This window comes from Typha angustifolia, chromosome 13 (genome assembly GCF_048772165.1).
Source record: "Typha angustifolia cultivar Huaian chromosome 13, ASM4877216v1, whole genome shotgun sequence".
Classification (NCBI taxonomy): Eukaryota; Viridiplantae; Streptophyta; class Magnoliopsida; order Poales; family Typhaceae; genus Typha; species Typha angustifolia.
The window spans coordinates 5,959,217-6,242,402 of NC_133251.1; the positions used below are offsets into that span (position 1 = coordinate 5,959,217).

At 35.8% G+C, this 283,186-nt stretch overlaps 22 protein-coding genes across 38 annotated transcripts; 14 read left to right on the forward strand and 8 right to left on the reverse strand.

Moving 5' to 3' along the window:
• Positions 1-322: 322 nt before the first annotated feature.
• LOC140774005 (NADH dehydrogenase [ubiquinone] 1 alpha subcomplex subunit 2) lies at positions 323-3,629 on the forward strand. The gene is made up of 3 exons (XM_073116816.1): positions 323-500; positions 599-705; positions 3,364-3,629. The coding sequence occupies exons 1-3, from the start codon at positions 415-417 to the stop codon at positions 3,465-3,467; spliced, it is 297 nt and encodes a 98-aa protein (XP_072972917.1). The 5' UTR covers positions 323-414; the 3' UTR covers positions 3,468-3,629.
• A 3,943-nt stretch (positions 3,630-7,572) lies between these two features.
• LOC140773560 (uncharacterized) lies at positions 7,573-21,896 on the forward strand. Of its 3 annotated transcripts, none has more exons than XM_073116180.1 (11): positions 7,574-7,898; positions 11,220-11,320; positions 11,405-11,558; positions 11,636-11,917; positions 12,007-12,100; positions 12,332-13,083; positions 13,173-13,278; positions 18,227-18,282; positions 20,024-20,130; positions 20,220-20,307; positions 21,049-21,896. In XM_073116180.1, the coding sequence occupies exons 1-11, from the start codon at positions 7,746-7,748 to the stop codon at positions 21,256-21,258; spliced, it is 2,103 nt and encodes a 700-aa protein (XP_072972281.1). In that variant the 5' UTR covers positions 7,574-7,745; the 3' UTR covers positions 21,259-21,896. The 3 variants fall into 3 exon arrangements, with proteins under 3 accessions (XP_072972282.1, XP_072972281.1, XP_072972280.1); XM_073116179.1 differs by having other exon boundaries at positions 7,575-7,898; positions 12,329-13,083; XM_073116181.1 differs by lacking the exons at positions 18,227-18,282; positions 20,024-20,130; positions 20,220-20,307; positions 21,049-21,896 and adding an exon at positions 16,667-18,198 and having other exon boundaries at positions 7,573-7,898; positions 12,329-13,083.
• A 3,974-nt stretch (positions 21,897-25,870) lies between these two features.
• Positions 25,871-32,848, forward strand: LOC140774040 (uncharacterized). The gene is made up of 6 exons (XM_073116871.1): positions 25,871-26,196; positions 26,476-26,620; positions 27,773-28,033; positions 29,097-29,178; positions 30,910-31,106; positions 32,312-32,848. Exons 1-6 carry the CDS (start codon positions 25,955-25,957, stop codon positions 32,624-32,626), a joined length of 1,242 nt encoding a protein of 413 aa, XP_072972972.1. The 5' UTR covers positions 25,871-25,954; the 3' UTR covers positions 32,627-32,848.
• Positions 32,849-36,509: 3,661 nt separating this feature from the next.
• Positions 36,510-37,196, forward strand: LOC140774110 (uncharacterized). The gene has a single exon (XM_073116972.1). It carries the CDS (start codon positions 36,587-36,589, stop codon positions 37,121-37,123), a length of 537 nt encoding a protein of 178 aa, XP_072973073.1. The 5' UTR covers positions 36,510-36,586; the 3' UTR covers positions 37,124-37,196.
• A 182-nt stretch (positions 37,197-37,378) lies between these two features.
• On the reverse strand, positions 37,379-44,964 carry LOC140774109 (uncharacterized). 4 transcript variants are annotated; one of them, XM_073116967.1, is made up of 6 exons: positions 44,644-44,964; positions 42,586-42,657; positions 42,410-42,484; positions 41,413-41,610; positions 39,648-39,744; positions 37,379-37,987 (listed from the first exon to the last, which is right to left on the reverse strand). In XM_073116967.1, the coding sequence occupies exons 3-6, from the start codon at positions 42,446-42,448 to the stop codon at positions 37,731-37,733; spliced, it is 591 nt and encodes a 196-aa protein (XP_072973068.1). In that variant the 5' UTR covers positions 42,449-42,484; positions 42,586-42,657; positions 44,644-44,964; the 3' UTR covers positions 37,379-37,730. The 4 variants fall into 4 exon arrangements, with proteins under 4 accessions (XP_072973068.1, XP_072973072.1, XP_072973071.1 ...); XM_073116969.1 differs by having other exon boundaries at positions 37,384-37,987; positions 41,413-41,614; positions 42,410-42,657; XM_073116971.1 differs by lacking the exons at positions 42,410-42,484; positions 42,586-42,657 and having other exon boundaries at positions 37,381-37,987; positions 44,644-44,796.
• Positions 44,965-46,577: 1,613 nt separating this feature from the next.
• On the forward strand, positions 46,578-48,910 carry LOC140772932 (uncharacterized). Its single transcript, XM_073115193.1, has 3 exons — positions 46,578-46,779; positions 46,888-47,516; positions 48,577-48,910. The coding sequence occupies exons 2-3, from the start codon at positions 47,064-47,066 to the stop codon at positions 48,580-48,582; spliced, it is 459 nt and encodes a 152-aa protein (XP_072971294.1). The 5' UTR covers positions 46,578-46,779; positions 46,888-47,063; the 3' UTR covers positions 48,583-48,910.
• An 8,513-nt stretch (positions 48,911-57,423) lies between these two features.
• Positions 57,424-66,788, reverse strand: LOC140773494 (RNA-binding protein 208-like). 2 transcript variants are annotated; one of them, XM_073116086.1, is made up of 12 exons: positions 66,453-66,788; positions 62,669-62,730; positions 62,256-62,358; positions 60,073-60,149; positions 59,925-59,986; positions 59,725-59,812; positions 59,477-59,552; positions 59,132-59,162; positions 58,896-59,018; positions 58,720-58,799; positions 58,322-58,495; positions 57,424-58,193 (listed from the first exon to the last, which is right to left on the reverse strand). In XM_073116086.1, the coding sequence occupies exons 1-12, from the start codon at positions 66,561-66,563 to the stop codon at positions 57,903-57,905; spliced, it is 1,278 nt and encodes a 425-aa protein (XP_072972187.1). In that variant the 5' UTR covers positions 66,564-66,788; the 3' UTR covers positions 57,424-57,902. The 2 variants fall into 2 exon arrangements, with proteins under 2 accessions (XP_072972187.1, XP_072972186.1); XM_073116085.1 differs by having other exon boundaries at positions 58,720-58,802.
• Positions 66,789-75,827: 9,039 nt separating this feature from the next.
• LOC140774502 (biotin carboxylase 2, chloroplastic-like) lies at positions 75,828-85,931 on the reverse strand. Of its 2 annotated transcripts, none has more exons than XM_073117520.1 (17): positions 85,773-85,931; positions 85,573-85,636; positions 84,717-85,051; positions 84,416-84,557; positions 83,082-83,180; positions 82,892-82,948; positions 82,079-82,150; positions 80,995-81,084; positions 79,949-80,008; positions 78,771-78,956; positions 78,588-78,680; positions 78,431-78,512; positions 77,891-77,997; positions 77,634-77,709; positions 77,062-77,108; positions 76,921-76,983; positions 75,828-76,087 (listed from the first exon to the last, which is right to left on the reverse strand). In XM_073117520.1, the coding sequence occupies exons 2-17, from the start codon at positions 85,612-85,614 to the stop codon at positions 76,031-76,033; spliced, it is 1,608 nt and encodes a 535-aa protein (XP_072973621.1). In that variant the 5' UTR covers positions 85,615-85,636; positions 85,773-85,931; the 3' UTR covers positions 75,828-76,030. The 2 variants fall into 2 exon arrangements, with proteins under 2 accessions (XP_072973621.1, XP_072973622.1); XM_073117521.1 differs by having other exon boundaries at positions 85,573-85,629; positions 85,773-85,929.
• Positions 85,932-87,687: 1,756 nt separating this feature from the next.
• LOC140773764 (DExH-box ATP-dependent RNA helicase DExH10) lies at positions 87,688-99,549 on the reverse strand. The gene is made up of 17 exons (XM_073116485.1): positions 99,445-99,549; positions 97,970-99,018; positions 96,692-97,006; positions 96,353-96,457; positions 96,087-96,155; positions 93,413-93,580; positions 93,256-93,327; positions 93,070-93,186; positions 92,462-92,686; positions 92,172-92,330; positions 91,870-91,959; positions 91,685-91,780; positions 91,449-91,602; positions 91,214-91,362; positions 91,026-91,121; positions 89,865-89,957; positions 87,688-88,081 (listed from the first exon to the last, which is right to left on the reverse strand). The coding sequence occupies exons 2-17, from the start codon at positions 98,957-98,959 to the stop codon at positions 87,971-87,973; spliced, it is 3,009 nt and encodes a 1,002-aa protein (XP_072972586.1). The 5' UTR covers positions 98,960-99,018; positions 99,445-99,549; the 3' UTR covers positions 87,688-87,970.
• A 1,334-nt stretch (positions 99,550-100,883) lies between these two features.
• LOC140773360 (methyl-CpG-binding domain-containing protein 2-like) lies at positions 100,884-112,320 on the reverse strand. 2 transcript variants are annotated; one of them, XM_073115863.1, is made up of 6 exons: positions 112,007-112,320; positions 105,777-106,364; positions 104,223-104,360; positions 104,091-104,144; positions 103,139-103,311; positions 100,884-101,842 (listed from the first exon to the last, which is right to left on the reverse strand). In XM_073115863.1, the coding sequence occupies exons 2-6, from the start codon at positions 106,343-106,345 to the stop codon at positions 101,598-101,600; spliced, it is 1,179 nt and encodes a 392-aa protein (XP_072971964.1). In that variant the 5' UTR covers positions 106,346-106,364; positions 112,007-112,320; the 3' UTR covers positions 100,884-101,597. The 2 variants fall into 2 exon arrangements, with proteins under 2 accessions (XP_072971964.1, XP_072971965.1); XM_073115864.1 differs by lacking the exon at positions 104,223-104,360 and having other exon boundaries at positions 100,905-101,842; positions 112,007-112,317.
• Positions 112,321-114,904: 2,584 nt separating this feature from the next.
• On the reverse strand, positions 114,905-116,690 carry LOC140773964 (uncharacterized). The gene is made up of 3 exons (XM_073116761.1): positions 116,376-116,690; positions 115,966-116,182; positions 114,905-115,607 (listed from the first exon to the last, which is right to left on the reverse strand). Exons 1-3 carry the CDS (start codon positions 116,481-116,483, stop codon positions 115,312-115,314), a joined length of 621 nt encoding a protein of 206 aa, XP_072972862.1. The 5' UTR covers positions 116,484-116,690; the 3' UTR covers positions 114,905-115,311.
• A 6,325-nt stretch (positions 116,691-123,015) lies between these two features.
• LOC140774342 (uncharacterized) lies at positions 123,016-130,534 on the forward strand. Its single transcript, XM_073117303.1, has 3 exons — positions 123,016-123,271; positions 130,057-130,185; positions 130,298-130,534. The coding sequence occupies exons 1-3, from the start codon at positions 123,062-123,064 to the stop codon at positions 130,373-130,375; spliced, it is 417 nt and encodes a 138-aa protein (XP_072973404.1). The 5' UTR covers positions 123,016-123,061; the 3' UTR covers positions 130,376-130,534.
• A 7,957-nt stretch (positions 130,535-138,491) lies between these two features.
• On the forward strand, positions 138,492-141,181 carry LOC140774384 (cation transporter HKT2;1-like). Of its 2 annotated transcripts, none has more exons than XM_073117365.1 (4): positions 138,492-139,056; positions 139,175-139,693; positions 139,842-140,066; positions 140,161-141,181. In XM_073117365.1, exons 2-4 carry the CDS (start codon positions 139,422-139,424, stop codon positions 140,369-140,371), a joined length of 708 nt encoding a protein of 235 aa, XP_072973466.1. In that variant the 5' UTR covers positions 138,492-139,056; positions 139,175-139,421; the 3' UTR covers positions 140,372-141,181. The 2 variants fall into 2 exon arrangements, with proteins under 2 accessions (XP_072973466.1, XP_072973465.1); XM_073117364.1 differs by having other exon boundaries at positions 138,492-138,864; positions 138,941-139,693.
• On the forward strand, positions 138,507-139,307 carry LOC140772835 (cation transporter HKT2;2-like). The gene has a single exon (XM_073115040.1). It carries the CDS (start codon positions 138,507-138,509, stop codon positions 139,305-139,307), a length of 801 nt encoding a protein of 266 aa, XP_072971141.1.
• A 15,102-nt stretch (positions 141,182-156,283) lies between the features above and the next one.
• On the forward strand, positions 156,284-158,462 carry LOC140774067 (cation transporter HKT2;1-like). The gene is made up of 3 exons (XM_073116910.1): positions 156,284-157,508; positions 157,607-157,825; positions 158,019-158,462. The coding sequence occupies exons 1-3, from the start codon at positions 156,331-156,333 to the stop codon at positions 158,221-158,223; spliced, it is 1,602 nt and encodes a 533-aa protein (XP_072973011.1). The 5' UTR covers positions 156,284-156,330; the 3' UTR covers positions 158,224-158,462.
• A 19,124-nt stretch (positions 158,463-177,586) lies between these two features.
• On the forward strand, positions 177,587-179,962 carry LOC140774044 (cation transporter HKT2;2-like). Its single transcript, XM_073116875.1, has 3 exons — positions 177,587-178,751; positions 178,850-179,071; positions 179,409-179,962. Exons 1-3 carry the CDS (start codon positions 177,595-177,597, stop codon positions 179,611-179,613), a joined length of 1,584 nt encoding a protein of 527 aa, XP_072972976.1. The 5' UTR covers positions 177,587-177,594; the 3' UTR covers positions 179,614-179,962.
• Positions 179,963-191,007: 11,045 nt separating this feature from the next.
• On the forward strand, positions 191,008-192,520 carry LOC140773731 (large ribosomal subunit protein P3-like). Its single transcript, XM_073116441.1, has 2 exons — positions 191,008-191,299; positions 192,182-192,520. The coding sequence occupies exons 1-2, from the start codon at positions 191,102-191,104 to the stop codon at positions 192,353-192,355; spliced, it is 372 nt and encodes a 123-aa protein (XP_072972542.1). The 5' UTR covers positions 191,008-191,101; the 3' UTR covers positions 192,356-192,520.
• A 5,937-nt stretch (positions 192,521-198,457) lies between these two features.
• LOC140774138 (uncharacterized) lies at positions 198,458-203,017 on the reverse strand. Its single transcript, XM_073117003.1, has 4 exons — positions 202,179-203,017; positions 201,540-201,953; positions 200,044-200,240; positions 198,458-199,014 (listed from the first exon to the last, which is right to left on the reverse strand). Exons 1-4 carry the CDS (start codon positions 202,615-202,617, stop codon positions 198,772-198,774), a joined length of 1,293 nt encoding a protein of 430 aa, XP_072973104.1. The 5' UTR covers positions 202,618-203,017; the 3' UTR covers positions 198,458-198,771.
• Positions 203,018-212,300: 9,283 nt separating this feature from the next.
• LOC140773439 (uncharacterized) lies at positions 212,301-221,319 on the reverse strand. 4 transcript variants are annotated; one of them, XM_073115991.1, is made up of 6 exons: positions 221,097-221,319; positions 220,641-220,784; positions 218,540-218,773; positions 214,929-215,080; positions 214,180-214,316; positions 212,301-212,740 (listed from the first exon to the last, which is right to left on the reverse strand). In XM_073115991.1, exons 2-6 carry the CDS (start codon positions 220,655-220,657, stop codon positions 212,573-212,575), a joined length of 708 nt encoding a protein of 235 aa, XP_072972092.1. In that variant the 5' UTR covers positions 220,658-220,784; positions 221,097-221,319; the 3' UTR covers positions 212,301-212,572. The 4 variants fall into 4 exon arrangements, with proteins under 4 accessions (XP_072972092.1, XP_072972094.1, XP_072972091.1 ...); XM_073115993.1 differs by having other exon boundaries at positions 218,540-218,737; positions 221,073-221,319; XM_073115990.1 differs by having other exon boundaries at positions 221,073-221,319.
• Positions 221,320-232,001: 10,682 nt separating this feature from the next.
• Positions 232,002-236,972, forward strand: LOC140773391 (eukaryotic initiation factor 4A-14-like). 3 transcript variants are annotated; one of them, XM_073115916.1, is made up of 5 exons: positions 232,002-232,161; positions 233,886-233,955; positions 234,113-234,219; positions 234,313-234,743; positions 236,081-236,972. In XM_073115916.1, the coding sequence occupies exons 2-5, from the start codon at positions 233,888-233,890 to the stop codon at positions 236,714-236,716; spliced, it is 1,242 nt and encodes a 413-aa protein (XP_072972017.1). In that variant the 5' UTR covers positions 232,002-232,161; positions 233,886-233,887; the 3' UTR covers positions 236,717-236,972. The 3 variants fall into 3 exon arrangements, with proteins under 3 accessions (XP_072972017.1, XP_072972018.1, XP_072972016.1); XM_073115917.1 differs by having other exon boundaries at positions 232,020-232,166; XM_073115915.1 differs by lacking the exon at positions 232,002-232,161 and having other exon boundaries at positions 233,876-233,955.
• Positions 236,973-251,879: 14,907 nt separating this feature from the next.
• LOC140774172 (putative inactive cadmium/zinc-transporting ATPase HMA3) lies at positions 251,880-259,112 on the forward strand. 3 transcript variants are annotated; one of them, XM_073117056.1, is made up of 11 exons: positions 251,880-252,020; positions 252,323-252,432; positions 252,522-252,740; positions 253,365-253,622; positions 254,515-254,612; positions 255,103-255,358; positions 255,579-255,716; positions 256,305-256,632; positions 256,764-256,966; positions 257,359-257,558; positions 257,717-259,112. In XM_073117056.1, the coding sequence occupies exons 3-11, from the start codon at positions 252,530-252,532 to the stop codon at positions 258,857-258,859; spliced, it is 2,835 nt and encodes a 944-aa protein (XP_072973157.1). In that variant the 5' UTR covers positions 251,880-252,020; positions 252,323-252,432; positions 252,522-252,529; the 3' UTR covers positions 258,860-259,112. The 3 variants fall into 3 exon arrangements, with proteins under 3 accessions (XP_072973157.1, XP_072973156.1, XP_072973155.1); XM_073117055.1 differs by having other exon boundaries at positions 252,002-252,020; positions 252,518-252,740; XM_073117054.1 differs by lacking the exon at positions 251,880-252,020 and having other exon boundaries at positions 252,245-252,432; positions 252,518-252,740.
• Positions 259,113-271,397: 12,285 nt separating this feature from the next.
• LOC140774360 (putative disease resistance protein RGA4) lies at positions 271,398-275,136 on the forward strand. Its single transcript, XM_073117326.1, has one exon. It carries the CDS (start codon positions 271,484-271,486, stop codon positions 274,742-274,744), a length of 3,261 nt encoding a protein of 1,086 aa, XP_072973427.1. The 5' UTR covers positions 271,398-271,483; the 3' UTR covers positions 274,745-275,136.
• Positions 275,137-283,186: the final 8,050 nt, after the last annotated feature.

A 283,186-nucleotide genomic window follows, 5' to 3' on the forward strand; every position in this document is an offset into this window, starting at 1 on the left:
ACATAGATCATAATATTTTAATTATCTCACTAAAAATGACGGGAACTTAATATATTAAGCAAATATAAATAGAAATACAAAAATTATTTTTCGATGGACTCGAGATTATTCATGCTCCATAAGAATTAGAGTAATCGAATACTTCTATTTACTTAATTTAAGTATTGGAAATCTCCATCGTACCTCCAATGGATATGTAATCAGGATTCGATCCGAACCCGGATACGTATCCGGTAGGATGTGTCCGACCCATTTATTAAATGGATCAAAAACTTGAGATCCGGATCCGATTATCTCGGCCTATTCGTTGCACTCACCAAGTTCCACCGCTTCGGTGGCCGGTGGCTCGTCCTACGAACTGAATCCCTAACAACAAGGGAAGAAAGGAGAAAGGTATCGGAAGATAACAGCAAGATGGCGTGGAGGGGTCACCTATCTCGCAATCTCAAGGAGCTCCGCTTTCTCTACTGCCAGAGCTCGCCCGGAAGCACCCAGACCCGGTACTGCTAATCCTCCTCTTCCTTTTTCTCGATTTCTATGTACTTTTAGTTGTATCTGTTTCGATCTTTCCGTAAAATTTGATCTACTTCTTCGGCAGAGAGTTCGTCCATCGGAACTACAAGGATCTGAAGACTTTGAATCCCAAGCTCCCAATCTTGATCCGGGAATGCAGCGGCGTCGAACCACAGATTTGGGCCCGATATGGTTGGTGATTCCACCCCCAATTCTCCAAAAAAATTTCTATATAATGAATGGATTAGACCCAGATTTACATGATATAAATTCGATTGCCGATGAACTCTCTTTGCTAATCTCGCGTTTTCCTATATATGTGTGTTTTGGAATAAAATTGGTCAATATCTATCAGAGAAGTTGCAAAAGGGATATTGTTTGGCTAGGGGGTGGAGAAATTGTATTTTCCATTATCAAGACATTATGAGGTAGTGATTTAGCATGAGGTGAGATGCACAGACCTAAGGAGGGAAATTTGATTTCTTTACTTTGTTGGGCTGAGTTTGGTTTAGTTTCAGACGATAGTACACCATGCTCAATTTAGAGAGCTTGTGTATGTGAAAAGATTGGCAACCCTGTCGTAGGTTACCTCATTTACTTATTAATGATTGGTTGACTGCAACTTGGAAATAATATATAGTTTCAGAAGTCGTTTCCTTTTGTTACTTTTGAGTCTTCAAGTACCTTCTGAGTCACATTATATCAATCGAGGTCTTAGGTCATCATGTGGTGGTCGGAGGCAAGAGGGATGCTATGCATCACCTCTTGTGTTACGTGCCAATATTGTGCTGACCATGCCTGCCCCTTGTGTTGGCAATTTATGGTTCTTTCTAGTGTAACTGGACACTAACTTTTTCCTCAGCTACCGTAGGAAAAATCATGAGTTTAGGATAAGAACACAGTATCATAGGATGTACTATTGGTTACTGCTACAAATCTATAATTAGGATGAAGGTTCATGTTATTTGTGATGCAAAAGAGGAATCTTAGCTGTGATATATGTCTAGGATAACAATGTGTGCAACTACTCTAAGAAAACATAATGTACTGCTATTTCTGATGATTGCCTCCAATTGCAAGGTGCAAGGGCTTCATTTAAGGAGTCATACTTAAACAGTTAAACTTCATGCTGGCAAGTACACTAAATGTTCCTCTTTACCTCTGTAAGACTTTCTCTATTATTCAATGTGACTTCTGTTTGTCTCTTCTATCATCCCATTGGACCATTCTGTTGCTTCCTGACCGGTTATTTTTTATTTTTTTCCTTTTTTCTTTTGGTACTTATCACTACCACCTGCAACTTGCCAAAATCTTATCATGTCAAGTTTGACATACATCATAAAAGGATCAGTTAAATAAGAATCAATAGAATTCATCAAGCTTGTAATAAGTGATTTTTCTTGTCACTTCTTTGAAGCATAATGGTAGTCTGCTCCATTTTGCATTGCTTACTTATGCCTTAGAAATGAAGAGAACTCCTACCAAAAATGAAATGAAGAGAATTCCTCATGCCAGAAATCTATGAACTCTCTCAAGAGTTTATATGTTTTAAATATTGAAATTTGAAGTGTTGTTCCTTTGTTGGGTGAGCAAAGATTGGAATCGCTATTCTAGAAAATATTCCAACTTGCTTGCTGGCTTTGTTGAATTGAGAAGACACACTCTTGTCTGATTTAATTTAATGAATATGCTTGAATTTTTGCTCCATTTTTTCTAAAGGGCATCAAGTTGATCACAGTCCTAAAACCTATCAGTTCCTTGTGGATCATTCTTTACTCTAGCCCACCACTTACTATTGGTATGATAGTGCTGACAAACATCTTCAATAGTGACAAGACCTAGAGGCAGTTGCACCATCTTGCTTGAGTTTTCAGTTTTCAGTTCTTCTCTTTTTTTTTTTTTCCTTCTCTTTAAACTTCAAGGAAGTTAACTACAATTTGCAGCAATACATGTTCCAACATAGATAACCTTGAAAATTATTAGACTTAAAATTTTCTTCCTTTATTCCTTGATGACTTAACATATTCATGTTTGTCTATTTCCTTATTCTAACTGAAATTTAAATAAATAATGGATCTAGAGATCTGTTATATACCATTGAAAAAAGAATCTATTGGATATTTGGATGTAAAACTTCTCAAGTTTTATAGTTCTTCCTGCATTCAATTAACATGTATGTCTACATGGTTTCTTCAGAGTCATGTTAATCATACTTATGCGGGCAAGTTGACTTGGGATTCATATATCTTTAATGTTATTTAAAATCATCTTGGGTAAACCAGGATATTGAGCAAAATCAGCGAGCCATTTAAATGATACCAGTATTTTAGGATGGAATATGGATTTTGGCTATCTACTAGCAAATATTGCTAACATTTTAAATGTAACTAGCAGAGTATCTCCACTGCAGTAAACAAAATAAAGAAGCTACTCTTTTTCAATATGCTTCTTTGGAATCTGAAATGATATATCAGTGAGAGGGGACATTTTGCACCAAATGTTTGTAGAGTGTTTGCCCATCATTTTTCTGTGTATTGATTATCATGGTTGTCATGTATAGAGAGATTAATAAGATTTCACGTCATCCTTTTAGTATAATGATTGTACAGTGTTTGTAAGCATTATCAGTGTTTGGTCTCAATATTGGCAACTGAGTTGTATAACGTATAGTCCTGAGATTCCATCTGGTGATTGGAGCTTATAATGAATACTTCGTCTAGCTGTTGAAGATCTTACCATGAATATGTTCCATTCCGGCAATAGAAATATGTATTTGTTGTGCACTGATATGTTAGGAATAGTTTCTTTAAACGTAAACCTTATGATATATTCATTTTTCAACATAATCAGATATGGGAGTTGAGAGATACGTACGCTTGGATGGCTTGACAGAAGCTCAGATCAGCAAGAAGCTCGAGGAACTGGTGAAGGCAGGAGAAGAACTTAAAGTTTGAGAACATTCAGTTTGCATGTGTTTGTCACATTAATTTAAATAAGAGGAACTGTCATGGACTACACTCAATTGTGATTCGGGCAATTCTGTTCTGCTTTTGTAATATTTGGATCTGTTTAGTTTAACCTAATGATTTGATGGGGAATCCTTCTTTGGTTTGACAGTTCTGTTCTGTTAGCGAATATATGTAGATCTTCAGAACTCTTGCCACATAGTATTGTCGTCTTGCTCGAGTACTGTAATATGAGAATATATAGATAAGAAGACCATCATGAACTGCAAAAGAGTGTCAATTAGACTGTTGGATGAAATGTTGGTTTATCTGTATCCTGCACCAGGACATTACTATGTGACAAGAGTTCTGTATCCTGCCTAACATGGTGCAAGATAATCTGACAGATAGGTTATTTTCCACTTGGAAATATACTACTTTTCAGATATATACAGTGACGTTTCTATGGATATACCAATCTGACTTGTCTTATTTGTTAGCATCAAGTTTCCACTATTGTAGTATGCAAAGTGCTTCACTGAGTTGATTCCATTTATTGTCAGTTCTTTTTAACTAATTTAAGTTTGTCAATTTTTTTTATTACGTCTCTAATTCACTTTGAAACTTAATTACAGAGACTAGCTAAATTGTAAAACTAAAATTATTAATTGGGTCGACGATTTATATTTAAAAATTATATTCTGGTCAGGGATTTTGTTGATATAGTAAATAAAATATACTTAGTTCTGTATTTAAATTATAAAATATAATAGATGTGTAAAAAAAAAGCTTGGGAGGGCTAGTTTGGTAAAAACAGATCTCTACTCCTACTTGTGTAGTTTCTTGATATTTTCTTTCTCTCACTTAAAAATAGTCACAATGTGGGTTTCAAGGACGATATAATGTTTCTATTTCGATTAGTTAGTTTTGATTTTGAAACTGAGCAATTTGCATTAAAAAAAGTCTAGTATTGGAAGTTTTAGTTTTAAAACAGTAAAGACTTTTTTTTACTCATTTAGTCTTAATAAAGTTAAATATAGACGGTTGTGTCTTAAAACTATACAAAAGACGGTAAAAAGTATGCTTATAATTTTTACGAGGTATGCATGTAAATCTAATAGAAAATAACAAGCATTGCCTATATAAATTATATATAAAAAATATATTAATTATACGTTTTTAATTTTGCCGAGATACAAGTGTAAGCTTTCAAGTTTGCAAGGTATACATATAAATGTATGTTTTTAATAAGAGTTATAAGTAGAAGAGTCCAAATTTACTATTCCAAAATTAAAGAGTCTAATATTATAAAATATTATAATTATAAGACTTTCTCATGCGAATCGCTCAAAAAAATTGAAATGAATGAGCCAAAAAAGATTGGTTTTTAGCGAAAAATCAACTGAAACCAATGATTCTCTCAAAATAGCAATCTTGTTAATTTTCTTAAGAGTGAAACTCCAAATTATAGTTTAGATTCTTATTTTCACTAATTCTAATCAGACCCTAATTCTTTTCCAATAAATGGTTGGAAAAATATAATGACATAACTCTACACACTCCAGTTGGGCAAATTTAAAATTTGAATAATAGGATATAAAATGAAAACCTTCAAAGCTCCTCAAATTCTTGTTTGTTTGTTAAATATTTATTTCACTTTGGTTGACAATTATATCATAATAATTTGGAAAATCTAACAATGGTGTTTATATACCAAAAACTCATCTTTTATCTACCTACTTACCTTAGACTCTTATATCTCATCCATCTGTAAGTAATGAGCAATTTGCATAATAAATCAATATAATTTATGTTTTTGCATCTTTGTCTATTTTAGTTTTCCTTTATAATTTTACCCATTTCAGTTATAAAATAATTATAATGCACTCACTCATTTAAATTGACAAATTCACATCACTTTGCATCATTAAATGTTGCTTCCACCATGATGCCCTAATAGCTGTTAAGTGGACAAAACAACATCACTTGCAACACTAAATGTTGCTTTTATTTATTTTATACTCATTATGAAAGAAAATATGTACATTGCGAAGAAATATGAGCACATATAGAGAGACAATAAAATACCTACCATTAAATGCACATACTCCTCGATAAAATCCATATTGTGCTCACGTGATCTGTTGGTCAAACATTTTAATAAAGTATATAAAATAATAAACCAAAATTTACCAAAAATAACCTAAGAAATAATATCCAAATTTACTGTAGGCCCTAACGAAACTTTAAAATATATGTCTATATCCAAAATGCGTAGGGACAACATGACTAATGCAAAAAATTAAATAACAATATAGCTAGTCCTCACTTACTTCTCCATGACCTCGATTATATCTACTAATCTGAAAAAAAAAATATTCCATCGAAAGATGGTGAACATAAAGCCCAGTAAGCATATACTTCTATAATATAATAATAGTATAATATAAAATATAATAATATAAATTATGCTTAAATGATAATGTATTAAATTCATATATTAAATAACATGTACATGGTGCAATGTCTAATACATATGGCATAATCATCCTAGTTAAAGAGCATACAATATGCAAAACATGTATTCAATCTTCATGTATGATGTATAATTGCTAATAAATAACACATGAATATTGATATCATAATATTATTACAGTATTAATGCTAGCATCATCACATTATGTTTATATTATCTTTAGATTACAGATGAGTTATTTGACTGAAATCGCTCCTAGTTATTTGCTTCCCTCTACGTAAAATGAATATAATTGCAACATAAGTAAAAGAACATAATATATAATATGAAACTTTCGTAATAAGGTTAGTTAGGTCAATTATTTGTTTAGTTAAAATAACTATTAAAAATACTAAACCCAATAGTTATTATAAATAAAATATTATTCACGGTTACTATAGTTCATCTCCGGATTCTGCCTTTAATATTTTAAACAAATGAATTACTAATTTCTTATAATTAAATTTATATAACTCGATTTAATAAAGTTAAACTAAATAAAAATAACTAAGAAGATTAAAGTTAAACCTAGCTATTGGGTATAATGGGTCTAACATCTTATTAGGTTGAGTTTCATGGGCTTATATGAAGATATTTTTAGTTATTTTTCATGGAAATATACTTATATATTGATATATAGTTTACTAAATATCCAATGTGGAACTAAAAAAATTATAGGAATATGCATACATTACAAGCCGGGCTATAGATGAGAGTAGAGGATGAGGTTTTTGGGCCGGGTCGGGCGCGCAAAGGCTTAGCCCATGCTGCCCACTATCATCTTGGGCTCGGATTAAGCCAGGTCTAAATCGGGCTCAGCCCAGTTAAAACGTGGCGAGTTTGGGCTAGGTTTGTGTGGGTCAAATGTAATGATCATGTCTACCCAACCTCACCCACCTCCTTCATTTTCTTTCTTGATGGAGTACTCATGGTGGGGGAAGAAAAAAAAAAACTCCATTAAGAGAACACTAATCCAATCAAAGATAAGTGAACTCAACCTAGAAATGCATCAACTAGATAGAGGATGGTAAGGAAAGTGATTCTCGTCAGAAAAGAACAAGTGATGGTGGTTATGACGGACAGAGCCAAGTCACAAGGTTGATAGAAAAATGCAACGTGAGATAGCCTCTTCCTTCCAAGAGTTAAGCAATTCGGTGGAAGGTGCCATCAGCAAGGCAAAATCGAGAGAAAACTTCTTGGGTTGGAGCCAGGTTGAACAACGATCGCTGGTCGACAAATTGACCGGATAAGAAGAAGTAGTAAAAATGTTGATATAACCTTCTATATTAGATGAAAATAAAATTAAATGCAAGTGTTGGGTTGAGCTCAATATTGTTGCAACAGAGAGAAAGAGAACAAAAAAAAGAAAAAAGAAAAGAGAAAGCTGAGAAGGAGAAAATACTTAGGGTTATCTTCGATTAAAAAACCTAATATTTGGATGATTTTGATGATTAAACGTAAAATATATGGATATAATGATAAATACTCAGGGTATAAACAATAATAATAGCAAAGCATATATATATTTTTAATTTTTCTAATTTTTTATACTTTATACAGTTTATAAGATCTGTTTGTATTTAGCCCTAAATCGATCCCAAAAATGGGTAAGAATGAAAAACGTATCGGTTTATAGTGCAAATCGATCCCAAAAATCAACATTTTCCATTTCACATCCCCTCCCCTGGTTCCTGTCTGGCTGTCTCTCATACCTCAAATTGGGAATTTAGCATCAACTCCGTCTTGTCACACCCAACCATCGGAAGCCCGAGATGGATGAAGAGAAGATGGAGGAGAGGGTGTTCTCGTGGGAGCCTCGATCGTTTAAGATGGATCGAATGTCTCCTGTGGCGTCCAGACTCCGAGACGCTGTCTCCGAGAAGCTTTTCCACTTCCTCGGCAACTACTCCGACGAAGTACTTGCGGTACGCCTCCCATCCATCTATCCCTATGCCCTATGATTGTAATGTTCAACAATAACCCTAATCTCTCAAACGCACGAACTAGTTCTGAATCGTTGTCTTGGTGAATTTGGAAAAGAAAAGGCTAAGTTTAGTGCGTCTTACTTGTGATTTTAGTTAGATTTTCTATTTTTTGCTGATGATCTCATCTTTTTTGTTCTTTTTTCTGTTCTGTATTTTCAAAACTGTTAAAGGTGATTTTTAATGAGATTCTATTAGAATTGATGCCAGCTGATCTTTGGGATAATTTCTGAATAGTAAAGAAGTTTTAACAACTCTGCTATGGTTGTATGCGCTAATTTCTTCTGCTCAAGGAATCAAGGATCCTAATGTACGGAGGATGAAAATTATAACATAGATAGGCTACTCGTAGTTAGTGAAATATACATTTTTATTTAGCTGTATAAGTTTACATTTTACAAAGAAAGTAAAGTTCCTTTACTCTTCGAAAGAGTCTGAAGGAAGGTGGTAGAAAAATGAGTATGGTTTATGGGTTGATTTTCCTTTAAGGCAGCAGAAGAACTAAATGAAATGAGATGGAGACAAGGATTGAAGGAGACTGGAACTAACAAAGTTGACGTTTGATCATAACAAAGGATTGAAGGAGATTGGAACTAACAAAATTGTACCTATGAGATTTTTTGTACACTTTACACAACTTCTTTGCTTACGGGTAACATGTTATCGTCATCATCATGTCATCTTTGCTTTCGGTTGTATATCATATACGTAGTACTAGGGAGGCGAAATGGACTTGCTGGATTCGTAAGATGCTTGAGCTTGTCTTGATTATGGATTGAGTCAATTTCAGTCTTTTACCAATTGAACTGAGCTAGAGCTGAAGTCTTGTGCTATTTAATAATTGAGCTGAACTTGAGAAAGACATATTAGTCAAGCTCAGTTGAAATATCCCGATACATACAGTTTATAAGTGCTTACTTTTAACTTTAGTATTTATCTGTTTGAGCCATTAGATATTGGTATAATGGTTGCAATATCTAAGACTATGAAACAATTAGATATTTTCTTCTTCTTTAACTTCTCAAAACCTAGAATTGAAATAACAAAAATGCCAATCTTTCTCCCTCTTTGAGTGTCCATCACCTATTGAATCAGCAATCATCTTGTCTCTGAGGAAGGCAGTAGATGCATCATTGACTTTGTGGTTATCAAGCACCATAACTGCCAGCACCATCTCCTCCTCTATGCACACCGCACAAGTATGCCACTATTGACACTGCATTCCACCTTGCTATATACCTTTTTTTTTAAAAAACTTTTGTTACTTTCTCTTCAACCCCACCAAGAACTTTCTCTTCAATGTTGAGCTATACCTTGATGACTCCATCGTCTTGGTGCCCTCTTTCTTCACCATGACCACCAATTGTGCCTCTACCTTCTCAACTCTATCTAGCTTTTGCAACTATTTCCTCCTCATTGCTGCCTCCTCGAGATTGCGGTCTTTGACCACTCATATTAAACATCCTTTAGAGTCCCGAACCTCCTCCTAGATGTGGTCCTTTGCCACGCCCTCCTTCAGTGACTATCCACTCAACATCTCTTTCCTTGTCTTATAAGAATAAGTGTAATGTACTTAGCTCAAGTCATCTCGGTAAATAGGTGAGATAATCATGAACCATGACATTCTTGGCTTAACTTTTTCTCTACGACCTTGTGATTCATTCTCTATCTTAAAATCAACACAAGCTGAGGGTTTCTCGCTCATGCTTGGCTTGTTTAATCCTCATGCATAAGACAACCAATCGGGCTTTCAACAAACCTAAAAAAAAAAATAAACAGGACAATCGGTTCAGATTCATGGTAAGGCTCCAAAAACTTTGAAGGACTTGAAAGGGAAAGTAAAGAAGCAAACGAGATAATGGAATATACTGCTATATTAATAAAATAAAATAAAATGAATATGTACAATGAGAAGAGAAAGTAGAAAGTCCATTTATAATTTTACTTTATTGGGAACATATAATGTTGATTACATGTAGTATGCAAAGTCACTCCTTGATGTGCATCTTGAAGCATCGGTCTTCTAAAAGGTGTCATTAACCTTGATTCGTGAAGGCTCACATCTTTAACTCCAAAAATGCTCAAAAACTTGGTTGTTTTGATTGTTAATAGTAAAGGTTTTGATTGGTTAAATGTTGAATAAGCTTAAATGAGATGGATATGATAGGTCATTTAGGGATAGTTTTTGCTTTGGATAGTGGGTAACGAATAGTTCTATGATGGGATATAAGTAGAGAAATGGTAAAAGAATATAGAGGATAAAAACAAGAAATTTAGAGAAGAGGGTAACCTTGAATTGATTAGAAATAGAAGATGGTCTTACATCTAGGGGTGAAAACGGGTCGGATTAACTCCGACCCGACCCGACTCGGATCGGATTATTATAAAAAATTTCTATCTGATTCGGATACAGTTAGAATTTTTGAAAAAAATTCGGATTCTGATTCGGATACGGATTCGGATACGGATATCGGATATCCGTTTACCCGCATATTTTTTTAAATGATTTACAGTTTTTAGTTTGCTTATTTAAATAGTAAATATTAATATTGTTACTAATAATACTTTATATATTATTTATAGAGATTAATTTCTCTAATTTTATATATTTGACATACAAAAAAATTATTTGTTGTAAAACTCTTAATAATTTTGTGTTAATTATATCTAAATAAAATATTATAATTATTTTAATTTCAATTAATATTCGTTTAAGATCCGATCCTTTATCCGAAAATTATCCATATCCGTTTAGTTAAGATATGGTTTTAAATTTTCCTATCCGTCCAATATCCGTATCCGAATCTGTATCCGGACTAAAAATATGGATTCGAATATGGGTTGAGCACTATCCGATCCGTATCCGATCCGTTTTCACCCCTACTTACATCTCACACCTATCCTGATCACATCAAAAAGGAGAACCAACATATATGACATAAATGAAAAGAGGGGAGAAAAATGGTTTCGTTCATTTTCCAAATTGCAAGTGCCTAGAGACCTCTTGTTTCTGAACTGATTTTTCAGTCTTTCCTTGCCATTATACCGGGCAAACTTTTGCCGCTTAAAGATATCTTGATCAACATTTGCCACTGTTGAGTTAGACGTTAATTTCTTTGTACGTCAACATAATTGTGTTATTTACCATGGGTTTAATACTGGTTTTGTTGTATGCACCTTTATTGCCAACTTCATTAATCATTGGTTGATTTTTCTTACATTGGCACTGATCTCTTCTTTTCTTTCTTCCCCTCTTAAATGAAGGAGTATATTGTAGTGCTTGTCTGTAATGGAAAACATCAAACTCAGGCACGAGATGACCTGGAGGCATTTCTTGGGGAGGACAGTGGCAGATTTGTAGCATGGTGTGTTGATCGCTAACCAATTTATTATGTAATAATGTTATTATTTTGCTTCATGTTAGATTATTATATCGCATTGTTATATAGGCTCTGGGATCATCTTAGTAAAGAAGCTAATGTTTCAGAGTCACCTTGTGACTCTTCAAGTATCCAAGGTGGGGTAGAAAATGTTGGCAATAATAGTGAGAAGGAGCAGAAAACTAGCAGGCTTGCAGATATCCACTCTAGTGATGCTACCATGGTAATAATCTTATTCATTCTCTTAATTAACAAAGCATAAAAAACATGCAATGAGATGGTGATCTATTATTTTTACAGTCTAAAGATGGGCCTTGTGGGGCTTGTGAACCACTGAAGAACTCAGTAAAATTGAAATGTTTAAGTGCTATTGGAATTCCAGAGAGCCACCAACCTTGTTCTTCAGCTGATGCCCAAATTAATGCTGAGGGATCACTAACACATACATATGAAACTCTTGAGAAGATAGGTGCAGCTAATGAAAGCCGCAAAGGGACTGGAAATGTGTCTTCTTGCCTGAATAATTCTGAAATATTAACTGGTGATGAGCAATTCCACCAGTATGAAAGTCAGCGATTGAAGGTTGATAGACCAAGTCTTGTGTGTTAGTTTATCACTTTAATTTCTAAAAGACCGGGAATCTAACTTCATCATTCCAAATGGTAGAACAGATAACCCAGAATAATTCCAGTACCATAGCTTATCGAAGTCTTCCTGTGGCAAAGTCAGAACAAGTTATGAGGAATATCCAGTCAATTAGCGAAGGTAAGTATTTCATTATCTCTTTTCTGCTAATGTTTTTCAGGCAGCTATGCAGATGTCTCCTTACATACCAGAATATTAGGTTCTTCTGCCACAGAGTAGAATATGCTCAATCCTTGTTAATACTTAATCGCTAATAGTGGGATTACATTTATTTGGTAAATTGAATGACTAAAGTCCTTTTTTTATATGTGAATGTCACACTACTCCATTGTCTGTTTTTTCATGCAGAAGATCTTCAAGATCTATCTACAAGAAATGCTTCTGCAAGAAGACTGCCTTTGAAAGCTGTGGATGTTACATCACCTCAAACTACAGAGAAACGTGGTAATGTTTGGGATAGACTTGGGAAACCCAAAAAAGAAAATGATAATTTAATACGAGAAAAAAAATACAAATATGGTCATAATGGAGATCGAAAAGAGCTTAATTCCTTGGTTGAGCCTGACGCAAAAGTAAGTTGTAAGATGGCTAGAAGATCAGCTGTGATGGATAAAGGTTGTAGCAGAATCATCTTAAACAGCCAAGCAGATGAATATAAAATGCAAGAGCATGATCTTAATACGGTTCACAATCTTAATCACATGGAAGTTCTAAAAAGAAAGAGACAGTTTAGTCAGATTGATTCTGGCAGCAATTATATTTCCTCATTTGGCTTCAGGAAAAATCACATCCACGATAGAGAGACAACTATCAAGACAAATGGAACATTACATGTAGCTAACCAATTGCAAAGTTTGAATCAGTTTAGGTCTGAGGCTAAAAGTTCACATCCGGCGATTTCTGAGCCTGCAAGCCATTTAACGAAATCTTCAAATGTAGTGCATCATTCAGCATCTGAAAAATTATCTGAACCTCAGTTGTACAAATTTTCAATGACCAAGCCTGTGAACTTACCAGTGCCAGTTGGCAGTCGTCCACCAACTAAACCTGAGTGTCTTAGCAACACAGCAGATGGAAATGAAAATAATAAGCCTATGCAAGATGTAAGATATCTTGAACTGGAAACATTTAAAATTTTAAATCTTCTTACCAATTCCTGATATAAATTTCTTTCTTTAAACTTCTCATGCAGGAAATGTTAGATGTGAAGTTAAAACTGCGCCAAGTAGAAATGGATATGCTTAAGCTCCGCTCAAAGCAGGTGGAAATGAGCAATTCAAAACGAAATGCACCTCTAGGTTTTTGACTCCATCTTATTAGTTAACCTCTCTTTTACTTGTGCTAAATCATCTTTTCAGAGAAATCTTATATTATGTGTTTGACATGTAGAAGTGTGTACGTGGTTTCATGATTGGCATTTGTTTTTGTTGAAAGTGCTTGCTCAAGTTTTGGGTGTTACTGGGTCTCATACAGAATACATCTGTGGTTGGAGGTACTAAAAGAACTTTGGGAGGACAGTTTTTACAATTCCAAAGTTCACCGGCAGAATGAGTTGCTCATAGGTCCCTTAGTTATCCTGCTATTAGATTTTATTATGTTGAGTCTGTCCATTAGAATGATATATTTTTTTTAAAACTTTAAGTGATAGTAAGCATGTAAATCCTTCAAATATTTTTACCTTCCAAAGTCCTTGGGACCATATTTGATTCCCAAAAAAGGAGAAAGGAGAAAACGAGAGTATTGGAATTTTAGGACAGTGCATACTTGATATGAAGTATGAACACTCTAATAAAGTGCACAGAAGAGATTCTTATGGGCACCCTAATAGATAGGTAAAAGCGAGATTCTCGGTTTAGGGATCAGGATGGAATGCTTGAAAAAATAATATATATCGACCATATCCACTATATCGATCTTCCGTTTTGGATTATTCGAATCGGGGATAGATCGAATTGGCCGTATCGGCCAATCTACTTCGGCGATACAAATTGGGATTGATTGATACTTCAATCCATGGATGAAAGATCCCCTTTCTTTAGTGTATTGGAAAATATTTTTGGTGGCGCTTGACGGGGAGCACACTGGCCGCCCCACTAAGCTAGAAGGCACTAGAAGAAGGCAATGACCCGCCCTAGCTTCGAAAAGCGCTTGGTGGGCTGCCTAGCAAACCAAATCAATGAAGGGATCGAGTAAGTTAACTTTGGTTTGAGAACTAACCATTTAAAGGAAAAACCCAAATTGCTTTGTCTTCTTTCTCAAGCTCAAGAATCCTTTCCTTTTCTCACTCCAGAATCCTTTCCTTCTCTCACTCTAGAATCTTTTCCTTCTCTCACTCTCTCTTTCGATCATTCTCTCCTAAGCATCCACAATCCTGGACGACGCATGCACGGGAATAGTAAGTGGCGCAAGGCAATGGTTGTGAGCCATCTTCCTCTTCCTCCCAAGTAGCACGACGAGCGACGGTGTTGGCGGCTGGCAAAGTTTGGCAATGACTCGGACGATGAAGTCAGTTATTGCTCTTTCTCTCTCTCTATCTCAAAATGGGAGCTCTAAGAAGGGAAGGAAGGAGTTAAAAAAATAAAAAATAAAAGAATGAGGATATTTCTATATTGCTCTCCCACTCTTAGAGGCCACATGCTTACCCACATTGCCACCTAACTTTGGTTAGGTGAACCTCTTAGAGTTATGTTGGACATTAATAGAATATGTAATATAAATTTTGGTATTTTGGTGTAGTACATTATTACAAAATATATATATAAATATATATAATATTAGTATTAAAAATATATCATATATTATTATTTTTAAATTTTTTTATATAAAAAAAATACTAGACAGTCTTGTCACCCACCTTTTGCCTTGGCGCTAGGCGGTAGAGTGTCCACCCGCCACTCGTTGCCGCTTTTCAAAACATTGCTCTTTCCCTTTGCAACGTACTCTCCTGTTCCTTATTCTTTTCTTTATAATCATATTGTTTTTGTCAAATTTTTCCTTATTATGTTTTGGAGTTTCGTTTTCAATTTTGGCTGGTTCTGGTTTTAACCCTAGAGAAAACGGAAAATTTGGGTCAAAGTGGAAGCTGATAATGTTGCAAATTAAAGGTGAGAATTATTAATTTTGCAATTGTATGCCTTGATCAATGGTTTCCTCAGTTTTGATTAAGTTTCACCAGATACTGTTCTATCTCGAATGAAACTTCAAGCCATATTTCTGATATACCTTACTACCAGGTCTCGTGAAACCTATGTTCTTTCTTCTGCCTGACCTATATCTCGAGCAATTCCTATATAGGGTTCAATTATAGTTGTAGCAGGACAGCTGCTCTCCCTAAGTTACTAAATCTAGCAGCTTCCTGCCCTTGTTCATTTTATTTCTTTTTCTCGTACTGGATGGAATTTCCATGAGAAAAGTGGTGTCATGGAAGATCCTGAAGAAAAGATACAGCGACAGGACTTCTTCACTGAGATTAGAGGGTTAAGTTGGACTGATGCAGTCAATTCAGATGGTTGTGATTGAGAATATGAAAATGCATAAAAAACTGAAGATATTCTCATTTGGCTAAAGCAATGATAGAACCAAAGATCATAGAAATTCTCACTGATGAGTGGACTGGCACTGGCCAATGGTTTATAACTGCAACAAGTTGGAATATTTCAAGTACTCCCTGTGGTAAAATTATGGATATTCAACCACTATAGTCATCAAATTCAAACTGAAGAAAGAAAGACTGATGATGTTAAAGATCTTGAACATATTTAAGTTTCATATTCATTCTGTTGAACTATTCCCAAAAATTTTCTATTGGATTTTGTTGCAATTAAGTAATTAATAATTTAAATTGTTGAATACAAGAGTATCTCTGTTAAAATGATTGAGTGGCTGGATTTCCATTAGACTACAGCATCATATTACAAACATTTGTCATCTCTTGAGACTAAGATTTATGCAGCAGAAAGAATTTACTGCAATATAGTTTTTGGTTTCAATTGGGCCATCTCTTTGGCGTAAACTGCTGTTTGGTAGTGTCAGAAAGCTCTAGGGAAGTCTGTTAGGTTTCTAGATAAGCTTTACATGTGTAACTTGAATGTAGTTAATATCTGATTAATATTATCTTAAATTCATCTAAGATGAATTTTACTTTCATCTTGTGAATATCGTGTTTCTGAAGATGTTGTATTTGCTCCTTTTAGTTATTTGGACTGCCCCATCATGCCAAAAGAAGGAAGAAGAAAAAATGATTGTAGACCTTCTCCCTTGAAAAGTCTGTTCAACTTTCTTTCAGGATCTATGTATCTCCTATCTAGTTAGTGTTTGAGGTATTAGGCTGTAGATTTTTGTGTAACTTGTGAGAGATCTTTGTGAACTTTTTCTGACCACAGATGGAAGAAAACTTAAAGGGTCTATCTCTGAGAACTCCCAGTTTTATTATTTTGTGATCTCTCTGTTGTGTTAATTTGCCTCTCCTGTTATCTCATTTGAAATTTTTATATTGTCCTTTTCTTTGAGACTGATTTTCTTTTAATCCTTCTCCAAGTTGAAACCAATATATATTCTTTCTGCATCTTATAATAATGATATCTGATAGAGAAATTAGCTTTAGACTTTATGGCATTTGCAATTTTTTTTCTGAAATTTAATGCGAAAAATAGCTTTAATTCATATTTTGAGCACATTCTGTCTTAGGGCTAAAACCGACCTGGGCCTTGTTGAGTTTAGCTGAAGGTGGCTAACTATTTTGCTGGGAAAAATGGAAATAAAGTCTGTGCTCCAGTGGCAAGTGAGACGGCCAAAAAGCAAGAGGGAGTATTGTGTAGTCGAAGGTCCTAGCCAAGAGAGACTGGGAGAAGTGGTGAATGGGCAGGCTGAGATCTGTGGAATAGTGATTGTGAAATGAAGGGCCACTTGGCTGGAAATACAATAGTGAAAAGGTGGTTATCTTGTCATCCTTGTGATGACATGTAGTCAGAGAGAGGGAGAAATGCCACATCTTAGTATTGTGAAGTCAAAGGTCCTAGCCAAGAGAGACCGGGAGAAGTGGTGAATGGGCAGGCTGAGATCTGTTGAGTAATGATTGTGAAATGAAGGGCCACTTGGCTGGAAATACAATAGTGAAAAGGAGGTTATTTTGTCATCCTTGTGATGACATATGTAGTCAGAGAGGGAGAAATGCCACATCTTACAATAATGTGGCTTGGGTTAGTGTGGTTGATGTAATCTATAGAAGCCTTGTACATATATTTTTATCCTTGTTTTAACATATTATAGAAATTGAAGCCTAATGTACTTTTCTTCTCCACCTACCAAACATGTCTTGCTTCAACTGTTTGGCTGGATATGTCTTTTGAGGTTTGTGAAAATTTTCTATTGAGTTGTTTTATGTCATGTGGTCACATCAAATTCTTTAGCTATAACTCAAGTGTGCCGATAAGGATTGCTACCTAAGACTGCATACATAACTTGCACTGCTGTAGCCTTGTGTAGTGGTACACCTTTTCTGTAATAATACCTGGATTTGGATTACACTAGTTACTGATTGACTGTCATTATGCATGTCTAAGCACTAACGTTTTCCAATTGATCTATCCTGTTAGGTTTTTTCACTGATATCATCTTCGACTTGCATGTCATATCTGTCATTTCCATTTATTCTGGGTCTTGCTTAACTAGCTTCTCAAACATTGGACTTGTGCTTGATTTTTTTTTCTTTTTTGAGATTATTTCACCATTCTCAAACTCCTTTCCTTTTTCTTAACACTGTAAGTGTTAATTATGTTATTCTGAGATGATAATATCAAATTTCTCCCTATTAAGATAAATTGGCAAGTGTATGTAGAATGTACTAAGTCTTTTAAGTATCAGTGGCACTGTGTGTGCTGTCAGGCACATCTTGTCAGTGAGCTGCTGACACAAAAAAATGAGTTGCATCGTGGTATAACTTCCAGTGCCTTTCACTGCCTTTCATCAGCCCCCTGTAATCTATATAAGTTTTCTCTACCTTATAATTTCTTTCTGCTGCCTGTAGACCAAACTGTGTCAAAAGAGATTAAAAAATTGCTGATACATAGTAACTATTCAATATATTTTATGTTTACAGAAACATGCACAATGGAAATACATATACACATATCTTGTAATAAATGAATTATCTCCATATGTATATTGTTTGTTTTAGTTAACAAATAGTCTTTCTTACGACATCTTATTTGACATCACAGTTTTGCCATTTTCTTTTCCTTTTTGCAGGCACACAAAATCATTTAGAGGAGGATACTGAGTCAAGGACAGTTCTTGTGACAAATGTAAATGGCAGTTGAACACAATCGCTGTCTTTTCTTATCTTAGTTTCACCCATCTGCTTTACCGTGAAATGATCCTTCTAAGATAGCATAGCTTATAAGCATGAATATTGATGCATAAATGTTTTTGATTTCAGAGAATCTCACCTTTTTTTGTAGATGCATAATGCCTTCCCCCCCTGTATCTCTTTCAGTTTCTTAAAGTTTTATGTTGGTTGTATTGGTAAAGGACAAGAACTTACGGAATCTACATTTCTTTAATATGCTTTAACTTCAAGAAATTTTAAAAATGGAGGGTTGCTTATAGGGTTCTGTGTTTGACATGTGGTGATTGTGGAATACAGAATTAAGGTAGATTGTTAATATCAGCATGGGTATAGATGATTACAAGATTAGTAATATGATAAAGGTAACTTTCAATACTAAAATTTCTGGGGCTTCTGTCCATCCGCCCACCTTGGAGATTGATGGATGGATATTGTCTTATGAGTCTCAATGTACATTAAACAAAAATTAATGTGCCACTGTGCCTCTACGCTGAGAAGGACTACATAAGGAGTAGCATTTGCATTTGAGTGACTGAATGAGAATCCTAATTATGTCGAATGGAAAATTCAACTTTCTGTCTGTGATAACATCAATTTTACATGCTATAGAAATCTGGACAACTAGAAAACATGGTCAAGAAGGATGCCAGTTGAGGTGGATTCTTAGTAGGAAAGTGTAACAGAATTTTCACTTATTTTTAGCGAGTTGGGGGTGGCACCAATATTATTAATGAGATGGTTTATCCTTTTAGAAATTTTACAGACAGTACAATAAAACATTAAGAGCATTTTGATATCATAGGAAATGCCAGAAGAGCTCTTTTGATGCTATTTGAATGCCAGAAGAGAGGAGAGCCAAAAACAGGTGTGGTTTATCTATAGTGGAAGACCTAGAAGTCTTAGAGCCTTAGAGATTGTAGGATGTTTCCCTGGATGGGTCTCAATATCTGTCATGCCTAATGCTTTAGTTCCTAAATATCATGGCGATGCCTCAATGGTACAAGAGAGAGTTTGCTCATGTGTTATAAGGGTGCTGGTGCAGGTAATCTTGCTTTATGAGGAGCATTATATGCATGTAGGAGAACAATTTGATCCCTTGAACACTTCAACGAGAACGGCCTTCTCTTAGCGGACTAACTAAGGGCTAGTTCAAGTCCGTATGGCACTGCAAACTTTTTGGGTTATTTGTCAAAGTACATGGGAGGCCTTACCTTTTTTTTTAATGTTTGATGAAAGTCTGTAGACAAGGAGGTCCTACTTCAGAGTTCTTACTGTCTTCAATTTGTTGTATTATTTGTATCTGATTTATTCTCATTTAATGCAAGAAAGTAGGAGTGAGTTTCTACTGCATTCGTGTATATCTCTATTTGATTTATTTGAAAGTGGATGCTTCTATATATTTTGAATAATGTTAAGAAATCAAAATCTTTTTAATCTGATTTGCTTTTAAACATATTGTGGAAGAGTTGTGACTCAGATACAATGACATGAGATGCCATAGCAATATACTTCTTATTGATATATATCAATCAACTGTAGTCTTCTAGTTTTGCAAGGATCTGTTAGTATGGAATTTGTAATGTTTACATACTGAATATATCTCCTAGTCTTGATCATTTCTGACGTTCTCTTTGCTACTACCACTACATTAAATTAGGAAACTTCATGTGTGATGGCTTTTTGATGTATTTTTGTAGGTACATTTTGGAGCATCAAAAGAAGCATTACTCTCACATTTCACAAAGTGTGGAGTTGTTATCAAAGTTGTCATGCTAACAGATACCATAACGGCTCAACCAAAAGGGTATATACTATGCAACTACTTTTCATGAACTATGTGATTAATCAACATCAGCCCTCCTGGAATTGGTTCAAACTGATGGCCCCCTTCAGGGCCGCATATGTTGTTTTTGCCAGAAAGGAGTCTGTCGAGAAGGCATTATCATTGAGTGGTACCTCGTTCTTTTCTCGAGTTCTGACGGTATGATTTTATGAGACTGCTGCTATTTGTTCATTCTTTTATTTTCCTACGTGTCATAAAATAACTAATGAAATTCAAATGAATGTCAGCTTACAAGTTTCTGAATATAAACCAGTTACTTCTCAGATTTATTCAGCCTTTTGATTTATATGCTTTTGAATATAAACATTAGCTATGACCGTTGCACTAATGGAATTTGCAGAAGGCATTTTTTGCTAATAGGTCGAAAATGCCCTTAGGAATTTCACAATAAATAGGAAGTAAATAGTGAGAATGATGGTTTCTTATATTTTATTAATTGTCAAATAAAAGACAGAAACTACTCAAAATAGTTATGAAGGTCTGTGATTCTCAATAGGACTGATTTTACTAACTTCTGTGTTTAGCCACATGCATTATCTTGATCTACCACATTTTATTTGTTTTGTTAACCGGTGGAAGTTCAAAGTTAATTATCTTATTTCAACCTTTGACAGTTCTCGACCTGGTATATTCTTAACCAAAGGGTTTCCAGTGTTTGCTGTAATTATGCTTTAAGACCAATGTCCTGGCCTAAGGCCCTAGTTGGTTTGAGTATCAAATTGTTTTGTGGATTTGTGTGATGTTTAGCTAATAGGGTAAGAGGATAGATAAAGTTCTGGAGTTATGACGAGTTCTCTGGTTGGTGCTCTTCTACTGACTGACATGCTATGCGATACAATTTGAAATTATTTGCTCGTGTTCTCAAGGATTCCTTTTCAGGTAATGCGGAAAGCAGACATGCCTCCTGGATTTTTGGTTCCAGCCCAGCAAGTTGCGAAGCCATGGTGTCCTCAGCCATTCCAGAAGGCACCATACCAAGGAAATTGCACAAGTTCTCACCTTCAATGGAGGCGTGATCAATCTGCAAGTAGGGAAAGCTCTTTGTCTTCTGCTACAAATGAATTGGGATCTTCAAAGACAAGGGAGTAAAGCAAACATCCGGTGCTTCTGGGGTTCTCGGAAGAGTTAAAAAGAAAAGAGAGAAGATCCTTGATATAACAAATTCAGGTCTGAGGGGAGAGAAGGTTATCTGAGTCTAGATGCTTTAAGGACCTAAATAAATTTTTAGGACAGAATGATTACGTCGATCACCACATTGCTATTTGCAATGTTCGCATCCAAAACCTTTTGTCGCTTCAGACTTTATATTATCATGCTGCAGATCAAGATCTTTTTGGAGATAGATTGGAACTCTTTTTTTGGAGAATATGTGGAGCACTTTTAGATTTAGGGGATCACTTCTTCCCATTTCATGCGACCTGCACGACCTACGACTGTTCTTCCTGGCGTCTTCCTATTGCACCACCCTGTACTTGGATACGAGGAGAAAGAACAGGCCAGAACAGTGTATCATGCTTTTGAACTACCTTATTCTGTTTTAGAGGCTTAAACTCTAGAGTTAATTCTCATCCATTTTGATGTAGTCCATCTTTCCCTCATGGTTCTTTTAGTGCATATGAAAATTATAATTCATTTTCTGAGCTCACAAGCATCTGAATAACTTCTTATTGTAAGAAATCTCTAGCAGAAAGAATGCAGCTATGACACAAATTGCTGCTGTTGCCTTATTTCACCGGAAATTCACTTTGTTATTTCGTTAGATGCAGAATAGATCACCTGCAAGTCTGGATTGTAAAAGATTACTGTTTGGTTTTAGATTGATGCTTAGCATAAGTTCCAGAGTAAGATGGCTCTTATTCACTGGTGGAATATGAATATTCTTTTAGGATAAATAGTTGTTTCACAATGCATGAGTTCTTAAAACTTTACTCTGGTCGAGCACCATTGTTGACTACAGCAAATGCTGCCTGAACTGCCTGTCATATTCTGGAATGGAAGCATGCCCGTTATAAGTTCCCAGAGGATGATTCGAAGCTAAAGACATCATCCTTCTGATATATAAAGGTCTGTGCTGGATCAACTCCCTGCAAACAACAGGAAGATTTGCTCATCAAAAAGTACTGCAGCAGTGGATTATTATGCAGAACTAATCACAAGAGAATCAATTGATTTTTCTCTTCAGATGGATTTACAAAGAGAATAAGATGGCGAGTTGATCATATTACTTTAGTATAAGATAATTCTCAGTGTCCCACATTAGCTAATAGAGTAGTATTAACACCAAAAGGCCATCAATGTGGCATAATTCAGCCCACCTATATTTAGCTGGATTTTGTCAATGTGACTAGATTACATTCAGGCCAGGAGGATCTTCCTGTTTAGGACGTTTCTATGCAGTCAATTTATGTAATGCATCAATTGATTTTGGAACCAATTTTGACTTGAATATCAAGTCCAATACCTCAAGTAAAATGTTCAGGATAAAAGGGAGCCTGTTTAATATAGCTTCCAGATCTTGAATATTAGAGCAACGCTCTTGTCCTTTGTTAAACTAAGAGCTGTTAAGTCCTTGCTGACTTTATCCAGCTTTTGTTTCAGTTTTTTGTTCTTCCAGTTAGTCTCTCCCAATTGCAAGATCTTTCATTTGAACCACATTATTCCTCACTAGTGCATTATGTGGCCAATCTCGCATGTTTTTTTATTTTTTTTGTTGGTGATTACACTACCGATTGTAGTATAACGAAAGATTTGATACTAGGTAACTCGGATAATTTGCAGTAAAAAACTTTTAGTTATCTAATTGGTAAAAATAGGCCCACGCATTTATCGAATTATAAATTCAGATATTTTTTTTACTAATTTAAACTAATTTATCCTTTTAATCTCGATGTGCACATTGTTAAAAATCAGAGCGTATATTTTACATAAGCGATGCATATAAATTATATAAGTGATGCGTGACATTTTTTTTTAAATTTTAATGCTCACATTGTTGAAAATTACAGTGTAGATTTTGTACAGGAGATGCGTATGTATTACATAGGTGATGCGTCGTGTTTTTTTAAAATTAAAGCATACCTTTTGCATAGACAATACGTATAAATTACATAAATTATGTGTCTTTTTTTTTTTAAATCTCGATATGTATTTTTTAAAAAATTAAAGCATATATTTTGTATAATCAATGCGTATAAATTATATTTGTGATGCGTAATGTTTTTAGAACATAATAGTCTTTTTAAGATTTGTTAAGGCTAAGTCACTAAAAACGGGTCCAAAATTGCAATTTAATAAATTAGAAAACTGAAGGGTCTATGTTACATATGGTGATATATAAACTAAACCCATATTACTCTAGTTTACTAACATCCCAAAATATTATCAAATACCTACCCGGTTACACCCTTAGACATCATACTCCAGAAACAAATTTGAGAATGTATAATAAGTCTTAGCTAAATCCGACCAACCTTCACAATTAACACCTTATTTTAAGTTATAACTTGATGCTAAGGCTAGCCACTATGCACCATTGATCTCGTCTTCCCCAGACAATATTACCTTCGCCTTTAGTTTTAAAAGAAAAGAAAACTAACGATTGCACATATATTAAAATAAGTCCGAGAGATTAAATAATATAGACAGAAGTTTAAAGAGAAACTTTGAGAGACTCTTCTTCTCATATGTGATAATTAACTCACCATTTGAATTCAGATACAAAGGAGACACCATTTTTAATGTTATCCCTTGGTTTCTTCTGGAGTATTTGACCAAAATAATAGGCTAGATGTTAAAAACTTATCTGCTAAAACTAAATACAAAAGGAAGGCTAGTTTTGATGGCCTCAAAAAAAAAGGCTTATTATATTACTTGATACTGAAAGCACTAAGAAACAACTATTTACTTTAAGCTAAACCATTGGATAGATTAACAATTTACATCAAGACTTGATGCGTAAACATTAACTATGTTGTTAGTATATATCAAGTCCTGGTTATAAATGGACTTAGGCTAATCTTGAAAACTAATCCTAGGCCTGCTTTAATTACCAAGAACATATATATCTTGACCAATATGTCTTACTGAAACTTCCATTACAGTGGATGGAGAAAAATTATACCAGTCGTGCTTCATAAATCATTTCAATCTTAGGCATTCTAGTAAGCTGAGTTCTTCTGCCTTCAATGTCAGCTACCCCACTGACATCCAGATCCAGTGCATGAAACTCCTGCCTATATTGGATCAACAAAGGGAACATATGAACATGAAGCAAGAGCTTCACATCTATTACAATGAGCATTATTTTGGATAAAAGTTTATCAATCTTTCAAATAATTTCTGAACAATAACCCTCAATAGTTGATGAATAATTTGCTCCTCCACCAATAATTCAATAGCATCCAAGCAATTCTAAGGATGCATTGACATCATACAGTCTAGTTGGATTTGTCTGGATCTTGCAGTGGATAAGTGTAGCTGACTAGTAGATTGGGTTGATTGCAATGTAACTTGAGAATAAATCCCAACCACACTTTAACCTTTTTCTTTTTATAATGACAATAACTTCACAAATAGAGAGTTGACTCCAAATATTTGATTATTAATAAATGCTGTTTATGTGTAAGGTTTCTATGTTTATAGGCTAACTAATACCTATTATTATACATCACATTTTTATTCTTGCCATATAGGAAATATACACAGCAATGATGTGGGAAAAGAAGATTAGCAATTTACTATAGTTTTCCAAACTATTTATCACTAGCTACTCCCACATTAGTAAATGACATAAATTACTTTCTGAGATAACCATTTACTTAGTAATATAAAAATAATTGCATTAAATTGATAGTAAATTACTAATGGAGAGAGGGAACAATTTACTTAAAAATACTACATAATATTTTATAAATAATTTAAAATTTATTTATTTTTATTATGGGCGTTATAACATATTAGTTTAAAACTCTTAACACCGTCTTACATTATTAATATCTATAATTAAATTAGATCCTAATTCGGATTCAGGTTGGATCCGATTCATTCGAACACATACATAATTTTTTTTCTTTATCATTCATAAGTCTGAAGGCTAGATATAGGTTGGACAAAGGGCCAACCCTCTCTAAATGCTGTCGAGACCTGTGCTCCAAGCCGTTGCGTTGCTAAATTGTTCTTTCAAGCTAACCGCACTATCGAGTCATCAACCGAATCGAGCTAAGCCAACAAACCACCAAATAATTTCTCCGTATTATTGTTTGAGGTTGGAGTTGAACTTATGACCACCTTAGTAAGGAGTAAGTTATCTACAAACTCTACTAGAATTGTTTGGTAATATATACCAATTCTTTAATCGTTGAAATATTTTTTATTTTTTGTTTGTTGATATCTATTTCTTTCGAGATTAATTTCACCGTTCATTCGGCGGTCAGTTTTCGACCACTAGTGCTTATTTTTTTTTTCTTCCCTTCTCTTTTAATTATGGCCGTTAAAATTCTTAACCTGTAATACGACGTGACTTGTCGACCATACTTGGCGTGCTCTGATAGGTAATATGCGATGCTCGAAGCACGAAATTCTTACATCAGGAGATGCAGACGACCCTGCCCCCGTCTCACTCTTTGTCTTGCTCCATGGGATGGAATGGCGAGTTAGAATGATAATTTATAGAAACGTCGAGGGCTTCTGTATAAATTTCCCTATCTCCATTGCCACAAGTACAAGAAACGAATCGCCCGGCTTCGTTCTCTCTCAGCTCCAACCGCTCTTCTCTCTGCTGCTTCCTATGACGAAACCCTATCTCCATCTCCCCCTCTGGGATTTGGCCGGAGGAACGGTAATCTCCAACGAATTCTGGCGGGTAAACGCCGGCGGCGGTTGGGCTACGGCCGTCGTCCTCGTCATCCTCCTCTCCTGGCATCTTCTCCGAAGCTTTTCGCGGTGGCGCGCCGCCAGAGTCGCCAGAGATTGGGCGGCCAAAGATATCTCGATCTCCCCGTCGTCCTCCCTCGTGAATTCTTCCTTAGGGTTTGATTCTTGACCTCTGCCGTGTTTGTCCAGTATCTTTGTTTAGTTTTCTTTGGTGAATTAGTGGCAAGTGGGGAAAGTTGGAGTTTTTGGTACTTTGGTAGCTTAGTATCGTCTGATGTAATCGTTCCTCAGCTCAACTACGTTGCATGACCTTTCATGGAGTATTGCAGGATTTATTTTAAGTGAAAGCTGTATGTTGTTTGATTGTTAGCCTTCTCTTATAATTTTTAATTGTTTCCTTAATGTTTGATTGGATTTATCTCTTTTATGAGGCAGGATAGCGAAAATAATATCTGATGCTGATCTGAGGGAGTTGATTAATGATTTGGATGGGAAGCTCGATGAGAAAGAGAGATGGGAAGATGTCATCAATAAGAAGAATCATCAGTTATCATATGGAGCGAGGTGCTGCAGGCTGAAGGTAATGTTACACTTAACTGATTCTCGTAGACTTTTGCTATGCGACATTATAAAGTTGTGCTATAATGTGATTCTAGTGTTTACGAGTCTGAATGTGCTGTTATTTGTAACGTAATACCAAAAATATTTTGAGAAAGATAGGTGATATTTATGCAGCCTTACACCGATTAGAGGCTGTTTCAAACATAACCATTTAGGTCCTAGGAGGTAAGTTTTACTGTCTCACCAAGTGATGCCCTCATTGAGGAGGTACTTCAGGTGATGAAAATAACTGATGTTTCTTCTTTTGATATTATCTTCTGTTAGGAGTCTCACTGTGCTTTCTAGAACCTTCTCATTCCATAATTTTTGAAGTTAATGAAAAAGGCTTTACCATGAAGTATCGGTTGATACCGATACATATTGATACCGGCTTTTGCCGATCCAAAACTGCCCAGTATCGGCCGTATCAATCCAATATTGATCACATTGTTAGATACATAATGGTTGTATCGGCTGTATCAGCTATAAATATATAATTTTACTTTTTTTTTTCTTTTATGTGGGCTATATGTACATCACGTCATAAGTTGCATTTAACCTAAATATAACTTGAGACATCATTATTGATGTCTTGACTTCTGAGTGCCACATTTTACATTTCCTTTCTATTTCTCTTTTTTCCTTTTTGGTGCTTTCTTTTTCTTCCTTTACTTTGCCCTTTTTTTGTTTTTTCTTTTAACACATCTACGCTCACCTCTGTTGCAAAGGTGGTTGTCAGCCTCATCTATAGGAGGCTTCCTACTATCTCTGTTGCAAATGTGGTGACGGTGATGAATACAAGTATTTATTGAATGCATATCAATTCGATATTATTCTTAGCATTTTTGACTCTTTTATTATGTTTATACTATCTTATATATTTTCTTATGTTTATATTCCTTAACTTCTGATATCTTTCTATGGTTTATATTATTTTTTAGAATTTAAGTAACTAAAAAATATTCCAAAACTGAAATGGCCGAAATGACCGATACTTTTGATATATATTTTTTCTCCGACGATCGATACCTATACTTAGAATATTGGGTTTTATTGGTATATTATACTGTGTTACGTTGGATATTGATAGTTTGTGAGATGCCCCTTACAGATGTGTATCCTTGTTTTTCAGGATGGTCTCCCCAAGTACCTTAGTGTTACAACATTTGAGGGATGCTCGACGGAGCTATTAAGAGACTTTTATATGGATAATGAGTACAGGACAGAGTGGGACAGTACAGTTATAAAGCATGAGCAATTGCAGTTTGATGAAGCCAGTGGAACAGAAATTGGGCGAACAATTAAAAAGTTTCCACTTCTGACACCAAGAGAGTACATATTGGCGTGGCGTGTCTGGGAAGGGAATGATAAAACCTATTATTGCTTTATCAAGGTAATGCCTCACTCTTGTCTTCTTGATAAAAAATGTGTTACCATATATCTCTACTACAAAATGATTTACTTCTTGTCCTTTTGAATATTTTATTAAGTCATCAGGACCTGTATTCAATTATTACTGCAGCTCTTCTTCTTATGATGTTGCTAATGAATTCCTCTTCACAGCATGAGTAAATATTCATATGCCTGATCTTGTAAATATGTACCAAATTGCTCTAAGTAGTTGATCATCTATGGACTTCAATGTAAAGGCTTTATGAGGTTCAGTGCATGTTTGTGTCTTACCTCCTGAAAACAAATACAAAGGTAGGAACATATAGGAGTGGAGCTTACATACAAATAATGGTCAACCCACATGCAACATCACATGAAGGGGTTTTCAAGCTATTTTTGAAGAAGTTGCTCATTTTTAAAATTTCTTTCCCAAATTTCTAACTCGTACAGTCAACCTGTTCCATGAAAATTGTAATTAGACTCTATTCCTATCAAGTAGTTGTCTAAGATTTAGGCCAGGTCCACCTTTTGCCATAAATTGTCTTGGCCACCAACAGAAAAAATTCAACATCAGCAGGAAATTACTTTGGAAAATCATGTTGTGCTCCAATAAACCATTTGAAGTCAAAGGTCTGATAGAAGTTACTGATAGGATTTTTATTTGACCAATTTGGTTCTTCTATTACCGATAGACTTGAAATTTTCTCCTTGGCAGATATATCAATATTAACATTTTTTATGTTCTATATGTTTGAAATTGCTGAAGTTGCCAGATGCCAAACTGCAATTTTTGGTGGTTTAGTACAAGCACTAGTAGCATTTAAAATTACAGTTTCCCGGGCCAAAATTCTACTCAAGACAAAGATAACCACATAGGTATTATTATATGGAGTTTCAAATGATAAGTGACCATAAGAAAGAGTATTAGATGCGATCATGTAAAGCTTTAAGAAAAGGATCATAGTGTCCTACAGTCGTGGTTGATAAGTTTTCTTATCTTGTAATATTGGCATTATGATTCACTTCCCTTCGAGATAATTTATTACTTCCTTCAATCCTTCTAGGACTGTGAACACTCTCTGGCGCCACTACAGAAGAAGTATGTTCGTGTAGGTTTTTTCAGATCTGGATGGTGCATCAGGAAAGGCAAGTGACAACGTACCAAAACTTATGATACATGTTAGTCAGTCATTATTTCTCTAGTTAAGAATAATTATTTATCTTCTTTATCATCACTAACAATTTACTTTTTGAGGACAAACAAGAATATTCTGGTATTTTGAACGATATCTAATAATTATTCTTATCATCGCTAACAATTTACTTTATTGACAACAAATTTTTTAACAATTAATTTTCTCTAATAATTATTTATGAACCTTATGCTCATACATAGTGTTTATTAACTCATTTTCTACTCCAAACTGTAAGCTTTTAGAGAATGATGATTTTTATATTTTATATTCCAACTCTTTCTCACTTTTGGGCTTGAGATATATTTGATAGACCTTATACTTGACTTAAATAGTGGAGCTTTTGTACTGAGAAGATAGGCATGGCAGAATCCGAATTCAGGAGAAATTGTTCTCGTACCATGTTAACTCGACAGTTTTCAATTGCTCTAAAAGCTTAACTTGTTGGAGGATGGCTTTTTTTTCTATATTTTTTTTTTCTAACCATGCTAAAGGAGAAGTCTTCTAGGGTGGCTACAAGATGAACAATTCGTTATGGATCATAATGTCGGCAACTAGTAGATAAATTAGAACAGATAAGACGAACAATCGTAATATTAGACAAAAATTAGGGGTAACACCTATAGAGGATAAATTGCGTGAGAATAGATTCAGTTGGTCTGGACTGACATGTCTAACGAAGGCCATGCAGTGTATCAAAATGTAGGAATGATTTAATTACATAGAAGTTCTCTTACGAGGGAAGGGAAGTCCAAAAATAGCATGGGGATAGTCAACCCCAAATAATTGAGGTTGAAGTCTTGGTTATTGTTGTATGATTGTAGTTGTAGCTATTGTCCTAAACATCAAATTACAAGGAAAAAGAATAACAAAAAAAAAATTACATTTCAAATGTGAAACTTGCATTATTTAGAAATTTGTGGCATAAGCCAATTTGAGAGCAAGGTGCTGTGCAACTTGACAGTGATAAGCTGAGTTATAGTTGCTTAGCTCGAATGTAAGATAATGCAACCTAGCAATATTATTGTATCAATTGTTATGGACTGCTTAGCTATTCGCAACCATATTTTGTGCAAATCAAATTCCACTTGACAATTATTTTATACTTTTATAACATCTTAAAGAGCATTTGTATGGAAAATGATCTGTCCGTGGACAGTTTACAAACAACTTACAAACAGGGATAATGTAGCAGCGTCTTAGAAGTCAGGGTGGATGGAGAGACAAACCACCACGGCTAGGATTATGCCATGTCTCCCAGTTCATAAAACATTTATGAAGTGTCCATAAGCATAGCATCACTTTTTTTGTATATGAAGTGCTATTACTTATCCAGTGAGCTTATTCTAGAGTAGATGCTATTTAGTGTCATGCTGGATCCTTGTTTCTTCATAAGAACAAGGATAGCATATTGTTACTGCTTTTATATTGTTTGACAAATGTTTAGATTTTGGATACTACTTTTACCGTGTAAATGAAAATGGATAATGTAACTTCAGCATAAAGGTGCTTAGCTAATTCCTTTCCCTTGTTATGACATATCTTTCTTTATTTATTATTTAGATCATAGAATTAGTTGTGCTTTCTCAATTGTCAATGCTATTCCTGTCTCTCAGATTAACTTTCTATTTGTAACATGTGCTGCTTCCTCTTTTCTCATGTTATTTGCTGATACCTTATGCAGTCCCCGGTAGGGATGCATCTGAGATCATCATGGTGCATCAAGAGGATAATGGCATGAACATAGAGATGGCAAAGCTGGCTTTTGCAAAAGGTATTTGGAGTTATGTATGTAAAATGAACAATGCACTGCGTGTATATTCTTCCCGTGGTCGCAATCGTTCGAAATCGATTCTTACTATGCGCAGGCTTATTCAAAAGGTTAGCACTCCTTTACACAGCTAAAGTGTGGAATTTCTTCCTATAATTAAGAGAATATAATATATTGTCATGGCCTGGCTTTTTCAAACATTCAAAATGGAAGATGACAAGATTGGAGGAGTTCCATATGTTGCTTACTTATATTTTGTCCACTTTTACTGCTTATCTGCATTGGTCAAAGTATTTTATTAATTCATGTCGAGAGATTCTTTTGGACCACATTGAAGAATCTAAACTCTAAAGCATGTTTCTCAAGGAACAAACTTTGACAACACTATATCTTTTCATCTTTTATCTGTCTATTATACCATATTAGCCTTTTGATTTTACATCATCCTCTTTTGAACCACCTCAAGATCATTTTAACTGGAATACTTGAGGACATGCAGGCATTCTTTTTTCTTTGTTTTGTTTAGGAAATTTTATATTTCTTATTTTGTTTCTTCTGTCAAGCGTCTTCTGCTCTGGCTACTCAGTCTCGCCTGCATCCTTTAATTCATCAGGAAGTCATGTGCTCATGTCAACTTAACATGGACATGTTTGTAGTCTCTAGCAGAGAATTTTCCGGGTAATTGAAGGATCCAGTACTTAATCACACTTTGGCATGCCATGTAGGGTGAATTTAGACACTCCTTTCAATTCATGTGATGTACTGCAACTCTTGATTCCTAGAAATTCTTACTAGTATCTTACCATGCCTGTTATCTAGCAGGCTCTAGAGCTTTTTACTAGATGAGTTATTCAGTGATCTTGTCTATCATTCTTGTCAAGTATGCATCCCTTCAGAGCACATGCCGAAATCAAATTGATTGGGTTCTTCAAGAAGCTTAGAAAATCTTGATTTCTGCTTGCTTAGCGGGAGATGCCATCCTTATGGCCCAGCCTGCTTCTTGCCAGAAAGAAGACTAGGTGGAACTTCTCTGTCCAAACCAGTTGCCAATTGGGTGGTATTAATATTATCCAGACAGGAGAAGTTTAACTATTCATAGAAGAAAACAATTACATGTGCAATTCAAATAAATATACGCTGCTATCACTTGTATTGACGCATCATTTGTAGAAGTTTAAATATCCAAAGAAGAAACAGTTACATCTGCAATTCAAATAATGCTATTACCTGTATTGATGCATAATTAGCAATGCAGAATCAAGAAAGTAACTGAGCTATTGTCAGTTTACTTCTTCTTCTTTTTTCCTTACATCAGGTTCCGGTGACAATTATGACTGGTGGGACAAATCAAGGATTACCAGAAGCCTCAGGTGGCAGTTCCATCATTAGGCAGTCTATGAGAGGTTCATCTGACAAGGAGGTAAAGACAAGGCCTTCAAAGAAATGGATAGCAAACGGGCTTCTTCTTCTTGGAGGCATTGTTTGTCTGTCCCGAGGTCGCTCGGCTCTTGGAACCCAGCTGGCAGTAGCATGCATCTTAAAGAAGCTTATGAGGCAAGGACCGGAATCAGGGCAAACAAAAGACACCCAACTTGGGCAGGTTAGACACAAAAGGAGAAATTATGGTTGATCTCAACTCTTCAATCCTCATCAACCAACTGAAGCCTTCAACTGTCATCAATCAACTGAAGTCTATCATTGACATGAATATAGTCAATTATGAAGCTCTCTAAGTTTTGCTAAATTTTATGTATCCTCACTGTTAATAACTTCGCCTTAGCATATGACCAGATAGTTGATCAATGGAAACTTTTGACAGAATATATATAATAGAAGAAACTTTGCCCGCCAATTCTGCTTCTTTTACTATTGGAATTGTTTGTGGTTGCACTTGCCGATTTTGATTTGTTATCTTTTACATATCAACAATATTTCTATTCCATAAGATTGTAATAACTATTTCCTAAACTTTGATAGTTTGATGTGGATGCTATTTGATTGAAACATTAATTTACCACTGAGAGCATGTCAGTGTATTAACTCTATGGACTTATCTGAAGCAACATAATGTATTTTATCTTTAAACCTCATAATTAGTATAATACTTCATTGCTGTTGAATGTGCTCGAAGAAGGGGCTGCTTTTTCTTACCCAAGCTGGAAGATGTTCCACCCACTGGAAGGCTGCTCAAGAAGGCCTATAAGGCAGAGCAGGAAGCCCAGGCAAAATAAGGTGCCCCTGTTCCCCATACCTAGTTGACTTATGCAAATATTCACTTCTTTTCAGGAAATATGGCTATATCAAGGTGGAGGATTGCCCGTCAATGGTGTCTAGTAGCAAGTGGATGGAGCTTGGCTTGCTCAACTGTAGTCTGGCTGGTCAGGTGCAGTCGACAATCTGGCTGTGCAAATGAATGGTTTTCTCACAATCATTCTTGAGCGTGATCCAGTTTCCATTGATTGGCAACAAGGAACTCTCGAGTCCTTGGATGGCCAAGTTTGAGTTCAGGCTCAGCAAGAAATTGGGGACATTTTGAGGAACGTTCCATTAGAAAGGACCTGCATGTGAATTTTGATCAGGTAAAGTTGCTGCTCTGATTTTGTTTGGATTGAAATCATTCTATGCTCTTTTATTCTATTGTATGCTGTCAATTAGGTGTGCACATACTTGTGTATCCACATGGTGCCTTTCCTTTATTAGTCATTAAATATGGCCCGTGAAATGTATATTTTCTATTGCATTCATAATTGTTCAATTCGGTGTCTGTGTTCAAGTAATATTTTAGGTGCGAACTTAAAATTATTATATCATAAACTCAGATAGCATATCATTAAGTACCAATGTACCATATGATTGCATAATGTAATATGTAAAGTAACTTCTACCTTGGTTTCTTATCAAATTGTTTATTTTATTCTGTTATACGAAACACATTGCTTTAGAATGTGTTTATTATGTTTCCTGTTGTTATATATTAATCTACTTTCCTTTTGACATGATTAAAGATGTAAGTAATATTTGAACATATTACCATTATGTATAAGGATACGGTAGAGGCCATTTTATTTTTGATCTTATTGATTGACAATTCTGGTTGACAACTTATCTCATAGAACCTATTAATCAATAGAATAATTATATTCATTCTATTGTACTTTATAAAAAATACAATATCTGTGCAGTGATCATATTCTCTTTAAAGATATTAATTGTGAAATTATATGTTTGTATCTGATATTTTACTAACTAATATTAATGTTTCCTATATTATTGGGTTTATGACAGAAGATTTACTATCAAATGGCAATGTGTCATATATTGTTAGAATAATCTGTCAAAACAAGAAGATTTTAAGCGAGTCCCTTCATGGCTATTGTACAATTGAGTTATACTATATATCTCTTTAGAATTCCGAAGCACTTTTAATGGCAACAAGTGCGTAAAACGTTTTTTAAAAGTTTTAAGATAAAGTTTGTAGTCCAAGTAGTCCAATTCTTATTTGTATCTTTGTGTGCGTGTGTGTACAAGTAGACATTTCTGAGTTCTAGGGCCACTAGTGCCTTGCTTCTCTACCTTTGTCTGAACAGTTTACTGTATGCCTTTTAATTGTTGAACGATTAGATAGCATGTACCATATACCTTTCTTTTGATCTAATTCGGTAGTTTAGGTTACAACGCACCAGTAGTTAGATAGTACCTAGATGTTGTTAGATTGGATGCATTCTGCATACTGATGCTAGTCGGATGATCTTGTGTTCTTTTTCCTCTGACATTTGTTGCATCACTGACCTCGATGCCTTTATATCTTGTTGTTCTCAACCAGTTAACCTGATACCATTAGTTGAAAAAACATGCTCACAGTTCATGTGTGATTGGATACTGAAAAACCACAAAATAAAATTAAATAATCACAATACAATCAGGCAGAAGGAGAAAACAAGACGCAGAGAACACCAAAAGATCAAGTATTAACTCTTATGATTTGTCTTCTTTAGAAACTTTATCTAAATGTTCTTCTTTGCAGATATGCTGTCTTTATTTATTCTGTTAACATTCTTGAAGAGAATCACTTGGTCACTTGATCAATATTTTTATGCTGCTCCCCTTTCTGACATAGAAACCTGACTATTATTTTTCTTTATAGGTGACAAAGCATGCGGAAGGTTGCAGCACAATTTCTATATTGTCACCTTGATTTATTATTCTTGGCAAATTTAATTGGTAATTATCAAGTGTTATGGGTTAGATGGTATGTGTTAACTATTCAATGCTTTATTACTGTCAGCTGTTAGCCGTAGAATGTCTAAAATGTTAACAGAACTTGTTTAACTCCTTTTCTCTAGTTACAATTAAGTTGTTCTTATGTATTGCTCATCGATTTTTTTTTTTTAAAAACCTCTTGTGTAGCGTCTCTTTTCTTTTTCGTGGGAGAGATTTGTGAGGGTTGCCATTATCTATCTCTGTTCTTATTTCATAAATGATTACTAATTCTTATAAATGATTATAAATCGCTCAGTGCCAGTCTAAAGCCTTCTTTTCTTCTTTCCTCCTTTCACTAAACCTTTTTCTTCAACTAATGCCCTTCAGTGAAAGAAATTATAAAAGCTTCCATCAATATTGTCTTCTAATTCACCGACAGCTTTAACAACCTTCTGTCAATTCTATTTTGCTCTTGGAAAGAAGCTCGCAGAACCTTTTGAGGAAGTCGTCATCAGAGGAGGCCATGAACAGAGGGTGGGAAATGTTTAGTAGCAGGCTTAGGGTTAAAATGAAGAGATGAGGAATAGCAGGGCAACTGGGTTGCAGAAGATAAAAGAGAAAATTCAGATTTTTAGTAGTTTACACCAGGGGATCAAATATGTAAAAAAAAAAAAAAAAAAAAAAAATTAAAAGTCAAGTAAATAAATAGTGCATATAAAAATGGGCAATAGTTTAGTAGTCCTTATGTAATTATCTTATAAATAAATAAAATTTGAGGGTGTTAGCGAAAATAAATTGAGTTTAATGAAGCGCTTTATCACAAATGACTTGTAAACGTATTTTTTATTATAAGAAACCACTTCTTTAATTCATTTTTTCTAACTAAACATCAAAAGTAGATCCTTCTTTATTCGCAATCTGAGCTAAGCTTAATAAGATTTTTTGACCAAACTACTGTTATAGAAAAGTTTCTTTTTAACCAAACCACTATACCATTCAAATTTATTACAGTACTGCTACAGCTTTTACAAGCTCAGCGCCACGTGGAAGATGGTGAATTTTGTATACCTTTTCTTATTTTCACGTATGTATATATATATATTGTTTGTATGAGAAATCGATTTACTTTAAATAAAAACCATTGTCTGATAAAGCGATTCACTTTATATATAAATTATTGTCTGAGACAGCGATAGAGACAATAATCTTTTATTATATTAGCAAATTAATAAATCTATTACGAATTATTATCTCTAATGGTGATTTTGTACGTGGCTGAGCTAATAAATATGTTCTCTTGTAGGTTGGCCAAAGACTCTCTAAAAGGATAAACTCCTCCAGTAAAGTTCCGGTTTTAATTCTACACACGCTTACAGGTTACTATAGAAGAATGGCGATAGCTTCCTTCCCCCGAATCCTACCCAAACTCCTACCTCCGCCACCTCTCGCCGCCGCCTCCCGGCCTTCCGTCTCGACCAACCGCCGCATTGCAATCCACGCGCCATCGCCTCCTCCCCTTCGTCTCCTCTCCCGCCGCCGACTTCCCCTCTTCCGCGCCCAGGAGAACGGCGGCGCATCCGAAACCCTAGAAGAGGAGGAGAAGCAGGAGGAAGATACGGATTCGGGAAAGCAGGAAGAATCGAAGGAGGAGGAGTCCACCGCCGCCACTGCAGTGGCAACGGAGCTGAGGGAGATGATGAAGGCGAGGAAGGAGAAGGAGAAGGAAGGGGATGCGTTCTTGGGCGGGGTGGCGGAGGAGGTACGTGAGATCGAGTGGCCGGCCTTCGGGAAGGTCGTCGGCACCACTGGCGTTGTCCTCGCCGTCATCGCCGGGTCCACCGTTGCTCTTCTCACCGTCAACGCCGTACTCGCCGAGATATCCGACCAGGTCTTCGCCGGCAAGGGCATCCAAGATTTCTTCGGATAATGATAGATTCTATTTCCCCCCCTTTTTTACTGGTCCACACAATTTTCTCCTTAATCTCGATTCTCTTTCTCTTCGTAATCTTGTTAATGATTTTTTCTTTTCCTTTTGGTATTTGCATTTGAGATCGGTAATTCGTTTGCTTACCAACTTCCCAAGTATTTGATACTAAATAGCTAATATTTTCAATCCCCATAGCTCTGCTCTCTGTTCTTTGTTTTGTGAACAATTTTCTATTACTTATACACTTACATGGGAAGGTGATAGATTGTTAACAGGAGTTACGAGTATATTATATATAAAATAATTAATGAGTGTTAATTAAAGTTTAGTGTAACATAAGTGCACAAAATCAATATTATCACAATTCCCCTACCTTGCAAACACTTCAATGCAGTTAACAACCGAGGTAAACAGCCCTTAAAACTACCTCATCAAAGCATTATCTATAAAGAAACAAGATACCTCATCAAGCGAAGACCCTTTATAATGTACCAATGTTGGAGATACCTGGACACATCCTGGCATTGATCACGTTGAATTTTGGCTGCAGACGGAGACCAGATTCTTGAACCTATGAGATAGACATGTATGAATGAGTTGGGGGTGATTAATCAGTTGGGAAGCCAAGAAATTTGTTCATCAGAGTAGCAATTGGCATAGGATCTCCTGGTGGGTAAGGAAGGAGAGTCTCCAAGTTCATCGCCTCAATAGTGTCGCAGAGTGTGTGAGGGTGGGCACAGAAGAGGTGTTTCCTGTCTGCCAGTTCCTCTGCAAGCTCACTTTGGTGGTTGTCCATCAAATCCTCGTTAACGACAACAATTAGAGGTTTACCCAATCTTAGTGTTTCAAATATGCTCCCTGCACCTGCATTGACAGCTCAAGTTCAATTAGTTCAAAACAGAACGTACCATTCTTTCACTCTCAATGCCACACGGTACGAAGGGAAAGATCAGCTCAATATACTGATTAGATAATAGATGCAGTTTCATAGAGAATGGCTATATATATATATATGATCTCTAACTGCAATCTTGCATTGATACACCCGTTTACTTCGTTACTAATTATTCCAAAGGGTAAAGCTGCACTATCACAAGAAATAAATAGATAAACAATGCGTGTTTTGCAGCATAACAATTGGAGGGTAGAGTATTCTCACTAAACAAAATGTAATCAACACCTGAAAACCAAAACTAAGTTCAATATTTGATCTTATCACAAACTAAACTCGTGAATTTGCAAAAATATAGTTCACCCAGACAAGGGATTTGTGACTCAAGCCTGGATATTGGGCGGTGGCAATATCAAGAGACAACTTGTGATACAGTCCACAATTTCAAGACTTAATTAGACAGCAATGCTAGACCTATCTAACAATGGAGATTATACACTGTCAACTATAAACTACTCCACCTATATGCTAACACGTCAAGGTCTGTCTTTACTTCACTAATGAGAAGTTTGGTTTACTCAACATTAGAAAAGAATGCACATACAAGATGAACAGAAGAACCTTACAACTAAAATGAGATTGTGCACATGGGTTTCCAAGCACATCCTAATAAATTTTATTCTATACCGGTTCAATCAAAGGAGATCTCATATGTTATGCCATTTGATTGGATCGGTGCTTCTTCATTCATTTAAAGAAATTATTTTAAAATAAGAACTCTTAAAGCACATGGATGTAATGAACTATTCCTCTGATTTAAGTAATCAACCAACTCTTTCTCTGCATGGCAAGTAGCTGACCAAGTTAACACGATTACTGATAGAATGATTTTTGTAGAAGTAAACCACAGAAAGATCCTCTAACGCAAGATAGTGTTGAAATATAATGAATACACATCCAAGAAGGTCATGTTAACATTCATTTTAAGGTCTCAAGTGAGTTCCAGAACTTCACATGCACGTTTCCTATAAACATCAGTCCATTCTTGTGGTTCTATTGTTTGATAAATATGAATAAGTAGATGGAAATCACTATAAAAGAAAGTAGGTCATTGCTTTATCTGTGAGACCAACACATAACTGGTGTTAGATAAATAGAGGTCTTATATTTAGGACTATATTTGCTTGATGATTAAAACATGCTAAACTAAACTAGGGAACAGCATAGAAACCACTAGTTAAGAAAGTTTTAACATTACACCATGCCCTATCCAATGGATATTCAGAAAACAACAATGCAGCTTTTGTTGTTGTTCCTCCTTGATTATTATGCAGAACTCCAAGTTTCTGCAGTTTATCAACTATCTCTTACTGATAAAATCAATAGATACTAATGTCAAACAAATAGAAGCATCATATTTAGTTTACTTTTCTGCAGTAGTGATTTGACATACAAAGAGTTAGATCAAGGATCCACATAGATGCATAATTAAGCAAGAATTACACCATGCCTATTTCTTAAATTTCAGATGCTTATTTATAAATGACAATGCCTCATAATTTGAAGAACTGACACTTACTATGAATATGCAAATTAAAAATGTTTGTTCAGATAAAGAAAGTAAATTATTACCTGCATGGCTGATGATAAGAGATGATGATCTCAGATAATTGGCAATGCTTGGTGAGAAAGTGAAGTAGTCCATAGAAAGAGACTCATTTCCTGAAACCTGTATTCTGAGATAAAATGAGACCTATTGTCTATTTTCTTGGACTCTGAATGAGATGAGAAAAGAGAAGGTTTGTGATACATGATTAGAGATGTTATTCTCAAACTTTTAAGGGTTATTCAGGCGAGGAGTGAATTCACAAAGCTAGTTCACTTCTAAAGGGATTTCAGTATTATCTTAGTTGACTTGGTTAGTGGATTACAGGTTACCTTTATTATACCAAAGCCAAGCCATGTTCCTGATAAGTAGTGGAGTCATCTTAAACAACCCGAAGAAAGTTAAAAACAGATATGCAATACTTGAAAGCTCTTAATCATGGATCCCAAAATCGGCTGATCCCGATCAGACTGGTTTCGGTCTGGTTTTGGCCAGTTTCGGCGGTATCGACCAGTTTCGATCGTATTGGCTGATTTGTCTCAATCGTATCGGTTGAATTGACCGAAACTCGGCCATATCGACTGAAATTAATTTTTTTTAAGATTCAGGTAGAATTTAAAATATATCTAACATCGGAGACATTAATAATTGATGTCATCAACTACTTCTTTTTAAAAATTTTTAGTTTTTACTCTCTATCTCTATCTCTTAAACACACTCTTTTCTTACTGTCACACTTCACCGAGTTCATTTGGTGGCTGTTCCGGTGAGTCCCTTTGGCTAGTCCACTTTTTGGTGAACTCGGATGAGTTTTTATTTTTTTCCTTCTTTCTCACCCACTTTTTGACTACTTTTTTCTTACTGCTATAGAACAATATAGAAGAGATATCTCCTTCTTCATATTGTTTTGCAGTAATAATTTATAAGTATAAAAATTTGTTTAATTTAAGTCAAAATTTATTATAGTTTTACGTGACTTTCTTTTTTAGTTTTTAAAGTTTATATGTGACTAATTTTTATTTCTTATTTTTTTGTTATTTTTTAATAAATTTTTAGAAATGTTTCTACATTTTAAATGACATTTAAAATTTTACGTAATTAAAAATAGTCTGATCTGATACGAGTGGCGGATCCGGCTGATACAGCCAATACGTATCGTTTTTTCTAACAGCCAATCCCAATCCCGATACCAAGTTTCAGAACCTTGCTCTTAATAAGCAAGTTAAGCTATACTTTTGAGTTTCAACTGTAGGAGATTTGTTTGGGTTGGGAATTTAAGATTACTTCCAAACAGATTTGTTTCAACATCAATTAAAAACTCACCAAAAATTGTAAGCTCACCAGTTTTGACCCATCACAGAAATAACCTATGAATTACTTTCTTGTTTCGCATGTAGTTCATGTGTTAAATTTCCTCCAAAATTTATTGTTTATAATCAGTGGCAAGTAACGTTTCCACAATGACAGTACCTTTCCAACTTAAACACTACTGCACAACATCAACATACATTTTTTGACTGTGAAAAAGCATTAGGTTTGCTAGTGTGCTGCTAGACTTCTTGTTCGATTAGTCATGAAACCACAATAGGGCACAAAATAACCAACTTACATGGTTTGTCTGCATAATCAGCTAAATGTCTCTTACTAAGCAAGATTAAATGCAGAAAATGATTCACTTGATAGGCATATATCATCAAGGATACAAGCATCAAATATATATAGAAATCCTTATGCTTTAACCCTACCAGCAATGTAGCTTATTATCAAGCAAAAGCAAAGAGAAATGAGTACCTTCGATGGTATATAGGTTCCACGGCCCATTTGAATGAGAAGATCGGTGTAACCCTTTTGGGATAATGCTTCTTTAACTTGCTTAGAATCTACTGCCTTGACAAGAGCATCAAAGCATGTGGTTCCCACTGTAACAAACACCGTCCTTCTTTCACTGACATTGCCATCTGCATCCATGTCATCCATAACAAGTGCACCCTGCCTTAAAATTAGATGTTTTAAAGTTATTAAGTATCAAATAAACTGCAAAGAATAAGAAAGAAATATCAAACAATATAAATTCAGATTAAGTTGCAGCTTGAAGTTTTGATTTCATCTAAAACAAAGAGATACACATTCCACTGCCATTGCAGTCTATATAAATATATGAAGAGACACGATTAACACAGAGAAGTAGAAATTTTTTACACGACATTCCCTGTCATAGAAGACATGGAGAACATATATGTTATCACTACATGCAATTTGACACTTTATATTTCATTTTATTCTAGAAAACCACCAGCTAAAAATGTTCATAGTTAACTACTTAAATTTCCAATATATCAAAGCTAGTGATTTTTGACAATGGTCAAATCTCTATGGAGTATAGACAATTGATGGTCTCTGAAACTCCTGCTTGTCAGAAAGTTTGGAGATATTTTATTTTCCATTTCAAAGCTAATCAGATCAATCTTAAAGAGGAAGGACAGAAAAATGGCTTTTACATGCTTCTGGTGAAATGAATCTCTTATGGAATAGGAGTAATATTAAATTTCTAACTGAAACCAATCTCTTACGGTTGAAACTCAAAACTATGGCTTAACTTGCTCCTTAAGAGCTTTCGAGTACTGCATATCTGTTTTTAACTTTCTTCAGGTTGTTTAAGATGACTCCACTGCTTATCAGGAACATGTCTTTGGTATAATAAAGGTAACCTGTAATCCACTAACCAAGTCAACTAAGATAATACTGAAATCCCTTTAGAAGTGAACTAGATTTGTGAATTCACCCTCACCTGAATAGCCCTTAAAGTCTGACTGTTTGAGAATAACATCTCTAATCATGTATCACGAACCTTCTCTTTTCCCATCTAATTCGGAGTCCAAGAAAGCAGACAATTAATCTCATTTATCTCAGAATACAGGTTTCAGGAAATGAGTTCCTTTCTATGGAATACTTCACTTTTCTCACCAAACTTTGCCAATTATCTGAGATCAGCATCTCTTATCATCAGCCATGAAGGTAATAATTTACTTTCTTTATCTGAACAAACATTAAATTTGTATATTCATAGTAAGTGTCCGTTCTTCAAATTATGAGGCATCGTAGTTTATAAATAAGCATCTAAAATTTAATAAATAAGCATGGTGTATTCTTGCTCAATTATGCATCTATGTGGATCCTTGATCTAACTCTTTGTATGTCAAACCACTAATGCAGAAAACTGAGAAAAGTAAACTAAATATGATGCTTCTATTGGATAAGGCATGGTGTAATGTTAAAACTTTCTTAACTAGTGGTTTCTATGTGGTTCCCTAATTTAGTTTAGCATGTTTTAATCATCAAGCAGAAATAGTCCTAAATATAAAACCTCTATTTATCTAACACCAGTTATGTGTTGGTCTCACAGATAAAATCATAAAACAATGACCTACTGACTTGCTTTTATAGTGTTACCATCTCCTGATTTGTATTTATCAAATAATAGAACCACAAGAACGGACTGATCTTTAAAGGAAGTGCACATGTGATATTTTGGAACTCATTCGAGGCCTTAAAATAAATGTAAACACGGCCTTCTTGGATGTGTATTTATTATATTTCAACACTATCTTCCAATTTCAATAGGTACATTATCGGTAACAACATCAGATGATTTAGAAAGATTCTTAGTTACTGACTCTGACATCTACATACAAAAAACAAAACAAAAACAGAAGTACTACTTAAATTCTAGTAATATCTAATTTAATACAAACAATGCAAATTTAAGTTTCCTTTACAGATACCACTTTCCTACAATTTGACAAAGAAAAATAATTACTATATGCATGTGTAGGAAGAAAGAAGATTGGCAAGAAGTATCCTATGAAGCTGCCACATACTCAAAATGCCAAACTTTTACTTGTTATGCAGTTCTGTACTTAAATTTATACTATGATATTCTACATATAAATTAAACCTTGGATTTCAATGTATCATTCGAAGGAGTATGCAACTTTTCAGCACAGATAAGTTTATTAACCAAGTAAAATATAGTCATAAGCTTCTAATGAAAAGCTTAACTATTCAGGAAATATCTAAAACTGTAAAATAAGATATGTTTACCAACCAAGTATCATTCAAAGAAAGGTGTATGCAATTTTTAAGCACAGATAAGTTTACCAAGCAAGTATAATATAGTCATAAGCTCCAAATGAAAAGCTTAACTATTTTCGAGATATCTCAAAAAGTAAAATAAGATAAATGTGCCAGACGGCTTTGTTATAGAACATAAATTTCACGTGTTCACTAGCACATAGAATAAGATATTTTAGTAATATCTAATGAAAGTAAAATTTGAGACATTGAATCATTAGGTGCCTTTCACAGCCAAACTACATTAACATGTCATCTCCATTCTGTTATACTTAATCAACAACAAATATTCCACCAAATATCAAATTATAGCAAATGCTTAGCTATAATAAACTGGCAAATCAGTGAGCACATTATGATATTATCAGATTTAATTAAAGAATGATTAGCTACAATATAGATATTATCTGATTTAATTAACAAGTATTCAGTTCTCATGGCAGTGAAATATGGAAATGAGGAAAGGGGAGAAAGCTACTTTTTGATTTCTGTGCATTAGTAGAATTTCATAGATTCTGTATTTGCATGGTCAGCTACTAATGCTTCAAAATTTAAATGGAAAAGTGTCTTTTTTCCTTTTCTTATTGCTATGACAATTTAATTTGAAGTATTCAACCGATTAATATTTCTAAGTTCTGTCCTACATCAAGTGGGAAATGTGTCGTTACTCCAACAACCGGCCTTAGAAATTGTCCGGAGGAGTTAGAAATTGGTTTGGGAATAAACCAAACAAACAAACCAACCTCGATCATGATTTTGCGTGGCTCTACCGTCAAGAGGAGTTAGAAATTGTCCAGAACACCAAAACAAAAATCACGACAAAAAAATAAGAAAAAATAACTAAAGCTCCCAGCTGCCCAACAAATTTGGTAATTAATGCTTAAAACATACCTCTGGCCGACGGCGGAGGAGGCTTGAAAGTTCAGGCGGCGGAGGAGGCGACGGAAGAGGCTGATTGGAGGAGGAGGAAGCGGCAGATGAAAGGGATCGTATATACAAATGGCGAGAGTAAAACGCCCCAAGGAGATGCGAAACAAATAACCCTCAGACCTCAGTGAAGAGTAGGACTTGGCACTTACTGAGTTACTTCCATTATCAGCTACCACAAGAAGACATCTTACTACAAGAGGGGGCAGACTCCTCACTTCCAAACCCTTACCCTAATAACCATGCCAAATGTCCCGAATGCCAGTCCCATTTAGACAGACAGACTTGGTACTTGGTAGTAGTATCCTACCATGCATATTATTATTATTATTTATAGATGTGCTACCAAACCCAACAGTCATTTAGTGACACAGTTAACAGAGAGCACACAATAACTTCCTACACTACTAGATTCTTAGTTTTGGACTTCTAAAAGAATTTGTGATCTTAATCACCCTATATTCTCCTGCATATCATCTGGGTCTTTTAATTTTATTAACTTATTTACTACTCTAGAACAATAATTTTATATTTTGATATTCTAAAACTCAAATGAGCCCAAAAAATAGACTTTGATTTAAATGGGCAGAAATTTTATAATTAAAATAACAACTAAGCCTGACAGGATTCCAACTCAAGATCTCTATTTGATTCCATGTTTAACTCATCAACTACTTTAAAAACCTAAACGGTTAGGAGACGATAATTTTTATAATTTATATTCTTAACATATCTCACGTAGGCACGTAGTTGGTAGTCCTCTCAGGGTTTCTTCTTGGATTTATACAATGATACCATTTGTGGGGAGGCCTTTGCTCTCCTTATGGGCCTCAAAGAGCTGAGCTCATTCCCTTATGTGGGCCACTTTCAACTTTTCTTTGGATTTGCAATATAATATTATATTAGGCAAATGTCTTATTTTTCCTCCATCACCTTCACAAATTTGGTAAGTAACTTTGTGGCTCATAATCTCATATAGGTCTTACCTTTGGAACAAAAACTTCTTTGGTTTGAACTGATCCAGTTTTGGATGATGTAAATTATTCGATGATATTATGAATAGCAGGTGTAAATGAGCCGAATTTGAGTGAACCTGGCTTTGTTTAAACTCACTTAATTTCAAGCTCAAGCTTCAAACGAGCCCAAATCAAGCCTATTTCAACCGACAATTTGACTTCAAACCCATAAACAACAAGAAGCCCAATCCCATCAAAGATATTTAATACAAATGTATTATTCACTTAATTCTCAATAACTGTTTCAATAGTTATCATTTTGCCATATATTGCATGAGTGTGTAATAGTTATAAGTTCATTCAAAATCAATGATTGGGCATCAAGCAAAAGTCTCTCTCTCTCTCTCTCTATCTATTGTTTCTCTTTCCCATGGAAGGAATCCATCTAATTTGGCTTGCTAAACTAACTATTTGAAATACGTCAACATCTTTATTATTTATTTTTTCTTAGCCAAATTTTGTAGGCGTCTTAATTAATGATTGCTTAATTATTATCTTAGGCACATATGGATATCCTAGTCACCTTTTTGCCTTGATTTGTAACAGTGGAACAAGGTTTAACAAAGTTATCACATCCTGTTGTCATATTCAAGGAAACTGATGATTCCAAGAACAAATCCAGCACAAATATTGTGAGCCACTCAGAAGCTTTGATGGAGAATCGGTACTGAACATGGATTGAAAAACAATTCAATTGTCCAAAAGATCTAATCAACAGAAAATAATCGACCCAACACATCATAATCAATTCCTTCGAGTTTAAGACACCCACTAATCCTCAACCTCAGAAGAATATATCTATCTATACGATTGAATCAGATAGAAGACATAAAGAGAAGATTGCACATGGTATAAGATGATATAAAGAAAAAAGATTAGTACTATTTTGCTCCACCAAACCACCTGATTAATGATAATAACTTTATATAATAACGTGGTAAACTACAAATTCGTACGTTGAATGCTTCCATTAAATTATCAACACTTGCACCTTTTTAATTCGCCAAAGAGCTATTTCCAGATGTGCTTTATTCTCTCCAATCCCAACAATTATAGAGTGACAGTGTGTTGTTAGCCTTCACAGGTAGTAGTAGTAGAATCTCTCTCTCTCTCTCTCTCTCTCTCTCTCTCTCTCTCTCTCTCTCTCTCTCTCTTCTATATATCTTGAGCTCTCGATGTTGTAAACTTTCAGCTATTTTGTTGAGCTAAAAAACTTCGTTCGAGAGCAAAAGCAAGCTATTTGAAGGAACCCAATTTCTTCATTCGTCGAAATCTCTGTCTGTTAAGTGATAAAGGTTGGATCTTTTCCTTCGAAATTTTAGTGATATCGATGGAAATCTCCTGAATCTTTCGGCGAGGAGTCGAGTGATGCTGAGCCAGAACAAGCGATTCCGAGGAACCCAGATGGGAAATCACCCCAAGAATCGCTTCGCGGTCGATTCGTTGGTCGTCGAACCGTTCAGTGCCCTGTTGTCTCCCACCTCGAGGTCGCCCAAGAGCTTCAACAATGGCGCCGTGGGCCTCGGGATCGTCGCCGCCATGAGCCCGGCTCGTTCTGAGCCAATTCCGATCGCCCACGTGAGCCCCTGGGCCAAGTCGAAGGAACCCAAAGAAGAAGACGAAGAGAAGAAGGAGGACGAGGAAGACGAAGTGGAGGAGACGCCATTGGAACTCTCGGAGAGCTACACGTGCGTGATCTCACGTGTGGGTGAGAACCTCGTCAGGAAGAGGGTCTACTGCTTCGATGGCATTGACAGTAGTTTTGATGAAAACTCGGGGGTGTTCTTTGAGTCGCCATTAGAGAGGAAATATTTCTTGCAGGTAGCTCTCTTTTTTTTTTCCTTCATTTATTTTATGAATTTTATTGCTAATCCTTTTTGCCTAACAATCAATTTTTAAGCCTGTGCTAATATATATATATATTATAATTAATATTGCCCACTTTTATATAAATCATACATATATTATACTCTTTCTACATATATTATACTCTTTATCTCGAGCTAATAAAGCTCAATTCAATTTAGAAAGACCATCTAAATCTTAGGAAAATATTAATTTATTAATAAGAATCATATATGGGAATTGTTGCATGATAGCTTTTTATTTTAAGTTATATCAAAGCTTTAATCTTTTGAAGTTATATTAGAATAAACAAAAGTACACACCTTAGTGGAGCAAATCTTATAAATAAGTAACAAAATAGAAAGCAATGATATACTAAATAATTTAAAAATTGCAATTAAATTAGATACTCAAACATTATGACATAAGAATTGAGATTAATCAATTTGCTTGTCATTTTCTTCTTAATTACAATATAGCAAAATAGATGATTATAGAATGAGAAAGAGCCAGAGAGATTATTGTTATGCTCTTTGTGCATATCTTCTATTAATTTTTCATAAAACAAATCACAATAAAGGTAGACTAAATAAATTTGAATAGTTTTCACTTAATCTGTTATAATGGGATGGTGAGGCCACTTGGAGTTAATGAGAGATTAAGAGGGGTCAAATGGCAATTGAGGCCAAATTATAAAAGTAGACAAGTTTTCTACTTTACTACTTATAATTTTGGAATTTTAGGGGGGGCATTGGCCCTACCATGAATGTGGCTCCCCTGTTGCTTACAAGACAACCATGCATAGAAAGTTTGCAGACATCTTTTTTCACATTCTTGAAGCCTTTGAGGAATTTTGGTCACAACTAGGACATACTAGGAACTTTTTCAATGGAATATGATTCTATCCATCTATATTCTTGTCTCAATCTTATGGTTAGAGTAGTGTTATTAATTCTCAGGTCATGAATTAATTAGCAAGAGAAGATGTGAATGTTTGTTGCTAATTTTTTTTCCTTTTTTTTTTTTTAAAATGTAGAGGTGAGAAGGCTTTCTGTAGTTTGGAGTACAGATTGCAACAAAAGTTTTCCTGGAGATCTTTTTTTTTTTGGAGCTATTTAATTGCTCCCAAATCTTCTTCTCCTGGTGTTGCAGCAAATTATATTTGTGATAAAAAAATTTTGAGGAAATTAATGCAAATATTTAAGAACAAAATGAGTATTTGATATCTCGGCTATATGATTATAATGTATAGGAATTTGTGAATTAGATACTACCAAAATGAGTATTTGGTATCTCGGCTATATGATTATAGTGTATAGGAATTTGTGGATTGTTAAATATAGAGTTTTCAGTCTTGACTCTTGTAGATATTTCTGTAGCTTATCATTGCTATGATTTTATCCAATTTTATTTATGATTGTTGGTGGTAACAATGTGATTCCAAAAGTCACAAGGAATTGAATTCAAAAAGAAGTAAATAAACTTATACATTATAGAATTAAACATTCTATATAAATACAGACCTTTTTTAATTTATAGAAATCAACAACTATAACAAAAGAGTGTGTTCATTCATTAAAGAATGTGTCATTATGAAAGTACATATCTTTTCATTTGGAAAGACACTTTTTCGATGAATGAGTGTGATTATTTAGTTGAAATGAAAAAACACATCCTTGTTACATATTTTCTTAATGAAAGGATGTGATTATGAAAAGGCACATCATTTTATATGAAAGAACACATCTTTTTGTTTCATCTGAATGGTTGCACATTTTTAGACACAATCGCCACTTTAAGCCAATTTTCATTCACTCTCTTTCATAGATTTAAATAAATAAATATATAACATTAAAATTCATGTTTCATTATATGATTTTCCAACAATGATTTGTTTAATTTGACCTTAGGTAATTAGGAGAGAATAAGTTTCATGTAAAAACGTTGAGTTTAATTGTTTAAATACGAGTTACTTACACTTGAATTATGTGAACTATACCAATTTTCACATAGACCCACTTATTTATTTTTGTGACACTTTGATTTCTCAACTATCCAATTTTAAATGCATTAACTCTAACAGATCTGCTAGGGTTGGGTTTTCTTCCTCACTTCCATCGAGGGTTTCCCTGTCGGTGGTTGTTGGTGTCCTCCCTCTCCGCTCCTCCTAGCCTTAGTTGGAAGGAGGGGAGGGGTTTTTTTTCCCCTTTATGCATGGTAAGGTATTTCTCCCCTCTTCTTTCTTTCTTTTTTTTCTTCTTCCTCCTCCCTCGTCCCTTCTTTTTTCTCTATCTCTTTTCCCCATTTTCTTCTACTATCTCCCTCCCTCCTTGTTTTGCTTGAATGAGGTTGTTGCTATCGAGGTTGTCGCAACCATGGCCATTGAGGCCGTAGTTGCTGCAGACAAAGCCGCTACAACCATGGCCATCTAGGTTACGGTCCTCTTTATCTCCCGCCCCCATCCTTGACCTTTCTCTTTCTCTCATTTTATTTTCCTTTTTCTCTACTTTTGTACCACCTCCCTCTATGCCACCCCTTACTGATGACTCCCTCCTGTCAACTCCACCTCCTCTTAGAAGCTTGCTCCGCTACCTCCTCTTAATCTATCATTGTTCATCGCCACTGCCTCCGCTACTGCCTGCTACTTACCTCTCTTTTTCTTCAGTGTCATGGGTGACGACCACAATTGGGGACCGTTGGGTCACATAGTTTCCTTGGCGATCATTATTTTATCTTTTTTGCAAGTTATAGCTAAATTGCTTTAGCTGCTTCAGGATCTGCTCGAGATAAAAAAGAAGCTTAAGTTAGCTTTGTCTGCTATGATTGAATGTGTTGGCTGTGCCTTATTTAGATCTTGTGTGCCGTTAGGGCTTAATACTTATTTCTCTTATAGCGCTGGTGGAGGGGCTCTTCAAAATATCTCTTATTTTCTTTGTGTATCAAACTTGTAAAAGATGATTGAATTTAATGGAATTATTGGATTTCTTTCAAAAACAAAAAACTATCTAATATCTCTCATCTTTCGGTATCGATGAAAAATATATAATAACTATCTTATCCTTTAATTTTTTTCTATTAATTTTTTAAAATAAGAATAAATTAATGTTAGAATGCCTAATTTTGCTCACGTGACAATTACGTTTTATTGTTTAATGAATAAATCTAATGAATAACTAACCTAAGAAATATTTTAAATTTTTTGCATAGTTAAGACTTAAAAGAGTCACCTTGTGGTGAAAAGTAAATTAAGAAGTCCATATAAAAATAAGCAATAATTTAGCTAGTCAAGGTGTAGTTATCCCTTTTACATTATGGTGTATCAGAATGTAGTCTCGAAGTTTAATAATTTTTTGTTATTTAAGAGCTCAAAGATTATATAAGAGTTAGATAAATAATCAACTATTTTTTGACATAGAGACACTTTGGTCCTGCTAAGCTTTAGCTAATATACTGAGTCGTTTAGTCTAAACTATAAGTCATGTATGTTTGTCGAGCTATTGCTATAACTACACCTTACAAAGATATTGCTCCTAGCCATCATACCGTTAAATTGCTTCTTCAAGTTATTGCATCGCCGAGCCACTAACCGAACCGTGTCAGGCCTTTGAGTTAAGCCACCAAATCACTATAATTTTCTCCACAATAATAGCTTTAGGTTGAAATCTGCCTTGCGACCTATTAATCATAGAGAATATACCTAACAACTTTATTAAAGTTGGTTGGTAAGTCTTAAAAAAGTTTGTGAATAAGTTTGAGCTTTCTGTATTTTAATTTTCTACTGTAGGAATTTTCCAAAGCCTAGTGTGGCATAATTAGACTAATTATTAGCTATCTAACCCTCAAAATTGCTTTTGGCTCAACTTTTAACATTTGCAAGATTATTCCTTTTTAGAATTACATAGCAATAAAAAGTTGAGACTTGCATTATTTCTAAACAAGTTATACGTTCCTGCAACAATAAATAATATGCACTATATATGTTGTTAATGTGTAAACCTCAAAGAAAAGAGACATGGATTCTCGACCGCTAAGTTTATAAGTACTTCATAAAATGTGGATAGCATAGTACTTACATCTAATAAATAATTTTCAAGATAATTTTACTTTGTAATCACATTAGCAGACATAAACTACTTTATTTGCGAATTAAGCCTACATTGTGTGACGTCCTATTAAAATTTTGGTTGAAACTAAAGTCCCACGACAGTCCAAGAGCCTAAGCAGTGTAATTTCAAACCTAAACTCGAAGGACACTACAGTAATTAGGCAAGACATAAACTTATCCATTACTAGATCAATAAGGATGAGGGACGACCATTCTTGATCCTATTCTTAGCTTCCCATATATCTTAGAGAAGATATTAAGGTATCTTAATAACTAAGTTTTCTTTGGCCTATATAAAATCTTATTTCACTGAGAAAGCTTATCTTTTTTTTTTTGAAGTGTTATTAAAATCTCTTTTCATTTTCTTACTTCTACACTATCTACTTTATTTTGTGAAGAAGGTGGAGTGCCGTAGGCACTTAATAAACAATAAAAAAATATATTAAATTCATAATAATTGACTTTGCAGCGAGAATCTTTTATGCATAACATATATATTTTTGTAAGCTCTGAACACCTTAATGTGTAATGCATATTATTTTTATGCATAATTACACTAAAACTCTCATGAACCATTGTCATTTATTTTAGTACAGCGATCCACTATTAAGAATCTTTAACTAGTGATGGTCTTAATGGACAATATTTAATAACCAGCTACTTTACTATCAACTTTCCTCTCTTTATTGTTTTTCCTCTAAAACAAAAGTAAAATAATTCCTAAAAATTTAAAATTAATCAAGTGGCACTCACATATTGTTTTTTTAATATAAAATTCTAAAGTATAAATAATGGAATGAACATTTCAAAGGTTTTTCATAGTTATGAGCTCAATGTGTTACAAAAATTAAATAAAAGGGTTTACATGAATATAAGCATAATTTATGAGATCTAGGTGTAATTATACTTTTAAGCTGCACTTTTGTATTGCACAATGATATGAGAGAGAGAGAGGTAACAAGAAAGAAATATTATTTTATTTCAACTAACTTAGATTATGTGCTCTAATTAGGGGTGAAAACGAGTCGGATTAACTCCGATCCGACCCGATTCGGATAGAAAATTTCTATCTGATTTGGATACGGATAGAGTTTTTGAAAAAAATTCAGATACAGATTCAGATACGGGTCGAATATATTTTTCGGATTTGGATACGGATATCGGATATCCGTTTACCCGCATATTATTTTGAATGATTTACGGTTTTCAGTTTGATTATTTAAATAGTAAATATTAATATTATTACTAATAATATATTATATATTATTTATAGAGATTAATTTCTCTAATTTTACATATTTGACATATAAAAAATTTATTTGTTGTAAAACTCTTAATATTTTTATGTTAATTATATCTAAATAAACTATTATAATTCTTTTAAATTCAATCAATATCCGTTTAAGATCCGATTCTCTATCCAAAAATTATCCATATCCATTTAATTAGGATATGATTTTAAATTTTGCTATCCGTTCAATATTCGTATCCGAATTCGTATCCGGACTTAAAATATGGATCCGGATATGGGTTGAGCATTATCTAATCTATATCGGATCCATTTTCACCCCTAGCTCTAATCACCCGAAAACAATTAAAAAAAATATTTATCATAGGTGATGCACCTCTGAATTGGGATAATTAATGGGACATTATAAACATCTTTCACAAATGTCTATCAAACTCAAGTTTTTTGTACTATGATCGAAAATGTTATTACTAACTCTAATATCATTTTAAAAGATTAAACAAAATAATTATGCTATATATCTAGAGTAATTATTACACTTATTTTATTCATAATGTCATGATTTACTTGAAAGAGACAGAAGAAACATAAATTAAGAAAGTGACTTTCTTATCTACCAAATAAGTTTACTTCATCTTTTCAAACTTCTGTTTTCTACTTTCAAGTAATCAAATAATCATTCACAAATATATTTCTTCCCTTTTCCCTTTTTTTAATTTTTTTTATTTTGTCTTTGTTTTTCTGTGGCAATGAGATAGAGCCTTAGCTTAGTTATCTGGTTAGATTTCAAACCATGTTCTCCATGAATGGGACAACAACAATTCAGCAGGTGGAGATAGCAACCAGTGATGGCCATTATTCTCTTCCAAACCAGAAGACAACAATAGGAGGAGAAATAAATGGAAGTAGAAATGCCTCAGGCAGTCCAATCTTTGTGTCAGAAAAGTTGGATCCTAAGTTGAAAGTAGTGGTCCAGGTAATAAGATGGAGAGGGAGGAGCTAGCTTGACGAATAATGTATCATTGTGTGGTTCAAAATTAGATGCAAAACAATGGAACATAAGTACTAGAAAGAATTTTGTTGCCCTAGATTTTGATGTGTAACGATAAACCCTCCCTCTCTTTCTTCATTCCTATCCAACCAAAACATTAAGGTAGGTTTTTTTTTTTCTCTTTTTTCGATTGATGGGTCGATAATATAGGGATGTCTTTTAAGCGGACAAATATCGTTTTCATCGGTTTGTTTTTAATTCTTTCTTGATCTTGACGTAAAACTTTTGATAGTGATGAATCAACTGTTGAAGGAGAAAATTTCTTAAATCCCAACTGGGAATCTCTTTCTTTTTCTTTAGTGACATGATGATTAATTGTATCATAAAATCTCAAGTATTTAGATATTGTTTGTTATTGCTTATGTTTGTTAGGGAACCTAATCCAACCCAATGATTTTATGATACAATTAAGCAATAATAAATTGGCCCTCTATCTTTCTAGATGGTGGCCCTAAGTTGTCTAACCTACTCCTGTTCTTAGAGGACGAAGTCTATAAGATGGTGTTTGACCTCAACGCTCAGAAGGTGATAGGACGCAAGGAATTTACCAATAGTTTTCTATCAAAAGTTCTAGGACAATGTTAAGTGCAACTTCTTAAAGGTCTTTCCTTAGGTCTTCTCAGGATTGTCTGACATCAGTGGTTGGAATAAGGCATTCTTCTCCTTCATTCCTAAGTCTCAAGGAGACTCCTCTGCCTTATACTATTGCCCAATTAGATTAATAAACTACAACCTTAAATTTTTTTCAAAGGGTCATCATCTCTCATCTCATCTTGAGAACCTAGTCTTGGGCTCACAATATGCCTTCATTAAAAGTTAGTGTATTATTGACAACTTTATAATTGCTCATGAGCTTGCAAACTTAATGTCCTTAAACATTCATCTTGAGAACCTAGTCTTGGGCTCACAATATGCCTTCATTCAAAGTTGGTGTATTCTTGACAATTTTATAATTGCCCATGAGCTTATTTCTCTATTAGCTAGGCTTGCAAACTTGATGTTCTAATCAAGCTTGTTAGGTTTTTTATTTGTTGGCAATTTTGTACAAAATATTCTAAGTGTATTTTTTCATATATATGAGCTTTGCACAAGTCTAGAATATCTCTGGTTTGAAGAATTGCAAGGTTATTGAAGAAAAGCTGTCGCGTTCTCATCGCGTTCACAAGCGCGTTCGAACGCGAGCACTGCGTTCACACAGACAGAGAGCCGCGTTCACAAACGCGTTCGAACACGGGTACCGCGTTCACACAGACCGAGAGCAGCGTTCACAAACGCGTTCGAACACAACCTGAAGAATTCAAGCTGTCGCGTTCGAACGCACTTGGGCCCGTTCGAACGCACCTGAGATTAAGTTAGGTCGTTCGAACGCACTCGGGCCGCGTTCGAACGCACCTATGAAATTTGTAATTTATTGGATTTTCGTGAGTACGATTATGACTTGGATTTGGCTCTATCTTGGAGATCATATATAAGGATAGTGTTGCCCTAACCTAGGGGAGTTGAAGAAGATTATTCAAGGAGACTTTTTGGAGGCCATCGGTTCTTCAACAAACAAGGCCCTTCGCATCTACAAATCTTAATCTTTCGTCTTAAGGGCTATCTAGACGAAAGATCAATCTCGAGGGCTACTGAGATTGGACTTCAATCACAAGAAGCAGTGAATCGTGGGTTCTAACGATCAAAACTGAGAGGAACAAAGTCGTTTGGATCGACGGGTTGTTTTGTGAGTTAGTCTTGTAACTGCTACTATCATAGTGATTGGTTTTGATCCGAGTTTGGATCCGTGGTTTTTTTCCCGTTTGAGTTTTCCACGTTAAAATCTTGGCGTTCATCTCTACTTTCGTTTTTAATATTTCTTCCGACTTTTACTTAAGCGAACGAGAAATATCATTGCCTAGAGGTTAGATACATACGTGTGTTTAGGGGTTTTTCAAAGCTTGACTTTTTAAAAACCTTTGACTATGTTAGTTGGGATACCCTCCTACAAATTCTCTATGCACATCACTTCTTGCCAAGTAGATTAGATGGGTGAAGCTCTACCTTAGGTCCTCTAAGTAGAGATGATTATTAGGCACAACCCGCCTAAACACGATCTGAACTCGCCTGATATTAATTGGGCTAAGTCTGACCCAAGTTTAATTTGGATTCGGTTAGACTCGAGCTTGAGATGGTAGTGAGTAGCATGGGTTAAGCCTATTCTCATTTATAACCTGACCCATAATGCATATATATTCTTATAATTTTTTTAGTCCCATATTAAATTTTTAGTAAACTATATATCAATATATAAATATGTTCGCATGAAAGATAACTAAAATAACTTCATATTAAGCTCATTAAACTCGGCCCAATAAAATATAATATTTTTTTTATATTTAAAAGATAACTAAAATAACTTCATATTAAGCTCATTAAATTCGGCCCAATAAAATATAATATTTTTTTTATATTTAACTCATTATATTAGACCCATTATACTCAACTCAAGTCCGATATCTAATGAACTAGTAGATGGTAATGGGTTAGAATATTTTAGCCTGGCCCGAGTGATTAGTAGGTAGAGCTTTGAACAAATATTTAAGTCCGGTTGACCTAAACAGTCTGACCCAAACTCGGCCCAATCCGCCCGATGATCACCTCTACCTTTAAGGCAATGATCCTTGTGAATACACGCTCTTCTAACTTCTTTCCTTGAGGTGGGACCAATGCCAGGAAGACCCCTTCTCCCCCTATGGCAGGATTTTTAAACCGAAGCTCGCACCCTTGGCTTTAAGATCTCTCTTTATGAGATTCGACACCAACAAAGCTCACACTTCCCTTTGGCTTCTTCTATAAGCTTTGACTCCTCCACGTCCTATTAGGTTGTGCGGTCAGCTTTTCAAATATTTTTTGACAAATTTAACTTAGCCAAGCCTACTTATTCTAAAAAAAATTCAAATTAATGGTCAAAACTAACCTTAGAAGTTACAAGACACTATCCAAAGTTTTATCAAAGATAGTTGTGTTGACCAACATGAGGTGTGTCAACAATGTACCGACGTGTGGCCTAAGAGGTTCTGTACAACACCTCTCCTAAAATCAATTCGCTCATCGTCAAGCTTTTCTTTGCCTCACATATGTAACTTAAGTTTTTATTCACCCGCCTTGATTTGCTTGCGGTCTTCTTCCTCCTCGAACAAAGGGATCTACATCATGTCGGATGCAAAAGACATCTTCATCGATGAGACTCCAACATGCAAACGACGAGCAACAGTGAGACGGGTGACTCCTCTTTTTCGTTCCTTCTCTTGCAGTATGTCAACATGAGTAAAGATGAATAATCTTCCTCCTCTTTTTTCTTTTTTCCGTTCTTTATCTTTTGGGATGTCGGCAAGTGCCATTTTTGGGTATTACCTTTCTCAATCAATTGTAAAATCTCTAACTTATGATAATAACCAACAAACGACCATAATCGAGTATCACAAGCTACATTCCCAGATGTTTTAAGTCCATCTATTTGACCATAATAAGATACAAAAATATTACTCATGATCGGATTATTCAGAAAGATGAAAAAACAAAGTGTCGGGACTAGTGAACATACATAAATTATCAGCCACAATCATGACAATTGACAAGCAACCAAAAAAATAATAATAAAAAAAAGAAATAAGAAAAGGAAACACCAGACCCAGTATCAGAACTGCTCATAAGGAAACTAGAAACGATGCTCGGCCACAGGTTATTAGGTGATAATATGTTACACATACTAAAAGCATCATATCATCTAGCCACGTTAAGAATCCAAAATTTGGTCGAAAGAAAGGTGAACAATAAACAACAAGCACCAACGATATAACAAACAAGGGAAACATCAGGTCAGTCATTGTAAGGAACAGAACATTAATGACATCAAATGGAGGGAAGCGAAGGCCTAAATCAAGCAAGCCAACACCATTGATCGTGTCCTCCATGAACTTAGTTGTAATACATTAGCTGTTGAGCAGATGACTGGCTGGGATAGCCATCATATAATGCTTGGGATCCAGTGGAAAGGAGCCCTCCAGATACCTGGCTAGCAAGGCCGTGCTGTCCAGCCATTGGTCCTGCCAAAGCCTGGCTTAGTGCAAGCTGCCGCTGATAGGCCAAAAGCTCTGCAGCTGTATAACCTAAGAGGCTTTGTGTTGGTAAAACCTGAAAAGGTGGAACTGGGGGTGGCAACGGGTTAGAAACTGTGCCTGGTGGAGTTGGCTTGGTACCCCATGAACACTGCAAAGCACATGCCATGGTTGAAACTGTTAATGAGCAAGGAGACAAATGCAAGCCATGTAAACCCAAATAATTAGATAACACTGGGCACAAACAGTGAAATATACGGTTAAGACTTAAAAGCATACTTTCATTGATTTTCCACAAACAATTCTTCCATTGGCCATTTGAATAGCTAAAGCAGCTTCCTCATGGGTGTGGTATCTCACAAAGCCAAATCCTTTATCCCTCTGTATTCGCACTTCCTCAATTACACCAGCCCCGAGAATGTGAAATTGGCGATGAAGCTCAGCTTGTGTCACCTGTGTAAAATTACTAGTAGGTGAGTAAGAGAATTTCTGAACCATACAACTACTTGTCACTCTTGGAAGAAAGAGAATTTCTGAACCATAAAACTACTTGTCATTCTTAGGAGATCTTTTAATATATCACATGCTTCCTAAATTTAAAAGATCTCAGAGACACAAGAAAAGGTGCGTCTCACAGAGTAAATAAAAGATAATCAATCTTATGATCTGTCTTTTACCTCGTGAGCCAAATTACCAACATACACAGTAGTGTAGGCAGGATTGTTCTCAGGGGACTCGTCATTTGAGTTGTCCTGACCTTCTGTCACAGGAAAAACAGATTAGCCATATATACAAGTACCCCAAAGTAGCATAGAGGTCCTCCAAAGGAAATGCCCATTGAACAATCACTAACCTGCATTACCAGAACTTCCATTTGTCAATACAACTGCATTATGATTCTCGATATCTTGTTTGTCTTCTCCTGTGTTCTTGGTTGCCCAATTACATCGTATTTGTCTATTTCCAAGCCATTTTCCTATCAATGAAAAGAACATACTATCATCTAGATACTATTCAACAAAGGAAATTTTGAGGTGTCAAAGCCAGTAACCACAAAACAACAAAATGCTGGATGTTTTGCAATCTTACCAGTCATTTCATTTATAGCATTCTGAGCATCCTGTGACCAAAAAGTGGATTAAAAAAAAAAGAAAACAATAAATAATAAGTATATTGGCATCAACAAGTCAAAAATAATCTTACTTTTCATGTCTTTAAAAATTTAGTAGCATGGTGGAAGAAAACTTGTGATCAGATTACAGGTTGAAAAATGAAATAGTCACACCCAAATTAACAATTACTTAGTGAAGTCCAGTATTGTTCTAATGTCTAAAACCGGGATAAACAGAAATCCGCTATGGCTGGCAACAGTTGCATCAGAACAGAAAAAGAAAGAAGTACAAAACAAAAGGTACCAGTTTACTGGTCATGTACCTGTTGACTACGGAAGGAAACGAAGCCAAAACCTCTGGAGCGTCCAGTTTTGTTATCCCACATAACTCGTGCATCACTAGGTCATATAGAACTTAAATTATAAAAAATTGACTATCATAATATAAAACTTTAGAACAAACGTCACTAGGTTAAAGTAAAAGGTTAGAAATGCCATTTCAGAAACTCTTTTATGCTGGTACACACTTAATTACAGATGCTAGAAGGTATCAAAAGAATAAGGAACTCACGAACAATTATTGTATACTGAGAAACAGGCATAAAGAGTTGCATCGGTAACCTCAGGACTTAAATCACCAACAAAAATATGGAAATGTCCTGATAAGAGAAATTGAAATGTTAACCAAGGAAAAGACATACCTTACATTAGAAGTGGGTGGATAAAGATCAAATCAAGAATTAATGGAATAAGAAGTTTAAAGATTATTACCAGATGTATCTTCCCTTTGGCCACTCGCATATGCCCAATTTACTTTAATTGCCTGACCATATCTGCAATAATTGGATTTACCGGCAGATGAGAAACTGAGAAGAATAACAAAGAACAACAACAAAAATGAGAATTCTAGTTTTCTTACATGTGCCGTCCATGCAATGACACAATTGCTAGAGCTGCTGATCTCCGATCATGGAAGTCAACAAATCCAAAAGAGGACTGTAAGAAGAAAATTACATCTTAATGAACCCATCAAACAAATATCCCAGCCAGAAATTACAATTTTAGAAAGCATTGTCCATTATACCATCAATTGAGTGCTAAGTGCTGACTATATCAAATCAAGATATAAGCAGTAAAGTTTCACAAGTTCAGTCAGTTTCTGCAAAAATATTGTGCTCTGATGATTCCGATCAACTAAGAAATGTAAGACAGAATTTATATGTTTCACTCATTAGACCATCAGCAGAAATATAATCAGTTCAGTGAGTATCTCATTAGATTCTGTAGCACAGTTTGCTAAGCATTACAAAAGAGTGTAATTTTTGATATTTATCACATATATTAGTGTCCTAAATTCATACAAGTTTACCAGGTGGAATTTGTCAAGTCCACAAAGTTCTATAAAACAGATATAAATTGCAGCTAGGACATGTATAGTTTCAGGAATTACCAGATTTTCCATTTTCAAAAAAAACTTTGTAGCCAAGTGGCTATTTGTCTGCCGTCAAGAAAAACATCTCTGGTGATGAAGTAAGGCTGCATGCATCTTGCCCTTCCTAAATCTCGCATTGAAGGGAGCATTGTGCAACCTTTACTGCATAGCCTACACTTAACCACATGGGTTTGATGGCTCTACCTGCCTAATGTGCCACAGATTTCATAGCAAGCTTGTCAAGGACTTTGGCACCATCCCTAAAGGGTTGATGTTAGGTTGAAACTCAAAAACAAAATAACTAAAATTCAAACTTCTTAATTTCTGCAAATTGGATATTTATTTTCCCACATAATCCCTCTACAGAATATGCACCAAGCACCTTGTCTACCTTCAAATTGCAACCACCTTTTAGTATATATGGATAGATGACTTATCTATTGAAAAAACTAAGTTCAAAAGTACAGGAAATTGAAAATTTGACTAAAGGACTCACTAGTAAACACAATTCCATGAAGCAAGTGAAAGAAAGGACTCATTGGGGTGCTTGGGACATCACTAGTTTAAACTATGGAAGATAATATTAGATAAGGACTTGGTTTGGATCATGTCTTCTTTAATCTATCTTATATTCTCCAACAAATGGACTTTCCACTAGTAATACCTTTTCAAGTTGCGAATCTTTTCAGCCATCAATCTCTCTTCTGTAGCCTCAAATCCTGTTTATTGTTATCTAACATAACTCTTTATATCTAATGTAGTTAAAATAATAAAAATGGTAGTATGAGGAAAGAAAGATAGAGGGTACTCGGATACACACCCAAGGAGAGAAAAATAGGAGCATCCTAGGTTCTCAAATTCCCACCTCCAAGTATCCTTTCAAATCAAATTAATACAATAAGATAAAGACAAACAAGAGCGGGGGAGCATGACAATGTATCCACAAGATAAAATGAAAGTTGAGACAAAACCGGAACCATGGAATCCTAATAAAAAATAAATTCGTAAATTTTCATAATCAAAGTTAAATGTCTTCTGATTTCCTTTCTGCTCTGTATAAAAAGATGACTAGATAATACCATACCTAAATCAAAATAATCTACATCTGCCCAAACCCAATCAACTATTAAGCAGGGACTTGTTTTTTTTTTTATATAAGCCTACTTAAAATAAGATAATAATCAATCAAGATATCAAATTCTTAGCAAAATTTGTTTTCTGCTCACCTAAGATTCAAATTTTCTGAAAAAGGAGTTCAGTAAAGGATATTCTAAGAAGATTTAATATTCAGCACAATTGTAATCTCAAATTCCTTAAGAAAAGAAAATACCATAAATCTATTTTACATCAGTCACTTCTGTTGGTGCAAATCTCATCCTAAAATATTCTCCATCCTCTTATTCCATCATGTCATCATCACAATTTGATAAGACAAGATATCCTCAAAGAATAAATGGCTATATTATCCAACTGAACATTATCATCGGGCCATTTTCAAAAGCCATGCTTAAACATATGCAAGGGGCGATAAAGGCTACAAAGTGGAAGATGTTCCACAAGTTCTCAATTCTTCTCTACAAATGCTAAGTACACAAATTTTAAGTGCGGTGATATAAATAACTTGACAGAATAACAAGAGAAAGAGCATGGATTTGATACATGAGACAGACCTTCTCTTTTCGAATGAGCTTACATCCTTCTAGTGGACCAACACCTTGAAAAACTTCAGCAAGAAGGCTCTCAGTAACATTTGGATGGATATTGCCCACATACCTAGTTATCATTGTAACAAAATAGTTAAGAAGAAAATGAAAGAACAATTGAAGACTTCTTTGTTCTGCCACATTCATCATGAATCCACTATTTATTGGAATGGAAAGTAATTAAGAAGATTAGATTGCTCTAACGATACAGAGAAAGCTACTTCCACTCATAAAGTGTTAGAATTAAAGAATATATATTTTCTTTTTCATAAAAGTCTTTTTATTTTTCTTTTTACAAGATTGAGCTGAAGTGCAAAATGGATGGACAAAAACTGCAAAAGGGGGAAAAGAAGGGAAAAAAAAAAACTAAATGCACTCACACACTGCGGCAGGTAGATGGATCAAACCCAGGGGGAAGATTGCCACTTGGAACAGGCTCCATCTGCAAAACGTTAAAGTAAAAAAGAAGAAATAAAAAAACAAATCCTAGAGGATCTATAGACTGGCCCTAGGAAAGGGAAAATAAGAAAAGGGCCCTATAGCACTTTGCTTTCAGTTCCTAACTAACTAAAATTATCTACAGCGAATAAATAGAAAATAAAGGGAATGACACCTGCTTATCTCGAGCTAATGAATTCCACATACTCAAATCTCATTCTTACAGTTTGGAGTCATGGAAAAAATTTGGAGGAATCAGGAAACAAAATAATATTAGTATCAATGTGCATTAGCAAAAGGTGTACCACCTCCAAAAACCACCCAGTGGAAAGAAAGAAGAAGATGACACTATCATGACCATCAGCAATTTCTAGCTGAAAAGACATAAAATTATTTTGAAATAACTATACATGTTATATAGAGGTGTACATGAATGCTTTCATCCAATTTCTTCTCATTCATACTTCAAGAAAAAGTGAAAATTTCTTTGCATCAACAACACAAATTGCATAATTACCCATTAGAAATTATACATGAACCTTCTGATTCTCTCGTACTACTCAAACAACGGTGTTTAAAGAAGGCCAATCCACAAACGGAAGCATACTAAAATTGTAGTGTTCCCTCTACAGGTGTAAATGAGCCGAGCTTGAGCCGGTTGGGCTTAGCTCCGCTTGGCCCAAAATTAATATAACTTTAGCTCCAGCTTGGCTCGAGATCAAGAGAAGCTCAATAATATAAGCTCAGCTCAGCTTGCCAAAATATCGAGCTAGCTCAAATCGGCTCAATCGACTCGATCCAAAAACCTAATAACACACTATTGTTATTAGGTTTGGGGCCTTTCACACTCTTTCATCCCTTTTGATTTCTCTTTAGATTGAGGTGATTGATTTATATAGAATATACTTCATATTTCAGAAAGCAAAGGGAAATTTTGATTTTTCCCAAAGTTATTTGCCCTAAACTTACAAGATCCAAAAAATAATAATAATAAATAATGAGATTAGAATCATTTGAAATATCAAGATCAAGATCAGCCTTCTGAGTAAACGATACATATCGGTCGTATTCGCCGTATCAGTCGCCTGAATCGAATCAAACTTTTTAGTTACAGAAAATTTTAAATATTATTTAAAAATGCAGGAAAACTTCTAAAAATTTAGAAAAAAGTTTATCAAAAATAAGGAAATAAAGAAAGAAAGACTATGGTGTACCGGAGTTCATAAGAGTTCGCCGGAGCTAGAGATCTCCGTAAGAAAACAAATGGTTATATGGTAAAGAGAGAAAAAAAAAGAGTAATAGAGAGAGTGAGAAGAAAGAGTGAAAGAAAGAAAGAGAGAGAGAGAGAGAGTTTGGATTGGGACTTTCTATTGGCCCTTAACACATATTTTAAGGCCCTAAAAATATTCAAAGATTATTTTTTCGACATAACAAAACTATTCAATATACTAAAAGTACATTGGCTCCATATGGCATGTGCGAACATAATGTACCATGTCAAACTAAAGTCGACACACCCCGTTGCCTTTGGCACAACAATCCATATCTATGGTTCACAATGATCATAACATTTGATCTGAAAATTGGCTTTTCATATAACTTAAAGTGAGATCTAGAAATATCTTTAATTTTAGGTTTAATTATATTAACACCCTCTAATGACCCCCCCCCCCCGCCCCCCTATGTAAAACACTACAACCATGCACCCTAAACTAATCGAGCATCAAAATGTTGCCCTTCCTTTATACATCATCTCATTTTTTGACTAAAAATAGTCATAGATGTGATTTATGTATAAATTTTATGACAAATATGCCCTTAGAATATAAAATTACTTTAAATTAGGACAAAAATACCCTTCTTCTACCTTCCTTTTCCTTCTTCTTTCCTTATTCGTTCCTTCATTTCTCCTTCCTCCAACCCAGTCAAAAGCTTTTATCTTCGGTCAACCCCAACTCTTTTTCTTCATCAACTCCAACCCTAACCTAAATCCAAATCCTTCTTCTTCCTTAACTCTTACCCAAACCCTCCTTCCTCAATCCCAACTCAAACCCTCATTCCTCAATCCCAACTCAAACCTCTCAACCCCAATCTAAACCTAAATCTTTTTTTCTTCCTCAACTCTAACCCAAACCCTTCTTTTTTCTCAACCCTAACTTAAACCTAAACCCAAACATTTCTTCTTCCTAAACCCCAACTCCAACCTAAACCCAATCTCTTCTTTCTTAACCCAGCCCAAACTTAAACCCAATCAAATCACATCTAAGTAATTAACAATGAAGTATAAAACGGATATTTGCATTATCTCTAATAATAACTAATAAAAATGCAGAATAATGCCACGTGGACAGGGAGAAAAGAATAATTTACTATTTTTCATTAATATCGTCCACTCCGTTACACCCCCTGTTAGTTTAGGGGGTCTAGTTGTAGCATTTTAAACAACAGGGGGTCCTCCATATTAGCCAATAGTCTAGAGGGTGCTAATGTAATTAAATCTTAATTCTCTAATTAGAATGAAATTAGCAAAATTGAGACAGAATTTCACCACCCTTAGGTAGGCTTATTTACAATCCAATCACATTATTCACCGATCACTTATTATAACGATTAGGAAAATTTTAAATGACACCCTATTTTCTTCATCACATTTTTTATTAACACCTAGTCTCTTGAGGATTTTATAACTCCATCTCTTTTTTTTTTCCTATATTTTCTATCTAACACACTATTGTTATTTTGACTAATTGTCACTAACCATGGCCTATGGTTTATGTAATTCTACCGATTAAATTACTAAAATTCACTTGGAAAATTTTCTGAACTAGACACAAACTGACCAAACTCTTTCTACATCATATCCCACACTAGCCCACTCTACCAAATCAAAAATCTTATCTGAGATCTAATCACCTTATCCTACCTCATCAAATCAAAACCCCTGCTCCATTATTTGATATTTTTCTTCAAAGTCTAATTCAATCTCTTTCCCTAAATTGTTTAACCCACCGAAAATGGGAAAGATATAAGCCCATAAATGATATAGAGAATAGAGAAAAGGGTTTTTAGGTTCTTAAAAAATTAGCCTTAGTATTCTAATAGAATATTCCTTGGTTAATATCCCTCATGATAGTGGTCTTCTCTAATCTGCCCTGGTTAATGTGATCCCACCCAATTTGAGGATTGAAATATGGCTGATATCATGTTTTGGTAGAAGTACTATACATTAATTCCGAAGAAGAGAAATCAAGAACCATATGCAAACTTTTTGCTTGGAGGCACCATCAAACGAGGGTTATCAGAAGCTTCCAACTTGTGTATAATCAAGTCCAACATTCAAGATGAAGCAAAATGCCACAAACAACACAACCAAAACTGGCAATATATTCACATTAACACAGCGTTATACCGTTATAGCTACTCCTGCATATTTAGGATAAATGCTGTGTAACAAAATAATTCTTGAAATACGAGAATTTGATGGGATCATGGGATGAAAATGTATCGGCAAATAAAAACTAATAAAAGTCATACACGCCAACAAACTTAAACTATTTGAAACTACTAAGAATAAAAGATACAACGCCAACTATGGCAACATCAGTCATGATTTCGTTCGAACATAACCCATCATAAGATAGTAACTCGAAGCCATAAACGAGTAAACATCTCTAATGCAAATATCCAAAAAGAGGCAGCAAGAAGTGATGGACAAAATGTTCGAACCTGAGACATGGCCGCAGCCAGGACACCGGAATTGTACAGCTGTTGCTGCTGCTGAAGCAACGCCTGCTGCATTAGGGCTTGCTGCTGCTGCTGCTTTAGCCTCTGGTTCATCTCCCAGCCCGACAAACCCTAGAAATGGCGATCGATGCAGCCGATGATCCAAGCGAGGGGGACCGTACCAAACCGCAGATCCGATCGAAAGGCGAAGGAATTGAAGCGATCCGACCACGATCGAGAAGTCACGATCTCGAAACACCAGCGAGAGGATCGAGGAAGAGTCCGCTCTGATACAAGAGGAGTGAGTAGGAAGGATGAGGGCGTTGGAGAAGAAAACGAAGGAGAGAAGAGGTACTGGACAATGGCTTTATAAATGAACATAGGGGTAAAAATGGAACTTTCGGGGGCTGTAAAGGATCCATAATTTTACTGTATTAAATGACATTACCAATTAATTACTCGTGTATTTAATTTGTCTGATGAACGATTAACGCTATCTGGCTTTAGAGACGGCAATAAGATACGATCACTATTTAATGGGAAATTTACATTTAACAGAACCCACCCTCTCTTTTCGATATTTACAAGTCAAATTACGGAAAACACCCTGCTATCTTTTTTATTGAGATATAAAAAAATACTCTATTGTTAGATCTTTTAATTAAACTTAACTAAAATTTTAGATTAAGTTAACTATACTAAAATGCTAACAAAAATATCCTCACTCAAAATATATCTAACCTTATCCAACCCAACTTTACCAAAACTATATCAACCTTATCCAACCTAATTTGCTCTCTTGCTTCTTAGTCTATCGCATAAAATATAAATAATCTCATGCCCTAAAAGGGGAAAAAAAAACAGAGCAGAAGAAAGTAAGGCACTTTAATCTAATTTGCTCAGTTTCTCTGGCTCTGAGGTAAATCTAATACTAAGAATAATAAAAAAGGAAAATTATTTTCGTCATTTTTTTTATATAAAGCTTGATTTGTATATATTTATAATAAGGCCAATTCTAGAAATACCATGTTACCGACATATATTATTCTATTATTTAGTTGAATACTAAGTATAAAAAGTAATAATTATATTTAATGTGACGTAAAGTTGATATTAAAATATTAGAGAATAATAAATTTGTATTCGGAATTGGTGATATTTTATACTAAATGACGAAAATTCTGAATGTAAATTAGTAATAATATATATATATATATATATATATATATATATATATATATGTTTCTGATGCATAATATTTTTTATTATAATGCAGACTTAGAATCTTCCATATGTCTGCACTAGGACAAATGTGGACTTATGAATGCGTAGCAGTGCAGATATATAACCATGTAATGCATGGTTATATGGACATATAGTTATGTAGTATGTCGCAATGCAGACATATAGCTATGTAGTGTGTGATAGTGAAGATATATAGCTATGCAGTGTTTGTGTGTGGCAGTGCAAGCTTATATTCTTTATATTGTGTTGTAGTATAGATATCATAGTATATTTATATAACAAAACTACTTTACGAAAAAAAAGAGAGAGGAGAGATAAGGAATATCAACTGATGTGATATGTAACATATAAACGATATAGTAATTATCATTTATTATTAAATTATTATTTTTTAAGTTGTATAGAATAAAATAAATAAAAATGATGAATTAGTATACTAGAAAAAACTAAGTTATTATTTAATTACTACATAAAATAATGAGGCATATTCTAAACTAAAACTATTCATATTCCACAAGTGAACATGAGCTGAGGTGAGGTATTTAAAACATAAATAGGTTAAAAACCCCAACTATATCTACCAGATTTTTTTTTTTTTTTTTGAAATATGAGTTGGATTTAGCTAGCTTAACTCCCAGGTGGGGTTAAGGCATCAAAATTTAGGCAGTTAAAAAGATCGAGGGGAATGAGATCTTCCGATCCTAACAAGACGGCCTAAGACGTAGTCTTACTGCGTTTGGCCGCCTAGTCAGCCGCACAATTGACTTCTCTATATACATGTATGAGTCGATAGTTTGGAAAAGAGCTGAGCAAGGATTTGCACTCAGCAACTAGGTTTCGAAGTTTCCACGGGTAGCCGAGCTCCGCCTTCATGATCTACACCAGCTCTAGTGAATCTGTTTCTACCTCCACCGATCCTTGCCCCCTAGCTAGGGTCAGCCCGAGCCGTAGGGCCCTACTCTCGGCTAGTAACACCAAGTTCCCCGACGTGGGCTCTCAGGCTACCTACAGGAGTGCGCCATCTGCTAACCTGAGCACGGCTCCAGCTCCTGCTTGATAGTCGCCCGGCGAGTAGGCGCCATCCATGTTCACCTTGATCCAGCCGGGGGGTGGGGCTAACTATCTACATTTTTCCTTGGCCTAGTCGGCTTGATCTTCGACCGGGTTGGTTTGGCGTAGTCCCGAGCGAGTTGCACTGCTTTGCGCACCACCATTCTCACCTGGTCGTTTTCACCCCGGAAGACCCAAGCATTTCGTTGTTTCCACACCGTCCAAAGGGTTGCCGCGATGAGGGCCTTGCATGCAATGTCCTTTCCTCCATCGCTATCCCATTCCTAGCAGAGCTAGTTTGGTCCTACATGGTGCCCTTCATTGGATGTCCAACCCTGTTCACCTGCCAGCTGGGCCCAAACCTCCATCACATATCCGCATGAGAAGAATATGTGGTCTATGGTTTCCAAATGGATGCCACACAAGGCGCAATTCTCGTCAGGCCCGATTCGGAGCACATGCAGATAGGCCCGGGTGGGCAATCTACCCTAGTAGAGCTTCCATGTAAACATGCGAACTCTCGGCGCCAACGGGAGCTGCCACAGCACTTGCCAACCTTGCCATCTAGGCTGGCGGCAAGGCTGAAGGTAGGTGTAGATGGCCTTTGCTCGTGGCTCTCCTTCCTAGTGAGGCCACCAAATCCATCTATCCGGCTCTGTGGTTGGTATATTCAAGGCCATGGTAATTTCGAAGGCGAGGTCCGACCCTACATCGGTCACTAGTCTAGCACTTAGCCAACCTTTCCCTGGATCAGGTCGCTCACCATCAGCTTCTCGTCCAACAGACGAGGATGCATGCAGCGCGGTTGCCGAGACCATGGTATCTACTGCAGCTCGCGTTGAGCGACTGTTGCCCACCAGCTTGCGGCAGCCTTCTCGCATGGTTATGGCAGTCACGGTTAGGGCTCGCCATACCCAGGAGGCCTTGGGTGGCGTGTACGAATCCTATGGGTTTAGCACACCATATTTTGTCTTTAGGATGCGAAGCCATGGCTTATCTGCCTGATTCAACACTTGGAAGAGCAGCTTCCCGACGAGTGTCGTACGTGCCAATTTGAGCTTCCTTATGGCCAGGCCACCCTCTTCCTTAGGGCTCATAGCTGTATCCCAGCCAATGAGGTGCATACCGCATCCACTGCCATTGTCCCATAGGAAAGTTCGGGCTTTCTTGGTAATGGCTTCCAGGACTGAATCCGGCAGCCATGTGCTACCCATCCAGTATGTGGGTATCCCCAGCATCGTGGCGTTGATGAGCGTGAGCTTGCAGGCCGTCGAGAGGACTCCTCTTTTCCAACCCACTAGCTTCTTCGCAATGCGGTCGACTAAGTGGCTGTGTTCCCTCACCTTGATTCATTGGCCCGAGATTTGGACACCTAGGTAGTTGAAAGGCATGCAGGCTAGTCTTAATCCAAGTGAGTTGTAGATTGCTTCCTTCTCCTCTGGTTTGATCCTCTACGGTGGAAAAGCTCTGATTTTTCGAGGTTGACCTTTGGTTTGTTAATCGGGAGTACTCCTCCAGGCAGTCTAGGACTGTTGATGCGGTGAGGGGTGTAGCTTGGGCTGTGACTAGTAGATCATCCGCATATAGCATATAGGTTAGTTGGACGTCACCTGCTCTGAACCCAGAGAGCTAGCAAGATGTTGTCTTCTCATTGAGTAGGCTCATCAGATTTTGGGAAACCAATATGAAGAGGTATGACGATAGTGGGTCGCCCAGCCGAAGGCCTCGGTGGGGCAGTAGCCACTTTGTCTGTGTTTCGTTGATCTAAAAAGCGAACCTCGATGAGGTAACACACGCCATGATCCAGTTGCACTACCGCTCGGGGAATCCCATTCTAGACAGCGTCTGTTGTACCGCAGTCCAGCTGATACGGTCGAAGGCTTTCTCCATATCGAGCTTGAGCATCAGCAACTATGGCTCACTTATGGTGTTATGCATCGAGTGTGCGATTTCCTGGGCCACAAGAGTGTTGTCTGAAATACTTCTACCGGCAATGAATGCCGCTTGCTCCGGCCCGACGAGCTGAGGTAGGAGGGCTTTCATGTGTTCTACTAAGATTTTAGAGATGATCTTGTAGCTGACATTGCACAGCGAGATTGGACGGAAGTCCTTTACCATTGTAGGGCTATCCTTCTTCGGTATTAAAGTCACTAGGGTTCTGCCCTAGTGGTGGGGCGTGGAGGCATGGCGGAAGAAATGACTTATGGCTTCGCAAAGGCCGTTGCCCATGGCATCCCAAAATTTGATGTATACTTCCGCCTACATACCGTCTGGACCTAGTGCTTTGCCCTGAGGGAGGTTCCACAATGCTTTTTTGATTTCTGCCCCTATGACGGTGATGTTGAGCTTCTCTACTTCTTCTGGCGATATCCTGTGCAGGGGCGGCCATTTGGTGTGTTGTGTTTCGTTGTTGCTAACTAGGCCCCAGAGCTTGCTGTAGAAGGCATGGAAGATCCCCTCCGCTTCTTTGTTTTGGACCCACCTTCCGTCGTCCTAGAAGATGCCGGAGATCCTATTGCGGTGCTCGCAGATCGTCATCGTGAGTTGGAAGAATTTGGAATTCCGATCGCCTTCTTGCACCCATTTGAGTCTCGATCTCTGCAGCCATTTTGTATTGATCTGTCTACTGAGGGCAGACTTGTGGTTATGGAGGCTGCGGAGCCTATCGAGCCCTTCTACGGGGAGATTCCCGACGGCATCCAGTCGCTCAGATTTGTCTAACTCCTAGCAGACGTCTGCTAGTTTGGCTTCAAGGTCTCCCACTGCGACCCGGCTCCAATGCTTCATCTTTGCTTGGAATTAGCAGATCTTGTGTGTGAAAGCGTGCATGGGGTTGCCTCAGGTTCCTCCAGCCCACACTTCCCTCGCTATTTGCTCACTCTCCTTGTATTCGAGCTAGAGCAATTCATAGTGGAAGGGCCGCACTTTTGGAGAGTTTGTCCTCGGGGTCGACAATAGCAGTGGGGCATGGTTGGAGGCTGAGCGGTCGAGATGCCTGACTTTGGCCATGGGGTGCAGGCCTAGCCATTTGGTGTTTGCCAGCACTCAATCCAGCCTCACCCAGATGCGCCGACTCCCTGCCTGGTTATTGCACCAGGTGTAGGGCAGCCCATCGAAGCCGAGGTCGCATAACCCAGCTACTTCGATGAAGTCCGCAAAAGCTTTCCCCTTTGGCCCGAGCTCGATCGTTCCGCAGCTCTTCTTCTCATTGGTGCTGAGGTAGGCATTGAAGTCACCTGCCACCACCCAAGGGATGTCTATGACGACGGGTTGGAGGAGCTCGTCCCATAGGTATCGTTGTTTTCTTAGGCTGTTGCTTGCATAAACCATCGACATGAGCGTGGTGTTGCCGGTTTGGGATGTGAAAACTAGATACGCAGCATAGCGTGAGGTTTCTAGGACATCTACCCACCCCAGTTTGGTCTTCCACATTATGATGATCCCGCCAGAGCTTCCGACCGCAGGCACGGAGAACCAAGACCAACATCTCCCCACCGCTTTAGCCATCGTTGCGGCCTTGGCCCAGTCCACATGGGTTTCGAGTAGTACCAGGATTTCCATCCTGTGCTCCCGGTTGAGGTCACGACATCTATCCAAAACTTCTTTTTTCATGGCGCCCCTACAGTTCCATATCAAGGCTTTATTCATAAGTAAACTATTAAAGGTGAGGAGGGGTCCTAGTGCAACCTGCCTCTCTTGGAGATAGGTGCTCTTTCCATGCCTTCTGTAGGCTCGACAACGTTGCCGTCCATCTCCATGGACACAGCTTCAGTATGCGTGGCCGTGGACGGGACCACCAGAGCCAGTTGCATGTTGGTCTCATCCTCGTCCATGCTGCATTCACCATCTTGTTGCTGGGCTGGTAGGAGTGCTTGCTGGACAGTCAGCACCAATCCGTCTTGGCTCGCTTGAGAGATGAGGTCCTTGGAGGCTTTCGGCTTGGTCCTAAAAGTCGCCATTCCATCTTGGTAGATCTCTAGCGAGTATGTAGACGTAGACTTCGGCATAGGCGTCGGTCTCCTAATGGTTTTGACGTACACGGAGCGGGCGGCCCCTGCATGGCCTGAGCCAAGGCGAATGTCAATCCCATTTATGGTAGCCACTTGGGTAGTCACCTCGTCTGCATGTAAGTCTGCTGCTTCTCCCCCTTTGCTGTCGCTTCCTATTAATTGGTCATTCCACGTGTCGTGTGTAGGTTCCTCTACGATGGTTGCTTCTATGCTTGGTGCAATATCACCCTCGTTCCTGCCTTTGAATGTTTGCTTGGGCGCCACTCTTTGTGAGCTTCCATGGCATGAGGTGCTGTTCTCCCCTACCTTTGCCTTACCTCTATCCTCTCCTTGGTGTACCGCTCCTTCTTTGGAGTGCGAGCTGCTGTGCTCGCGGGTTAGCGGCACGACAACCCTCTTTCTGTTTGTTCGCGGGCTGCCATTAGGTACTTTCCTCCTGACCTCTTGGTGGTGTTTTGGGTAGGTTGATAGAGCATGCTGGCTGGGTGTCCAACCGTACAGCCTTTTGCCATCGCCTGATCTCCCTTGGGTCTTGGTTGGCTGTGCTATTCGGGTGCAGCCAGGGCGGGATGTGCCGCCTCCTCCTTGGGTTTTGGTGGGCTTGCTCGTGGCCTCCTGTTGGCCTTCCTTTGGACCGTTAGCCATGGACCATATACTGAGCTAGCCTCTACCGCTTCTGTTTCTTCTGGACTGTTACTTTCATCCTTTTTGACCTCTTCATTAGCTGCCTGATCTTGACCTTTTCCCTTGGGTGCCTTCTCTTCCTTGCTAGGCTCCTTGCACAGCCCTTCTTTGTGACCTATCCTGCCACACTGGTAACAGATGGCTGGGATGCTCTCGTAGATGATTGTTTGTTCCAGCTCGTCCTCTTTTGGGACAAGCCATACAACTGTTTTTAGCGGCTGCGAGAGGTCGATGTCTATGCATACACGAGCAAAATGGCTTCTGGTGTGATCTATAGTTGTCTCATCCACTCCAAGGGGTTTTTCAAAGTAAGCTGCAACCTGAATGATGGCTTTTAACTCCCAATATTCCTTAGGGAGGTTATGGAATTGGACCCAGATAGGAGCAGTGGCAAACGCTGCTAAGGATGGTCTGAAATTGTTCTGCCATGGAATCAGTTTCAAGACTTTCCCGGTGATCGTACATGGGCTGTTTCTCAGCACATAGTCTATGTCTTCGTCCTTGTCGAACCGGAATGCATAGAATCCATTATCCATGTCAGAGACGGAGAATCCTGATATGCCTTGCCATAGTCTCGCTAGAATACTTTTGAGTCTTTCTAGAGGGAGTTCTCTACCCAAGAACTTCCCAAAAAGGGTTCGTTTCCACTTTTCCCTGCACCTTGCCAGCACCTCTGGGTCGACAATGACACAGTCGGTCGTTTGTTGCTTGCGTTTGGCAAGTATTTCAGCCAGAATCCTCCCTTCAGTATCCTTTGGTTGCCTATTGCTGGCCGCTACAGAAGCCCAGGACCTGGGTGCCTTTGCTCTTTTCTTAGGGGCAGTTGTTCTTCCTTTTCTTTGGCTGGTTTGGACGCCGTTGCTCTTCTAAGGTGGACGTCTTCTCCCCCAAGCTGGGGCTGGGGACTTCTTCCAATCGCCTTTTGCTTCGCTAGAGCTCATGCTTCCTTGGAGTCCTTATGACGCAAAGCTGCTAGCAGCCACCAAGTATCTACCAGATATTTTGGCACCCCCATTTGACTTGCTACTATCAGACAGCATTGGATGGAATGAGATTGCCTGAGTTCCTATTAGCTACTCCATTACTAGTTTTAGACTGCACCCATTCGTCATATTGAAACATTAATTTACTCTCCTCTTGCATCATGCCATTCATCTCAATCTCATGTGATGCAAGTTTTTTACCTGCATAAATTACACGATTTAGCTACATTCTTTCTCACGTTATGATTTGGTTTCTTCTTGTAGGAGTTCATCTATCTTGAAAGGTGAAGAAGAGAGGAAGGAGGGAGGGGGCGAGGAGGAAAGAGGGAGGGAGCGAGGAGTGGGGAAGGAAGAAGAAACTGCCCATGAAACACGAGTCTATTAGGTCATGATGTTTGAGTTTTTGATTATTTTAGATCTTCCGAATTTTTCTTTTATCACGTCTCCGATTTATCTGAGTGAGTCAAACAACTTATATAAAAATTTAAAAATAGTTAAACAAATTACTTAGCATGAGAAATTTTTTGATTCAGTCAGCTATTTATATTTAAAAATCATTAAACCGAAAAACAATTTTATATAAAATACATTTATTTCACACTAAGCAAATTTTTTGGTGGTTTTGATATTTGGATATAAGTAACTGAATCTCGAGTCTAGCCCTAATAACTGATAATATTTTTTTTCTTAGACAAAAACGCTAATCAATTTAGCATTTATGTGTATAAATCTCTTTAAGCAATAAAATCGCTAAACTTATTAGCATTTTATTATGGCTACAATGAATTAGACCCTATTTAGTAAATAAGTTTGAGACTAATCCATTTTAGTAAAAAATTTAAAAAATGGGTCTAATTTGGTCAAAAACTCCTGAATCTCTATCCAGTCAGTTTCCTATTCACTTAGTCTTATGAAGTGTACTAGATGTATAAAAAGATATTTGGGTGGGCTAGTTTGGTTAAAAACTCCCTAATGTTTACATAGTGGCTTAGGAAGTATTGAGAAAATAAAAGCTATTTTTTCACACTGAAAACTACATGACCTTTTTCTTGTCAAAGAAGAGCATCCAAGAGGCAGCAATAAATTAGCAATCTCAACAGGCTACTACAATTGATAGACCAGTCACCTAAGACAAGGACTAAACACCTTTTCTTAGAAAAAGCACCTTTTCTTAGAAAAAGCACCTTTTCTTAGAAAAAGCAAGGACTAAACATCCCAGTAAGTCTTAGCTACACCACCAAGTGGGCCACTATAGATAATATGCAAAGGAAAAATGTCAGTTGAACTTAAATTGAGGTTACCAGACATGAAACAGGAATGACAATGACCCACAACTAACTTAGACAAACAACCACATTCACGATTGAAAAGAATGGAATCTAAATTTAGCAAATAAAAGCAATAGCTTGGCAGTTAAAGAATTATAACCATTTCATAGATCTTTGCAGATTCTTCACTACAACAAATTGAAGATGAACTCCTTGAGAAATTGACAGAACAGCTAGGATATAGGTTATTTTCGTATCAAAATCTTCCACTATATTGTTGGAGAAAAAAAGGCAGCAAACCGCAGCACAAAAGATTCATTCGGGCAGTATGTAACACTGCATTAGTTGCTGACGCCCATGAGCTCTTTGTCCGAAGTAGATAGTATTAGCTTTTGAGGCTACATGGCAAAGAAACTTGTTTCAGTTTTCCTAGAATTGAGATACAAGATTCTTTTTGCAGAATGAAGAATAAATGCTTAATTAATGACACTAAAGATGGACAGTGACGAGCTAAGTTTCATTCTTTTAACACTTTTTTCATAATGACTACATGAAGAAGAAAGACTTGTATAAATATTAGAGATTTTGTAGCTTTCTTGCCAATTTCCCGCTAAAAGTGCTAACTATACATGGATCAATCTTCTCTAAGATGACAAGCCCTATAAAGTTAGTTAGGATTTGTGATATGGGGTAGTGAAATGCTTCATTGCATAAAATGTGACAACGTAAGAGAGTCAAGCCCATTAGTTATGGAAGGATAGCTATAAACCAACTGTAGTTATATGTAATCTGTGCTTAACTCTTATGTATTTAAATGAAATCCATGACCTGAAGAAACGATGAACTAAGCGCCACTAAAGGTTGTCTAAAGATAAGCTTTGCAATTAAAAGCTTTACTGAGTGGTGTAACTATGCTACAATTTCAAAAGTATAGGAACGACTGATGTTCCAGACATCTAGCGCATGCTTACAAAAAGGGCGTTCAAGTGTACGATGCTCCTGCTTACCCCAGGTTCAGAAAAGGAAGACCTATATTGCCTAAACTTCATTTCTGAAGAGACTACTTCCAAGACTTAACCCATGATCTCTTAGATGCAACAGACAAGCATTTCGATTACAGCAAGCGACGCCCTCTCAGAGCATGCTTGTAATTTCCAGAAAAGTAAGTACATCAAATATATGTGTAAAGAGAAGATTTTCCAAAGTGGGATATATAACAGTAAATACTGACCGCAGCCAAATCCTTCTCATGCTTAGGTATGAAAGCAGTGTCTACTTTGCCATTTCTGAAGTCCTGAAATCCATAAAAGCACATAAAAGATGAGCATACGAAGTTTAGATTTCTCAACCATGAGATTCTCGAGTCTCCTACCTCAACATCAAGAATTAACTTATGATAGTCAATGGTTGTAGGAATTCCTGTAAAAGAAAATGATTGATGAGTTAATGTGAAGTAAAAATAGAAGGAAATGTAACATTCCATCATAATTTATCATAATTATTTTAGATGGCATAGGCAAGACAAGCCTAAAACCATTATTTCAATCTGTAGGGTTTCAGTGAATGCCCAATATGCTGATAAGCCTAAATCCATTATTTTAAATTTTAATAAATAGCTCTTCCCTCTACCACCAAAGATAAACTATACCAATGAAGAAATGACGAAAAACAATCAAGGAAATAAATTCAATTATTTAAAAAGAATTATACAGAAAATTCTTAGAGCATTTATACCACATGGAAGCAGTTGGCGGATGCCCAACATACAGGAAAGACACTAAGCTAGAGTAAGAAGCCTTAATGCTCAAAGTCAAAGATAGCCTTTTCATCTTGACTAAGATTAGCTGTGAGCCTATATGGAAAAGCCATGTCGAAGTTCTCTTCCACTTGAGGATGGAGATGTCTTCTTATTTGAGTCCAAAAATTCATTGAAAGCCAACTAACCTGTGATTATAGTGTCATCAAGAGCTCTTTTCATTCTTTCTATTGCTTTCTCCCTGGTTGGTGCCCAAACAATGAGCTACATGACAGAATAAAAAGAACATATAATTTAGAATGAGGGATCCAGTTATGATTTATGAGAACTAATCAAATAAAAGATACTTGTTGTGAGATATTAGATTTGAACTCATGTAATGAAAAATTGACAGCCCGTTTCAGCTAAAACTTATAGATTAGCAAACAGAAACAGAATTGTTCACCTTTCCGAGAAGGGAATCATAACTCGGGGGAACCACATAGCCGGGATAAACATGGCTATCCATTCTTACAAATGGCCCTCCAGATGGCAAGTATGAAGTAATCTTCCCTGCAATTTGAAGATGACAATAAGCGTAAAATACAGAAAGACAACATAGATGGATATTCATCAATAATCGTCAGCATCATATGATAGTTAATCTATAAATGCACTAAATAGTATAAGAAAAAAAAAGACTTGCTCGAGGAAGAATGAAACAACAAAAGATAGTAAAACTCTATACGTAATAAATCTGATTAACAGAAGATATTAAGAAAAAGAACATGATAAGACATTCCCGATCATTACTATGACTATAGTCCATCTGAAACTCGAGAACAAGGTAATGTAACATAGTAACTATATAGACCACATAATTCAGAGAATGAACAGAAGGAAAATAATAATAATGCAAAAGCTAAACCGAAGTACAATTTTAAGTATCAGCCAAAGGACTACCATTAAGTTACTCATAAATCAACAAGAAAAGAGGGAGATGTACCAGGCCCTGGACGAAATCCTTTAAAGGCATCTTCTGCATTGATGCGGCACTCAATTGAATGTCCCCTCAAAACAATATCCTCCTGCAGTTGGCAGATATCAATCATTAACTAGTAAATTTATTACTGGAGCAAAAATTGACAAGACAGTTTATTTACCTGCTTGTATGTCAATCTCTCTCCGAGAGCCACACGTAATTGTTCCTCAATCAAATCAGTTGAAGAGATCATTTCAGTTACAGGGTGCTCTACCTGGTTTTGCATAAATAAATGAAAATTTTACACAAAATTATTTAGGAACTTATACTGTGGAAAGAGCAAACGCATGAATAGCACTGGTACCTGAATCCTGGTGTTCATTTCCATGAAGTAGAATGAACCTCGTTCATCCAATAGAAATTCCACGGTTCCAACACCAATATAACCTATAGATGCAGCTGCTGCAACAGCTGCATCACCCATAGCTTTGCGAAGTTCTGGGGTTAAGGCAGGAGAGGGAGCTTCTTCTAGGAGCTTCTGGTTCCTTCTCTGCCGAAAGATAGTGGATAATTAGTACATAAATAACTACATATTCTGTGAAAAGAGATGTTATAATGGGTGATGAATGGTGACTATCGACGCCTATTTAAATGTGGTCGGAAAAGGATCGCGAAGACTCAAGTAGATATCTCCATTCTTCAATGCTCTATATGGAATCTGAAAGTGAACTTTAATGTGCAAGTGTGTTAAAATGTTGATGTTAAAGCTGTTGCAGTGTTTTTATTGTTAGTCACAGATTTGCATTATATATTCCTCTCCGAACACCTTCTAATGACTGTTTATTTTCTATGTGGTAAATTCTATTCTCTAGCAATCAATACCTTAGCTTATATTAACCAAAAGATGTCATAAAATTAAAAGAAACAAAGATTTTGAAAATGAATCGGAAAGGCATAACAAAATAAGTACTTTATTAGTGGAATCAACTAAGTGAAACTAATCTACTTGTTAACGTAGACTAAGAAAAAGGAAAGGAAGTTCAAAACTGCTATTTAATATGAAAGATTAAGAAAGTACTAACAGAATGGAAAAAGTATATTATTTTCCTTTGAATACTTGTTGTGGCCTTATAGTTTGTTAGATAGCTAGTTGACCTAAAAGCTTAGATTGTTAGATAATAAGTCAACAATGTATATGATGTCTTTAACATGCCCCCTCACAAGCGATCTCTAATACTACACATGGACGAATGATAGAGAACAAGATGTGCAGCCCACTACATTGCATGAGAATAGGCACTAAAAAAATAGGGAAAAAAACAAGCTAACCAAGTTTGAACCCATGACTTCCAAAAGAATTGGCTTTGTTACCATGTTAAATAATCAGATAACCACAAACTTAATCTATTAGATAATGGACCAACAATATATACCATGCCTTTAAGACAATTTAAATCAGTTTACTCAGATCAAAATGCAAGAACTTTCGATTACCTGATTTAAGAAGAATTAGAGCAATTGAAAAAGAAAACTTCAAACTACCTGAATGCTACAATCACGCTCCCCAAAGTGAACAACATTTCCATACTTGTCCGCAAGAACCTGTTGTGTCCAATCAAGACTATTATGTGAGATTGGATCTGAAACAGGCATGCAGCCAGCAAATCAATGAAGAACCTGTTCTCATTCACCGGACTAATTCTGAGAACTTCGTACATAAGAGCATATAGTAGTAATATATGACATGTAACTCTTTTGAGCAAGAAACAATAAAAACTGGTAAAAAACTAAAAATATGACCTGCCTTTTAGAAAAAAAATACAAATGACACCCTACATGTTGACTATATAAATAAAGTTCTCTTTTTACTATTTATAAATAAACCTCCTATTTGCTTAAAAATACCAAGCAACACCTTGAGTTAAATTTAATTTAATAAGTACCTGATGGAATGGAACAAAAAAATTAATATATTTTTGTCTATTCAAATGATATTTTTATATTTCCTAAATTATTTCTCACTCTTCTAATATGACTTTTAAGATAAAACAACAGTAGTTTTGGATCCATTGATCTTGTGAGATTCAGTTTTGGATGTGATTTTAGTGTTTTTAGAAGCTTGATTAATCCTATGATAAAAAGAAAATCAGTATTTTGGTTTGTTTCCAAGCTTTTTGGAGGCTTAATTTAGTTATATAATTAAGTTTAAGTTTACCTAATGGTCAAGTAAAAGTATAACTTTCTATCAAACAATAGGGTGTGGCTTGGTATGTGTTAGAAAATAGAAGGCTCAAGAGACTTTATTTGTAATATATTCAAAATGTAGGGTGTTATTTATAATTTTGTCTTAGAAAGAAAAGGAAAACAATAAAAGGTTCAAACATATCCTCTAGTCACTTATATCAATTTGATTGATGAACATTAAAAGAAAATCAGAAGCACCTGAATTAGCCAAAATATAGACTTGTTTCTCTAATCATGAAATTTTTTAAGCATAACTAGCTCAAGAACATAAAAAGACACATTTTGAATACAAATGCAGATAATGAAATAATAGCTTTTCCCACATTACAAATTTAAAATTTTACCTGAAACTCAATATGCCTAGGATTCTTGATGTACTTCTCTAAATAAACTCCATCATTACCAAATGCAGCTGCTGCCTCACTCTTGGCTTGCTACACATATCAGCAGTTTTTATTTAGAATAGAACAGCGAGAGGGACCACATTCCAAAAGTAATCTGTTAGGATGGAAAGATCAAAAACTTTTTCATCAATTCTCACATCTACATTTAGTAGTCCCATTATTTTGTTAAATTCAAAAGATGACATAGCGAACCATTTGCCATATAATGGTACCTGCTTAGGCAGTTTTACTTCATTGCAGCATAGAGCACCTCGTAATATTTTGGAAAACACTATCCTTTAAGGTCAGACATAGAAGTTTTGATGCATGCACTTATCGGCACAGAACAAACTGACAATTAGTGCAACAAAAAATGGTGAGAGGCTGAGAGCAAAAGGTGGAAGGCACCACAAGGGATGTACAGATAAAGCTGCATCAAATGGCAAAAAAGAAAGTAATAACTCAACTACTATATTGAGTAGTTGTGGAGGATCGACAAGATGAAATATATGACTGTATAAATTAGTGTTGATCTTTGATCAAGCATATTAAAGATGATGATTGAAGCATCTAAGCACATGCTATACACACAGGTGCTTTTGAGTTCTGAACCTAGCTACAACAGCAAGAAGAGGGGAAAACATCACTCCTATATTACCATAGCTAACCATTTAATCTGAGAGCAGGCCGTTCCCCCTAGTCAAACCTTGACACAAGTACAAGGATCGACATACCAATGTGAAATATATATTACAATATCATCCTCCAGCACTCAATGTCACTTTGGCAAGCTCATGAATAGAAAAACAAGATAAAATGAACCTGGATGACTACTGGTAATTCTTTTTCTTGTTCTTTTTCATTCGGGCAGATTTTATCATTGTCACCTATAAAGCAAAACAGGTGACATCTAATCCCTAACAAGCATTTCAAAACGGAGACTAACTATGGTAGAAAATTGAGAAGGTTACTAAAGGAAGGTAACAAACTCAGCTGTTAGCAGATAAAAACAGTCATGAAATTTTGCACACAGCATAACACATACCTGAAGCAACTTTACGAATTCATCTGGTTCATTAGCTAGACGCATTCCACGGCCTCCACCGCCAGCAGTTGCCTACAGTGCAACAAAGAAAATCAGGAGGCATTGAAAATGTTTATCTCAAGACAGAACATGTCAGTTCCATCACCAGTTAGCGAGAAAAATTCCTGCTCAAAGGGCCATCTGAGAGTGCTTTATACAAACCAATACAAAAATTATCCAGTGCACAAAGAAGTTCGCATACTAAGTAAACAACAACTGTCAGCTAAGGAGCTTGGCAGGAACAAAAATGTGAGTAGCCATAAAATTTTTCCTTTTTGCTGACAATAGAAACACTAAAATAGGTACCAGTCATAGATCCTAGACTTCATCCATATGAAAATATGAAAATACTCGTATTCCCATCAAACACAAAGGTCAAAACTCATCCTTTTCCATTAAAGCAAAAAAAAAAAAAAAAAACCATGTCAAAGTACTCAATTATCAGAATATATAAGGAAAAGCAACATTTTTGAATGTTTAGTGGATTCACTGGGTGAACGAGAATAAATGTGCAATACAGGATGAGACTACTAAGATAAATAATAGAGAAAATTGTATTACTTTAAAATCATTCTTCCAATGGAATAAAGAATCAGAGACCAAAAGTTAATATAATTTATAAACTAAAGATCCTCTCATCCTCTGTTTAAAATTCCATCTTCTTAATATGTTATTAGTTCATTTCATATATGGCAACCATATCCTTTGACTAGAAATGAATGTGAATGACTCATGACTAAAAGTTGCCACCAAGTACTATGAAAAGGAAGATACCTTAATCATCACTGGAAAACCAATCTCATGAGCAAGTTTGATAGCCTCCTCCGTAGACTGCAAATTCCAGCTAGTGATTAGAACATTAAACCAAGAAAATACTATAAGGAGATCACTATTCTAAGTCAAGATGTCCTTGAGATCTTATAGAAAATTCACATTTGCATAGGTTTTCGTTCACTCATTCTACCTGCAACAATCCGTCACTTCCAGGTACAGTTGGAACACCAGCTTGTTTCATTGTTTCTCTTGCTGTAGATTTGTCACCCATAACCCGAATACTATCAGGCTGCATAGCATGAAGAGTAAGCAATGAATCCCATGTTCCTGTCTTAAGCAAAAAGAATTGATCTTTACTCAAGTAAAGGAAAGACTCATAGGCTAGAGAAGAAAAAAATCAAATTGATTTGCACTGGAGTGGAAGAGATTGTACTCTAATCTCCTAGTGCATGAGGCTCTTGCCAATGAAGGTGTAGGGACGGTGAGGATTGAGATTTATGCAAATATAAACATTTATGGGCAACTTTCCCATTAATCAAACCCTTGACAAAGGACTGCAAGAGTAAGCCTTTCCATCACACTAAGTGATGCAACAAATATCTTATTTTATTAATTTATTTATGCAATCATGTATATATATACATGTATATACATTTACATACATATATATGTATTTATATATTACAGGTCTCTTAGTGCATGATGCTCCCGGCAAAGCAAAATCTAGGGACTGGGGAGGGAAGAGGAAGTTGTACACAACCTCACCCTGATCATTGGAGAGGCTATTTTAAAAATTAATAGAGAACACGCAATGGTGTAGAAATAGGCATGTATCATAAGATCAGATCATAGAATTCCCTATACATCAGAAGCAATTCAGGCAAACGATACGAAGCAAATAAAGATTCTCAATCAAGATGCCTTATACTCTTATATGAAGGAGAAGGTATATTTCACCAAATATGTCAATTGCTAGTCATCTATGATTAATCCACTAATCAGTAATCACAGCATTTTGCAGTTCCAAAAGGTAGTCTAATAAGTCACAAGTCTAATATAACAGTATATAATTAAATAGCTCCAAAAGGGAAATCAGAAATCTTGTAGAAATGTTCCTCTCAGCACTTATATTTTGTATGCAAATAAATAATAACCTGGAGTAACATGCTCGTAGGCAAGAAACACTTGTGAATTTCAAAAGAAGGATATAGTCAGTGACCCAGCTGCACAAAGATGATGGATGCAATAACATACACACTAAATCATTGAATGAATTGCCATTGTAGAAAGATGTGTAATCAAACTAAAATATTAATGTACCATATACCAATAGTAACAATGAATGCCATGTTTACTGGCTGAGAAAAATCCTTAGAATATCGGCCAAGATTCATTCATTGCCAAAACAATTGTCCACTTTAAGTGTCTTCGCCAATACAGAGAGGCAAAGAGTGGTTAATGTAAATTTTCATCAAGTGAATCACTTCTACGCAACAAGTATCTACGGAGATGAAGGTAACTTACATTTGGCCCAATAAAGTTGATCCCATGTTCTTTGCATATATCAACAAAGCCAGCATTTTCAGCTAGGAAACCATACCCAGGATGCAACATGGTACATCCACGACTAATAGCAGCAGATAAAACATTAGGAATGAACAGATACCTGTGAAGCAAGAAGACGATAAGATTCCAATGGAACTATTTTGTATATTCGCACATTAATATGAAAATGCAATACTTAAACCAGTGAAATCATTAAAACATTGTGAGAAGATTTTCATATTACTATATTAGGCTAGCAGAAATGGAAGGCACCACTTACGATTGACTGCTCGGTGCTTCACCAATGCAAACAGCCTCATCTGCAAGCCGTACATGAAGAGCATCCTGATCTATTGTGGAATACACTGCGACACATGGTATGCCCATCTCATGTGCAGTTCGAATTATGCGGACCGCGATTTCACCTCTATTTGCCACAAGAATCTTCTCATCCCGGCATGTCGAACTAAGAGCTCCTCCAGTTTTCCTTGAACCCCTAATCGGGTGGGTAGCTCTTTGCCGATAAAGGCTTATCTTGCGGAAGTTTGGTGTAGTTCTTACCACGAGACTACACTGTGTGCTCCTGATTCCCCTAGCAGGTCCAACAAATAATCCCTTTTGGCAGAAATATCATGGATTAATGTCAACATCATATCAGCTATAAAAATTTAATCAAATAATCTGTCCTAGGAAACAACACATTAATCCATAAAGATAACTATCACAGAAAAGTGAACCTTCGAATAAACTATATAGCAACAAGTTTGTAAATTATGAAGAATGTATAATATTTCATATCCAGAAGGAACACTATGCTCTTCTCCAAAATGCATGGAAAAGTCCACCTGAGTGGCGGACAACTATTACCTCAAGCACCTGAGAGTATTATGCTTTCAAAACTGTCAGAATATCAAGAATAACTACAAAGAAGACTAAACTTATGGACAACCCTGAATAAATTTGAAAAATAAGATACTAAAGTAAATAAATTCTACACTATATGAACTCTTAAGATCAGAAAGTCTAGACATCCATATCACAGAGCCCCCAAGAAAATACTTAGTTATTTGCATAACGAGTACAAATTCTCACATTTTGTAGTTTGGGCTCAAACCTAAGCAATGGCAGTGACTTACAGGCGGTGAGCAGACGGACTTGCAGACGATCATCGAGTCCATACCCGAACGAAAAGCCTGAAACCTTGAAATTGCAGAAAACCAAGAAATACCCACTTCAATTCTACTGAACAAAACCTAGAAAAATATCTACTTCTTTTTTTTCCCAACAAAAGAGTGAGATGACAGCAGAAATTCACGGATTTAAAGCAATAAATCACCTGCTAAAATATCTCGAGGAGGTAATAAATTCGAAGATATTGATAGGAGGAGAAAGAACGAAATGCGCAAAGAGTGGGGGAGTTGCGAATAGTAATAATAAGAAGAACTAAGATCGATGGAATCGAGGATGGTGTGAGCGTTGGAAGCTCCGCATTTTTTTAGTGCTCTTTCTCAATGGATTATTTATCGAGTCATTTTATCCGAACCCGTTATTACATCTCATCGGGATCGGGGACACGGGATGTCATATTCGGATCCGACCCGAATCCTTTAATAGGATTATGAACAACCGGAAGAGGTAATTAATTATATGGTGGGCCACAAGTGAGTCGAGCCGAGTTAGAATAGTCTAATCATTTACCGTCCGTTGACCCGTGAGAAAGCGGACTAGCCATCAAATTGAGCTTAATGACCGCATAGTCTTTCTCATTGTCTCTCATCATTTGTTTTCCTCATCTCATCCCCACTTCCTCTTCGTCGATTCCCCTCGATGCTGTTCCACCACAATGTCAACTTGGTGAGCCTCGTCTCCTTGTCTCCGACCTCCCATCCTCCTCCCTCCCCTTGCTAGGTTGGGTGGGCCGTCACTAAACTTTTATCTCCACCACCTCCTTCCTCTCCCACTCTAGCTTCTTCTTCCTTCCCTCTGATGGCCTAAAAAACACTCTCAACCCCTCCTCCATCTTGTCATGCAACCTCCACCATAGCCGGCGCGCTACATTGCTCACAAACACCCCCACGTTCCCTTTGGAGACGAATCTACAAGGTGGGTAACACTACCGTTTATCATGCTAAGAACTTTCCTTACTCATCAAATTTTTCTTTTTAGTATGTTGGAAAAATTCTTATCCTCCTCCTTTTCCACCTCCCCCTAGCTTGCAGAGGCAACATCAAGTTCTTCTGATTCCTTCCCTCGGCTCGAGTTCTTGTTGTGGAATTCCTACGGATTGAGCCGATCTGGGGTTCTTCAGATATGATCCTTCGAGAAACCCTTGATGCTGGACATGTATGAAGAGTAATATTGATTTTGGAGTTGGAACTAAGAATGGATGAAACTTGTATTAGGAGAGATCAAAGTAAATGATACAATTACTGTAATTTGTTTTTGGCTCTTGGTTATGCTGTAATTTGTTTTAAGAAGCATTATTTGTGCCATCTCAAGATGGTGTGCACTGCACACACCAGATAATTGCAATCCATCCATCATGTACACAGCAATTGTATGATGAATGGTTGAAATATGCTTTAGCTGATGTTTTTCTTTCCTGCACTCAAAATCAAACAACAGGTGATTGTAGTCTCTATTGTTCTTTGTTGACCATTACTATTTTGTTCAACTTCTTTGATTGATCTGTTTTTACCAAACTAATAAGCATGTTTGTTGATGCAGAAGTTTCATGCATATGGTGTTTGTTCCTCATTCCTTGCAATGTACTGTATTTGATCCATGAAGTTGCATTTGCAGGCTGAACATTCCATATCACTTGCTTCCTTCTACAAATCATCCTACTACCCTTCAAGTTTTACATTCAGAGAATCCCACTGTTTTAAATGTATTGGTTGATATGGTTAGTATACCTCTCAGACTATGGATTTTGGAATGTTAATAAGTGGTTTGCAACTATACTACCTCAAAAATATAATATTGAATTCTTTTAATTTATCATCTCTTTTCCAAAGTGTTGCAATAACAGACTCTAATCACTTGGAGTCGTCAACTTTTGCCCTTAGTTATTTTTTATTCTTTCTTAAGCCTTTGTAACCACAGCGAATCTGATATCCCAAAACACTCGTTATGCCAAAATATAAAAACGCTAGCTAATAAAACGATGAACTATTCAGCAGTTTATAAAACGGCAAGATGCATGATAATTTTGCCAAAAGAACACGACATCTCAACTGTTTATCCGAAACTTATAAGAGACAACAGCTAAACAATTCATTCATTTAGTAGCTCACTAGCTCATGTACAAATTACAAAGGGCCTATAAATTGAAAACAAGGAGAACTCTAGGGAAGAGGAATCGAATAACAAAAGTTCTACAACAATTCATCCTAAAAGATGACACATATTAGGCCAAATGAAGCAGGGCATCTGGCAAGCTGACACTGGCGAGCTTTGTGGTTAGGATCAGAGTGCTCAACCAGCATTTCTTTTACATTAGCATATGGACAAGGAACCAATGATCTGTTACTCTCACAAGTACAAAGAGTTGGCAAACATTATTCCTCGTCGGAGACTTCCACTAGCCTCCTCAAATTTCTTCTCAAGATCAACCTCTCCAACAGCCTCCGCAGCAGATCGCAGCTACACCATGGCATTACAAAATCAATCAATTGCAGTAAATATTTGGAGCATTCGAAGGAATATGGAATCACAGCAAATTGAATCTTTGTACTCCTCAATAGCATCCATCATGCATGAAAGACTTTCTTCTAATCATAATTGGGTTTTGGCAAAGCTGAAGGATCTGAAATTTGTATGATGTGTAGCTGGCTCTATATAAATTAAACACTCTTCCATGTTTGTTGATCCTTCATGCAAATTATACAATTTAAAACTAAGGATAAAGATCCATGACAATATACATATGTACGTAAGTGTGTAGGTGTGTATATATCTGGTCAAGTTGTCATAGTAATATAATAACATGTGCACCTATTTGCACACTAGTTTCTATGACCCATCAAATTCGCAATTGGCCACTACTTAATCATGATCAAAGTGCTCGTCTCTAGATGATGGAGTCATAGTCACTTGTAGAATAAGAATATAAGCATTAGATATTATCACATTTCAAGCTGACAAAGGCAATTAAATTATAAAGATAATAACTAGAAAAGGGAGGTTTCTATTTCCTTTTCCATTACTTTCAATATGTTAATGGATATTTAAGTAGATGGATGCTTAAAAGGACACAAAGATGATACACAAAAAGGGACAGCATTAAAAGCATGGATAAATGCAAACTTCATGAACTTATCTGCAGAGAAGGATATCAGATGCAATATAGCTGACGAGTTGTTCACAAAAATTAGATCCCATTGATGTTAGATCATATTAAGAAAAAGGATAAAATCTACTACAACTAGAACATGTAAGCTGTCTTAGTAGCCGCTTACCTAGATTACGAGATGCTTCAAAGTGGGAAAGCACCCAACTTATCAATATAATTCCATTTTAATCATAAAAATTCGTTATTGTACAGAGTAAATTGTAACTTGAGGATGACAACTGACCTAACCAAAGAATTTTGCAATGTCAGGAGCAGATAAAATCATCAAATACATTATGTGTTAGACAGTAAGGTTGTCAACTAATGAAACCATACCATAAGTTGGAAAGAAAAAGACCATATGATAAGAGGCCAGAATCAGAAGGGCACCTTGATCTGATGAAGCCATAACTAGGGTGTCAAGTATTTACATGTGTTAAGAGTGTTAAAAAGGATAAGACCATCATTCCCTATCAGCTTAAGCTTTTATTAGTAGTTGATGGCTTTGCAACATGATAGACAATAACGGAGGACATCAACATAAAGCCAACACAAGCATGGATGTCAAGGAATGGACCACCATTGATTCCAAGCAGCAGCAATAATATACTCAATTCTACCTTAGCAGCGCGGTGTTTTGGCCAATATCAGGAATTCTTCTCTCATCTATGGCTTTGTATCTTTTCTTCACTCACAGCAGAAATCTTAGTTAAATGGTGTGAGTGGCTATGTCCTCACTCCCACACTAGAGAATGTTTACCTTTCCTAAACTCAGCCAGGCTTGATCCAGCTCACAATAGAAAGGGAGCGCAGCTCAAGCTCTATCACAAAGTAGTACATTATATACTGAAAACGTGAATCTCTTGCTTTGATAATCTCTTCACCAACAATATAACAGGAAAGGTTCTAGATCAAAGAATTTTACAGTTAAGAGGGCACATCAATAAAGGGAGACCTATTATCTAGAATTAAACAAGGACCGGGAGAATAAGATCACTAACACAAAAAAAATAGGCCAAGCATGAATACTAAAACAGACAATTTAACAAAAAAGAAAAAAAGGTAACAGGACAAGAAAAGCAATATAGATATTACCTGATTCAAAAATTCATCTAATCGTCTTGCAAGACGTATAATGCTCCCTTCAAAAATATCTGTCATTTCAATTACCTCAGCAAATGATGCCCCCTGTATGGGAAAAACTAGAACAGTCAAAACGACTGTGGAAATTGGAATAAATATCACACAAACTGCAGCATATCAATGGAATTTAAGGTATGTAAATCGCAGGCTTTTTATATTGGATGACAGCTAGTGATCAGATGATTATAAGAAATACTAGTGCCTCAAAAAGATACCTGCTCGGGAAAACAAGATAAAAAGGATTGTTACGTACCAGATCTGGACGTAAGAAAATTATGATAATTTTTATGGTGGTAGCCTCGGAAATTAGGGTTCTAATGGTTTTGACTTCACATAAATTAAAAGTCAGGATGAAAAAATAAAAATAAAATAGTGGAGAAAGGTCAAAATGGGACAGATCGCTAATATCCGATATTACAACAATTGTTGGAAAGTGGCAAACGACCAAGGATGATGATGGACGACCGTATAGTAAAATAACTCGTGATGGAGGATGGTGACTAAAGTTTAAAACCTTTGGAGGTTCTACGACTATAATCTACTCATAGGAAGATAAAGACAATCTAATGATTATATTAAATATAAAGAAAATAAGAAATATTTGGCTAAATTTATTCAACGATAATAATCAACAAATGGCCACTCCTATTTATAGGAGTAAAATCCTAACTGATCGATTCACATGCGGATTATCCATTTTATTTAAACTTCAAACCAATAAATTTAATTTAACTAACTCAATTTGACTCGACCTAACTAAACCGACTCAACTAACTTAACTCACGTGGTCGAATCATAACAAGAACAAGATACATGACTTTTTTTTCTCTACAGCTACAACTACAAATAAAGCAAATAATGCAAGCATATAACAAATCATAAGAAAAGAATAATACCATTACTCAAAATTCTAAAATATTATTAAGCTACATTTTCAGTGCTAGCAAGCTAGTTTTTCAATGCTAACAAGAAGTTCATTAATTTTCACATTATTTTTCTCTTTAGTGAGTAGAACTAAGATGCTTAATAGTGGAGAAAACCAAAATGTTTGAAGGTTCGATATCTTTATTTTCTTGATCTGATTACTGATCTTTAGTAGAAAAACAAACCAACCTTTGACCAACAATATATTACATCCATTAAGTAGGGCCTAATAGTTGACTCCACATATTCGTCCACATTAATGTCCAGCTTACATTGACGTTGCACCTGAAATGAGCAAAAGGAAAAAAAATTTGCATTTCTTAACACAAGCCCATAAAACTTTACAGAAATGCAAAAAGAGAACCAAAGAAACCAACCTCTGCAATTTTTCTAGCAGCATCCTGAAGTTGTTGCAGAGGTTTTGCAAGCTCAGTTCTCAAGTGTATTTGCTCATTTGATTTATCACAAGGAATAAAACAGCTAGCAAGAGCAGCAACTTGATGATGATCAAGATCATTAAATGTACCTAATCACCAAATGTTTAGACCCTGTTTAGAATAAAAATAAGAATAAATGCAGAAATGAAACAAAGCGAGGGAATAGAAAGAGCACCATTAAACATCAGCTCAGTGACAAGCAGTTCATCCCCTGTGTCTATAAAGCAGGCAGCTCGTCCTTTTAATTGGACAACACTATCGGCATCAATATGACCAAGCATCTTTAGAACTCGTGAACGATTTTTTAGTTCATCGCGAAATTTTTGTAACTACATAAAGAAAAGGCAAATCAATAGTTCTGATTGTAGAGGACAGACATCATAGCAGCTATCCATCAAGCATACTCACTACCTGTGAGTCCCGCATTTTTGTCTTCAATTGCTGGATTTCATGACTCAACTCAGCTTTTCTCTGGTACCACTTCAATTGCTGCTCACTTTGACCAGACTGACAAAATATGCAACACGTATCACATTATTCACCAGTACAGAACAAAATCACATCAACTACAAGCAAATGGGAAGTAGATGGGAAACCTTATGCTGTGGATGAGCACAAAATTTCTGCTCAAGTTCTTCGACTTGACGAACTAAGTCAACAAATTCTGGTTCTTCAATGCCCATATCCTAATGGAAATATTGATGATTAGAAGTATTGGATCACACAATTTAAAAAAAATCTAAAATTTTGGATGGTAATATGATCTTTTTCTAGTAGTTCTTTTTTCCAGTTGGGTTCTTTTTCCAGCTGGTAATCATCACAAAATAGTATAAACACAAAGCTCAGAAAAAGTCAAAAAACCACAAAACAAAAGTTCCTTAAAAAATGTGAAGCATACTTTCAATGGGTGAAGCTTTGGAAGTCCTTGGGGATAACGCTTTTCTAGCTCTTGCACTGCAAGAAGTACCGTTTGTCTAGCTTCTGCTGGTCGAAGATCAGAAGGGATTGCAATTCTGATGCTGCTAAGCCCACAGAGTAGAGGCAATGGCACAGGGACCTGTGATAGTTCCAGAACTCATTAGTAATATGAAGTTGAACATTTATCATATATAGGTTTGTTGAACTATCAAGCTAAAACTTGACATAAACTGACCCGATAAAACTGTTCGCCCATGAGCTTCAACTCACCACATGCATTTCGCCCTTCTCTCCTGGACGAGGTGGGCATGGCTTCGGACGTGAACCGTTCTCACTTAAAACAAGAGAACAATGAAGCAGCGTGTCCACGATGTAATTGCTACTGCGAGAAGCTGCCAGAGAAGAGGGCACAGCACCCAATGCTGCAGGGGGCTTTTTAACAACATTTACAACAACTCCCCATCCCCAGTCAGTTCCACCATCTCGTACTTTAACCTGGAGCAGTTGGTATGATTTAGAGAAAAAAATTGCTTCAATATAAAGCTCCATTACCACAACATTTTGAGCTTCCATAAACACCAAAGTCTTTCATAGAAAAGAAACAGAAAAAAACAAAAAAGAAACATGGAAGTCACCTTAATGGAACATAAATATGAACAGTAGAACTAATAACATTATGGAAAAACAAAGAATTTTCACCTTTAAAGTTAAATAGCCAAAAAGGATAGAGTGATTATAACACCGGACATATTATATAAAATGGATGATTAATAGTCCATAGTCTGATATGCAACAAAGCTAGTATAAACAATGTGAAAGTAAGTTAGAAAAATTACAACAACAAAAAAAAAAACCAAAAGAACATGATGATGGCTTACCAGCCTACCAGGTACCAAGTATAGCAAAACTCGCTCTGGCCTTATCATCTCAGACATGATACGCTTTTCAAGGTGAGCTATATCAAGCGCCAGTTTGTGATATTCAGCAAGTTCAGCCTATAACTTAGAATATTTAGTTCATTGCATGGTAACAGTTAACATTTGCTTCCAAACTTCAATAAGTACCTCGCCAGAAGAATCAAGGGAAGCAGCTTCTTGCTCCAACTTTGAAATTTTTTCTCCCATACAAGGCAATGCCTGAATCAAGAAAACAAATTAGTCTAAATAGAATTGTACAATATCTAGGGAAAAGAACAATTTTTACTAAGATATGTAAATCAACCTTCTCAAACTGAAATTGGTGGAATGAATTTCTGATGACGTACTCAGCAGTAAATTGACCCTCGGCTCGGCTCATTAAATTCAAGATAGAGTAGTAACTTAGTCTAAAAGTACTCACTAAAGGAGCAGGCCTACCTAAAACCATATCCTTGAGAATATTCATTTCCATCTGAAAAAAAAAATGTGATGAGCCATGAGAACTTGCTTCTGAAATATGCAATACTAAGATAACTTTTAACTATCCAACGCACACAAAGAAAGAACCACAAACATATGCACATCCTCTTTAAAAGCACTAATGTTTAAACTTTCACTTAAAATAGGCACTCAAGATCATCACCAAAAGCACTGCTATGTTAATATACGGAGCAAAAGTAATAACTAGATTTGTGTTGTAGTACTTTGGGAAGTTTATATTTTTGCATACCAAGTATTATTGATTTTTAAAGTTTACACCCTACATTTCTAATTTTACCTAAACTGACCCACACATGTTTTGACGATTTCTCCTGATACGAAGTAAAGTCCTTCCTCACCTTTATATAAAGGATCTCGAGGCAAATCAAAGGCATCCATCATTTCCAAAAAACCCTTACTTAAAGCTTTCTATCAAATTGTGGGAAGTATTCAAGTCCGAGTGCTAGTCAAGTTCTGACTACAACTTGCAGCACACCGGTGAGGCTAAACCAAAGGTAGAAGGTTAGAGGGCAGATCCATCCAATAAAGAACTCAAAGAAATTTCTATTTTCAACTTAAGAGAATTCTCTAGTTCTCTCACAAAGCATATTTTCCATTGTTGTGTGAAGAGAGCTTATTCATATGTCCGAGTGCTAGAACTTCAACTGAGGATGATTCTAGAACATCGGAGGTGCTGAAATGTTCATCTACCATCTATGACACGAGGAACTTTGAGAGACCAACTTTCCATCAAGTTCTTTCTTGAACTTGATTGCTTATTGTGATGTGATTGGGCAGGTTGTCCTAATGCTGCTCTACAACTGGCTGGTGTATGTTTCTAGGTAGTGTTATGATTTCTTGGAAGGCTAAGAAACAAAATGTTGTATCCAAGTCTTCAATTGAAGTTGAATACCGAGCTATGTCTGTTGTGTGCGCTGAGATTGTTTGGCTTAAGGGTCTTCTTGCTGAACTTGGCTTTCAACTATTGGATCCTACTCATGCAGATAACACAAGTGTTATTTATATTGCAGCAAATCCTATTTACTGTGAGCATAGTAAGCACATTGAGGTCGATTGTCATTCTATTCACGCGGCTTATGATTGGCATACTATTTCACTTCCCTATGTCTCTACTGATTTCCAAGTTGTTGATATCCTTACTAAAGCCTTGACTCGGCAATCGGACCAGCTCTTGACAAATTACTGCTGGTTGATCTCCCAGAATCACTTTGAGGGAGGGTGTCATCGAATATGTTATCTTCTATATTAGGAAATAGACTAAGAAGCACAGATACGGATACGGGACACGGATACGACACGATACGGATACGGGGATACGACAAATCTTAAAAAAACAGGACACAATACGTTTAGGACACGACAAAATAAATAAATAAAAGCATTATATATATTATCGATATGTTTAAAGAAATATTTTTCTAAACTTATAGTATAAATACACAAGCATGCATAAATTATTCATGAAAGAAAAACAAAACGTATACAATACTACAAAGCCAAAAATGATAATGCTAATATGTGATAATAAAATTCTATATTATAAGAATAAATATCTAACTACCTGAGAATAAATAACTAACTACCATTACTTAACTACAGTGGATGGCATAGGCGAATCTGTGATTTTACAATAATTTGCATTAATATTAATTTTCTTGTATGTACTAACTTGTGATTGTTGCATTATATTTCTATAGCATATGCAGGAATTTCCTAAAATCGATAATTTATATTATCAACTTTTATATTATATGATAAATCTTATGTCTAAAAAATTTCTCAAGAGTGTCTAAAAGTGTTTAAGGAGTGTCCGAATTTATTCTATAATTTTTTAAATATAAGATATGTCGTAGAAGTATCCGACACGTGTTCAATGAGTGTCCGACGAGTGTCGGACACGGACACGGTATGCTATTTGAAGTGTCCGTGTTTCATAGGAAATAGATGGTTGACAAATATATTCTCCTAAATGTAGATATGCAGATGGACCTACTTTCTGTGTATAGATTTATGCTGATTGATCTACTTTCCTAGTATAGATTTATGCGGATTGATCTACTTTTCTTGTTTAGCTTTATGCTAATTGATCTATGTATAGGTTTATGCTTACCTTGTATAGCTCTAGGACACCTCTTATTTAATAGAGGTTGGGTGATCAATGAGATTAAGCTTAGAATGAAAACCTACCTTGTTTTCTAACATAAAAAAAAGCAACTTTATGCACATCTTTTTAATATACTAAATATGATACATGAACATTCTATGATATGACAAACCTCTAGATTTGCCAATTTTATTTATGCTCGCTCATTTATATTTGAAATAAATCATTCATAGATTATCTTTTCTTTTACTCTTATCCTCCAAATATCCAACACAAAGATAAAACTTCAAACTCTTGTTATTATCACAGCTATTCTGATGAAGAAAATAAAATAGTGAAATAGAATTAAGAAAAGAGGTATACAATCTGATACCTTTTCATCAATCATTATAACACAAATGCCACGCTCATCTTTGCCACGCCGACCTGCTCTTCCACTCATCTACTTATCGTACATAAGGTAGACATCAGAATGATTGTAAGAAACAAAATCTTGCAAGATACAAATGACTAGTCATGCAATGAATTTGTTAGACATCTCTGTTGAACCTTGTTAATTTTTCAGTCTCTTCTTTTCTATTATTTCCTCTCTTCTCCTTCCTGTATATGTAAAAGTATTTATATGGTGCCTGAGATTACCTGGATATATTCTCCAGATCCGATATAGCGATTGGTATCACCATCCCATTTCTTAACAGATGTGAAAACAACTGTCTTGGCAGGCATATTTAATCCCATAGCAAACTGCAGATGTTTAAGAATTTAAAAAATATGGAATATTAATCAATACTTGTGCAGAAAAATAGAGTACATCTAGCATATAGGTGAATCATAGTTTACATGATCAAGCAATCTATTAATGCTCATGGTTTTCAGTAAGGCTATGTTTACTCTAGATGAAAAGCAGGTTCATTATAATATGATGAAAGAGATAATCAGAGTGGAAAGAATGAATGCCATGGAAGGGTAAAGAATTACAGTTTCAGTAGCAAAGAGGGCTTTTACAAGGCCTTCCTGGAAGAGAAGCTCCACCAATTCCTTGATTATTGGAAGAAGTCCAGAATGGTGCACTGCAATGCCTCGCTGAAGAAGTGGCAACATTAACTCTATCGCAGGTAAAGTCCTATCGTCTTCGTTCAAGCAGAGAACGGCACTACGGAAAACCTGTTCAACAATATCTTTCTCCTCCTGTGAATTAAAATCAAGTTTTGCCATTGACATAGCATGTTGCTCACATTCCCTTCTGCTAAAGCTGAAAATTATCACTGGTTGAAATTTCCGCTCCATAATCATCTGCACAGGTTTCCATATTAGGATGAATTTATGCTTGCAGCTTTTAAAATTGATTAAACTGTTTAGCATTGTAAATAATGAAATGGGGTTATTGTTTCAATGAAACAGGGCTTTGGTCTTTTGTCGAAAAAAAATAATGGCCTGGAAGAGAAGCTCCACCAAGATATGGCAAATCCTGTATTATTATGTAAGCCTGAAATGATAAATTTGTGCCCCAAAGTAAAGAAGAACTACAACACCATGAATCAGATATGAACTCCTCTTCAGCCAAACTACCATAAAAAATTATTGACACATGAAGTTTCTCTTCAGACTTATTCTTTATAAATATCAGAGGTCGCGCTGAAAATCTGATAGCTTTCTTTCTAACTTCTAAAAATATCCAACAACCTACTATATACAGTACAAACTTTAAAGCACTCAATAAAATAAATAAATTCAAGAAAGAAAAAACCGTTCCAGCAACTGTTGCTTACAGGTTTACTAAAGTAAGACTCCATCGGAAGTTGGCTGTGAAGCACTTGTTCTCTCTTTGACATCATATGACTAAATCCAAGCCAAATTAGGCAAATATTTCTTATTTAATATTTGGGTGGAGAGAGATCCACTAATACCTTGGTAATGTGTCTTTTAAAAGCCCCATGATTAGGAATTAGTGAATGATATCCAGATCAAAAAAAATTGCTTAAACAAAATCTGACAATTAAATTAGTCAATATCACCTGATGAATGTTTCACACAACTCCCAATAAAATTGTTTTCTGGTTAGAAATATGAGAAGCCCAAAGAGTAGCTTGAATTATAAAACATATAAAAGATGTAGAGAATGAAAGAATAACATTAAAATTACTAAATTGTAGTCACTAGTGTTTTCAAAATTTTAAAATACTGCAGCCACACATGTAGAATGTTACAAAAGAAAGCTATGGTATAACATGTCCAAAGATGAAAAGAATAAATTACCTTGACAATTTTGTAGATGTCCGAGCCTGCAGAAGCAGATCCACCCTTTGCAATCCGACCACTAGATTTAGCACCACCAAACCTATTCCCATCTGTGTGGCTCTTTTGCTTGGTGAATGTATCTTGCAGTTTGATAAAATTCTCCTCTTTAAACTGTTCATTCTCATCAACTACAAGGTATAAACCAGATCCACCAATAGGGAAGACATAGTGTTGTAGTGGTGTAGGTCTGAAGTCAGTGTATACCACATGACAAGGCTGTTTGTGCAAATAACAGATCCATTCGGCAAACTCAGTAGCATTCGACATAGTAGCAGAAAGAAAGACCATCTTAATTGCCGGAGGCAAGAATATTATACTTTCTTCCCATACAACTCCTCTCTCACGATCTTTCATGTAGTGAATCTCATCAAATATAACCCATGCAACTTCCTTTAACACCTCAGAACCCCTATATAGCATCCCTCTTAAAATTTCTGTGGTCATCACCAAGCAACTGGCATTGGGTGACAGGGTGACATCACCAGTCATCAGTCCCACATCAGAAAACTCCTGACTTAGTTCCCTATATTTCTGATTGCTCAGGGCCTTTAAAGGAGAGGTATAGATGACTCGCTGCTTCTCTTTGAAGGACATCGCGATGGCATATTCAGCAACAGCAGTTTTACCCGCTGAAGTGTGTGCAGACACCAAGACAGACTCATTTCTCTCCAGACAGGCCACAGAAACACGCTGGAATGGATCCAACTCAAAAGGGTAGGTCTTAGCCATCTCACCATTAAAGACAGGGTTAGAAAGAGTTCCATGGATGGCCTCCTCCTTGGAGGAAGTATATCCGTTCGGGACAGCAACTTCATGGATGCATGTGCGAGAAAGATTCCTACGTTTGAGAACAGATTCAGATTCCAACATCCCACTAGAGATTACTGGTTTGCTCTCTGAATCTTTCTCCGCTAACTTCCTCTTCGCTGGATTTACCTTTTCATCCATCTTCGAATCCAAGAATGACTTGGCAGCTATCTACAGCTCCAAAGCTCGCAATTTTAGCCCTAAATTACAAATTCAGGAAAATTCAGAAGCCAAAACTGGAAGTAAAACATTCACTGAAATTCTAACAGTGTGTTACACATTTAAAATACATCTACTCTAACTACTGCACTCCAGAAATGCAACTTGGGGAAAAGCAAGCAATTCAGAAGCAGAACCTACGCCATAAATTGTCTTTCGTTCTTTAACGAGATAAAGACGAGCTATTCAAACCTAAGCTTCATGAGCTAAAACAAAACTCGGATTTAGCTGCGCATCGATTAAGAACAAACTGAAGAAAGCTTTCTGAATTGCCTTCCGAAAACAACAAGGATTCAAAACAAATGGAGGACAAACCCAAGCATTTCGCTTTGCTTCTAGGCTAGGGTTTTAGAAATGGCGGTCCAGAAGGAGAAGAGAAGAATAGGGGTTTGAGGGAATTCGCTTACCGAGATAGACAACGACGAGAAGGAAGCCGGCGAGAGGCCGGGGGGTTTACAAAACCCTAGAAGAAGAAGTATAATAGATATTTTCTTCCTTTTTCTTTCTTTTTCTTTCTAACAATTTGAATTAGATTGATATAGAACGAGAGCGGCATGTTATACCTAGGACCGTTAGCGGATCCGGTTGTGACAAGACCCGGTTACTCGAACTAAATTTTGGTGTTAACGGATCCTGTTGTCACTCCACCTGGTTAATATATGTATATGTTTTCTTTGAGTTTTTTATCGGATTTACTATTCCTACCTATGTCACCTCAAGGAGAAGATTGGGTTTGTTAGGTCAAACTCACTTATCTAGGTTTAATTGTCACTATTTTTGGAGGACTTCTAGATTCAAGTTCGTGTGGTCGAACACCCCACCAATAACTTCCCAACACTCCAATTTTATGATGTCGTCGAGGCATTGGAACGCCCTCACAAATAGTGTTTGAATGTCCGAATGCCCGAACGTCAATTTCAATCCGATTAGGATTATTTTGATTATTCATTTAGTTTAGAGCTTAATTAGTTCTAAGACAATTAGAATTAGTCTTCATATAAACGGTGAGCAGCATAATGTAGAACTTTATTAAAAAAATTATTGAGCTTGTCTCTTCTTCTACCTCTCATCTCTCTCAAAACTCCTTCCTTCTCATTCTTTTATGCTGAAGTCTCGACTTCTTTTCAACTATCATATCTCTCTAAACCCTTAGGGGCCGGCCTTCACTCCTCCATCATATTCCCTTTTAATCATATCTATCACTTTCATCATCATCTTTATCTTTTTAATCTCCTACTCAATCAAACACCGTCATCACCATCAATCGCCGTCCATCCATTAACCCACCTTATCTTAGGAACATATTTTTTGTTATAATTTACAAAATATGTATTAAAACTTCTGCTTTTTATCGTGTAAACTTATTAGGAAAATTACTCCTTGTAGGAAAAAAAAAATATTTATTAAAATTCTCCTCCTCGGTCGAACACCCATCTCACAGTCATTCTTTTCATCAGTATCTTCTTTACTTTTTAGGACACTTCTATTTTTGAGATGGTAACTCTTCCTTTTTTAATAACCGCTTTTCCTCTAAGATATATATTATTATAAATCGCCGTCTCAAAAATTGATTTATTACTCGCTCTCTAAACATCACTCTTTTTCGCAGTAGTTTAATGAATAGTTTGAAATTTATAACATAATAATAGTTTTTTTTTTTAAATCAGAAATAGTAGATTGGTCGAAAACACATGTTTACTTAGTCAAATTTACGACTGTTTAAACATTTTACTGGGGTGAAAAGGAATGAAATGATACACTGAAAAAGGTATCATTTGGAAGATTATTGCTTTACTTGAAAAGATGATACTTTCTTTGCCAATAGAAACAATCCCTGGGAACTAGTAGAGAGGTCCAAAGATCTTCTGTGAGCCCCCAAATTGGGGTGATCATTATGCAATGAACACTCTTTACTGCCAAAAAAAATAAATCACAGGAACAAACATCTTGAAATTCTGAAGTGAAATAACTGAAGATTACATTATAACACCATTTTCACAATGTTGATGTTTGTTTTTACCTTGTAACCTGACTCCTCAACTTCTCAAAATTATCAAAACAGAAGTTGTAGAAATGACTATCATACACCATTCACACATTTCTTTTAGTCTATATAATGAAACCCACTAACTAATCCAAAATCCCACCACCACCACCTCCTCCCTCATTGTCAAGCTCACTATCTAATCCTGCTCTGGCATCCTCATCCAGTCTTTCTATCGTCCCCGTCCTCCACCGGCTCAACCAAAACTTCCACCAGCCAACCATGGTCAACAGAGAGCATCACAAACATGCAACTCCAGAAACCATAAAATAACTTCTTCTTTTTTATTTTTTTTTACTTTTTTTTTATTTTTTTTTACTTTTTTTTTTTTTGTTGTAATGACACCCACATCTGTTGCTATATCTGTGCTATAACTTGGTGCATGGCATAGTCAAGCTTACAAGAAAAGGAGGATCCCTCTGACTCATAACCATCACCAACTGTTGCTCTTGTCTATCAGAAGGCCCACAAAATGTACATAAGGCAGCAACCAAGAGAAGAGCAGGAGATAACACGCTAAATGTTGGAGGAGGAAATGTTGGAGGATGGTTGAGCATCTTCTGCCTCTATCTTTGGCTGATCGGCCACAGGATTGCTGCTCTTTTTGATGGGTGTTCTTATTGCTTTCTTCTTTGATGGTCTTGTTGATGTTTCAGTTGGCATTCGGTTAAACTGGGCCTCAGCTGGAGGAGTAGCAGAATCTGTTGAACCACTATAAAGTTCCCGGCTTGAAGGAGGGCCAGCCCAAGATAGAGGATTCACTGCAGCAAGTAGGACATTGTAAAACCAGGGCATTAAGCAAAGATAATGCAATGTAAATAATTGAATATAGTCTGCTGAACAATAGTGAGAAAATGAAATACAGTATAAATCACAATTAGTCAACATAAATCTCAATTCTATAGATTTGATTGCTACAATAATCAGGTATCAGTACCCAATAGTGGTCCATTCAAATTGGGACCCTGGTTTCCCGCATCGATCCAGCCTTCTGCAAACCCTAATCTTTACTTAAAGATGCAAAACCGTTCACCTATGACACTTTGCCCTAGGAATTTACAACTCAGCCTGAATGTACAACTAGTTTTGATGGACAATTATGTTACCTTGATGCAAAGATAATGCAAAATTTCATCGATCACGAGGTAATCTCGTGGTAAATGAAACAATACATATTAAAAATAAAAAATAAAAAGTTATTTAATACCTTATCTTTTCATGTATTTCCAATTTACATCCTATATTTTTAATATTTGCAAATCGCACCATGCATTTTACAAATATTTACATAACACACCTTGTTGTTAGATTCATTAATTGAACTCAACTAGACACCTAGGTAAAGTTAACCACAATAAGGGCATTACTAAAATACCCTTACCGAATCTTACCCAGCCTAAACCTAACTTCTCATCTAAGGTTCACCTCCTTCTGCACAACACTTGGTTTCCTCATTCATAATGGACCTCTCGCTGACACTGCTTTCCGATGAGGGTCCTTGTTGCCCCCTCTGTGACAACATTTTCTCCCTCTTCTAGCTTTTGGATTTTGGCCAAATAAATATTATTTTGCCCTAGAAGAGGCAGACAAGGGCATTTAGTCATTTTAGAGGATAAACATGTTGGCCTTAACAGAATATTCATTTTCTATGCCATGTACCCAAATGGTGTTAGTGTTAACCTAACCCACAAAATGTTTGCAAAACAAAACACAAGATGTGATTTACAAATATTGAAAAATATAAGGTGTAAACAGTAACTATATGAAAATGTAGGGCAATAAATGCAAATTTCCCTAAAAAATAAATGCCAGCATCTTTTAAAGTAGGTTCATCCTTATCAAAAATAGCTTTCAACCCTCAAAGGATGAAGGGTAATTCTGTTAAAAGAAAATGAGAGGCTCCAAAAAGATATCATATTGTGAAACTAATGTGGGACCTCCTTTAGACCATATAATCTCATCTTCGAAGTTGCTGACACTGCTAGTTCATGGATAAAATATGATAAGAAGATTTCGAAATAATCATAAAATGTACGACTTTCAATGCTTATACATACCATCCTCAAGTTCAAGAGGCCTTGAGACTCCTAAATCAGCACCATCACTAGGATTGTTAACACGAGGAACACGTTTCCTCACGTAGTTCTCTTGGAGGGGTCTAGGAATCTGAAATGAAAATTGAGATAGATCGACATCTTGTCTAATGTGCTCCGGGCTATCAACCAAATACCTGCAGAATTAAAAAACAAGGTTAAGATTAAACCAGTTACAAGATTATACTCAATCTCAGATACAACTGCAAGATAAAAAAAACTGGAGACTTCTTGTTAATGGCTAGTTATCACAAGTACAGATGTAACAAATGTAAGGCTTGATCACATATAACACTTCATTCATGTATACAAGCTCATAGAGACAAATTCAAGCAAGGTAATGTTCAGCTCAAATTCTGCTTGTCACAAGATAGAATTTTAGTCTCCAATAGCACCTTAGGCTAAAATCAAAAACCAAATTAAAATAAAAAGAAATAAATCTTACCCCCTTGAAGTTTGATAAAAAGTCAGCCAACTCCTTGGACTTTCATTTGTGACACAGCCCCATTGCAGTTTTGACTCATGTGCAACCGGTATCTTTTTTTATCCAAAGATAATGATGAGGGCAATTTTCCGTTAAGACTGTCAAACTATTGACATTTTTGTTGTTATCTTTCTTTCTTTATGAGATGTTTGCACTTTGCAATCCAAACCTTAGAAATGAGAGAGATTTGAGACTTTTAAATTTTCATTAAAAAAAAATCAAATTATTACTTAACTAAAAGGGAATATTTGTATGTTTATATTAGAACTAACGGTTGTTAGGTAGTGCAAATATGTTAGAACCACAGGCAGGTTAGTATCACAAATAGAAGTTCAGGGGGCATGCTGAAATTTAGCCAAACATCAAGTGGGTAAAATATATTTTTCCCACGAAAAAAGGAAAAAGTATCAATCAATACAATTACTGGCGTACCTTTGAATTTCAACCATGGACCTTAGTTTCTTCCCAGTTGGAGAAACATAATACCTGAAAGAAATAAGATACCCATTAGCACAGAAGCTCGTATCAACATACATCCTTGTTTTAGCATTTGCCAGCAATTACCAGGATGCCAGTTTCCTAATTTTGAAAAGTCTTTGGCCAAGTAGAAAGGAAGGAAGAAAGTAACAATGTGGCAGAAGAGTTTGCAAGAAATCATAGTCAGCTGAATATATTCCTGGTTCAATGGGAGTGAAAACTATTCTGGAATTAATAAGAAAAGAATTAATATCATAAAGATGAGGACTCTAATACTTTAATTACTGACAAACCTTTGTTCAAGTTAATAGAAAGCAAAAAAGCATGATTACTAGTTCCTGAACCCAAAATTTTGTTCCTGTGCTCTCTTTTCCCCCATAATGGGAAGCAATTCATAATTATCTATTTGCAAAATTGATGAGGAATAAAATGTCTGTTGGAATGCTTAGTTTCTAGATTATACACTTGTAGAATTTAATTCTATCCAATAATTAAAAAACTCAAGTAGTGGACAAAAGGCATCAAAGCATTAGAAACAGTTGACAAGGGAAAGAACAATTTGCTACAGTTCAGAGAGCAAATGAAAATGAAAAAAAAAACTATCTAACATAAACAATAGCATGTACGACCAATTGATATGCAGCCCAAAATCCAGAAAGCCATGTTAAACTATAACAGTGACAATACAATAATTGGTTATGTAATATCATACAGCCTAAACATATATAACACTAACACCACAAAAAGTATAATTCTCCTAAATTCTCATACTACTACAATTAAGTCATATAAGAAACACACTATCTTTTGACATCGTTCATACATATAGAGGACCAAATCATATTCCAAAAGATCCATCTTAGGAATAATAATCATTCAGCAAAAAAGTTGATTCTAAATTTTAACTTAATTGGCAAGCTACTAATCGAATAACGAGTTCCATCAGTAAACCTACAAAATGAATTTCATCTAGTATCACCAATTACTGAACATGTGAAGAACTGCAGCAATATCTCAAATGAGCAAAAAGTACTAGACTTTTGAAGAAGCAAAGAATACAGATATGGACGAGTGGAATATAGACTATAATTAAGTAAATCAAGTAATAGAATGGTGAAATAATCTGTCAGTGGAATAAACATCAATCCCTATTTTATATTATCATTTTGGTTCAGTTTGAAGGGGTTGAACATACTCTTATGAGTCTTATCTATTGTCTGGAGACTGGAGGTAATTATTTTAAATTTATTGTCCATAACTCCGTATTTTCTTAATAACTTAAAACATAAGTGAAGAATTATATTCCTTAATGCTAGAAATCATCACCTTTTGATCATATTTCCAAGTCGCCATTCCTTCACACAGAATGATATTTGTTTAATCTTGTTTATATGTTAAAGTTTCTTATATTATGGTAGCAATGCTCTTTACTTGTTATTAAGGCTGAATCAATTCCTTGCTTAGAGAAAAAGATGGGTGGCTTCCTCTCCCTATATCTTACATCTGTCTCAGCTCTTGCATGGAATTTTTAAAGAAATTGCCAATCAACCAAAGGAGAAAATTCTTTTGATGCAGGAATAGCCAGCTAAATCTGAAAAGTAAAGCATAGAGAAAAGAAGAATAGAAGAATAGAAGACATACACGTCAGCAAATTTGCTGCTCCCTTCACCTCTGATTCTGAGTAACCTTTCCCAACCAGGAGGGGGTTGAGCAATGTTAGGTTTATCAATCGCCCAGAGCCTACTGCCATCTTGAGATATATCTTCTGGATCTTCACATGATATGTCGGAACGCCATTCACGGGCTTGTTCACATACAAAATGATTTTGCAGAATATTTGCACGTATTTCTTCATACTTCTCTTTTGTTGGAATAAGCCTCCATTTAAAACATGTGGCACATTGTACAGTGAATGCTCCAATAGAAGGCAAAACTCGGTTGGATGAATTTGGGGGTATGAAACTCTGAAAGGATAAACCATCATTCTCTATGCGCCCCGTAACTGCAATTGCTTCTTGACCCTTATCGCATGTATCAGGGTTATAAATTACCAGCTGGTTGGATGCATTTTCAGTTGAACAATGATCATTCTCCTCTGTATCAACCTCAGCAATATCGAATGACATTTTGCGGCTCTTTTTTGAAGGTCGTGGAGATTTAAAGGTATCCTTCTTAGTGTTGGGTAGATCATCTCCTAGATTTGACAGCATCTCATTCAAGGTTCTGTACCTGTTCTCATAATTTAAGATTCCATAACAGCTAATAAGGAGGGATTCCCTGAAGCTAAAAGGATCCCCTGAAATAGTAAATCTAGAGTGTAGACTTATAGAGCAGAAAAACCAATGCAGGCAAACATAAAAATCAGATAAAAATAGCTCATTGCATGCCTTATCAGACAAGTGCGGCCCAATAAGATTCTTTGAACTTCAAAAAATTAAACAGGTCTATTAATGTATGGATACACAGGCTAGTGCAAACTAATGTCAATATGAAAACTGCAAAGACATATAGTCTGCCATGCAGAAATCAGGTCCTCTCAGCAGTAAAAAGGGGTGAAGAGCTAAATCATAAAAAAAATCAACAAAAAATGTAGTTTGCTGTGACTTACTTCTCAGGTCAAGAGATCAAAATATTATGCATGAATCGGTATTGACTGATTCCAACATGCAGAGATGGAGCCAGTAAGATCTTTGGGTGGGGCTGGGGGGCTTGCCTCCTTAAATTTGAAACTTTGTTTAGCAGACCTAATTAGTCATGTGGTGGAGTTAGGTTGCCCCCCTATGAAGATATCAATATTCATTTTATGTGAAATAAAATAGTTGATTTATAATATTTTAAACGTTTTGAATCCCAATAGAGATAGAGATATTTGTCTTGTCTCACAAGTCTTCTAAAAAGTAGGTTTCTAAAAGATATACCTACCTTATATAATATATATAAAATTATGAGGTTTGAACTAGATTTTCTATGTAAGCAAAGCTATAACTATATAAGTTTTCTTGGCCTTTCCCTTCACTCACATCTTCTCTCACATGCACTTTTTATTATGTCTAAAACTCAAATCCTAATAATCCAAAATAATTGAGGAGGAGACCTCAAAGCATTGCAAAGATAAAGATGCAAGTGGTTAAGAGCCCATGATAAAACATATCATGTAGCTCTTCCATATTGCACATTTGCACTCACTGCAAGTAGTTATTGTTGATAAGCATTTTATGTATTTTAGTTAGGTATTTTCAAGGGTGACCTCTAGTGTAAACTAGAAGAGATCAAGTTCAAAAGATTAACTAATTGTTTTGTATGAAGTTTTATAGTTATCAGATAAGGAGAACCACGAATCATGCACATTCTTATACTTGAATTTAAGGTATGCTAAATTATCAAGTTCCTAAAGTTTGTCTCCTTTTGCTGTTGGATAATGTTAATGTGTTAATATTATGCTTCGAGTTAAAATATTTAGTAATGAAATTTTACTTGATTCTTTTTCTTTTCTTTAATGTTGTGCTATAATTTTAGTCTTAAACTTGACATACCTGTTTTATATTTCTATTTTTATAATTAATTTTTTACTAATATATTTTGTCAGATATTACATATTACTATATGGTTCTTTGTATTTTTATTCTATTTTTTTAATATATTTTTATTGATTATGATTTAGTAATGATTTTGATGTGGCCTACAAAATATAATATTTTGGCCCCTTATATCCTGGCTTTGCCACTACAAAGAGGTGAACATTTCTGAGTTTCAACAATGAGATTTCAGAAATATGTTTTCCAATAGATTATAAATTTCATAGTTTGATGAAGTCTGTTACAATAGATATGTTAATTGTGAAGAATAGGCCAATCTGAAGACTTGCTACCGTAAATTCTATACATAATTCAAGCTTCTAAAACTGCTAAGATGATCAATTTGGCATATTTAACTCATATCTAGACCCCCAAAAGAAGGTCCTATCTGTTAGAATTCAGTATAATAAAATGACTGAACCCTATAAATCCATTGAACATGTTGCATTTGCCTGTGATCATTCGGGAGCCAAGCAGTAGCAAGAAGAGGCAAACTAAGCATGATATTGAAAAACGGCTTTGGTGGGCAGAACAACATAATTGGGCTTTGCTAGTCAATTTGGCGCTTGGCAAGCTTGGTGGGCCGACTTGGTGTTGGTTAAAACTGAAAAGAAGAAAAAAAAAACTCAGCTACCCTAAATCCTCTCCTCTCTCGAGTTCTCTCCTTTCTCAATAGTGGACGACAAGCAGTGGACACTGATATCTAGAGGGCGGGCTCGTGCATCAATGAGGAGGTCAGGGTTGTGCGAGGGTGTGGAGAAAAGATCCCCTTCTAGGGTTTCTTATTGCCTTCTCTCACTAAAATGGAAGTGAGGAGGTGTTGGCAAAGCTAGGAACTTATGACATTAGCAAGGAAGTGAAGGAGAGAGAGGAGGGAGAGGAATAGGCTTTGTGAGAGCTCACGGGTTTTCCATCGCATTCTCCCGCTTCAGATTGAGGAACAAAATGGAATAGGACTTGATAATAATAAGAAAGGCCTATTTTGCAATTGAGATTTAGTTTATTTGTAATTGAAGCTTAAAAAAGATGTATGCCATCGAATTGGCCAATAATTTAAATCAATTATTAAGCTATTAGAAATAGGCTTGAGTTGTTCAAGTGCAACTCAGAATGTTTGCAAGAGTTTTTGACCAAAATAGGCCTCCTCATGTGCCAAGCCATGCCAACCCGTGCCGATGTGGAGCTTATTTTTTTTAAAAAGTTTCTTATTTCCATCGATCATCATTAAACAACTTCAGTATTATTCTTGTATCAACAAATGAAGTCATCAACATTAATATGGTTAAAAATTATCAACAGTATTTAATGCAATATTCTTATATTTTTTTGTACTTGCAAATGAACTGTTTAATCCTCCCCATCATTCTACATTCAACTAGATATTAATTTTAATTATTGAACTATTATCAATTAATATTATGTGTTCAATTATATTATGGAGTGTTCAATTATTAATACAAGTTGTAATAATTGTAGTTAATCATATTATGTGTTGAATAATATTTATATTTGACTTTTGTTATCTTTTTAATAATATAGGTCATTTACAAAAATAATATAAAGATAAAAGACTATAATGTAGGTCGTAATACATATATTCAAATCAAAAACTAAAGATTGACGTGCCAAAGACCCAAAAATATTTTCAAATATTTTAATTTTTTTATTAAAAATATGTTGAATGCATGCCAATTGCATGTAGGGCTGTGCTGAGGGCATGTCGGTTGGCACGCTTCGTGCATACCAGCACATGCCATGCCGGGGTAGTAAGGCACGTGCCTTCGGCACAACCATCGTTATAGTTATGATATGATATGTCATATATAATTATGTTTAATTTTTTATATATTAAAAATGCCAGACCCAATCACCTTGGTGTTTTGGCACCCATCTTCCTCCTAGGCATTAGGCGGTGGCTTGACCACTCGTCACCCCCTAGCCGCCTTTCACTATACTAAAACTAAGAACACACGAGTTACTGGTTGTTTAAGGTGATCCCTTTAGGTTCCATCCAAACAAATATGGTCAAACAGCACAAATAAAGAAATGTTCGATATAGTATTAACTGTTGAATATTCTTCAATTACTATCATTGGGAAGCTTGGCAAGTTTTGTTCCTATTTTTTTTTTTAGACAGACTTATACTCACTTTATCTACTACACAAGAATTAAGGAGAGGTGCTATTTATAGTTTACCTTATCACATAATATAAGAATAGATCATACACAAATTTGTTGGGTTGGCTTAAATACTAGGGAACACTTTGCCCCTATTTGTTTCTATATTATCTTTTTTCCTATTCTAGATTAGGGAACACTATTGTAGATTAGAAATACTATTCAAATTATTCCACACATAAACCTGATTATAATTTTATCCTTGATTTGCCTAAAGTTCTTTAAAAAATTATCTCTCCTCTATCTTACCATCCACCTATCTCATTATACAAACCAAAAGTATCCAGTCAATTTTTCCACTTACCTCCTCTCTCCAACCACCCACTGATCTCATTATTACTCAAGTATGTGTTGCATACTACAAGAAATGACAACACTTTAATTTAAATTTATAGGTCAAATTAGAGTATTTGAGTCAATTTATTATTTGTACTTCTATCTAACTTTATGTCATATTAAAGATAATTATTACACCACTATTCTAGATACAAACAAATACTAGAATATCCTACTCTAGATTAGAGGTAAAATTTTACGAGTAAATTCTAGAATAGCTACTCTAGATTTTTCCTTAATCTCAGAGCAAATAAGGCCTTTAGTATTTAGATGCATGAACCACAAAGCAAGCTCAAAGACCAGAAAAGTGGTGTAACATTAACAAATCATTTTCAAGAACACTTAATAGAAAGTATTTTATAAAAGATTCAACATATCATCATTCCTTAACCGGGATGGTAAGGCCTCTTATTTGGATTGGATCTAGTTCTTACGTGCTAGCTTTTTCTTTCCATAGCCGGTCAAATGACTACTGGATCATCAGTCTGGCAAAAAAGATGTCAACTTTACAGAATAAGAAGTGACGGGCTGGGTTAGGTGTAGGCAAAGCCCGCATCTTTGCCAATTGTAACTCCTATCTGTCAAGGGTTGGCAAAACCATGGAGGTATAATGAGGATAATGTAGTTGATGAATGTACGGTTTAATGAAAATTTATCTATTGGGCACAATTTGGAATATCATATTAGAGCCCATGGTTCACATTTAACATGAGTGAATACTAATCAAAAGTATAACGAGAGTAAACACAAGACAAACCGTAAGTCAGTTTAGTCAACACTCCAAAGCAAAAAATCATGCTTCTTACCTAGTTCCAAATTTTCAAGTTGCATCATGGTTTTATAGCTGGGAGGGAGAAAAGAGGGAACCAAGATTTGGTTCTTGGAGCTACTTTACTAGTTCAACAACTATGGAACCCAAGAAGGACGAAAAGTTGCATTGATTGGTGAAATAGCTAACCCATCCAAAATTTAAGAAAGTTTGCCAAAATATGCATAAACTCATCCTAACAGCCTCGTCATCTTCACTAAGTGCTACTAAATAAAAAAAAATGCCAAATAAGATGACATAACACAAGGAAATGGTCAATAATAAGGAAGATTTTAGTATAGAATCATCAACATGCCAAACCAAGAAGAAGACCAAGAAAGAACAATGCAATAGAAGAAAGAAACAAGTACATTTTTTTTTTTAAAATAAGGCAGATAGAAAAAGTTAAGAAGCAGAATAGATCTTCACATGATACAATAAGGTTTAGGAAGTGGCCCAACAATGATTAGCAAACATTAATGCAAAACGAGACTCTTGAAACCATATACAGCCTCCATTTTTTAATGTGCAAAACAAGAAAGACAGCATTTCCTTTATTTGTGACTCAAATGATCGAAGCATCATAGATGATATATAAATGAAGCATCTCTTAGATCATCAAAGTTTCTAACTTTATAGGAGACAACAAATATATAACTCCACATCACAATACTAGAAAATAATCATTAATAAGATAAGTAAAAACTACTTAGAACTTAACAAACGCCATCCTTTCGGATTTCAACCCACAATCTTCCAAACCAACGGAAAAGTGGGGACGGGACGGGACCAAAACAAAAAAAAAAAAAGAAATTTTCGGCCAAAAAGAACCGACAAGTCGGCAAAGAATATTCTTCCGCCACTTATTCAAAACCTGAAATCGGGAATATTCTTCCGATCCAATTGAAACAACGATGAAATCGAACTAAAAGAGGGAAGAAAGATCTCGACAATCAATCGCATGCACCACTTACTAATCGAACAAACGAAGCGATTCTTGTGGCGACCCTGAATCTGCGAGCAATGGCGGAGAATTCCAGGAGAGGTGTGCAAACAAGACGGCAATGCACGGATTGGGATCTTGGAGATTAGCCGCGCCTCGAGATCCGTGGAGCAAATCGGGGCTCGCTCTCTCTCTCTCTCTCTCTCTCCTCTTTAGACAAATACTTTGAACAGGTCTAGCCACCCACCCAGAGGTGATCATCGAGTTCCGCCCGGCAGATCGGGCGGTGCGCTCTATTTGCCAGCTCGTCTGTGAATCATTTGAGGGCCGGGTGGCCTATCTGAAATAGTCCACCCGATTATCCTTAATTTAGCCCGTTAGAGAACTGGCTTCGGGTCAGCCTCTAAACTAACTTCTAAATTAAAACTAAAATTAAAAAATTACACCTTTAAATTAGTTGTTATTACTGTTTAAAAGATAAAAGAGTAAAAATGAGAATATGTGTGTGTGTGTGTGTGTGTGTGTGTGTTTTTCTAGGAACTAGTACTTTTCAATTTTAATTTTTTTTTTCTAGAGGGACTATTTTTAAAAGTAAAAATTTGTTGGGCCTAGTTTTCTAATTTTTTATCTATTGGGCCTAGTTATTATAGGACTGTATCTTCATTGTTCACCAGCCCATGCGTGGGCTTTTATGCAATGTAACAAGACTTTCAAATTGGTCCCATAGGTAAAGACTTGGATCGTCTACCCATTTTAGACTTGAGTCGGGCCTAAATAGGGTTTGGTCGAGCTTAACTCGGTCAAAGTTGGGCGAGTTTAAATTGGGCTAGGCCGACCCTAATTCGCGTGGGCCAAATGATCATATTTGTATGCATCGCCCATGTGCCCTCACAAATGCGTTGCTCCCGTCATATGATATAATACTAAAGTTATATTAGCTAGGATTTAAGATAAATCTAATATATTCATTTTACCTTTGACCATTAATGGGAGATGATATGAATTGATTGGGCCACCTAGCTCACAACTATGCTTTTGACAACACCTATATCTTCGGTGCAATCAATCTGATGTACGTATATGATCAAACCTTTCCTTATCCTTCGATCCATCTCTTCAACTCATTTGTATCCAACTCACTCTTTCACCCTCTCAGAACTTATCACACTTGAGACTAGAGAGTGTTAGAATATAAAATATTAAAATTACCGTTATCTAACAGCTTAAGCTTTTAGAGTAGTTGGTGAATTAATATAACATCAGGGCGGATATTTGAGTTCAAATTCTAATAGACACATATGTAAAAATATAAGACCTCCACTATTTAAATCAAACCCAGTTCTTGGGCATATCAAAATATCTTATCATAAAAGTGAGGAGAGTGTTAGAATAAAAAAAATATAAAACCCACTATTATCTAATAGCTTAAGCTTTCAGAATAGTTGATGAGTTAATAAAGAGCTCATTAAAGACTCACCTTTGATTTGATACCATGTGATAACCTAATCTTCATTTGTCTCCTGTTTGATCTAACTGCAATTACGATTTGGATTGATAAATCTTAAGTAGATTTGGAGCTTTTCTAAAAGTTGCTAGGTTTTATTTACGAAGCCATCTTCTATATATATTTATTCTGATAAATTTTTAGGGTAAAACATCTTTGCTACTTAATACCTAATTTATAAGATTTCTGTAGCTAAAAATGTCAAGAAGATTTGGTTTCGTTTATCATTCAATATCCTCATAGATAATTCAAGATAATGAATTTTATTTTTTCATTAAAATATATCAGAGATCTTCTTGTATTCATGTTATATTATGAAGAGTGTTATCTAAGTTCATTTGTGCCTAATGTTTTTCTGGAATGAATGTTGTAAGGTAAATTGCATGGACTTTAGATCTGGAGCTATGTTTAAGGATTTGCACTATGGGAAGACAAATAAGCTAAGAATGCAATGGGAGGCACAAATCATTGGCTTAATTAAGAAAGATGATGTTGTTTGAAGATAATTGCAAGTGAATTAGAATATTGATATCTTTGTGCTAGTAATTAATGTAAGAATAACTTCAAAGCAAGTCAATGAATCATTAATGACAAGCTTGTGATGATAAATAAGAAATATAGGTTTGTTAGGATTGTTTTTTTATTTTTAAATTTGCTATCATTTGCTTCTTAAATTCTACGAGGACATTGCGATATTAAATTATAGTTTGGAGGATGCAAGTGTAATTAAATCTAAAGTATATGGATAATTTATACAACATCAATTTTTAATGTAAATACGACAGATTTCTATCCCTAGTAAAAATTATTATGATTTTACTTTGATTTCAAACTACTAAATAAAATACTGAAATTAGAGTTTAGGTAAAGGAGAGTTGCATTTGGTAAGAATATTTTATATTTTTCTAAAGAAAAATTAATACAGTATGCTACTGATGGATATTTACTCTGAGGAGATTGATTTACTTCTCTAAAAGAGATTTACTTAAAAGAACCAACAAGACTATTTACTTATCAAAAGTTATTGTAGTTTGTATATAATTTGAACTCTAGTAGTGGATTATTAATATATTTTTTTTTTCCTAGGGATGGTAGAACAGTCAATGGCTCAACTTTTTAATATTATGGGTGAACAAGTTTTATTCATACAGTGAAATAGGTAAATAACAAGCTAGGTAGTATTCTGGTTCTTTTTCTTTGCATTTACTTCAATGCTAACTCCTCATTTTAGGCCATGAAAGACTCAAATCTTTTCTGCAGTTTGCCAACTCTGCTAAAGACCATTCGATGCTCACAGCTAACAACTGAAATCTTTCTTACTAACTAGACCCATATGATGAATATTCCCTGTGCAATAGTTTGCCAACTCTGCTAAAATCCATAGAGATAAAACTCTCAGGCAGTACCAAATGTTGATGAATAGTAATAGTAATCTTTTCTCTTTAACAGTAGAGCTCCAAGGATTTTCATATTGAAGAGATCTCCCTACAATCTTTTCACATATGTCATTAACATCATTAGTTTGAACCACCTTAGAATTACAACTAGATGTATTACAAAGAACAAAGCTTCCACTCGTATTACAAGATCAGATGCTTTTACATGAGTTGGGCCATCAAAATCAGAATCTTGCAAGCATTATTATGTTGTGAAGGATGTCCCATTTGTTGTTCCCATTCCCACATTTTGCTTCCATAGAAAAACAGAATGGCCCAGCAAGAAATTCCTACTCAAGAGTAACCCTTCAGAAGACCAAAGCTATAAAAAAGAAGCTTCATAAGATATGCTCTGGCAAATTGGTTATCATCATGCAGCTGCTTCTATCACCATAATCACCACATTATGGTGGTCGATGGGTTTGTCGCCAGAAGCTGCGGATTCATGCAGTGTTGTTGCCATTGATGCAAGCAATCACCTCCATTCCCTCCACCAGGAGCTGCTTGATCTATGTCTTCTTCTATCTCCATAGAAGTACCTTGTGCTCCCTCAGACTCCATCTCCTCCTCTGCTATCTCGTTCTGCAATTTGTGTGGAGATACCCAAGGAACAACAGCTAAGCAGTTGTTAACCTCAGATGGTTTGCTTTCCCAAAGTTGACTATGATTCATCCCTTGATGCAAAATTTGATCTGCAAAAGTTCCAGAGAAGCCAGACCACTCAACACACTATGGATTTCACTTCTCTTTCATCATGACCTAGATATAGTAGTAATGAGACAGAGATTATTCCGAGTACAACATGTAATTTTCAAAACTTCAGATGAGATCAGAGCGCCCAAGATAGTGGCAAAATGGGCCTTATTTGTCACCAATATTATCCCGAGTAGAAGTTTGAAAAAGATAGCTTTTTCCTATCAAACTCTAAAATATCGAAAAGATAATAAAAATCCTTTGGAAACCCAGTTTGACCAAAGCTTATGCACGGATAACAAATCCAAACAAGGGGCTTGAACTTGGTCATTTGATAAAGGAAAATTACGAACTTACTCTTGAATCCATGTATCAAATCCGAGCTCACTCGGAAAGAAACATTCGACTGAGATGGGCCAATCAGCAGCTGGGCATCCACTGGCTTATACAAGACAAGAGCTCTCTCCTCGTTGGAAGGAAGAGTCGGCACCGAGTCGTCATCCATCACCGACTCTACTATGCCGGCTACGCTCGGCAACTGCTCTTCTTCCATGATCGGAGGCAGATCAGCATCCTTCAAGGAAGAAGGCGAATTAGGAGAGAGAGAGAGAGAGAGAGGAGGAGGGGGGGGGGGGGGGGGGGGGGGGGGGGGGGGGGGGAATCCTCAAAATATCAAATTTTAATACATTGAAAGAACTAAAATTCTCAAAAATCAACAAAAAAAATTACTTTTTTTTTCTCCCTCCAAACGGGTGCGGTTTGCTTACCAATCTCCTAATCTTTCTCGCGGGGGAGCAGAGCGAGAACTCGGAGAAATCGTTGTTCACTTCTTCCACGTCCTTCCTCTTCATCTTTCCCGCTACAAATGCCGCCATCTCTGTCTCTCTCTCTCTCTCTCTCTCTAGCCTATTTCCAACTCTAAATCCAACTGAAATCACCAATTCCCACCAAATTCGTCAAAAAAATGCTTAAAATCGACCAAACAGCAGCGAAGCCGTCAATTGCACCAATTACTACCGTCGATCTCAAATCCTTCCCAGGTTCTAGGGTTTCTTCTCTCCTCTCTGAAGTAGTACGTAGTGCACTGGCTCATGGTCGACGAATAATCTAATAGTTTGGGGCAAAGAAAGTAGAGGATTCTATGTACTTATAATTGTAGGAACTTTATACATTTCGCTCCCTGGTGTATATTCATTTGCTAATTTATTTAAAATCCTCTCATAATATGCCAAGTTTCGAGGCGCACAAAATTCACGTTTAAAGTTTGCAGCAAATCGGCTTATAGGGAGAAGAAGAATTAAGCGGTCGTTTCCTCCGATCTCTCGATCACTCCAGAAGGAACTTTAGAAGACGTAGTCGGATTAGTTAGATCTGGACTGTTGATTTAGATAGATGCGATCGCAGCCGTTGGATTAATGATGGAAACTGTGTGAAGAGCAGCAAATGGATCGGGTAATTTTGACCGGATCCTACCTGAGGGTCAGAAACTTAGGACTTTTTCTAAGGCAAGGGGCTGTTTGGTTTAAAGTTTTCAAAATGCAATATACCAACATCTTTAGTGGAGGGGGAACTCTATTTCATCCCCTTCAAAATAATCAAGCCTGCTCGAGCTCCGCTTAATAAGCTCAATTAAGCTCGGCTCAAAAATAAGTAAAGTCGTGCTTGACCTTCAAAATTGGTTCAATAATAATTTTAAACCAAGCTTGATCATGAGCTGGCTAAATAAAATAAGTTTGATAAGGCTCAATAATAATATGCATATATAATATGAGTAATATTTTTTATACTATGGTATAATTTTGTTATATTTTAAGATTTACTTAAGTGAATCGTTATGTACTCTGATCTTATAGAGTTTAATTTTAAAATTTAATTCTATTAATTTACATTTTTGAATTAGGCTTTATTTTAAACTTGATTTAAACATAAGTCAAGCTTGATCATGCTTAAAATTTTGCTTAAATTGATAAAGGCTTAAAATTGCTTATTGATTAACTAATTTAGGCTCGAGCTGGACATTAGCTCGAAATTTGCTCAAATTAAAATGATTTCAATTTGATTTATTTATTAACTTATGATGATTGCCATGCTCATGAGACTTGGACCGACCTCTAGTTTCCATGACTAAAACTTGCGAAATAAATTTACCGAAAGATTTCCTTCTAATCTATTTATTTAGCAAGCTACTTGTAAACTTTGCTAATTATCACAATTCCTTTGGGCGCCAAATTGCTTAAAGAGACTACCAAAATATTCCAAGATTCAACAAGGTATCCAATAACAACAATACTTGGATTTCATCTTCTAGCACTATCTTCATAGAAGCAAATTGATTCACAATGCTTTGGACCTTATTTAAATGCTTTGCTATAAGCTCCCCACCTCATCTTGTATTTCAAATTTATAAGAGTCCGAATAAGAAATGTCTTATTTTTCGAGGTCTTCATTGATATAGGTCATGTAGCTTTTCTACAAATACTTGGCAGATGTCTCATTTGCAATAAGGTGAAAATCAATATTATCTAATCATTGACGGATGTTAGCCACATCTTTTGATCTAGCTTCTTCTAATAATCATTTGATATGTCTTTAGGCTTGTGTTTCACTCTCTTCAATTAATGTATACAAATCTTTGTAATAAAAAAATATCTTCTATCTTGCGCTTTCATATTATCCAATTATTTTTGTTGAGAAAAATTATCCTATTCTCGGTGCTTAAATACATTCCAATGTGCACAATAGAGACATCTAATTAAGGCTTTGATACCTATTGTTAAGAAAATGAACATTTTTTACCTATGCACAATCAAATGAGAGCCACCAATTTGTTATAGGAATCTAAACGGAAACAATCAATGCAATAGAACAACAGTAATCGAAGCAAATAATCATGCTGAGATTTTTACATGGAAAATGGTAATTGGAAAAAAATCATGGGGCCTTGCCTTAGCAAACTTCTTCACTATGTGTAAAGAAATATAAATCTATCTAAATTACACGTAGGGGTGAAACCGGTTGGATTAAGTTCAACCCAACCAGCTACCTGATCTAGATATGAGTACAAATAGTTATTTAGGAAAAAAAAACTTGGATTCAAATAAGGATACGAGTATAAGTAATTTTATCAGATTCGGATTTGTATATCAGATATTTAGTAGAATATAAATAACTAAGTTAACTAACCCAAATACCTAATCTGGCATTCCTAGTGCTACCCAACCCGCTAACACCCAACTCTATTATCTCTTTGTCTTTGTTTCCCATCTCAATCTGTTACCATCACCACTCCGTCTCTTCACCAAGCTTCGCCTTCTTCCTCTTCGAGCTTGCCATCACCAAGCTTTGGCCACACGCTTACACAACCTCAAAGCCCGCACGAATGGGGCCGACCAAGAACACTGTGTGAGAGCTCGGGAAACACAGGATACAGGACATCTACATCTCCTCTTTCAGCATGGCCATGTCAATGCTAATCAATGCGTGGAGGGAGAAGGAGGACGAGCAAAAATTATCCTTAGCCTTTAGTTATGATATGATATTTAATTTTCTATCCATCAAATATCCGTATTTGAATCTGTATCCGAACTAAAAGTATGAATGCCGATGTGGGTTGAGTACTACCCGATCGATTTTCATTCATACGCTAGAGGCAAACACATATACTTCTTAAGAAAAAATAATATATTGAACTACAATCTCACCAGTTTGTAGAGTACCAAAATAAAGGGATAGTGAAATAAATCTCACCAATCAATGGTGGAAAGCAAGAGGTGAGAAACCTATGTAGAGAGCTAAAGATGATATTGGGAAGTGTATGAACAAATCACAACGCGAGATCACAAGATCTCCTCCAAATGCACCTTTTTTTCGACTCACTTGACAAAAATATTTCTTCTTTATTGCCCATTTTTGTAACATCTTGGAAAGAAAAACCATTCTCCTCCCTTTATTTTCTCTTTTCTTTTCTTTTTTCCTTCTTTCCTTCCCTCCCTCGAGGTAGCAGTTTCGCTCTTTAGCTCCTCGCCGCGTCGGAGCGTTGTCAGAGCTTGTTGTCGCCAGGAGATGCTCGCCATTGAATCCTCTCCCATTTGGTGAAATTAATTTTACTTTAATTTTAGTCATGGTGTTTTCTCCCCTCTCCTTCCTTTTTTGATTTCATCGATCACTTGGCCTATCGGCGACCTTGAGTCATTAGCACGCCGGTCCTAGCTCTCATGGTTGGGGCCTTTTGTGGGCTCTTCTCACTTTTGGAGAGGCCACACCAAGTGCCTCTTCTCATCGGCTTTCTTGGGAGAATCCGACCACTGATGGTGCCATCTCCTCCCCTCGATTAGTCGAAAGTTTTTCTCTTCGTGAGACAAAGCTTCTGGCATTGTCCTTTGATGCCCTTGTGGTCGAGCTCGACAGACAACTCATCCCTATGCCCGCCAGCCTTAGTGTGGGGCTTGATCATTGCTGGCTGCCCCGGCCAGCCATGCGCCATCTCGTGTGGTTTGTGTCTGTCACATGAGTGTGTTTGGTGTGGTCGCTTGGGAATGTCAGTGGCGGGGACCATTAGTGACCCCTCCTCTATCGTGGAGCCCTCCTCATGGAGATGATTCATTGCTCGGCCGTTGATTGATTCACACTTCGGGAGTTGGTCAGCACATCGACCTCGGTTGCCGACGATGGTGCACGCTGGCAACCATCTCCTTTTTCTTGGTCGGTCCTCTGTTAGGTGAGAAGAGAGGGTGGTGGGGTGGAGTTATTGAGTTGGGCTTAGTTGGATTTGGGCAGCCCAACCCAGGTGATGGTGACTATTGCGTCTCGGTAGTACCCGACACCTCCTCAGTCAAGGTTAGGGGCAGGGGATATTATTATACTTATAAGTTAGATCCCAAGCTTAAAATCTCAGTCTATTGATCACAAATAATCAGACAGTTGTTTTGTTAGGTGATAGACAATTTATTATAAATCAATAAGAGTTATACCCTTAGAGTATTTAAGATAGAGAGAGAATGGTAGAGTGTGTAAACCTATAAGTACTTGATGACGTAGGATGAAAATGTCCCTGAGCGACAGCTCATGATTTTGGCATGATGGTGCAATAATGTGGAGTCGAGGGCTCGGATAGTATCGATGTGCGATACTAACCTATGTGATTGGGCTTATGACTGAGGTTATCAGTCTATGGTGGCAGACAATCAGTCATCATGTTTGCTAGGTGACAGGCTAGCAAGATACCGCTAAGATCTATCCTTTTTTATGTGTTTATGTGGTTGGGTGGTATAGTGTTGACATGGCCTTTGGGTGGAGCTCGGTATGAGCTCAAGTTTGAGGACTTGATAGTCCAGATTGATGCATGGTAGGTTATTGATTGCTAATGTATATGCACATTAGATGCATATGTTAAGTATAGTATACTGATGCATTGATTTGATTATAGTGCATATATTTATATTTACTTATTATTACATTAATAATTGTACTCTTTTTAGACTATTGCTGGGGATACTTGTATGACTTTATGCTTGCTACTTCTAGTAAAAATATTTTTTTAGATCGATAGATGGCCCGAGCCCTTGAAAGATCTAACGAAGACTAGTTTTAGTTTCTTTTTATTTATGTAAGTTAAGCTAGATGGTTTGTTTGCATGGACACTTTACTTCTGTTTTTGAATTTGTATTTTAGAGCTTATTGTGACATTTAATATTATGGGCTTTTGTGGTCTGTATTATTTATGAAAATATGAGCTTTTTTCTAGTTATTATGTTAAAAATTTGACCAATATGTCACGTGAATATCAAATGGGTTTTAACCTATATGAGGGGCATGAGTATTTGGTAGCATAGTGTTTCAATTTTCCATATGCATTATCTCATATTCTGCCCTAAATCCTCTCATCCACTATATCAAAGAGAGACCTAAAAGATGAGCACACTTGCAAGTTTGTCAATGAGCTATCCCTAACCCAATCTCATTAGGCTCAAACCTAACTTATGACGAGGACCAAAGATAACAGGAGATTCATCCTTCACTTTTCTAATGGCATACATCTTTTTGAAGGGGCTTCTAGGCAATCCTACAGTAGTGCTCTTATGGCTGAAGCAAAGAGACTTAAGGAAGGGTCTTCTCACTACAGTTCGAATGAAGCTTGGGGGTATGGGTGTAAGTGAGTCAAGCTTGAGCGAGCTAGGTCTAGATTGACTTAGCTCAAGAGGTGAAAAGTTTAGCTCGACTCGAGCTTTAGCTCGATTTGAGCAAGAAAAGCTAAGGTTGGCTCGACTCATCTCTAGCTCAATAAGGCTCGAGCTTGGCTCGACAGCTCAACTCACCATGGATTTGTAGCGGGCATTGATGAGGTGATGGAGGAAAGAGAAGGCCTCGGCATCGTCACCATCTTCATTTCGCCCTCGTCGAGAGAAGCCTTGCTAGTGGCGTAGAGAGCTTACTAGAGAGCGCTATGGAGGGTTCCAAGCTTAGTGAGGACAAGAGTAGCTCCTGTGAGGACCTCGGTGAGGACGCTTGGTGCGGCTTTAATGAGGATGCTCAATGTAAACTAGCCGAGCTTGAGCGATGGAGATGGTCGGTGGTGAAGATGGAGATGATCGGTGATGAAGATGAATTTCACGGGACTTACTAGAGAGTGTTTAGTGATGAGGGGTTTTAGGTTTCGGTGGAGAGAGTTTGGGGATGTTGGTCGATAAGTTTGGAGAAAATGGGAGATGAAAGTTGCCAAGCTAGGGTTTTCTCTCACTTATAGAGATCATACCAATAGTAAACCTATATGTGTGTGTGCGTGTGTGGGCGCGTGCGCTTGAGCTGGCTTGGCTCAATCTCATAATTCTTTTGAGCATTTTTTAAGCTCGGCTAGTTTATTTAGAGCTCGAGTCGAGCTTAGGCCGGGTTTTTAACAAGCCGAGCCTGCGAGCCTCACGAGCTCACAGGTTTTTTAGATAGCCCTAGCTTTGGGGTATTGGCGGTAGAGAGCAATTCCTAATCACCGATTAATCATGTCTGCAAGCAAAGCACAAGCTTGTTATTACTTGGGGGATCAAAATTCACAAAACTTTCCTATACTCTATCAGGCATGTTTATGAGAAGCTAACTAAGTCGCGAACGAACTTGATTCTCGTGCAAGTCGTCTTATTTTACCAATTATGTGTGGGACGAGTCAGCCCCTCGCGACCTTCTCCTGTTCTTTTACGCGTGGACTCCTTAAATGCATTTAAAAAAGATTGGGTACTTCTTGCAAACCTCCTGTTTAACCGGATTTGACACTAAAAGTCCACTTTATTAAGACGACTTTGCTGCCGTTAGATCGAATAAATTAGATGGCCAGGGTGGAAGAGCGTTGAACTGGGTCCCGTATCAATGCCACGTGGACGCAGCCTCTCTCGCGTGTCATCCACTAGTGGAGTAATAGCAGGAGGCTAGAGAGAGAGGAGAGAGAGAGAGAGGAGAGAGGAAAGAAATGGCGATTTCGATGCCAAGCAGCACGGCGACTCTCGACCGTTGGATGCGGTTATCGCCGTGGTCAGGCTCCACGCCATCATCTCCTCCTGCATGGGTATCAACACGGAGGAAGGAGAAGAAGAGGAAGGAGCCTAGCTTAGCTGCCGCCAACTGCATCCAATCGCAGCAAAATCCTGCCATATTACAAGGGCAGGAGGAGGAGGAGGAGGTATTTCTAGAATATAACTTCTTATAATTTGGCAATTTTAAATGTCTAGTAGCTCGTGATGAAGTTTTAATGGAGTAAATTGTGCGACGAATTAGAATTTTCTAGACAAGCATCGGAATTTATTAATACAAATTAAGCATTGCAATTTTCTGTAGAAAAAGGAATTTACTCAAATAGTTGGAGAATTGAGCGAAATGGAGAGTCCAGTTGTGGTTAAAGGTAAGGTGTGCATCGGCGTATGCAAAAAATATCATCTATAAGCAATAGTTAAGTCCGTTTTCAAGAATAGTCACACTATAGATTTAAATTTAATAGTTGTTCCCAACTCACAAGGTCAATTGGAGAGGGAGTTCTTGATGAAGTTTCAAGTTGATGCCTTGCTGAGTCTTTTTAGAAGAATGGATGCTAAATGGTCTATCTAAATGAGGGGTTCCATTGGAATGTCGACACTACTTTAAAGAGTATCATTCATTTTGTCATTTTATTCAGAGAATGTAGGTTTTAAGTCTTCAGAATTTGAAACATAGGTCATGCATAAACTTTGCAGGACAACAACTAGAGCTTCTTAATATTGCAAGATCCGTCTGCTAAAGAAATTTGGAGAATTGAATTATTCCATTGATCTGGTCAGTTTGGATATATACAAGAATTGGTTGGATGAGATCTGAGATCCCTCCTCTAATATCTCTAACAGTGAAACAATAAAACAAATCTTTGCTCTAATCTCTTTAACAGTAGAGGTTAGTTTGGATAAACAAAATTGGTTATAACAATCTTTCCTCTAATCTCTCATAATTATCTGCCAATATTCCTAATACGCCCCTGCAAGACGTATGTTCCATCAAGAACGCTGATCTTGGACGCCAAGAGATTAAATCGGTGTCTACTCAAAGCTTTTATGAGAAGATCAGCATGTTGGTCAACTTTACTAATATGTGAGACATGAAGAATTCCCTTTCAAACAAAGTCACGAACAAAATGTAGATCAATTGCAATATGCTTCATTCTAGAGTGCAGTATAGGATTTAAACTAAGTTGAGTAGCTCCAATGTTATCATAGTAGAGAGAAGGTGTTGTAGGAAGAGAGAACCCAACTCATGAAGTAAGGACTGAATCCATACTGTTTCAAATGTTGCCGTAGCAAGTGCACGATATTCAGCTTCAGTAGATGATCGTGCAACTCCTCGTTTTCTAGTGCTCCATGATATAGGAGAGTTACCAAGAAAAATAATATAGGCAGTAGTAGATCGATGATTATCATGGTCTCTTACCCAGTCAGCATCTGAGTAAGCACGCAATGATAAAGATGTGTTCTTGCGAAGAAGAATGCCATGGTGTATAGTATGCTTGAGATAACGTAAGACATGCTTGGCAGCAGTCCAATGTAGTTGAATTGGGCGATGCATGAACTATGCTAGTTGATTGACCGCAAAAGCAACATCTGAACGCGTTAGAGATAGGTATTGCAGGGCACTTATCACATGTCGATACTAAGTGACATTAGTGGAGCCGGAGCCATCATCAAGTACAAGTGATCCTTTGTAGCCATGGGAGTACTTACAGGCTTTGCTCTAGTCATATTTGTCTGCCCTAAAAGATCACGAATATATTTGTGTTGGGAGAGAGAGTTCATCATGAACTGGAATAACTTCTACACCAAGGAAATAGTGAAGAGGACCGAGATCTTTGAGAGAGAATTGAAGACCAAGTGTAGAAATAACTTTAGTGATAGCGTCCTTACTATTGCCAGTGATAATAAGATCATCGATGTAAGCCAGGAGGTCGATGACATGAGTTTTCTCTCGATAGATAAATAGAAAGGAATCTGATTTTGAGTTGATGAAGCCACATTGAAGAAGACAAGATCGAAGCTTGTGGTACCAAGCTCGAGGAGTTTGTTTGAGGCCATAGATTGACTTTCGCAATCTGCAAACATGAGAGGGATGAGAAGAGTCAATAAAACTAGGAGGTTGGCTAATGTAGATGGTCTCCATTAGTGTTCCATGAAAAAAGGCATTGTTCACATCAAGTTGTTGTAAGCACCACCCTTTAGACACTGCAATAGTTAGAACTGTGTGAACTGTGATCAGCTTGATAACTGGATTGAAAGTTTCCTTGTAATCAACATTAGGTCGTTGATGGAATCCCTTAGTGTCAAGCCTGTCCTTGTAGCGTTCAATCGAACCATCTGCGTGACGCTTGATGTGGAACACCCATTTATATCCAATAAGATTTTGGGATGAGCTCCTTGGCACTAAATCCCACGTGTCATGGCGAACCAAAGCAGTGAATTCGTCAAACATGGCTTGTCTCCAGTGAGGGTCTTTGAGTGCTTGCGTAACGCATGAGTGCTCTAGAGAAGATGGAATTGGGTGTTTGTTGGCCAAATAGATTTGTTTGGGTTTCCTAATGTTGTTCATAGACCGTGTTGTCATTAGATGTTGGCGAGATGGTTGTAGTTGGTTTGTTGTGTGAGAGGGTGAATGGGATTGGCTATTTGTAGCATATGGTGGCAACTCAGAGATGGTTTGAGAAGAGATTGGTGCAGGTGATGATGTTATATGGGAGGGATTAGAGCAAGGAGAGTTATTTCCTGCAAGAGTAAACAAGTCATTAGAGGGTATAGGCACCGGTGGAACGGGTGCAATGTAAGAATCCAGAACTGTTGCATTTGTGGGCAAACTAGTTGGATTGGTAGATTTGGCACTTGCAAGAGGGAAAATGGTCTCATCGAATATAACATGTTGAGATGTATAGATCTTGGATGAGTGGAGATCAAGACACTTGTAAGCACTTTGAGATGTGGAGAACCCAAGGAATAGACATGGATGGGATTTGAGATCAAGTTTGCTATTGGCATATGGTTTTAGTCATGGGTAACATTGGCAGCCAACTGTCTTTAGTTTGGTATAATTAGGAGGTCTACCAAATAAGACTTTAAATGGGGATTTATTATGCAATACCTTTGTAGGCATGCGGTTAATTAAATAAACAGCTGTTTGAAAGGCTGTAGACCAGGAGTTAGGTGGTAGAGAGGCGAGATGAAGCATTGTGAGGCTAGTCTCAACAATATGGCGATGTTGCCTCTCACTAGTTTCATTTTGTTGGGGAGTATGAGGTGCAGTAGTATACCAACTAATGCCATGTGCTGAAAAATAAGATCATAATTGTGGAAATTCGCCACCATTGTCAGAGTAAACTTTTTTAATGGGTAATCCAAATTGTTTTTCAATGACAAGTTTCAGATGTTGAAAAATGGAGGAAACATCTAATTTGCATTTTAGAGGAAAGAACCAGTAATACTTAGTATAGTGATCAATAAAGATAACATAGTAACGATACCTATCAAAAGAAGTGGATTTGGTAGGTTCCCGTACATCAGCATAAAGATATTCTAATGCATGAGAGCTTTTCAAAGATGTAGTAGTAAAAGGCAATTGGTGGCTTTTATTGCAAGAGCAGTAAACACATAAGGAGTTTAGAGGTTGAGAAGACGACACAATAGGTAAGGAAAATTGCTTAATTAAGTACTTGACAACTTGAGAGGACGGGTGGCCAAGCCTTCGATGCCAACCAATCGAGGTAGTTCATTCACTAACATTTGCAACAACTGGAAATGAATTCTGTGGCACCCGTTGCGGTAGTGGATACACCCCATTACGACAACGACCTTTTAGGAGAGTCTCCCCCGTGCTCCAATCCTTGACAAAAAATTGAGTGGGATGAAATTCAAGAAAAACGTCATTAGCTTGTGTGAAGCTATGAACAGATATTAAATTTTTGTTTATTGAGGGAACACATAGAATATTGGATAGCTTTAAAGATCTAAGGCTGGTAGATAAAGTTGAAGAGCCAACATGAGATATGCACAAACCTGACTCATCACCTATGACAACCTCATCTGTTCCATCGTATTCTAAGTGGATAGATAGATTGGCTATGTCTGAGGTAATGTTATGAGATGCAGCGGAGTCAATGAGCTATTGCTTGTTGTTACCAGGGATTGGAGAAGCACAGTTTGCAGAGATGTTTTGCTTAGGAATTCGGCTACAAGTCTTGGCAGTGTGACCTTTGATATCACAAAATTGGCAAGTCACCATTGGGCAATTGCCTTTTCCTATTTAGAATTTTTTTTTTGTTAGCACTAGAAGAATTCTTGGTTGTTTGCTTACCATTGGACTCGTTGTAGTTTCCAATCCGGTAGTGAGAAGCATTTGCTGCAGCAACGATATTGGCATTTGATTTCTCTAGCCGTCGAAGGTAGCTTTCATGACCAATAAGAAGATCGTGAAGCTCCTCAAAGCTAAGGGAAGTCTCCCGAGCTCGGATAGGTACTGCAATGTCCCTAAACTCAGACCCAAGTTTATTAAGGATATGGAGGGTGATGTCATCCATAGACAATGGATTGTCAATGACAGCCAACTCATCCGCAATCACCTTGATTGCTAGCAAGAAGTCGGTGACAGAGCGCAATCCACACAGGATGAGAGTAAGCTCTTCCTTTAGTTGCATAACATGGGTACGAGAACGATTCGCATACAAGCGAATGAGTTTCATCCATGCCACGTTGGAAGTAGTTGAGGTGGCAATCAATGGGATCACCGCCTTTGATACAGAGGCCAAGGTTGCGTGGAGTAGGAGCTTATCTTGCCTATACCAGAGGATGTGCTTTGCTACCGACTCTACGGAAGCCGAGGCACTATCTTCTGGTTTTGGAGGTTGCTTGATTGAGCCATCAACATGGCCCAACAAGTCGTAGCCGAGAAGGAGAGACGTAAACTAGGCACGCCATGAAGAATAGTTTGTAGGGGTGAGCTTCAGTGGAAGTTGGGATGCGGCATTAATGGAGATGAGCTTGGAATCATATTGATTCACTTGTTGGTTGACTACAATAGTTTGAGCATCAGTGGAAGCCATTGCAATGGCGGTAAGGATGGGAATACTCATTTGAGTTTTGGTAGCTCTGATACCATAAAGAACTTTGGAGGATTGAATTATTCCATTGATTTGGTCAGTTTGAATATATACAAGAATTGGTTGGACAAGATCCGAGATCTCTCCTCTAATATCTATAACAGTGAAACAATAAACAAATCTTTCCTCTAATATCTCTAACAGTAGAGGTTAGTTTGGATAAACAAAATTGGTTACAACAATCTTTCCTCTAGTCTCTCGTAATTATCTGCCGATATTCCTAATATCTGCCTGGTTGTCGGTAAGCTTTAAAACTATATTAGTCCAACAGGTTGAACCATCTTTTATTCTAGCTTTCTTGATGTCTTTGTTAGACCTAAACCTGCTTATTGTTATGCAGGCTTAGTTTAAGTCTTTTATATCATAATACTTTTTCTGTCTTACTGAACTCAATTAGCACTATAAACAAGCATAGAGGATAATCTCTCTTTTAACTACTCCCTAACTTTACCGATTCGATCTTGTCTTAATGTGTGGCTATGTCATCCCTCTCCTCTTTTTGCTCTCCCCCTCTCTCTCTAGACCTTGGTAGTAATTCCCTTCACCTTTGCCAATGTCCCCTTTGTAGCAACTCAGCCTAGGCATTTCTCCTTCACCAATTCATTAGTAATTGCTACCTTCTATTGGTGCCCCATCATGTCCTATTCCAATCAGTACCCCTTTCTCTTAATAATCACTAGACTCTATTACCATGTCCTTCCGAGGCATCAATATTCCTTTACTATGTGCCATCACCTCATTTATTCTCTTTCTTCTCATAATTATGAGATAATTTGGATGTTCTGTAGAATTAGATGTTAGTTCATATATTCTTATCTTGTTACTATTGGCAAATTCATGAACAAATGCTTCTATCTGTGAATAAGTAAACATGTTCAACATGTCTTGAAGATGTATCATAAGTAATGTGTATGTCTTATATTTTCAGTTATATCTTAGTAATGCTTGTAGACGTATCATTCAATTTCTCATTGTAATTAGGAGAATGTAGATTTAACTCTTCAAAATTTGGAGGAGAGGCCTTTCATATACCATATTGTATGATAGCAACTAGACCTGCTTAAATCTAATGGATCTGTCTGGTTCTGGGGAAAGCTTTGGGAGGTATGCTACTCCAACAGGTTGAGATGCATTGATTATTTTTCTAGCTTAGCTGAGGCCTATGTTGGTTCAAACCAGCATAATGTTATGTAGGCATAGTCTAAGTCTGCTGATACCATCTAATACTATTTCCCTTTTCCTATGAACTCAGTTAGAACTATAAAAAGTATAGTGGATAGTCTATCTCCCTAACTTATTACCACTTTGAACTTGTCCCCATCTGTCCTCCATTGTCCCTCTCCTTTCTTTATTTTTATGTTACATGACGAATTCACACAACTCATATGTTGCTATTGTTACCATGCCATATTTAAATGTATTGATCCAAAGACAACCTGAATATCAGAAAAACATAATCCGAACACGACTCAAAAAATGACTTGTTTAACTTTCATGGGTTGAACTGGGTTAAGTGAGTCAATAAACATGAGCAAAACTAGTTCAATATTCGCCTCAGATGGGATGGCCTGTTTATGACATAAACCCATTTATGCTGAACCCAAAACTGTTTATGACATAAACCCATTGATGTTTGGCATGTGGAGCTCCTTATCAGCTCTGCTTTGATGATAACAATCTTGCTGATTTTATATCTGTCATACTGTATCACTATACTTTTCAACTGAATTTTCATCATCATGAATTGCATGTTAAACCTATTATTAGAATTTTAAACCAAACTAATACTATTTTCTAAATGTCGATCTAAGGAGGCAGGAATTATGTGTGAGCCATGTAAAGGTAGAGGATGGTTGCTTTGTGATTTTTGTGAAGGCAAGAAGACTTATGTTAAGGCTGAGAATAACCGAGTATATCGCCGCTGCCCAACCTGTAAAGCTGTAAGCCCAACAGATTCTTTAATCAAAGAAAACTCTATACTCTATAGAGTACCTATTTACTGTAACATTATGCTAATGCATGTAATAATTACGCTACCATACTTCTTTTCAGGTTGGATATGTTCTCTGTTCAAATTGCAAAGTCTTCAAGTGTATCACTTTTCCAGACTACAGCGATGGTGAGCTCTAAAACCATCTGATGAGTTGAGTCTGACATCTCATTTTCTTTTCCTCTTTTTGATGATTGTTCTGTTATTCATTATTCAAGGCACATCAAGAATAGTTCTGATACTTGACCTCATTATGTATTAAGTGCTTTACCTAATTATATAATACCAATTTTAATTAACCTGTAATGGTAGAGTGAGTGATACCTAGTACCTCCATCTCATGATGTACAAAATTAGTGTCTTCTCCTTGTCACTTTGTAAATTGGTGGATCACCGAAATAATATATATGTCATCGAAATTCCTAGAGTGCATCCCTTATTCATTAGACTTGATCCTTGGTTACAAAATCATTTCTTTCCCTGTTAACATCCATTCACCCATTCATCACAATACATAATAAAATTTCAGTCCACAGTGTCTCCTTTTGTCTGCTAATCTGTATATCCTAAGAAATTTATGATGACTGAAATTACTCACTATTATTAGCAATTTGATTGCATATAAAGTATACCAGAATAAAAATTTTGACATCCTGTGTCTCCGACAATATAAAGCATGTTCAAAGCGTGAGCTTAGGGGTGGTTTTATTATATGTGAGTGAGGAAACTCTCCACAATAGGCTAAATGGGCTTGTGACTCATGGCATTTTGAGCACCTTTATCTATGTTTATATGATGTTCATCATCATAAGCCGCCTAGAAATTTCTATTTGGAAGTCATACATTTTAGGCTAATTGAGAAAATAATGATCATCTTTCTATTTAGGAGTCACCACTGTGACAATGCTTTTTAGGCTCTCCTCAGAGGTATTAAGGCACTGTCCTTGGAACATTGTTGTTCCATTTGTTGCCTTGTTGGGTATTCAGTGATTCTCAAACTGTACTGTGTTAACTGGACTATCTAGTCTGGTGCAAGAATATATTAGGTGGATTTTGTTATTCCCTTTTATCAGGAACTGCTTCAATAAAAAGAAGGGTCAGTCTAAATCATTCAAGATCGGATTCTCTAAAGAATTAATGAATTGATGCACCTTCGGGCTTAAAATGTCTCTTTGATCATCATTGGGTATGTTTATGGACAGCCAAGGACCATTCTACCTTTTTTATAGAGGAAAAAATAAATAAAGAAAAGTTGACTCAGAATGATCATTTAGGTCTTATTTGGTTTAAGGTTAAGTTCTGAATTCGATTAGTTAATCTTATTTTTTAGTCTTAAATTTTTGTAGATTAAACTTGGTTAGATATGAAAAAATAAAATAAAAAGATGTTTGGTTACTGAACTAGTTCAGGGAGAATCCCTAAACTCAAAGTAAACAAGGTCTTAATACTTTTCTCTGGAAGAGCGAGATTGGGTTGAAGTGTCACAAATATGAAAAATGGACATGTCTAACGGTTGCTAACCCTTCTTTTTATAATTTAAGGACGGTTGTAGAGCATCTTTTTATATCTCGAACTAATTAGATATGTCTGACCTTAATACAAAACTTAATCATAGCTAGAATCTTTACTCCATCATTAACGGACCAAAGTCGTGCAATTCACTTCTCGACATCATTCTTAAATATTCCATAGCTTAAATTTCTTGTACTATTCCTCCACAGAATTATCAATGCCAACACTTAATATATTTAAATAAGTTTGGTAGATCATAATTGGTGCAGAAGTACACAGCGATCGTTCCTAATTACCTCTATATAACAGCCGAAGAATTAGCCACATTTGGAAAGAAAAATAAAGTAAATCACCTTCCCAAGGTATGCCTATGCATGATAGATTTAAAAATTTTGAATTATTGAGTATCTACATTGACTATATCTAGATATATACAAATGATATATGTCTTGAGTATCCAACTTAGACTATTAGATTATAGATGAAAAAGAAATTTGAATTATTGAGTTCTATATTGACTCTAGATTATATATGATATATTTTTTGAGATATACAATCAAGAACATTAGAATAAGATGCATTATTCGTACGACGTGTCAACTTCTAGACTAGTTTAACAAAGTAAAGTAAAATAATTTATGCCGTATAACTTACAAGAGAAGTAATATACTCGATTGCAAAAAAGGAACAAAAACATGTTCTTTTTTAATTCTTAAAGGAGTTTTGCAAATAATTACCTGGTTTTTTTTATTATTAAAAACAACCTCTTCTGTTTAAGATATTTGCAAATCAACTCTTTTTTTAATGAATTATTTTCTCCAAAAGCACCTCGGTCGGTATATATATATATATTTTTTTTCAGAAAAGTGAGAACTTGTCCCACTAAATACTGTTCGCGTATTTATAATTAGAGTACTCCTTGGGACTTATTTATAAATATACTGTAAGAGAGGAGTTGCCTCGTATATTTAAGAAAGAAAATTACGTTGTCATCCCTTTTACTGTGACCTAATAATATTACTCTCCTAAATTTAACATTATACACCCTTCTATATTAGATCGTAACATTTTAGTCAATTGAAGGGGCAAATTGTACAGCTAATTTTTCAGAAGTACAACATAACGTTGAGTCTAGGAGATGACTATGTAATTAAACTTTAAGCCCACGTTTAGTTTGAGGTCAGGCCAAATTCTTGAACTTGATTAGGAATCCCTAATTATATTCATTAACCAAATACTCACTCCCAAACAAAGTAGAGTAATAAAAATGAGTCTAAAATTTATCTTTGAAATAACTTATATTTATATTAACAAATTTAATAATAATCTTACTTTTTTTTAAGTCACATTAAAATAATAATGACACTTCTATTTTAAATCTTATCTCATATATCTTTAATTTTTTTAAAAAAAAATAAATAGTTTACCTATAAAATAAACACTTTTTCTCTAAAAAATAATTTAAAAACTTCGATAGGTTATAAGGTGGTTGTGGGATTATATACTTCTTAGCTAATAAATGGTTGTAAGCCTTGAATATTTTCCTTGCACTTCTTTTTTAAATAAAATTTGTAATATTAAAAACTTATTTTATATATATATATATATATAATTTCATATGTAAGCTTATGTTCTACAAGCATTTAAAAATATAATCTTTTGGTGGTTGCGAATTTAAAGTTATATAAGGCACACAAATCTACACATAAAATAAATAAATAAATAAATAAAAAATAGTTACCTTAGTGGTTGTAGGCTTATGCCAGTGACTAGGTGGACTTTAGGACTTAGAGCTCATAAGCCTTTAAAATTTGAAAGAAAACTTTTTAATGGTTGCATGGTTGTAAGCCTTGACACTACTTAAATGGAGAGAATAGAAAAGAAGAGAGGAGGAGAAGAGAAAGAAGAGAAAATAACTTTTTATGTAATCAAGAAAAGTGGAGAGAAAAATAAGTTTACTCAGTTCAAATTAAGGAGAGAAAATATTATGTTTATTATTATATTATTCAGCTAATACTTGTTCATTAAAATAAATCAGCAACAACTATAAGATTGTTAAGATTACTCTTTTAGATAAATAATGATATGATCAAAAAGTAAAAATAAAAGTCTGAGTTATATTATCCACAAGATACAATATCCAGCACAAATTATAATATATAATACTTAATAATTATGCTTTAAATTTATTAATAGAATTTAAAATATTTAGATAATAGTATTTACTTTTCTCTTCCTTTCTCTCTAATTCTTGGGAGAAAAAAGTGACCATTATAAGCTTTTTTCTCTCTCTCTTAAAATTCAATCCAAATAAAAAAGATATTCTCTTTTGATGTTCTCTACTCTTTTCTCTTATCCAAATAGGATATAAGCATGCAACCATTAAAAAGTTATTATCTCTTTCTTTCTCTCTAATTTTTTAGAGAAAAAAGTGACCATTATAAACTATTTTTTTCTCTCTTAAAATTCAATCCAAATAAAAGAAAAATATTCTCTTTTGATGTTCTCTACTATTTTCTCTTATCCAAATAGGATGTAAGCATGCAACCATTGAAAAGTTATTATTTTTTCTCCAATTTTACAGGAACTCGAAAGTCAAAAGAGCATTTTAGTATTAGCATTCAAAAACTACTACCTTTTTTGCTTTTTTCTAGCATCAAAAGTAATAATTACACTTTTAGTAATATTCTTAGACTAGCTAAAATATCTAAACTTTAAATTAAGAAATGAGTCTAGCTAGCCAGTTTAAGGGCTTAGATTCAAACTGAAGGTAGCCTAAAAAATGAAAATAGATTTTGCAATAAGATAAAGTAGTATGTGGTTATTTGCAAGAAATCATTATTTTAATTAGTGACTACATTATGGAATGATAGATCTTGACCAATCCAATGATTTCAATGAGGTTAGATTTTAATCTTTTTCAGTTGTGGTTTCTATCAAGTCATCTATTCGACCACCAGTAAGGCCTCGTTTCACTTGTAGAATAAGAAAAATCTTATTATATATAAACCTCCTTATAATAGTATAAGAAGTAAATAACCACTTATCTAAATACTAGTTTGCTAATACCTACTTTTCTCTCCTCTCCTCCATCAAATTTTAAAAAATATTTTCCAATTACTATTTTACCATTGAAAAAATATCACTTCAATTAACTATTATCCTAATCACTCTCTGCCTTCTCACATCTTTTTATCCATCCGTTATAAAGAGTATTTTAGTTATTTGTCAAACTATTATTTCAACTTTATATTGCATCAAGTGTAACTATTACACACTATATTAGTTTACAGAAAAATTTTATAATAACTTATATTGGTATAATCTATCTTATTCAAGTATAACAAATGAACATAATTATATAGGTGCAAAGCTTATCCACAAAGTGATCTTTCTCATATGAAATGAGGAAAAAACACTAATTTACCTCTCTTTTTTACAAAAGATGAAACCGATTAACTTAATTAATTAATAAAACTTTAATGGTTATTTGTAGATCATAGTAAAATCTTTGCCCATCGGTTTATTGCAATGATCTTATGATATATAATATACTAAATCTTATGGTAACTCCATTCCTTTTTTAAAATCCATGTAGTAGAACCGGAGTTGTTTCTATCTTCCCATCACAAAGTTGACCATTGTTGTTTATTTTCCATTTATTATTCTCCTTTAAACTATTCATTCTATTTTAATATTGATAATTTAAAAAATAGTAGGAAATGATCTACCGCATCCTATAATAATAAATTACTATGAAATAATGAAACATAAACTAAGCAATCTCAAACACACAAAATTTTGCACGAGAATCTTTGATAAAAAAATTATGGATCTTAACCAAGATCGAGTCAATCACTAAAACCAATATAGTGATTACAAGATGGATTTACAAACTGTCTGTCAACACTCAACTATATATATGAAGTATTACTTGCTTGAACTCATAATGTACTACCATCCATAATTAATTTTCAACTTCTATGACTATTAAAGTTGATCATTTTATCTCAATGATTATTGAATTAAACGAAACCTTTCCGGATGCATAAAGATGGATACTCAAAATAAATTTTTAACATCTTCTATCGTGGACTCTTCTAAAATCATAATGTTGATATCTTAAATCTTTAAAGTGAAGACTCAAATAACACAAAAGATATAACATATGATACTCTATCATAAAATATAAAAATTGTCATCAAAATTGTGCAAGTTGGCATCGGAAGAGAAAAAAAAGAAACTTTCTAAGTGTGTTCAAACAGCCTATAGTGTGTTTGAAAGTCCTTGAAAAAATCTCTATTAAATCTATTTGAGCATTATTCACCATGTTTTGTTCATTTAATACTATTCATTCAATGTTATTAATCTGTGGAATATTTTGTAGGATCTAATTTCATTTTGCATTCAAATTTTATTTAATATTCTTCGACGAGCGTCTCGTAATTTGTATTAAAGTTTATAAATAAAATCTAGATACATTATAAAAATAAAATTTTATTTAAATTATACTTTGTCAATTATGGTAGTAAAAATATAACGTGACAAATATGTACTTTTTTTAACTTAATAAATTAATTAAGTTCTCATCCTCGATCTTTTCTCCAAAAAATAATAATAATAATAATAAAAGAAAAGATAATTTAATTTGCGTCAGGTATAAAAAGAGCAAAAAGAAGCAGAAAAAATATAATAGGAAAACATTGAACATTAATTTCTCTACTAAAGCTTTAATTTTCTTTTTCTTTAAGAATAATACTGAAGCTATAAATTATTATATAACTCCCTACATATTGTTCCATTTTACTTTGGTCATAGTTTAGTCCAAGGCCTAAGCAAAAATGAGGTACATTTAATTCATTCCATTCCTAAATATTGTTACTCTGTGAAGTACTAGTACTTGCCTATTAATTTTTTCCACATATTTGACCAGATTTTGGCCATATTGGCTATATGATGATGTATAACAAGGATTTGCTATTAAGTTATGGCAAAACCCAAAGAAAATATGCAATTTTACACTTTAGTCTATTTTTTTATTCAATACAGAAGAATTTTATCAAAAGACTCCGCATTTTTGGCTTTATTATTTTATAACTCATTTGCTTTCAATGTTTCAAGATTTGTTAACAGTTAATTACCACTAACTTTAATACCCTTGAATGAATTTTTAAGGTAAGATAACAATAAACGGGAGAACCACAATTAAAAATAAAATAAGGAATATCAAGGTATTTTAATTCTTTATTTTCTTAGATGTTGCTGCGTTAAAATTTACTTAGGATATTTGAAAGATAGTAAGTATAAAATGTAGGGGTTAAATAATATTATTTATATAATAGGCTGTAAGAAATTGTAAGAGTAAAATGCTGGGTATTATATATAGAGAGAGAGAGTTTTTATCGAAATGGATTACTCCGGTAAACTTATTATTAAATAAGATTTAATTTACTATAGTTCTAATAAAAATATTAAATTAATCAATGTTTTTATATATAAATCAACTTGGTATGTATTAAATTACTAAACTGATTAAATATATATATATATATAATTAAATAATACATTTTTTATGTGATTTGACGCTGAACATTCCTATCTCTCTAACTTTTTCATGTAAAAATACTTTCTGTGTCTCAGTAAATACTTAATGAACAAGACTTGTAAACAAGCTTTTTATACGGACCTAGCTCTGTTTTAATATTAAATACTTATATTAAAAAGAGTGCTTCATTTAAGTTGCTGATACAAATGTTCATAAGTTAAATACTTATATATATATATATATTTAAGTTAATAAAATAAAATACTAATCTTATAAAAGGTGTATATATATAAAAGTATCAACATTTTGAAATTTTGAAATAAAATATTAATATATTTAGCTAAGTCTGTCTTAATTATTTTAGTTACTGTACATAAAATACTAATTAGATCAGTGCCTTATTATATTAAAAGAAGATGTTGAATTAGTTAGTGTCTAATTTTTTTAAATAAAATATTGATAACTTTAACATTTAATTTTATAAACGACTACGGTGAAACAGATTTTCTTTTTTTTATTAAATTTAGAAGCAGTCTATTTTGATAACAAAAAAGTTTAGAGCTAGTTTGGTTAAAAACTCTTTCACCAACAGAATGACTACGCCTTCAACAGTGATCCAGTACTCTTGTTGTCTTTTCCCAGTGTGAAAGATGAGACTTTTAATTACTATAATCTAAGAGATCCACTCTGGTCGTCCTTTTTTTATTTCTGGGGAAAGAGAATCGTCAGAAGACCGCCTTTGTGTATTAGATTATGAGCATTCTTACGATCAAGCCTTCAGTAGGGCTAGTACTACACCTTTTGTCCTTTCCCAGTGTGAAAGATAAGACTTTAGTGAATTAATATAATCTTAAAGCTCTACTTTTTATAATAATATGTCAGATATTATTACAAAAGGTACTAACCGCTCCTTCCTTGGCCGCTGCCACAGCAGCTTAACCCAAGGTCAATCGCGTTATTTTTTAAGAGGATTCTTTTGTCCTTATCAATGCGATCAACAGTGCAGAATTATTTATAACTCCCTTTCATCTCTCTTTTTTGTGCCCCTGGATGCCATTAATATATAGAAAGAAAAAGTTTACCGTAACCTAATTACCGGTAATGCTGTAAACACGGGTGTCAGCCATAGAGATTTATATATATGCAAGTACATACTCCCAGCTCCGATCCAAGTTAACAAGCTAGAGATTTCCTAAAACCTTCAGTTCTAGGAAATGGATCTCTCTCTCGCACAAGTTAAGAGCTATGTCTATGCCTTCGTGCGCAAGATGGAACATAGTCTCACCAGTGGATGCACATATGGTTTCGAACGTATAGTTTTCATGTATCACTTCTTTGCTTTACATGTTAACCCATTTCGGCTTCAGCTGTCTTATTTCCTTTGCATTGCCTTGTTGGGTTCTCTTCTTCTTATGGAGCTGAAGCCAAGTAACCCGAATTTTAAGCCGCGGTATGTCGATATGTTGTTCATGTCGGCGTCTGCGCTTACTTGTTCCGGTCTTGGGACTGTTGAGATGGAGAACTTCTCTACTTCTCAAATCGTGGTTCTAACCCTTTGGATGTTCTTAGGAGGTGAGGTCTTTGTGTCTTTGATGGGTGTTCTTCTGAGAAGAGCAAATTATAATAATGATGCAAAGATTAATGACAGTGAAGTTGATATAGTTGGTATTGAGCTAGAGACTATATCTGATGATCAGCAAATCACCACTGGTCCAACTGAGTCAGGTATAGATGTTGAGGTCCCAGACATTTCTTCCACCGGTGGTAAGGATCTAAGGCGAAGTTGCATGCAGAACTTGGCTTTTGTGGTCTTAGGCTATCTTCTTCTTATTCATCTGTATGGTTTCTTATCGATCTTCTTGTACCTAATTATTGTTTCAAGCTCAAGAGATGTACTTAAAGAGAAGGGTATTCATGTCGTGCTCTTCTCGGCATCGGTCGCAGTTTCTTCGTTCGCCAACGGTGGGTTGATACCCACGAATGAGAACATAGGGATCTTTGGGAAGAACTCGTGACTCCTTCTCCTAATTGTTCCTCAGATTCTCGCTGGCAACACGCTGTTCCCTTTGCTCCTGAGATCGGTGATATGGGCATTGAGGAGGATCACTAAAGTTAAAGAATTCGAATACATGCTGAGAAACCCGAGAAAGATGAGGTTTGATCATTTGCTCCCTAATTTACCGACGGCCTTCCTGTCGCTTACTGTCGTCGGATTCATAGCGGTTATGGTGACACTGCTTTGCTCGATCGATTGGAACACGGCGGTCTTCGACGGCATGAATTCCTATCAAAAAATCATCGCCGCGCTCTTCATGGCAGTGAATTCTAGGCATTCTGGCGAGAATTCCATCGACACCGGCAGCATATCCTCTGCCGTTCTGGTTTTATTCATTGTTTTGATGTAAGCTCTCTCTCTCTCTCTCTCTCTCTCTCTCTCTCTCTCTCTCTCTCTCTCTCTCTCTCTCTCTCTCTCTCTCTCTCTCTCTTCTATTTATTTATTCTTATTTCTAGTACGTGGCAAGAGATCAAACCTACTGTGATACTTTCAGGTACTTTCCTTCCTCCACATCTTTCTTACCCATTCAAGAAGATGATACAAGCTCTCTAGGTAAGAAGAACAAGACCAAGAAAAGATCGCTAGCGCAGTACCTAATATTATCGCAACTTTCTTCTATCGTCGTCTTTGTGATTGCGATATGCATCAGCGAAAGAAGAAGGGTCTCGCGAGACCCACTCAATTTCTCCGTACTGAAGATAACCTTTGAAGTAACAAGGTTAGCTAGCTCCAATAAATCTCAATTTACCTATCTTGGAGTACGTAACCTTAGCAAGTGATCTGTTAAGAGATGATTAAATTTGCTATTGCAGTGCATACGCGAACACGGGATTATCCATGGGATATAGCTGTTCGCAGTTGCAAGAACTACATCCGGGAAGTGACTGTCAGGATAAATCGTATAGCTTCGTAGGGAAGTGGAGTGATGAGGGGAAGCTGATCTTGGTCTTCGTCATGCTCTATGGAAGGCTCAAGAAGTTCACCATGGAAAGTGGAAAAGCTTGGAAGCTGAGGGTGAGCTGATAAAGCTTAAGCTTTTCCTGTGAGTTACTACTGGCATGTTCATCTAGGATAGATAGATCAACTGCTTTTCCAAAAATATTAATGATATATTAATGATGCATTAATTCTATAACTTCATAAAAATCCCATCTAATTTATGCTTTGAAGCAGTGAATTAAGAGCTAACAGATCAAATTAATCGATTGGTGTCGGTCTAACTAGCTAGAATTCAAATAGTTACCAATTTTACCTTCCCTTACAAAGTAAGCTACGAGGAGTATTTGCAGGAGAGAGGCATATAAAGCTAAAATGAGAAGAATAATTAATTCATTTGAAAACCCGTGAGGGTACATTAGATTTGCCTATAAAAGTTGCAAATGAAAACGAGCTAGGCCTCAAAAGCCATAGAAATACCATCAAGATTAATTCAAAAGTCCGAGTGCATGTTTCAGGATAATAAGATTCCTACTAATTATTAAGCATGCCCCATTAAGTTCTCTTTTTCATAAAACTTGGTGAGATTTTTTTTTTCTCTTTTCTGTAACATAGAATGAGAGTTGAAAATTATTTTAACATATATGTATAAGAAATATATGATACATATAAAACACAGTCGTACAAACGTGTCATAGTAGATCATGTGAATTATTATTCACAACTTTTATGAAGTGTGAGTACTTATGATGTCCTTTAAGCCGTATCTCCTGATGATCTCAACGCCAAGGAAAACAAGCTCTGTAATTAGGTTAGCATAAGAAATAACTTGTACTGTAATTGGCAAGTTCCCGACTGTTTTCTCTGATGACGTTGTGTTAGATGTTAAGTTGTATATATGAGATTTCGAAGGAGATCAAGAGATTATGGTGTTCCCTAATTTCTAGAATTTGAGTTGGTTCTGATTAAATAGACCTTGATAAACAACCTCTGAATTTCTTCTATCTCTTAATTATAATTTTTTTAATATAAGTCTTTCTAATTGTTCTTTAATTAATACAGTAAGAGATTAATAAACAATAGTGATAAGATAAATATTAAATAATTAAGAACTATTAATTTCTCTCTCCTAATCGAATGGTTGAGATTAAATAATACCAAATAAGATTAACCGGAGGTACCTATCACTTTTCTAAATTGTAAGAGTAAATTAGTCATATTTTATTTCTCTCTTAGCTATCCATTTTTTTATAAAAAATAATAATAATAAATTGGTAGAAGTTGACACTCGTGGAAACAATTATAAGAATAAGCAATAAGAAAATACTTAAATTCTAATTTTTTTATCGATTAATCTAGTCATATATTTAAAATGTCTTATATACCCTTTAATTTAACAAAGGATTAAAATTATTTTTAATAACTAACTGGTTAGTATAAAATCATTGCTCAAGATAAATAGGATAATTTAAATAAATAAAAACTTTTTAATCAATGTTTTAAAAAGAGAACTTAATCTATGTTGCAAATAAATTATAAATTTTACTTTATAAATTATGAATTATAGTTAAAATTTCGTACATAAATATAGAATTCCATACTTAAACTAGAAATTACACATCCCATCACAGAAAGAATTTTGAATATAAAGAAATTCTAAACCAATTTATTTTATAATATTTGAACGTAGGATAATTATCTTGTAAATATTATTGCAAAACTGCACTGAACTAGAATTCGGCGGTTCTTGTACAAAACTATGTGACCCATATTATTTTGTTTTCTTTTTTATTGTTGATTTTTCTTCTTCTTTTATCCTTTAAATTTTCTATTTTTTTTTTCTATACAAGTTTTTATAATTGCTTTTTAATTAATATAGTATGAGACCGATGAAAGATAGTTGTGAGATAATTAGGATAAGTTAAATAAACAAAAACAATTTAACCAATGTTTCAAAAAAAGAACTCAATTTATGTTGCAAAAAATATTTCTAAATTCCAATACTTTTAACAATATCTAAACTAGAAATTATTTGTTATGCCGAAGATAGATTTTTAATCTAAAAAAAAATTTAATACAAAAAGTTTTATATCATGATGCCTCCCATTTTATCTAATTGTTTCATAATATTTAAACGTCAAATGATTATTTTTTGAATAAGTTTTCTTAAACTAGCTAAACTCAAATTTTATAATTTTAAGTATTGAATCTATAGGACTCGCTCCTTTTTCTTTTCCTTGTGCTGCCGGTTTAAATAAGATGAAGAAGAAGATTAAAAAATAATAATAAGAAAAAGAGTACATTTAATAAGACACTAAATAATAAAAGAACAATCTTAGAATAAAGAAATAGAAAATGTATCATCTGTAGAAGAAACTGCAAATAGGCTTGTCTGACAAAAATAAAAACCAAATGAATTTTTGATGCAAATAACTCTAAAATGTTCAAACATTGTTAGATGTTCCAGAAACACTATAGAAAGTTTTACTTACTGTTGGAACATTCTAAAGGAGTTATAACAATTGTAGGACATTTTCTTACTGCTTCAAATGTTCAAACGCTTGAAAATCTTTAATATCCAAACACAAATCGCAAGGGAAAAAAAAGAACAAGTAGAATCCAAAGATATATAAAAATAAGCAATCATGCCTGAGAAACTTTTCATCCTATCAATAAATCCATTACTGTGATCCATGAGGACAATCAAGAGACATAGATCGGCAAGACATTATACTGAAAAAAATTATAGGCAAAAAATATGAACTCGCATAAGGAACTCATCACTAACGCATTTTTGATTCAAAGATCTAGAAATATGCATGAGTAATAACCAACGTAACATGGTCAATTTTAAATGAAAATTAAAACTGTAAACATGACTAGGTTCAAACTTTCAACAATGAAGCACCAAAAGACACCTAATCATAAAAGTGTAGCATAGAGTCACTCAAATGTGCAAACCCAAATACAATTCCAAAGATAAAAAGGTTACACTATTGTTGTCACATAATAGAGTCATTGTTCCTTGTTGAATCTCAAGTCCTTAACCATTTGTTTCTCCTGTAGCAATAGAATGTTTTGAGTTTATTTTAACCAACAAACATCTTGTCAACTCCCTCTCAAGTGCAGCCCTAATGTATCAACAAAGAAGTCGGAAACAACCTTTCAATGACCTTATAATTTAGTGAATATGTGCAGAAAATATCTACGATTAGATTCGTTAGTTAAATTTAATCAAATCTCTAGGTTAAATTAACTTTACTAACAAATTATGAAAAATATCCTCAATCAAATATATTAAGAGTATTTTAGAAATAAATATATTTTGATCTTTCTTAGAAATAAAATATCTCTATTTAATAAAATATTCTTATGGTGTTAATTAAAATCTAATATGGAGTATTTTTTGCATAAATTTACTAAATATCATAGGACTTAATTTACAAATAAAAATATAAAATATAAAATATAATTTTGTTAAAAAAATGCTATAAATAAATTTTTCGTTAATTATTTTAGGGGTACCATTCCCGTATATTATCATGCATCTTACTTTAACTATGAAAAAGGAACAGGAGGTTTGACATGCCCACAAGTCCGCAGAAAGGACAATTAATCATAGAATAATTAATTCAATCAAAGAATTTGCCAATAAATTATATCATCTAAGAATCTTAAGAGAATGATAAGACTCGAGAAGGTGGCTTTGGCCTTCGGGTCAACAATTAGTGGACCGGAACTTCTCCGTTTTTATCTAAAAGAATCTGCATTTGAATAATCCTATTTAGATTCTCTGAGTTATCACGGTTCTTCGTATCGTACTTTTTAAACTTTTTTATTATCTTCTAAACTAAAAAAATATTTATATTATATAAATTTTTAAAGTTAAAAAGAAAGTAATTATACAAAATTTTAAACTGAAAAACTTTTTAATCATTAGGTTAATATAGTAGGTGATTTACCGGATTGGGTTGCCCTTCATTGCCGGTTGAATAAAATCGATACCATTTGCCCTAGTTGCAGAGATGTTCTCAAAATCATAGAGCATGCCCTCCTTTATTGCAACTTTGCCAGGGTGGTTTAGTTCAACAATCGACTAGGTTTAATAATGGAGAAGATGAAGATTAGTATCGACAAGTGGTTGCTATCCATGAGCTCATCCCTATCGAACAAAAATGACATATTGTATTATTATGGCATCCTCTGGAGCCTATGGAGAAGCAAAAACAACCTCATTTTTCGAGGCGAGAAGCATTGTTCGAAGAAAGCCCCCAAGATTTAATTCCCCTTTGAGTGTTCGCAGAGCTACAAGAGATAATTGAATAGTTAGATAAATCTTTATTTGCGTTAATGAAGAAGGAAGACTTATTGGTTGCCTTCGTTCTATTAGACCTCTTGGCAATAAAAAAAATAGTGCATGATTGAGATTAAAAAAATGTCATTTAACCCAAAATGAGGAATATATGGCCTTAAAAGAAATTTAGGTCAACAATGATACTGTATCAGCATGTATGCTTAATCTACCAAATAGGAAAATAAATGCATGTTATGTCACCAGAGAGAAGAGAGGCATCAAATTGTTAATTTTTAATACATTTCATGTTGACCATCCACTCCCTAATTGTACAAAACTAAATAAATAATAACTATTATCAGTTGGGAAATGCAACTACGTACCTTAAGAGCATAAGAAATATTTCTAAATAATTTAAAGGAAAATATTCTATCTCTACATTTGTTGAGAATTATCTGATCTAGATTATCTAAGAACTAAAGTAGGCTTAAGAGGGATTCACATCAAGACAAACACATGATTTTCCACATGATCTTCTCTTAAGTCTTGAATAAACAACGATAAAAACCAATGCTTAACATTCTTAACTTCTCAGAATTTGTATCTGACAACATAAATTAATTGCCTAAATATATTTTAATATTCTTGTACTTTGAGTGAAAAGTTATTCACTAAACTTTTTTTACAATACTATGTGTTGTTACTTTTGTCTAAACTATACCTGTAAATATCTATAACAAATAAACTTAAGCAGTCTTGCATATGTTAAATAACAATGTATTTTAAGAGAAAGTTTAAGATGGCTCCTTGATACAAGAAAGAATTTCGGGAGAGCAAAGTAAATCTTATTCAAAACGATACCAGTTTGTAAGATAAGATAATAAAAATTCATAAAGATACAGTGATGGGATAGTAATTTTGTCCAAATTATAATGACGTAAAATATATTTAACCTTTATTTTTGTTTCTATGTAATTATCACCACCATGAGAAAACGCGAGAGAGAGAGAGAGAGAGAGAGAGAGAGAGAGAAGAGAGAGAGAGAGAGAGAGAGAGAGAGAGAGAGAGGGGCTGCAACTAGACAATACTCTAAGTAAACTATCGGAGTGAGGAGATCCAAATCTAATGGCTGTCAAGGTGTAGAACTTATTTCTTCTTTTATTTCGATGGGCACTACTTGCAAGGGCACATCATTCTTGAGAAAGAACCCTTGACCTTAAAGGGAGCAACATCCTTTCTCTCTATCGCTCTTATATTAAATATTGTGACAAGTCCATTTGACGTACGTACATGGTGAGATGGTAACGTTTGGCAATAGTCAGCTCTTATGCTCCAGTAGTTTTGGGGCGTTCGCTTTGCTGATCAGGTAGGTAGCTGTTTGCTGTAATGCCTGAGTTTGGAGACAAATAGACATTACTCATAGATATCTGTCTTCTAAAATACTATATATATAGAGGTGAAAGATAATAAAGTATAGTTCGATTCTCGGTAACCTCAAAGACCTCATATTTTCCTGTGGATTTATCTCTAACTCTCCATTATGCAGATAATGACATGTTCTAAGATTCGTTGTACCACACCTTTTGCATAATTGACATTAAACAACTAACGTAACCTCGATTTCAACTATCTGGAAAGTTTACCAAATTTTCCACCATCGTCTTGAACGCGGAATGCACCAATTTCCCTTTTCTTTTTATCCTTTTTTGCAATAATTATCGTAAAATAATCTTTCTCCGTATCGTGACTAACCATCTTTGAGTCTTGACGTGATAACTACTCTGGCATGTGACAAAGAACGAGAAAGGAAGAAAAGAACCTCTCATAAGAACCCTAAAATTATTTGTACTATTATACTTACAAATATTGGGTTTGAAGAACCCTAGCCTTTCGTTTGGCTGTTCTGACCTTGAATTTCAAATAATTGATATTTCATATTTCTGTTTTTCACTTTCAGATTCTATGGTTTAACTTTCAATTTATCTACTTTTTGTATGAATACCCTTCGTAGTACTTTTTAATATTTATATGTGAAAATCATAAAATCTTTAAGAGATGAAAGGACATAAATAGTTTTGACTGAAAGACATATCTATAAACCAGAAGTAAAAACAATTAAGTTGATAGAAATTTAAAGATTATTTAGGTTTTGAGAGGTATCTATGCCAAAGGAAAAAAAGTTCTTGGGTGTGCTGTATATTTATATGTTGTAATTTAGATAAATTTATTTTATACATAAACTTTGTTTTGTATCATTATGACTCATTATACTTTTGACTAAGTTAGGATTATTGAGAATGTTTATAAACTTTTACTTTAAAAATAGTGAGTCACTATGCCATAAGCTACATGTAAACCGAACCTGCATGAGATAATAATTAGCACTAAGTTCTCTTTCTCACTCTCTCTATATATAAAGCCTAGTGAGTTAGCCTATGAATAATTTAATTATCTTTTGCCAATTAAATACGTAGTTAGATAGTTGTCCAATTCTATCCTATTCTTGTTTTTCTTCTTGCGCTTTCATCGTTTGCTCAGTTGGTAGAAGCTTTTGGTTCCAAAGCATTGAATTTAAGTACAATTTTCTGAAGTTTTATTACGTACTAGCATCACAATCTAAGAGGTCAAATGATTGAAGTCTAACCAGCAATTAGAGTTAGTTAAGATCGAATCAAATTCTAAATAATTAATATGAAGAAAATTGTGATCGGAGATGGTTTGGCTCAATAGCTTATTTCAGTTAATTATTTGACGATGTGGTTGGCTTAGAGAAGCAAATCGATAACTTAGAATAATGTCTCGGCAACATTTAGATTGAAACAATAGTTCGACAAGGCACGCCAAATTATTTTGTACCAAAAAGCCTATAAAATTATGGACATTATACCTTAAGAAGAGGAGTCGAGCAAAAGTTTAAGCTATATATGAGTGCCTATCACTCTATTTTGACAGAGAGACTAAGAAAACTTAAAACGAAAAAGCTAGCAGAGAAAGGGAGAAAATTTTCTTATTTGTATAGGACTTATAAGGGAGAATCATTTGGAGGAAAAAAGAAAAAGAAAAATTGGCTTCTTTTTTGATTTGGCAGCCTAAGGTTATTTTTTTGTTTTTGTTGCACTTGAGGCTTTTTTCTTATTTTTATTCCAACTTTATCCTTTCTGTCATTTAGTGCCTCATTAAATATTGACAGGACACTATAGAGAGAAAGAGAAATGACCCGTACTTATTTTCTTCTTCATCTTCTTTATCTTCTACATCATATGCTACTGGTAATTATTATTCTTATTTTTCCCTTCTTCTTTATCATTTTCTTGTTCTACTGCACTTTTTTTTATTTCTTATATAGAAAAACAAGAGAATGACTAATAGAGACCTGTATAAAAAGCGTATAAAAAAAGCAACGAAAGTTGTTATTATATTTACAAAAAATTGTTATTATATTTATGAAAGTTATTCATATATATATTTTCTTCTTATTTATTGTTGCTAATTTTTTTTAATCTACTTCACCACTAAAATTGTTTAAAGATAATAAAATGTGTATAGAAAAAGAATGAAAGTTATTAAAAGATAATAAAATATAAATTCTCACCACTATCTCTAATTAATCTCTTACTTTATTAAAGAGCAATTATAGAGATTTGTAAAAAAAAAAAAGAATGATTAATTGAGATTTTTATAGAAAAAACAACGTAAGTTGCTATTATATTTACAAAAATTATTATTATATTTACAAAAATTGTTATATTTAGGAAAGTTGTTATTATAATTGCAAAAGTTATCAATATGTTTCTTCTGCTTATTATTTTCTATTGTTGTTTTTTTTTTGTTAATCTACTTCACCATTGAAGTTGTTAAAAGACGACGAAATATGTATAGAAAAAAAAAGTTATTAAAAGGCAAGGAAATATAAATTTTCACCACTATATCTGATTAATCTTTTACATAATATCACAAATTCTGTCCAAGCTTCAAGGTTTTAATCAATTGAAGGTAATTAAGGGTTAAGAAAAAGCGAGCTAACAATCTCTCAACAACGATATTATTATTACAAGTATTTCTTTATTTTTTAATATGGATTCTTTTGATGCTCGTCTAGAATCACAACCGAAAGGTGAAGATTCAACTAACCTTATACCTGCATCTCAACAATAACCCGATTCGAAAATTTTAGCTTTATCATCAGGCATTTCTAATAGATTAAAGTCTAAAGTTTTGAAGATTTTTAAATGGATTAAAACTGAAGATACCAAGGTATTATTATAGATTATAGAGCTAAATATCTTTAATGTGGTCATAACATTTCTGTATAAACTAAGAACAACACTACTCATCTAATGAGGTATATTAAAGATAAATATAAAAATATCAACTTGATATTGGTGAAATGTTGCTTAGTGAAGGTACTTATGGAAATCTTTCTAATTTTCAATGGACTTATAAAAATATTTGTAAAGAATTAGTTAAATATAATATTCATATAAATAAACTTTTTTCTTTGAGTGATGATTCGTAATTTGAAGGTTGTTTATAAAAAGATTTTCTTCTAGCTTTTAAAAGATTTTCTTATCACGCAATTAGAAGATATATTTCAAAATATTTTGCTGAAAAAAAAGAGAAATTAATTTCTGATTTTGTAAAATTAAAATCTAGAATTTATTTAACTACTGATATTTGTACTTCTTATCAACATTAGTCTTTTATGTGCATAGCTGCACATTATATTGATGATAATTACAAAATATAAAAACGAATAGTTTCTTTACTAAAACTTGATGAATGTCATACCGGTGAATATCTTTCTCATACTATTATTCTAGAGTTGACAAGTTATAATATCTGATGTAAGGTTTTTTCTCTCTCTTGATAATGTTTATAATAATGATTCTACAATTTCTAATCATAGATGCTTTCTTTGCTATTTTGTAATGGTGAATTATTACATACTAGATACATACGTCATATTTTAAGTTTAATGGTACAAAGTGCCCTAAAAAAATTTGCTGAGATAATTTATAAAATTAGAGAAAGTGTACATCGTATTATTAATTTTAATGATAAAAAAGTTAGAACATTTGTAAATACGTGTAAAACGTATAAATTAAAAGTTAGAAAATTTCAAGTGGATGTAGACAGATGGAACTAACTTATGAAATGTTAGAATTAGTACTCCAATATCAACAGGCTATAATTTCTTATGTTTCTTTAAATAGTAATAATGTTTTAGAATGTCCTACTAATTTAGAATGGAAAAAAAGTAAAAAAATAAAAAAAAATTAGAATTATTTTTTTATGATACTAATATGTTGTCAAGCTCTTATTTTCCTATGATTCCAATTACAGGTATGCAACTTATTAATATTGTTCAATTTTTTATTGCTTTTAAAAATAATCAATCTTTACATAATGTTTTACAAAAATGAGAACTTTTTCATTAATGTCGAATGGAATCTTTGAGCTCCACACATATTACAATCATTTTGTAATTGATGATGAGTATATATTTTAGTATGGTGGAAGGTAAATGAAACGATATTTTCAATTGTTGCGCTATGACTCGTAATATATTGACTATTTATATGTCTACTGTACCTTCAAAATATGCTTTCATTACAAACGGGTAGTTGATTAATGAGCGTAGATCAAGTTTAGGAAAAGAAACAATTGAAAATTTTATGTGCCTGCAATATTGCTATACTGCCGAATCTAAATCATAAGTGGACAACCACTTTGTAATAGAAAAAAATGATTTGAGTTTTTAAATCTCAACGAATGATATGCAATTTTATTTTTATTTTTTATAATTAATGGATAAATTATGCAAATGATAAATAAGTGGCTAAGTGCCAACCTAGTTGGGATGTTCTTATTCTATAGTGATGCAAAAAAAAAAGCCTCTTAATTTTGTATAACTATATGTTTAATTATAAAAATATCTTTCCTTTCACTTATCTACTCAAGAAAGATATATTTTTTGGGCTGAGTCATGGTTCAAATCTTACTCAGATCGCAGCTTTTAATCTTTATTTATTTGATGGTCTATAATTTCTAATCTTCTAGTATACATATCACATGATTCACAAATCAGAATGTAATGGGGATTTAGGGTTTGTGTGAGCTTCTTGATTGATTCACATTCGATTCTCCAATTCTTCACATCATCACTTAATATTAATAAATAAATCTCTTGTTCTCTAATAATTAAGTTCTTCCTTTCTCCAATCCAAATGGCCTTCTCAGTCTTCCCTCACTCCCTTTCTCTTACTCCTCTTCCCAGACCTCCTCTCATCTTTTTTTCTAGTGCTACTTCTTCTTCTCTTGATCCTATAAGTGGCGGCTCCTTTTTTCTGACGCCAACAACCCCTATCAATGACGAGGAAGAGAACTAATAAGAGGAGGCTACAATTTCCTCTGCCTCTTCCTCTGAGAAGTTCTAGTAGTCTGGTACATAGTTTCCACTGTGGAGGACCTCAACTCGCGGCTCCCCACACAATTCGGGCTCCATAACTACGAAATCGTCTTATGGAAAGACCCCAAATCCGATGAAGAAGTTATTGATCTTTTCTATATTTGTGTGTGTGATACGAACTGAGTCACATCGGATCACATTATAAGGATATTAGGCTCGATGGATCGAGTCTATTTATATTTTAATTGATTTATGCTTATATAAGCCCTTAAGATAAGTCTATTTAAGTCATGTATGCCACTAAGATAAGTCTATTTAAGTCATGTATGCCACTAAGATAAGTTCAATTAAGTCACTAAAGCAAGTTCAATTAAGTCATATAAGTCTCTAAGGTAAGTTCTAGTTCGAGTCATATATATCTTTAGGATTAAGTCTGAATATGACTCATTGTACCTTACTACTATATATGAAGGGGCTGAGCTTCTTAGTTTATTAATCCAAGCATTTAAGTATTGAGAAATGATTTTAGTTTTGAATTTATCTTAGAAGTAGAAATAAGTTAATCACAGCTGTTTATTTTCTTAGGAGTATTTCTAAGTTAGAAAACTAAATTCTACCTCCAAAGTATAGCCACCGTCACCTCTAGCAGTCACCTTACGACGACAGTCACAACATTAGATATTTATCGTTCTACTTTATTCTGATCTTACTCCACTGTTTTAATTGTATCTTTTCATCAAGACACCCAATTGACATGAAACTAGAATCATTAGAATCCTATCTTGTAAGGCTACCACCATTTAAACTTTTATAATATTGTTACGTCTGGATCTATCCATATTTTGGTTCGTAATAGTGTGTGTCGCTAATTTTGTCAAAAGCTAAAACCTTTGAGAGTTCAAAATTCTTTTTCTTTGTTAGGGGTTACGAAGAGAGGATCGACTAGAATGAATGCTTGTAGTGTTCTTACCATGGTTGACCTTCGATAGGATAGGTTCTTGTGGCCTATATCATGTTCAGTTTGGGCTCTAATCCTAAACCCCTACCTATCTATTTGCCCGACTCAGCTAGCTCACTCTCTCATGGGCCGACGGATGAAAACGAGCTAAGCTTTTGTAACAAGGCCCGGCGCCCAATGGTCAGCTCTCTAGGTATCTTTGTATATTTTTGTGGTAACATGATTACTATTTAAAAAAAAAAAAGAATTCCTTTGAGTATTCGTAAAGCTACAAGAGATAATTGAATAGTTAGATGAATCTTTATCTACGTTTATGAAGAAGGAAGATTTATTGGTTGTCTTTGTTTTGTTAGACCTCTTGGCTATAAAAAATAGTGCATGATTGAGATTAAAAAAATGTCATTTGACCCAAAATGAGGAATATATGGCCTTAAAAGAAATTAGGTCAACAGTGATACTGTATCAGCATGTATACTTCATTATTAAACGAATCTACCAAATAGGAAAATAAATGCATGTTATGTCACCAGAGAGAAGAGAGGCATCAAATTGTTAATTTTTAATACATTTCATGTTGACCATTCACTCCCTAATTGTACAAAACTAAATAAATAATAACTATTATCAGTTGGGAAATGCAACTACGTACCTTAAGAGCATAAGAAATATTTCTAAATAATTTAAAGGAAAATAGTCTATCTCTACATTTGTTGAGAATTATCTGATCTAGATTATCTAAGAACTAAACTAGGCTTAAGAGGGATTCACACCAAGACAAAAACATGATCTTCACTTAAGTCTTGAATAAACAACGATTTAAAACCTACACTTAACATTCTTAACTTCCCAGAATTTGACTCCGACAATATAAATTAATTGCCTGAATATATTTTAACATCTTATACTTTCAACGAAAAGTTATTCACTAAACTCTTTTCACAATACTATGCGTTGTTACTTTTGTCTATAAACTATACCGTAAATATCTATAACAAAGATAACAAATAAACTTAAGCAGTCTTCCATATGTTAAATAACTATGTATTTTAAGAGAAACTCTAAGATGGGTCCATGATACAAGAAAGAATTTCGGGAGAGCAAAGTAAATCTTATTCAAAACGATACCAGCTTGTAAGATAAGATAATAAAAATTCATAAAGATACAGTGATAGGATAGTAATTTTGTCCAAATTATAATGACGTAAAATATATTTAACCTTTCTTCTTTTTTTTTTCTATGTAATTATCACCACCATGAGAAAACGCGAGAGAGAGAGAGAGAGAGAGAGAGAGAGAGAGAGAGAGAGAGAGAGGGGCTGCAACTAGACAATACTTTAAGTAAATTATTGGAGTGAGAAGAGCTACATTAATCCGAAATCTAATGGTTGTCAAGGTGTAGAACTAATTTCTTCTTTTATTTCAACGGGCCCTACTTGCAAGGGCACATCATTGTTGAATGGTTGACCAGCTATTGGCCTCTTGTTGAGAAAGAACCTTTGGCATTAACGGGAGCAGCATCCTTTCTCTCTACTCCTCTGATATTAAATATTGTGAGAAGTCCGTTTGATGTGCATGGCGCGATGGTAACGTTTGGCAATAGTCAGCTCTTATGCTCCAGTAGTTTTGGGGGCGTTCGCTTTCCTGATCAAGTAACTGTTTGCTGTAATGCCTGAGTTTGGAGAGAAACAGACATTGTTAGGGACTCATGGAGGTCTTCTAAACTACTATATGTATAGGTGAAAGATAATAAAGTATAGTTCGATTCTCGGTAACCTCAAAGACCTCATATTTATCTCTTACTCTCAATTATACAGATAACGACATGTTGGAAGATTCGTTGCACTACACCTTTCGCATAATTGACATTAAACAACTAACATAACCTAGATTTCAACTATTTAGGAAGTTTACAAGATTTTCCACCATCGTCTTGAACGCGGAATGCACCAACTTCCCTTTTCTTTTTTTATCCTTTTCTGCAATAATTATAGTAAAATAATCTTTCTCCATATCGTGACTAAACATCTTTGCGTCTTGACGTGATAACTACTCTGTCATGTGACAAAGAACGAGAAAGGAAGAAAAGAACCTCTCACATGAACGCTAAAATTATTTGTACTTTTATACTTATAAATATTGGGTTTGAAGAACCCTAGCCTTTCGTTTGGTTGTTCTGACCTTGAATTTCAAATAATTTATATTTCATTTTTCTGTTTTTCACTTTCAGATTCTATGATTTAACTTTCAATTTCTCTACTTTTTGTATGAATACAGAATACCCTTCATATTACTTTTTAATATTTATATGTGAAAATCATAACATTTTTATAGGTTTTGAGAGGTATCTATGCCAAAGGAAAAAAAGTTCTTGGGTGTGTTATATATTTACTGTTGTATTTTAGATAAATTTTGTTTTGTATCATTATGACTCATTATACTGTTAACTAAGTTAGGACTATTAAGATTTTTATAAGCTTTTACTTTAAAAATAGTGTATCACTGTGCCATAGGCCACACGTAAACCGAACCTGCATGAGATGATAATTAGCACTAAGTTCTCTCTCTCTCTCTCTCTCTTTATATATAAACCCTAGAGAGTTAGCCCGTGAATGATTTCCTTTTGCCAGTTAAACACGTAGTTTGATAGCTGTCCAATTCCATTGTGCTGTTGTTTTTCTTCTTGCGCTTTCATCATTTGCTCGGTTGATAGAAGCTTTTGGTTCCAAACCATTGAAATTGAAGTACAGTTTGCTGAAGTTTTATTACGTGCTAGCATCACAATCCAAGAGGTCAAATGTTTGAAGTCTAACCAGCAATTAGAGTTATGTAGGTATCCGTCGCTATAACTAAGGAGGTTGTAGAATCGAATCTAATATCTAATATTAAATAATTATTGTGAAAAAAATTATGATAAAAAATAGTTTGGCTCAATGACGGATAATTAGTTAACTGCGTGATTGTTTTAGAGAAGTAATTCGACAGCATGATAATTTAGAATAATATTTCGATAACATTTTATTCAAAATAATAATTAATCAAGCAAACTAAATTATTTTTGTGTCGAAAGTCACTGAATTATTACACCACTAGCCCACAGAATTATGGACATTATATTAATAGTTAAAGAAGAGTCGAACAAAAGCTTAAGCTATATATGAGTGCCTGTCGCTCTCTTTTGACGGAGAGACTAAGAAAACTAAAAAAGAAAACTTCTTTTCTTTTATTATTTTTTGGTGTATTTATCTATTTTGTCTTCTCTTCTTCTTTCTCTCCTTAGGGTATCTATATTAAGAGCGTACGTATTCTTCCATTGAGGGGGAAACAAATAAAAATAAAACAAGGGTAGAAAAGATAATTATCTCTCCGAGAGTAATAAAAAAAAAAGAGACAATATTTAACTTTTTCTTTCTCGTTATTTTTCTCTACTTTTAAATGTTTTCTACTGAAATTTCTTTCTAAGAGAAAATCATCCTCTTCTCTTATATCTTATAATTTTCTTAACCAAATGAAATTAGCCTAACTTTACAAGATCATAGAGAGAGAGTAGCAAAAATGAGATAATTACCTGAAGAATTTTCCAGTGCTAGCAGACAATGCAACGCCGGTTTGATTCATGGATCGTCCTTTTTCCTCAAAAACTTGTATTCTTAAAATATCTTATCCATCTGCACCTCTCACAAGTTCCCACATGTCAAGCAAGAAACCTTTGCCCCAGTTAGAACCGCCACCAGGAGAGGCCAAGTTATTAGAAACTATAGAATTAAATGGAAATTAGTTTAACTATATTTATAGATTTGGATGCTTTTATTATGCCATGATGCAGGGAGAAAATGTGATCGTTCGTTGACACCTCTCAATTACCTGCGTTTGGTTGTCTCTCTAAACAACTTACACATGGATTGTCTGCCAAACCACTTAAACTAATCCATCAGTTTTCTTCTTTTTTTTTTCAATTCTAACTGCTTGATGATCTTACAATCAATAAAGAATTATATATTCCTTGATTACAATCTGTATATTATAAATCTGTTCGTTATTCATTTAAGCTTTTAGTTAATTTATTGTCCGACATAATTCCAAAGCTAATTTTTGAGAAGATCATGACTTAAAATTTTATTAGTTTATTGCTTAATACTTCAAGCTTTTGAGTCATTAATTATCTTGATAACAGGCAAATAAGCCAATCAGAACAAGCTATTTCCACCAGGGTCATATCATCTTCTTTGTTCAAATATTGACATAATCTTTTATTTATTGGCGTTAAAACGTTCACCTACTTCCACCAGGGTCTATATAAAGCCGGAAACCCAAGTATCCGTTGTGCTATTCCCAGTTTCCCACCAGAACAAGCTATAAAAGCTCTGTGTGCACTTGTCTCTCCAGAGATGGCATTCTCTATTACCCAAATAAGGAGCTGGGTCCATCTGTTCATACTTAATAGAACGCAGAGCTTCTTCCGTGCCAGTAGATACATCTCCCAATCCATCTTGTTCTTGTTTCGATTCTTCGCATTCCATCTCCAAACCTTTTGGGTTCAGCTGCTCTCTTTTGCTTGTGTTTCCTTGTTTGGTTCTTTCCTTCTTGTAATACTCCAGCCGAGCAACCCTTCGTTTACCAAGTCTTATGTGGACATGCTCTTCTTGTCGACATCCGCACTTACGGATTCAGGTCTTGCCACCATCAAGATGGAGGACCTTTCGAGTTCGCAAATCGTCGTTCTAACCATGTTGATGTTTCTAGGAGGTGAAGTCTTTGTTAGTTTGATATGTCTTGGATTAGGAAGTTATAAGTATAAGAAGCCAGAGCTTAGCGTCAGCAGAGTTGATTCTGTTCGTATAGAAGTAGATGTTATAAATCCTTCAAGAACCCTTGATCACATTGAGTCAGGTTTAGATGACGATGTCCAAGAAATTTCTTCAATTGATGGTAAGGATCTGACGCAGAGTGGTATAAGGTACTTGGGCTTCGTTATCTTAGGTTATCTTATCCTATTCCATGTGGCTGGCTCTGTGTTCATCCTCTTGTACTTAGTTCGTATTTCTAGCTCAAGAGATGTACTTAGACAGAAGGGTATCAATGTGGTGCTCTTCTCCATCTCTGTAGCTGTTTCCTCGTTCGCCAACGGGGGACTGATACCGACGAACGAGAACATGGCGATCTTTTCAAAGAACTCGGGCCTCCTCCTCATAATTATCCCTCAGATCCTCGCAGGCAACACGCTGTTCCCTCTCTTCCTGAAGATGGTAATCTGGGCCCTGAAGACTGTAACTAAATCTGAAGAACCCAAGCATATGATTCAGAATCCTAGAAAGATGAGATTCGAGCATCTGCTCCCTACTTTGCCGTTGGCCTTCTTGTCGGCGACCGTTGTCGGTTTCGTGGCCGTCATGGTAGTACTATTTTGTTCAATGAATTGGAACTCCGCGGTCTTTGATGGTATGAGTTCCTATCAGAAGGTTGTGAATGCGTTGTTTATGGCGGTAAATACTCGGCATTCCGGTGAGAATTCCGTCGATCCATCCATCATCGCCCCTGCTGTTCTATTGTTATTCATTGTTATGATGTAAGCTTTTCCTCTTCTTCTTTCTTTCTCTCTGTTATATTTAATTGTTCTTACTTAGTAGCAAGTGATGATAACACCCACTCTGTTGTTGTTTCTAGGTACCTTCCACCTTCAACAACAATTGCACCCTCTCAAGAAGATACCAGTTCCGAGGGAAATAAGGAGGCTTCGAGAAAATCTTTAGCGCAGTACCTAATAATGCCGCAACTCGCCTGTGTCGCCATCTTTGTGATCGTCGCATGCATCACGGAGAGAAGAATGCTTTCACGAGATCCACTTAACTTCTCCAGTTTGAACATGATATTTGAAGTCACAAGGTCAGCCTCCATCTTTTATCACTTTTATGGTAGCTACCTAAATAGTTAATTATGCTACGAATTGCAGCTTAAAGATATTATTAACTCATCAACTGCACTTAGCGGTGATTTTATTCTTTTATGCCTTAGCAAATATTATCTTTAATTGGCCATCTTTGAGAATTCTAATACGCTCTTTTACTATATCATGCAGTGCATATGGGAATGTAGGGTTATCTATGGGCTATAGTTGTTCCCGGTTGCTAAAACTACATCCCGATAGCATCTGCGAAGACAAACCGTATAGTTTTTCGGGATGGTGGAGTGTGGAAGGGAAGCTACTTTTGGTGTTCATCATGCTCTATGGGAGGCTTAAAAAGTTTAGCATGAGAAGTGGTAAAGGTTGGAAGCTTGGCTAAGTTAAATTAATTTAAATGCTATATGCATGCATGCATGGTGGTTGCTGCAATCTCCAGAATGAGTTCACTGTTTACATAATGTACTTATACTTGACATTGCCAGAAATACAATGGAATGTTTAAACACCAACGGTGAGATCGAGTAAAAAGTTTAGCATGAGAAGTGGTAAAGGTTGGAAGCTTGGTTAAGTTAAATTAATTTTAATGCTATATGCATGCATGCATGGTGGTTGCTGCAATCTCCAGTATGAGTTCACTGTTTACATAATGTACTTATACTTGACATTGCCAGAAATACAATGGAATGTTTAAACACCGACGGTGAGATCGAGTACATTAACCAGCAAGCAAGAAGAATAGGAATGAAATTAAGAAATGGCATATGTGATTAATTTTAAGGCACAAACTAGTGTATTCACAATACGCTTTTAGTGATACAACTTGTAATTCCAAAAACTGGAAGGTACCATATAAGATATTTCATGCATGGAGTCCAGTTTTGGCCACTAAATTATGGAAGTTCCATTTATTCCTATGAGATTTTAGAAAATTAAGGAAATTGCCATAACAATTGTCATGCAGTTTCAGCAATATATGTATGCCGACCATCATATTGTTAATCCATCAATCAAGACTGGGAGTTCAAAAATGGGAATTCACTACCGTGATCTCTTTCTAAAATCCCATTGCATCGTTCTTTTTAACAGCTTAGACTTTAAAGATGACGATAATTTACCTTATACAACACAAGAGGAGATTGTGAACTTTAATCGCACTAAACTGGTTCGTCATGAAAATATAGAGCTATCATATATCGAAAATCTATCACTATCAGTTTAAGCTTTTGATATGGGCGGCTAAGTTACGTAAATAACTTTCTCATTAAGTTGCTTTCAGATAATACTATTATTTTAGAATGTTTTCAGAAATAAGCTTAGCTTTTCTTTGTGTCTCTAATGACTACTACCGTTAGGTTTTAGTGTTAGTAAATATATATAAAATATTCTAAGTGTTTATAGTATATATATATATATATATATATATATAATAAAATTTAATAGGATTTAGTTTGAAGATTTTTATTATTTGAAGCATTTAAGTTAGCCTGCCCGCACTGTATTTATAGGCATTCAAATGCACCATAGAAAGTTTGCAAGTCTTTCACACATACGGTTTTAGTAATTCGAACACACTTGGAGGTCGTTCGAACATGACAGCAAAACTTTATCAAATATAGAATTTCGTGAGATGTGATTGGACTTAGACTTGGCCTTATCTTTATAAGGTATATAAGAATTATAATGTCCTAACTTTGGGAGAGGTTGATAATTATTTTAAAATCATCTTTTAGACTTCTCTACTTTAGGTGAAACATGCTGAATTATTTTCATCTCAACACATATATATATCAGATTTTATAAAATTACATCTCGAGGGTTACTAGAGTTTAAAAACCTCATAGAAAGCAGTGTGTCGTGAGATCCAGTGAGTAAGGCTAAACCCTGATACAGATTGAGTTGTGAGAATCGACGATTGATCTGTAAGCTTTTTGGTAACTGCTATAAGTTTTAGTGATTGATTTCGGTTCGAATTTATATCTGCAATTTTTACCTAGTTTAGAGATTTTTTATATAAAAATCTTGGTGTTCATCTTTAGTTTATTCGTTGATTATTATTCCACATTTTTTACTTAAGCAAATGATTAAAAATCACACCTAGAGTTTTTATAGATACATCAGCGTGTATATTTTTTCAACTACTTATATAAATAATTACTAGGACATCTTAACTAATCAAATCAGACGTATTTATAACCCATTTCCCTTTGGAATACCATTCAACTAACATTGCAGTGTGTTGCACGACGTAGGGCATTAATTTAATAAAACTCTAAGGTTGCATGATCTTAGAAGTCCAAGCCTTTGAGGGCATTAAAATATTGTAGAGAGAGCTAGCTAGAAGATTCAGCTGGAACGACCAGGTTGGTTGGAACCTCACCAGCTTCTAGTTTACCTTTATTTTACCTCCATTATTAAACCCGTTTGGAATATTTTTTACTCAATTATTGCAAGAAGAGTACTGGAAGTTAGCTAAGACGAGGCCATGTGTTTTGAATATTTTGCCTCCATTATTGACATTTAAAACGAACCTCATAATGGAGTTGCCGTCAAATTCTGGGAAAGCGATGTGAAGCCCATCTCAGTCATTTGATTTCCTTCTATTTTTTTTTTATTTAAAATGTCCATAGATACAAAGTACATTGATAAACAACTACTATAAATATTCTCTCATAATCTGACTAAATTATAAGCAGAAAATGCGAAATAGAAAGCAATTATATTTTTTGGTTGGCTATTTATTTTTCATAGTTTTCATTTTATTACAGTTAAAATAAAAATAGAAAAAAATTAGAAATAATACCTTATATTTTTACTATGTTATAAATAAGATCTTCTCCTTTTATTATTAATAAATATAACCTCTTATTTACTAAAACTTTAGATATCAACACTCTTAGTTAAGTTTAATTTTTAATTACCCAACCAAATAAAATAAAAATTTGAATATGTTCCCTACTTGTATAATATTTTTATATTTCTTATATTGCCTGTATTTTATTCCTTTTATATGTCCTTTAAAATCAAACAGCATTAGTTGTGGATATGTTAATTTTGTGGGTCCAATATTTAGAAATGATTCTAATAACTAAAAGGAGTTATTTAATTTTATTTTATCCGCAAATTGATGTTTTAGTTTGTCTCCGGATGTTGTGGAGGCTTAATTTAGTTTTATAATTAAGTTAATGTGATAGTCAAATTTTTTTATATTTATCTATCAAACTGAGGGATGTAGTTTGCTATTTTTATATATTAAAGGAGTCTATTTGTAAATAATAAAAAGAGAGGGTTTTATTTAAATATATATAAAAAATAATAAAATATATTTTGTAACTTTCTCTTTAATAAAATGGCAAAGAAGATTGTAAGCATCAATTATTTTCTATCAGTTTAAGCTTTTGAGCTGCTTTGAAATAATACTAGTATTTTAGAATCTGCGAGTCTTTTTGACTACTACTGGCAAAATAATTTACTACTGCGATGAGCATTTTGTAATTTAATTATATTTTATTTTCCAATTAATAATAATGAATATTATTGTGCATCAGATATATATAAATTATATAAATATTATATTATAATCATAGCCCACTCCAACTTACAATTATATTAATATTCAAATTCTCGCATAAAGTTAAATGAGTCTCAACTCTGGTGAACTATAGAAAGACAGGCCAACAAAGATAGATGTATCTCTCATACCAATTGTTCAGTTTTATTGGAACTCCCACCTAGATATAATAATAGAGCAATGTAAGTTGGAGAGAATTAAGTAGGAAAATTTTATGGAAGAATCTATAGTTGAGAACAAGTCATATTTTTAATATTAAACTGTATCCCATATTCCATGGAGAAATTGATGCTAAATTATACAGATTATGAGCTTATGACTTATGTACTTTGTACATTCAACAAATTGTGCTCCAAAGTTTGATCAGATTGGATCAATCTGCAACAATAAATTGAGCAATCCCTATCACCAAAGTATAGTTTTAATCAAATACAAGCTACATAAGATGCTCAAAGTTGAGAATGCTCACTGCCAATTTCTTATTACACTGATAGCTTGGATCAACCTGCACGTAATATATCACCATGCATGCTTTTGTCCACCCTAATATTTATAAAAGATCAAACATGATGAACTACCAATTATGTTACTATATTAACCTGGTATTAATCAACTGCAAGAATTGACATGCTCTCTGAGAAAAAAATATATATATAACCCTAGGAATGATCTCCCACACGCTTACTTAAAGAAATAACATAGTAGAATTAAAGAGAGAATAATCTAACATAGTGACAAATATTTTTACTTGAAGAAAATATCAAAACCTAGGTAAAAAATTCATATACGGATCCTATCTAGGATTGGACAAATTATTAATATTAAATGCAGTACTTACAAGAAGTAGTTGTAATCTTAGCTTAAAACCTTTCTAATAGGGACCTAACAATTTTATTCCCAGGTATTCTCTCACCAAGATAGAAATTAGAGTCAACTACATCACTCAACATGGCATAAGATCTTCAAAATATTATATTCGTTCACTTGCATCCTATGATTTAAAAAAATGGTGGTTAAACTTGGCAATTTTGAATAAATTTAACTTCAGTGGTTCCCTTATGGGAAGTCTCAAATATGTCTGAATCATTATTAGATAAAATAGTATTAATCACCGTGCTATTGATATTCTTATTTTTATCAACCAAAGTAGACAGATTCATAACTATGAAAAATAGAAAAGGCAAATGTATTCATCGATTCATTTTAAAATATATTTGTATTTTGGATTTCTAGTATGATAGTTCATTGAGTAGAGTAGAGGATGTTAGGTTTTTTATATTTGTATTTTGGATTTCTAGTATGATAGTTATTCATCGAGCACAGGAGATCTAACAGTAAATAGTCCTTTAGTAAGTTTCATTTTCTAAAAAATCTCTCTCAAATATGAGAGTCCTATTTGATGCAAATTAAAAAATATATAATTACATACTAAGAATATGTGTCCCAATTAGAATGCTATGTGATGATTAAAATTACATGGAAAAAGTACTCATTTGAATTTCCTCTCTAAGATTTAACCAAGTACTAAAATAAACAATAGTTACAAAATACTTACAAATTGATTTTTTTTATTAACAATCACTGTGAAAATGATTTACTTGACTACCTCCCAATATACCAATTTTTGTGCTTACCCAATCTTTGTGACCCTTAGGGTTTAAAACATGTCTCTATAACTCTTTGAGACAACAACAAATGCAATTTTAAATCTAGTGAAAACTCATCAAGATATAATAATTAAAACTTCACTATTCCACTCTCATAATAATACTCTCAGTGTTCTACAAAGATATTCTTAATGGCCTTGGACAGCTGTGCGTTACTTTTAGCAAGCTCTCCTTTTATAGTGCAAAGATTTTTTTTAAGGAAATTTAGAAGACAGGTTACATATATCATTCAGGACCAAGCCTGCCCAAACCGTTGTCGCATTTGTGTGGGTTGCGTGGTGAGCTAGTTGATGAGCTTCCAAGTTATTTTTACGACTAGTACAATGGATTCTTATCGATGGGTTTACTGTTAGCCAACTACTGCAATTCTTGAGAAGGTGTTGTGCTAACCAATCTTAACACTTTGCCTTACTCGTGATTGTGTTTACTGCTACTTGACAATCGCTAAACAACCATTTGTCCATGTCTGCTCGAGCCCTTGATAGGAATGTTGTCTATCTTAACCTTACCTTCTTCCCTGGGCAACTGATGTAGACATCTACGCCCCTGATTTTGTATCCCTCCAAGGCGGCGTTTGTTCAGCAAATTTGCGCATTTTTTGCTAGTTAGGGTACACTGGCTAGCTTGAGATTCAGACGTTGGGAGCTAGCATCTCCTGGATGTTTGCTAAGGAAGATCTACTTTTGGCTTTTGTCCAAACTGTTGCTCGGTTAGGATTCTTGCCTCGGAATGTAGGCCTACAGCAGACCTTCTAAATCTCCCAAGCTACTCTAGAGTAAGCACTAGTTTCCTCTAGTGAGAGTTTCTTGCTGAGTTGAGAAGTCCATTCTTCAAAAGATGATGTTGAGCCTTGGTCTGACCTGAATCTAAATAGGCTGTGGAACTAAGCTGCTCTAGCGAATTCGCATTCCATGAAGAGATGATCTAGGGTTTCCACATGACTTTTGCAAAGGTAGCAGACATCATCAAGCTCTGGGAGGCTTTTCTTTAGAGTGGAACGGAGAGAGAGGGCGCTAATGAAGCATTTCCAAAGGAACACTTTGATTCTTGGTTCCACTGCATTCAAGCCAAATCATTTTCTAGAGTTTTGTTGATCTCGCTGATAATGAGCTGCATTCCTAGAGATTTCTAGACTAGTATTTGTAGCCTGACTTGACTGAGAAAATACCTATCTTTGCTAGAGTCCAAGCCAAGGTGTTATTTCAAGTCACTAATTCTGGGCTCAAATATAAGTTTGTAATTCGTCAAGCAACATGTGGAGGGAAAATCTTGAATGGTATGTTCTAGCTGTTGTTGAGCATTAGATCCTTTACTTTCGAGACTCCAGAAGGTAGGAAGTATTGAGCAGAGGTATACTGGGAGCCATGGGTCTTGACTAATGCTAGTGGTTGAGCCACTGCCTATTAATATTTTGCAGTTGTCCCTCAGTGTGTCCATCTTGCAAATGGCGTTCCATATTGAGGTGCAGCTTTTCTTAGTCTTTGCTTGCCAAAAGGATGAGGATGCAAAGTACTTTGCTTTGAGAACTCTTGCCCAGTTTGAGTTTAGGATGCTTGCGATCCTCTAGATGAGCTTGAGGATTACAGCTTCGTTGATGTATCGAGGATGTTTGAGGTTTAGTCCTCCTTGCAAAGCTGGCTTACACAGGTTTTGCCATCTTGTAAGGTACATCTTGTAGTTTCCCTCCACTCCCCACCAAAAGTCCCTCGTAGCCAGATTATAGTGCAAAGATATGCTTGAAGATTCCTAAATGTGAGACACTTTGGATAGGAAAAGGAGTCCTTTGTAGGGATGAAAACAGATTGCACATGGATCGGATAGTACTTAACTCATATTTGGATTCATATTTTTAGTTCAAATACAAATTCAAATATGGATATTAGACGATTGCAAAATTTAAAACCATATCCTAAGTAAACTAATACAGATAATTTTTGAATAGAGGATTGAATCTTAAACAGATGTTGATAGAATTTTAAATAAATTATAATATTTTATTTAGAGACAACTAACACAAAGATATTAAGAGTTTCAAATTTTTTTCTTCATGTCAAATACATATAAAATTAATATCCACAAATAATATATAACATATCATTAATAGCAATATCAATATTTACTATTTAAATAAGAAAATAAAAAATTATAAATCATTCAAAATAATATGCGGATAAACAGATATCTGATGATCTGTATCTGAAAATTATATCCAACCTACATTTGAATCCGTACTTGGGTTTCTTTTTTCTTCCAAAAATCCTATCCGTATCCGAATGTAAATCGGATAGAATTTTTTTATCCGAATCTGACCGAATAGAGAGTCGGGTTAGAATTAATGTGAAGTAATTTCACCCATAGCCCTTTGCCATTAACTTTGGAATAAGAGAAATCTTATTTGTACGGCCGACTTCTTGTGCATGTCTCATTCCAACGAGCCTGCGACACTAAATAGTTTCTTAGCCAACCGTGCTATCTGGAAAAATCTATTTGAATAAGGTAGACTAATTTGAACGCCCGAGTGTTTCGTTTTCCTTTGTGCAAGCATTGTTCCAATGAGAATCAATCTATTTGAATGAGGTAGATTAATTTGAACACTCAACTATTAATTGAAGTTAATCTCTTTTTTGAACTTCTTCTTGATTAACTATTTTGTGACATAGAAAGCCTCTAATTCAAACTATAGGTCGATCCATTTAGAACATGTGTTATAGATGATAGATGCGCTATTTTCAACTCATCATATACTTTGGGATCATTCTTCTCTAATGTAGCACTAAGTACTTGGATATATGAAGTAGCTCTCCTTATTCTTGAATAAAAAAATATGCTCGGAGGAAAACTTAGAACTGCTCAAATACATAACTTAATCTATCCTTCAAGTTCTCCCTGGGTAGTATCCTCCCCAAATATCTTCTGCTCTAACACCGCTAATGTGCTACAAACAAGTTATAATTAATGATTGACCAGCACTTCAGTCTCAAAATTAATAGAAGGTTGAAAACTTCAAGTAAAGAATCTTTTCATGGGATGAATATCTTTCGTTTGCTTTTGATTCATAAACTAAATGTGGAAGAACCATTGCAATTTATACTAGGAAAAATCCTAAAAGAAAACACCAAGTCTGAGCATTCTTGAATTTTCTTTTGTTGGCTTGTCGCTCGAGTGCGCACCTGACTTATCGAATGCACACCTAACCTTGCTAACACATGAGAACACATGTGTTTCTCATTTCGGGGTGTGCATCTTATTATTCAAGATGCGTATGTAGCCTGCAGTGCTGAAAGCATCCTTCTTAATTTGTTTTGTGTTCGTTCATAGATTGTCTTCCCTTGTATTCTCTTTCAGAAGTCATATATCTTGATCTTACATTAGTTATATATTATACAACATATATCTAAGTGTTATATCCATAAACTTGTTATTATATGAAATTGCAATAACAAACTCAATCCAAAAAATTGAACTCTTAGAAGACGCACAAACAATTTTACATTTATACCTCAAGAATCCCTCATATTTGGGCTGCAAAGCCCACAGGTCAAGAGGCCCATATTTTTTTTGCCTCATAATTGCAAAAAAAAAAAAGAAAAAAAAATGAAAACAGTTAGGAACATCATAGCAATTTTTGCCAATAAGAGATTTTCTTACAGTCTGATAAGAAACAGGATTTTGACTAGGGAGAGTTTAATATAAACATTATTTCTAAACCAGCTTGCATTGGCACTTGGGCACATCTCTCATCTTCAAACTTAAGATTGTTTATGCCTGCCGACGGGTTGTATAGAATTTTTCAATCCAAATCCGATCTGAATTGATTTAGATAATGGATCTGAGTTGTAGTCAATCCTACACGTTTTCACCCCAGCCTCCCATCCATAGAATCCAACACGAGCAAACTCTTTTACATTCACTAATGGCTCAAGCACAAGGAAGAACAATCAACATGATCTTTCATGTCACACAACCTTATGGACCAACTTGGCCATGAACATCACCTAATGGCATCAAAACTACCTCACAGAAAACCAAATAACAACCTATGTTGCATGTGTGGTCTATTTGTAACCCTCACAGCTTCAATTCAACATAGCAATCCACATGATACAAGTTCACGGATCGGTTATGCCGTCCACAAATTGATCCATTTGCGACGACAATTGGCCCAGAGGGCTGACCCCCATATTGCCCAGCGTCAGCGAACTAAACCCTAAGATTGTGCCACATGACCTACTGCATTTAAGTAAGCCCTAAAGAAGACACCAGGCTTGATTACATATGGGACAATTAATTAAGACCCAAGTGGGAGAATTATTAGAGTGGGAATATTCATTCTATGTGTTTGTGTGAAGTTTCCTTTTTTTTTTTTTTTTTTTTTTTTGTCAGGTGGTGTGCCAACTAATTTGGTCTTTGTCAAACTTGCATCACTTCTGGAATGGGTCAGCTCTTTCTCTTGTACATTTCATAAAAGGCAGCAGCCTCAAAGAATGGGCATCTACTTCCCCTTCCCTTTGAATTCTCTTCCCTCTAAGCGTGCCAGGTTTAATGCCCTTCAATTTCAATGAAAATAAGAGATACGCATACAAATACGAATTAGAGTTTAAATAACATACATATTTAATTTACATAATTTAAGGTTAGTTATGTATTCAACCTCTGAGTTATGACTCAGTATCACATTACGGCTTAGCTCCCTGTTAAGAGTGTAGTGTGATGCTGGGTTACGTTTTAAACATTATATGTCAATGTTGACTTTTAAAGAGATTGAGAGAAGGAGAAGTTCCTTTGAACTAATGAAGATCCTAAGGTCTTCTCAGATACTCAGATGACATAATTTATTAGCATATTCTATGATTGAATTAATTAATTCATGATTAATTGTTCTGTCTCCCAACTTCCCGATCTATTGCCTTAGACCGAGATTGTAGTACTTAGATATAGTTCTTCAATAGTATATGTGATACTCAATTATACCACTGGAATATAAGCTCCTTTTAATTGAATATTTGATACTCAATTATACCACTGGCTGAACTGTTTGCCAAACATATAATACTCAATTATTTTGCCTCAAATCTTCAACAGCCCCTATCTCATATTTTGGCCACTTGAAAAAGTCCAGAGTAGTATATGCTAAGCTACCAAAAATAGTTGAGTGATTAAATGAATCTGTATGACTGTATCTGCATTTATGGAGGAGTAAGACTTACTGCTTGTCTTCTTTTTATGATTAAGCCTCTTGGCTATAAAAGAAAAATTAAGAAAATGAAACTTGGCCTAAAGTGAAGAATATATATGGCCTTAAAAGAACTTTAGGTCAACCGTGACACTGTATCAGTACGTATGCTTCTATTAAATATGTATGTATTTAGAGGAAAAATTAGTGATGCAAGAAATAATTTCAGGAGAAATCTAATACACAAAGTGGATCCGTGTGTTTCTAGTGTTCTGTCTTTTTAAGAACAACATGCGTTTCTAGTGTTTTAGATGTGGTAATTAACTTGTTAATGGAGAGAGAGAGAGAGAGAGAGAGAGAGGGGGGGGGGGGGGGGGGGTAAATAAAGGTGGGCTGAAATTAGACAATATTTAAAGTAAATTATTGAAGTGAGGAGGGATACATTCCCAAATCCAATGGTTGTCTTTTATTTCGATGGGCCCCTACTTGTTATGACGCATGATTCTTGAATGGTTGACCACTTACTGGCCTCTTGTTCACCTTCCCAGAAAGAACCTTTGACATTAATCACAGAAGCATCCCTTCTCTCTGCCCCTATTACATCAAAACTAGCGAGAAGTCCATTTGATGTATATGGCGAGATGTCAATGTTTGCCAATGGTCAGCTCTTATGCTCCAGTAGTTTTGGGGCGTTTGCTTTCCTGATCAGCTAGCTCTTTGATCTAATAATGCCTGGATTAGGAGACAATCAGACATTATTAGGGATTCATGGACGTATTTGTTATCAACTCGATCAAAACTTCTCTAGATAAATCAGTTGATTCAAAATCTTACATAGATTTATATAAGATAATAGAATACGGTTAGCTTCTAGGCTACCTTGAAGACCTCATATTTTTCTTGTGAATTAGATGGAGTCCTGTCTATAATCTCAACTCCTAATAGGGATGCAGGAAGGAGTTATATGAAGGTATTAATGAATTCTTTGTGTTCCAAAAGACAGAGAAATATACAAGGGTTAGTACCAGACCCTTAATTATCACAGTTATGGCTTACATGGATCAAATTACGAGATAATCACATACATAATAACCTGATATTGTGATTTTTATTTAATGTTAAATACTCCCTCTCTCTTTCCAAAATTGACATTAAGCCACCGACCTAACCTAGATTTCAAATACTTAGAGAAAGTTCAAATCTAGTGCTTAGACAAAGACACATCGTCTTGAACGCGGAATGCACCAACTATACTTCTTATTATATAGTATGATAATCTTTCTCAATATCCGTGACTGGAACTCTTGACATAATAACAACTCTGACATATGAGGAAGAAAAAGAAAGGAAGAAAAGAACCTCTCACATGAACCCTGAAATTATTTGTACTTTTATACTTAAAACTTTTGGATTCGAAGAATCCTAGCCTTTGGTTTAGTTGGTCTGACCTTCAGCAGTCTTTTAAAATAATTGATTTTCTTTTTCTTTTTCATTTTGCACCCTGGTTTATATGTTGTTTTATTATTTTTAGTTCGACTATTACTTTTCTCACTTAACATAGGAAACATCCTACGAGGATGCCTTTTGGAGATGAAATGATAAATTAAGAGTTTGAATTAAAAATAATAAAAAAAATTGGGTGTAAATTATAATAAGCACATGACGCAAGGAAAGAAAAAAAAAAAAAAAAATCTAAATAAAAGATTTCCCCACTTAGCTAGTGTTTCTCTTTAAAGAATGTCCAACAAAACCCCCTCGGGGAGATCCAGTCTAGCTTTTACACACTTTGTCTTGGAGAGCCTATATGGCAAAGCTTGTGAGTAGAGCTAAATTTTGTGATCGTCCTAAAAGCTCATCAAAAGTTTCCAATGGAAGAGACGCGCTTGTCAAGCAAGCAAGTATTTAGGCAGCAGACGGGTGGATATAAAGTAGGTGGATAAGACTGGATTTCCGAAGTGCAAATTTTGTCTTAGCCCTCCATTCGCTTTAGAAATAATTTTTTCTTATTTTAAAATAATAGTTAAATATTATTATAGTTATATTTTATAATATAAATTTTATTTATCAAAATTATATCTTATGCTATACATTAACCCAATTACTAAATTACTCTTGATATTTATCTCGTCAATTTATTTTATATCAAATCAAAAGTATTTATTATAATTTATAAAAAATAGAATATTTTGTTACGAGCCGGCCTGATCCGATCCGATTCGAAACAGTTTTGGACTCGACTAAGCTTGCAGCTTGCGAGAAAATCTGCGAACAATTTAACCGATGGATCTTCCTAAATTTTGGATATGTTGTCGCTCTTGAAAAAAACTTTTCAACGAATCCAAGATCATAGGATTTGGATGATTAGATCTTGAGATATTGACTAGAAAGTGGTCGAAGGTTAATTAAACTCTAGCTTGATAGCCCTTTAATGGCTAGATAGATGCTAGGTTAAATCCCTAATGTGAAGGGGGAGAAGTTGTTGTAGAAGAGGGGGTTTATGAGTTAGAGTATGACGACCAAAGACTTGGGCGGTAAAAGAAAGGAGATGGGAGAGGGCGTCAATGGCTAGATATAGTTGAGAAGGAGATAAAGGCACAAAGCCAATTTCAATTATTAGATCTTCTCCAATTAGGGTTTCTTCTACATATTTATAGAGGCTCACCCTAGAGACCCATAAACTAAGTTAGAAAACCCTAACAAACCAACGACTTTCGCCATGATGCGTTCGAACGCGCTTGATCGCTTTCAAACGATGAATTACAGTTTTCTGTCATTGCGAAAGTGTGTAGGTGTTTGAACAATCGCGTTATGCATAATTTACGTTTTTTGTTTTTGTGAATGCATGTAGGCCTTTGCATACCAGTTCGAACGCCCCCCAACAAAAATCCTTTTATTTTTTCTAACAAAACTCAACTAAATAGATAGGCTCATCCCAATGAACCTAATATCGCAAGTGGAGCCACCTTGACGTAAGGGTAGCTTCCCGCGGTTGTGGCTGTCGAGTTTGGCCACCCAATGGTCAGCGACGGCTGCGGCGGCCACCACTAGCCAACAATCGGCCCTACGAAGCTAGCCGTGGGTGCCAATGGGCGTGGGAGCGTCGAACCTATGGCCACCAACTGCGGATTTGCTGTAGCACGAATCACCGCGGCTGGTGGTCTTCCAGCCGGTGCCGACGCGAAAGGCAGCCTGGGCTCATGTGCGGGGGCCTCGTGGAAGAGACCGGTCGTGGCGGTAGGGGCCATGAACGTTTGGACAGCCGCCGACAGGAAGCTAGGGTTTTTGGCCCTATCTCCCACCGCGGGTAGGGAAGATGACCTCACGGACACTATTGCAAGCGATTCCGGCATGGCAGCGACATCTGGGAGGGTCTGCAAGGTAGGAGGGGTCCCCACCACTGCCGGAGGAGGGGTTGAGGCCGTGATTTGGGCCGGCTCATCCCCTCCCTCACGGATTGGTAATGGTAGATGCGTTTGGCTTTGTCCCATCATGGCCCGTGGTGCTGGCGGCGCAAGGTGGCCGTGCTGAGTCAGGAGGGCTGTCGCCAAGGCTTGAATAGCTTTGTCCATCCTCTCCATAATGGATCTAGTATCTCATTAGAAAAATCTTTAAAAATCGCCTTCGCCCACGCCGGCAGCTCGTCGTCAACTATTGGTGGTGGTGGTGGGGCCACTAGATCAACTCCCATAGGAACGGAGATGAGATCTTGGTCCTCCATGGTCGATCCCTCCTCGTGGGTCTTGGATCGCGTGTTTACCATCTTCCGAGGAACTTGGCTCTGATACCACTGTTATGGACTAGATCTGGAATGATTCGTTCGTAGGATGATTATAAAAATTTAGGTGGAGGTAGCCTTGTGAGATTGGGTTCTAATGGCTCTAGTTTCACCTAAATCAGACGTCGAAATGAAAAGATAAAAATAAAATAGTGGAGATAGCTCAGGGAGGGCAGAACGATAATTCCTGACATTGTGGCGGTCGTCGGAGGGTGGTGGACGGCCAAGGGTGATGGTGGACGGCCGTGTAGTAGGGTGGCTATTGGAGGTAGGAGGTGGCTAGGGTTTGGATGCTTGAAAGGGATTTACGATTAAGATCTACTCCTATGAAGATAAAGACAATCCAACGGCTAATGTAAAAAAGATAAGGACGAAAATAATAACTGGCTAAACTCATATTTTTCTCAATGATCATTATCAACTCATATCCACCCCTATTTATAGGAGTAAAATTCATAGCGGATCGAATCCACATGTAGATTATCCGATTTATTTGAAATTCAAAACAGAAAGATAAAGCTAAGTAACTAATTTGACTCGACTCAATTTAACTCGACTTAACCTATGTGGTCAGATCGTAACACACTCCTATGGCGAGGCATGTAGGAACATTTAGGACCTATAAGTGGTTAACACAAAATTATGTATGGGCAGGAGTGAGAAAAGAAGTGATGTCTTATATTTGAGCTTGTGAAATCTATCAACCTACCAAGGCGGACTCGACAAAACCAATAGGGTTGCTGCAACCGCTACCTATTCTGGACCAAATTTGGGAAGATGTGGCGATGGATTTTGTTGAAGGACTTCCCTAGGTTAGAGACATATAGTGATAATGGTGGCTGTTGATTGATTGATGAAGAGTGCGCACTTTTCAACTCTAGTGCACCCATACACCGCAAAAGAAGGTAGCAAAACTTTTTGTGAAGGAAATAGTCTTGTTGTATGGACTACTGAGGTCTATAGTTTTAGACCGCGACCTAAGCATTATGAGTCACTTTTGGCAAGAGTACTTCAAGCAGCAAGCTATTAAACTCAAAATGAGTTTGGCATATCATCCGCAAATCAATGAACAATTCGAAGTAGTTAATTGCTGCCTTGAGCAATATTTGCAGTGCCTCGCTAGAGAGCAACTCAAAAGATGGCTAATTTACATACCTTAGGCAGAATACTCATACAATATGGCTCACCACACCGCTATTGTGATGACACACTTCGAGATGGTCTATGGACACGTGCCCCCCATATTGTGATCTTATGATCGATCGAGCGCACCAGATCATTCCAACATAGATAAGGTGCTAACGGAATGAGATGAAGTGCTCAAGCGACTCAAGCTTCACCTAGTAGCAGCAGAGAACTGAATGAACCAAGTGTATAATCACAAACACTAGGATAGAAGCTATGAAGTTGGTGATTGGGTCTATGTTCGACTCCAATCATATGGTAAATCTCGATACGACTTATTCAAAACCAAAAGTTAGCTCATCGCCTTTTTGGTCTATCTCAGATTCTAGGGAAGGTGGGAGCGGTCGCATATAAGTTGGGCTTACTCGAGTCATCTCGAGTTCACCCGGTCTTCCATATATCTAGCTTGATAGCCAGGTTGGTCCAATTGAATAGGTTGTGGCTAAACTATCCAAGCCCGAATCAGAAGCAATTAAGCTCACTCCAGAGAAGGTCCTAGCATGAAAGAGGGTCAGACGCGAAGGATGAATAGTCACAGAGGTGTTAATGAGCTGGGCTAGTCAGACATAGGAACAAGCCACATAGGAACCCAAGGTAACATTGATGGATCGTAATCCTAGGTTTACACTTTGAGGACAAAGTGAGCAGAAGCATGATGCAGTGATGTGATTTGGACTACACTAAGTCATCTCATGCATGGATATAACCTATAGATTTTTTTCTTATTTTGGTTTCTTAGTTTTCTTCAAAAATAAGAATTTTGGCTATCACGTTCGAATGCGGGGAGATCGCATTCGAATGCCCCATTAGAACGCTTGCATATATTATCACATATAGAGAATATGAATTGCGTGTTCGAATGTGCTTGACCCCATTCAAACGAGCTTGGCAAGAATGCATTATTTTTAGGTTTATCATTTGTTAGTTTTGCTTGTTAGGTTAGCCTTTTAATATGTCGAAGGCAACCTATTTGGGATTATCAATGAATATTGTGTTTTCCTTCCTTCTTCCTCTACTCTAACCTTTCTCTCTCCTCGCTCAAACCCTAGCCGTGTGCCACCTCGATGCTAGTTACTCCTAATTCTTCTCGACTGTCGAGTCCTCCCTCCTCCTTGGGATCTCGACCACCTTCTCCCCCCTCTTCCTTCACCCAACAGCACCTTGTGCCACTAAATCCATCACCATCATCTTAGAGTTCTCTCTTTTTTAGTTCTTATTCTTTTTGTGCAAACAACAGTCCTAAGCAAGATACTCTTTTTTGTCACAGATGTAGCATTTGCTCTTTAACTTTTTTGCATCACCACCTTTAGAGTATTTGCTGGTATGCTTTTTTTTTCTTATCATTTGTAGACTCCACCGCATTTCCCTTACACACATTCTAATTTATATTTTTTTTCAGCAATATAGTTGTTCTTTTCTATTCTCAACCTGACAATAAGTTTTTCAAATATCATCTGCTTATGCTAGTGTTTTAGGTAATTTCTAAAATCCCTCCAAAACGGTGATATATTTTCAATAATACCAACCACTCAGAATGATCCATTAACCACCATTCCTTCAGCGTGGATCTCATGAATTATCACTTTAAGGTTTTGCACCTGGTTAATCACTAGTTTATTGTTAACCATTTTGTACTCAAAAAATTTACCGACAATAAATTTCTTTGCACTAACATCTTTAGTCTTGTACTTTTTATCTAAAGATTCTCAAAATTACTTAGACGCTGAACTGTACACGTTGTAAAATGAGTTGTCCAGTTCGTTGGATTGAGAAAATACGAGTGAAAAGGGAAAAAAAAAGAGAAAGAAAGAGAAGAGCACATAAAATAATTTGTTTCCCTCTTGTTTGGATATATATGAAAGAAAAAAAAATACAAAAAGAGATAGTATTTAGTTTTCTCTTCCCTCTCTACCTTTGGAGAGGAAAATGTGATCCTTAGATGGCTCTATTTTTCTCACTTTTTTCTTCATCCTATCCTATAATTTCTATTCAAACAACATAAAATCATTTCTCTTATTCTCTCTCAGCTCTCTTATATTCTCACTCTTCAATCTTATTCTCTCACCCAATCACGGAGATAATGGTATATTGGGATATCTTTTGTTATTCTATCTTTCTGGTTAGGATTAACAAGTAAAAATTAGCCTAACTCCACAAGATCTTAAAGGAAATTGCAAAATGGAATTGTATCTCTAGGATTTTCCAAGTACTAGGTGACAAAAAGATTCACAATGCCGCGTTGATTTATCTATTGTCTTTAGTGCGGAATGCCACGTTTTCTTTTCCCCCAGTAAATTATTCTTTTATAATCTTCTCCCTCTGCACCTCTCACAACCTCCCACTTGTAAAACAAAAGATTTTTCCAAGTTGGAGCCACCCAAAAGACAAACCAAGTCTCAAATCATCTATTATAAGTATTAGGAAGTTATAGAATTGAAGGAAATTAGTTTAGTTATATTTTTCACCCTTGAATATGACAAAGTTATCACAGTGATTGGTTGTTAAGAAATAAAAAGGAAGAAAGTGGTGAAAAGATTTTAGAAAAACATCTTCTAGTACTTCCTAAAACTCATGAGTGTTTAGTGAAAGTAGATAATTATGGTGAAAAGATTTTAGAAAAACATCTTCTAGTACTTCCTAAAACTCATGAGTGTTTAGTGAAAGAAAAGATTTTAGAAAAACATCTTCTAGTACTTCCTAAAAGTTAGAAGTGTTTAGTGAAAGTAGATAATTATGATAATTAATGATGATATGCAAGGTGAAAAAGTGTAGCTCTCTTTCTCTAGAAGATTTAAATGAGCCAAAAATAACAAAGTAAGATAGTTCTAGAAAAGTAGAGGAACTAATTATTCTATCTTCTTCATTCAAATACTATAAAATTATAGAATTGCAAAAAATTAAGGACTTACAAAATTTTATTACTTTCTTTTTCAGCAACCTAACTAGTGTTGCATTTTAGTTAGTATAAGATATAGATTCTTTTGGGTGCAATATATTAGGTCTAACTAGTATTGCTTGGAAGTAATGCCGCCTTTAATATTTGGTTTCAGAGCTCATTGTAAGCTCAACTTCGCAAGTGACCTTCATTGTTTGATTCCGAAGATCTTTGCAGGCTTGCATGCTTGCATTGCCACAAGTGACCTGGTATGGTTAGCTTGGTTTTATTTTATTAAACACTTTACACCTTCACCGTTATGAACGTTTGAGCGTTTATTATTATTATTATTATTATTATTATTATTATTATTATTATTATTATTATTATTATTATAGAAGTCCTCAATATAGCTTAGTAAGATAGTTGCAGGTTCATCAATAGTTTACCAAACTTTGGTTTCTGGAGGGAAATTAAAAAAGCATTTATTTTGGAGGAAAATTAAGTACTCATAAGAGAGTATATAAAATTTGAGTATTATTATTACCTTTATAATGACATAAAAAGTTAAAAAATATTGGGTTAAATATATTTTTACCTCCTGTACTTATACCCAAAATTAATTTACCCATTGTATTTTAAAAAGTCTTAAACCAATCCTTATACTTATAAAGTGAGACCGTCAATTTTTTTGTTAAATTTAACCAAGCACTATAACTATTTTGGTAATTTGCTGGACTATATCAAAATATGTATATCTTCTCTAACAAACACGATTGGGACATTTTAGTTATTTTGGTGTCATTTAGTTAAATTTTATAAAAAAAACTAACAGTTTTACTTTATTCATAAGTATAAGGACTGATTTGAAACTTTTTAAAGTACAGCTGAACAAAGTGATGTTGGGCATAAATACAGGGGGTAAATGCATTTAACTTAAAAATATTTTATTTCAAGAGAAACTAAAATTTTGTAAAAGACAAATGAGAATTATTTCATAGGCAAATTTGTAATTTAGAGCTAATTCAAACTAATCCACATTTTATTTTTCTCTCTCCTCTCTACTTGTGAAAATAGTTAGATATACTACTATTATTTGGTCATTAATTATGATTAATGTTCGGTGACAAAGATCAAAGAAAATTCCTAGCCTCCTAACAAAAATTCTTATTCTAAAATATAAACTTGAACCAAATACAAATAAGCTCTTGGATCAACCAATGTCCAACAACCAGCGGTCAAGGCTAAAAGCCAATCAATCGTGTCTCTCATCAGGCTGATGTTTAGAGACCGGTGGGTCAAATAATTTCATCTTTTTTGCAAATAATCACCTATACTTTTTATTATTGCGAAGGAAACCTCCTCTTACTTAGACAATGGGAGACGACAGGGTCTATATAAAGCTGGAAACCCCAGTATCCGTTGTGCCATTCCGAGTTCCCACCAAAACGAGCTATAAAACATCTGTGCATTCCTCCCTCTGGAGATGCCATTCTCTCTCAGTCAAATGAGAAGCTGGGCCGATGCATTCCTACTCAATAGAACGCACAGCTTCTTTCGTGCCAGTAGATACATCTCCCAGTCCATCTTGTTCTTGTATCGATTCTTCTCATTCTATGTTCACACCTTTTGGATTCAGCTGCTCTATTTTGCTTGCATTTCCTTGTTTGGTTCTTTCCTTCTTGTGATACTCAAGCCCAGCAACCCTTCCTTTAGTAGCTCCTATGTGGACATGCTCTACTTGTCGACATCCGCTGTTACGGATTCAGGTCTTGCCACTGTCAAGATGGAGGACCTTTCGAGTTCGCAAATAGTCGTTCTAACCTTGTTGATGTTTCTAGGAGGCGAAGTCTTTGTTAGTTTGATATGTCTTGGATTAGGAGGTTGTAAGTATAAGAAGCCAGAGCTTAGCGTCAGCAGAGTTGATTCAGTTCGTATAGAACTAGATGTTATGAATCCTTCAAGAACCATTGATCACATTGAGTCAGGTTTAGATGATGGTGTCTCAGAAATTTCTTCAACTGATAGTAATTATCTGAGGCAGAGTTGTACAAGATACTTGGGCTTCGTTATCTTGGGTTATGTTATCCTGTTCCATGTGGCCGGCTCTGTGTTCATCCTCTTGTATTTAGTTCTTATTTCTAGCTCAAGAGATGTACTTAAACAGAAGGGTATCAATGTGGTGCTCTTCTCAATCTCTGTCGCTGTTTCATCATTCGCTAATGGAGGATTGATACCGACGAACGAGAACATGGCGATCTTTTCAAAGAACTCGGGTCTCCTCCTCATAATTATCCCTCAAATCCTCGCAGGCAACACGCTGTTCCCTCTGTTCCTGAAGCTGGTAATCTGGGCCCTGAGGAGTCTGACTAAATCTGAAGAACCCAAGCATATGATTCAGAATCCTAGAAAGATGAGATTCGAGCATCTGCTCCCTACTTCGCCAGTGGCCTTCTTGTCGGCGACCGTTGTCGGTTTCGTGGCTGTCATGGTTGTACTATTTTGCTCGATGAATTGGAACTCCGCGGTCTTTGATGGTATGAATTCTTATCAGAAGGTTGTGAATGCGTTGTTTATGGCGGTAAATACTCGGCATTCCGGTGAGAATTCCGTCGATCCATCCATCATCGCCCCTGCTGTTCTATTGTTATTCATTGTTATGATGTAAGCTTTTCCTCTTCTTCTTTCTTTCTCTCTGTTATATTAAATTGTTCTTACTTAATAACAAGTGATGATAACACCCACTCTGTTGTAATTTATAGGTACCTTCCAGCTTCAACAACAATTGCACCCCCTCAAGAAGAGACTAGTCCCGAGGGGAATAAGAAGGAGACTTCAAGAAAATCTTTAGCGCAGTACCTAATAATGCCGCAATTCTCCTGCGTCGTCGTCTTTGTGATCGTCGCGTGCATCACAGAGAGAAGAATGCTATCACGAGATCCGCTTAACTTCTCCACTTTGAACATGATTTTTGAAGTCATAAGGTCAGCCTCCACTGCTTATCACTCTTACGATAACTACCTGATAGATGAAATTGGGCACAAAATAAGTAGAGAAATAAGCAATGGAGAAAGAAAAAGAAAAAAAAATACAACCCCATCACCATCAAATCAAAGCTAAAAGAGATGATATTTTAATTAACCAAGCCTTTTAGTTAATTATGCTATGAATTGCAGGCAAAGATATTATTAAATCATCAACTATTCTGAAAGCTTAAACCGATAGAGAACTGTGATTTTATACTAATATGCTTTAGCAAATATCATCTTCAATTTACCCACCTTAAAGAATTCTAATTTGGTCTCTTATTATATCATGCAGTGCATATGGGAATGTAGGGTTATCTATGGGCTATAGTTGTTCGCGATTACTAAAACTACACCCTGATAGCATCTGCGAAGACAAACCGTATAGCTTTTCTGGCTGGTGGAGTGTGGAAGGGAAGCTACTTTTGGTGATCGTCATGTTCTACGGGAAGCTTAGAAAGTTTAGCATGAGAACTGGTAAAGCTTGGAAGCTTGGTTAAGTCAAATTTGAGTGCTATACGCATGAAGTTCTAGTTCTTCTCCCAAAAAAGGGAACCTTTGCAGGGGAAGTCTCAATGGTGGCTGCTGCAATCTCTAATGTAAGTTCACGGTTTACATAACATACTTATACATGACATCGGCAGAAATATAATGAAAAAGTTTAAGCACCAAAGGAGAGAGAGTACATTAACCAGGCTAGATGGATAGGAATGAAGGAATGGCATATGTGATTAATTTCAGGGTACAAACTAGTGTACTTACAATATGCTTTCAGTGACACAACTTGTAATTCCAAAAATTGGAAGGTATCATAAAGATATTTTATGCATGGAGTCACCTTTATGCCTACGAGAATTCAGCAATATATGCATGCCTTACATATAATAGCATCGCTCTCTAATAGCTTCGGCTTTAAAGATATAGTAGTAATTTAACACATATACCATCGGAGGAGATCGTGGGTTCTAATCGTACCATACAGGTTCGCCATAAAATTACATAACTATTATCACCATCATTCTCTATCAATTTAACCTTTCAATACGATGAGCTACGTTATGTAAACAATTCTTTCATTTTTCAGAAACACTTTAGAAAGAAGCTTAGCTTTTCAGCTACTTCTCTTTACGATAAATAGTGTCATGAGTCCTGATAAATATGCAATGATAAGTACGATGCTCCATGTAATGGAAATAAAAATACAACTTAGTAGTTACTATTAAATATTTCTATCCTGTAAGACATCCCATTCATCAGACGTATATATTTACACCAACGCTGTAAAGGATCACAGCATTCCACTTTGGAATATGCCAGTCAACTAACAATGCCGCACGTCATATGGAAATTCTAAGGTTGCATGAGATTAGAAGTCTGAAGGCATACATTGTAGACCTAGCTAGTAGAAGATTCACCTGGAACTCCCTGGTTCGATAGCTCCTTATATATACCTTCCTCGAACCTCGCCTGCTGCTCGTTTCGTTAGTGAGAGGGGACGTTCAAAGATCGTCTCTTTGGCTTTATTTGACCGCCATTATTTGCACCCACTTGGGGTTTTTTAACTCAATTATTGCAGGAAGAGTACTAGAAGGTAGATTAAGTTAGAAGAGTCCATATGAATTAATTGTTTGCCTCCATTATTGACGTTTAAAACAAAACGAAGCCCTCATAATAGAGGAGGATTTTATTACGGGACAGTGACGTGAAGTCTTCTCCAGAATCACAAGATGTAGCAACTGGTGGACCAGATCAGATTTTGTAGAGCAAGTCTGACAAAATTATAGGTGGGGATATTGTTAACCCTGCTGATATAACCAACTCCGTTGGAGGTAAAGCAGGTCAACCACCTCATACGATCATGGATAATATGAAGAACTGTCCAGCTAATATCACTAGATGTATCATTAACCCAGCTAACAAGGATTAATGAATTGATAACGAGCTAGTTCGACCCCAATTAATAAGGATTAATGAACAGCCATGGCTAATGGAGCCAGACCACTTGCAACCCTAGCCTGACACGAGCCAAACTTGTGGCAGTATGACCCACGTGACTAGCGTCTACTGTGAGGTCGTTCCGTGGTCACTATAATGGACCATATTGGGAAATTCAAGCTCAAATTATCAAGCTTGATTTTTTAAAGTTTTTAGGAAAAGACCGACTAGATTGGATCTTCCTAGCAAAACAATTTTTCATGCATCATGATATATCATACCACTAAAAAAAATCTAGCTTGCATCATTCCACTTAGAGTGAGTTACTGTCTCGAGAGGTGCTAAGATCAATTCAACAACCGCATTAAGTGATCCTTATAATTAAATTATTATTTTAGTTGTTGATTTAATCCTTGTAAAAATGATTTGTAATTTTCAAGTAGATTTAAGAGTTTTTGCATAAAATGCTCTCATTAGTTTCTAATTATTTCCTTCTCTTTAAGTTTTTGGTATATATATAATTATACGATATCGATACAGTCCATCTTTGCCTAGTATTAAATTTTTATTTCCTAAAAATAGTAATAAATACAATTTTCTCTGTGTACACTATTTCTTTTCTGCATTTGTTTTCCTCTCTTAGAGAAAAAGAGAACGGATCCTTAAATCTAATAAGGGCAAAAAAAAACCCTAAGAAATATCGTCACATATATTCATCATCTTCTCAGCAAATTCAACAAAATCGAGATATCTCATAATTTTTTAGAATTAAAAATTGGGCTGCTCAGGAAAACAGGCTAGGAAGAACTCTTCTTCTTCTTTTTTGAGAAGGCTTAAGGATGCTTGAGTTAAGCTCTATTTTATGTGGTGATGCTTTCTGTATTATACGTGCGGGACACTGTTGTGTAATTTTTGACGCCTCGCATTCATAACTTTAAAAAAGAAAGAAGAAAAAAAAAGAAAAAAAAAAAAGAACACATGGAGTATACCTTTAGATGAGACACGAAACACCAGCAACTGACATTTCCGACCACTTGAAAATTTCATGATTCGGTTGTTGGTGCGTGAGAAAGAAGACTCAAGTCAAGGGCTCTTCTCCCACGTTTGCATGGGAAGAAAGTATCAAAACAATAGTTTGTGTGTATGTATATATATATATATAAGCTTTCTTGCTTCCACGATGTGAGGATTATTTTAATACAAGAAATTAATGGAAGGGAATGAATCTGAGAATATTTTAAGTTTTTCGATTGAGATGGAACTTCAGTTTATTGATATTGAACACGATGCAAGAACCGATCTCTACGATTTGTATTTGTTATTATTGTAATGTGACTGTGATTATATATTATAATTACAATTTATGAGACCTAATAATCGGTCTTTTGGTGTACAAGTTGGAGCACCCATAGGAATGCCCCTGTGTTAATTCGACAAGTTAGCTCACTTGCTTGATGCAGTATTCAACCACGACTCAATCTCAATCAAAGAACCAAACAAATGGTTTGAGAATTTTCACATATAAACCACGTGATTTCCCGTCAAATTTGTAGATTAATGAAAGATAGAAAGGTGGCAGATCCCTTTCTAACTAGTCCAAGAGAGTGAAATGCGTCCATAACTAGTATCAAATGTATACCAAATGATACACGAAATGAAATGCGTGTGTGAACTTGATAGAATAATTGGATCAAAGTGAAGGTTATTTTGACCCGAAAGGATATTTGGATTCTTGTGGACCCAGTTAGTCAAAATAGAGAGCCTACCTTGTGATCTTGATGGGTCCTAATTGGGTTCTTTTTGTCAAGGAAGCTTCGATACTACTAACCTTCTTTTCCATATAAAAAGTTGCTAGTGGAGAGGTAGATTAGGAGAGAGGAAAAAGGAAAAGTTAAAAAGTAAACTGGGGGTAAGTAGGAGAAAGTGAAATGGGAAGCTAGCTAGCTACGCGTTCATTCTCGCCATGCACCACTAATTTTATTGTCACATTGTATATTGTGATTCATGGCATTTTTTTGGTGCCTTCTTGGCTCTTAGTAGTGGAAGATCTGAATCACTGAGGAATTTCTAAGAGCCTACTATGTGTAGGGTTAGACTATTAACCCTTTTATTTACTTTTATTTTTGTGGCTGATAACTTCAACACGTTGGAAATGGGTCAACTATTCCACATGTATTGGAACTTGGAAGAGGTCCTCCAACTCATAACTATTTCTTTTTTCTTAATAAAAAGGTAAAACTTCATCACACCTCAAGTGTATCTCTAGCCAAAATTATTTAAAACTTAAGTAATCTTAATTCATCCCAGCAAAAATTAGAGTTACTATATTTATAATGACATGCCACTCAATGAGACACTTGATTAACCTGACATAATTCAAAATTTGTAATTGGACTAGAAGTTAAGATGGTCCTAGTTCAATATTTGGTGGGCAGTTGAGGAGTCCAATGACTGTGCTAGTAGTAGTTATTATAATTAGTAGTAGTAGTAGTATTATTGAGAAAATATTTTAGTCACTACTTGGCACGTGAGAGTTGCAATAGGCTTATTCATGTATCACTTTCTCTTGGGATAAAGTTAATACTAGTATAATTCTAATTTTTTATAGTATCATTAAAAATTTGATATCTGGTATTATATTATTCTAGTATTTAGTTGTATACTAGTATAGCGGAAGATAAAAAAAAAGGGAGAGCTAATAATAATTAATAAATATAAAAATATTAGATGGAATATCATATAAGAGGAGAGAAATAGGTATTCATGTTGGGCCTTAGACATGAGCATCGGACAGATCGGGCCGGATTTGGGCCGAACTTTTCGGGCCAACCGGGCTTAAATATTTGTTCATAGTCCGACTACCAATCACTAGGACCGGGCTAGAAAAGTCTAGCCCGTTATCGCCCGTCGATCTGTGAGAGATCGGGCTTGTCGAATTGGCCCGACCCACCAATCACTCGGCCCAACCCACTATTTAACTATGTTTAGAAATTTGTTTACTGTTAGCTTATTTTAAAAATAATAATTTTGTTCCTCCATTTAAAAAATAATAATAATAAATTAAAAAATTTAAAGGTGTGCTTTAAAAAAAATGGTACAGCATGAAAATTTTCGTTAGTTTTCACAAAGGGGAGTGCTACTATAGCAAAAAGGGCAGGCTGAATGAGCGGGCTTTCAGTTCGGGTAGGGCGGTCGAAGGGCTATGCCACCCATGGGTACTTCGGGCTCAGGCGGGGCCGGGCTTAGCCCGGTCCAAACTGGGCCGAGCACAGCCGGGCTGGGGCATTTGATCAAGTCTATTGGGCCTAGACTTCATAGAATCCTTGGTCCAAAGAAACCAACTCCAGCCTGATACTACTTGCTAGTTGCTACCACAAGTTGGCCAGTTGGGACTCAAAGTAAGCAAAAATAATTCTGAGATTGTTCTGCTCGATAACACGGAGGGGATTGCTTCCGGCCAATCTTTAGCGCTGTGATCCCTCTTGAACAAGAAATGGCCCTTCTAAGGGAATGATCAAAAACGTTTGTGCACACAGCCAACAATAAATTGGCACTTGGTGCTTCCAGAAAATCATTGTATCTCCATTAGCAACAACGAGATATTGATTGATTCATTCGTCGGAAGAGTTCCGCGTTGTATAAAAGAAAAAGAAAAAGATAAACTTTCGTGTTGCATATCTACCCTCTGTAATTTGGTTAGGAGCCTTAATGAGTCAATGTAAATGGGATCATTGGTTCAACTAATCAAATCCCTGCTGCATCTGTCAGAATTGTTATGCATCATTCCAGTTTAGTTACAATTATGGACCTTAATATCGGGTTGGAACTTAAAAACGGACAGACTTGAGTTTTTTGGTTCGCCAAGACTCCGTTTCTTGAAAATAGTGTAAGATATTGTCATAAATAATATAAAATAAAATATATTAAATTGGGCTATTTTATTAAAAAAATAGTGTTGCAGAAAACACAGTTGAAAGTGTGTTTATTTTAATAAGTTCGAACGAGATTAATTCATTCAAATAGAAGTTTTCGGGGAGAGCAAATTCTATCCAATATTTAAAACCTGTTCAAATGACTTTCAAAAATTAGTTATTTTTTATTAAAAAAAACCTCTATTTGATTCAAAAGAGGTCGAATAAGACCGCTACTAATAAGAAGTGATGCTTATTTCATCTCAAAAGATTTTTAATTAAAGAGCACTAGAGCATCTAAAAAAGATCCTCCTCTCTTCATATAAAAGTATTTATTTTTAAATTTTTTTCTTGATTTTTGGATTAGTGATTGGTCCCAAATTCTTTGGAAGTACGGTCCTTAAAATCTTAATTACAAAGATATTGAGTTCTAGAATATAATTTCAAGAATTCATCTGTACCTCGGTAGGAAAATTACTATCTTAAAACAAACTTCTAGCGTCATGCCTAAAAAAATCTAAAATTTTATTTTAATTCCACTCTACTTCACAAATTTCTCTAACAAATAGATTGTCTCATATAAAAAAAAAATACTGGGTGCATATCTCTTTGTTATATCTAAATATGTATAAATAGTGACTAACAGAGAGAGATTTGCCATTTTAACCAATAATTATTTTCCAGTTTGGAACACAGGAAACAAAACTAACAATTAGATGGCACTTGGTGAAAACATTGGCGATTTCATCCTTTATTAACAACATTTTCATGTGTGAAGTGGTAATCTACTTCCATGTGTTTAGTCCAATCCTAAAATTTTGTATCGGTAGGCAGTGCAAATGCACTTATATTATCACACTAAAGTATGGGTGGAGAATTAAGAATAATCTTTAATCCTCAAGAAACTATTTGTAGGCCTCTTGCTAGCTACATTCAAATCCTGCATATCTACTCAACTTAACAAGCTAGTCTGTTGCTTTGTTTGTGGCTCAGGAGATATGCTTTACAATGTAATAGGGATACAAGAGAGAAAATAACATGTAGTCACCAATCAGAGAAGATAATGTCCAAGGGTTTGGAAGAACACCCCTTTGAGGATGTTGAGGAGCACTTGAGAGTCTAGTTCTACTTCCACGTGTGATATACTGAAGTTCCAAATAGCAATTATCCGATCTTTTAAGGGCGGCAGCTTCTGTAGAGATTGGCGTTTAGAAAATACCAAAGTAATTGCCGGCTAGAATTGGAAAGCCTGATGAGGAATGCAAAATGAAGCCTCTCTTTCATAATCCAAGAGCCCTCAGCCCATGACGAGTTGGGCGACCCAACCGAACAAAACTTATTGAATTATTGACATGAGCTAAGGAACGTGAAAAGAGAAGATGATTAATCGTTTCATCAAAGAGGCCATAAACATGACAAGTTCTTGAGGAGCTTAGGTCTAGCTCGGCCAACATGGTAGGAGTAGGTAACTAATTCCCAATTTTGATCTTTGATGGGATCTTTAACTGCCAAATTTATTTTCGGTTGTTCTAAGCAGTGGGGCCTTCGGTTAGATCTCATTGATCATGTTATAAAATGACTTGGTAGTAGCTTGGCCCATGGGATTCGAGTGCTAGATCCATTTATTTAGTCCTTCGCTAAGTGGAAGGTAGATAGAAAAGACCTTCTCACTTAGCGTAGGCCCAAATAAGTCCAACACCCTATCCTCAAGGCAAGACTTAATTCTCATTAGTTCTTAAACTTTATGAACCAAGTTAACTAAGTTTATTTTAATAAGTGTAGACCACTTAATTAAAAGGGATCTAGTGCAACCAAGAATCCTTTTAGATAGAAGTGGTATTTCCATTCTTAGCAAGCCTAAAATAATCCAAACAGGTGTGTAGCAAAGCCTCTTTCAAGAGCCTCCAGCTCCAAGCCACTTTTTTTATCTTCTTGATATGCCAAGGGTGAATGTCTTCATATTTGGCTTGGACAGTCCAAATGCCATCCGAGCTATTTAAAATGTCAAGAACTCGTTTTGTCACCAGGGACTAGCGGACCGATTAGAAATTACGAATGGCAAGACCACTATGGAGTTTGTGTTTGGATATAAGGTCCTATTCGATGAGGTGAATGCCCCTCTTACCCTTATTCTTATCCCAAAAGAATTATCAAGCTCTCTTCTGTTACGAACCGACTTGTCTAGTTCTATTTGATGTGTATCCTCATTGCTCAATACTTGTCTTCTATTAGTACCACATCCTCGAAGGCCTCCTTTAAGATTCTAAGCCTTAAAGCTCTCACGTCAGCTTGTATGTCTCCCCGCAGCCTCGAGATAAAAGTGGTAAGAAATTGTTGATCGGTCCAAAGAGGTTGGCAACGGCTACTTATTCTCTCAAATTTTTCTTGGTATGCTCCAATTGTGGTCTTTTATACAGTCTTTGAGAGGAGAGCATTGAAGTTTTCATACCCCGACGCTCTAAATCGCCGCGTGATATTGGTGCAGAAATTGGCCTAACTTTCAATTGTATTTGCGCATTGGCTGCCCGAAAACAATGAAGTGTGGCATCTTCAAGATGAAAACTCGCAAGTGTCACCTTATACTCTTTTGTTGTACCTTAGTACATAAAAAATTGTTTCGCCCTATACAACAAATCAATCGGGTCGCAGCCTTTGAACTTCGGAAAGTCGAGATGCACAGTTCGCCCACGGATACCATTGTCTTGGTCTGGATCATATCCGAGCCCTTGTCTAACCTGAAGAGGATGCATCATGAATAGTTGATGATCCCTCCTTCGGTTTATGTTAACCCGACACGGTTCCAGTTTGTTTTGCTCTGCCCAAGGGTCTAGACCTCCAAGATGATCTCCATTTATGTTTGCTCGACGAACGGGCTCACCCACAAATTGGCCTGGTGGAACCATCCTTGCTGGTCTCTACCCAAAGGGTTATGGCAGCAGGGGTTCTTGCTAGTGAAGATTATGAATCGGTGGCGGAGGGTTCATGGTGGTAGACTCACATTGGTGCGTTTTTTATCGCCATAGCTTCTCTTGTCGCCCGTATTTCCCACATTATCTCCATCATCATCTATTGTTGATGGCCATATGTTCAAAAAGAGATCTGATAGGTTAAAAAAAATTTCCTCAAGATCTGAATTTATTGTAAGAAGCAGTACGCGCAATCGAGGGAAAATATTCACCAAATATTCTTCCGTAGTCAAAAAATTATAAAACCAAGTGGAATCAACCCGTAACTCCTTTTTGTATTACGCCCTTTGTAGATTTAAACTGCAATTAGGACAAAAACACGATATAGTGCAAATGATGGCGGTGGTGATGGGTGGAGTGGATGCTAGGGTTATGGATGATAGTAGAGATGAGAATGAATGGTTGATGTAGTTTAAGGGATAAAGACGAACAGGAAGAAGTGGTCAAAATCTCAAGGAGAGGGAGGACTCGACAGATGAAGGAGATTAGAAGTTAGGAGAGATCTTGCCAACAGTAGAGGTGGCTGGTTGGTGAAGAGGTAGGAGGGAGATTAGGGTAGAGAGACTAGAGAGAAGATAGAGAGGCAAGAAACCAATATTCTATAAGCATAATGATTTTAGCTACCATTCATACCTTTATAGAGGCTAGCCAACAAGCCAAAATAATAATTATTAACCCTAATTCTAGTGGACTCCCGCTGATCGCGTTAGAATGCGGAGATTATTCGGTGAATATTTTTCCTCGGTGGCGTAGACTACTTCCTGCGATAAATTTAGATCTTGAAGGAATCGTTTCGTAATCTATCAAGATCCAATCATGGCTTGAACGCTAGGCTCTTCCGTATTCAGATTCGAGCAAGCAGTTTTACGGGTGGAAGTTCCCACAACTGTTTCCCCCTCCTCCATTGGGGGGATCTCGTCCTCCTCATCTCGCCGTGTGGCCATATTTTTGGTTGTCATCATAAGAAGCGCGTGTCCGAGAAACGGTGGCTCTAATACCAATTGTTGCGAATCAGCTTATCCAGTTCTGTTTGATATGTAAATAGATGAGGAAGGAAAAAAAACTAGCTACAGGTGTGGGCAATGGCCCACCCCATAACCCACCTAGAGGGTTGGGTGAAATGGGCTCAAAGGCCCAATCCATGGTTGGCTATGGGCATGCCATAGCGTGACCCCACCCTATAGCCCACCCAGTAATTGAGGGACCGAGCTCTGCCTTCTTCCTAGAGAAGAAGACAGAGGGAGTAAGGGTAGTGCCACCGGCGATCACCATCGTCAATGGTCAAGTAGTGTTTCTAGCGGCACAAAATAGAGGAGGATTGCACGTGCCTAGCACATGCACTAAGAGAAAGAGATTTTTTTTTCCGGGTGTTACATTTACGGAAAAAAAAAGTCGTGGGAAAGGTCTTCATAAACAATCGAGCAATTTTAAAGAGTATATATGTAAATGCAAAATTTTAGAAGGGTATATATAAAATAAATAAATAATTATATGAAAATACTCTCAACTATTACTCTATATTACTTTCACCCTTTAAAAAGATAAATGGACAGTTACATCACAAACTATTTAATATATTACTAAGCCTCCTCTGTAATATTTCATCACAGATTTAGATAAAAATAATCTTAATTTGACTAACTTAATAGACGGACAAAAATGTCCACATCTTCTTTTTATATCCTCTCTTTAGTAGTATTTATATCAAATTTTTAAGTATCAAATTCTAAAGCGATATTCTCTAATTCCTTTACAATCCATTTCTAACAATACAAGAAAAGAGAAAGTAATCCATATAATTAGTTAGTTAATATTATTTCTAACAAAAAATTTAATGGATGGGCTCAATAATATAATTAGATTATTTAAAGAGTATATCTTCAAGAGTTAAAATATAATAACGTATAAAAGAAAAGATTAATTATATCTACACATTTTGAACTATACCTAGTTTTTACGAGGACCCCATAAACTTTTGCTTTCGTTATAATGTCTGCCCTAAATTTTAAGATAAAGTGAAACGACTAATGACAATAACAAAAGATGTTTAACAATTATTATACCCTTAATAAGTAAATAAGTAAATGAGCTCATCAATTTAGCCAACAAAATAAAATGAAATTAGTAAACTACTTAAATAGCCTCAATGAACTTATAGCTATTTAAGACCTCACTATCGTTTGTCCTTTAGCAAACCCACTTCGAAATCCTCTCAAACTCACTCGTCTCCACCCTTCGCGTTGCCGAAGAATGACTTGTGCCTGTGGCCAGCGAAAGCTCTTTCTTAGGGCGGTGCCCACTAAATCCATCGGTATTGCCTCTCGAGATTTGCATAGTCGCCAATGTTGCCAAACGTGAGACGAAGAAAGGGAAAGGAGGGTAATGTGGCGGATCGGTTTAGAGTCCTTGGTTGGCTAGTGCCAGGCTATTGCAAGTTGGCGGCGGGGAGGCAATGTTGGTGGTAGGGATCTCGACGTCATAGACTTCCGAGGAGAAGTCGGTGACTGAGAAATGGAGGAAATGAAGCATTTAATTTTCTCTCCCTTTTTCGAGGTTTGTATATTTTATGGTACTTGTATATGAAAAGCTTCCAATTTGCCATTCTAACTATATGAGAAGATAAATTTTACTTCTATTTTACTTTTTTTTGTTGTTGTTTTGATTGCACAAGGTTCACAATATGTTCAATAAGATGTAGGAAAATTAAATATTTTTATCCTAATTTAATTAAAGGATCAAAAAAATTTGTACTTTGATCTATATTAATTTGATTGAAATACACAATAAACGTTGGGTATTCTATTTTAATTAGAGGGTTTAAAGGAATAAATTAGAGGGAAGAAGGAAAGCGGAAGAAATCGAGTTCTTTTCACACCGACGAGGGCATTTAGGTTATTTCATATCTAATGTATTTTGATATGACTGTAACATAAGTTTATTTGCTTAATTTATATGACAATAAAAATTTTCAAAAGTTTTTAGGGGGCGTATTGTAATTTAAACAAACGTTAGGGTCAAAATAGGGTTTGACGGGGGGCATTTCCGTCTTTAGAAGTAAACCAGACAGCTTAAATGCGAGGGCTGCGGGTTAGGGTTTCTACCACGCCGCAAAGAGAAGAGTTCGAAACAGGGAGAAGAGAAGCTGCAATCTAGGGTTTGGGTCAGAATTCAGAGTGATGGGCGTGTTCACGTTCGTGTGCAGGAGCTCGGGATCGGAGTGGAGCGCGAAGCAGCTCTCCGGAGACCTCGAGGCCTCCGCCGCCACCACCTATGAGCTCCAGCGCCGCCTCGTCAACGCTGCCGTCTCTTCCGACTCCTCTGGCGGCGTCCAGTCCTCCTTCTCTTTCGTCACCCCGTCCTCCGCCGTCTTCCAGGTCTGCGTCCATCTCTTCTTGATCTCGCCGTGCTTTTAAGGCGATTGTTTGATTCTTATATGGAACCGCTCTGTTGTATTGAGAAGTAAATTTGATTTATCTTGGGAATAAGTTGGTATGATTACTTTCAGTTAAGAATCTTAGAGTTGATTCCATCTCGAAGTATCTTTTGATAATAATTGGCATTTTAATTTCTTCGATGCCAATTAGATGTTATCCGACGCTTTAGAAGGTCTTGATCATTGTAACTAACATGTAGTATTTTAGATGCTATTTGAGGAGTTTGTTTGTGTAGTCCATTTCATTAGCTACTTCGATTAATGAACTGCTACTCTCCAATGTGATCACGAGCGGGATAACTCTAATGCCGTCAGGAGTTCATTTCTTTCTTTTACTTTTCAAAGCATCATATTATTGCTCTAGTCTAGTATTAGATGGTACATAAAGTAACATCTAATTGAGGAAGGAGTAAAAGGGTTTTATCAATTAGTGCAATGGTTATGCTTATAGCATTAATTCGATTTATGGGCCTTTTGATTTTGCTAATACTTCTATGCTAATATTTCTTTACTATGCATCTAATTGCTGTACATTAGTAGCTGCTGGATGTTTTATATCATTTTCAGTGTACATTTGGTTTAGTATATATCAATTAAATCCAATTTCTTCCAAATGCTAAACGAGCTCAAATGCGTGAGTTTAGGATGTTCCTCGCTCTCTTCTTAATTTCTGTTTACTTAAGTCCTGATCGTAGTGTAAGTTCTTTGTTTGGTAGGAAAAGATCTTTGCAGTATTTCGTTCTTATCTTGATGTGTCTCTCGATATGTCCTAAGTGTTTCATTGTCTAATAATGGTATTTGATTTGGACTGAAACATTCTCAGGTCATAATTGGCGGAGGTGGTGGTGGGGCATTCATTGGTGGTGGTGCTCCCTCAGGTGGTGCTGCCGCAGCAGCCTCTGCCGGTGGTGCTGCTCCTGAGGCACCTCCTGCCGAGGAGAAGAAGGAAGAGAAAGAAGAAAGCGACGATGATATGGGATTCTCGCTCTTTGATTAGATATTCTCTCAGTTTCGGAGGATTATTTTGGCTCTAGTAGATTTGGTTTGCTCTGAGTATGTTTCTTTAGGAATTTTCAGTAATGAAGACTTTGGACGAGCATTTGGTTGTTTGAACAATTTCATGACATTATGTTTATTATAATATTTTATATTTCTAAGGTTCTGTTTCCTCTCTTTCCTTTCTCAATTGGATGAGCTGAGAAATATGATTGCAAAAGCATCATATAAGAGCCTACCCTAGATATTTGGAATTCGCCTTAGTATTTGTAGTGTAAGCACTCGCACTTAATGGCAAATCCTATTTTATTCTCAACGTTGTTTGTCAGTGATCAGCAGTAGCAAGTATTTGCTGCAAGTTCTTCTAAACATATAACTTTTTAGTACGTTTTATTTACGTTATTATGATGTTTTTTTTTTCTTTATCACTTCCATGTTATTTTTCCTCTATCAAGTAACTTTTGCCGAAGAGAACTGAGACTTCAACTATTGTCCAATTTTACAAAGATCATTTACACCTGGATCTCAACTATTATCCAACTTCACATGTAACTCTTTATTTACATTTTATGATATTTGAAACCCTTTAATTGTCTTTAAAAATGTCATATGGCTATATTTTCTTTAAATTTTCCATCTTTCTTTCCCAGAAAGTAATTTTCTAATATTTTTTCTAGGGTTAAATACTTTTTTATGTAAATTAAGATTGCACATAACAGTAAAGTGCAGGAAGCATCATTACACAAAATAGAGGTTAGTTCAGGCATCCGTCTTCCCAAAAGTAAAAAGAGGTTTTTCTAGCCTTTTTGGCCAAGCAATTAGTAGCGTTGTTTAATTTGCAAAAATTATAAGATATCTCAATTTTGTTGAAGTTGTCGAGGAGATGATGAATATTCGTGAATATGTTCCTGAGGATTTTAGTCCATAGTCATGGTGACTATATTACGCTAGCGGGCATAAGAGGAGACCCTTGGAGGGTCGAAATGAATAAGGTTACGATTTTTTCATAATTGCCAAAAGGAGTTAGCAATAACAAAGAGGATAAAATTCCTTTACTTCTTAGGGAGATTCTCACCCTCCCTTAGCTACTCGCCACCCAGTCAGTTGTCGTTAAACCAAGATGAATACCAAAGATAGTCATATTGAGATCCCAAATTTGCTTAGCAAAATCATATTCTAAGAAAATATGAGCATTAGTCTCAATATCCATAGAGCATGTTACATAAGGGAGAGATAGGCATACCTTAGCAAAGAAGCCTGGCTTTAGACGGTAAGCAGTTCCACATAAGTTTCCAAAGAAGGTATGAATGTGAGGGGTTATTAGTGTTGTCCTGATTCATGAGTAAAGTATACGCATTTTTTACAGTGGCGAGACCTCAAGGATCATTAGCCCACACCTAAGAATCCTTACCAGGATAACGGGGAAGGTGAGTTTGCCTAATACAATATGATAAGATTGGGCCAAACCGAAGCCATGTCCATTCGGTATGCCTCCCTATGAATTAGTATAACCACCTTCTTGTTCCCAAAATTTACATCCATATTTAAATAAGTGGGCTTCATAGAAAGAGGTATAAAGAAAAGCCAAGGGTCATGCATAATAGAAGTAGATTTGTCATTGCTAATATTCTTAGTATAACCCTCTTTTAAGGGAGGCACTAGCAATACAGATATGTTTGAACATACTAGAACAGCATCTAGAACGATTGTTCTTGCCCCTAATGCTTTAAAGGTCCATACTTATCTTTCATCAAGTGGACCGACAGTGTTGTCCTTATGTTAATTAAGACCACCTTTATCTTTAGGCAGGTTGACCTTATGCCAATTAATCAGATGATTTCCTTTTTTATTCCCTTTACCCCACAGAAAAGACTTAACATGTTTATTAATCTCATCCACCATGCTCAAAAGCATCACAGAATTAGTAAAATTATAAGTAGGGAGAGCATTAATGGTAGAGTTAATTAAGGTGAACCTACGAGCTGGGATAGAGAGGATTTCCTCCACTCGGCAAGCTTAGTAGTGGCCCTGTTAATAATACAAGTATAATTTTTAACTTGAAGCCTATTAGGCGACACATCCGTATCAAGGTATCGAAAAGGAAATTTCCCATGGGGAATGCTAAAGGAATTCCTAATGTCTTTGATGATAGTCGGGCAAGTCCACAAGGGAACATAAAAGACAGACTTAACCAAATTAACCTTTTGATTAGAAATAGCCCCATAATTTTCAAGCGTATTCTTAATTACATCACAGTTAGAAGCAGAGGCTTTAGTGACAATGACAAGATTAGAGGTGAAAATGAACCGAGCCTGAGCGAGTCGACTCTAGCTTAGACTCGGCTCGAAATGAATTTCAAGCCTTAGAATTAGGCTCAGGCTCGGCTCAGCTCAACTTGAGCCGAGACTGAGGCAAGCCAGACTGAGCTCGAGCTAAGCTCGAGCCTAAAATGAGCCTATTATCAAGTCTCCTTCAAGCTAAGCCGGATCGAGTTGGACCAAGCCAGATCGAGCCCAAGCCAAGAACTACGGCAGCTTGAAGAGGACGAGGTGGGAGACAGCTTGAGGAGGACGAGGCGGGAGACAGCTTGAGGAGGACGAGGCGGCTGGCACTATGGCATCACCGCCCTTCGGAACGCCGATCCAATTGCCCTCATCGATGCTCTTAGCAATCTCCTTGTTATCCATCTCCATAGAGAATTGGTTTACCACCTTTTTTATTATGAGCATTAAGCAAAACATTGAAGTCACTGGCACAGAGCCAAATGTCAATACAACCTAGAAACCTCAACTCTTCCCAAAGCAAGCAACGAGTAAGATAGAAATCCTAGCATAAATACCTAAAACCAACTAAGAGGAATTAGAGTTCTTTGAGGTGACAATACCGTCAATGGCTTAAGGAGATGCTTTCAAGATTGACACTAGCACTTTGGTAGAGTTTCATAACATAATAATGCCACTCGACAGTCCTTAGCTAGAGATCGCAAAAAAATCCCAATTTTTACCAAGCCTGCAAGCAATCAAATTAACTTTGGCCCCACTAATAATAGTTTCCAAAAGGAAAATAATATAAATTTTTAGAGTACAAACAAGTTTAGAGCAACAATTACAAGTAGCACTTTTAATGTCTCCACAGCAGTTCCAAAAGATCGTATTCATTAATTAAACTAAAGGGTTACTTACCTCTTGCGGCATAGAGGTAGATTCGGTCGTGAGCCTATGCTTGAGCTTCTTCGAATTGCTCTGAGGCTTTGGAGCCATTCCTTTCTTCTGTTATAGGATTTCTTTAGATGTTTGAAGGGACATTCAAAAATTCATGTGTTTACGAAACTTAAGGCTTCCTATGGTATTTGCATCCTTTTACTATTACCACGGTTTGCCTTAGGATCATACAACATTTTGTTAATCGAAGAAGGAGAGGCAGCAAGGGAAGACTTAGCATTTCGCATAACTTCAATGTGCCTAGACACCGTCTCAGGATTCTCAGCAGCACTAGAGTTAGAAAACTTGCAAGAGGGGTCAAGATTCATTTTTCCCAAATCATTAATACAAATCTCAAGGGTGTGACTTTGAACCGTCTAATCCAACGATTCAGAATATGTCACTTGGAATTCACCTACCATCATAAACTTGGTAACTTTTCGAGGGCCCAAAGGTTAGCCATGTGTCAAGGCAGGAGCCAACTTCTTAGAGAGATAAGATTCAAAGGAGCCCGTTATAGAGCCACACCCTTTGGTGGCCCGAGACGGCTCGGCAACCACAGGCGACTCTTCAAGGTTGACAAGAGGTGAGGAGGTAGACTTGCAAAGGTTAGCAACAATCTGTCCTTTTGGGGAGTGGCTTGAGTTATGGGGCATTACCTCAAACGCATAGGCTATCCCATCCGTCTGCCATGTGGAAGCCACTTTGGCTTTCCAAATAAAACAAACGGATGGATATTTTTATATGTGACCGCTTGATAAGTTTGATTAGGACCAAGAAAAAAATTATGCTTAATCAATTTAGTTAGATCCAATTCCACACAAACCCTAGCATAACATCCTTTACCTACGACCATAGTAGTGTCATCAAATCCAAGAGGTCCGCCAACCATGGCTACCACTTCCATGAGAATGTGAGCTTTCTAGTATACCTCAGGTAGGTCAACGGATCGAGCCCAAACTGGGGATTTAGATATATGTTTCTCAGAAGGCCTGAAATCAGGCTTCCACTTAGTTAAGTTGAGGACAAAGCCTCGAACAAGCTAAGGACCCTTCGTGAGAATGGTAATTATGTCCCCTTCATAGGTAAAGCGAAATAGAAAGAAGCCTTCCGATTTATCAACAATAAGAACAGGTCCAAACAACTCCTATTGCCTAACGAGCTCAATTCTAACAAGATGTAAAAGAGGAACCTTACCCAAGAACTTACCGATGAGGGCATTCTTTCATTCCGCGCTGCTTTCTTCAAGGACCATCAGGTCGATGATAAAAAATATCTATAGTAGAGGCTTTGAACTTAGCAAGCTGCTCCTCCGAAATGATACTAGAACTTGCTACTCTCGCAGGAGTGCCTTTAGCCACTTTGACCCATGATCTAGTCAGATTTGGCATCAAGGAAGATGAAAGGGAGGTTTCAGCATAGACGACCTAGCTATGGCTGGCAATAGACTAAGGGAAAACAAGCAAGTCAACAGATGAAACAAAAAGGAGGGAAGAGTCCAAAAGAGAGGAAGGTTTAGAAATTCCATCAACAAAGCGAGAAAAGAAAAGGGGTTGAAGGAGAGAGGTCTCCACACAGGCTGCCTCTCTCAGGGTCATTAACGAGGGCCAACAGAAAGCAAATTGCCACTAGATCGCCACTTTTGGTCAATGCGCTTTTCGTTCATGGATTGTTCTCTAAAAAGATGGGGCCATGAAAAGATTATAACATCTATATTGATGCCCAAAATTATTTTAACCCTATGTACAAAAGATCTCAAACTAGTCTTTGTCCGTTAGTTTTTCTGTTACATTTAAATGAGTACCATAACTATTTTGATAATTTTACTGCATTATATTAAAATTAGTATGTCTTCTCTAATAAACATAATAGGGGCATTTTGGTTATTTAATGTCATTTAGTTAATTTAATGAAAAAACTAATAATTTCACCTTTAAAACTTTTTGAAATATAAAGAGGTAAAGTAATTTTAAACATAAATACAAGGAGTTAAAATACATTTAATAAAGATAAAATGATTCCTAAGTCTATAAAACTAATGATTTCTCTAATTGGGTAATAGTTCAGGGGCTCTGGTGTAATTATATCTTTTAACAATATCACTCAAGCTCAAAGTTAATGACCAGGAATGATGTAATCAAATATGTCAAATTAAATCTGGAAGCAGGATCCAAAATAAAACAGGGCCTTCCATGGGATGTCAATTTTAGATCTCAACACTGCCTGTTCTTAGGTTACATAAAGAATATTAGCTGTCCACCAATTGTGATCCAGGTTATTGTATCTACATAGATATTACCCGTTGGTATACACAAACTGACAAAGAAACTAATTGATAAACTAGCAAGTAGTCCTGAAACTTCACAGCAACTACACAACTAATTCGATTTGATTATTCTCTCTATATAACCTTTCAATCAATCATTAAACAATTCACATGTCCAAGCACGAAATCTGAATCTGGTCTGCTAGTAAGATATCCAATATTAAAACCAACAGTGCCTTGATCTTGGTAAAAGTAATCTTGAGTACTTTAGGGTAAGTTACAATTTACCCCAAATAGTTTAAGCCCAATTTCAATTTTCATCCCTATAATTCAAACTTAAGAATTTAAAATTTAGACCAAGTTACAACTGTTAAATTTTTCATCCAAAACTATTAGTACAAATGATCAACCCTAAACCTCTACCCTTTTCTATCATAAGCAAGTTACTAAATGATCAAACTATTCCTACAGTTATTAAAACAGACTGTTTCTATAGAAGTATTTAATTCTTTTCGAGTATCATCTCCGTTAACAATTGACCAGAGTTAAGTGCTAAAATTTAAAATACATGCTGAAATCCAACAAAACCACATGAGGCTAAACAGTAATTTACCCTAAACTTTATTTCATGACACTAATGTATTGGTTACCTTGATTCAGTTTTCATAATAAATCATGTTTAGAATTGAAGTTATCTATCAAACAAGAGAAAGTTAACATCCAATCACAGCCAATACAACTTACAGGAGATAAGTCAATAACTTATATACTCTCCAACAGGAGTGAAAGGGAAAGCAGAAGGGAACAAGATTCTCTTTCCCAAGGCTGGATTTTTGCAATAGATATATTTTACCCATCTATTCGCATACCATGAGATGTCGAAAATCTAACAGTGATATTTGAAGTAGCAGATGACACTTCAAAATGGCATTAAGAATGCAAGGTGTACCATCAACAAGGAAAAAGGATTGGAGAACTGTCTCTATGCAGCTTGGTATCAGAGAGATCTAGCTTACTCATCTTCTCCTCACACCATAACAACTGCTCCTTGCTAAGCCTTGCCATCCTCAGAACCCTCGATACAACTCTGATGTCAATGAGCGAAAACAGCAGCTCCACTTCCTCCAATGTTTTTGGCCAAGTTTTTTTCTTCCATCCTTTCTTTTTAGAAAGTTCTTTCACTTTCATCTCCTTCTGCAGAATTAGATGAATCAATTAGAAAAGGCTCAATATCTGGAAGCTAGGTTTCAACTATGAAGGCATCCAAGGAGGCAAAAAAAAGCCAGCTATTTAGGGTGCATTTGGTATTGTTCTCTCCCTGTTCCTGTTTTTTGTACTCAAAATAGCATAATTCATCGGCGACTTTGCCTGATATCCGCAGACAGCCAATAAAGACAGGGTCCATAGTATGTCAGACCACCGTATCAAGTGTTATGGCACTGAGAACTGTGCGTACTCCCAAATGCAAAGACAATACACAAACTATTAGGTTTGTTGTTTGTTGTAAAGAAATTTGTAGCTATTTTTCATAAAAATACCAAACAATTAATGTTTAGTTTTTACTAGTCATAGCTACAAGAAAGTAGAGGTTATGCATATTAAATAAGCATTATGTATTGCCGCTTCCACAAAAAAGTTTGGTGGCTATCAAGATCTAGAACAATTTACAATTGGAATATGATCTCTTAAAGAACTTCTCATGCTCTTTATGATTTGACATGTGAAATTTTTCACTTCAAATGTTTGGAAACAAAAAATGATTTCAAACAAGTATTATATTCCATTTTCATTTCTAAATCTGGACACAAAGTGATATAAACATGGTTTATCAATAAAGCAGAACAAGGATTAAAACAAAACTGCAATTTAATATATTATACTTAAAAAATTGAAAAATTGGATGCCGAACTCTTCTTTAGGTCTTTGGTCTGATGGTAATTAGGCAGAGAAGCTTACATAACCAGATAAGTCCTTACATCTACAACAACCATACATACTAGAATGCCTATAAATGTATAAAAGTATAGACAAAAACTTGAAGCACAAAGCCAAGCAAGTAGTATGAGTTCAACAATCAATTGATATGGTTGGAAGTTCTTCTTCCACAGCAAAAAGTGAAACGAAAGCTTATTCCAACTGATATATAGAGCAAGATTAATAAAAGAAAATCTCATATGGCCCTGTCCTCGATAGAACTCCAACAAGTTACAGAATAGAAAATACCTTGTCAAGAGAGGCTTGAACCTGCTGAAGGGAGCTTCCAGCATGACTGTGAGACCGAAATAAGGTACTGGATTTTCTTTTGTCCATCTTCAGGAACAGACGGAAGGTTAAGATTGACTCCTCCATTACTTTTATGAGGTTAGATGCTAGCACTGCCGGTTCCAAGTCATCTTCCACATGTTCTTCTTGATGCGAACCTAGAAAGAATAATAAGAGACACGAGAGAGTAAATGACTTGAAAGAATGTTCCTTTAATTCAGCAAAGTGGTCGTACAAAAGTAAAATCACTAAGATATCACACAGATATATAAGAGCGGATGAAGGCTGTAATCACTGAGCTAGTAAACAGGACTTATTCTGAAAATAACATTATTTTTTTTAGATTCTTTCATATATAAATAATAGAAATTGAATGTATTGTTTCACCACTAGTTGGAAAGCCATCAAGTTATATACAGAAATGATTAAATGCTACTATACAAAGTTTAGCTAAAGCCAACTCCCAGATCCTACATCACATGTCAATTAGCTCTGTCCATGCTCAATACTAACTTGACTTCGCATAAAAGCACATTACATACTTAGCAACATATAAATCAGCTGTCCTCTTGTATATAGAATAGTACTAGATTGTCCTTTTACTTTGAAGACAAGAAATTCCAGCATCACATAGTGCTAGACCAAGACATAATTTAGACATGGCAATTACACTAACATTCTTGCAACACATCCACGAAGCAAAAATAGGATCAACCAATGGAATATCCTATATATGGGGTAAAGACAACAAAAGTACATGGTAAGTTTATCAAATGCCCTGCATGGACAATCAAGCCCTAGGAGAATGCTCAAAACAATTTCATACATTCTCACTGAGTTAATAATGTCAGTGTGCAAAAGTCTAGGAACTTTGGAACATGCTACTTGAGGTAGTGTGCAAAAGTCTAGGAACTTTGGAACATGCTACTTGAGGTAGCTCTAATCATGCCATGCAGCTAACATCCTACATTTTGATCTTTACTACCAAACTGTAACCAGAGGATACTAGGTATTTGGTATGAGAGATTCATGTGTTCCAAGAAAAGAAACACTTATGCAGCTATAATTTAATCAATCATGGTTGTAAGATCAGACTTGAAAATTCAACCGTCCACAGTAAATGGTGTGTTTCAAAGCAATAACTGGGGGCGACTAGCCAACCAATACGATAATGATTTTTCTTTTTCGGGTGAAATCAACCTTCTTTCAAGATTTAAAAGGAAAAGGAAAGAAAGGAAGAGTTCAATCCAACAATCACAATGCTTAAACATTCAGATGGAAAGCAAAGGGAATATAAAGGAAACCCTGTGAAGGAACAGTGGAAACAGATTAGATTAACAATAGGAAAGAGATATAATTTCTGTCTGAGGTTTGAAACGTGATCGGGTGGGCACTAAATTTGAATCAAGGAAAGGCTAAGCAGGATATTTGAGAACTCATTTTGTATCAGTATTTACCTTCAAAACTTGGAACTTGAAGCAACTTGGACAGAGAACTGCGAGCATGAGCATAAGTCTCCAACCTGGAACCCTGTTCAAAGGGCTCGTTTTCTACAAATCTTTGCAAAAGCACCTGAAATTGTTGAAATGCTTGAGCAGCATGGCAGTAAGAGGTGTAATTTTCAGGCTGAGACAATATTTTATGGCTAAGTAACATGTACTGGCAATGGAGGACTTCCCAGCTTAAAGAAACTTGTGCAACATAAGCAGTTTCAAGTGTTTGGTAATGATCATCCTCCTGTTGCTGTTGCAGATGCAGATGCTCACGCTCCTCCAAAAGCTCATCCCTCCTCTTGAAAGAGAGGCTGCGGAGGGTCGACGCAAGCTTATTAGATGAAGATCGTGGTGACCTTCTAGAAATGTTCAAGGATCCTGCAACATTATGCACGCTCATTATTAAACCATCAAATTATCTAGCTACATAGCTGAAAATTGGAACAAGAATAAAAGACTTGGGTAAAGAAATGCAACTTTTTCAGATAAAAATACTAAAATAAGAAAGAGAAGTGTAACCACGACTCGAATAGTCATGGTTCTATCTTCTATGCTCTGATGGGATCAAATAATTCGAAAAAGCTATAAAAGCTTCAACTTTACCTTCTTTCAGTAGCTGCGCAATCACCTTATCAAAGAAGAGCATCCTCTCGCAGTACTTAACATACAACGAGTCGAACCCACACCATTGATGGCCATTAACCACCTCTGAGTCCCTCCACTCGCTCGAGCTACTCTCCTCTCTCTCCTCTTCCTCGTCGTCCTCCTCTTCTGGGTAACCTTCCTCCGGTATAAGCACCATGAAGCTGTTCTTCCTCAGCTCCTTCAACCTCCTTTTCACCTCATTTGTGATGAAGTCGTCGTCATCGTCTTCCTCCTCCTCCTCCTGTTCCTTCTCTTCAGAAGCCTTCGTTCCGGTCTCCAATATCTCATCTTTCGATGTCCCAGAGGACATGTGTGGATTTTTGGCATCTGGGTCGTCGTCTTCTCCTCCCAACTTTCTTGCTCGCCTAAGCTTTCTCGTTTTGAAGAAATCCATCATAAAAGATCCCTCCTTTTTTTTCTTTCAGTCGAGGAGAAGCCGAGAGAGAGCGAGAAGGAGAAGGAAACCCAAGAGGAGGAGGGAGAGGAGGAAGAGGAAGAAGATTAGGAGGACGAAGATCAAGAAGAGGAGGAAGAAATCGGCGGAGACCTCGAGATCGGCAGAGAAATCCGAACCGCGGCACATCAAACGGCGGCAATGCTGCAAGAATCAGCGATGGAAACCACAGAAGCACACAATGTAGCTCGTCCGAACCCTAAGAGCGAGCTCCATTCCGAACCCTGGAGAGCTCTCTCCAAACCCTATAGAGCTACTGCTTACTGTAAGTGGAGTAGAAGATGGAGAGAGAGAGAGAGAGAGAGAGAGAGAGAGAGAGAGAGAGAGAGAGTTGCGGTTTCGTCGGAGGAGGCGAGGAATTCAGGACTCGCCGAGGAGAACCCCGAGGTTCGTACATTTATTTTGCTTATAACCACCTGCATAATAATCTTATTGCAAAAGACCTCCTCTGGATTATATTTTGCAAATTGCCTCCTTTTGTGGACATTCTGTTGTCCCAAAGGAAAAGAAAACTACTTTGTATATTTGTATTAATAAAAGATATAATTCTCTTTTCAATTATCACTGATTTTCATAATGACGCTTATACTTTTTTTTTGGTACACACTGACCCTTTGTGATATTAAAAATATCTCACTTGACTCCTTCCGTTAGGATTTCATTATTTATTTCCATTCATAAGTTGTCATGTGTTGATCACGTGACAACTAAATTACCAAAATATCATTATATATGTGCAAATTATGTGCAACTCAAAAGAAACTTTTATAATGATGAAAATATCTCTAGCCTATCAAACAAAACCTTTTCCCCCTCTTCCTCTTCTTTGAAACCAATCTACTAAGGGGTTAATGCCATTGGACCATGAAAAACAGTGTGAACACGGACTTGTACCATAACACCTCCCTCATTATGGTACTCAACAGTCACTTGGGTCTTGCCATCAGGCCTCAACCAGGCACAAGTTGCATCCTTGTGGTGATCTCTCCAAAGACCATGACCATGTTAGTCTTGGAAAGAGATAGGAGAAGCCAAAGAGATAAAAGAGAGGACAGTGGTGGAGTTCGAGTGGGATGTACTCGGAAATATCCTTCACCATCGACACCGTGGCTGGCAGGCATTTCACCCAACCACCCATTGGCCACCACAACCCTCTCAACTATTGACAATTGATTTTAGCACCACCCTATAGTCGCGACGGTGTTGAGGGACGAGATAATGGTGTCGACAATGACTGCCTCAAATTCCGGGAGGTGAGAGCCCGCGCTAAGTTTGGCAATGAAGGAGCGGCGAAGGAGGAAGGAGGTGGGGAGGAAACCGAAGTGGGCTCGGTGGGAGAGGTAAGCTGGCTAAGTAGGGCATGGACTGGGTCTTACCAGAGGGGTTTGCGGAACTGACATGCACTTCACATGGGCAATCAATCATGTCACCACCCTCAACATCATGCTCGGAGGAGGAAGGAGAAGGGAGAGCTCTTGTAGATAGCTCTAGCAACGGCATGTCGTGTCTCCCGAGGTATATTTACAACTTTGCTGTCAACGACAGTATGGCCTCTCCTTCATTTTGCACGTAAGAGGCTGAATGTAAAGGCCAAGCTAGAACCAGCATGGCCTCTGCTCATGTCTATCTTCGAATTAAATATAGTTTTATCCCTTGTGCTTTATCACTGTTAGGTGATTTGGGCCAAAATAACCAAAGTGATATTTCACTTTGTAAATTCACTCTATTTTTATTTTTCATTACAAAATCACTCAATTGTTTAGACGAAAGTAATATATGTTTTTAAACTAGACGATTTGCACAATAAACCAATATGAATTACATGACTATAATACCCACATATGTTTACGAGGATAAAAAATTATCATCACTTTTACTGTGGTTTAATATGAAAGATGGCATCAAGTAAACTACTAAATAGCATTTTGACTTCTTTTAACTTTTTTTGACAGCAAAAAGAAAATCATCTTCTTCTTCCTTGTAGCAACAAACAACTTAGTTTTTTTTTATCTCCCTTGGATATTATTATTCAACAAACTTTTCTCTCGTCTTTAAGATAAAAAATTAAATTATTTTTTATAATAATTATTTTAAGAAAGAAACCTATTTAACAACTTAATCTAAATCAAATTCATTGACGACATGAAGAGAATTTTTTGGCTAGAGAGCATATTCTCAAATATTAAGTTATTACCTCTAATATTAACAATTTGACTAAAGTGAAAACATAAAATTAAAAGACTATTCAAATACAAAAATGCAAATATTAGAAGGAAAATATTCTCGAAATGCAAAATTATAAAGCACAACATAAGCATCTATAAGATACCTTAAAATGATGCAAAAAGTCAAGTGTTTGTTACACCACTAGTTCTAATTATTATCGCGACATTCAAATTTTTTAAGATTAAATTATTGTCAATCTACTTCCACATATATACATTGATTTACGTTTTGTATTTATTTATTCTTACTTTGTATCTATATATTCTTACAATAATAAATGTATAATATGATTTAACCTTGGATTACTAAAATATTCTTATCTCTAAATTTCTAAGAGAGATTTGAGTATTGCGCAATAATATTTTTGGATTCTGTGATAATATCTATGGGTTCGAAAATAATATATGAAATCCTAGATTATGAGAATATTATTTTAATATAATTTAATCAAGTCATATTATATATATTCTAAAACTATGTATATGGATTATTGAAATATTATCTCTACATTTCAAGATATTATCTCTAGATTCTGTGATAATATTTGTCAATTTTATAAATATATATATGGATTACGAGAATATTATTTACAGATATGATAATACCATTTATAAATTGTAGAACAATATGGATGGATTCTAAAAATATATATATTGTAAACAAACTAGGATGTTAAAATACAAATTGAATTACAATAGTGTATTTTAATACAGAAATTGTAAACACTCTGGGTTGTCAAATATAGCTTCAGTTATAATATTGTATGTCAAAATACAGATTGTAAATAGATAAAAAAAACATACCTGGCTATTTAATTATATAGCATGTGAAAACACAAATTATATCAAAATATATATTGAATTACACTACTGTATATTAAAATGCTAGTAGAATTACATTAGTATATGTCAAAATTTTATTGTTCTAAATTATAAAACATTATAAAATAAATTTTCATAGTTTCAAACTATAATAGATACTATATTAATTTTTAGGAAACTTGCATCTTTTCATCTTATCCTTGCAATTGTAATTCATATTTTTCTTCTCTTTTTGAGTCCTAATTGACTTCTTTTGTGAACAAGACTCATAAAAGGATAAAATATATGCACAAAAAATGACCCAATAAATGATCTATGGATTAATATCTAATACCAAATTTCCTATAAATACTAACAACAGAATCTATAAATACTTACACTGAATTCAAAGAATAATAATACATAATTTCACATATAAACTAACAAAAATCTACATAACTCCTCGTATCATATTACATAAATAAACTAGTAAAATCTATATAGATAAACTAACAAAACTAATAACATTGACTAGTGTTCATATGATGAAAATATGATTAGCATTCATATGATGAAAAAAAATAAAAGCCAATATTGACTAGTGTTCATTCGATAAAAATATGACAAAAAAAATACTAAATAGATTTACATTTTATTGTAATCCATTGCTATAAAAAAATGTACATCAGTTCATTATTTTGGTTATACTTATAGGTAAATATTTGAGTGACAAACAACATCAAATGAAAAAGAAATTTTGGATTAGCAGGTACATGAGCTCGTTTATAGTTTGTGAAGATAATAATGATATATTTCATTAGATAGAACACTGATAAGAGAAAGATGAACAAAATTAATATTTTATTTTGAAAAATGGTAAGTCACCAAAAAATAGAAGGCAGAATGTTCTCTCTACAAAATTAAAGCAATATGTGCAATGGCAAACACAAATGGGAGGACTTTGCAATGTGAAAAATAACTTAGCCTGTGCAAAAGTGGGTTAATAATTATGTAGAATAAGTTACTTCAAACGAATACCACTGTTGTTCTTAGTCATAAAAAGGAGAAAAGAAAAAGATCAAAGGGATGTTTGTCTTGGAGGACTTTATTCCTTCTTTTTTATTCTTTTTTCCATCTCCAAAATAGAATAAGAAAAAAGTAATCACTCAGGATTAATTAGAATTTAGTTCTCTTTGTTGCTATTTTCCTCCTCTTAGAATTATTTAAGCTTTAATTAACCGATTATTTTCCATAATATTGGAGTTATTTATTCCCCTTTTTCTCTTTATTTTTATATCTATTTTGTGCATCTTATTAGTTATTGTGTCTCTCCCCATGTTCCTCTGGTAATTATATATATATATATATAAGTCTTATTCTCAATATAATTTTCTTTGGTAATATGGGAAAATGATTAAAAACTTAGAATAAAGTAAACCGTATAGGTTACCAAAGGACAAGAGAACTATTTTGTAAATATACCTGAAAAAGGAGGGAACTATTTTGACAATAAGATAAACTTAGGTGGTGATATGCAAAACCTCCTCCTCAATTTTAATAGTTAATTACGCATGGACACCGCACTACATTCTATAGCTAGGGTCTGTAGCCCATATTTTCATACCTAACACCATATATTCTAATAAATTAATATCATAATTAATATTTTTATGATACTACTAATCTAACCGTTATAATAGCTAATTTTCACATTCGCTATTGGTTTCTCGGTATCAGTTTTAAAACTAAGTTAGATAACAAAAAGTATATAAGTCAAACAGATTTAATTACGTGTGTCTAACCTTTGGATTACAAGTTCTTTTCTTTTGTTAAAATGTCTCTCTTTTAGATATGATAGTAATAGATATGATTATGCCTTAATTATATGAGTATTATTTAGTATTAAATTATTTAATTTGACTTTAATTTAAATATGATTCTCAATCTCTATCTTTTATTAAATTTAATTTATATTAATCTTAAACTAGCGAGAGATATATGTAAATAATAAAAAATAATCAAATAGATAAAATTTAATTAAACTTTCATCAAATTAATTATAAAAAGACATCAAAACACTTATTGTGATATATATATATATATATATATATATTACTCATAGCTATTAAGATAATATAATTATCAAAAAATAATATGCAAGGTAATATATTTAAAAAATAATAATTACCTATTGAACTAATAATGTCTTTTAAATTCGTTGCATTTCTATTATACTGTTAAGGATCTTAACCATTAGATCTTGATCAAACTGATTGATAAATAATTATCTCTACAGTACAAAAGAAGTGCTCCTAAGGGTCAAAGAGTCAGATTAACTCTGACTTGACCAGCTATTCGACCCGAATTGGGTCGAATTTGAATATAAAAAAAAATTAGATTTAAATATAGATTTGAATATGGATAGAATTTTTGAAAAAAATCCCGGATATGAATTCGGATCCGGGTCGGATATAATTTTCGTTTAAAATTTAATCAATATTTATTTAATATCTAATTCTCTATCCAAAAATTATCCATATCTATTTAAATAAAATATAATTTTAAATTTTGTTATCCATCCGGTATACTACTTGTCCGAATCTATTCAAATTAAAATTATGGATCCGTAAGTGCTCCTTATTTTGAGTCTTTCAGTTTTTTTTCAAAAGAAAATAATAATAATTATTAAAAGAGTTTATAATGAATTATGTGACCGTTGGAATGACGTGTCATAAAAGATAAATAAATAAAATTATATAAAAATAGGTAAATAGTTCGAGGGTCTAAGATGTAATTATTCCTAATTGGACGAATATTTGGGGTTTAGAGCGATTGGGAGATGGAAAAGGTCGGGGCGAGTAATTGGGGGTTCAATGCACGAATGCGTGGGAAGTCGAGCGTGGTGTACGTCGTGTCGCAGAGGTGGAAAAAAGATCAAAAAAGAAAGGCCTCAGAGAAGGGAAGGGAACAGCGATGTCAGAGAGGCCCACGCGCCCCAACAGGGACCTCCCACTACGGGAATTACGAAACTACCCCTAGAAACCCTTCGTGCTTACATTACATTACATCTATGCCCTGGTGGGAAATGGGGTCCACTTTGACATATATCCTGGTATTGGTAGGAACGCATACGCATAACAAGGGGAAGCTCAGTAGGTTGAGTAATTGCGTAGTCGCCTATAATTTTGAAAGTCAAACACCGTAGCCCGTTTCTTAAAGAGTATTGATCTTTTTATATTTAACTTATGATTGGCGGTTGCAAATCGGATCAAGTCTTATTGCTAATGGGTTAGTCGAGTTTATGTTGGGTCGGATCAAAGTGGAGCACATTGGCACCTATTAAATTGTTTGTTTGCGGTGTCTAGACCTAATCATCGAGCGGGCTTGAGGTACAAGGCCAATCGGGCTAGCCATTGTGTTCGCCAGCCCACCTATAAGTGGTTCGGATTGGGCTAAAATAATCTAATCCGTTACCGCCCGTAGGCCCATGAGAGCGCTTGTGAATTTTCATAATTTTTTTTACCGTTAGTACATAGTACCGTAGAAGTGGGCTAGGTCAATCACCAATAGGAGAGTTGGGTTTATAAAAAAATATAAAATGGTATAAAATACTAAAATCTTGTTAGTTTTCACTATAGTAATATAGGCAGGCTTAGTTGAGGGATGAACGGGCAAGCTTTTGTGCGGGCCAAAACTGGTGGGCTTTTGTGCGAGCTGAAGGGCAGGCTTTTAGACTGAGCCTTTGGGTCGGGCCGATGGACGGGCTTCCGACCAGGCTAGGCAAGCAAAAGGCTTGCCCGTGCCACCCATTGGGAGTTCGGGCTCAAGCTAAGCCGAGCCTAACCTGGCCCAAGCCCGGTCCAAATCGGGCCTGGTCAGACAGAGCACAAGTGGGCTGGGCCATTTGATCAGGTCTAGCGATGTCTTCTGCATAGTTTGGGTGGTATCCCTCTAGATTTAGACCTTAGTTTAATCTTATCTTAGTTAACCGAATAGAATAAAAGAAAACTATGGAACATCTTTAGCTTAAGATGCAATGTGACCTTACCGAGGCAATTCCACTTGAAACGAAGATGATCAATGGAATTGGAAGCTTAAATCCTTTTGCACTTTGATCACAGGGTAGTAAACAACAATTGGAGTAAAATGGATATATGATAATCGCTGATGTGTTCAGTTATAAAATAAGGATGTAATTGGCATAACTATTTTAGTTTTTAATACTAAAAGATGAGAGCTAATACTAATATAAGTTATTCTAATATTTAGTTCAATACTAATATAAGGAGTAATAATTTATATTTGATGTGTGATATTTTTGACCAAATGACAAAAGTACCCTTTATTGGCTTATTATAGTAGTAGTAATATATATTTATATAAACTTATAATATTTTTTTATTATAAATGTGGATGTTTTTTTATTATAACTGCGGACTTAAAATACTTCATATATCTGTATAGAATAGAAAAATATTACACTGCGAGGTAATGCGGGTTTTATAAGCCCTCACTATGAAGAAATTATCTCGTACTATATGTAAAATAATCATACACTACAACAAAATAACCATGCACTACGAGATAAGGTGGGATTATAAGTTCGTATTATAAAAAAATATAAGCCTATATTATGGGGTTATAATTTTTATTAGAACTATGGTTTTACTAAACTCTATATACTCGTAATTATTATATCTAATAAGCACATTCTCACATTTCTGAGATTAAAATATTTTTTACACTTGCTCCCTCCGTAAAAAATAAAATAACCATGCATTGAACAAGCTCCGCACTGCTAGTGGATACCCACATTTTTTTTCTTTCACTACTAATAAATATCCATGTCTTCTGCCCAACTACTAATATCCACATATTCCTTTGCATTGCGGATAAATAAGTTTGCACTGCATCCAAAAACCAACAAATACTCAGCAATGAACATTACATAAAATAAGTCTACACTACATAAAATAAGGTTGCACTGCATGTCGTTACTGATAGATACTAAGCACTACACTAAGTCTACACTACGGGGAAATGTAAGCTCACACTAACTACCCAAAAGCTCATGCATGCATACTTATAAATCATAAAATAAGTCTATACTGCATATTGTAATTGATAAATACTAAGCACTACATAAAATACATTTGCACTACAAAGAAATATAAGCTTGCACTAACTACCAAAAAATTCATGCATGCATACCTAGAATTATAAAATAAGTCTGCACTAGATATTATTATTAATAAATACTAAGCACTACATAAAATAAGTCTGCACTGCATATTATAAGCCTGCACTTACTATCTAAAAAAATTATGCCAGCATAGTTATTAATCTGAACTACATACTATAAGCTTGCACTAACTATTCAAAAATTCATGCCAATATAGTTATACATCCGCACACTATAGTATAAATTTGCATTCACATAAAATAAATTAGCACCAAGACATATCACCTTAAAGATATAAATATATCTCATATATATTAACATTATGAGTTGCACGTCTCGTGGTAATAATTGAACTCCTCATAAATCTATGCAGGATATATATATAAGACTAGATCTTTCATAATAAAACTAGTACCTTTCATAATAAAACTAGTACTGCAGAGTGGTAGGTAGATAACTATATAGCTAACTAGAGGCGCTGCACTTGCAACATCTTGCTAACATTGCTAGCACTAAAGACCTTATGGACGATGGCAAACTTGTAGGAATCGTCAAAAGGGAAGAAGGGGGCAAAGATGCAGTCTTTAGTGCATCACCTGCAAGAGTAGCTCGCAGGAGGTGCATAGTAGGAGCAAGCAAGAGCCTCCCTCTTATCGGTTGATTGGAGATATGAGAGAGATGTGCTCTTGCAAAGAGAGTGCTTCGTTGGAGGGAAGCATGCTCGTAGTGCTTCGTCAGATAAGAGGTTTGCAGAGGTTGAGAGAGCTCAACCCTGGGCATAGTGAAGGAGGTCATCGTTGCCTTTGGAGAGAAAAGAAAGAGAGAGACGAAGAGGAAAATATAACCATAGCTAATTACACCGAAAATTAGTGTAATCAACTCATAAAAATAAAAATAGTAATTTCAAGATATTAATAAACTAGTTTTTAAAAATTATAGAATAGAATGAGAGAAAAATTTAAATTAATATATTGAAATAAGATAAAATATTTAGTTAGTACACCAGAATAAAGAGACTTATTTTAGAATTAGTTTATTCCTATTCTATATAAGTAAACGAGGAACTAGAGAAGACACCAATTACCGCCGCGAGATTTGTGGATATCAGTCCGGAGGTCAGTCAGTTTACTTAAGCGAGAAGAGACCAAAACCATCAGGCATTCCAATGTCTGCTAAATTGCATAAAAAGAGAGCGACTTCACTTATAACTGACCATTTTTTCACTTATATCGTCATCTTCAATCAATAAACGTCACAGATGGTTCTCGCTTCCTGGTACACCAAAAAATTCATCCCGACAAGAAGATACACACATTCTGCGAACTCCAACATACGAGATGCTCTACAAAACCTGAGGATCTCCAAGATGATGTTAAGCACTCTTCCTCTTTAGTTTCTAATCTAACTGCATCGAAGTATTTTAAAAAGAACTGTTCATTAAACACATAATGTATGTATGTTATATAATTTGAAAGAGTGTCTATTAGGCATAAGGCCTGTATGACCTGCCCCCCCACATCACTATATTTCAAGAACCTGAAAAAAATATGGTCACCTCTCTGACCAATATGACACAATCAATTGTTTGGTGGAAGTTTGAGCAAGCTACCGTTCATGTTGGAATGATATACAACATAATTACAGGAAAAATCTATGACACATAAGTTGGTTTTTAGCAAAACCATCGAGGCTAGTAGCCTAACCAAGTTGACGGTAATGGCTGGAACCTGGACTTTGCACATGCCAACACATCATAGTAATCAGTTTGTGTAAAGCAATCACGGAAATCTGTAAACAACTTCTCATATACCCTCCACAATACTTCATATGATCTTGAGTACGGATATGGAAGGAAAAACTGCAACAGAACAAAAAAAGGAATAAGATAAAGAATTTAAGAAAAAATGACCAGACAAAGTTCGGCAAAAGGTGCAGAAGAAATGAAGTGCAGTACAGACAACTTAGAGGTGGGCAACCTAAAGGTGATACCAACAAAGAAATAATGTCCAATGTCCATCCATGTTTGTGATATTATCTTTTACAACTAATTTCTGCTGCAATGCATCTACTTAGTGAATAATCTCGTATTTAACTTCTTAAACAAATGTTATGGTGGATAGGTCTCTCTATACATATGGCGTGCTTACTTGTGGTCCACTATGATTGATAGATTAGAAGATCTTGATCTTGCATCTAGTCATACCACCACTCAAAATATAGAAATACCAATACTAGGGTGTGGTTCTCAGTGTCAGATTTACAGTTTAACTTCAATAATGAATTTAACCTCATAATTTTAGACTTAATGCTTGTGCAAACAACTCTCTTGCTCACCCTCGTTCGCATTTAGGAATATAAAAGAAGTCGTGGTAGTTCCCTGTTTATAGAATCATGAAAACCTAAAGCCTTGTTTGGTTTGAGGCCAAACTCTAAACTAAATTAGCTGGCTCTATTTCTTAATCTTAATTTAGATATCTTAAATTAGACTAAGGTAATTTCATAATTGGCTCTGAACAAGGCTAAGAGTGTATTTATTATTTATAACGTGATACAAAAAAGTGAAAAAAAAATATTAGATTTGGAGCAAAATAGATGATATGTACATTTGATGGACAAAAATATCCTTTTCATGTAATGATGGTGGTCATTATTATAATATACAAATATTATATGGTGTCTTATAATACATGAATATTATAATATTATAATATTCATATACAATAATATAATAATATTATAATATTATAATAACTATTTGCTGACTTAAGTACATATTTAGAAAGATTTGTTGGCTTATAAGGTGTTCATAATATGCGTTTGCGGGCTTAAGTGGGTATTTGCTTGCTTGTCTCGTGTTTAGTGAGAGATGAGAGATACTCAATTTGATATGATTTCACTTCTATATAATAGAATATATTTTATAATATAAAATATAAATATTTTGGAAGAGAGAAAGGGAGGAGAGATAAGATTGACAAGACATGAAATTGATAGATTTAAGTCATCAATAGTAAATCAAAATCAATTTGAAAGAATATTAAAATTTATATATTATTGTTTATTTATTTATTGGGGATTGAACTTGATTAGAGAAAAAAAGTTAATAACAAGGCCTAACTGACAACAAATTATCCTTTTGGTGATCAACAATCTATTAGGAAAACTTATATTTTGATGTCGGAATTTGATCGGGCCTTAGTAGGACAATTTTTTGTTAGTCATTCTATAGTCTAAAGGCAAGTAAGTCCTTTTAATGAAGTAAAAGTAAAACTGCTGAAAAATGTTGACAATACTTACATCTCCTCCTTGCGCAAGACGTTTCAGTAGCAAGAACGTTTTCTGGTTCTCTTCCAAATTGTTAATAACTGATAACCATATCAGTGAAGCAAGTTCATGGGCCTTGTCTCTTGACCTACCACAGGAGATAAACTGATCTGCTTAAAAAAAATGTTGCTGATTAGTTATAAGATTTTATATAAATTTATTCATACGTGGGAATGTCTAGAAGAAACAGCCATCATGAAATATAAACATGGATGCCAGCAGGAATCCCATTAGAACAAGCGATAAATTAGATAAACATCCAGACCAAGAGATGAGGGACAAAAGTTAGAAAGAAATCAATTCGACCATAGTTTCAAATTCTTTCAATTCTTTATGAAAATTAACTGACAGCACATATTGCAGTACACTTAAGTTGAACTAGACACTTAACATGGGCAGGGATGGAAGGATAGTACTTCTCATGAGGGTTCTGCACTTATGCCTATGTGCTCCCCATGTGGCAAAGACCAATTTGCAGATTTTCATTAGATAGTCATAAAAAAGAAATCCAAAAATCCTTTTTCAGAAAGTTCTATTATTATACCGATCAATAAGCCTTTGACATATTCCCTGCTTTGAAAGTTTGAGAAGCTTAGAGAAATGTGGCCTCATTCTCACTGTTACCAACAAATGTGCAGGCGTGATTTTAATCCAGCTTTCCCACATCCTGGCATTAAATGGGAGAAAAAGCAATAATTACAGAGTGAAAGTTTAAAACCCACCAATTATGGTTCCATGAAGTATGCTGGAAGGAGGTGGAACCATTGAAAGTTCAAGCTGCTCCTTCAGATAAAGATAAGTATGACCCACGAGTTCGTCAATTTCACCATCTGATGCAATAAGATGCTCAGCGACATATAAGGCTGCATATCTCCTGATTAAATAAAATAAAATAAAAAATTTACCATATAATTGCTACTAAAAATGATATAAAATAAAAAAGGAAAGCAGTGCGCTATCTTATTTTCCCAAATAACTGCAACAAGTAAGAGTCCAATTGCAGACTTGAGTTTATGATTGAGGCATAGGGTACACAATGAATAATACCCTGCTAATTTAGATGTCCTAAAAGGCTGATGACCAAGAATATTGCAATTAAAGCAACTGCATAAAAATATGAGGAAGATGAAATGATTTCTTATGATGCTGCACATCATGAATATCCAATTCCACACCATTTGAATGTGAATTGCGTAGAGAGTACCAGTAATAACCAAAATGTAGAAAAGCTTATAAAATATCTATCTTCTAGCATTGCTGCTGACATGCTCCACATGAACAATATATTTTCAATACTTACCTTTCTTTTAGTTTAAAACATCAAATGCAGACTTTCAGAACAGATTATCGCCAGACCAATAGATGCAGTGCTTTTCCCAATATTGTCTTTGCTTTTGGGAACAACAATTACCAGACCTTCAGACCCAACTAATTGGGTCAGTTCATCAGCACCTATATAAGAAGTATAAAACTGGGAAAGTAATCTTACATTTGACTGATAGCCTGATTCTCATGCAAGATTTATGCCACTTCGGTTATACATTAGAAAGAATATCCCGTGAAACATATTTTATAAATATCTATGCTAGGAACAAACATATTTTGCATATTTCTTCAGCACAAAAGAGTGGCAGGAAAATGGTCTCTGAGTTGGTAGAGAGTAGCATCATGAGATATGAAATACTGATAGGCTTGAAAAGGAACAGGCAACTCTGGGTGTACTTGGAACGAAGAAACATCAAAACATAAAAAGAAGGTATAGTCACAGGCCAATTAGAGGTCTAAAACAATCTTGTTAGATATCTGGTGGATTGGATTCTATATGGGCTTTCCTTTACAAGGGGATGCAACACAGATTTTGGCGACTCCAATTCAGGACATCCTCATCTTGTATTCAGATGTACACACCTAATAATCCTATATGGTTCTTCTACATAATTGTGCAACCTTTTCAGGAGCAGAGAAATGATTTAATTCAAAATCATTGCAGCTGGGGTAACACACTAAAAGCAAGTCCTGTAAGCTCTACTAGTCGAACATCTATCACATAATTTAAAATTTCCTTTTGTCCAATGGCAGTTTTATATGTGTTCCACAGTCTCTCAAGTGCTAAACCTTTGGAAAATATTTCTGCCGCTAGCCAAACAATAAGCTGCAGCTGTGTTTTCACGCCCATCAAAAGTCTAAAACCATCTATTCAGATCCATAATCCATGATATTCAGTGGAGATCATACAAAAAGCAAAGGGTAGATCATAGAGTTGCTGGCTATTTCATGTCAGGCATTCTTGTCTAGTGTTCTCAGTGTACTCATATTTAAAAATTTGTAGTGTTTTAAGAATAAAGAAAAAACCTGATACTCATGCCCAACAATGTCACTAGAGGTAGAGGCAAGATGTATGTTCGCACATAAATATATACCGCATAACATACATATATTTTTGGTTCTATTTGCTACCATACTGGTGGATCACAATTGCAATTTTGTACTGTTTTACAATTCCTAATTTCTAAATCTTTTCTTGTACAACAAGTAGTTTCATTTTCATACAAATATTTCCACAATCAAATATAGAAGACTATCACAAAAAACTTATTAGTTGATTAAACCCAATAAAGGGATTCTTCATACATGACTATGCCGATTATGATAAGAAAAAAGAAAGGAAATAACGACTACCATATATATGGACAATATATAGAATAAGAAGACATGCAAAAGCAACAGTTGTGAAACTCCTCTCTGATGATATTATTACATTATTAGTGACACTTTTCTAAGGTAAGAATCTGTTAGTTGATAAAGGCATAGAAACTTCAGACAACATAGCAGCATAACATGACTCACAAATATCTGAGAGAGAGAGAGAGAGAGGGAGAGTTGCATCTCCACTACAAAGCCCATAACTAGAGCATTGCCCAAATTCTGCAGTCTAACATATCACCTTCAGCAAATACATCAAAAGACAAACAGATTTAAAGAATCAAATGGCAGAAATAAAACCTGATTGCCTATGTAAACTCATAGTGACTTTGACTTGAAACAATTGAAAGAATCAATTCCTTTAGAGAAGTGAAAAGCTCCGACCATCTCTCTCCAAATAACTTAATATGAATTCTAATACCAGACCCAACCTATCATGATCCAACATGACCTTTCTATCTGGATCAGACTTGACTTAATCAACAAATTTGAATCACCCTGCTTGAACAGTCTTATTGGACCAACTAACTTGACTTGATCCCGTCAGACACATTGTCAATGGTTTTGCATTTGCTTGGCACCAAATCCATTTAATACATTTTAAGCACAAGAATCTATACAGTGGTGCTGGAAAACCAAATATCAACTAGGACTTAGGAACTATCATTTGTTGGACTACAGTTTGGTCAATTTAGCCCCGACACTTCCATGCACTAAATCAATCAGTTCAGTTAATTTAGCTCTAACATTGCCATACAATTCCATTCCGAACATCAAAAAACAGCAGGAGGAAACACCCTTGCAAAACAGACAGACCTTTGAGACATTGAAGCACTTGAAACTATGGTTAAAGTTCCGGTTGGTTTTGGTTTTGACTCTTGGAGGAAACAAGACATTTGAGACAAATAGATTGGTTTCAGCTGATAGTGTTCCAAAAGCAAAGCCAAAACCAGCAATCTTGAAATAGCATAACTCATCAATTTGAAACATGGATACATTTCAAAAGGAAAAGGTTCATGTTCACTTGCAAAGGTATATAATCAAGCAACTTAAGTAATTATCTATACTTTAATGCCTCGCTTACTTTGGAAATAAGGTTAATTTTAAAATAGATATTCTTCTTTGTTATTACTAAATGAACTCTTTATTCTAAGAATAATTATTTTTATGTTCACTTGTATTCTAAAATAAAAGTAATAATTATTTTTAATGTGATATAAAGTAAAAAAAAAATGGAAAAGAGGTTGATAAGATAGACTAATGATAAATTAGTAATTTGGTTAGTGTGTGGTAAGATATAATTTTGATAAATAGTATTTGTATTCTAGAATAAATTTTTTATGATGTTTAGCTGTTATTCTAAAATAAAAAATTGTATTCCAGAATAAGAAAAAAATTATTCCTGAAGTGAGCGAGGCTTAAGGATTGATACACCAAAATCACCTAAAATATTTAGAACTAAATTATGCTGGAAGAGATAATGAATAACAAATCACGTAAACAGAGAAAAACAACATATGAAGAACGAAATAATACCAGGAACTCAATAAATAAATAAACACATGTACAAAATCGAGTTGCATATTAAGTCATTGAAAGCTATAATTAGAGTACTCATTAACAAACTCACCTTCTACCTGAACCTCGAGGAATTGGTCCAGGCCACCTTTTCTTGCGGCCAGCTAATGGCCAATTCCTTATAATAGCCGTTTGCCAAAAAGATTCCCCCCGAAATATCGTGGCCCAATGCTTATTGACACATGAAATCTGACCCCAATCACAGATAGGTGTCCGAACAAAAATTTCTACGAGGAGATGATCAGGAAGCCTTCCAAATGAGTCACCACAATAGTCCATCAAATGGCTAAAAAGAACAATTAACAACTGCCAATTATTTGCTAACAAAAGAGAACAAAAGCATTCTATGCAGAGATAACTGACACTAAACATCCTTTGTCCTTGTCCCTGTTCATTCATGTAAGAGTGATCTTCATGCATCACTATGTAACTCTGTACTTTCAACTCATATTAATTATTAGGTTTAACTATAATATCTGTCTATAACAAAAAAAATTGTATCATAATCTTGAGTCTAGATTGCATTGCAATGAAAATGACAGTGCAAAAGAAGAAAGTGTCAAAACTACAAAACCTTTTGATATTGCTTCGTCAAACTATACAAGTTGTGTCCAGGAATATATAGCAATAATGCTTTTGTCATTGTCAAGGATTGTTGTGCTAAAGGCACGAGGCATGCTGACCTTGGCTCGGCACAAGGCATTGCTAGCACGTACTATGCTAAGCGTATTGGCATATAGAAAAAAACAATCTTTAAATCTTTCTAGAGCTTTAAAATGGATTTTAAAGGCTGATGTAAAGACCTTCAACATTAGATATTAGTGTAAATATGCAATTATATTCTACTGATATACTTTCATTGCTTTTTCTGATTTTTCTCAGATCTTCTAAGTAGGGGCAAATAACTTCGGGAAAATTGGAAGTTTTCTTTGATTTCTTAAATCTGAAGTATAATCTATATAGATTAAGCACTACAATGCAAATACTAATAAAAAGAGATGAAAGAGGCTCCAAATTAGTTAGTTTTTCTTTTTTTTTTTGACAAATCAATTTGTTTAAAGTAAGATATGTTCAATTCCAAGTGGGGATGTGTAAACATTCCTGAGTATCGATACTGATAATTCATTGCCATGATATGTATCGACCCGTATCAACCCTGGCCAACCGTGTCGATGGGCACAATAATCCATATATATTGTATGCAGCAGGTTAAGGTGAAAACTAGTCGGTCTATGTCTAGTTGCTCCATGTGGTTTTGATAGGATCCAAAAAGTTGAATCATAGGATAGTAGGACATATTAAGTAGTAGCTCCTAACCGTCCCTGATGATGATGAAATCCACCGATTGTACATCTTATAAGTCAACCCAAAGCATTTGAACTACTGCTCTCTATCCTAACACCAGAAAGCCACTTAATAGTACCAGTCTAGACAACTTAATAACCAAGCCACTTGAGTAATATAATAACCAACAGTTCTATATCAAACAGACTTATTGTAGTATTTAGCTAGTCAGTTAGTTCTTATTCAACAATAATTCGAGATCAACTTGTTGTCTCAACCAGTCCATCAGTCCTACAATATCCTTTTTCACTAAGCTGAAAAGTATAAATGACATGATTTTGTATCTCCTACTAACACAATTCACTCTTTCCACTGAAAAATATTTGTGCCACTTTGAAAAAGCATTTCTCTTTAGTTCCAATATCTGCAACATAGAAACATGTCTGTTCTATATAATTCAGATAGCTATTTGATTATAACAGCTTAATTCGTCAGAGAAACCTTCTCCACTTCTAGAAGGTGCCCATCAACACGGGCCAGTGCTGTTCCAATGCTTGCTTCATTGTTAGATATTATCCTTTATAAAACCATTGCTCATTATCAAAAGTTCAAAATATGCATGTTTCACAGCCCTTGATGTCATCAACGATTGACAATTGTTTCATTGGAACTGCATATGCATTTTCCCTGGGTATCTCGGATAGAAATCAAACACGTATATGCCTGACTTAGAGAATTCTATTCAACAAGACAAACATAGCAATACAGGATCAATAGACTAAACCATGATATATAGTCCATCTAAACCATCATGCTACTTATCTGAAAGGACTAGGATCTACTAATGTAACTATAAGGAAGTAACTCACAACATCAAGAGGAACATGTTCACCAAGCTACAAACAGCCCGCACACCATGTTCGAGAAGGAGAGGGAATGCTCCAATAAACTGAAAGGTCTCTAAACAACCATCACCTAGAGTAACAATTGGTTTCTGAAATCTGATCTGAAACCTAGTGGAATAAAAAATAAGAAGAAGAATTAAGAGCTTGTTAGTATCGCCAATATTATTAGTCTAGAAGGGGGAAAGAAAATACAGAATCACTAATATTCTTCAACGTGCAAAGACACAATTTTAGCAATTGAGCATTAAAAGCAAGACCTGTGAATACCATACAACCTCGTGCAAAAGATAATATTCAATATTCATCTACTTATTTGAAATGGATGAACTCAATTCGTGGTATACGGGGGGAAGAAAAATCTGAAGTTAACAAATTCATGTAAATAGACATGCTTACTGCTGTATTGGTTGTCTTCAGGACCTTTAATGGAAGCGGCGACCGTCGGGTGAAGGGGGAGAGTCGTCGAAGAGAAACGAGGCAGCGACCGGCCGGAAAAGAGGGAGAGTCGTCGGAGCGTGATAGAGGCGATGTCCGGAGGGTGAAGATTGAAGAGGGAGACCTGTCGGAGGGATTGAGCGAGGGAGAGATGGAGATGAGTCGCGTAACTAGGGCTTCATCTCTTGAAGAGGGAGGGAGAGTCGAGAGAGATGAGGAGGGACGGAGGGAGTGTGGGTTATGACTTGTGAGATGGGTTAACGGGTCGGGTCGGGTAGCGGGTTTGGGGATTTAGCTTACTGTTTATTATTTAGATATTGTAAGCAGCTTCCGTATCCGGAAAAAAAATCACATATACAAGTATCTGTATCTGTATCCGTATCCGTATCGGTACTTGAGTGTTTTTGTACTTAATTCTATTGTTTAGCTATAACGGCAAAGACTAAAACTACTGCTAATACTTTAGTGGCACTAAACAACAATTACTCCTGCATGCTTTAATTTATTGTTAGAATAATTTAGTGACATAAACAAAAAAAAAATGCTGCTATATTCTTTAACTTCGGCAACTTCACAAAATAAATGTTGCTAAATATTTAATTATAGTATCATTAAAAATCAAAATATTCTTAATGACTTAACTTTAGCAGCATTAAAACTCAAAGTGTTGCTAAAGGATTAACTTTAGCGGCATTAAAATAAAAGGGCTAGTATATAGCAACAATTTTACTCAAATATTGTTTAATCTATTTAGTAGTAATATTTTAAAAATTGCTAGTAAGAAAGTGTTGCTAAATCTCAGTAGTGCCTTGATGGCTTCACTAGTTGACGATTACTTTATTGGAACTTCTAAATTCATGTTGGAGCTTCCTTGGCGCATATTTCAAGCAGTATACAGATAGTGATATTATCAAATGCATCTCAATTAGCCTCTAAAGATCTATTTTTTTAAGAGAACCCAAAGACTAAGATATGAGCTAGACAGACATAAGCCCCATCAAACTATAGCCGATATACTAAGTCATCTAATCTAAATTTTAAATCATATGCGTTGTCGTGTTATTACTTCAAACCAAATGTCACTAAGACATTGCTCTAAGCATCGCTTTCTTTATAATAATTGTTTAGAGTTGAGTCACCAAAAAAAATTTCTCTACAATAATTGTTTGGGGCTGGATTTGATTTCTACAACCTTCTTGGTTATAAAAAAGGGTAGGTTCCAAAAATCCTCTTTACTCATAATTTTCTAGGAAAACATTGCTGAGGATCTCAATACCATTAACATTAAACTATACAATAATTATAATCCGCTAGTAATATGTCTATAACTCAATTAGCATACCAAATATTTATACAGACAGACAACAAAAAGTAACAAGTGATTGAGCAAAATTTAGTAGAGAAATCAAATACAAAAAATTATGCTAACAAACGAATAGATCTTGATAACTCAAATCATCTTCCTTGATTAAGATACTCATTTTACTCCATTCATAATTTTATGACCAAACTTGATTAAAACCTTAAATTCAAAAGAAGAACAATTCCAAATCCAATTACCAAATACCATACAATCCATCAACAAATCCAACTCCTACTCTTTCATGGACTAAACAATTCAACCCAATACATCTCTAACCAATCATGATCCAAACATAATAAAAAAACATACTTTATCAATGATCAAGATAAATCCGAAGACATAAAAACTTGGAGGAAGAAACAACATATAAAGGAAAAGAAAAGGCCCAAAACATATCTTATTAGAGAAAAAAAAATACCACCTAAGAGAGAAAGAAACATAAGGATTCTTGCAACATACGAGATTCTAAGTGTGGGGTGAAAAATTAAAAATAAAATAGTAAAGTTGAATAAAATTATAAATATTCAACGTTATGTCAGTCAGAGGGTGGTAGATGGTCGAGGGTGGTAGATGGTCGAGGGTGGTAAGAAACGATCGTAAGATAGAATGGCTTGTAGAGGAAGATGGTGGTTAGGATTTGAAAAGAAAAGATGGGCAGGAATGGAGATGATGATAGATGATTAATTTAATTCTACTCCTAGTTTACTCTTATGACTACTCCTATGCTAGTTACTCTTACTTTTAAGATAAATTATGACTAAAATATAATTCTCAATTCTTTAATAAATGATTAAATAAAGGAGCTTAGCCCTTTATATATACAGGTTGCCCTATATGCTTACATGTCTCGAATTAGAATTTTTCTTAAATACTTAAATGGCTTAATTAGAGTTGCCTTAAAGGTTTATATAACTTAACTGAACTTGTATTAAAGGCTTGCATGCCTAATTAGATTTTTCTTTGATACTTACATGACTTAATTAAATTTCTCTCTTTGAGGATTTCGTAACTTAACTAGAATTGTCTTAAGTGCTCACATAACATAACTATAATACCTTTAATGGCATACATAAGAGATAAAATATGAATAAATTAAAAGATAAATATGCTTGATTCATCGAGCTCAATATCTGCATGATATGATTTGGCCTGATTTGTTTGCATCAAATTATTGACTCATTGCTATTTTACAAAATAAAAAAATTGACTGATAGAAAAACTTTTTGGATTGAAACTGTAACAACTAGAAAAATGATAAAAAATTAGACGTGCACGTGTGGGGCACATGTGCTAACTTAAGAGTGCCCCCTTTCCTCTCTTCCCCCTCTCTCTTTTCTTTTTCTCCTTCCTTTCTTTTCTTTTTTCTTTTCTTCTTTCTTCTCCCTGCCGGCTCATTCTCCCTCTTTATTTTTCCTGCTGCATGGGAGTGTTGCTGGAACCGCCGACCCCATGGATCGAAGTGCCAGAGCTGCCTCTCTCATCAGGTAAATTTAATTAAAAAATATGTTAGTGTTTGAGTTGTTCTCCTTCAAAACTTTCCCCTCTCAGTCTCAACCAGTCCCATGAGCTTTCCCTTTTCGCGAGGATGCTCTCGCTGGTGCCCTTTGGAGCCCTTGTAGTAGGAACCACTAGACGGCCTCTCACTCTGGCCGGTGGCCTTGACAAGGGCGATTCTCATCGTCGGCCGCCTTTGGCAGCTAAGCTCCCCCTTAGCTAGCTTATGCTAGCCGATGGGAGGGTGCTAACGGGGTCAGGTGAGGCTACTGGTGGCCGAGATTGCCGGCAGCTTCCCCACCCCATCATTGGCAATTGTCACCTCCTTCGTCGATCGGTTGGCATCGTGGTGCCTTCCTCAACTAACGGGGAGTTGGTCGACGTACCAACTTGGTTGCTGGCGACGATTCTCGACAATAGCTCTTTTCCTTCACTTTCTCGACTAATCCAAGTCAAGGAGGGGGTGGTCGGGCTCGGGTTGGGTGCAGCTAGACTGAGTGCTAGGTCGGGTTGGGTGAGACCTAGCCTAAGTGTCGAGCTTACACTAGGTGCGGCCCAGCCTAAGCTTGGGGTAGGTTGGGCTGCTTGTAGCTCGGCCCGAGCTTGGATCGAGTTAAGTTGCCTGTAGCTCAGCCCAAGAGAATGGTGGGTTTGGGGCTACAAGTAGCCCAGCCCAAACTTTGGCTACAGGCAACCTAGCCCTAAATTGTGAGTGTAGCTTGGCCCATGTGGCTTTGGTGGATAGTATGGGCTTCGGGTCCATATCTTAGTGGATCAAGTTGGTGGTTTTTGAGTTGGTTGTTGCTTAACCCCTTTCTTTAGACCTAATTTAAATAGGTCAATCGTTGTTCATCTATTCTATTATAATTTCAAATCCTTGATCCAACGGGAAATATATTTAATTATATTAGAGGGTCACTTGCTAGTCATATCATGGGTGTAAATCAATTTTAATGAATTGGACCGTGAGCCCTAATTAATTGATATTTTTAACAGATAGTAGTGTTTGCTGCATTAATTATTTTATAAATTAATCTTATTGAGCTAGACCATGGCTTGAGAGTGCCATTGCAAATAACACATATCAAGAACTAGCTCCAATTGAATATTAATTTTTGTTGATTATAATTTTGGGCTAATTCAATTTTATCAAAGGAGTCAGTGGTCCGACTGTATTTATATTAATTGCTCTTATCGAAGAATTAATATAGATAAATGTAGGAAAATGATATCAAGCAAGTTGTATTTTTTTTACGGAGCTTGTTAATTAAATATTGTCTACGCAATCTTTCGTAAATTTTGGTAATAGTGATTTTGGCGATAATTTGAGGAGAATATTTTTATTATATTTAACAATGCATCAGGCCTTGGAACAGCTGTGCCGGCTCTACCTGATTATTAAAGGTAGGAATTACAAAATAGATCTACCTAAGCTTGTAATAAACGTCAACAAGATTATTTAACTAATTAGTGATAGGAATATTGTGCTCATACTTTTTATTACTTTTCTTATTGAGGTGGACTCCGTACTCTATGAGGATGATCTCGTGGTGTAGTTGCAACTAGTATTAGGAAAGCGGTTCAGGCAAGTAAAATTCTTATAATCTAAGAGTAGTGTAGGAAATGAAATAACTTACCTTATAAGTTATTTCATAGTATACATGTGCATATGTTTTCCTTACAGTTATTATTACGTGTCATGCAAGGTAAACTATTTTGTTGTTCAATAAGATTTTGCATATTATGATTCTGTGTATATTTATTAGGCATGAATATGTGTGTTGGCATGTAAATCATGATAATGCTATGTTGCATTATGCTTATTGTGCTTATAATGTTATGTCACTTGCATATGTGCATGATCATAAAAGTAGTGAATGCTGCGTCTCAATAGTACCCGACTCTTACCCAGCTAAGGTTAGGGGTGGGGGATATTCTTATGCTTATATATATTAGGGCTCATGCCTGAGGTCTTAGTTTGTTGATCCTAGATAATTAAGCAGTTGTTTCACCAAGTGATGAGCGATTTACTATCGATCGATGAGAGTCATAACCTTTAGGGTATTTAAAATAGAGAGAAGGGTAGGATGACGTAGATCTAGCAGTATCCGATAACGCAGGGTGAGGTTGTCTATGAGAGACGGCTCATGATTTCCGCATGGTAGTGTGATGATATAGAGCCGAGGGCTCAGATGGTAATATCGATGTGCGATACAGACCTTTGTGATGGGTTTATGACTGAGGTCCTTAGTCTACGGTGATAGATATTCGGTCATAATATTTGCCAGGTGATGGGCTGATGATTCTATCGCTAGGATCTACCCTTCCTTGAGGGTATATGTGTGGTGGAGTGATAGATGATGATGTGTCTTACGGCATAGCTTTACGAGCCTATATTATAGACTTGGTATCCGAGATAATACATATTATACGGTGTGGTGCTGACATGGCGTATAGGCGGAGCTCAGTGCAAGCTCAAGATGGAAGACTTGATAGTCCAGATGAATTGTATGATAGGTAACTGATTGCTAATGCATGTGCACATTAGATGAATATATTGTGTATGAGATACTAATGCATTGATTTGATCATAATGCACATATTCATATTTACTAATTGTTGCATTATTTATCACACTATTTCTAGACTGTAGAAGTAGAAACTTGTTGAGCTTTATACTCACCACCTTTTAGTGAAAATATTTTTAGATTAGTAGATGAGCCGGAGTTCGTGGTAAATTTAACGAAGATTGGCTTGAGTCTTTTTATTCTAATTCTTATTCTTATTCTTATTTTATTCATGTAAATTAAGCTAATAGCCTGTAGCTCTTGTGTGGGCTTTATTTTATTTTGTTATGGATATGTATTTTGGGCTTGTTATGGCCTTAGTGTTGTGGCCTTAGTGTTGTGGACTTCTTGTTTGTATTATTTGTGAAAATGTGAGCTTTTCGCTTATATATTGTGTTGAAATATTGACCAGCAAATCACGTGGGCTTTACCTACGTGAATGGGCACGTGTTTGATGGCGAGTATTACAAAAACTGAGAAAAAAAATATAAGTTTTCAAAAGATTCAAAGAAAGAACTATCTTATTTTTAAGTATGAAAACCGTCATTGCAGATTTTAATGATGTTCATGCATATGTTATAAGTCAGTTTAACTTATAGATTGATCGTATATTAACATATATTTACATATTAGTGTATGGTTAATACTTAAAATCATGCATAATAAGGAAATGTTTGATTTTGATATAACGTAATCAATTTTGACATCTTTAATAAGAGTACAATACATTTTTATTTGGATTAGATTAATTTTTGATTAATTTTGTAACATATAAAATTGACCCCAAAAAAAATCAAATCATGTGTCATCTTGTATTTGACATATTTTGGTTTAATTCTGCGTTTTATGAGGATTTCTATCCTTGGATTTATCTATAAAATTTCTTTTACAAATTTGTTATCATTCAAATGATCTTGATGATTTGCTATTCTCTTGCTTTTGAGTGGATTATCTCCTTCCTTCATAGCGTTTTATAGTTACTTTGTTAGCATGTACTTGAAATATTTGTTCTGATTGCTTATCTTTATATGATATCTTAGTTGATTTGCTTAACCAAGTTTTTGGCCAGTTGGCCTCTAGCTAGTTTGGGAAGGGTAAAAAATTATCCTTGGAGGCCTTCAAGATCATCAAATAGTAACTAGATACCCCATGAAGAGTGAGGAATTTAGTGGGAGAATGCAGAGTTTTGATTAATACCTTTAGTAGATTTAAAGTTCAGTATACTATAAGGGACTATAACATGACTGTAGATTAGGCTGCATGTTTGGGCAAGAGTGAGTTAAGCCTTTGCTAGATTGGGCTACATGAGCCTTTTCCCTATGCATTATGTTAGATATTGTCTGTTGACTCTAGTGCCGGCTTAGCTGGTATTAGAGCAAATCATAGATAATACAAGCTCTTTCTCATGAAAAAAAAACTTAGCCATATATTTATTTCCATCATGCACTTTGCTGAAAATTGACTTAGTCAAAATTAATTTGGAATTAGATTTGAAGATTTTATATCAAAATAATTTATTATAATACCCAAACATTTTACAAGTTTTTTCTAATATTTGTGATCTTCACGGATATTTAGTGTAAATATCTCAGATAAGTTCATGTATCTTGGTCTTAAAGAACTTTTGTAAACTCTAGAGAATTATTTAGGAATTGTGTTTTTTCATGGAATTAATAATGAAAAGATTGTAAAAACAATACTTTTATAACAATAAATTCATGAATAAAATTACTTTTAATTGAGTTATACAAATTAGATTCTCATATATGATTAAGTCACATAGCTTATGAAAGATCAGATCGTGCATCTACAAAATCAAACATTGATGCAAAGAAGATACAAGCTTATGGTTTAGAATCTTTTCTAGATGAGGTCAGGGCGTGTGGACGGACGAACGAAATGTAAAATTTAAAATAATATTAATGCTATATCTGGACAACATTATCAAGACAAGAAAGAAAAGTTTTGAATACATCTCAAACTTAGAGTTTCCCTCTATGTTCCTACTACAAATTAAAGAGTATTCTCACATCTATTTAAGAAATTTAAAGCGAGAGGGTGAGATATCCAGCTAAAGGAGAACTCAAAGCTATTAAAATTTTAATATAAAAAAGTTTTCTAGTTTCCATATGGAGCTTATGTTCCATTATTGAGTACGGAGAGGTTGTACTTCTACCAAAGATGATCTTAGAATATCGAAGACGTTGAACACACTCATTTACCTATGTTTTCAACATGAGGATTGGGGTTTTGACCTGTGGCTTAGTGGCGAAATAAATGCCGAGGCTTTCTACTTATAGAGTAGTTAATCGAGAAAGAGTTTGAACATACGAGAGATTTCAATTAGAGATATTAGTGCGGTGAGAGGAATTATAAGTAAAACTTATTTCTACTACTTAGTTTGGGTGGATCCAAAGTTCTATTCATTTTTTAGTGAGAGAATTTTTTCATGTTAAAATAATAGTGTTGTGTTATTTGCCATATTTTTTTCATTCTTATTTAGCCTTTTCATTTTCTACTCTTACTCGGATTTTTATTCACCTAACTTGAGTTCGATGTTAGTATTTAGAGTAGAATTAAGATTTTCATCTCCTACTCAATTTCAGTTTTAAAATTTGATTTTTTTTGTCAAATTTCTAAATCTAGTAGGATTAAATTTTCCTAAAAGGAATTTAGAGTTGGTTTTTTTACTTGACTTGAAATTTTATCTTTCCATCTCTAAATCTGGTTGGTCTAGAAATATATTCTCTTTCTAAAATTTTAGATATAAATACCTTGGCAAAATAAGAGTTCAAGTTGGAAAAGTTTGGTTTGCTAGATGACATTTATATGCTTTTCAGACAAAGAGTCATAGAATTAGCTACTCCTTGAGCATCTTCCTTTAAATCTGAAATATTTTCACTAAAAAATGATGAGTCATAATACATTAAGTATAGTCTAACTTAATCTAAAAATAATATACATGCTCATAAATATTACTATAAAATAAAATATAAGTGTGATTATTTTTTAGTAAACTTTTAGTTACAAGATCAACAAGATTTATATAATATCTTACTTTTAATAAGCCATAAATCATATACAACCACATGCTCACATAAAACTCAACACCTCGATGAGAAATTGATATCTAACAGTAATATTGCCTATACATGCCTAAGGACGCTACTATCATCTATTGCCGCTAATGATCCCAATCATTAAGCACATACCTTATCTCCATCATCACTATCCTATTAAATCATCACATATAGTTGATGCAAATCTGGTCATCATTGATTGCATCATGAGGATATTTAGCTTGGTAGATTGAGCATATTTATATTTTAATTTATTCATGCATATATAAGCCCTTAAGATAAGTCTAATTAAGTCATGTAAGCCACTAAGACAAGTTCAATTAAATTATCTAAATTACTAAGATAAGTTTAATTAAGTCATGTAAGCCTAAGAACTTATATGACTTAATTAGACTTACTTTAAGGATTTAGATAAGTATGAATTAATTAAAAATTAAATAGGTTTAATCCACTGAGCTCAATATCCACATGATACGAAATGATCTGACCCGGTTCGCATCATTCTCATACTCCTTTGTTCAGGCTCTATGGGTTGCTTTCAATAGAATTTAGCCAATTGGTTTACCAGACCCAAGCTAATAATTTCCAACTCCTTGATAGTAAGCTTGATGCCTACCTACCATCATTTTTTTTTGCTCCTTGCAATCTTCAGCATCTAAACATATGAAATTATTGTAATAATATGTTGTTTAACTTTGTTAGAGAACAACCTAATCTTGTAAGAAAAAAATGCTCGCTCTTTCTTATGAGTACTTTAAGATCCCTTCCTTTCCCCCTTCAACCCCCCTTCTTGCATTTGCTGGAAAGCCCCTACTTCCACCCTCTTAACCCGGCTTCTTTAAACTCAATAGGGCAAGCTTCATCTTACTTTTCATTTTGAAGTCCCAACAAATTCAATAGGGCAAGCTTCATCTTACTTTTCATTGGACTTTCTGATTATAGCCAATAAGTATATGATCTCTATGATTCCACCCTTGCTACTAAAGCTATTGATCTCCACGAAGTCTTCTGTGCATTCAGCGTCAACGTATCACCCTCATATAGGTGAAGATCAATTCATTGCTCTCAAAGACATCTATCCTGTTCCTTAGACTATGACTTTCATCATGGATGACTACATTTATTTACTTCTATTTTTTCTTTCTATTAACCATAAGTATTACAACATTAACAAGTTTATTCACTAACTCATATATGTTGGTAGAAATATGAGTTATGATTGTACTTGGGAAGAGCCGTGCCCTAACTCTTTAGTTCACTTTTTTTGTTGCAAATGTTAGCAACACATTTTATAATCATGATGGTTAATTAATCTATTTTTTTCTTATTTTAAATTTAAGATAAAACGTTGATATATACGATGACAAGGTGAGTAGACAATGTGTGTAAAATGAGGTCGTACGTCAGTAGACAATATGGAACATAAGACGAACATATTGTGGACATGCATGAGTGGACTATATAATGATTGTGATTATAAAAATAGTTTTTCCTTAAAAATCATATATATATAATAGGAAGTAAAACTCTTATACTAGATTCTTATAAATGTGTTTTGCCTTGATAATATATGTAGAAATAAATTAAGGATGCTCATAACTAAGTTGAGCCAAAAAAGAAAAAAAAATATATAGGCTTCAAGCTTAAGTTGAGGCCACCCCAAACTCAGAAAAATTATTTGGCATGGACTTTGAATTGGAAAACTTGGACCTAATTGTCAAGCTTGATATATTGAAAAGAAAGAGCAGTCAAGGGAAGAGGCGGAGGTAGGAGAAGGAATAAGAGGTTGTTACAACGGTGGAGGAGGAGGTGATAGTCGTGAAGAAGAGGAGTGACGATGATAAAAAAAAAAACAAGCGTTGAGAGTGGTCATAGTAAAGGGGAAGATGGAAGGGTGAGGAAGGGACAAGAGAGACAACATAGAGATGACGATAAGAAAGAAGGAGCCGATAATGAAGAAGAAAAACAATCGGCACGAGATTGAGTAAGGAAGGGAGAATGGGAAAAGAAACTAGGTTAATTGTTGTTTGGCTAGGTCAAGCTTTGGGTCAGGTCGACTGGTTAAGCTGTTGATTAGAATCTTGAGATAAGATAACGGGAAATCCAATCTTGACTAATTTGGCTTTAAGCTGGGATCCAGTATTTGTGGGCTATGACTAATTTGGCTTTAAGCTGGGAGCTTGGGCAGTTTTTGGGCTATGAAGGAAGCCTAATAATGAGCACCCCTAAAAATAAATATGGATGAACATTTGATCGATCAATTCAACACATTCAATTCCCCGTCAAGAGGTTGACTCCAATTAGCAAATCTGGCGCAAGATGGGCCAGTCCAGTTACGGCCCATAGGAAACCCTAACTCGCAGCTGCAACTCTCAATTCGCTTTCCAACCCTTAAAAGCTTTTCTATTGCGGCCAAATCCAAACCCTCTCTCTCCGCCGTTGAATCCGAGGCTCGATCTCGGATTCAGCTGCTCGATTTCATCAAAGCTCCCGTTCTTCCTTTGATTCGTCGTTGTCTTACCTCGTCCTCGTTGTTTTCGAAGCAGGTGAGGTGATCTCTCGCTGGATCTCCATCTGTCATTTGCGTTACCTGTCAGCGATCCGAACTATGCTCAAAAGATGAGATTTATATTTGAATTTGAGTTCTTAATGTCTTAGTTTAATCTTTGTCCGTTGTCCTTTGTCATTGTATCAATACGAGATAGTTGGAAGAATTATTTTTTTCGCTCTTATAATGGGATCTTTCTGGTTTTTGTTGATTCCATGTGTTTATGGGAAAAAAACTTTTTTCTTCTCTTGTTGATGTTGCTTTTTAATAGTTTCTTTCTCGGTTGTTTTATATCGAATTCTAATATTACTTGTCTTTAGATCATAAGGATGCAGATTGTTAGTTTTAGTTAGAGGTGTTCTACATCGCTTTTGAACTTCAGGGATGTAATCTGATTGAATTATTTCAGGTGTGACAGTGTGATGTGGCCTTACATTATTCTTGTAAAATTGTTTACAGTGGTAAGTCTAATGTATGGTACTTATACAAACCAAGAAGTCTTCCTCAATTTGTGGAGATAAATGAGTTACAGTCGTGGTAATTCCATTAGCTCGGTTGTACTAAATGTAGTCCTGAGCCTCTCCATTCACATATCCTCAACCAATAAAATACTTAGATGAAAATCTAAATCTTTAGAACATAATGGGAGACTAAAACAAGTTATAATCAATCTAAAAAGCTTGTCAATATCAGTTTCTTTTTCATCTCATGCTATGTGCTGTTAAGTTTATGAGGCTTATGCTCAAATAGTTACGGTTTTTGTTCTTTAGGGTGTTTGTCTTTTGCATGTCGATGAAACAGCATGATAATAGAAGTATATTCTACATATCCTTCAATCAGACAAGGAAGAATATTTCATTATCTGCTCTGGATCTTGTTGCCTAGCTTTTGGTTCATTTTTATTAGTTGCTGATGGACTCTGTTATATGTTATAATACTTTATTTTAAGAGTTCGGAGGAACTAATTAGTCACTTTTTACTACAATCGTACTTATATTTATCTTGTTTGTGTGCCCTAGCCTTGTTTTTGTCATCATTTCCTCTTATTGCTTCACTGAACAAACTAGAAATAAAGAAGTTATTCTGGAAGTAAGGAGACCACACTATTATGCTTATTACAACTGGTGACATACGGGTCCTGCCATTAGGACTATATTAGGAAGTTTATCACCAAGTAATCATTTTACTTTGTCGTAAGTCTTAACACATTAAATACTCTCAAAATAGTAATTAATTGATAAAGAACTATAAAAATGTTTTCTTCCAATGTGATTAACTTAGATAATAGGTGCTTGTTCTTCTTTAACTTCCTAGTAGAGTCAATCTGTCCACTTTGTGTTTATCTCTTTTCTCTCATTTTCCTGTTGCAAGATATGTCTCTTCCACTCTAGTTAGTTGTGGACAATAGTTTTCATGTTACTTCACAATTTTGCCTTCTAGTTCTCTTATTCTGTTTTGAAGTTTGCAGGTAAATTATACTTCTGCACTTTTGATGGTATAATTTTCTTAGAAAGAAAATATAGTTCTTCTATTGATCTTATTATCATGTTGTATGATATGATGTACTAGAAATCTAATTCTTATGCTACATTAGTCCCCTTTTTCCCCTATTTTCTTTTACTCTGCATAGAATGCCTTTTCCTCTAGATTTAATCAAATTCTGTTTTCTTGAAATTGCTCTGTTTCATCTTTAATCAAGTTAGCTTGTCTTCATGGGTACAGCCATGGCAGGACTGGCACCAGAAGGATCACAATTCGATGCTCGCCAATATGATACCAAAATGAATGAGCTGTACTGCATCTTAATTCCACTCCTTTCTTTTGTTTTCCACTCCTATCTTTTGTTTATAGTCTTTCTGTTTTTCCTTGTGTCCTTTCTTGTGTAAGTTTTCTGTTTGAATAAGTCATTATCTGACACTTCGATTTTCTTTTTTGATGGATGAATGTAGGCTATCAACTGAGGGTCAGGATTTTTTCACTTCATATGATGAGGTTTACGACAGTTTTGATGCTATGGGGCTTCAAGAAAATCTTCTGAGAGGCATTTATGCTTACGGTAGAACCATAAAAATTAGTTACTTTTTCAAATTGTGATTATTGATGTACATGATATTAGGACTCATTATGTTAATATCATATAATTTCGTAGGTTTTGAGAAACCATCTGCAATTCAACAAAGGGGAATTGTTCCCTTCTGCAAGGGACTTGATGTTATTCAGCAGGCACAGTCAGGGACTGGGAAGACAGCAACTTTCTGTTCCGGAGTTTTACAACAACTTGACTATGGGTTGGTTGACTGCCAGGCTTTGGTTCTAGCTCCAACACGAGAACTTGCTCAACAGATTGAGAAAGTTATGCGAGCACTTGGTGACTACTTAGGTGTGAAGGTTCATGCTTGTGTAGGTGGAACTAGTGTTCGTGAGGATCAACGGATTCTTTCAACTGGTGTCCATGTTGTTGTTGGTACGCCAGGTCGTGTGTTTGACATGCTACGAAGGCAATCCCTCCGTGCTGACCATATTAGGATGTTTGTATTGGATGAGGCTGATGAAATGCTTTCACGTGGTTTCAAGGACCAGGTTTTTGCTTTTGCCAATTACTCCTTGTTGGTTTACTTCTCCCTTATGTTAAGTTATTTTGGTGTAGCTCTTTGCATGAATATTTCTCTTAGACTTGTATCGTTTATTGACATTTTTGTTTCATGTATACCCCTTATGATTTGTTATATGTCCTGCACAAAGCAGGGCAGCTTTCTAATGGATGAATATTGGGTGGGTTAGTCTGGGTTTGAGCTGGTTCTTTTGGGACCAGTTGAGTCAAACCTTTGTTCTTTCCCCATGAATGGCCCTTTTGGGCTTGGCAGGGTTTGGGCCAGGCAGGGTAGATCAGTGCCCCAGTAAGTTTAGTATTATTTTATCCTTGGTTAGAGTGAGGGTAGAAGAGGAATAGAGAGGAAGGAAAGAGGAGAGGTTGTGACATGGAGGTTAAGGGAAACATGAGGGGTAAAGGAAAAAAAAGAAAAAGAGAGGAGGGGAAGAGTAAAGAATATAAGAAGTTTTCTTGTCTTAACTTAGTGTCGGTTCAGACTGGTAGTCGAGTCAGGCAATGGATAGTTAATTAGGCTGGGCCACTAGGTATGCATATGAGATTATGGACATAGATGTACGACACGTATTTTCACATATTCGTTGGATTTCTTTATTTCCTGTGTATAACTTGCATCACTAAAAGATCGAGATAATTTTATTCTCATTTTTGCTTGTATATGTGAAATCTTTTATTAATTTCATTCTCTTAAATTGGAGAATGCTTTCATACCTTTTGTGTATATCTTTTTTTAATTCAAGAATCTTTGTGTGTTTGTTGGTTTGGTTTCCATTTAAAGTTCATTTAATCTGTCCAGAATTCGAAGACGATAACACTGATTTGACCATGATTCAATTTTATTAAATGTCTCATAAATCAGCCTGATGGCCTTCATTGACATTTCAGAAACAAGTTCATCTTCTTATGAAAAATTTAGGTCTAATACTTGCATGCAATGTATGCCCTTGTTTTATTGGCTGCCTGCACACCTAGTGCTGGTGACACTACAATCCTTGTTTGTTTTTCTTCTACAATAAGAGATATCACTTTTCTATTAAATTATTGTTTTAACATAGCAATCTTTGTTGATCACCATTATCATGAAGATCTAAATTCTTCATGCGTTCATTATAACCAATTTTATAAGAAATCCTTCCATAGCTGAAATTCCCTCATGATGATGATGCAGATATATACCTTTTTATTCTAATTTTGAAGTATATTGTTCATACTTCATAGCCATTAGCTTGATTGTTAGTCGACACACAGGGCTTCTCCCATATTAAAATTTTACCTTCTCTGATATGAAAATTTCTCCTTTTTGCTACAGATCTACGACATATTCCAGCTTCTTCCTTCAAAAATTCAGGTTGGAGTCTTCTCTGCCACTATGCCACCTGAGGCTTTGGAAATTACCCGCAAGTTCATGAACAAACCTGTGAGGATCCTTGTGAAGCGTGATGAACTTACACTGGAGGGTATTAAGCAGTTCTATGTCAACATAGATAAGGAAGAATGGAAGCTTGAGACACTTTGTGACCTTTATGAGACATTGGCCATTACTCAGAGTGTCATCTTTGTTAATACCCGACGGAAGGTAGATTGGCTAACTGACAATATGAGGAGCAGGGATCACACAGTGTCTGCCACACATGGAGACATGGATCAAAACACCAGAGACATCATTATGCGTGAATTTCGATCTGGTTCTTCTCGTGTTCTCATCACCACTGATCTCCTTGCTCGGGGTATCGATGTCCAGCAAGTCTCTCTGGTCATAAATTATGATCTACCGACTCAACCAGAGAACTATCTGCACCGAATTGGAAGAAGTGGACGTTTTGGAAGAAAGGGTGTTGCCATAAATTTTGTTACTCGTGATGATGAGAGGATGCTGTTTGACATTCAGAAGTTCTACAATGTGGTGGTTGAGGAGCTGCCGGCGAATGTTGCTGATCTGCTCTGATGAGTTTCATGAAAACATCATATTTTGTATCGACTTATTTAGGCTTTTGTTCTTAAATGTCATCCCTGTTGCATCCCCTAGTTGGAATGGTAAGACTCAGACTTATCTGATGGTGCTCTGGGATAACTCGTTTTTTTCCCCATTTTTGCAAATTTTATAATTATTAGTTTTGCGGTGTCCTGGTTTACCTAAAAGGGCGACATTATCTATAAGTAATTTTTGATATGAATTGGCCTTATTTTCTCCTTTTGCATTATCCCATTGCTATTATAGTTCTTACATGGAGAACATTGTGTTTATGGAGAACATTTGATAGTTACAGAAAATTGGAAGACTACTTGCAAGGTATAAAGATGGAAACTTCCGGAAGTGCTTGAAGCCTTGTGAAATCTGTCTGATAAGAGGATGCTTTCAAGAATGCACCGGAACTACCATAATCCGTAGGGCAAACTCCTGAATACGGCATTCAGCTATGCAGCTTCTGCAGCCATGATTCAAGTTTGTGGAATAAATGATATCTCTTGCTTTTATTGATGGAAATTCTTTGATAGTCCTGAATCTGTAAACTGTTTCATAAGCAATTTGAAAGATGTTTCTGCAAAAGGGATGTGTCCAAGTAAGAATGTAGTGTTAAGTTTTGGCTAGCAGTTATTTCACAACATTTAGACTAAATGTTGACAATGCAGTAGGTCAAGCAGCTGGCTTGCAGATTAGAGGAACTTGAGCAGAGAAATTTCTACTAGTCAACCCTTTTACCTGACGACAAATCGATTGCTCTTTTGCGTAACCCAAATCATGTAGAATGTGTTCTTATATGTTTAGAGTTTCTTGTCAGTTGTAAACTGAAATTTGTGTTAGCTACTTCGAGTATGCCCAACAACCATGTGATAGGTCTTTCTGACAACTGTATAAGCTATACCGAGATAGATGATTTTGCGGAAGCCCAATTCTGAATCAATAAAAGTTCTGTTCTTTACACTTTTCGATCTTGCAAGAGATGATCTTCTCCATGTTATTTTCCTTTCTAAATTCCAATGCTAATAAGGAAAGCATCATGGTGAAAGGTATTAAAAAAGAATAAAGTGATTTGAACCATATTCGGACAAATATATTCCTAGAAAAATTAAGATATTTTATAATGATAGTCTTATGAGTTAGGGATCTAATTCGGGATGTAAATGGGTCGAGCCTGAGCGAGTCAGCTTTAACTCAAGCTCGGCTCAAAATTAATTTTGAGCCCTCCAAAAATGTTTAGGCTTAGCTCAACTCGAGTTGAGTCATATCGAGTTCAAACCGAGCTTGAGCTTGAGCTTGATTAGAGGAGAAGGAGGGGGTGGCGGCTTGTTGAGGCATGATGAGAGGAGAAGGCAGTAGCCTGCTGAGGCTAAAAGAGGAGGAGGATGCCAATAGAAAGAAGAAGATAGCGGCTTGCTAAGGCCGAAGGAGGATGAAGAGAGGCGATGATGGCTTGTTGATAGAGGACGAGGAGGCCGAATGAGGTGAAGAGAGGTGAAGGCGGCAGAGGAGGATGATGAGGAGGGGATGGTAGGGCTATCAAAATAAACGAGTTGCTCGGGCTTGGCTCGACTGAAGCTCGAGTTTGACTAGAAAATAATATCGAGCTGAGCTTGAGCTGGAGTCGACTTGCTCAAGCTCGGCTCGAGAAGCTCAAAATTATATATATATATATATATTATTTTAATATATATTTTTTCTCTTTATTTGAACATGGCTAAGAGGAAAACCTTCATACGTCCTACCTATTTGCCTAGCTTCATAATTATAATTCATTACTCCATTACTTCTCTTTCCCATCAATCACTAATCTAATTTCCCAAACACCACTTAACTCCTCAAATAACCAACCGTTCAAAATAAAAAAAATAAAAATGCTTCTTCTTCTTCCTCTTAGACTCTTAATGTTGATAGATTTTCTCTACCTCCTTGCCGTCTCCTCCTCCTTGTAAGGTTGTCGGCTCACCGCCTCCTCCTCTTCATCCAGTCTTCCACCGTCAGCAAGCCTCCTCCTCTAATCCTCCACCGTCGGTAAGCATCCTCCTCCGAGGCTCCGAGTCATCCTCCTCCTCGATCCCTCCCTCTCGCGTGACCCTCTCTCTCCTGGCCACAAATCTATGGCCGCTCGCCGGCTAGAACCCTACTCATTTGGAGATGGCGACTTTTCCCTTGCCCGATCTCTTCTCTGGCTACGCCACCTTCGCTTAGTCCACCGCCATCCCTTCGAAGCCGTCCTTAACCTCCTTGTCATTTCGATCTCTCCTAATGCTCTCCATGTCTTCCTCTTCTTCGTCCTCCTTTGTTTCCTCTCCATCTTGGCTTGGCTTGGCGCAGGCTCGGACTTGGGCCAGCTCGATAATAGGCTCAATTCAAGCTTGAGCTCGGCTTGGGCTCGATCTGGCTCAGCTCGAGCTCGGCTTGAATTGAGCTGAGCCGAGCCTGAGCCTATAATTGAGGATCGACATTTATTTTGAGCCGAGTTTGAGTTGGAGCCGGCTCGCTCAAGCTTGGCTCGTTTACACCCTTAGGGGATAGTGGAGGAGGAAGATGAGGAGGCCGATGAAAGAGGCCGAAGTAGCCAATCGGAGGAAGAGGAAAGGAGGAGGAGATTAGGCAATGGGTTTGTTGGGATATTTTTATTAGATTTAGGGTTAGGGCTAATGTTAGCTATTGGATCAAAGATCAAATAGTTTAATTTATAAATAATATATATAATATTAATAAATATTATATTTACGCTTAGTTTATCAAGCTAAGCTTGAATGAGCTGGCTCTAACTTAGGCTTGGCTCAAAATTCAAATTAAATCTTAAAATAAGGTGCGGACTCAGTTTAGCTCAAGCCAAATTGAGCTGAGCCTAAGCCGCTTGTTTATGTTGACATCCCTAGATCAAACGGCTTTGGTTTCATGTGATTTTGAAATTGGGGTAAAAAGATATAGTCTCCGGGTGAAAAGATATAGTTAAAATACTAGAAGAAAGTTGAAACTAGACAAAATTGGTAATTATTCGAAATTATGGCAATCAACTAAGGGTGGCGGACGGCTAAGGGTGATGATGGATGATCGTATGGTAGGGTGACTCGTGGAGGGAGATGGTGACTAAGGTTTGGAAGCTTGAAGGGGTTCTAGAGTTAAGATCTACTCTTACAAAAAATAAACACGATCTATTGACTACGAATAAACAAAAAATACAAGATAATAAAAATAATTAAACTCAATATCATTCCACACATCCTAATCAATACATGACCTCTTCTATTTATAAGAGTAGAGTTAGGTCTGATCTAAATTGCCCTATTGGCTTTGCATCCTCTTTAATTTGAAATTAAAAGCAAAAAGCAAGATCAAGCAGCTAAATTTGACTCGACTCGATCTAACTAACTCAACTCTCGTGGTTGGACCATAACAATTCATTATCCTTTCGACACATTGTCCTCAAGGTGACTAGTAACAATCCACCCACCGACCTAGCTTGCATCATGCCTGAGCTTCATGCAGATCTGACTTAGTCAGTTGACGCGCGACAATCGGACAGTTCCACCAATCGTCCTCATCTCATTGAGTTTATACTCGGGCCCTAAGTAGTACTCATAGGTTCCCAACTAGTTCACGTGATGTGGTCGAGCTGGTCACAAAATTCAGCACATCTCAAGATACGTGCACTTCATCCCTCCCACCTAGTAGCCCAAACCCTAATCCTAGTGCTGAAAATATTTTCAGCCTGAGAGCGCCACCATAGGTTGCATGGTCGCTAGCGACAGTTGGGCAAGGTTGTTGGCCAGTGACAATTGACGTCCGGTGGTACAGTGATGGTGGAAGCTAAAAATCGAGCTTAGGCTTGGTTTGCTATAGCAACGGTTGGTGGCCATGGCTCCACTTTAGTAGAGCTGCTACGGCGGAGAGGCCACTGAAGGCCACCTCTGATGTGGCTTAGTTCGGGCAATATCATTGTAAGCATGGTCGTTGGGTTTAGCCACGCAATGATCGCCAATGACTATAATAGCCACCATTGGATGACATTTGAGTTAGGGAGGCTAGTAGTGGCCATGGTGGCCGAGGAAGGGCTGGACCCAAGGTCATGAGCCACGAGTTCGTTGCAGTCAAGAGGGTTGTCGATGGTGGCCTTCAAGCTAGTACTAGATACTAGCATGAATGGTGGACATGGATCGTGTGAGGAGGTCCAAGGAAGCTGTTGGCGATGGTGGCTTGGACCTAAGGGGCCTAGATCGCCATTGGTGGAAAACTAAGGTTTCGACCATTGTTTTCCACCATGTCTAAGAAAGATGGCTCGGGAACCATCGCTGACAGCTGCCTCGGCATCACTACAGTGGTTTGGGTCTCCTCTCCACCTCCCTCATGATTTGAACTCGTGGACGGTGGATCCACCATAGTCAGTGGCACAAGATGATCATGCTAGGCTAGGAGAGATGCCTTCAAGGCTTGGAACGCCTTTTTGATCCTCTCGGAGCTCTCCGCAGCGGATCTTGCGGCCTTATTCAATGATTCTCTCAACAAGTCCATGAACTCTATCAATGGCTTCACCCACTCAAGTGGTTTGCCAAGAGCGGTGGCTAATGGCTTCGAGAAAACCTTCACAGAGATGGAGATGAGTCCATGATCCTCCATGAGTGCTCCTTCTTTGTTCATCTTCCTCGATCTCACATTAACCATAGGTCGAAGAACGATAGCTTTGATACCATAGATACGAACTAGACTTGAACCAATCTATTCTAGGAAAATCATGATAACCTCGTGAGTTAGGAATCTAATATTTTGGTTTTATATGATTTCAAAGTTAGGGTGAAAAGATATAGTCAATATAGTGGAGAAATGTCGAAACTAGATAAATTGGTGATTATTTGACATTGCAACAGTCGTAAGAGGGTGGTGAACAACCAAGGGTGGTGATAGATAGCCATATGGTAGGGTGGCTCATGAAGGGAGATAATGGCTATGGTTTATAAGCTTGAAGGGGTTCTAAGGTTAAGATCTACTCGCATAATAATAATGATAATAAAAATAACTAAACTCAATATTATACATATCCTGATCAACTCATAATATTTTTTATTTATAGGAGTAGAGTTATAGGGGTCGGATCTAATTTGCTTTATTGAGCTTATATCTTATTTAATTCAAATTTAAAAGTAAAGGGTAAAATCAACTAACAGACTTGACCTGACTGACTCATCCCGTGGTCGGAGCACAAGATCAAACTAAACCATTTCTTGCAGGGGCCTTTCTCCTACATCCAGGAAATAATGGCTTTAGACCAACAATACTATGTAACTTTCTTTGTTCCACTTCATCAAGCTAAAAAGGAAGAACAAGTCTTCTACCATTCTTGGAGTTCCAGTCGAAATATTTCCTAAGCTTATACAACTTTACATTCAAACTTTTGTTTCTCAGGAGTTATTTTCAAAGACACCATGATAGATACTCCCTCCCAGCCATCGGAAATACCGAGAAAGGGCAAATGATAAGTTGAGACATGGCTTCCATCATGAAAACATTTCTATTGAGGATTTCACAACGCTGCCGGAGATTTGAAGCAGTGGGTTTCAGTCTTAGCATCAATCAAACTTGTCCTACTAATGGAAGACCCATTTCTATGTCATTTCAGACTTTTATGCCATTCGATACCAACTTTGGCAGGCAGAATAAATGCCTCCTTATATTCCTCATGATGTGCACGTATTATGGCAGGGATTTCTCTCTCTTTTTTTAAAAGAGTTTGGATTCTCCAATCTCTAGCTATGCATTGGCTAATCAAGTCAGATCATGGTATAAAAGTTTCCAAAGGTCAGAGCTATTGGGCAATTATTACAGTCACTTAGGCCCCACATCTTAGATGGATGACAAAAGATTAACCCTGGCTAATCTACAAAACCTATGTCCTATATATATATCCATGTTCTTTTCTTTGAGAAATAGTAACAAATTTATGCCGTCCCAGTTAAATTCTAAGCTACCTTTTAGATCATAAACAGCCTGCATGCAGTAAGATCTCGATATCATCAAGATCTTGCAACAGTTTCCTATGCTTCTATAATAAATTTATTGTTAATATAAGATAGTATTCCGTTTTAAATATTGAAACATTGTGTTCATGTGATGGTCAATGCAATAGTTTACACAAGACGCTCGTCAACCTTAGATATCTCCTTTTAATTATATTTAACTACGAACAAGTAATCTTTTTCCCCTCCAAAATTTAGTATATCTAAGGTCTTATATTTAACTATAATAGTTCTTGGTGACTTTAATTTGGCCAAATTATGCCTCTTTAAACAACATTATCTCTTTTTCTTTTATTATTATTAGTATAATATAAATATTTATCAATAGTCACCTGCATTTTGCTTAAAATACCTTAAAAAAATAATCTACTTTTAGCTCTCTTAACAGTTAATAAAATTACATTATAGAGTCAAGTTAGAGGTATTTTAATTTTTTATTTTAGAAAATAAAGAAATATTCTCTATTCCATTAGTTACTATTATGGTAAAATTGATTCATAATATTTTTAAGATATTTGAAGCACAATGCAGGTGTTAAATTATAATTATCCATATAATAGAGTGTGAATAATAATAATAATAAAATTAAAATGTACAATAGTTTAATAAATTTCTCAAACCTTAAATACTAATATAAACCGCACACGTCAGCTGCCACCTCATCAAACAAACTCACTAATTGTGCTAGTATTTTATGTTAAGTGTAAAACACTAACTTCCTCTCTTAACAAAGAATAAGTGAGAGAGAAGAAGATTATGCGCTTCCATTGGCTAATTGATTTGTTTCTATCGAATGTAAATCTCAATCCAATATATATATATATATATATTTTAATTTATCTTTGCAATATGATATCTCTCCACTTTATCATGAAGTGTAGTTCTTGTTATCAAAGTTGTAGATTCTCAGTCCACATCAAGTGAAACAAATTGGAGAGAGTAATTGTCAAAAGTGTAGCACTCGCAGACTCGCAGTGTTAATTAAGTAGGTTATCCCATTACATGCACCAAAACTATAGCTTACTGGTGCTTCTAATTGGCTTTTAATTAGTTGACGAATATTATATTAGTGATGAAGATGATGGGTTCCTAACATAATGCCGTATCATAATCCCCATGGAGATGAGCTATCTTTCAACACAAAGAAAAAAGAAGAAGAAGAAGAAGAAGAATATATATATATATATATACATATATGGAGATAAGCTTGGACTCCACTCAATTAGTGGTCTTCTTATTGGAGCAGCATCTGATTTTTTGTTTCTGTTTTGTTTTTGTTTTTATAGGGTTGTTTATGTACGTAAAGGCTTCAACTTCTATGCCAAAAGATTTCTTTGTTGGAGCACTTAAAGCAGCATTGATGTATCATAATCCTATCTTTGGTAAAGCCAAAGGAAAGCTAAAGAGTCTTATTTTTTTGCACTCTCTTCCACTCTTTTTAGGTACATTGACAAGACCATAGAAAAGCAAGAAGTACTATGCTTTTCCTTTTAACCTTTTTTTTTTCCTTCTGATTAACTGCTTTTCCTTTTAGGAAACTTTAAATTATCCTCTTCAGCTTTATTTATTTTTTTTGGTAGATGACGGGTTTTAAATTTTGAAGGCTAGATATAAATCGAATAAAGAGTTAATTATGTTTTAATATAAATTTTAAGTCATTGTACTATTAAGCTATTGCTTTTAGCCAAGTCAATACATCACCCAAATAATTTAATAACAGCAGACTTAAACTTATGACTCCTAGGCTTGCAAGTGGTACCATCCTAGCTTACTAAAGTTTGGATTATCCTACTAAGTTGCTCAGAGAAAGAGAGAGGTATAATAATGCACCTTGGGTCGTTGCTTGCATTATTAAAACTCTTTCTTTAGAGGGTGATGGTGATTCAGTTGATATAAAGTAGATGATAGTGTTCTCAACTTTGTAAGTTGATAGAAATACAGTTCATACAATTTATGGCGCTCTTATCTATGATATATACTACTTGTTTTGATTATTCCTACACTCAGGGAAACTGATAGTAATATACTCTTAACGCATGTTTGATAATCTTTTTTAATAAATATTTTAGGAGTTTGACTAAGTATGAGAGAATAGTTCTTTCCTTATAGGAGTATTATTTCTAATATCAAAATTTAGAATACCTCTCTACAACTGTTGGGTAACAAACATTAATATTAATATAAGAAACTAAAATACCCTCTTTACAACAACTAGTAAGAAAATATATATTCTCAAGAAAAAGAATGCTTCTTTTCCCTCAATTTACTTTATTATTTTCAATTTATGCGACAGGTTTGATCCTCACATAGTATTTAAAATTGCACAAGGAGTTTTATATTTATATTTATATATTACTTGACAATTAACATAATTTTCTATGAGGTAATATTAAATCTACTTTCAAGTAAAATGTTAGGATCTTGCACCTTAGGAGCTAGAGCATACTAATCTAGCCCCTAAAAAAAAAATGATATTTCCTACAACAAAGTTTTATTGTACCAAAAGATTAGGTTGGCACTCATATATGGATTGATGCCCTTTGATGAATGCCAAGGGAGTCAGACTCCATGGACCTAGTTATTCTTTCATCAAAGAAACACATTGCATCCCTCCCCACCTTCTCCCTCCTCCCATAAGTTGCCTGCCCATTTTGCTCTCCATTAATCACTTGGCACATCAACCCTTGTAGCTGATTTGATTTCAGCCTAATAAAAACAAATTTGATGGTTAGACTCATTTCTCTCTCTATTGTTAATCAATTAATCTAAAAAGAAGAAGAAAAACTCTCTCTATTACAAGCAAATTAAATATTTTTCATCAGGATAAGCCAATTGAGTGACATGTATGAAGGTTTGGTTATCTCTAACCTAGTTGAGTACTATGAGAAGAAGTAAGACACTTAGTGGGGTTATAATTAAGATCCCTTATAGTTGTAGTGGTCATTCATTTATCACTCTAAGGCTGCCCTTAATTGGTAGAATATAAAATATAAAGTTTCATTCATTTAAATTAAGGAGAGTGTTAGAATATAATATAAAAATCACCATTCTTCAATAGCTTAAGAGAGTTAACAAGGTTATCAAGATACTTCTAAAATTTAAAATTTTCTTTTATATAAAAAACCATTTGTATTTCTACTTAGATTTAGAAGAATCTTTATATTTCGTGAGCTAAGAACTAAGAGAGTTTCTTGAGTGTATACTATTCCAAAATCTTGTATTTATCATCTAATTAATTATTTTGAATGTTTTGATCACGACCGTCAATAATTGTCCATTAATTAGGGCAATTATGTACTCGGAATTAATATCCAAGCAATAACTTGGCCTTAAGGGGGATGATATTAGCCGCTTACCAAATTTGGATGGATAATGACACAAGTCATGTTACCAGGAACTAATTGTTTTCTTATTATCTTTTGACAAAATAAACACACTAGCTAATTATTACGATAATAAATGAATACAAGTTGTGGATTAAGACCTATTATTCATTTATTTATTATCTATTATTTATACTTAAGCACTTCAATTTTGTAAGTCACATCTTCCATTTGGCAAATAGGCTATACTAAGACTTTTATCTAATTTCGGTAGATTTCCTAATAAAATTATATCTTATGCCACATTCTAATCTCCTATTAATTTATTTTATATTAAATCAAGAGCATTTATTATAATTTTATACAAAATAAAAGATCTTTTCTTAATGAGTTCATTTACTTTGTATTTTATAATACAAGTGAATATATAAATAATTATTTATAAATAAAGCCTCATTTTGAGAATAATGAATATGAATATCTATCATAGAATTAGTCTTGTTTCTAAAGTTAACCGAGATAGAATAAGGCTAATACTAGTTATTAACTATTCTAATTTTCCACACTAACATAAGAGAGCTTATACTAGTGTGTACACTATTCTAGTATTTAGATGTATACTTAGCATTGTGTGTGTAATTATACTTAATGTGACATAAAGTTAAAATCATACACCTAATTTTTTTTTTAGCAAATAGAGAGCTATACAAACAAAAAAGTAGAGCCCATTTTTTTATTTTTTTTTATTTTTTTTCCGATTAAGAGGGGTATAACTAATCTAACCAAATTATATTATGCTTTCAAAGAGAACCAGCTCTCAAAAAATCAAAAGGAATGATACAATCCAAATCAATTGGAGGGAGACTATTAACCTCGGTAGAGTACATGGATATTAATAGTTTCCTCCCTGCTTTGCTAGGGCTTCCCCCACCTAGTGTGCCTTCCCCTACTTTGTGAGTTTCCCTCCTCCACTTTTCACCGGCTTTACTACTATTTGACCACTTCCTCTTTGTCTTCTTTTTCTTCTTCCTCCCCCTCTCGTCTCTGCCAAGTCCTGTACCCTACCCCAATGGAGATCTCTAAAGAGGAGATTGTTCAAAGGTTCTTAGCTCTATTAAAAGACTCTTCTATTGACTCTACCATCAATATCAAGGATGAGCAATTAATCAAGACTAGAAACCCAAGCTAGTGCCTCGTTGGGAAGCTGATCACCAATCACTCATACAATGTGGTTGGTCTCAAGAATGCCCCGTTGAAAGCCTAGAACACTAAAGGTTCCATGGAGATTGTGGATTGTTGGCAAGAACCCCTTCGTAATTGAGTTTGAGCTCCTCATTGGCAAACAAAGAATTTGGTTCGGAGCTCCTTGGTCTTTCAACATGGACTTATTTGTTTTGGTGGAATTTAAACCCAACCTACCAGTCGAAAATTGGTTCTTCAAATACTGTGAACTTTAGGTGCAATTCTACGAGCTCCCGATGGAATATTTCTCTTTGAGAACTACTATCGCCTTGGTCTCGGCAATAGGAATGTCATCAGAGCTGGGCTTTTTGGATGCTTCAAAATGGTCTAGGTATATTCAAGCCTGTGTTTTAGTGGATATTTTTTGTCCACTTAAAAACTCCATATAGGTCACCATTTTCAACGAAAATCTACATGATGTGAACATTTTATATGAGATGCTTTTGAGATTCTGCAACTACTGTGGGAGAATACGACATGAAATGGGAGAATGCACCTTGAAAGGTGATCATGAGGCAAAAATTACCAAGGACTGCCCCTCCCAAATGAGAAGGAAGCTTAAAGATTTGCTCAAACCTAGATTTGTCAACTTGTTTGCACCTTCCTTCTCGTTGGATGGTTTGGTCATGTCCTTTGTTGGCATCATCAAGAGCTCGAAGCTTTGCCATTACGTCTCGCCTTGGAGACGGAAGGTACATTTGGAGGTGACAAGTCTTACCATCTTGATCTTGTCCGTTACCGGTGAGTTATCGAGCCTCTGTGGTGAATTGACTATAGAAGCCTCACCAGGCCATTTCACTTTAGCTTCGAATGAGACTGAAGTAGCCAACCTTCAACTGTGAAGTCCTCATGTCGCTATGTAAAGCATCTGGAACCCCTCCCCATCAAACCAAAGTCTACATTTAATTCAACCCTTCTCTCTGTCACAATCAATCAAATCAACCTAGTCATACCCTACTAACATCTACAGCTAGCTTTCCTAGCTACACACCTGGATCCCAAGATTCCCAACGTCCCTCTCTACCAAGGATCTCGCTCACATGCATGCATGTGATGTAAAATCCATCTTGGCAAACCGCAAACTGCATCCCACACCCTAAGTGAAACTTTATTCCTTACCAACTTCCACTTCTTCAGGAAATGCTCTCCCTTAGAAAATACCCTCACGCAGCCAGTCTTCGACGTCTAGTCACCCCACTAGAAACCCCTCAAAGTTCATCACTATCCCAAATATCCTTAACCCAACATCCACCACCTTCCATCCCAAAAGGAAACTCTCAAACCATACCCCCTCTCCGAATATCCTTAACACAACTCAAAGCTCCTCTAGCAAGAATCGATAACCAAGACACAAAGCCCGATTATGGTCCTTCAAAAAGAAAGCTCTCTCTTTCTCTCAGGGTGCTCCAGCAACAAAAGATATTCTCCCTATGCTTTTGATGTCAAAAACTCAGTCTGTTCTAGCAGTAAGGATTCGGGCATCCTTACTAGCCCAACTCAACCAAAGGCGGCAAGTGGTTCCTCGCTGCCTGATCTCAAATGAACCTAATCGTCTAGAATTGCCGGGGAGGAGACTCGTCGATATTTAGGAATTTGAGAAATATCCTCCTCAACACTAACTCTTTTGTTGCATTCATCTTTATGACAAAATGCAATGAGAGAAAGGCCATCTCAATCATCGACTCTCTTCCTCTCTAGAATAGATATATCGTAAGCTCTTATGGTCTCGATGGAGGACTCTGACTCCTTTGGGGTGATGAAGTTCACATTTCTATTCTTGAAGCTAGCGACTGTTTCATCTTTGCTCTCATTAAAGATGCAAGCCTTAGTGCCTCATGGACACTCTATGGAGCCTATGGCGATCCACACGAGAGGGATAGCACACTTATTTGGATAGAATTTGCTATTACTCTTCTCTCGACTCTCCTATCTGTTGTGTAGGAGACTTCAACGCCATCATCTCCACCATAGAGAAGGAGGGTGGTCAAGATGCTAGCTCCTCTAGGATCTGCAATTTTTAGGAGCATATTAACATAGAGAGGCTAGTAGACCTCGAATTCACAGGGCTAGCATTTACCTAGAAGAACTAAGGAGGTTTCTTGAGTGTATACAATTCTAAAATCTCGTATTTGTGTGTATAACTTTTATAACTTAATATTTCTATGTATATCACTCAAGAAATAAGGATCGTCAAATTTAGCATAAGAGACAATTTGAAAGAGTAGAAATGGTCTCTGGGTTATCTAATTAATTATTTTGAATGTTTGATCACGACTGTAATAATTGCTGATTAATTAGGGCGATTATGCGCTTGGAATTAACATCTAGGCAATATCTTGACCTTAAGGGGTAAATGGAATTGGAGTCCTATAATGATATTAGCCGTTTACCAAATTTGGATGGACTGTGACAAACGTCATGTTTCCAGGAACTAATTGATTTTATTATCTTTTCACAAAACAAACAAACTAGATAATTATTAGGATAATAAATGAATATAAGTTGTGGATTAAGATCTATTATTTATATTTGGGCACCTCAATTTTGTGAGTCACATTTTCCATTTGTCAAATAGGTTATATCAAGGCTTTTATCTAGTTTCGATAGATTTCACATGCAATAAACTAATTTTTAATTTATTCTTAATATCTATCCTATTAATTTATTTTATATTAAATTAATAAATATTTATTATAATGTTATACAAAATAAAAGATCTTGTTTTAATCATTTCATTTACTTCGTATCATATTAAATATAATTATTGCACTCGTATTTTATAATACAAGTGAATATATAAATAATTAAAAGCCTCATTTTGAGAATAATGAATATGAATACCTATTGTAGAATTACTCTTATTTCTAAAGTTCACTGAGTTAGATTAAGGCCAATACTAGTATTAACTATTCTAATTTTTCATACTAATATAAGAGAGCTTATATTAGTGTAAGTTATTCTAGCATTTAGCTGTACACTTAGTATTGTGCGTGTAATTATATTTGATGTGATATAAAGTTAAAATTATAAGCAAATGACTAAAAAGCCTTTAATAACAGAGAAGAGAAAAAGAATACGAACAAGAAAGAGAGTGATTGATTGACATTATAGTTGATTAAAGTGATATCTTTTTAAAGATAGAATAATAATTAGTAAAAGTATTCGACCACAGATGAGAGGAAAAAGAAGTAGATATCACCGTACTAGTATAGGTTTATGTGGTTGTCGATTTGCAATACCAATATAGGAAGGCTTATCAGAATAATTATGTTTTTATTTTCTGGTCAACATAGTTTTGAATTTGTTAGTCTTGTGGGGTTTGACATTTAGATGCAATTTTGATTTACTTATATGTTATGATTAGAAATCAGTGCTTCTGTAGCTATGCCAAAGTCTTAGATTAACCAGATGCCCAGATATTTAATAGGATGCGACTTAGTAATTTGTAGCAAATAAAGAGCTCTCTATATACAAATAATAAAAGTAAAGGCCCAGTGGTTTTATTTTTTTATTTTTTATGATTAAGAAGAGTGCTGCTAATCTAACTAAATTATATTACGCTTTCAGGGAGACTATTAACGTCGTTAGAGTACAAATTTTTTTCATTAATTCTACTTCTGTAACTGCCTAATTAGTAACGTGAAGTAATCGGGGAATGCCTAATTTGTAACATAGTAAAAATGTAAGGTTGCCTCTTCCTTGTGAGTAAAAATTTAACGTTCGTATATCTTTCGAAGTAAAAGAGAAGGAAAGAAAAAATAAAATAGCACAACCGAAGGAGGTTTTGATTCTTATGCTAATCCTTGCGTTTTCCTCGTGAGCTCTGTAAATGAGAGGGGGAATCATGCAACTGTCACTGCCACTGCACCTATCATATGTTTAAAAACATTCCTCATGTGTACTCATTTTGCGTCAAGTTAACAAGAATACCACTTTCCTTTCTTTTAACCACAGTTGTGTACAAGAATGAAACATCTAAATAAGAGAAATATGTGATGCAGTGCATCTGTGATTAAAATTACATCCCAGAGGTAACTTTCTACTCGTTCTCATCTCTCCAACTAGGGTTTTGAGTTATTTTTATGACTAGTATTTCTTTTATCTAAATAATATTTCATCTAAACAGTTCTTTTTTATCAAGAAATGACACGTGAGTATTTAGACGACTAATTTTAGGCTTTTTAAGTACCATTTTACTTCTATTTTAGAGAAAAGAAAGAGAGCAACGTTGAAAGTAAGATGATGATAAAGTTTTCTTCGGAAACATCGTCGGTGGTAAAGATCTTTCATAATTAAGGAATGTCAATATATACTTTACGTAAAGAAAATACTATAAGGAGATTAGATGCATGTCAAAATTGAGCAAAAGATTAGGAGGTATTCGTTTCATTTTTATTTTTAATTTTAAATGATCAAAATTTAAGATTGATGAATGATCAACGTAAGTAAATTTTATTTTTTTTCCTCTCTTTCTTCCATGGCTTTGAGAGACTGTCTCTAGCTCAATATATAAAGTAAAGGCGCCTCGAAATTGCTACAAGGGTCATCTTCTTTTGTATGATGGACCCAATTAAGGATAGTTGTTGATCAACACGAAACGAATAATATATGCTTCATATTCCCAGTTCTTTTCAGTACAGATATCATCATTCTTCTTCCTAGCAATTTTCACCAACAGGGTGGTATCTGGTTCAGTGTTCTCAGGTATTAGATTTCATTGCTGCACTTGTAAGTTGTATCTCTTAGCTTTATAATCATAAATCTCTGGATGCTTGCGGATTAATCACACCATGGAGGAGAGCATTACTGAAGTGAACTCCAGCTCTTCCTCCACTTGCTTTGCTTGTTGTGTTGGAATTTCTTTCTTTATTTTTTCTTTTAACTCGGTGATTATAAATATCATCCTCAGCATTCAATCCAACACATAATTAGACAAATTACCATTCTATAACTTCTTTCCCCTTACCTTGGCCCCACTTGACAAAGTAAGTGGTCTTTTATTGCAGGAAACTCCCATTAATAGCCACCATCTCTGCATCTTCTCCAACCTCCTCTCTGCTCTCTTCATTAAGAGCTCTTTCTCTTTCTCTCTCTCTCCTCTCAGTCTACTATTTAGGTGAGTAACAAGAACCAACCTCTCTACCTTTCACTCCATTAGATAGCATAATGCATGCCTCTAAAATGCCTACGCTGTTATGTAGGAAGTCTCAAAGATGGAGGAGGTTGGCTCTGGAAAAACCACAAGAGAAGTGAAGTGTCAAAAGAGCTACTTTGATGTCTTGGGCATCTGCTGCCCTTCTGAAGTGCCCCTAATTGAGAGGATCTTAATGCCCTTGGATGGAATTCAGAAGGTCTCTGTGGTTGTCCCTTCAAAGACAGTCATAGTAGTTCATGACAGCCTCCTCATCTCTCAGCTACAGATAGGTAATAAAATTTGAGTTTCCCAACACATTTAGCTTTGCATGCATGACCCTTCAAATGCATTTAGCTTTAAAGTCATGGGACAAATTTGTTTTCATCCATTTAGGTTCTCAATTTCTTGTTTTGTGATTAAACCCAAAGATTTTTGTTTTAAGATTAACTTAGTTTTCACCCTAATCATCTGATTTCTTTCTCTCGTTTTCTTGATAGGGCCAATAAATCATAACAAGGACCTATCACCTGCCCCGCAGAGTATAAGATTTTGAAAGCTTTAATGTAGGGACACTCATTAAACCATGCAGATTGATAAGTTCGGTAGACGTTACATTCTAATAAATGGGGACAGTTTCAGACATTGCCGCATTTGATAAATCGAATATAATTGTAGTCCCCTTACTCATAATGCATTTTTGAAATTCATTGTATGTATGATTTCATCATACTTAAGAAGTGATATATATTATTTCTATAAAGTTTCTGAATATCTTCAAGAAAGAATTTCCACTAGAAACTATTGAATGCGAAAAAAAGAGTATAGGAGAACTAATATTCTTGTTTCTACTAGTACCTGATAACCTTAATTCTTTTACAATCTTACATTACTTTGATTCGATTTTGTTTCATCAGTCAAGGCTCTAAATCAAGCGAAGCTTGAAGCCACAATTCGAGCTTATGGCACTGATCGGATCATCAACAAGTGGCCAAGTCCATATATATTGGCATGTGGATCACTACTTCTGGTCTCGTCATTTAAGTACTTCTTCCACCCTCTGCAATGGCTGGCCTTGGCGGCGGTAGTCGTCGGCGTACCGCCAATACTATGGAGAAGCATTGCTGCCCTTCGGAGATGGACATTGGATATCAATACCCTACTGCTAATTGCAGGTAATCTAACTCCCTAATCTTTGCAAGTACAACCCTGATATCATCATTCTTTCCTTCTATATTTTTGCGCGAAATTCTTCATAAGTTGCTTTGTGGTGATCAAATGGGTGTGCCAATAGGCAATTTAAGATTCTGATTGATGAGTCCCCATAATTTTCGTTCTCTAATTTAGAATCAATCAGCGATGTGTGGTATAACAGCGTCTTGCTGTACATTTTTTCTTTTTGATGTCATTGTCCCGTATTATTAGAAAGAACAATGACAAGAATTTTCTTCACTTTGTGGTGATCTATCCTTACTTGGTTTCTAACAAAGTGCAAATAAGAAGATTAATATGGGTTAGAATCAAATGTAGCAAACATGTTCAATATGTATATAGTTCTTAAACACCAGATAATAATTGACCAAAAGAAAACCTTATAATCATTTCAAGTAAACACGCTACATGTACAGCAAAAAAAAGTCCATTGTCATTTTCTTGGTAGCAGGGGAGAGTAAAGTTTCACATCAATTACAAAAGCTACACTTTTTCCCATCATGAAGGTGATTTCCTATCTAGACAACTACTAGTTGCTGCCACTCTAGTCAGAGAAAAGAAGGTTTTATTTTTATGAACTAGATAAATTAAATTTCACTTTTCAAAAGGATCACTTTTATCAGATGGTTTGTTTCTCTATCTACACAACTGGCACATTAACTTTCTAGTAGATTGAGTGCGATTGTTTTATGTACTACACTTTATAAAATAAAAAGCTCCCCATGAAAAATAAGGACCATTTGCATCACTTGGTTGTGAAGTCCTTAAAGGAATTGTTCTTGTAAAATGAATCAATAATGATGTTTTTAACTTTTTATTTTACCTATTTATTATTATATTTTTTTTTGGGTGCAGTTGCTGGAGCAATTGGCCTCAGGGATTATCTAGAAGCTGGCTTCATCGTATTCCTCTTCACTATAGCAGAATGGCTGGAAACGATGGCAAGTCGCAAGGTAAGGAATAATACATTTCCCATTCCACAATGCCCCTCTTTCAAATGGCTTGTCTTTCACTCCTCAGTGCAAAGGCCATGCAACCTGCATGGGACCATCAAAATCTTGTGATTTACGTGCACAAGCATTACTATATTTAGACTTGTCTAAGAACTTATTTGGATTCATTAAGCAACCCATGGGCCAAAGGTACTTTACTTTAGAAGTTAAGGGAAAAGGAGGAGGTTAGACGAGTATTTTGGGCATAAAAAAAGAGCAAAATTAAAGACTTATCTAATTAATGTGCGTATATAGCATCCGTTATCTAATGTTTCCTTCCATCACCGGATGCAGCTTCATATAGCACTCCTTATCTAATGTATTTATGCACACTATGTTCCACTATAAGAGCATGAATTACTAGGACCTCATATCTATATACCTTTGATCCTAAAGAATTTCAGAGTAAAATGCTTCTTGAAAAGAATTGTAATTCACTACTAACCTGCAGGCCACTGCTGGGATGTCATCGTTGATGAGCATGGCTCCACAGAAGGCTGTTCTGGCTGCAACGGGCCAAATTGTCGATGCCCAAGATGTCAAGGTCGACACCATCCTAGCCGTCAAAGCTGGAGAAGTGATCCCGATCGACGGCATGGTTGTTGATGGGAGGAGTGAAGTTGATGAGAGCAGTTTGACAGGAGAGTCAGTTCCTGTAGCCAAGCAAATCCAATCACTGGTCTGGGCTGGTTCTCTTAACATTGATGGTACTTAATCTCTACTCTTTGTTTTTGGAGAAATAAAAGCTTAACAATGTCTTAATTAAATTGGTGCCGCTGATATTCGAATACAAAAACACTCATCACAATGAGCCTCTTTAATCAATCTGAGTAATGCCTTATTGGCATCTATACTTCTTATATGTTTTTAATGCTTAGACCTCTATAGTTGATAGTTGTAGTATGTCTAACATTATCTGCATTGCAGGTTATATCAGTGTAAGAACAACAGCATTGGCTGAGAACTCTGCAGTGGCCAAGATGACTAGGCTGGTGGAAGAAGCACAGAACAGCAGATCTAAGACGCAGAGATTGATAGATTCCTGTGCCAAATACTACACCCCAGGTCAAGACTTGTACTACTTTTCATCTGATCTGTTACTGTTTCAAACTTGCTGGTATTATATGTTTTGGAATTTTGTAATTTAACACCCTAACTTTTTCTCTTTATCATCATTAATATCGTATCGCATGGTATTTATTAATTAAACCCCCTGCATTCTAGTCTGATTGCCTCAAAAATATCCTGAGTTAAATTTAACCGGACAGCAGCTATCGGCTAAAAAGAGAATATTATGTCGTCTAAATAAAATGCTAAATACCTAAATTATCTATATTATGATCTTAAGACTGGTTCCTTCTTGCAATTTACCTTTGCCCTCTTTTAATCTTAGGGGTTGTAAGGTCATTAGGCATGTATAATAGGATGTTTTTTGATGCAATAAAAGCAAAATATAGAGTCCAATGATATATAAAAATAAAAATAGCTATATGGGAGGGTGTTAATGGTAAGAAGAACATACTATAGAATGTGAAGCATTCAATTTCCCATAATGTTACGTCCCACAAGATGCAAGAAATCTTTGTTCAGATAGCTGCTCTAAATTGATATAAGCAGTTGGCTTGAACTCATTCTTACCTGTGAAATCTGCAGCTGTGGTGATCATGGCAGCAGGAGTTGCAGTGGTTCCCTTCACGACGAGAGTTCACTACCCTAAACATTGGTTCCAATTGGCACTGGTCCTTCTCGTTAGTGCGTGTCCCTGCGCACTGGTGCTGTCAACACCGGTTGCAACCTTTTGTGCGCTTCTCAAGGCAGCGAGGATCGGCTTGCTCGTCAAAGGAGGAGATGTTCTTGAAGCCTTGGCCAAGATTAGAGTGGTGGCCTTCGACAAGACTGGAACCATCACTAAAGGAGAGTTCACTGTCATAGAATTCAGCTCAGTTGAAAGTGAGGTCCCCTTGCATACACTTCTTTACTGGTAAGATAAATGTGTGTATGTATATGTATATTATGCAGTGGTATTCATTTCATTTTCTAGTCATCTTCAACTGTCTAAGTTGTGATGATTGAAAAGTGACTTGACTATCTTAAAATTGAATTTTTTTTCAGGGTTTCAAGTATTGAGAGTAAATCAAGTCATCCAATGGCATCAGCACTCATAGATTATGCTCGTTCGAACTCCATAGAACCGAAATCAGAGAATGTTACAGAGTTTCGCATATATCCAGGTGAGGGGGTCTATGGAGAAATAGATGGAAAAGTTATTTATGTTGGAAATAAGAGAATCGCAGAAAGGGCCTCATGTTGCACAGGTTAGTACTAATGCTCTGTACTTAATTCATTAGATGATTCTTTTTACTATATATCTTCAATATTGATCTCTTGGAATAATTTCGTTGGCTTGTTGTCAATTCCTACTCTTTTCAAAACATATATGACCAAAATATTTGTTAAAAAGCAACTGCTTCTTGGCAATTTAATTATCATATTTAAGATACTGTTTTTGCTTATAGATGCTGCCATGAAGTAATTACAAGTAATAACTAGGTTTTGTCATGATGCAATTACTGAATGTACAAGAAAGAACTAATCTAGAATGATGTTAGACATATTTGATCTAATGACGAAGGCAAAGACAATCTCTTGTAGCCATGAGTAGTCTTCATCCTCCAAGGATTCTGACACAGTGGCCTTTAAATTGTAGTTCCAAACATGGAAGATACAAAGGAAGGAGTTACCAATGGTTACGTGTTCTCGGGCTCATTACTGATCGGAATATTCAGCCTCTCAGATACTTGCCGAACAGGATCTGCAGAAGCAATCAAGGAGCTAAAATCTCTAGGAATCAAGTCTGTGATGGTTACTGGAGACAGCACTAAAGCAGCCATGCATGCGCAGAATCAGGTATGGAGACTTTTTTTTGTTCCTCCAAAAGAAAAAATTGAATCATGTATCAATGATTAAAAATCAATCTGTGATTATTACTCTTATGTTACGGTTTATTTAGAATACTTAAAATCATAATTCTTGGTATGTGAGTACTTGTTTCTGCTGCCTAACAGTTAGGGCAATCTATAGAGAAGCTTTATGCTGAGCTTCTTCCAGAGGACAAGGTAAAAATTATCAGTGAGCTTAAAAGAACAGAAGGGCCAACACTGATGGTTGGAGATGGGATGAACGATGCACCAGCTCTAGCCATGGCAAACGTGGGCATCTCAATGGGCATATCTGGTTCAGCAGTAGCAATGGAAACCAGCCACATAACTCTCATGTCGAACGACATCCGCAAGATCTCGAAGGCCATCAGGCTCGCAAGGAGGACGCATCGTAAGATCATCGCAAACATTCTTTTCTCAGTGATCACCAAGATTGGCATCCTCTCGTTGGCTGTCGCAGGCTACCCATTTTTATGGGCAGCAGTCCTTGCCGATGTCGGTACGTGCCTGCTAGTGATCTTGAATAGCATGATACTACTGCGAGAACCGGTTCGAAAGGAGAAGAAATGCTGCAGTTCTTCTCATAAATCACATCAGAATCAGAAGCCTGCTCTTTCGACGCACTGTGCTAAGGGAGGTTGTAAATCAACAAGCACTTGTGCACAATCAACAAGTTCATGTTGCAAGAACAAGCATGATGATTGCCATAACAAAGAATCACATGTGGAGAACCATGCTATTGTTTCAAGCCACTGTGCTAAGGGAAGTTGTGGATCCACAAGTACTTGTGCACAACCAACAAGTTCAACTTGCATGAGCACAACTAATTGCCATGACATAGAATCACTTGTGGAGAATCATGCTATCTCAACTTGCATGGGCAAGCATAAATGCCATGACAATGAGAAGGCAAATGATGGAACACCAGACTGTAACATGGAATCAAGCCATGAACATAACACTTCGATTGGTTGCAGATCGGGACATCATGGTGGTGACTTGCATGAGGAGCATTTGGAGAAGCATGGTTCATGCAAACACCTATTAGAGCCAAGGAAAGAATGTAATTTGGAAAAGAATGTCTCACATAGGTGTTGCACAAGTGAAAACAAAGACACTGATACCAAAAATGGCTGCTCATCCTCGCCAGAGATCTTTGAGAAGAGAGAGATTGGTGGATGTTGTAGGAGCTACATCAAGGAATGTGGAAACAAAGATGGTTGCTGTGGAGGAGCCACAGTGAGACTGCCTGAGATTGTTACAGAATAGGAGTATAAGTTGTACGTGTACCTCATAATTAACACCAACCAGGAGTCCAAGGTGTTGAATTTGGTTAGGAAAGGGATGCATGGGAGGAGTTGAGTGACTTAAGGAATGCAGTTTCAATTTTGGGTTTCTTCTTTATGATTGATCCAGACTTTTGCATGCAAACCAGTTAATTGGATGGTAACATGCAGTCGGATGTAATCACAAAGCAAGCTATGAATAGTGAATACTGAGTGAAAATTAAATAACATCTACAGACCAGCATTCAGATGGTTCGGAGAATCTTTTGAATGAAATTATAACTGAAAGTTACTGAAGTGTGAGAAAGCTTTACAACCATTTATACGAGCTAGATAACTAATGACACAATTGCAAGTTTTTAGAAAGAGGAAGCTTTCTAACGAAGATTTAATTCCTCTTAAACCTATAACCTACTGCAGGAACTGAGAGTTTGGGTAAATTGAGAACCTAAAAGGACTAGACTATCACTCAGAAATATAGCTAACAGGAAAAGTATCCACAGCATGAAAATTAACGACTCGTTTGTGGCATTAATTTATATTAACACACATGTAAATAATTAAAATATGTACGCTATCATTTAAATAAATCTAAAATTAAGTAATCTAATTAATTAGATTAAGAGTATTAATTGTATAAAATTTATGTGTAGATACTATTATGTAATTTCTTTTTGTACGAGAGCAGAATTAGAAATAAGGAAAATTATATCTAGTTTTCACTTTTAAGGGGTAATGGTCTTTATTTTTGGCATAGTGATTTTTTTGATGTATTTTCTATTTTGAAAGAATTTTGTGATATTCACTAAGAATAGGTTTGGAAGATCATTATAAGGATTACCTTCCGCTTTATTTTCTCTATGAATAGATTTGTTACGAACTAGATCTGGAACAATTTATCTATAGGATGATCCTGAGATATTGAGAGGTAATAATCTTGGAATTTAGGGTTCTAATGGATTTAGAATGAAGTCAATCAAAGATCCGAATTAAAAGTTATAGTTAGAATAGTGGAGTAAGGTCAAATAAGCCAGAACGATAATTAAATGTTGCGGAAATCGTCGGAGAGTGGTGGACGGCAAGGGTGGTAGTGGATAGCCATAAGGTAGGGTGGCTGCTGGTGGAAGAAGGTGGCTAGGGTTTAGAAGGTTGGGATACTTCTACGGCTATGATCTACTCCTAGAAAGATAAGAAGATCTAACGGCTAAAGACAATAAGAAATATTTAGCTGAACTCAGATTCATTCCTTCCTTATTATCAACACATGTCCACTTTTATTTATAGGAGTAAAAATTTCTAGCGTATTAGGTCCATATACAGATTATCCGATTTATTTGAAATTCAAAATAATAAGATAAAGCTAACTAACAAACTTAACTCGACTTGACTCGATTTAACCCATGTGGTTGTATATTAACAATCCACTATGCTTCTGACACCTTGTCCTCAAGGTGATTAGTCTTTCACGTCCTTGTACTCATACAACTTGTCATGCCAATTAGTGGATTCAGGTTCATCTTCCTCAAGTCCGCTTAGGAACATAACATGGGCTAATTGGCACTTGCATTTATGATCGGGGGTAAACTGGTCATCACAGTAAAAACACAAGCTTTTTCTTTGACGCTCTTCCAAGTCATTGGGTACAAAGCGGTGCGAGATCATCTATTAGTTAGGCTGAGTCGTTAATGCAGGCTGAGTCAGGGTAGATGCATTTTCTAGTGGGCTGTGGGCTTGGTTCGTCTTTCTTCTCTCCTCCTTGTGGATCTGGTTTAATTGATCCAACTTGGACTCCATTAGAATAGCTAAGGAGAAAGCCTCAGTAGAAAGAGGGCCTCAAAGCCTTGACCTCAACCTAAATGTTAGGCTTGAGCCCACTAATGAAGGTACTCTTCAGGGTCGAGTTAGACAAATTAGTGACTTGGTTGCATATCCACTCGAACTCCTCCCGGTAAGCTCGAACTGTTGTTGACTGAGTCAGCTTAATTAATATGGCCTAAAAGTCCTCGTACTAGGTCGGACTGAACTGAGCACAAATTACATCTACAAAATCCTACCAAGACTCAAATGGTTAAGTTCGCTTAGCCAACTGGTACCACCTAATTGCCACGCCTTCCAAGAATGAGGCTAGTTGGACCTTCTGGTGGTCCGGCGTGCCATGGTACGTGAAAAATTGCTCCGCTAGATAAATCCAATCTAGCGGGTCTCCTCTAGAGAATTTTGGAAAGTCAAGCTTGACGGTCCTAGCTTGGATCCCAAAATGTTGTTTGTCATCGCGGGCCAAGTGACCTTGTGGTCAAGGCTGGTCACGTGGGTCATAGGCCCACGAGTTTGGCTCATGCGCACCCAAGTTGCACGCTGGTTCGACTCAGTCTGATGATGCGAGCCCACTAGGTCATTCCACAATTCATTCTTAGGCTCATACTCGTGCTCGAGGTCATGTTCATGGGTTCCAAAGTGGTTCGCACAAGGTGGTTGAACTAGTTCACGAAAATTTGGCCTGCCTCAAAAATCATGCACTTCATCACCTTCATTCAAATAACCTACCCTAACCCTAGGACTAAATGTGGAATTCGACCTAGGGGCGTTGTCATAGGTTGCATGGGGGGCGACGGTGGCTGGGTTCAATCGTGGGTCACTGATAATTGGCTCCTGGCTACCTCGCGATGGCAGGACGGCGGTGGAAACCAATTATCAAGCTCGGACTCGAGTGGTTGCAACAGCGGCTATGGCATATTGTCGGCGGGTCCACCGACCCCCACCGACCACTGTCGCTGGCAGTCTTCCGATCGGCGTCGGCGCGAACGACAACCATGTCTTGGCTGCTATTGGTCCAAGGAAGTGAGTCAACGTGGTAGTTGGTGCCGGTGGGGGCTAGATCATTGCTAGTGGGAAGCTAGGGTTTTCGGCCCTAGCTCCCACCGCAAGTGGGTAAGATGACCCTATGGCCACTGTTGTTGGCAGTTCCGGTGTGGTCGCGGCATTTGGGAGGGTCTGTAGGGCCGGAGAAGGGGTTAAGGCTGTGGTTCAGGCTAGCTCATCGCCTCCCTCACGGTTTGGTATTGGTGGCCATGGCGAGCTTGGTTTTGCCATGGCCGACGATATTAGCGACGCGAGGTGGCCATGCTGAGTCAGGAGGGCTATCACCAAGGCTTGAATAGCCTTTTCCATCCTCTCAGCGCTCTCCGCAATGGATCTAGTGAGTGACCTTGTTAGAAAAATCTTTAAAAATTGCCTTCGCCTATGTTGGCGGCTCAAAGTTGACTATTGGTGGGGGTGGAGGGGTTGCTAGAAAAACTCCCACATGAACGGTGATGAGTTCCTGGTCCTCCATGGTTGCTCCTTTCTCGTTCGTCTTGGATCGCGTGATAATCATTGTCCAAGGAATGTCGACTCTAATATCAATGTTACGAACTAAATCTCGAACGATCTGTTCCTAGGATGATCTTGAGATTTTAAGGGTAATAATCTCACAAGTTAGGGTTCTAATAGATTTTGAATGAAGTCAATCAGAGATCGGAATCGAAAGTTATAGTTAGAATAGTAGAGCAAGCCCAAATAGGGCAAGCCGGTAATTTACCAACGTAGTGGCGGTCATTGGAGGGTGGTGGACGGCTGTAAGGTAGGGTGGTTGCTGGTGGAAGAAGGTGCCTAGGGTTTGGAAGGTCGGGGTGCTTCTACGGCTATGATATGCTCCTAGAAAGATAAGACAATCCAACGGTTACGACAAAAGATAAAGATGATAAGAAATATTTGGCTAAACTCAAATTTATTCCTTCCTTATTATCAAACACTTCTCTACTCTTATATATCGGAGTAAAAATCTATAGCGAATCGGAACTACATACAGATTATTCGATTTATTTAAAATTCAAAATAATAAGATAAAGCTAACTAACTAACTTAACTCGACTCGACTTAACCCATATGGTTTGATCGTGACAAGATTCAGGTACGGTTCTTCAAATCTAGTCTCTTTCTACTCATGGTTTTAATATGGATTTAGAGTATATTAATTTTGGGGATTGGACTAGAAATATTTTAGAATATCTATGGATTAATTCTTTGAGTTTTTTTTATTATATTGGAGATTAATTATGGAGAAATATTCTAGGGTTCATAAGTTACATAGTTTTTTGGGGTTTTGACCTGAGATGTTTTATGCATTAAAACTGAGGATAACACCTAATTTTGATTTACTCCATTATATGCCCATGTTAACAAATTTTGTTTTATTTGGAACTTTGGCTGTCTCGCATGATATATTCATTATGGTGCCGACCTCTTATGTTTGGTAGAATCAATGGATTTATGTTTGGAGGTCAGAACATTAACTTTGAAGATGGCATTTGCCATCTTGAACTTAGCCCTGTAGTGCAGCGTCCCTTGCCCACGCAGCGCCATGGACTAAATTTTTTTCTTCTTTTGATCGCTGAATTGATTGTAAGCCCCTTTCTGTTAACCCAAACAATAACTCGTGTTAAATGAAAAAATGTATTATACTCGGCCATATTTACTTTTGAATTTTATTTCTATTATTAGAGAGTTAGAGATATGTTTGATAGTTTGATTTGTTTCTTATGGGTTTTTATATCTAATTAATATCATATAGCATCTATATTTTAAATTAATTATGTAACACTCTAAATGGGTCAATTGAAACAAGATGTCGCCAAAGTGACCTTCCTCGTGTAGATTGGCTTATTCGGAATGATTGGATGTTAGTGTGTGTGTAAAATTCATGCGGATATAACCGACCCAAAGAAAGACTAATATTTGACAGAATTGTACACACACTTATGGTGGTAAACATGTGAGAATTATAAAAATGATCTAATATGAATAATAAATTAGCCCAAAGATTGATTTATTAGTTGATATAAATTATTGTCAATATTTGATCATTACAATAAGAGTACCATTTACAGTTAATATTACTGTTCAAAGACTTGATATTAATGTTGTGTAGGTATCTTTAGATGTTGTCATAAATCTTTTTAAATTTAAGCTTATTTGATATGAACATGCTTACTGATTATATTGACTACTTAATTAATTTTGTTCTCTGTTCAGTTTTTATGTCTATTATTTCTATATCTATCTGCAAATATGAACAGTATCCCATTTTGAATGGGACTAACTTTAAAGACTAGAAAGAGAATTTGTTGATTGTTTCTAGCTGTATGGATCTAGATTTACCATTGAGGATGTTAAAACTCATTGTTCTTACATAGCAAAGTTCTATAGATTATGTGGTATACTATGAGAAGTGAGAGCATTTCAATTGCACAAATCTTATGATCATTAAGCGCTAATGAAGTTATCAATGCCTGTGAGCTCATTGTCAAAATTCAGAAGCATTTTGCCCAAATAATAGAGTTGAAACAAATACGCTTTTAACAAGCTTGATTTCAATGAACTATAAAGCCAAGGGTAATATTCGGGAGTACATCACGGAGATGTCTCATCTTGCTTTAAAATTGAAGGCATTAAAGCTTGACTTATACGATGATTTGCTTGTGCATATAGTTCTCATTTCTCTTCTAGCATAATTTAATCAGTTATAATCAATTATAACTACTAGAAGGAGAAATGAGCTCATTTTATTTTGTGTGCAAGAGGAAGAGAGATTGAAGCAAGATAAGAATGAAAGTGCGCCTCTAGCTAGCACTTCTAAAGATATTGTTGGAACTAAGTTGCTATTTCTAGGGGACCAGAGCAAAAGAAAGAGAAAACTAGGGGAGGTTGTTTTTTATATGGTAAGCCTAGACACGTAAAGAAAGAATATATCAAGTATAGTGCATGGTGTGCTAAGAAAGATATATTTCTTGCTTTGGCCTATTCTGAAGTTAACTTAACTTTAGTACTTAGAAATACTTGGTGGTTAGATTCTGGTGCTACCACTCATATTTGTGTTTCTATGCAAGGTTGCTTAAGCTACCGAAAGCCAAGTGATGTTGAAAGACAGCAAGTCGGTGAAACTAGAGGCAATTGGGCATTTTAGATTGTTTCTCAAAATTGTTGGTAGTTATTTGGATTTGATGGATACTTTCGTTATACCATCTTTTGGACAAATTTGGTTATTGTTATTCATTTGGAAATAATCAATTTACTTTATTTATGAATTCAAGTATTGTTGGAACTAGTTTACCTAATGCTTATGTTAATATATATTTGCTGAAAACATTTTTATCTTATAATGAAATCTTGCATGTGAAATCACGAGATACTAAGCGTAAACTAGATAAAGAAAATTTGGTCTCATTGTGGCACAAACTCCTAGATCATATCTCTAAATCTAGAGTTAAACGAACTTGTGTCTAATGGAATTTTAGAATCTCCTAATTTTTTAGAATTTGATGTCTGTGTTGGGTGTATCAAAGTAAAATAGACTAAAATAAAGAAATTAGGTGCTAAGAGAACTATTGACGTCTTAGAATTAATTTAAACGGATATCTGTGGACTATTCCCTACGGCATCTTAAAATTGTCAACAATATTTCATAACATTCACAGACGGTTATTTAAAATATGTTTATCTATCTTTTATACATGAGAAATCACAAGTTTTGGACGTATTTAAAATATTTAAAGCCGAAGTTGAGTTACATCTTAATAAAAGGATAAAGAGTGTCAGATCTAATCATGCTGGTGAATACTATGATAGATATGATGGATCATGTGAACAATGTCCCTAATTGTTTGCTATACCTAGAGAAATATGGAATCATCCCACAACTCACCATGCTAGGGTCACTTAGCATGAATGGCGTATCTGAAAAATAAAATCGGATCCTTAAAGATATGAGAAGGAGTATGATTAGTTATTCTACTTTATCATACTCACAATAGGGTGAAGCTCTCAAAATAATAGCCTATATTTTAAATAGAATACCAACTAAAGCAGTTGCAAAAATGCTTTACGAGCTTTAGACAGGCCTCAAACCTAGTCCAAAATACTTACATATTTGAGGATAAGCAACTATATATTGAGCGGACAAGATGTTACAAATTTTATGATCGCACAAATAGGTCAATATATGAGATAGAAACTACAATATTTTTTTGAGGATGTTGAGTTTGGGAGGAGAAATAAGGTCAGAAACATTATCTTTGAGGATGAAAAAGGAATTATTCGTCTTCCTACTATTGCTTTTGACGATTTGCAAGTTTCTATACTTGTCATTAATCAAGAAGTGAATCTAGATCCTCAACCAAACAATGTTTGTTCAACCCCTCGCTCAAGGAAAACCAAAATGCGGCGAGGCCGGACCTGCCACAGGCTGCTCAATGAACATTTTGTCCTGGAACTGCCATGGGTGTGGAGGCCCAACGATAGTTCGAAATCTTTGCAGCATCCTCCACAGCACAAGATCTAAGATTGCCTTCTTGTCGGAAACCAAGTGTGATCCGACACGGGAGAGCAACATAATTTCTCTTTTCCCCCTCCATAATTCTCATGTGGTGGCGTCCGAAGGTCACTCTAGAGGCTTTGGCTCCTCTGGGGTGATGACATCAAAGTTGACATTCTGGAAGCCGACAACATTCCATTTTCGGTCGTATACATGGCAGCTCGGCAAGCTTGGATTGGACTCTAGTTGGGGTCTATGGCAACCTCTATCCAGATCACTCTATCTTCTTGAATAAGATCAACCACTATATTGCCTACTCCACTATTCCCTTAAGATGTGAAGAACGATGTGCTCGAAAGCCTGCAACCTCCTCCTTTTCTGAAGGTATTGAAGATCTATAACTTTGATGGTAACAGGTCGCCGAGTTGGATGACAGGAGGAATCCAGAGTCTAGTGGAAGTAGCACTGGAGGGTCTAAGAAGATGCGAATGTCTTCCGCCACTTGGCAACCTGCCGCATCTTAAGTCTCTTTCGGTAAGTGGAATGTCTGCCGTGACGGAGGAAATTGGACGTGGTTTGTATGGGGATAGAGGCTCATTTCCTTCTCTGGAGAATCTTACCTTGGACAAGATGCCTCTATTGGAGAATTTGTGCACGGTGGATGCAGAAAAACCTTCAGCGATAGCGACGTTCCCTCGCCTTAGTACATTAAATATCTGGGAATGCCCCTTGTTGAAGGGTCAACCGTGTCTTCGGCCAACGGTAACGACATTACGAATTTATAATAGCAATGGTCCGGTATTGTCGGTGACGAGCCTGCGAGAGTCGTCAAAGCTGAAAATCTTACACATATATGGATGCCAGCTGTCATCGTCGGAATCCAACGGTTGGGATGGACTACCTTTCCTTACCGCCCTCGAAGAGCTGATAATCGAAGATATTCCAGATCTAGTCAGGCTTCGGGCGAGCATCATCGAGCATCCCTTCCCCTCTCTCCGAACAATGCGACTTTGGAACCTTTCGAGCTTCACATCACTTGGAATGGATATGGAGAGTCAGGAAGAGACGCCTCCCCTCTGCTTCGCTACACTCCAACATTTGGAGATACATAGATGCAACAGATTGACGGCACTGCCCAAATGGTTGGGACGCCTCACCTCCCTCCAGAATTTGCGACTTTCATATTGCAAGAATCTCGCGGCGTTGCTTGAAGGTTTGCAACGCGCTACTTCACTCAAGGAATTGCCCATCTGGAATTGTCCTCTTCTAGTGAGTCGATGCGAGAGGGAGCAAGGCGAGGAGTGGCACAAGATTGCTCATGTTCCTAATTTGATGATCGTCCAATATCCTCCTACTTGATTCTTCTGTTAATAGAAGAATCTAGCTAGCCTCAACTTGATTAACCTTTTTAGCTCAAAATCTAGCCGACGAGCTTTTTCAACAACCCTATTTTCCAAAACTAATAGGAAATCTCGTCAATGCATTTCGAATGCCTCTCTACGCCGTACAAATGCATAGAGCAGATGTAAGTTCAATTATAGTTATTTTAAATTATTTGTTAAGTTATCCATGAGAAGAAAGACCTATCTGAAGCTAAGGTCATCACTCTTCCTCCTTCCTTTTAACTGTTGTACCTTCCTAATCCTTTAAAACTAGCTATTATTTCATCATCTTCTCCCTAAACCTTATATTCACCTATTTCATTATTATCATCTTCATCTCCCATATCATCACCAACACCATTACCACCATCAAACACCATTCATTTATCATCATAACCTACCTTAGCATATGACTCACAAAACAGTTTTTATATGTTAGAAATCATGTTCGAACACCTTTTAGAAAAAAAAAAATTGGCTTCAATTATCTTCTATCAACTTTCTTTTAACACTTGTGCACCTACCATATAAAAATTCTAGACAAAGTTATACTTTTAGAATATATTAAAACAATTACCAATTACATTTTCTTTTTATCAAAGGTTTACTAAAAATTCAGTACAAAATATTTCTACCACTTTATTATAATATTTGCTTCCTAAGTTTATACTTCATATTTTTCAGGTAATGAGGGGCCTCACTAGGTAAATTAATTAATTGTGAAATTATCATGACATCCCTACTCATGCTCGTGGCTAATAGACATTTTTAACCAATTGTGAACGAGTACTAAGATTTATTACCATCTTTCCAATTATTATTAAGAAAAACTCCTTCCATTCTGGTTTATATTTTTAAAGGAAAAATTATTAAAATTAAGAGTCAATTCAGATGGGCCAAAGAAATAAGAGCCGAAATAGATAAGTAAATATATATCTTTCAGTCCCTGCATCTTTATATATTACATCAAAAATATATTGAGTTAATTTTACTCTAATAGTAACTAATAGAATAAAAAATATTTTATTTTTAAAAAGAAAAATTAGAATATGTACAATATGCCTAGTTAAGGTTATTTTACATCTATAATTTTTTTTAAACTCCTCTATATGGTATATGGTAACTGACCGTTAAGAAAACTCATGACCTATTTCCTTTTAAGAATTCTAAGTAAATTAAGAGATTCGGATGATAAATATTCATATAATATATTGGGTATTCTTGATTTTTTTTTTCAAAAATTACGCAAGAGGGTGTGAAATAAAAGTTTTTCAAAATTATTAGAGGATTTTACTTTTTTGAAAGTTTAATAAAATAAAGTATTTGTGGAGAATGACAACCCCAATAATTGACGCAGTGTCCGAAATTTCTGCGTATGATTAATTTATCAATCATATGAATTCGACGACGGTGATCGGCACCGAAATCAAATATAGAAGACTAAAATTAAACCTGCTTTCTTTCTATATAGAAAGTATGAATGAATGTCTGTTTTGTAATTTCCTCAAGCATAACATGTAGGAAATGTTGAATGGACACTGTTCATATTAAATAAAATTGGACGACAGCTATGTATCTTTATCCTATGAAACTTATTTTAGCATACAGTGTGATCAATTTGTCATGGGTTCAAAATCAGCTCTTCAATTTAAATTCTATAACTAATTAACCATTTGGTCCTCGAAGTGGCAGTCTTGAGAAATTTGGATAGATTTGAAATTGTTGACGACTTTATATGTTTATTCATGTTAGAATGATTCTATAGTGACATGCCATCCAACATCTATATATATATATATATATATATATATATATATCATAATTTTGTAGCTGGTGCATATCTTTCTTAGTGTTGGATCATAAGTAACATTGATCTAATTTTCATTGATATTATTCAATAATTTGATCAGCATTATAGAACAACAACAAAAAATATTTAAATTAAAATATAAATTGTACATAATGCATTTGGATAGTTAATGTTAAAATTTTTCTTATGATGTGATCTCGATCGAGTCACCTATGAACAGTGGATATTAAATTCAGTGGATCAAATATGCTCATTTATGTTTAGTTGTTTACTATTTTTGGAGGACTTTTGCCTCGGGCTTGCGTGTTTGGCTATACAAATTGTCTTATCTGAACAATGTTACAAGTCAAGATTATCAATTTTTATGCATTCAAACGACCGACGAGGTGTTGAACGACCAATAAGGCATTCAAATGCTTGAAACCAAGAGAAAGCCTTGTTAGCACTTTTGACTGTCTCTTCGGCCCATTTAAACGCATGACATAGATGTGAGTTCACTTGAAGTTATTTTGAATTGTTTGTTAAGTTAGGCTAGCTAACCTCTAATTATGTGGACCTCAAACTAGTCTAGGGCATTGATAAATATTGAGTATTTCCGCTTATTCTACTCATCTCCCTCTCTCTCCTTCCTCTCTGGTGAAGTTAAGGTCATCGTCTTTCCTCTCTCCTTCGACTATCGTACCTCTATAATCACTAAGATTGGCCTCACATCCCTCCTCTTTCCTCTAAACTGCAAATCCACCCATTCATCCTCCTTCATAATAGGCCTTCTTACTCACAAAATTTTTATAAACTCTTTGTTTTTTTGAAAAATAAAGAGTTTATAAAATTTTTAATAACTTAAGCCTAAAATAAAATATTAGTGGACAATGATGCAACCATTAATCGATGCATTGTCTCCAATTTCTTATATAATCCTCTAATTTGTCACCACCAATACTTCTAGTACTAAGTATTATCACCATGCGTTAGATAGTCAGTAGTAGAGATAATAATTAGGATTGGCCCGCTCAAGCTGAATGGTGTATATAGTTTAAATATTTAACTTCTCTTCTTTTTGTGTTTATTTAGGTCTGATTGACAGTCATCAGAGGGTTCCAATTATAGCTTTCCTTCTGGTACACTTTCTAGCTTGCAGGCCTAATTTGATGTCGTAGTATATCAAGAGTACCGTGAGTATATATCTGAGCATCTTTATTTTTTTATTGTTTATTATAAAAAAAAAGAATATGGTATACAACGCCAGTAGATTGATTAGGTTCATTTTTAAAATAACCTCCATAAACCTTTCCATGGCTACATCACAAGTTATAGAGCTTCGTGATTCACAAAGAGTCTCCTAATTAGATGACATTATCTATCAGAAAGGGCATAAAAATAGTCAAATAAGAACCTTGTGGGAGTAGTAGTCTGTTTCTCTTGGCCAAATAAAGAGGGTTGCTTGTCTATTTTACTTTTGTCTAGCTGAACTATTTCTTTGTTTAATGGATGAAAACAACAAACACATTACTAGTTTCTTAGAAATATAGGGACAAGCTTTAGTCGTTTGACAATCATCTTTTTAAACCGAAGGCCAGAATGTTGATATGCACTTTTTAAAATTTATAACTATTCGAAATAAATAATAAAATTATAGTTTTGAAATAATAGATGGAAAGGAAAACTTCCCATTGTCCTTAAGGTAATAATATTTTTGCCATGGTCACTTCATATATTTTGAATAAGAGACTATTAGATCTTGGTTATCCCTGATTTACCTCTAAAATTAATAGGATAGCAGCAGCAAGCAACTCTCTTCTCATTGACTTAGCCAGTCAAATCCTCTGACAATTCCTCGTATTGAAAATTTCTTCTATTAATCATACATACAGGACAATACCAGCTTATCTGAATTTATCAAGACCAAGTGGTCTGCAAGTGGTTTTCCACGGAGAACTTTAACAGCTGGCATTATGTGGACGGCTTACCAACTTGATTGTCATTTCTCTTGAAGATTAGCAAAACAATCTTAGGAGGAATAGAGAAAGGGAGGAGTTCTGGTTGAAGAGAGAAAGAAGAGGAGTGCTCATGGCCGAACTTGCTCTAGCCTCTGCCATTTTGAAGCCTGTGATCGAGAAATTGAGCTCTGAAATCTGGAAGCAGCTCGGATTACTGTGGGGTCTTGATGGAGATCTTAACAAGCTGAAGGGGACACTTGAAAACATCAACAACGTGCTCCACGCTGCTGAGAAGAAGTCCATAACCGATCCAAGCGTGGGGAAATGGCTGCAGGAACTGAAGGATCTCGCTTACGACGCGGATGATGTGCTGGATGACTTCCAAGTTGAGTCACTGCGGCGCAGCGGCCATCATCATCCCATCGCAGGAAAGGTACGCGACTTCTTCTCGGAAGACAACCAACTTGCATTCCGTTATAAAATCGGCAAACAGATTAAGAAAATTAATGAGAGGATAAAGGAGATAGATGAAAACAAGAATAGATTTCAATTTCCAGTGATCAATGAGGTTTCTGTGAACACTGGATCACTCTCCTACTCGGAGAGAGAGACTTTCTTGGCCAATGATAATCAGGTCGATGAGTTATACGGAAGAGGTGAGGACAAGGAGAAGATTATAAGCTTTTTGGTCGACACAGACAATGATAAGATGTTATCCATCCTTCCAATAGTTGGATTAGGAGGAGTCGGAAAAACATCACTTGTTCAAATGGTCTTAAAGGATGAGAGGATTAAGGAGGCCTTTCGACCTCCAAGTAGCCCACCTCCAATCTGGGTTTGTATCTCCGAAGAATTTTCGGTAAAGGAAATTGCAGGAAAAATCATCGAATGTGTCTCAGGAGAAAAATGTCATCTTTCTGCTATCGAGCCCATGCGAAGTAGACTCTCCAATCTAATTGGCGGAAGGAAAATTTTGCTTGTGTTGGATGATGTTTGGAATGAAGATGATTTCAAGTGGGAAGACCTTAAATCCTTGATCAGTTATGCTGGATTGGGAAGTAAAGTAATAGTAACTACGCGCAGTGACGAAGTTGCAAGGATAATGCGTACCACCAATTCACATCGGTTGGATGTTTTAGAGTTTGAATATTGTTGGAAGTTGTTCAGCCACAGGGCATTCCAAATTGGGACAGAAATGGAGAATCCAAGGTTGGCAGACATAGGAAAAGAGATTGTCAAAAAGTGTGGAGGGGTACCATTGGCAGCAAAGGCTCTGGGAAGTTTGATGAGCTCAAGACGACGAGAAGATGAGTGGGTTGGTGTTAGAGACAGTGAAATTTGGGAATTATCTCGGAATGATCAGCATAATCAAGTTAAAATTCTGCCGGCTCTTAGATTGAGTTATGAGCACCTCCCGTCTTATTTGAAGCAATGTTTCATATATTGCTCATTGTTCCCAAAGGATTACGAGTTTGATGTTGAGGAACTAATTCAGTTATGGATCGGCGAAGGCTTTATTTCTTCATCAAGTAGAGGAGAGCATCCAGAGGCCACTGGCAGGAGGTATTTTAATTCTCTGCTCCAACGATCCTTCTTTCAGGACGAAGATAAAGACGAGCTTGGCGATGTAAGATGGTGCAAAATGCATGATTTAATCCATGACCTTGCTTGCTATATTGTGGGGCCTGAATTCTCCGTCAGAGGGAGAACAGTGGAGGAGAAAGACAAATGTCGCTATCTCTCAGTAGATCTCAGTGTTCCTCCTGAAACAATGATTGAAATGGATGCCATTGCTAAAGCAAAGAAGTTACGTTCGTTCATCTCAGTGCGAGGGACAGAAGAATGCAACATAAACTTGAATATACTTTCAGGGTTTTTGCACTTGCGCGTGCTACGTCTAAGGTATCTTGTAGAGATGAAAGCGTTACCTAGCTCAATTGCTAGACTAAAACATTTGAGGCACCTTGACTTGTCAAATAGTAGTATAAAAACACTGCCTGAATCTATAAGTAGACTTCGTAGTTTGCAGATGCTCAATCTCGCCCTGTGCGAGGATCTTGAAAATTTGCCTCAAGGCATCAAGAAGATGATCAACCTCAAAACTTTAGATATATCAAATTGTTATAAGCTGGATCAGACGCCACCCGGGATGGGTAGACTAACGAAACTTGAGATGCTTCCATTGTTCGTCGCTGGCGGTGAGCCTGGATGCAGCATTCTTGAGTTGCGGCAACTAAATCTGTTGAGAGGTAAAGTGGAAATCCGATGTCTCCATGAAGTGAAAGATGCAGAGGAAGCCAATTTAGCAAATTTGAGTGCGAAGACGAGGCTACAGTCATTAACACTGAACTGGGGCTTGGACGATCTGAGAGGGAAGACAGAAGATGTGAAGAACGATGTGCTCGAAAGCCTGCAACCTCCTCCTTTTCTGAAGGTATTGAAGATCTATAACTTTGATGGTAACAGGTTGCCGAGTTGGATGACAGGAGGAATCCAGAGTCTAGTGGAAGTAGCACTGGAGGGTCTAAGAAGATGCGAATGTCTTCCGCCACTTGGCAACCTGCCGCATCTTAAGTGTCTTTGGGTAAGTGGAATGTCTGCCGTGACGGAAATTGGACGTGGTTTTTATGGGGATAGAGGCTCATTTCCTTCTCTGGAGAATCTTACCTTGGACCAGATGCCTCTACTGGAGATTTGGTGCACGGTGGATGCAGAAAAATCTTCAGAGATAGCGACGTTCCCTCGCCTTAGTACATTAAGTATTTGGCAATGCCCCTTGTTGAAAGTTCAACCGTGTCTTCCGCCAGCGGTAACGACATTGCACATTTTTCATAGCAATGCTCAGGTATTGTCGGCGACGAGCCTGCGAGAGTCGTCAAAGCTGAAAACCTTAAAGATAACAGGATGCCAGCTGGCATCATCGGAATCCAATGGTTGGGATGGACTACCTTTCCTTACTGCTCTCGAAGAGCTGATAATCATTGACATTCCAGATCTAGTTAGGCTTCCAGCGAGCATCATCAAGCATCACTTCCCCTCCCTCGAAACAATGCGACTTAGGGACCTTCCGAGCTTCACATCACTGGGAATGGATCTGGAAAGTCAGGAAGAGACGCCTCCCCTCTGCTTCGCTACACTCCAACATTTGGATATACATAACTGCAACAGATTGACGGCACTGCCCAAATGGTTGGGACGCCTCGCCTCCCTCCAGAGTTTGCAACTTGGACATTGCGAGAATCTCGCGGCGTTCCCTGAAGGCCTGCAACGAGCTACTTCACTCAAGAGATTGATCATCTTTGGTTGTCCTCTTCTAGTGAGTCGATGCGAGAGGGAGCAAGGCGAGGACTGGCACAAGATTGCTCATGTTCCTAATCTCAGGATCTTCTAATATCCTCGTACTTCATTCTTTTGTTAATAGAAGTGATCTCTCCACTTCCGCTTTTATATTATCAACTCCTCTTGATGGATTACCTCGCGCTATTGTAGCTTATCTTATGGCAGTAGCAATAGACATGTCAAATGTTTTCGTAAAGGAGGATTATACAAATCTGCCTTTATAAATAAAGGAAGAGTTGATGGCAAATATGTTGAGTGAGTTGGTCTTCTTTCTGTATAGAAAGTATGAATGAACGTGGTTATTCGCAAAAGGGCCTGCTTATGTAAATACATTCTTTTTGTATCATTTCGTTTTGTCTGTGTTGTAATTTTCTAAAGCATAACATGTTGGAAATGTTGAATAGACATTGTTCATATTAAATAAAATTTGACGATAGCTTTGTATCTTTATCCTATGAAACCTACGTTAGTTTATAGTGTGATCAATTTTATCATCGGCTCAAAATCAGCTCTCCATTTGAAATTATACAACTCTGTGACTAATTAACCATTTGGTCCTCCAATTGACAGTCTTGAGAAATTTGGATGGATTTGAAATAGTTGATTACTTTATATGTTTATTTATGTTAGAATAACTGTAACATAATTTTGTAGCCGGTGCATCTCATCAATATTGGACGAAAGGAGATTATTTTATCTTTCTTCGTATTGGATGATAAGTAACATTGATCCAATTTTCATTGATATTATTCAATAATTTGATTAGGACTATAGAAAGGGCCCTTCACAACCAAAAAAGGATAGTTAATGTAAGATTTAGTTTTTAGACTTATGGCATGTCCCGGCCTCAATTGGGTCACCTCACCTCATGGGGACGTTAGGTTCGATAGATCAAATCTACCTATCTAAGTTTAGTTGTTTTACTATTTTTGTAAGACTTCTAGTCTTGGGCTCAAGCGTCAAACACCGTTCAAGGCCGACTCATGGGCTTAACGGCCTTACATGAGTTGGTCTATAATCTATAAAGAAAAAAATGGTGTAGGATAGGATTAAAACCCAAGTTGGTTGGATTACTAGAAGCTACTTTAACCAACTATGCTACATAACATTTATATATTTATTTTGGTATATATATATAATATCATATCACATATTATATATCAAGCTTATCTGAACCGAGTTCGTGTGAACTGACTCTAGCTCGCCTCAACTCGATTAACCTTTTGAGCTCAAAAATTTAGCCGGCGAGCTTTTTCGACAACCCTATTGCCCAAAACTAATAGTAAGTCTTGTCGATGCATTTCAAATGCCTCTCTAGGCTGTACAAATGCACATAGTAGATGTTAGTTCAATTACAGTCATTTTGAATTATTTATTAAGTTATCCATATGAAAAAAGACCTATCTGAAGATAAGGTCATCACTCTTCCTCCTTTTTTCAACTGTTATATCTTTCTAATCCTTTAAAACTAGCCACTATTCCATCATCTTTTCCCTAAACTTTAAATCCATCTATATTTTATTATTATCATCTTCATCTTCCATATCATCACTAACACTGTTACTATCATCAAATACCATCTATTTATCATTATAACATGCCTTAGCCTGTGACTCACAAAACTGTCTTTGTATATTAGAAATCATATTTGAACACCTTTAAGAAAAAAAAATCACTTTAGTTTTTTTCATCAACCTTTTTTTAATACTTGTGCACATATCCATACAAAAATTCGAGACAAAATTACACATTTAGAATATGTTAAAATAATTATCAATTACATATTCTTTTTATCAAAGATTTACTAAAAATTCACTATAAAATATTTGTACCATTTTATTATAATATTTGCTTCCTAAGTTTATACCTTATTTTCAGGTCACGAGAGACATCACTAGGTGAATTAATTAAGTATACAATTCTCATGACATTCCTGCTCATTTTTGTGGCTAATAGACATTTTTGGCCAATTGTGAACAAGTATTAAGTATTAAGATATATCATCATCTTTCCAATTATTATTCAGAAAAGCTCCTTCCCTCTCGGTTTAATGTTTTAAAAAATATATATTAAAATTAAGAGTTAATTTGGATGGGCCAAAGAAACAAGAGTCGAAATAGAACAAAAAAAATATTTGTTGGGTTAATTTTACTCTAATAGCAACTAATAGAACAAAAAATATTTAACTTTTAAAAGGAAAAACTAGAGTATGCACAATATGCCTCGTTAATTCTCCATATATTTTTACCTTAATAAAAAAAACTTATTCAAGATCATTCAAGAGTATTAAGGTTATTGGGTGTTCTTGATAATTTTTTTTTCCAATAATTACGCAAGAGGGCGTGAAATAAAAAGTTCTATAAAAATATTAGAGGTTTATAGAAATTTTAATAAAATAAAAATATTTGTGGAGAATGACAACCCCAATAATTGACGCACTGTCTGAAATTTCTTCTATAATCCTCCAATTTTGTCACTACTAGTACTTCTAGTACCAGGTATCATCACGGTCTGTCAGCTTCTTGTGTGTTGGGTAGTGGACTAGTGAGCATCTCCATAGCAATGGTCGTTTTTTCCCTTCTTATCGACAAAAGTAGGGTTCTTTTTGCAAAAAACAAAAGAAAATTCACATTCCTTGCTCCTGGATGAGTTGAGTTCCAAAAGTAAGGTTCTTTTTGAAAAAAAATATTACAACAAAAATTAGATTATTTGCTCCTAGATGAGTTGAGTTCCAAAAGATTTGTTTTTGTTCTTAGTTCTTGTTTATTTTATAGATTATTAAACTAGATGTTAATCATTTATTGTTTAAAATAAACGAGTAATCTCTATCATATATATATATATATATATATAGATGCTGGACTAACTATTCTAAAATTTTGACCATAATGAATCTAAACTATGACCATAGATTGCTATTAAATATCAACTCTAACAACATAGAATATTTTAAAACTATGATCTTTATCATGACCCGATATATTGGGCTACATTATTCTATCAATAATATGGATCTGACGGCGATGATCAATACCGAAATCAAATATAGAAAATAAAAATTAAATCAAGCATGATAAAGATCATCAAAAGCCTGCAATCGATACACTGTCATTCATTCAATGACACATCAAACTGACCTTCATAAAATCAGTCTAAATCGAACCGTATTTAGAAGGAAAGAGATGTTAATTCACAAATCATTATGAAAGTTTAAATGACTAAAAATCACTGATTTTTAATAAAGAAAATAGTAGAAAATAAATTTAGATTAAACGGATGGAGATTTTATATTTAACGCACAAATACTTTAGGACTTTGTTTAACACAACGTATATTAATTTATTAATTACTTTAAAAACTTAAACTATTACCTAACGATAAGCATTGCACTAGGATTCCCTCAAATCGAAAAACAAAATACTCATGTGCTTTAACTACCGGACGAGAGTTAAAACATACCATGATTCTTCTACATTGATTGTTTATCTAATAGCGAGTAGCCGGAGATAGTTTTCTATAACCATATGATTCAATATATATATATAACTCAATGTAGGTTCATATTAAGAGTGGTTTTCTCAAGAAGATAATTAAAGAAGATATGGAGGATATAGCTCAGTTGGTTAAAAGGATTTATATTTTTATGAAGACACTCGGGCTGATTTAAATCCTAACGGTGTTGGTATTTATCTTTTAATTTGGCAAACAAAAATTCTGCAGTTAGGTACGCAAATTTTCCATTGAGTAGGGAAGAGAAGAAGAAATCATCAAGAATTTAAGATGCAGCAATGACATTAAGTTAGTAAGGAAATAATTCTTGGATTATTAGTATAAAGTTTTATTTCATGAATTAATTATTTTCTAACTTAATTAGATGGCTTAAATAGTTTATCTATTTCTTTTACACTAGACAAGTAACTTTTTCTAATTATTTACAATAGTTAACAGAGTACTATTTTGACTCTCTCTCTGTCTGGAATCATTAGGTGGGTGGAGACTGTCATCTTTCTTTGGTCTCATTACCACATAAAATTATGGGTGCAGAGCATTTGCTCTGTATGTGCTTTTCCTCAATGTCAATCTCTTGGGAAAGTGAAAAGATAATATAGAATTGTTTTAAAGATGTAAAATGTGTAACAAAATCTTAAACGTTAACTCATTTGAGCATAGTGTAAAGATCTGGGCTTAGGATACAAATTTTATATTGAGAAGAAAATTTAACAATTTAATATATAATTAATACATATTGGGTTTCCAAAACCTCACCTTCGAAAAATTGAGATTACTCTCTCTTTCTCCACTTCAGATTAGTTCTTTCACCATCTGATAGTAATATTTATATGTGTGCAACGAACCGTAATATCTTGTTGTAAGCAAACCTATGATGATGATCTTCTTACTAGGTTAAGGCTAGTCATACTTCCCGTACTATTCTTCTTTCTATATTTATAGATATGAGCGTATCATAAATATGAGAATAAATTAAGCTAAATTTGAAGGACTTCTAGTCTTGAGCTCATGCGCATAGTGGGCTTACATGGGTTGGTCTATAATCTCTATAGAAAGAATGGTGTAAGATAGGATTAAAAGCCAAGTTGGTTGGGTTACTAGAAGCTACTTTAACCAACTATGCTACATAATATTTATATATTTATTTTAGTATATATATATATATATATATAATATTATGTATTAAGCTTATCCAAGCCGAGCTTGAGCGAACTGACTCTAGCTTGCTTCAACTTGATTAACCTTTTGAGCTAAAAAATCTAGCCGATGAGCTTTTCTGACAACCCTATTTCCCAAAACTAATAGCAAGTCTCGTCGATGCATTTCGAATGCCTCTCTAGGCCGTACAGATGCATAGAGTAGATGTGAGTTCAATTATAGTTATTTTGAATTATTTGTTAAGTTATCCATGAAAAGAAAGACCTATCTAAAGCTAAGGTCATCACTCTTCCTCCTTCCTTCAACTGTTGTACCTTCCTAATCCTTTAAAACTAGCCACTATTTCATCATCTTCTCCCTAAACTTTAAATTCACCTATTTCATTATTATCATCTTCATCTTCCATATCATCACCAACACCATTACCACCATCTATCATCATAACCTACATTAGCATATGACTCACAAAACTGCCTTTGTATGTTAGAAATCACATTTGAATGCCTTTAAGAAAAAAAAAATCGCTTTAATTTTCTTCATCAACCTTCTTTTAACACTTGTTCACATACCCATACAAAAATTTTAGATAAGATTACACATTTAGAATATGTCAAAACAATTACGTACATATTATTTTTATCAAAGATTTACTAAAAATTCAGTGCGAAGTGAATCTAGATCCTCAACCAAACAATGTTGTTCAACCCCTCATTCAAGATGAGATAATTGTTCCTAAGAAACAAATATCCAAGGAACAAATTTAACAATATTAAGAGTCTGTGCATTAAGGCGATCTACAAGAGAAATGAGAAATACAATTTTAGAATCATGTTGTATTTCTCCAAGAACATGCGGAAGAAAGTGGAATGATGGAAAATGATCCAATCAACTTCCATTAAGCCATACAAGGTTCCAACTCAGAAATGGATTGAAGCCATGAATGAGGAATACAAGTTTATGCAAGATAATAAAGTACGGGAACTTGTCATATTACCGGTTGGTGGGAAGCCCATTGGTTTTAAATGGATATTTAAAACCAAAAATAAATGGTAATGTGTTGAGATATAAAACACATTTTGCAGCTAAAAACTTTAGTCAAAGGAAAGGAATTGACTTTAAAGAGACTCTCTCTTTGATTTCTATGATAATCTGTTTTAGAACAATTATGACACTTGTTGCACATTTTTACCTTGAGTTGTATCAGATAGATATCAAAGCAATGTTTCTCAATAGTGGCATTGAAGAAACAATTTATATAGTGCAGTTAGAAAACTTTCTGTCGATAGACCAAAAGAATATCGTCTGCAAATTGACCAAATCCATCTATGGGCTCAAGCAAGCATTTTGTTAGTGGCACTTCAAATTTTATCAAGTCATTGTATCATTTGGTTTTGAGATAAACATTATTTGATTCTGAGCCTTCTCTTTTATTTCTAGTCTTCAGTGTTATATTTATTTATGACGTTTATGATTGTATTTGTTTTATTTCAGTTATTTAGGGTCTTATTTGTTTATTGTCATTGTAAGGTCTACATATAGACTAATTTTTACCCAATTAGGGTTAATAAAGATTTTTGATATTTTCTTAGAGTTTTGAATATGAAACTCTAATTTGAGGATGGATGTCACACCCTGCTTAGAAACATAACATGCCATATAACATTTTATTATCAGCTTCGATTGATATCTTTTTTTCTCCCGGAGAAACCCCTCTCCAGTCTTCTCTCCTCGGAGAGTTTTCCCTGGATGTATCCCTGCCCTAGTATCTCTAAGCTAATCTCCTTACTGCCTCCTCAACCACACCCCCTTGCCACAACCCATTCTCCTATAACTCCTATTTCTTTCTTTTTCTCCTCCACTTCATAATAGCGACCCCCATTATTCATACTCTCCCTTTTCCTCCCTACCCATCCTGGGCCATGGCGACCTCAGACGAGGACCTGGTTCACAGGTTCTGCACTCCTCCAGGAGGGTGGCATGGATGAGTCGATATCTCTAGTCAAAAAAAACTTACTACCCAACAGGAACCCTGACTTGTGCCTAGTTGGCAAGCTCCTGTCTGAGAAGGCACTATGGAAATCATAAAAGCTGCCAAGAAGTCATTTCTGGTCTCTTTCGAGAAGGAAAGGGACAGATGGAAAGTTTGGTTCGGATCCCTTTGGTCTTTCAATAGGGACCTATTCAATCTGGTGCGGTTCCACTCGAACAAGCCAGCAGAAGGGTGGTGCTTCATCTCATGTGACTTCTAGGTGCAATTCCATTGGCTGCCATTGGAATATCTATCCACCTCAACAACCCAGAAGCTAGCTTCCTGTGTTGGAAAGGAGGCGACCAGTGAGGGCTTGGATGCTTCAAGGTGGTCCAAGTTCATTAGGGCAAGCATAACTATAGACATCACTAAGCCCTTAGTCAGCTCCCTCAATGTTACTCTAGTGAACGAAGACTACGTGGAGGTCTCGGTCCAGTATGAAAGACTTCCTAGGTACCGCTTCTTCTCCGCTCGTATCGGGCATGAGCTTTCAGAATGCATGTACAAAGGTGCCCTAGAAGAAAAAATGAAGCTGGAATTCCCTCCGCATTGGCATGCTCACTTATCCGAGCTTTTGAAGCCGAAGTTCTCTTGCTTATTCAGCTCCCTGAACTCGCCGGAATCCTCCGCCAAGGGAGGGAAGAGCTTGCCGGCAAGCCACCCCCGCTTCCTCAACACAGTTGTGGATAGTCAAATCACCAAGATGGGCTCGCTTGACAACGTGTCGCCCACCCCGGTTGGGAGGGCTACTGAAGAAGGTCTCGTTTTTATCGCTCAAGGAAAATCTGTCCAGATGAATCAGGCCACTGCTGCAGATGAAGTGTTACCTCAGCCCTACACTGAAAGCACCCTAATAGATGTTGCATCAGGTGTCTCAAGGGCAGAAGCAATTCCTTCCGGCCACTCATCGATAAGGGACAAACCATCCCTTGTCAACATCAGCATTAAAGAGGCGCCACGCTTGCCAATGGAAAACCACTCTACTAGTAAAGGTGAGCTAGCTATAGCCTCAATATGTGAAGCTACCAAAAACCATGCCATGTACGTGCATGCATGCGAAAGCCATGCAAAACCTCCATTGGATAACCAAGGTTTGGTTAACATCCACATTGGCTCTCTCGAGGTGACAGGTGTGAGCAAAGACATTCTAAACAGCAGGGCAGTAACGACTAGTGACGCAAAAACTACTCAAACCCCCATAGTTGTCACTCTCTCCATCTGCGCCCCCAGGAAATGCAAGGCGGCGACCTCTCCTACATCCCAACCCAACCGCCACCTTACCCCTCCCTCCCTTTCTTCTAAAGCCACTAAAGTTCAAGATGAGCTCATGACCAGTTCGTTGGCAAACCAAAATGCGGCGAGGCCGGGCCTGCCATAGGCCACTTAATGAATATTTTGTCTTGGAACTGCCGTGGGTGGGAGGCCCAACAACAGTTCGAAATCTTTGTAGCATCCTCCACAGCACAAGATCTAAGATCGCCTTCTTGTCGGAAACCAAGTGTGATCCGACACAGGCGAGCAACATAATTTCTCTTGTCCCCCTTCGTAATTCTCATGTGGTGGTGTCCGAAGGTCACTATAGAAGCTTTGGCTCCTCTGGGGTGACGACATCAAAGTTGACATTCTAGAAGCTAACAACATTCCATTTTCGCTCGTATACATGGTAGCTTGGCAAGCCTGGATTGGAATCTAGTTAGGGTCTATGGCAACCCCTATCGAGATCACTCTACCCTCTTGAATAAGATCAACCACTATATTGCCAACTCCACCATTCCCCTTTGCTGCATGGGGGACTTC

What these genes read in the sequence shown, in the direction of transcription:
- LOC140773360 (XM_073115863.1), bottom strand. Translation starts at nt 106,345, where the DNA reads ATGCTGTCAAATCTAGGAGATGATCTACCCAACACTAAGAAGGATACC. An exon ending in TCCATGGTTGAAATTCAAAG is followed by an intron (nt 103,312 to 104,090) that starts GTACGCCAGTAA and finishes TTAATTCTGCAG; the next exon opens with GTATTTGGTTGATAGCCCGG. An exon ending in GCCTCTTGAACTTGAGGATG is followed by an intron (nt 101,843 to 103,138) that starts GTATGTATAAGC and finishes TACTTGCTGCAG; the next exon opens with TGAATCCTCTATCTTGGGCT.
- LOC140774044 (XM_073116875.1), top strand. Translation starts at nt 177,595, where the DNA reads ATGAGAAGCTGGGCCGATGCATTCCTACTCAATAGAACGCACAGCTTC. An exon ending in TTGTTATTCATTGTTATGAT is followed by an intron (nt 178,752 to 178,849) that starts GTAAGCTTTTCC and finishes TGTAATTTATAG; the next exon opens with GTACCTTCCAGCTTCAACAA. An exon ending in ATGATTTTTGAAGTCATAAG is followed by an intron (nt 179,072 to 179,408) that starts GTCAGCCTCCAC and finishes TATATCATGCAG; the next exon opens with TGCATATGGGAATGTAGGGT.
- LOC140773560 (XM_073116179.1), top strand. Translation starts at nt 7,746, where the DNA reads ATGGATGAAGAGAAGATGGAGGAGAGGGTGTTCTCGTGGGAGCCTCGA. An exon ending in AGTGGCAGATTTGTAGCATG is followed by an intron (nt 11,321 to 11,404) that starts GTGTGTTGATCG and finishes ATTGTTATATAG; the next exon opens with GCTCTGGGATCATCTTAGTA. An exon ending in ATAATAAGCCTATGCAAGAT is followed by an intron (nt 13,084 to 13,172) that starts GTAAGATATCTT and finishes CTTCTCATGCAG; the next exon opens with GAAATGTTAGATGTGAAGTT.
- LOC140774040 (XM_073116871.1), top strand. Translation starts at nt 25,955, where the DNA reads ATGACGAAACCCTATCTCCATCTCCCCCTCTGGGATTTGGCCGGAGGA. An exon ending in CGAGGTGCTGCAGGCTGAAG is followed by an intron (nt 26,621 to 27,772) that starts GTAATGTTACAC and finishes CTTGTTTTTCAG; the next exon opens with GATGGTCTCCCCAAGTACCT. An exon ending in TGCGCAGGCTTATTCAAAAG is followed by an intron (nt 31,107 to 32,311) that starts GTTAGCACTCCT and finishes TCCTTACATCAG; the next exon opens with GTTCCGGTGACAATTATGAC.
- LOC140773764 (XM_073116485.1), bottom strand. Translation starts at nt 98,959, where the DNA reads ATGGATGAAAAGGTAAATCCAGCGAAGAGGAAGTTAGCGGAGAAAGAT. An exon ending in ACCAATTTCAGTTTGAGAAG is followed by an intron (nt 93,328 to 93,412) that starts GTTGATTTACAT and finishes TTCTTGATTCAG; the next exon opens with GCATTGCCTTGTATGGGAGA. An exon ending in TAGATGAATTTTTGAATCAG is followed by an intron (nt 88,082 to 89,864) that starts GTAATATCTATA and finishes GCCATGGTGTAG; the next exon opens with CTGCGATCTGCTGCGGAGGC.
- LOC140773439 (XM_073115991.1), bottom strand. An exon ending in ACTTCATGGAACCATAATTG is followed by an intron (nt 214,317 to 214,928) that starts GTGGGTTTTAAA and finishes TTTTTTAAGCAG; the next exon opens with ATCAGTTTATCTCCTGTGGT. An exon ending in GTCTTGCGCAAGGAGGAGAT is followed by an intron (nt 212,741 to 214,179) that starts GTAAGTATTGTC and finishes GTTCTGTTGCAG; the next exon opens with TTTTTCCTTCCATATCCGTA.
- LOC140773391 (XM_073115915.1), top strand. Translation starts at nt 233,876, where the DNA reads ATGGGTACAGCCATGGCAGGACTGGCACCAGAAGGATCACAATTCGAT. An exon ending in GATACCAAAATGAATGAGCT is followed by an intron (nt 233,956 to 234,112) that starts GTACTGCATCTT and finishes GGATGAATGTAG; the next exon opens with GCTATCAACTGAGGGTCAGG. An exon ending in GAGAGGCATTTATGCTTACG is followed by an intron (nt 234,220 to 234,312) that starts GTAGAACCATAA and finishes ATAATTTCGTAG; the next exon opens with GTTTTGAGAAACCATCTGCA.
- LOC140772932 (XM_073115193.1), top strand. Translation starts at nt 47,064, where the DNA reads ATGCTGAGCCAGAACAAGCGATTCCGAGGAACCCAGATGGGAAATCAC.
- LOC140773494 (XM_073116085.1), bottom strand. Translation starts at nt 66,563, where the DNA reads ATGAACCAGAGGCTAAAGCAGCAGCAGCAGCAAGCCCTAATGCAGCAG. An exon ending in AGCTCATTCGAAAAGAGAAG is followed by an intron (nt 60,150 to 62,255) that starts GTCTGTCTCATG and finishes TTCTTCTTACAG; the next exon opens with TCCTCTTTTGGATTTGTTGA. An exon ending in TCAGTATACAATAATTGTTC is followed by an intron (nt 59,553 to 59,724) that starts GTGAGTTCCTTA and finishes TATATGACCTAG; the next exon opens with TGATGCACGAGTTATGTGGG.
- LOC140773964 (XM_073116761.1), bottom strand. Translation starts at nt 116,483, where the DNA reads ATGGCGGCATTTGTAGCGGGAAAGATGAAGAGGAAGGACGTGGAAGAA. An exon ending in CGAGAAAGATTAGGAGATTG is followed by an intron (nt 116,183 to 116,375) that starts GTAAGCAAACCG and finishes TCTTCCTTGAAG; the next exon opens with GATGCTGATCTGCCTCCGAT. An exon ending in TTTGATACATGGATTCAAGA is followed by an intron (nt 115,608 to 115,965) that starts GTAAGTTCGTAA and finishes GAACTTTTGCAG; the next exon opens with ATCAAATTTTGCATCAAGGG.
- LOC140774502 (XM_073117520.1), bottom strand. Translation starts at nt 85,614, where the DNA reads ATGGACTCGATGATCGTCTGCAAGTCCGTCTGCTCACCGCCT. An exon ending in GAAGTGACGGATTGTTGCAG is followed by an intron (nt 82,949 to 83,081) that starts GTAGAATGAGTG and finishes TGGAATTTGCAG; the next exon opens with TCTACGGAGGAGGCTATCAA. An exon ending in AATTCGTAAAGTTGCTTCAG is followed by an intron (nt 81,085 to 82,078) that starts GTATGTGTTATG and finishes TGATATGTGTAG; the next exon opens with CAAGCCAAGAGTGAGGCAGC.
- LOC140774005 (XM_073116816.1), top strand. Translation starts at nt 415, where the DNA reads ATGGCGTGGAGGGGTCACCTATCTCGCAATCTCAAGGAGCTCCGCTTT. An exon ending in CCCGGAAGCACCCAGACCCG is followed by an intron (nt 501 to 598) that starts GTACTGCTAATC and finishes CTTCTTCGGCAG; the next exon opens with AGAGTTCGTCCATCGGAACT. An exon ending in ACAGATTTGGGCCCGATATG is followed by an intron (nt 706 to 3,363) that starts GTTGGTGATTCC and finishes CAACATAATCAG; the next exon opens with ATATGGGAGTTGAGAGATAC.
- LOC140774342 (XM_073117303.1), top strand. Translation starts at nt 123,062, where the DNA reads ATGGCGATTTCGATGCCAAGCAGCACGGCGACTCTCGACCGTTGGATG. An exon ending in GGCAGGAGGAGGAGGAGGAG is followed by an intron (nt 123,272 to 130,056) that starts GTATTTCTAGAA and finishes TGTCGATCTAAG; the next exon opens with GAGGCAGGAATTATGTGTGA. An exon ending in GCTGCCCAACCTGTAAAGCT is followed by an intron (nt 130,186 to 130,297) that starts GTAAGCCCAACA and finishes ACTTCTTTTCAG; the next exon opens with GTTGGATATGTTCTCTGTTC.
- LOC140772835 (XM_073115040.1), top strand. Translation starts at nt 138,507, where the DNA reads ATGGATCTCTCTCTCGCACAAGTTAAGAGCTATGTCTATGCCTTCGTG.
- LOC140774110 (XM_073116972.1), top strand. Translation starts at nt 36,587, where the DNA reads ATGGCGATAGCTTCCTTCCCCCGAATCCTACCCAAACTCCTACCTCCG.
- LOC140773731 (XM_073116441.1), top strand. Translation starts at nt 191,102, where the DNA reads ATGGGCGTGTTCACGTTCGTGTGCAGGAGCTCGGGATCGGAGTGGAGC. An exon ending in CGTCCTCCGCCGTCTTCCAG is followed by an intron (nt 191,300 to 192,181) that starts GTCTGCGTCCAT and finishes AAACATTCTCAG; the next exon opens with GTCATAATTGGCGGAGGTGG.
- LOC140774360 (XM_073117326.1), top strand. Translation starts at nt 271,484, where the DNA reads ATGGCCGAACTTGCTCTAGCCTCTGCCATTTTGAAGCCTGTGATCGAG.
- LOC140774384 (XM_073117365.1), top strand. Translation starts at nt 139,422, where the DNA reads ATGCTGAGAAACCCGAGAAAGATGAGGTTTGATCATTTGCTCCCTAAT. An exon ending in GTTTTATTCATTGTTTTGAT is followed by an intron (nt 139,694 to 139,841) that starts GTAAGCTCTCTC and finishes TGATACTTTCAG; the next exon opens with GTACTTTCCTTCCTCCACAT. An exon ending in ATAACCTTTGAAGTAACAAG is followed by an intron (nt 140,067 to 140,160) that starts GTTAGCTAGCTC and finishes TTGCTATTGCAG; the next exon opens with TGCATACGCGAACACGGGAT.
- LOC140774138 (XM_073117003.1), bottom strand. Translation starts at nt 202,617, where the DNA reads ATGATGGATTTCTTCAAAACGAGAAAGCTTAGGCGAGCAAGAAAGTTG. An exon ending in TCAAGTTCCAAGTTTTGAAG is followed by an intron (nt 200,241 to 201,539) that starts GTAAATACTGAT and finishes TATTCTTTCTAG; the next exon opens with GTTCGCATCAAGAAGAACAT. An exon ending in TTCAAGCCTCTCTTGACAAG is followed by an intron (nt 199,015 to 200,043) that starts GTATTTTCTATT and finishes CTAATTCTGCAG; the next exon opens with AAGGAGATGAAAGTGAAAGA.
- LOC140774109 (XM_073116967.1), bottom strand. Translation starts at nt 42,448, where the DNA reads ATGTTATTCTCAAACAGTCAGACTTTAAGGGCTATTCAG. An exon ending in AGACTTTAAGGGCTATTCAG is followed by an intron (nt 41,611 to 42,409) that starts GTGAGGGTGAAT and finishes ATTTTAAGGCAG; the next exon opens with GGTGCACTTGTTATGGATGA. An exon ending in TCTTATCATCAGCCATGCAG is followed by an intron (nt 37,988 to 39,647) that starts GTAATAATTTAC and finishes CTGTCAATGCAG; the next exon opens with GTGCAGGGAGCATATTTGAA.
- LOC140774067 (XM_073116910.1), top strand. Translation starts at nt 156,331, where the DNA reads ATGGCATTCTCTATTACCCAAATAAGGAGCTGGGTCCATCTGTTCATA. An exon ending in TTGTTATTCATTGTTATGAT is followed by an intron (nt 157,509 to 157,606) that starts GTAAGCTTTTCC and finishes TGTTGTTTCTAG; the next exon opens with GTACCTTCCACCTTCAACAA. An exon ending in ATGATATTTGAAGTCACAAG is followed by an intron (nt 157,826 to 158,018) that starts GTCAGCCTCCAT and finishes TATATCATGCAG; the next exon opens with TGCATATGGGAATGTAGGGT.
- LOC140774172 (XM_073117056.1), top strand. Translation starts at nt 252,530, where the DNA reads ATGGAGGAGGTTGGCTCTGGAAAAACCACAAGAGAAGTGAAGTGTCAA. An exon ending in AAACGATGGCAAGTCGCAAG is followed by an intron (nt 254,613 to 255,102) that starts GTAAGGAATAAT and finishes ACTAACCTGCAG; the next exon opens with GCCACTGCTGGGATGTCATC. An exon ending in TTGCATACACTTCTTTACTG is followed by an intron (nt 256,633 to 256,763) that starts GTAAGATAAATG and finishes ATTTTTTTTCAG; the next exon opens with GGTTTCAAGTATTGAGAGTA.